Source organism: Dipodomys merriami, unplaced genomic scaffold (genome assembly GCF_024711535.1).
Source record: "Dipodomys merriami isolate MVZ:Mamm:240054 unplaced genomic scaffold, mDipMer1.0.p SCAF_185, whole genome shotgun sequence".
Lineage (NCBI taxonomy): Eukaryota > Metazoa > Chordata > Mammalia > Rodentia > Heteromyidae > Dipodomys > Dipodomys merriami.
Genome location: NW_027203215.1, coordinates 439,799 through 728,156, shown reverse-complemented (window position 1 = coordinate 728,156; position 288,358 = coordinate 439,799). Strand labels below are relative to the sequence as shown.

Here is a 288,358-nt window from a genome sequence, read left to right as displayed (position 1 = left end):
ACAGCAACACCACATCCCACTGACGACTTACAGTGAACTTCTTGTTGACTAAGTGTTTAAACCTTTTTGGATATAGTATTACTTGAATCATCATTCTCTCTTTTCTTAAAAGATACCTTTCAAAATGAAATAAAACTGTAGCTCTCATATATAATGAGGACATGAATATGCATTACATATTTTACTTAGCTCATGATGTAATGAAGGAATCAAGTGGATAATACTTCCCAAGTGAAACAACCTAAAGAACAGATATTTATAGATTGAGAATATTATAATAAATTTGCAAATAGATACAGAACCTGGCGAATCAACAGTAAAAACTTGAACTTTCACAGGAAATAGCGTATATGCAAGTTTCCCGACAAGAATTATTTTGCCCTGCAATGGGTTTATATACAATTTACCTAACTGCAGAACGGCCCTAAAGTTATGAAAGACAGGGAATGCCCATACAATACAAATGGGTTAGCTCAGACATGGTGCTCTGAACAATCCACTTGGCAATTCTGAAGTTCAAGTTTTTCTCTGCAGCTAACACAGTTGTCTCTTTTTTTTTTAACCTGATCAAAAGGTTATAAGTTAGTGTTTATTAGATCATGCATTGATAGATTCAGCTAGTATAATCTTCCTATCCCTCCCAGCTTCACAAGTATGCCATTGTCTAAACCATTGATTGTCTTAAACAAGCTGAGCAGGGCAGGAAATCAAAGGATCTTTATTTCAACCATAGATGGCAACTATTTCTTTATAGTGAAAAAGTAGAGGTGATCATTGATACACTATAAAGACATATCATCATTTCAAATAGCAAAATGAGATAACAACCCCAGGGAATAGGAGAAGTAAACACAAGTTCTACTTCATTTATAGAACAAATGGTTTTATTGTTTGTTTGCTTGTTGTGTTTTGTGAACCACGAGATGCCAGGCACTATGCTGGGTATTCAGGAAAGTGACGAAGGAATGACAAATTCCTTGTGGAGATTTATAATCTGAGTTAATTAAGCAAACAAATCATACACAGGAATAGAATGGAAAGTGATGTGTTTAAGATGGTAAATATCAGAAAGAATAACAGCTGTCAAGCAAGTACAGAGTAGATAAGGAAATACTGATCATCCTCATTCACTTCCACCTTGTACCTATCCATTTTTATCTATTACTTTCTCAGTCTTTTGGGCCACATAAGAATGTCTGAAATAGAAACAAAATGAAAGAGTTGCTAGCTGAGATGTAACTGTCACTTAACAGAAAAATAAGAATGGTCAGGGCTGGCCTCAATTCTCTCCTCTTTATGAACAGCCAAAGACTACCGATCAAATGTTTCCTTTATGCAACATGTAAATGATGAGGACAAGGCATTAGCTGTTCATGTGCAATGTAAGTAACTAAAGTGAATAATGTTACTGCCAGCCAGACAGTAGGATGTAAAAGAGCTTTGTTATGTTACAATAGGAATTTGCTTTTTCTACTAACAATACTATCTCTGTAGATGTACATGATAATGGTGAAATAATATAACTTTTAGAATTAAAATGTAATTGAATTAACAGAAGATATTTGCTATGCATGTGATAAAAAAAGGATTAATATACAAAATATTTAAATATCTAAAATTAATAAACAATTAGACATAAGATATAAGTAGGCATTTTATAGAAATATTACTTATGGCCAGTTAATGTATTTAAAAATACGTTGAATTTCATCCATGGGGAAGCTACAAATTAAAATCTCAACTCAATTGCTCTTATTTGACTGGCAAAAATGTAGAATTTGGACAATGGGCAATGTAGATGATGATGTAAGAAATCAGATACATCTGACAAGAGTGTAAATTGGTACAACCACTTAAGAACACTTTATCCTTACCTAGTCAAACTAAAGATACACATTTCCTACTATGTAGCTATTCTAATCTTGTAAGACATTTTTAACTATGTTCAAAAGAACAAGACATAAATGGTTATTATCAGCATTGGGGAATTATTATAGATGAGAAGAGCTTAAATATACATCGATGGAAGTCTAAATAAATTGAATTCTTCTTATAGCTATGAAATACCAGAAAAGTAGGAAAAGAAAATTCCCAAAGTGTAAAGATGAGTAAGAAAATATTCCAGCCAGGAGCCATTACATATAACAAACAAAGAAAATAGAGAGAATAGACAATATTTCCAGATTGTGGAGCAAGAGGAGCTAGAGCAGCATGAATGCATGGAAGCATCAGGCATTGTAATTCTTCACCTGGCCAGTGGATTCATTAGTCTTCATTTTATCTTTAATTCCTAAACTACACATAAATTATATACATATGATGTATATGTTAAACATAAACCCAGATACATTTGAGTAATATCTATAGTATGTCTATCACATTACATTCTATATAAAATAGAATACTGTTCAGTGCAGCCAGCAATGGTTACAGATCATCCTGCCAAAAATAGGGGATTGTTTTGTTGTTCAATGTGCTTCTCTGGCTCTAGGTGTTTTGGTAACTATTTTCTATCTTATGGATCACAAAAGGCTGAAACTCTCCAAGTTTATTTCATTCCAACATGAAAATGTCTCTACAAAATATTGCTGCAAATGCTTTCTTTTCTGCATGACTATTCTGGGAAGGTGCTGGGAATTAGCTTTGGGCTGAAAAGAAAATAATGTCTAATGTGAGTGCTATCAGGACAGCATTTCCTGCATACTTTTATGGTCCAGCCTTTATGGCGATTTCTTGTGACAAACTATCGGGCAGAACACCTGGCTGCCACAGGTGTGGATAAAAGCTGTCCACATGCTTTCTCGCAAGGTCAGTCCTATTCAAGAGTTTAATTCCCACCTCAAATGCTTCTGAGCGGAAGAGTTATGCCAATGTTGGGTCTCTTACGAGCTACTGTTGGGACCCATTCTTTGTCTCTGATTCAAATGCCCATCTTCCTACCTGACCAGGTTATGAAGAAGGCCTCATGGTATTCGCTGCTCTTCTGTGCTCTCTTCTTGAACGTTTAGGGGAAGTTAGTGTCTTGACTTCCCCGTCAGCCACTCTCACCATGAGAAATCTGTGTCTACGCCTATCTGTTAAATTCAAGAGCAATAGGCCTTCTCCTCCAACTCCTCTTTCTCTCCCCCCACCCCATCATTCTCCTCCTCTTTTTTTCTCTTCTTTCTCCTCCTTTGTCCTTCATCTATTTTCACACAGGTAGTATACTGACTAGAGAGAGGGTACTTTAGGCTCTTTTGGTCATTGACACTGACTACCTGGGTTACATGACATGCTGACACTTTCCCAACATCTTTGTCATGGAGTAGACCTTCTCTAATGATCTTCTGTTTACCCTGGTTAGCGCTCTCCTTCTCACAAAGACCTGCCATTGGGAATGATCAAAGACGCATATTCTTGGGAATTGCCCAGCGCATTTAAAATACCACCTTCAGCTGGACATGCAACATTAATGGGAGATTTAACCACTCTTACAAGTAGATACTAAATGTATGTAGCGCCTAACTTCTCACACTAAAACCTAAGATCGTGTTCACAAAAGCTGAGTTTTAGGTCCGTTACTGAAACACAAAACTCATTTTCCTTAAAAAATATATTTGTAGTGTTGATGTCAACCACAAATTTGGGCCCAGTGCCCTCTCTATCCCAAACTATCCAAAAAAGAAGGTGAGCTAATGCAAATTAGAACACAGTCATGCTGTGATATTGGGGGAAACACAACACACAGCAGCAGAAATTTAAAAAAAAACTGTTTCAACTGACTTGAATTCCTATACTTGAGGAAAAGTCAATTTATTCATAACAGACAAAAGGGGGGAAGAAACATCTATGAATATTCTCAAAGGGAATTCAGGTAGCCTTGAAATACTTGGAGAAAGTGATGCTTTCACAGTTAACGGTTATAGTTGTAGTAATAAAAGAAGAATGGCCATAATTATTCAAGCTTTTTGCTCCATCATTTTTTTCTTGGTACAGCCTATCACTTGTGGACCTGAAGTTATCGAGTGACTTACAAAAGGAAGTTATAGAGAGAAGGAAGAAAAGATTGAAAGTTAGAAAAGAGAGGGCTTCCTAAGTAAACAAAAGCAGGAAATACCTTGAATAAGGTGTATTGATCGAAGATCCACACACATTTACTATGTTTATGCCACACCTCAGGGATATAAAGAAAAAAAATCACATACATGCTGTCATCCTGGCACCAATCTATTGCAGGAGCTTGAGAGTTAGAAGCCACAGGTGAATAAATAAACTATGTGATAATGTGCAGAACCGTGGGTCAAAGAAGGACCAGGTACTGTTTGAGGAAATCGACAACCTTCCCCAATCATATTTAATCTTAAAATACAAATAGAACAATTTTCAGAGAGAACACAATATGAAGGCTTAAGCATGACATCATTTTTTGGAAAATGATGTGAGGTTCAGAATAAGAACAGGGAAGGGGGAAGGGAAAAGGGAAGGGAAAGGGGAAGGGAAGGGAAAGGGGAAGGGAAAGGGGAGGGGAAGGGAAAGGGGAAGGGAAGGGAAGAGGATGAGGTAAGTCAGACAAGATGGACCTGTGACCTCAAACACAAACCCAGAGAAAGAGTGAACACTTTTGTCCAGATCTTGGAGTTAACAATACCTGATTGCAATAACCAAGTTAGATGAATTGAGATGGGATGAACTGATCTTTGCATGACTTCAGCCGGAACAGAGAAAAGAGCATTGGGACATCCTCAGAGGAGACAGAAAGGGGGGCAAAGATGATTAGACCAGAGTTTCTCCCCCTAGCCTGCAGCATCTAAGAGAGCTTGGTGGCTTCCCAAGGAGGGGAAAGAAAAGTTAGGGAAAGAAAGCAGAGTGGCGTCTTTGGGAAGAAGGGGAGTCAATGTGGAATCTGCAAATACACATCATATGCTCCTGCAACATGATTTCACTCTCAAATTGTAAATGGGATGTTTTATCTCCACGTCAGTGCTGCTGATGACATGGAAAGCGTGGACCAAGAGGTCATCTGTAAGTTCTGGGTCATATGCAAATGTGGATTCATGTTTAATCACTGACAGAAGCTAATGAACAATCACACATTTGTTTGTCCCTCCCTTGGCATTTCTGCCATGTGGTGCCTAGCATCATACTTTTCTCTCTCCTTGCTCGCCCCCAGCTTTCACAGATAAAAGGGAGCTTTAGCAGCCCGAAACCTCTTCAGTGAAGAATGCAGCAAATCCCTAGTTTTGTTTTTTTGGCAGTTATGTAGTTCTGTCTGTCTCTGGTTTCTGGCTTTTCATATATGGTAAGTCTTTGACATGGACAAAGGGTAAAAAGGCAACTAGTTAAATAAAATAATAAAAGCATAAAAACAAAACCCTCACATATGAATTGGGAACAATTCATTCCACCAGATTCTAAGTCCTGCTGTCTGGCAATTGTCCCTGGAGTAACCCTTCTGGGCGGGGGGGGGGGGGGGGGAGGGGGGCAGATGGGCTAATAGAATAGGATATGAGGTAAAACCTCTAGACTACTCAGGAAACACGCCTGGGTTTGTAGCTGTCCGTAGAGAAGGAAGGTACTGCCACCTACAGGTGGTAACATAGGGACATAATAAATTCATATTTGTAGGGGAAAAAAAACCTATTTTATTAATGTAACATTTTCATAGCTTAAAAGCCCCCAAAGTTAACTGGCTTATGCTCCTGTCTTTAAGCAGACATGCAAGAATGTGGGTTTGTACCAGAGAATCTTAGTTCACAGATAAAGTAAAATGTAACCAGTCAGACCTGCCCTATACAGTAACTGAGGCCGGACCTCGCACAAGCTGAGCAGTAAAGGCAATACCTCCATCAGGTCCTTTCTCTCTGTGGCCTTGAACAAGGCCACAGCCACAGAGGGAGAAGGTTTACTCCAGAAAAAGAGAAGCAGAGCTGCTACACAGGAGAGGTCACAAGTGCATTATGGGGTGCCTTAAACAGGTGTCAATTAGGTATCTCTAGTAGAGAGCTACCTGACTCTCAAGATCCCTGGATGGCCTGCAGGCCATTCATCCTGAGACCCAATCAGAGGCTCCATTCGTCCTTTGTCCCCTCTGACTAGGTACACATTCGGTAGCACACCTCTGGGGGCTAAGCAGCCCCCTATCTGTACGCTAGTCTTGTGGGGACAATGGACCATGATATGATGTCCGGGGATCCACACACAGGTGCAAGTGTTCAAAGCCACAGTGTGTGGTGTCCAGGGGCCTGTATACAGGCATGTTCGGGCCGTGGTGAGGGATGTAGTGGGCCTCTGCCCCTGATTGCCTGTCTAGGCTCTTTATCTGCTTTTATTCTCCCCTCTGATCTCCCTTACTTCCATGAGGGGACAAGAGTAAGGACCACTCTGGTAACTTCCAACTGAGATGGGGTTAAGGGAAGACAATCAGGTTTACTCCTCAGAAGGTCTCCCTAGAGTATTACCATAGTTCGTCTGTACTGGGGATTTGATTTCAGAACTATAAAAATAAGGGCTAAAAGGAAGGCAACCATGTAAGATCCTGCCCAAAAAGGTAGATAGGAAGGAGAATCGGGTAGCCAGGCTTATGGACTGCTGTTTCCAACCTCTCTGCTTTAGTTGCTTTTGAAAAGGGCAAGCGCCAAGTGACTCCATTTGGAATCTTGATCTTTGAGCCGAGATTCAGACCACGCAGGGGCACAGATCAGCCTTTATTTTGTTTATGGGTCAAAGTGTTGCCTGCTCTGGAGAATGCACTCCACTCAGGTACGGACAGTAGAAGGAAGCTGTCCCCACCTACAGGAAGAAGAGAGGCCTTTCTGGGAGAAGATCTTATCCAGACTATGACTCTGCTCTCCCATACCAGCCTTCACCTGAGGTCTCCATTGCAATTCTCTGACCCAACGGATAAAAGCATTTTTCTTGCAATTCTATTGACCTTGTAAAAGAACCACTTTCAGCCACCTGAGCCATTCAAGCTCATGTAGAGGAGGAGGTGAGGGGGGGTTTCTCCACTCCCCGGTGGCCTGTCCGTGATAGCACAAAGGGACGCCCTTGGAAAAACCAGCCGGTAAACCAGTAGCAACAGGAAATGTCAAGATGGAGGTGGAAAGGGGGACACAAGGCCCTGGCTGGAAGATTGGCACAGCAGGAGTGGAAAGAGAGGTTGACCAAGAAAAGGGCAAAGCCTGACAGTTCACATTGGAGGGGTATTTGAACCGTCTTTTTAACAAGGTCAATCCTAATGGGTACTGAGACAGAGCAGAGCAAATAGGTCTATCCTCAACCCAGACAGAAATGGGGAGGATGGGTCTCACCTTCTTGAGAAACAGCCTGGTTGGAGTCACACCAGTGAAGACATACAGCCATGTTTTATCCGAGTCACTTGCGAGAAGAGATCTAAGGCAAGAACAGGAAAATTATCCAAGTCACCTATAAAATATGAGTCCGAAAGAGACACATTTAATCTAATTTGTGATAGCTGAATATGGTGTCGGGAAGTTTTAGTTAGGGTAGAAAGGGAGGTTTTTTTTTTAATCAATCCATAAATATAATATTGCATTTTTATCATCTGCATCTCCACATATATTTTTGCTTTGACAGTCCCAGGGCTCAAACTCAGGGCTTGGGTGCTGTCCGTGAGCTTCTTTGGCTCAAGGCTAGCGCTCTACCACTTGAACCAGAGCACCACTTCCGGCTTTTTCTGTGTCTGTACCAGGGAATCAAACCCAGGGCTTCATGCATGTGAGGCAAGCACTCTACCACTGAGCCACACTCCCAACCCTCCTCATCTATCTTACTACAAACCTTCTATGACATGTTTGGATCCTCTCTTTACATACAAAAATGCTGTCTTATCCAAATATGCCTTGAAAACCTCATTTACATCTCTTTAGTTTTCTTTTACATATACAAACTTGGTGGCCACTTGCATTTTTATTTTTTTTTCTATTTTAATTTGTTTTTATTGTGAAAATACCATACAGAGGGGGTACAATTACATGGGCAAGATAATGAGTACATTTCTTATCAAGCATTTGTTGCCTCCTCCTTTGTTTCCCCTTCCCATCCCCCCCCACACACACCCCCCATCCACCCACCCACCCCACGCCAAAGTCATAAATTCGTTTTTGGACATAACAACTTATACATCTCATTGTTGCAATGGGTCCACCTGTATCCCTATTTAAACAATTTGGTTTTTTTTTCCTTCCCCTCCACAAATTATACCAACATCAAATACAGTGAGAGCACGGGTTATACCGTGGGGGAGGGACATACAAAGCAACAAAGAAATCATCTTATAAATATGTTAGAAACAATACAAGAAAGAAAAAACATTTGAGTCCTTATCTTGGGGTTCATTTCGCCTAACATCAATTTACCCGACCTTTTCTGCTTGTCTCAGACATAAACTAGTTATTGCAAATGAGGGAAACCATGGGACCTATGTTTCATTTTTAAAAGGGTACCTTTACACAATTTTTTCCTAGTTTTACAAGAGTTTACATTCAACCAGGACTATTGAACATAGCAAGCTCCCAAATAACTTTGAACAAAATACAACAGAAAAAAAGACAGCAAAACCTTTCTGCTCTAACCCTGTAGTTACAATTTGGGGCACAGAAACATGCATTTAAAAATCTTTTTCTACCCCACAGTATAACCAGTGCCCTGCATCTTTTATATACATTTTTCTAATTTGAGAAGGGGAAGGGAAATCACAAAATGCTGAAATACAGGTTGACCCATTGTAACAATGAGATGTGCAAGACACTATGTTGAAAACGAACTTTACAACTTTGGGGCGGGTGCGGGGGAGGGAGGAGTTGGGGAGGTGGGGAGGGAAGGGATGGTAGGGGAAAAACAAAGGAGTGGGTAACAATGCTCGAAAGGAAATGAACTCATTAACTTATTCATGTAACTGCAACCCCTCTGTACAGTATTTTTGCAATAAAAAACATATTAAAAATCTTTTTCTAGTTTAAGCAAACCCCAGTATCAAAATATTTTCTAGGGGGCTGGGAAGGTGGCTCAGTGGTAGAGCGCTTGCCTTGCAAGCCTGAGGCCCTGGGTTCGATTCCTCAGCACCATATAAGCAAAAGAAAAAAAGAAGCTGGAAGTGGCACTGTGGCTCAAGTGGTAGAGTGCTAGCCTTGAGCTGAAGAACTGAGGGACAGTGCCCAGGCCCAGAGTTCAGGCCCCACAACCGGACCCAAAAAAATATATATATATACACATTTTTTCTAATATTCCCCCAATACAAGAACTTTAACACAGGATTTGTCAGGGTAGAGAAGCAGCAGCCATCAAGAGTTAACAAAACCTTTGTCAGGAAAAAAGCAAGGCCTGAGGAGGTAGTCACAGAGACCTAGTGTCTTATTTGCTTTATCTCAGACCCACAAAATCTGGTCGTTTGGTTTTTATCTCAGGATAGAGAAAGAGGTTTGAACTTCAAAGTAGGAAAGAAAAAAAAAGAGCAAACTTTAGAACCTTGTGATCTTAGGAATCCAGAGCATCACCCCAGCCAGCAGCAGCAAATTCTCAACTAAGTTCTTGAAAGTTCCTTAGTCCATGAAATGAAACTGAAGCAGAGCTAAGCTACAACTTGACAAGTCAGCTAGTGGCTTTTATAACCACCAGTCAGACTACTTCATTTTAATAGACCAACAGGTGCTGGGTGTTTGATCATCAGTTTTACCTTTTGATGATGGAAAGGAGCTTCTAAAGAAAAAGTGCCTCCTCTGTGTATCCTGGAAGAGCTCCCAAATATGATATCGAAACACTGAAACGGGATTGGGTTTTGTCTCTATGGTCTCAAAGAATAAGCCAGCAGACACAGAGGGATCAAACAGTAATATTTACTGAAGAAAAAGATAAGCAGAGCTCCTGCTTTACACACCATCTGGGGTGTGTAAAGGGTTAATTAGATGTCTCTAGGAGAGAGCTCTGTAACTCTCAAGATCACTGGACAAGCCTGCAAGCCATATTAGTCTGCAAAACCCAATTAGAGGCTCCATGTAGTCTGCAGGAGCTCACGATGTTCCTTTAGCCCCTCTGACTGGGTGCTTATTCTGGGATCCAATCAATCTTTGTGCACGTGTTAAGTCTTACAGGGAGCGACGGGCCATGACGTATAGCTCTAGGCTATATTGATGTGAATTCTAGAGACTTCTATATGGAACTGCTAAAGGCCATGGTGAGGGATGCAGAAATTCTTTGGAACGTGGGCCTTTAGCCTGATTGCCTAGCCAGGCTGTTTTTCTGCCCCCAAAGTAATACACTGTTTAAACTCTGAGAATTATCTCGGCCTTACTTTTCTCTTTTGTAAACTGAGGTGATGAATTAGGTCAAGCTGTTTTCAAACGGTAGCTCCCTTAACCAGCACCTGGGATTTGCTAAAAAGTAAACTGATCTGGCTCCATCTCAGGTGTTAGGGTTTACTAAACTGGCAGCTCAGCAAGTGAAGACCCAACACTGTGGTTAAACAAGTGCCAGGTGATGGTGCAAGAAGTGGGAGGTTACGTGACTCATGAATATTCAGTATGCAATTCCTTTCCACTGAGATGATGCCATCTCAAGTTCAACCACATCTCTGGGGCTCCCAAGAAGATTGAATATGGAGTAATAGGGAGAAAGTGGCCTCTGGAGAAGCTGAGGGTCACCACTCTGGCAGATGGCCATGTAGCCACTGAGGGATGGTCACCTAATAGATGGTCACCTAATAGCCCCTAAATAGATGGTCAACAGAATGGGTGAAATCCAGTCTTCCAACTGCCAACTACTGCCAACTATGCATGCATCCCGTAGAATTCTCTAACTTCAAAACACCATCTGGCCAGGGCCAGGTTTTACTTCCTCCCTCACAACATTTGCAAATGCCAATAAATAAAGATATATCTTTTTCTTCTTCTCTGAATCTCTTTGAGTGCAAAATCTATAAATAAATAAATCAATCATTAATGAGTAACCAGTAACACATCATCTTGGAATGTTCTGAAACTATCATCCTCAGTCCTACCATCCTTACCAGAATTTCCTAAGGCTTTGTGGTTCACAGGGTTTACATACATACCCACCCCTGTGCTTCGAGAGAACCCTCTGAACAGCTAGTCCAAATTGCTGTTTAATAATTTTTTTTAAAAAATATGTGTATTATCTTTAAGTGGTTGTACAAAGGAGTTGCCAGTGGCGACACAAAGGAGTTGAATTCAACAGAACAGTTTATGAATACAATGCATCATGAGCAATGTCACGTCTTTCCTCATTCTTTCCCACCCTCCCAAATCCCTACCCCTTCCCTCAATTTTCTTGATTTTGTAGGTTATGCATCTAATTTTATGACTACCTTCTCTTCCCCTTCCTCTCTTTATTCTTCTACACTCTCCCCTTAACTTCACCCCCAAACTTCCCAGTATACATTTCTCCTGGGTGGTTTTTGTTGTTGTTGTTGGACTGTGAGCCTTTCTAAGGAATTATACTATTTGAGTTCTCCCCTGAAATCGACCCTATTTCACTTAATACATTTGTGTACAATTACTTCCCTAAGTCTTATATATGTATATGAGAAAAAAAACATGCATTTTTTGTCTCTTTGGGGCCTGACCTATTTGACTGAACATAATAAATTCTTACTGACTGATTTCCTATGATTCTCTGAAAATACAAATTTGAGTCTTTGGAAAAACTCTCAGCCATCCTTCTTTCCCTTCTCTTTTCCCCCTTGTAGTCCTAAGGGATCCTGGGAAAGGATCATGTTTACTTCACAAATAGTTAAAATACAAAAACCATGCATTGATGAAATAGCAAAGGTCGTGAGGCCTTTTTAAGTACCATATTAGATCTGCCTGTGTAGATCACTGGACCGTCACTCTTTAAAGTTTCTCAGCTGTGGGGAGTTTATTTGGGCAGTTAAAATAACATAAGCCACACTGAGCAAACATGTGAATCATCCTTTTGAAGGAAAACAATAAAAATGGAGCCCAAACACCAGCAGTCACTTCTAGTATTGTAACTATAAGGCTGTTTATACAAGAGTGATTGAGAACATCTCTGAATGTGTCAGGATTTCCTTTCTGAAAACTGAAATGGTCTTTGGCTGTCAGAGCTGCTCTCCTCAGACCCATCTATTATTAGGAAGAAGGGTTGGGGGTTTCAAAGAATCCCATGTATTGTATGGTAAATATTTGAATGAATTATCTGGTGTATCCACAGCTAGTGGGCATTCCACACTCAGGGAGAGAAACAGCCTCCCCGTTTCCTGCTCAGTTCCAGCACCCAGTAAACCTTCTATTAAACTCCATGCGGCAAAAACACTAATACCCATAGTTATTTAGGTACAGAACCAAGTGAAGTTTATTCTACCACTCTTAAAGTTTCTTTACACAGTTCTCCTTGTTACAAGGAGGCTACTTGAAGCAGAACAAAAATGGATAGGGTGAAAATTTGGATCTTTCTTGCAAAATGAACCAACATTAATTTACTGGATGTGTTCTGGTTGGCTTGTGGTTATGGTTGTTTTAGTTAGTTGGGAGGTTAGTTTTAGTGTATGTATGTGTTTTACAAACTCTACACTTCGTAGTGGTGCTGTGGCTCAAGTGGTAGAGCGCTGGCCTTGAGCTTAAGAGCTGAGGGACAGCGCCCAGGCCCAGAGTTCAAGCCCCACAACTGACAAAAACAAAAACAGACCAACTCTACACTTTGTGTATAATTTACAGGTTCAAAGGTGTCTCACTAAACTCTCCTTCGGGATGTGCCATCCTGAATGACCTGGGGTGGAGAGGTATTTTCTGCGCAGCTTAGAACAGCCATCTAGCAGCTGCAGCAGAGAGGTTGGGGCCTTTTTCTCTGGACCAGCCAGTGAAAGACCCTTTATTGATTAATGGCAGAAGACTAGACTATCAAATGTATTGTGTGCTCCAGAAGCCTTTGAAACTACAAGGTGCAGGCAACAGAGAATGGCTGCATTCAGCTTCGTGGAGGGCAGATATGTGCCTGAGAACAGAGACCGTCTTCATGAGCTTGGACTTTTTGTGCCTGGGTGGAAGGGGGCCCTGGAAACAGAGTCTTGTGGGCACAGAGGGGTGACAGACCCTGTGTGACTTCTCTGGGTGGCTCTGAGACCAGTCAAACAAAGGCATTGCTGAAGAAGCCAGTCTTGTTTTGAACAGCGTCGAGACATTTTCTATACTCCCACACGAAAGAGGTTCACAGTTCTCCCTGAGGGGCTGAAGGTGGAGCTCACACAGCTGGAGGATTGATGTGTCCAGTGTGTCCAGCCCTTCCCAGGTGGGTGCATTCAGAGACAGACCACCCAACATGACACAACACCTCTGTGAAGTTGGCCGAGCAGGCGTTCATATTGCCATCTTGATGTTTCCATTTAATAGGTTAGGAAAATGGACCCAAGAGTTTAAAGAGACTCATTCAAAGTTATTGCAGCAAAGAACCAGGAGATCTGGAACCAGAGCCCATGTCTTATCATATTTAAACACCCTCCTTTCAACGCTAGAAAGCTTCTCAGAGCCTGGCTAGACCCACACAGACCACAGGGCCCGTGGTTAAGTGAGAATTGCCTTTCTCCCCCTTGCATGCCTGCCAGTCAAGTCGAATGTACCCCCTCATCACAGTATACTTTGGGTATGAGAGTGAGAAACAGAGCATTAAATTAGGAAATGTCATAGTAGTCACAAAAAACACACCAATCGCTGCAAAAGAACCATCTTGCTCCTTAAAGTACAGCCTCTAATCCCAACACTGAAGTCCTCCAATTTCAGGAAAAAACAAACCAGAAAGTAGATCCAGATAGGTGTCTCCATCTTTAAAGTGGAACACAGATACCCTAATTTCACTGAGCCACAATTAAATTCTACTAATGAAGAAAAACATAGTCTAAGATTTTCTCCATGAGCTCTACTCCAACAGCTACACCACACCCAAAATAAACCAATAAAGGACTTCAGAATGCATGAGAGACGGTCTCGTTGGTAGAAATGCCCCTTCTTTGATGGCCTCATAGAATTCTGGTTCAGATGAGTCCTGGCAAGGCAAAACTCAAGTCACCCTGATTCCTAGGATCAAATAAGCTGAGATTGGGGACAGTTTATGAAGAGGTAAATTGGGATTGAACTTTTCTGATGTCCAATTCACAAAGGCATGGGTGGGGCACAGGAGAAGAGAATAGTTATTGCAAGACTACTTTATTTTGCCTGGTACTGGTGGCTCACGCCTATAATCCTAGCTACTCAGGAGGCTGAGATCTGAGGATTATGGTTCAAAGGGAGCCTAGGCCAGGTATGATTGTCAGACTCTTATCTCCAATGCGCTATTTAAAAAAAAAAAAAAAAGGAAAGAAAATTCAGGGATAGCCTCAAAGCCCTGAGGGCAAGCCCCAGGACTACACCTACAAAATATAAAAAAATAAAAGAGACTTGCACTCAGAGCCTTGTGCTCTTCCTTGGCTTTTTCACTCAAGGCTGGCATTCTAGTACTTGAGCCACACCTCCACTGCCAGCTCTTTGCTGGTGAGCTGGAGTCTCTTGGGATTGTCTACCCAGACTGCTTTCAAACCACTATCCTCAAATTTCAGTTTCTTGAGTAGCTAGGATTACAGGCGTGATCCGCTGGCATCCAGCTTGCAAAAGTATATATGTAGAGAATTTGATATTTTCATCTTTTACTGGTGATTGAGAGGACAGAAATATGCCTATCACAGAAAAAAATCTGCATGGCCACCACCCAGAAAGGTAGGACAAAGGAGTGTTTTGTTGCCATATAAAATCTGAAAACCGATGTGGCACATGGATTGCCAAACTTTAGCCAGTGCCAGAAACCCCTCGTGGTAAAAAAAAAATTCTAGCTCCTATCCTCTGAGTTGTTGTTGTTGAGTTTGAGATTTTTATACTGCTGACAAATTCCCAGGTGATACTGGATCTGGTGCTGTAAGAATTACTAGCATAGAGGGGGGTGTGTGTGCGTGTGTGTGTGTGTGTGTGTGTGTGTGTGCGTGTGTGTGTGTGTGTGTCTGTGTCTATGTGTGTGTGTGTGTGTGTGTGTGTGTGTGTGTTCTGGGGCTGACAAATTCCTAGGTAATGCTGGATCTGATGCTGTAAGAATTACTAGCATAGAGGTGTGTGTGTGTGTGTGTGTGTGTGTGTGTGTGTGTGTGTGTGTGTGTGTGTGTGTGTGTGTGCTGGTTCTGGGGCTGACAAATTCCTAGGTAATGCTGGATCTGATGCTGTAAGAATTACTAGCATAGAGGTGTGTGTGTGTGTGTGTGTGTGTGTGTGTGTGTGTGTGTGTGTTGGTTCTGGGGCTGACAAATTCCTAGGTAATGCTGGATCTGATGCTGTAAGAATTACTAGCATAGAGGTGTGTGTGTGTGTGTGTGTGTGTGTGTGTGTGTGTGTGTGTGTGTGTTGGTTCTGGGGCTGACAAATTCCTAGGTAATGCTGGATCTGGTGCTGTAAGAATTCCTAGCATATGTGAACAAATGAGTGAAAAACTGAGGGGAAGCTGAATGGACAAGGAATGTTGGGAACCACGCTTTCACTCTTATTGTGTGCCAGGCACTGTGCCGTAACTGCACAGTTGTCTCATTTTATTTTCATAACTGCAATAAGAATCAAATATTATAATAATCATTTTTACAGAGGAAAAATTGAAACTGTCAGAATTCTCTTGTGATTCAACCACTGAGCATAGAACTTGGTTTCGAACTACACCCGATAAAGCAAGAACTTGTATTAATTTCCCAACTGCATGCCACAATAAAAAAAAAATGAGAACCACTACTACTTGTAGTACTGTGAGGGTAAGAACCTCACATAGCATATGCTGCTCCTGTGCTCCACAATAGCTGTCTTTTGTACATTATCAAACTTAATAATTTTTAAAACCTAGCAAGTCAGATTTTTAAATTGTTATTATTATTATTATTATTATTATTAGACAATGAGGCAGTCACTGAGATATTAAGTAACTGATTAAGTAACTGAATGATTTTGTGCTTCTAACCACATAGAAGAAATGCATTATCGCTTCTGGAGACGGAACCTAGGGTCTTGCATACCATTGAGATACATCCCTCTCCCACTTACTGTGTTTTAAACAAGTTTCCTATGATATACGCAATGTTATATTGCATCTGAGTAGAGCATTTTTCACACAGTAATAAGCTGGCTATGCTTGCTTTTTAATAATTTATATAATATTTGATTTATTTAATATTTAACATTTATTTAGTAGTTAAGAAACATAGTTACTTTTTGTCTGATTGTATAAATTCGATGATGGCATTACATAAAATATTGGTAATAATGGTTACAATAAACAAAACATGATAGCTAATATAGGATTTTTATGTACTTCAATTTTATATTATTATATATGTATGTATGTATATATGGGAATATACTCATATATTACATATATATAATAAACATATATAAGTATACTCTGACCCTAACATATACATATATATATGTATACATATGTATTCTCTGAGCCTAAGGTTCTTAAGTATTAGAAAAGTTCTCTATATTTATATCTATGTTTTGGAGACCGATATAAGTGGGAATGCAGACAAATAAAATGCCTTTAATCTTTCAAAAAAAAAAAAAAAGAATGCCTAGCATAGAGAATTGTGTGTGTGTGTGTGTGAGTGTGTGAGTATGTGTGTATGTGTGTGAGTGTGTGTGTATGTATGTGTATGTGTGTGTGTGTATGTGTGTATGTGTATGTGTGTGTATGTGTGTATGTGTGTGAGAGTATGTGTGTATGTGTGTATGTGTGTGTATGTGCATGTATGTGTGTGTGAGTGTGTGTGTGTGTGTGTGTGTGTGTGTTGGTTCTGGGGTGTGAACTCAAGACCTGGACACTATTCTTGAACTTTTTTTGCTCAAGTTCTCTACCCCTTGAGCAACAGCACCCCTTCTGGCTTTTTGCTGGTTAATTGGAAATAAAAGAGTCCATGACACTGACTTTCCTTCTCAGGCTGGCTTTGAACCATGATCATCAGATCTGTCCCCTGAGTAGCTAGAATTGTAGGCATGAACCACTGATGCCCATCTTGACATACAAAAACAATTTTATTGGAAAGCTGATACACAGAGTAAGGGTTATAGTTACACACGTAAGGAAATAAGTACATCTCTTTTTAAACAGTGCTCTCCTCTCCTGCTCCCATCCCACCAAGTTGTAAAGTTCATTTCCAACATAGTGTCTAGTGAGTATCACTGTTGCCTTGGTTTCCCCTTTGTCCCGCCATTTCTGTGATTCCCCTTCCCTCCTGCAAATCAGATAAACCTTATAGACAAGACAAAGGGTATAGACATCCAAAACAGTGACAACTGGGCGTGAAACAAAGGGGGAGAAAAGAAAGAAAAAAGAACAAACTGCAAACAGTGCATGATAAAAACCTCTCCTTTCCATATCTTGGAGTTCAGTTTGATCAGCTTCATTTTATATGGTCATATGCACCTAGCTATTGCGCTAGTGTGATCCTCTGATAAAAATATTATAAACATATTCTAGTTATTACAAATGAGGGAGAACATGTAGCCTGTATTTCTTCAGGTCTGTCTCACTTCACTTAATATAATTTTATCCAAGTCTTTCTATTTCCTAACAAATGGGGCAATGTCATTCTTTCTGATGGAGGCATAGAATTCCATTGTGCATATATACCACATTTTCTTGATCCGTTCATCTACTGAGGGGCATCTAGGTTAGTTCCATATCTTAGCTATGGTAAATAATACTGCCATGAACATTGCTGGTAGCTTTAGTGTGGTCTTGTTTGTGGTCAGCTGGGTAAATGCCCAGGAATGGGATTACTGGGTCATAGGGGAACTCTATGTGGAGTCTTTTGAGGAAACTCTATACTGCTTTCCAGAGTGGTTGAACAAGTTTACTTTTCCACCAACAGTGTAGTAGCATTCCCTGACAGCATCTTTCGTTTTCTTAATAACACCATTATAACTGGCATGAGGTAGAATCTCAACACTGTTTTGATTTGTATTTCTCTTATGGTCAAAGATGTTGAAATTTCTTCATGTGTCTTATTCCTTCTTCAGAGAAGTCTCTTTAACTCGTTAGCCCACTTATTAATAGGGTTGTTGTTTCTTTGAGGATTTGGTTGGGGGGGGAGTTAATTTTTTGAGCTCTATGTAAATTTTAAATGAGGCCTCATCTGTTGTACAGCAAGTAAAGATCTCCCAATCTGTGGGCTATTTATCTTGCTAGCTATGTCCTGTGCCATGCAAAAACTCTGCAGTTCAATGCAATCCCATTTATCCAGCCATTCTTTGATTTTTTGCATTTCTGGATCTTTATTTAGCAAGTTCTGACCTCTGCCAAAGAGCCCTAGTGTTTCCCCTATCCCTTCCTGTTAATATTTCCAGGGTATCTGATCTTATATTGCACTCTTTGATCCATTTGGAATTGATTCTGGTGCAAGAAAACAAAAAGAAAAGGAACACTGTAGCAATGACAGGGCCTTCTTCAGAAATGTTAGCATCCAGGAGGCCATGAAATTCCAATCAAAGTGGCCTGGGGTTGGTAGGATCCACTGTGACTCCAAGTGACATTGTGGGTGGAACCGACAGTTGCCACCTTCTCAATGACACAGCCTACAGTGCTGCAATCTGTCTCCAATTTAATGAAAGAGAGCTCCCTGAGCACACTGAGCTCAATAAACTAGTCCTCAGCAGGTAGGCAGCTCTGCACCTGGAGCTGAGCAATATGATGCTACCTGTAGGTTCCAGAGAACTTTATGAAGATCCTTATGCTGCCTTGAATTTACAAAGGGTTCTATCAGGAGTAACTATTCTAAATATCATTCCCAAATTCGCTCTAGGTTAAGTTGGCTCTTCTACATTCTTAGGTTCTGCGATTTATTTTTTTGCCTTGCACAAAATTCATCTCTCTCTTCCTCTTCTTCCAGTAGCTAGCAATTCTCAAATTTTAATGATCTCCCAAATTATCTAGGTATCTTATTGAAATGCAGACACTGGTTGAATTCGCCTGATACAAAGGAACCTGAGACTCTGCATTTCCACTAGGATCCCTGAGCATGCTAATACTTCTGGTTACTGGATACATTCTGAGTAGGAAAGCATCAAGTAATTTGTGCAGCCTCTTTAGATTATCTTAAATACTGCCTTTTATTCCCCAGTCATCTTTCTGCTAGATGACAGGAGAGGCTACTGAGAAATATCTACTGCTGTGAGCAGGTAGGCTTAGTAATCACAATCTCTCCTTGGTAAATGACGGGCTAGAATGTACAAGATTACCAAGGTCTCTGAGGAAAGGCACAGAGACTTTCAGTTCAGGACCTCAGAGGCAATGGATTTAGCACCAGTTCTTATTATTCCCCTTGTAGGAAACTGACCTCTCTAACTCATAAAGGAGCCAATCCCAAGGGTGAATGAGTTGTCTTGATTATTTATTTATTTGTAATTTATATCCTATCTTCTTCTAAAATGAATTTAAGAGAGTGAGACTGATGAAGGGCTAGGGCATCTGACAAGTAAAGTCAGCCGTAAAACTCTTTCCTTCTGTGTCTGGTCATTTTCTACTTCTCAGAAATTCCAGCAAATTAAATAAAATTCACAATCATCCTCTTTCTTTCATTTTCTTTAAAAAAAAACAGCTTATACCAAAATAAAATACTGCCAAAGACCAAATGAGAAAGATGATTTCCCAAGAAATTATAGCATCTTCTTTGGCCCTTTATTTTTCACTACTCTCTTCAGTTTATCTATCACAAAGTCCTATCTGTTCCAACTTTTGCATCACTTTCAAATTCAGTCTAACCTCCCACACTTCCATGGCTACCCAATAGCCCAGCATTTGTGTGGCCTCATGCTGAAATTTTATTTTCAATACTAACATTTAGAGGCAACCTGGTTTGGACCAGGGACTCTGCTAACCATTCTTTACTCATTATCCCTTTAATGCACACAAGGATGCTGTAAAATCGATGTTATTACCACTAATATAAAGGTGATAAATCTGAGGTGTAGAGAGAGTTAACCTAGCTGAGTTTCCATGAATAACAAGTACTCTAGTAGTAGAATGGAGCTCAGGTTCCAGGACTGAAGCTTTCTATTGGACACAACTTTCTGCAGGCTTCAGGTCACTGGGGGGTAGCTATGGTTTTGATTGCTTGATTGTTATCATAAGAGCCTGTCTGGGCATACAGACATATGTTTCTACCGAGACAGAACTCTGATTCCTAAGTACCATGACTACAAGGATGGCTTCTTCTCATGAATCACAGGAAGAAGCCATAGGGCTGGCCATTGCAAGTGTAAGTTAGGTACCTGGAAGCAGCAACATGGCAGTGCAAAATTAATGGGCTCTCTCTATCTGAAGAAAGTCCGTGAGACCAAAGTTAGCAGAGTTGAAACTCCACCACCATGTCCATGGTGACATTTTGTTTTGGATTGCTTCTATATTTCCTTCCCCTTGCCTAGTGACTTTGCCCTCAGTCTTTACATGTATAATGACTGTTGCATATTGAAGTGTACAATGGCTGTGACTGAAGAGAGGGTCAGCCTATGCCTTTTGACCAGTTGCAGACACCTGATTTCCAGAACTAAGTCTGAATTCTTTTGATGCTTTTCAAAGTCTTCCCGTGCCAGGCTCCGCCCTCCTACCCCCCCATTTTATTTCCCTTGCCAATACTAACCCATTAACTCAGGGCCAGACTTCCATATTTATATAAAGAGCTCATGTAGATTTGCTGTAAGCAGCTAATTTGTCATAACTTCTAAGCACATTATATCCCTGGGACAGGGCTGGACAAATAACGTCTGGGCCCTTGAAGATATATTTTGCTTTGCTGTTGTCACAGCTAAATGGAGTGATTCATTAGCCCTTGTGAGAAATGCCTGACTGTCATTCTAAGAAGATAGGACAGTTACCAGGCAGTGGCAAGTCAATATTCAAAGAAAATTGAAATCTCTCCCTCCCTTCTCTGCGTTCCCAGAGTAGTTTGGGTCTACAATTCTTGCAGCCCTTATCATCGCAGGAAGGTTATTTCTGCACACGCACAGCTCGGCTCCTCACTGGTCTCCCCTCTAACTGAGCCTTGACAGCTATGGGCATCCTTGTCTAAACTGACTATTCCCAGCACCGAGATAATCCAGAGGTGTCTGTTGTTAACTGAAAGGCAACCAATCCTGAAACTGAATATTTCGTTTTCTTTTCAATGTCGTTTTTTAAAGAAATAATATTTTTTATCACTTTTCCTTTTCCAGGAAAGGGGCTTATCTACTGTTATAAAAGAATACTATAGTCAGGCTCATGATTGTAATTCTACCTGCTCTGGAGGCTAAAAGACCTGAGGATTTCAGTTCAAAGCCAGCCTAGGCAAGAAAGTCTTATCTCCAATTAACCACAAAAAAAAAAAAAAAAAAAAAAACAAGCGGGAAGTGGAACTGTGGCTGAAGTTGTTGAGTGCTGGCAGCTGAGGGACAGCACCCAAGCCCAGAGTTCAAGCCCCAGGATCAGAAAAAAAAAAAAAAAAAAAAAAAAAAAAACTAAAAGAAGACTACTACAGCCTGGGAAAATGATCATCATTTTATATTCAGGTCATAGCTCTAGAACCTAAGAAGTCCACGAGTATAGCATTAACCTGAGGAGAGCCTTTGAACTGCATGGTAGTATGACAAAAAAATAAGCTTTCCAGAAAAAGATAAAGAGGAAACTGACTGAGCCCAATCCTTCACTTAGCCCCTACTGGTGAGAGATAATGACATAAATCCACTCATAAGGGCAGGGCCCTGTTGACCGTTTAAAAGTTCCAGCTCTTAATATGGTTGTAATCGCAATTAAATGTCAATCTGTTTTTTGCATGATTTCTTGATTTCATTCAATTATCTCCCCAGAACTCTAGCTGGGGAGGAGCCGGGGGGTGGGGGGGGGCGGGGGAGGGAGTACTTATGAGATAGGTATTTTCCCTTGTATCTTGTACTTTCTCCTGGTCTTGGTTAACATTCCTTAGGTCCTAAACCTACTTCCTGTTCTATTATTCTTATGTAAGTTACAAAGTTGAGAAAGTAACTGAAGCCTTCAAACCGAAGGAAACTATAGCTTCATGCCAAACTATCCACATTGACCTCTAGAACCCTCCTCAAGAGTTTCACCACGCATGAAGCTAAGAAAAGAGCAGATTCACAGGTATATTGAGCTGAAATTTCAATGAGTGATTTAACCTACAATTAAAAATGTAAAATCCTGGGTTTCCACTCCAGATCTCTTTGATCTGTGCTTTCGAAATGAATTTCAAAACACCTAAAGGTGGTTCGAATGCACACTACTTAAAGAAGCTATGTTAGGGCTGAGTCTATGTTATCAATCAAAAGTCCAGTCACACTGCCATAACAAGGATATCAAAATCCCAGGGACTGGATATAAGAGAAAAGTAGTTTCTCACCCAAACAAAGTCTGTTGTGGGCATGAGAATCTCTTGAGGAAGCTTTAGTCCATGTGGGAACTCAGTGATCCAGGCTATATTGTACTGTGGTCTCTCCATTCCAACAGGCTCACCATGCCAGAGAAAGGAAATGCGTTTACAAAGGGAGCTTTGAACATAATATTCCATGGTTGTTATCTCCAGAAAAAAAAAGAGATCTAATGATCTCTTCTTAGTGATCACCGTAAATTAGAGATAAGGTAACTCTGATATTACTCTTCCTGAGCACACTCTTCCAAGAAGGCTTAAATTTGTTGTCTAGTGAGATCCTGGAGTGGCAGACAAGAAGAGCATATAAATGTATGTTTGCATCTTCCAGGTCCATTCCAAGATTATTGCAAATCTCCCAAGAGAAAAAGCAATGGCCATTTGCCCTGCTATATTCTTTTCTCTGTGTTTTTATACAAAGAAAATTAGTCAAGGGTAGAATACGGAGAGGTGCTAATATTGCTAAGAAAAATCCAGTGACACAGTTCTACATACTCGCTCCCTTATTGTTCTCTTGTGATCTTTGTAGATTCAATTCTTCATTTACCTCCTTTGCTCTTTGCCTTTCTTTTCCTTGCAGTTTTCCCACTATTGTACTTGCTATGGACAGGTAAATTGATACAGTTACTTCTTCTCTCCCACATACCCAACAAAAACACATTATCCTGGGTTATAGAAGGAAAATAAAGCCAGGCACAGTGGCTTGTACCTGTAGTCCCCAACAAGCAGGAAGATCATGGGAGTCCAGGAGTGTAAGGCCAGTCTGACAGATGTAATAAGACCTTGTCTCAAACAAAATGAAACAAAATGACAAAGGAAGAAAGAGAAAAGATCTGAGTCAACATAATAATAAGGAAAAGAAGAATAAGAAAATGACTATTTTAAAAAGGTCCAAAATGGAGTTCACGTGAAGACTTACGTTCATCTGCCTGAAATGCCTTCTCTATCCTTGTAGAAAAGAGATTATGTGCCCTTTGGCTAACAGAGGCTAGAAGCAGGAAAAGACCAGTGAACAGAACACAGAGCCTACTGTGTTTCCAATTACATCTCTGGAGGAAGCCCAGGGCTCTAGAACAGTGACTATAAAAACCTTCAAAAGACCTCTCTGAAGTTCTGTAAAAGTTTGTAAGAACCACATTTCCTTTTTCCCCACTGAGACATGGAATCCTATGCTTTGGCTAGGTTTAGCTATACCATGTACACTAACACTATAAGAAAGCAAAGAAAGTGCTGGGACCCAGTGCAATGTGAAATGGCACAGTCCTGTGACTGGTTCCATGGCAGCTGAGGGTGTGTGTGTGTGTGTGTGTGTGTGTGTGTGTGTGTGTGTGTGTGTGTGTGTGTGTGTGTGTGTGTGTGTGTGTGTGTGTGTGTGTGTGTGTGTGTGTGTGTGTGTGTGTGTGTGTGTGTGTGTGTGTGTGTGTGTGTGTGTGTGTGTGTGTGTGTGTGTGTGTGTGTGTGTGTGTGATCTATGTGGTACATATTTGATTTCAAAAGCTTTCTGTAATCGTTTGGATCTGGAATGTGTGTGTGTGTGTGTGTGTGTGTGTGTGTGTGTGTGTGTGTGTGTGTGTGTGTGTGAGATCTATGTGGTACATATTTGATTTCAAAAGCTTTCTGTAATCGTTTAGATCTGGAATATGTGTGTGTGTGTGTGTGTGTGTGTGTGTGAGATCTATGTGGTACATATTTGATTTCAAAAGCTTTCTGTAATCGTTTGGATCTGGAATATATGTCCCCCTAAAGGTCTGTATGATGAAGGCTTGGTCGCCAGGCATTAGTTGAAGGTAGTGGAACCTTTTAGTGGTTGGGATCTAACAGAAGAGATTGAGGTCATTCAGAGGGTGTCCCTGAAAAGGTTATCAGAACTCGAGCCCCTTCCTGTGTCTCTTCTTTGCTTCCCAGCTGCAATGAAGTGAGCAGCCTCCTCTACCACATGCTCCAACCCTGCTGGACAATATGCTTCCACAGGCCCAAAGCAAGGGAGCCAAGGGTCCATGGACAGAACCCTCTGAAATACGAATTAAAATTAATCGTTCCCTCTTTTACATTGCTACTTCTGCAGTCTGTATCACAGCAACAGAAAGCTGAATCACACCATCCGAACCAAGCTCAAAACTGGAATACAAACGATGCTGGACTTGACAGTGATTTTGTTCCTCTCTGATTAACCTCTTGTTTTTCAAAGAAATCTCCATGTTTCCACAGCGCCCCGAAAGGAACGTAGAGACGGAATCTACAAAGCTTGGCTTTACAGGCAAGAAAAAGTAAGGCACAGACACGTGGGTAGAGGCTGAGACAAGACCTGAAGTAGAGCATTGTTCAGTCCAGGGCTCTTTCCTTATACATCACTGCCACTCAATATCAAGGGGACTGAGAAACAGCATGCAATTTAAGACAGCCTCTCCTACGTATTCTTAGGAGGAGTTTCTCTATGCTTTCTTTCTCTCTCTTATACTTTCCTCTGCCATGGTATAAGGAAGCCTACTGATGAGAAATAAGGACTGGTCACAGCTCAGACTCAGGCTCCAGACTCAGGATGTATACAGAATCTCTTCTGGTGTCTGGCAGGGAGGTGATCTGTGATGAGTCCCTAACAGGGAAGCTCAATGAGAGGCTGGGATTCCAACTTGCCTCCTTTTCTCCACACCAACAATCTTTCTTTTGCATTTTAAGGCTGTAGGAGTCCATGTAAGCCTTTGTGTGTGAACTAAATAAGGGCGAAACAATCTCCCTTTCCTGTGATCTATCTTTTTAAGAAAACAGTTATATCATTTTAAGAAAATGTGTAAGTTGGTATTATCCCCTATTGCTGTGTTTCCAAGTTGTTCAGATAAACCAGATTTATCATTCCTACTCCACTCATTGAGACTTTTTTCATCGAAGGAACAGCTATGGTATCTTCAGTTTCATGCATCCATCCATACAGACCTCTCATGACCAGGACCAACCTGCACATCAACCAGTGGAAACATAGACAGCTTTCTCTGAAAGCAAAGCCTTTGTATGGGCTTCTGGAATTTTGTACTCACTACTTGCTTCTCGCCCAAACAATCTGATATGCCCAACTCAGTGTTTCTGAAGAAAACTATGCATGAAAACAAATAAACATCAAATCATATAATATCTTTGAGATTTTGTTTTTAACACTAGAGTATTGAGTCAGCCGTCTGCCCTAAGATTGGCACCAGGTCAAACCTCAGATTTCATATACCTCTGTAGACATGAGGCATGATGATACCATCAGATACATTCCAAGTTCCTTTGAATTAGCTTTGTGAAAGCAAAGCTAATAACATACAATCCCAGGACCCCTCCTGTTCATGACTCCTAAATGTAGTGACTTTCAGGAAGAAGTTCACCAGATACTAGTTATCTGAACCTCTAAGACTTTGTTTCCTCGTTAGTAAACCTGAGGTAACTACCTTATAAGATAGGGCAATTCAAATAAATACGGATTTAAAGTGAATAAATCTATGTTAGTAACATGGAAGCAACAATTAAATAAACTACTATTTGTGAACTCAAAACCATGCCAGACAAATCTAAGCTACTGTTATTATATGACTGTTTCATAGCTCAGGTACAGTCCATTTGCGTAGTATTCTATGTCTGAACCTTGTACATAGTTTGATTCATAGATTAGACCGCAAACTATGCTATGACTCATCAGAAAACATCTTTTGGTACAATCAATTGATCCTGAAAAACTGAAGTTGACCATGCTGAAAGAAGGATTTTTCTGTACGTTGAAAATCTCTATTTAATTAAGTAAATACTGCTTATGCTCACTTAATCTCTACTAAGTCTTCACAAATGATGTGATTTTACCTAAGGAAAAATGACACATTCTTTGTTGGGTACACATACCAATTGAGTAAGTGACATAAAATACAAGGACCACACACACACACACACACAGACACGCAGACACACACACACACACACACACACACACACACACACACACACACTAATACTAACACCAACATAATAAAAATAACTAATGAAATCTCCAGTATCAAGCAAATGGTAGTGAGGATTCAATATGTTGGCTTCCATGAAATAGATCCAAGTTTTAATCTATATCAGAACAAGAAGACATGCAAATCTGATTGGGAATTGGAGGGAGGGTGAGTTAGGGTATCAAAGTGGAATGAGGATCACTATGTAAAGGAAACCAAAATGTGCAGAAGCATAAGGTATAACTAGATCTCACTAAACTCAAACATCAAGTTTGAAAACATAATTCACAGCAATCAAGTTGTTGGCAAAAACGATCTAGCTTCAGGAGTATTATAGTTTAAGGCTTTACAGAGCAAGTCACCTAATTGATTAATGGATCATTTGTGTGCGTGGGCTATCTTTTATGGTGAAACAAATTTGGTCTTCCATTGAAGGACATCCAAAATGGCCAGTTCTTTATGTCTTTTCTCTTGGGTTAGTTTCCCTTCAGAAGAATTTTTTAATCTCTTATGTGGGATGTTGAGTGGGAGCCTGGCTTCCAGAAATTGGAGAGATTAAGCAAGAGAAAACCTCACCACTGTTTCTCTTTGCTGGCATCATTGTCTGGAAAAATCTGAATTCAGCTATTTCTGGCTCATTCTCTCCCAAGTTTATTTTCACAGCCTACTGATGTTAGAGAGGCTAAGGAGGACAGTGGAAATTCTGGGTGAATTCTTGCTTCCTCTCTCCTATCATCCCTGTACCCCACTCTATTCCCATATACTTCCAGATATTTAGGTGTCCTATTTGTCTGGTATATTGTTCATCTACCTTCTGTCTACCGAACTGTAGCTGAGATCTTCATTTCCCTCTTCTTTGGCCTTACAGGTTCATATTTCTTTACTCCTCTGCTTTGTTTCCAGAAAAATAAATAGATGTTCAATTCACTACATGAATTCAAAATTACAATGGTTTAAAAAAGGTTTGGATACAGTTATGTCTTTATAAAGAGTTTGGCAAAGGCATAATCAAGTCAAGTCACTGAAGATTTTCAGAAGCAATCACAAAGATAGCTATGATACAAGTTTAGGTGATAAGTTTTTTTTTTAATCATAATGATGCCACTCACTGCACTCCTGGGTCTCTAGAAACAGAAGTTTGGAGTGGAAGATGTCACATACTGCTTGTGTTACACAGAGGGTATAGGAGCTATGGATAGATCCTTCCCCAGGCCCAGACTCCTTCCTAGCTGAGTGATGTTGGAAAAGTTGCTAGCCTCTTCGGTTGCTTCTTTGGAAAAAATAGATATAATTTCATCTCCTTTGTTAGGTTATGAAGATTAATAAGATCCTGCGGGTGCATGCCCCCATCCTGGAACCCAATCACACAGTCAACAGACAATAAGGCCAATTCTCCCACAGACCTTGGAATCAAGTGTGGATCTAGACGGTGGCCATTTGTCTCTGCTTACTGTCCTTTACCCCGCCGAAAAAGAGGCAGAAGGAACAGAAAACAAAGCCATAAATCATAGATCCTGTAACCTTCAAGCTGAAGAATGCTGCCTCAGGCAAGTGCCACACCACCCACGAAGAGTACAAGCTTCCTCCTCCCTTGCCCAAATCACACACCAGAAGGCCGAGCAGCAAGGCTTGCCTGAGTAAAGGGTGCAGATAGGAAAAGGATGTTTTCTAAACCTTTCAAGCATGATCCTACCCCTTAGGATATGGGTCAAATGACCTCTTGGAAGGGGAGAAAAGCATTCCATATTCATGTGACTCTTGATCCACTTAAAGGTCACTCGCTACTTTATATCAGCCCCTTCTTGGGAACACTTAGCACCTGACTATGGAGGGAGCAGTTGACCCCTTCCTCTGGTTTAATTAGTAACCCATGGGGTGGTTGGCTGACAGCCAGATTCCATACAATCTCATAACTGGCAGGAACTTTCAAGATCAGCCATTTGTGGTTTAAAATCTCCACTGAGACATCCTTCACAAGTTACCATTTTCTTTATTTGCGCTTCTCCAGTGATAAAGAGTAGATTTTGGAGAAGGCTTCACTGTATGTGAACAACTCTTAAGAGTTATGAAGTTCTCATATAAATCCATTCATCCCTTCGCTGGCTCTTTTATGACTCAAGAAGGAATATCAGGCTGGGGGCTGGGGGCTCACGCCTGTAATCCTAGCTTCTCAGAAGGCTGAGATCTGAGGATTGCGGTTCAAAGCCAGCTGGGGTAAGAAAGTCTGTGAGAGTCTTATCGCCAGTAAGCCACTAGAACACAGAAGTGGCACTGTGGCTCAAGTGGTACAGCCCTTGCCTTGAGCTGAAGAGCTCAGGGACAGCACTGGGGTCCAGAGTTCAAGATTCACAACCAATCAAAAAAAAAAAAAAAAAGGAATATCAACATCCATCCCTATCATCAAGGAACTGATTGGAAAGGAGATGAATAGTAAGCAAGCATTAAGTGAACTAGAAGTATGGAGAATGTGTTAGGTATTATGGAAAGGATTCAGAACTACTGTCTTAGGGAGAAGGCCAACCACCGTAGCAGACATTTATTTGCTCCATTACTGAGAGAGCCAATCACGGTTGGCATTTAGAAAATGTTATTGAACACACATAGTTGTGTCTAAGTTAACCTGGGAACCAGCAGGTAGGCAGGCTGCCCAGGCAGTGTTCTGGTCTTGTTCTTATTTTTCAGATATGCTTGGGCAAACCTCTAAATTTCCTATGCCTTGATTTCCTCATCTGATCAGCAGAGACTCCAGGTGTTTGCCATACCCGGGCATGAAAATGGAGTGGAGTGATGTTGGAAACAAATGCATAGAAAAGCAAGAGGCTTTCTGTTCAAATTTCTCTCTAAGACATCATCCAGTCACTTTATTCTACCTCCTTGTAGACAGGAAGCCCTAGATTGTTGCCTTAGAAAGAGATACTCTGTACATTTTTGCACACAACACTTCAGGGCAGGCACGCCAACAGATTCAAACCCACTAAGCTAAGGCTGTCTTCTGCCAAGACACGAATATGTCTCCTCTGTCTGTGGTAATAACTGCAGTTACTATTTAATTAAGGAAGGCTTTCAAGGAAGAGCAATCAATTTACAAATTATACTAGGTACAAAGCAGCCAAGGAATTTGCTCACCCATCATGGTAGTCGATGCATACTAAGTAAAGAGAGAGTTCTAATCGCACAAACCTGCTTGGCCCCAATTTGGCTTTACAGATTTACAGTCTCCAGAGTTCATCCCAATTGTCAGCTCGGGGAATTTTGATGCATTAGTATATTTCTTAGGTCATGGACCAAACCTACTTGATAGTGCACTGTCCCTTTATCATTAGAAAAAAAATGATCAATCTGAAAAATATATAATTCATAACCAAAGGGAGCAAAGTATTAAATCAGGAAGCTGACACAAGCCCAATTTATGGCATTGCTTTACGAAGTGTATTCCCTACTGTGCCATCCAACAGCCCATCTTGATCTAAAAACACCTGCTTTGGAGAATGGGTCTCTCTTCAGTGTTAGGGGAGAAAGCAAATCGCTTCGTTCAACAGCCATTTCTCTGGATGAAAAACATGGCCCTCTGCCAGCCACCTATAAAAGTAAATAAAAATTGAAGTGCAGGTCTGAAAGAAGCAGTGATCCAGTATGGCTACATTAAAATATTTATGCCTTCAGACTTCTAGACATCTATTATCCACAGTATGTTAATAAGAATGCTGAACTGACCTTGGCTGGAACACAAAACTTCCAGCGCCCTACAAAACAACTTCATACCTCCCCCATGCCTCCAGGTACGGAGAAATATGCAAGGGCAAGTGTGAACTGAGAAACTCTGACTTGGATCAAAACTCTTGGCCTAGGTTATGGGGTGGGAGTGGGGGGAGCTCATGATTGGGAGCCAAAAAATCCAATTTGAGTCTTACTTGTGCCAATAATGAGCGGATGACATTGGAAAATGACTTTACTTCTCTAGACCACTCTTCTCCTTATGTGTTCTAGGAAAAGATCACAGAAGATCAATAAACCCCAAAGCTGGATAACTGTATTCCACTTTTAAGTGAAATATTTGAACATAAAGATTGCACAGCGTCATTCTCTGACTTAATAAGAATGAGACGTGGGTAAAATCCCCACATCTACTACAACTAGAGAGTAGAGGAGAGTCTGGAATTAATGACTCTAAACTGCCCTCCTACACTAACAATCTATGACTAAATCCTACACAGTGGTATTTCTAGAGTGTAAACCAACCTATGGTTCTATACTAAGAAAAACAATGCTCAGTTCCTACAAAACTCAGTGGCTCAGGATTTGGCTCAGACTTAACAGCCAATATCCTTTTCAATTGGTCAAAACCTTCTCTTCTTCTCTCCTAGTTCCTGTCCTGTCTTTCCTTAGGTTGCTTTTCTTAGGTTTCAACATTTAAGCAAACAGAGCAATATACGTATGCAGTTTTAACTCAAACAAAAGGGAGATTATGGTAAAACAATTTTTTTTAGTTGGTTGGTCATGGGTTTGAACTCTGAGCCTGGGCATCGTCCCTCACCTCTTCAGCTCAAGGCGAGTGCTCTACTACTTGAGCCACAGCACCACTTCCAGTTTTCTGAGTGGTTTTGTTGGAGCTAAGAGTGTCATGGACTTTTCCTGTCCAGGCTGGCTTTGAACCGCGATCCTCAGATCTCAGCCTCCTGAGTAGCTAGGATTACAGGCATGAGCCAGGAGCTCCTAACTGGTAAGACAATTTCAGTCCTGTGGTCACTGTACCCAAGCATCCCCAGTGAAACTTCCTCCACCTTCTCCTTTGTCTCATTAACCATCCATAAGTGCCAAGTCATGGAAATACTTGAGAAGTGTTGTTAAGTCAAAGGTGATCTTCCTTATCATTCATGTTCACACCCCTTATCTTCAGCACTAGGCCTGGCACAGTGAAAATGCCCAATTAATAGGCCATCATGGATTAAGTAGACAGACAGACAAATTGGTGTCCAGGTGGGAACAATGTCATTTATGTAAGTAAAATCATTTCTTCAATATCAGCCCTCTGTCCTCTCTGTCCAGTTAATTCCAACCTGCCTGTCATACAATTAGTTATATGGACCACCATTGTGGGACACTTGGCTGGAACAACTTTATAATTCAGTGAGTTAGGATGGAATGGGTCATGGTTTTTGCTTCAGCTGGATGGGGGAAGACATTAACGCTGCCTGCAGTGGGGCTGCCCAACCTCTTAGTCCCTGAAGGGACCTTCAAGGGAAGTAAGACTTTCACCAGGAATTAACCTACTAATTGCCTGAGGTGAGAAACAGCCAATGAATTGAAAACGAAAGGGAGAGAGGTTTTAAGCATCCTCAGGCAAAATAAACTTGCTGGGTCACAGGTGAAAGTTAGTGAGGAAAAAAGAGGGGGGGAGGAATAAGAGAGGGGGAGAAATGCTGCCCCTGGCCATGAAATCTGCATTCCAAAGGCTAGGGGCCTCAGAGTGGAAGATCAAATGTCAATGTCTCTTATCAAGTGCACCTCCTTACCAAAACACTACTACTGACCCCCCCAAAAGCCAAACAGAACTAATCTGGGAGTCAAATGACTCCACATAGTTAGCATCTAAAGCAAAACTTCTTAAAGTTGAAAACAATTTGGACAAATTAGGCTTCGTGCAGTATTCACAAAATGCAAGGAATAAAAATATATGAAGTAGAATCCTTAAACGACAATGAGAAGTACAAAATGTCATGTCAAAACCAGCTTTACAATGTCAGTGGGGGGGGGGGAGGGGGGTATAATTGGGTGGGGGGAGGGGGGAGGCTGGGAAGGGAGGTGAAGGGTAAACAAAGGAGGAGGCTGCAATGCTTGGTAAGAAATGTATGCATTATCCTGCCCATGTAATTGTAGCCCCTCTGTACAGTATGTTCTCAAATAAAATAAAATTAAATTAAAAAAAATATATATGAAGTAGAAGGTTTCCAGCTCCTTCGAAAAGAGGCCCTATTCCCAAGAGATGTTCTGCTGGACACTTCATCTTGTCTCTTTGCAAACCTCCAGCTCTATGAACTCCTAAAGCCAAGAGATAGACAATTTCTAGGCATTTTGTATCTTGAATAACATTTACGACATTTGTTACCCTAGCACTGGCTTGATATACAGAGTTGATATACAGAGATGCTAGTACGAAAATTAACCAAACATCTATTATTTGTAAAAACCCGGCCCATGATTTCATTTGATTCCTCACATCTATATATCTACCTACCTATCTACCTGCCACCTACTACCTATCTACCTACTGAGATACTGAGATACTAAGTTTTTAAGCTTCACGAGGTCCATTAACTTATCATAATCGCTAATTTTAGAACTTATTCTCTAAGTCTGATATAACAAAATTCCGTAAGCCAGGTGGCTTAGAAACAAAAGAAATTCATTGCTCTGTTCTGTGAAGTCAGAAGAGCAAGGATCATATGAAACCTGCTGATCAAACCCAAGAAGCTTAGAAGTACCTCCAGTTCCCAGGAACTACAAGAAAGATAAAGAAGCTTAGAAGTACTTCCAGCTCCCAGGAACTACAAGGAGGATCACGCTATGATAACCATCTGTCACTGACATGCCATTCAACAATCATATTCATTGATCCATTTAAGGTTCCATTGATCCCCATGTTAAACATCATGTCCAAAGTCATCTAGCTACTTAGGAGAAAAGCTAGGATTCAAGCCCAGCTCTCTGGTTTTAGAATTAGTGTTCTTTCCAAAATGTCTGCCACCAAACAAGATACTCATATTCATCATTATTATTAATATAACATCTTAGATAACCAATTTCTTAAAACTTTGTATATTAAGGTAAATAGCATCCAATGTTCAAAAATTGTAGCAATGTAAAAATGTCAGTTATAGCCTGTTAATTTAAAAATATTTGTCACTGGATAAAACACGTCGGCGGTTCATCAAAAGTATTAAAAGATGTCAGCTTTCCTCAGTGGGAAAAAAAAAAGAAATTTTATCCATACAAGGACAGACTTTTCTCTAGATAGCAAGATCTAATATTAAATGCTAACTCCACCTCGTTTAATATGATAGGCCAGGCGTATCTACAACCTGTCCATCAACTGCAGCCTGCAACTGCCTGTGTATTTTAACTGCTGAACTACTTCTGGGACCTAAGAAAGATGCAGGGGGTTGGAGAGAGGGGGCCTATCTTTGTGACTGGCTAACACAAGCTGTATTTAGAAAGAGGCATAAAAGAACGTTAGCCACTATCGAGAAGCTCATATTTTAAAGAAAACAAATGTTCTTGTTTGGGTTCATGGGACTTTCAACCTGCTGAGAAGTTGATGCTTATGCTATTGTGCCCTTGAAGAGAATCGACTGCCAGGTAGAAGGGAAGTACAGTGCTTCTGAAATCTTTATGAGTGATCTGAAATGAAATGCTTTAAACTCCCTCACTTCTTAACCAGGATTCTGCCATTGCTACATAGATGACATCTTTTTTACCATAAAAATGATGGAAAACACACGATGGAGGTATTTAAAAAAAAAAAAAAAAAAAACAATGACTACCAGAGATCACCTTCATCAAAAGTACAGCCTGCTGGAGCCTACAATGTTACATGTCTCACCTCTTCACAGCCATTTGGTCTAAAGAGACCGTTTTTCAGGTTATAATAATTTATACCAAACCAGAACTCTTATAGAGTTCATACCCATGTGACATAGGTGCTGATTTGGGGCAGAAAGACCGATGAGAAAATACATGGATCTCATGCAAGAGTATTGGTTTAGCACTATCTAGTTTAGAAAACCAACTGTTGGGGCTGGGAAGGTGGCTCAGTGGTAGAATGCTTGCCTTGCATGCATGAGGCCCTGGGTTCAATTCCTTAGCACCATATAAACAGAAAAAGCCAGAAGTGGGCACTGTGGCTTAAGTGGTAGAGCGCTAGACTTGAGCTGAAGAGCTGAGGGTCAGCGCCCAGGCCCAGAGTTCAGACTCCATGACTGACAAAAAAAGAAAAGAAAAGAAAAGAAAAGAAAAAGAAAGAAATAAAAGAAAAAGAAAAGCAACTGTTATATATTTTGTCCCCATATCATGTGTAAGAGGAGTATTTTTCAGGTAACAGAATGTACTGAGAGGTTAAAAATTTTATCAAACAAGGAAATAGACTCTGAGTCTGACTTAATGTAACTGTAACCCCTCTGTATATCACCTTTAACATAACATTTAAAAAATAATTAATAAACCCACTTACACAAATGGTGACACAATTTGTCTTCAGCTCTTCTGGATGAAGATTCTGTTTGTTTCTTGTAAGACTAACTGTGAAGCATAGTAATGTACACTTGCTTTAAGAACTTCCTAATTCATTAACCCTTTACTTAGTACTGTCTTGCCTTATTTATCACTATTAAAGATCAGGGTACAAAATTACTTCCATCCTTTAGGTAGAATGATGTAGTGTGGACTCAACTTCCAAGTAGGGTAACTTGTGAAGGACTCCTTTCAGAACTGTTCAGGGAATATTTGTAACTTTACCAACTACAGACCACAGAACAAGAAGAGAAATACCACAAGAATCTGCAAAGTGTGAAGATTTGAATATTTTAAATGAAGCCTTCCAAAAAAAAATAAATACATGAAGCCTTCCATCTCTTCTATTTACCTTAAATGGAGCTTGTTCTAAGCTAACTTGTTGACACAGTCCAAGTCACTAACAAGAACCGAGAAGTAATAAAAGGGCATCTTTTTGATAGTCACTTGGTCATTTCTAACTAGTTTCTGACCAAGTTAATGCAAGTGGTGAGAGTCTAATAATATGAAATCCTATATACATGAAATTGTACTCACGATTTACAAAATACCTTCACAAGGCATAATCCCAGTTATTATTGCTAATTATTAACAATCAATGTTTTATACTTGTGAAGATGGAGGCTCAAGGTATCCTAGGATTTTTCCATGTTTCCACAACTTGGAAATGCCCCAGCCTCCCTCAGACTGCTCTTAAGCAGCAAACACTGCAGAACCACATCTACCTGATTTCTGGTTTGTCCACCTCTCTTGCACAACCCTCTCTGCTTCTGCTTTCACTGTGCACACTACTTTTTCTTCAAATCTGTTAACCATCAGTCTATGATAATTCTCTCTTGTGTGCCCTTTCTGTCCCTTTTTAAGTCTTCCCAAACCCCAACTCTGCCACCTGATTGGCATCTCTGATTCAGAAGGTGCAAGGTATTTGCCTGAACATGAGCACCCACAAGTATGGGGGAAAAGTGCAAACAGAAATAAGAGAACAAATGTGATGGATCTTTCCCAAGCCCCTGCTGCGTTTGCAGAGTTGTACTTATGGCCTTGCCATTGGAGTCATTGCCTGGAGGCTTGCTGCATATAATTTTCCCCCCAGTACATTCCTACTTTCTTGTCCTTGTCCCTGAGCCCCAAGGACTCTCTGAGCCAGGTGAACCAGTCTGTAGGAGTCAGGGAGAAGCCCTTGCTGCAGGGAACATAGCTCTGGCTGCAAACAGCGGTCGTGGCCTTTTCAAAGGGCACACTACCCTACGAATCCAACTTCAGCATAGAGACGGGAAGGGGATACTGGAAAATCCCTCCCTGCTGAACCTGGACTGTTCAGACTCATTTGAACACTTCCTGAGTTTTGCCACTTTTCTTAGCTACCTTCTAGAAAACCCCTTTTTTTGCTTGGTGTTCAAGAACTTCAGAAAGATTTTGGATATGGTTGATACCTGGCAAGGGAACAGTCAACAAGCGAAGAGGTTTTTGAAAGTCTGAAGACAATTAGCCAGATCTTTCCAATTAAGGAATTTCGGGCTGGTCTTTTTTTTTTTTTTTTTTTTTTTTTTTTGTCGGCCGTGGGGCTTGAACTCTGGGCCTGGGCGCCGTCCCTCAGCTCTTCAGCTCAAGGCGAGCGCTCTACCACTTGAGCTACAGCGCCACTTCCGGTTTTCTGGTGGTTTATTGGAGATAGGAGTCTCACGGTCTCCCCTGCCCGGGCTGGCTTTGAACCGCGATCCTCAGATCTCAGCCTCCTGAGTAGCTAGGATTACAGGCGTGAGCCACCAGCGCCCAGCTTCGGGCTGGTCTTGATCCAGACCTTTTATTACTTCTCATAGTTACTTAGTGGAATGCAAAGTGACTAAATTAGTGTCTAGGACTTCAGTAGGATAGAGAAGTCAGTTTGTCTTTGGGAAAAAAGTAGAAGCATGGAGAACACCTCAACCTGTTCCCAGCATCCTCACTGGTTTCCTGAGTGACCTTGGAGGTGCAGGCCAAGTGCTCTGAGTCTTGCTTTAAGATGGGCAAGGTCACAATGTCCCATGATAAAGAGAAAAGGAAGCCATTCACGTGAGCTTGCACGGTGGCCTGAGATGCAGACCATGTGGCCTACCTATGCATGTAGAAAAAAAAGCACTATCTGTCTAGATACTTAAAATGACCATGGAAAAAATTTTTCTTGGTTATTAGACATTTGCTTAGGACCCTGAACAGGTGATGCTTATGTCTAGAAACCATAAAGAAGAAGCCATCTCCCCATCCCTGCAGACTTCTTGGAGAAATGTAGGAGAGCAGACAACTCCAATGAATTTTCCTTCAGCCTGTACTCCTGTTCCTAACTTCTTCAAAGCAATGGCTCAAGACCTAACCTGTAAATATTCTGTTAAAAAACAAGAAAGACTCCAAAGGAATATAGACTGATCTTTGCAGTGTGCCTACTACTTTCTTTCCAATGCCTGACAGTATGCTAACCTTCTTCCACACTGCCTGACATCAGCCAACAAGAACCACCCACCAGATTCTGGGCACCAGAACCAAGCTATTGCTCTGGCACGGACGTGCTAGTCTACTAAATGCTAACCCCAGCCTCCCTTTCTAGCTTGACCAGTTCTATTTCCTTTGATGCTGCTCAAATTGCTTCAAAGTGAACTCAGTGCTAGTCTCTGCAGCATTGCTTTCCTCTACCTCTGTGCCTTTATTCATATCATTCTATATCTCAAGTGATTTTTTTCTTCATATCTGCACATTCTACTTGCCTTCACAACCCTGTTCTGATCATCTGCTCCAGACAACTTTTCCCAACTCACTTCTATACACTGCTCCAGGAATTCAAAGTAAGAGAAGATTTTTAACAAAATCTTTGCCACTAACATTTTATAGTCTACTCCATGCAAGGCTCCTGAAGTTGTGGCAATGTTGGGGCCTGGATTTCAGCCTGGCCAGTGTGAACATGGAGCACTGGGCTCTGAGCAGATGCTCTGGGGTTTGGTTCGGTGCTATGGGCAGGTACTTTGTGATGGATGACCCAGTTCTCCCTCCATGCTGTTACTTTGCTGCCACAGATATTACTATAGCGCTATTACTGTCGCACTAGCTCCCAGATGCAGATTCTTCCAATATGGTACTTAGTAATGGTATCTTGGTGATTCAGTATAGGACTTAAATTATGAAGTTAGACTTCTACATTGGAATAAGGATAATTAAAATCAAATCTGAAAATCAAAGACAAATCAGAATTTCATTTTCAAAGAAAGGGAAACCTATGAAAAAATGAATTGTGTTCATATGTTCCAGTCTTAGTCCCATGCTCTATTGCATGACTATAGTTAGAGATAGGGTTAAATGAGGTCATGCGAATGGGGTTTCCCTGGGATGACTGCTGCCCTTGTTTAGTTTAAACAAATTAAAGAGCTTAGGATAGTTAGGTTGAGGCACACACAGAAGACAGAACATAGAAAACCCTGGAGGAAGATGGTCATCTATAAGGAGAAAAATGTTAGGAGAAAATAGCCTTGTCAGTACCTCAGTCCCATACTTCCAGCCTCCAGAACTGTGAGAACAAAATCTTCTGAGCTTAAGCCACCCCATCTATCCTACTGTGATATGCCGGCCCCAGTGAACTAATGTTGAATGGATTCCTTAGTCTATGAATCTGTTATTCCATTTTATTTATTACTAACAACTCCTCCCATTTTCCACTTATTTCATCTCACTTAATTCTATAATAACTATGTTCGTTCTCTCATTTTAATAATGAGAAAACCAAGCCTGAGATTTGCCTAAGTTCCTAAGGGGAATTAGCCAGAGATAGAATTCAAAGCAAGGTCTCTACCCTCAGGTTCGTTAGTATCCGTATTTGTGTCTTTGGAGTATGAATTACAAAAAAGAAAAATAAATAAGAGGGCAACTAGTATCTTACATACTAAATTTATCAAATGATTTAAATTCTTCAGGGTAGGTAATTGGTTTTGTTAGCTCATACCTCACCTAGAGGTAAAAGCACTCGGCCCCAAATTTCATGTAGATTTGGCAAAGATTTGAGAATATGAACCACTCCCTCCATGCACCAAAGAAGACTTGAGTACTTGTTTTGCTCAGTATCTGTCTCTTAACATAAATACAACTTGATTCTTAATGTCAAGTATTACTCTTGCCTCTACTGCTGTTCGGATCGAAGGTAAACACCACTTTACACGTCTTCCCCAAAGTCGTCCAAACAAAGGGCAAATAACTACCCAGAAGCCAGGAAGGCTCGTGAATTTTGCCACTTGTCCAACATTGATGGCAGACAACGTTGCTGAGTGTGGAATCAATTTGTGCTGTGCTAGGAGAAAAGGCAAATCTATTAACTTCTCAAATCCTCTCCTCAAGGTAGCATTAGTGCAGTAGAATTGTGCATAATGAACTACTTTCTCCCAGTAGTACTGACAGTCTTTTTTCTTGCTTCTCTTCATACTCCCCTTTGTAGTTTTACACAGACTTGTGGACTGCCATGTATTTGCAACAATCTCATACAGCAATTTAGGAATGTGTGTGGATATTAAATAACTCACTATACATATATAGCATATATGGCATATATGTGTGTACTCTATAGATGTTTATACACACATACATATCTATCATGAGTGAAATGCTGGGGTTTGTTAATATGTTCTTGGCATCCACTGTTAGAAATGCAAATGGTTTTATTTTTACAAAGCATCTAGTAACAGTTGACTTTACAAAAATGAACATTTCAAAATAGTGGCCATATTTAATTTTTTTTAACATACAGGGCACCAGTGGCTTATGCCTGGAATCCTAGCTATTCAGGAGTCAGATCTGAGAATCATTTGTTTCCAGCCTGAGCAGGAAAGTCTGTGAGACTCTTATCTCTATTAATCACTAAAAAGCCAGACAAAGAGCTAAGCCAACCTTGAGCAAAAATGCTAAACAATAGTGCCCAGGCCCCTGAGTTCAAGCCTCAAGCATCAGCACACACACACACACACACACAGACACACACACACACACACACACATATACACACACACACACACACACACACACTATATATATATATATATATATAATTTTAATTTTAATATTTGGACTTCAGTCATGTTTTGCTTTAAATATATTTAAATGCTGTTTATTTTTAATAAAATTACATTTTTAGTCCTTCAGATGATCACTATAAATAGGATCAAAATTATGTGAAAATCATTACTGGTTTTTTTTGTTGGAGTGAAAGGAAGAAAACAAATTTCATGGAATAAATATGTAGTAATTTATGAATTATGAATGTGTTCATTTTATTCTCATGCAAATGTCACCAACTCATCAAGAGAATTCTCAGATATGTGCATAAATAATTAAATTCAGTCTTCTTTGGTATTTTACCGACTTTCAGTCATTATAATAAAAAAAGAGCTTTATGCCTATTTGTTATTGCCAAACTGCTTAGCAAAGTAGGAAGGAAGACCTGTTTTATAGAGTAGTTTGTTAGTGATATTTGTAATGTTTATATATAGAGAGATATGACATGATCACTCCCATTTGTACTCTTGTCCTGGGCCTCTCAAATGTAGGGGCAAGTCTGGATTTTGTAGACTCTCAATTTTTGTTTTTTCATTTGTGAGGCTTGAATTCAGAGCCTGGATGCTGTCTCTGAGCTTTTCTGCTCAAGGATAGTGCTCTACCACTTTGAGCACAGCTCCACTTCTGGCTTTCTGGTGGTTAATTGGAGATAAGCTTCTCATAGACTTCCCTGCCTGGGCTGGCTTCCAACTGTGATCCTCAGATCTCAATGTTCTGAGTAGCAAGGATTACATGTATGAACTACCAGTGCACTGCTTGGAATATCAATCTTCCATGGTATCTTTGATATGGATGAGTGAACCCTCCTCTATATTGAGCACTGTGCTCCTGACCTTGTGGAACTCTTGCCTGAGACCCAGATCAGATCTTTGTAAGGTTTACAGCCTGATATGAGGGTAGGACAGTCTATGTAAGCAATTACAGAAAAAAAAATTTGTCTGTATGCCATGTAGACATGTAAAGGAAATGGTGATGTAGCTTTGGGGACCACAGGATTCCAAAGGAAAGGAAGTTTGAGCTAGACTTGGAAGGAGAGAAAGGAGCCTAAAAGAAAACAAGGAAAAGAAAGTAGCACCACGCCTGGCAGAAGTCAAGTCTCAGTCAAGCCAGGGAAGAAAGGGCAGAAGCAGTAGAGAACTACCCCCAGGAACTCACAGAATGGCAACCCTAAGCCACTTGATATATAGTCCCTATCGAGGCTTAAAGCCTAGGGAAGTTTTCAGTGAGGGAATACACTTAAGAGACTTAAATTTAGAAAAGAACATAGAAAAAATAATAATGGAAAATGGAAGTTTGAAAGGACAAACCAGAAACTTTTGCTTTCATCCATAGCCAAGGTAGAATTTCCTAGACTCAGAGTTGTGTGTGTGTGTCTATGTGTATGGGAATACAAACATAGACACATAGACAAGCTGGCCAACCCATGTAGACATCTTCCCTACAACATCTCAGATGTGCTGAGATGCAACTATTTCCAAGATGACGCATCCTATCTTTTTCATTTCTAGAATACTACCATAGGTGTCGAGTAGACACGAACGCTATAAAGCATGCAATTATTAGTCTAGTGCTGTCATCTGTAACAAAGGACTTCTAGCCACTAGAAATCAGAACCAATAATCTACGTATGTCCAGGACAAACACTTTCAGACCCTTCCTTCTCCTGTATATTTGAAGGGTCTTATAGTCCACACAGAGCCCACCTTCTTCCCACCACCAGCAGCCAGGACACACAGCCTAGAAGCTTTCGGGATTACATGTCTTCCTGAATGAGCAACACTGACAACTCTTAACAACAGAGAATAGAGAGGGCGTCTTCCTCTGTCAAAGACCACAGATTACAATTGAAGCAAATTTCCCCAAATAAAGTTTCTTATCAACCCTGGAGCAGTTGTGGACAATCTTTTGGGACCACCGGCCTTGCTATCTGCTTTCACTAAAGGTTCTGTTCAATTACTGCAATGCACCATGCTTTCCAGCTTAGTTTCCTTCCTTTTTCTAAACTCCATCTAGTCCTTCCCTTAGTCTAGCACTCACACACTGAGGGAACTTACACAAGCTTCTCTACTTCTTAATCTTAATGTCTTCGCTTCAGGTAAGCCATCTTTATTGGATAGTTTCACACAACTCAACTGAGATGATACAGAGAAATGTCTAGCCTTTTGCTGTGAACATAATAGAGAGAGCCAGATAAAGTATAAGATGCCCTAATGGGTATCTGTAAATATCCTAGTAATTATTTTACTGTATGCCCCAAATATAACACACAAAATGACCTTTCTCCTCATTCTCCTTTATTTTCACCTCTCCTTTTTTTCTTCTCATTCTCTTTCCTTTCCTTCATCCTTTCTTCTTCCTATTAAGTTTTAAGTCTAACTAGTAGCAAGATGGTTGCATTTTTAGTTGAAATATCCTCCTATCCGTCTCTATGGTGTTGAGATTGTCTGACTCCCACAGGACCATGTGTGTTTCTCGTGATCAAAACTCACATAGGCAAGGCATGTGGTCCACCACTGCGCTTCAGATACCCTGAGCCCATTAGTTCCAAACACAGGGAAAGCATTTTTGGTCTTTGTGAAATACAATCAAGACTGAAGAAACACACATGTATACAAACACACACAGACGTTTCTCTTGTCTCCTTTCAAACCGAGGGAAAGGACCAGTTAGAGGTTTTACTTTTATGAAAATAATGAGACTTTCTTTCATCCCCAGGATTTCCATTTGGGGAGGGGTATCCCTGTACATGAGGAGACCCTCTACATGCAGGTGTGTAACACAATGACATGAGATAGGAGGACCACATCTTCTGCATTTTCCTTCCATTCCTCTAAACATCCACATCCTCTTCCTTTAAGGACACAAAAAAAAAATATTCAAATGCTTCACTTCCTTCCTAGGACATACAAATTAGTATAATTATCCTTTCAGAATGAAAACAAGTTGAGATGGATTCAGGACACTCCATTTAAAATATCTGTTACCTTCAAATCAAATTGCACTGCCATTGAGTGGCAAGGGGTAGCGCCCTGGGATCAGTGAGCAGCTAAGATTCCTTCTGCTGGAGTGTTTAATTTCATTTTACTTTCCACAAATAAGCATGCTTCCAGCCTCTGCCTTCCCTTCCTCTAAAGTAATCGAAAAATTTAATTCACATTAAAGCCAGAGAGGATGGTGTTTTTCCCTAAGGTCACTCAAGGCAAACATTTTAAGCCTTTAACAGCCCATCAGTCAGAGAGTTCCTCGCGTCCTTTCTTGATGAGATGCTTCCTAGAGACAAACAAAATCTTTGGTCTACCTCTGGCCAGTCTTCTAGAACACCTCCCCCAGACACCCCCCCCCCCAGCCCCATCACCATGACGTAGTCCAGGGTCAGAAGGTCACCCAGAGGGGTCCGAAGGTCACCCTGAGGGGCCAGAAGGAACACGTTCAAGATGTGTTAAGAGGTAGGCTCTGGGAGCCGTCAACCATTTGGAGATCTATGAGTTTCTAGGCTCATTTCTGCTTAAAAGATTAATGTGAGTGGGGACCAAAACCTCTTTGCTACTGTAATTCCAAAAGCAAGCAGCTTACCCATGGAGTATTTCACCAGGGCTAGGTCATGCTAGAAATCTGATCCCTACTTTTTCCTAAGAAGTAATAATGGTTATGTGCACTTCTACCTTGCCCTTCATCAGCCTCAGGTAATATTCTCTCTGTTGCTATAACTCAGATGAGTAAATCATTAATTGTTCATAATGTCTTGCATAAGCTCTGAGTTTATCATGCATAAGGATTCAAGCAAACACAACGTCATCTGTGCATATTTCTCTTTTATTCAGATATAAAACATGCACCATGGCATATAAATAGCAAATTTCTCATAAACACAACCAAATGTATTTCACCAGGAAGACTTGGATCACACAGGGAGGAGAGATCCTTTAAAGATCACAGGTCTTTATTCTTTTTAGTAAGAAAAACCAAGGAGCTTCCAAGAAAAAGCAAGAAAGGATCCAAATATTCTTATTTAGAAAAGTATCTTATACTTAATATTCAGAGATGTTTCCATCTTTCAGTCTAGCGTACTGTCTCTTACTCATTTTTGGTAAAGATAATACTTCTTTGAAGGAAAGTAAACAGAAGAAAAGCTGATGTCCAAAATTAGAGTAAAACTTGGTTAAATTTCTACTGATTCAGTTCCTGGAATTCTGTTTATTCCAATTATAAGGTTAGATTTCATATTTTGTGGTATGTTTCATCTTTTAGGGAATCCCGGTTACCTGGAATCTTTGCTGGTTTCAAAGTATCTGAACACATGCATGAAGCAGTTAAAAGAGTGAGGGCCAGGATCCTTTTTACTTGTCAGAAAAAAACGGAGACTCAGAGAGAATGCCCTATAAGACAACATGAGACCACTTCCGCTGGGCTGGACTTCAACCTGGATCTCTAGGCTGACTTGGGATGAGTTCTAAGGTAAAAGCACAGGGAAAAAGCGTAAGGAAGAGAGTCTGGTTCAAGAAAGGAGACTTGTGGCCTTGAGTGGGCAGAGAAGGTGGGGTGGATAGCTTATCCATCACTGTACAAATGGCTCTCTCTGCCCAGAATCTCCATGCGCTGGCTGCAGCCTTTACAGATTTTTGCCCAGGCCCACAGAAGATATGTTCTTTAGGCACTACGGTAGTCATGCATCTCAGGTGCTGCTACTTCCCATCTCAGTATGAGATATTGATTTTCCTTTTCCTTCCATAGAACAGCAAAGGTACGAGAGCAGGAAGGGGAGAGAAAGGTGGCTTCTCTGCTTCCACGCTGGCTCAGGGTGACAGTTAGAGTAACTCCTTATCTTTCACAGGAGATGAGAAATTGAGCTGAGGATTCTCCTGTGGTTCCAGATATCTGTCAGAATGATAGCGCTCCACGGGTTTGTGAGAAATATGCTTTTCCTCCCGCTTATCACTGTCTCCAGTCACATACAGTCTATTTAGCATGTTGATAACTATGTTAAAGTCATTTGCCCACGATTCTAACACTGACACAGGCACTGTAAAAGGTAGGCCTGATGACACATGCTTAGAATCTCAGCACTCAAGAGATAGAGGGAGGAGGACCTAGAGTTCAAGGCCAGCCTGGACCAGATAGCAAAATCCTGTCTTAAAAAAACAATGAAAGGTTAGATTGGATTTTTTTATTTTTCTTTCCTCAATTCCCTCTCTTAAAAAAACACATTTCATTTCCTTAAATGTTCTAAGATTTTTTTTGAATAATTAAATACATTTATGGTAAGCTTTCTTCGTATGAAAGACTCATCCACACAAAGTAAAGGTTTTGGCCGAGCCGATCCAGTGATTCAGCTTCTCTGATGTAGAGAAATTGCTTCTCTCTAAAAACTAATACCCACCTGGTTTCAAAACTCAGCCACTGGCAAATATGTCATCACAAGAGACATTTCCTGTTTCTGTGACAGATTGGCCCGAGCTGCAATTTAATCTAATGTGTCAAAAATGGTAGGTAAGAAAAAAGGAGAGAAACACCAAACCTACTCTGATCGTTACAGTATCTGCAGGAAAGAAGTATGGGTGTTGGTTGGTACTGTAACATAACATCAAGTATTGCAAAATAAAAAAAATACCTTTATAAACCTCTATAATAATTGTTCCAAATGATAAGCTATTCATACCAAAAGTAAAATGTGGAAATCCGTAGGTGAATAGAACAACTAACTCAAAATGAATCACAGGCCTGAATATAAACTATAAAACTCCAGTGAAGGACATTGTCAATAAAGTAAACAGATGAGCCACAGAGTTGGAGAAAATAGTTTCAAAAGACACGTCTGATAAAGGACTGAAAACCAAAATACACAAAGAATGATTAAAACCCAACAGTATGGAAATGAACAACCAGACCCAAAATGGACAAAAGATTTGTAAACAAAACTATTTCCTATGGTCATATATGGTGGATACATGTTATTACACACACATCCAACTCCACAGAAATTACAATACCAAGAACAAGACCTAATATGAACTATGGGCTTTAGGTCAACACAGGGATTATGTTAAGTGAGAGAGAAGACAAAAAGGAAGAAGAGAGGAGGGGAAGGGAGGGAAATGGAGAGAAGAGGAAGGTGCAGTAACGTCTAAGATAGCTAAGCAGATGGTTGCATTATTTACCTAGAAGTCAAGATAGACACCAGGGAAGGGTACTGCCTATGGAAAGACTTGGTGGATGCCAGTGCCTAGTATAAGTAGGTGCTTATTAGTTGACTAAATGAAATGTCAAAAGGAAACATATTTCATCTGTAGTGTGTTGTTCCCATACAACAAGAACAGCACAATCTGCATAGACAATGGAGTCTTGATACCAGGAGCCATTATCTTAAAGCCCAACATTTTCCTCCTCCTTTCTTGCTGGCTAGTGTTTGGCACCTTATTCTAGTGAGAGCTTCTGAAACACTACAGGGCACAACTTTCCCTTTCTGACTGAGAGTATGCAAGATACATCGTCTCTTTCTGGGCTCTTCCCTTTAACGATGCTCACTCTCTATTCTCTTAACTAACCATTTTCTTATTTTAGGCATTTTGAAAGGAATAGTTATCTAATTCATTTAGTCATATCCTGTAAAAAAAATAAATAAATGTGTTCATGTAAACCCACCTATGAGAACCTGTCCTGTAAGAGCTATACATGTTGCTTTTGAAGAAGTTCATTCTTTAATGTTTTCCTCTTACCAACAGTACATAAGCTCATCCCTTATCTGTCTCTCAAACTATTTTCTTTTATAGGTGCCAATACTAAAGACCGTTGTTATAGTGGTGGTGACTATAGTGGTAGTTGTTATTAAAACTTGGTACCAATTATTGCGCACTTCTTAGTTGATGAGCACCGTGCTATGTGATCATATTGCATTGTCTTCCCAATCCCTACAACATCATCACGACAATGTTTTGTTGTTGTTGTTGTTGTTGTTGTTGTTGTTGTTGTTGTTTTGCCAGTCCTGGAACTTGAACACAGGGTCTGGGCACTGTCCCTGAGACTCTCTGTGTTCAAGGCTAGCACTTGAGCCACAGCACCGCTTCCAGCTTTTTCTGTTTATGTAGTAGTGAGGAATCGAACCCAGGGCTTCATGCATGCTAAGCAAGCTCTCTACCACTGAGCCACATCCCCAGCCCAACAACATGCTTAACATGCCATTTTGTAGTTGAGGAAACCAAATTTCCATAATGTTCATTAAAATGCCTACAGCCACCATGCTAAATAAATGGACTAGTCCAGATTTATATCCAGGATGTCCAATTCTCTAGTTATTAGGCTAAACTTTCAATCAAGTAAGAAATCAATGATCCAGGGGAGCGCAGGAGAAGTTAGGGAATTGGGGAGGGAAGGGATGGGAGGGGAGAAACAAAGGAGGGGATAACAATGCTCGTTAGGACATGTACTCATTATCTTACTCATGTAACTGGAATCCCTTTGTACAGTATCTTTACAATGAAAAATAGATATTAAAAAATCAATGATATGATCAATGTCCATAAGGAGAAAAGCAGGGGTGACATTGTCCCAAAAGAAATGGAGTCTTTACTTGACTTATGTCACTGTACATCAACTTTTATAATAACAAAAAAATATAAAACATAGAAAAATGGAGAAGAGCCTCACCGGCTAGCATCTAAAAGTACTGGATAGGTTTTCCTTTTCCCTAAAAGTTGCCTAGCTCCCTGCTTAGAAATGCATAGAACATTGAAGTAAAGAGGCAATATCTTTCAAAGAGCTCTCTGATGTGCTGTGTACCTTTTAGACAGTGCAATTACTACTTTTAGGAAAATAACAAAAATACCTTCATCTAAAACTTCCTCTGTGTGTGTGTGTGTGTGCACGCGCACGTGCGTGTGCGTGTGTGTGCATGCACACAGTCTATTTCTACTCCCAACTTTTTATCTGCAAAGAAATGCTATTAAATGCAAGCTGACAAGGGAGGGAACTTGGAAGCATAATCATCAGCTATCTATGCATTTTTTTAACCAGTCAGATGGGAACATCGTCAGAGCTGAGATTAAACCTGGCACCTAAAATGTACAAAGGCAAGTTTCTTTCTCAGGAGACACCTTAATCAAAATCCAGTCCAATGTCAAATAGAAATCTCCCCTAGAATATTAGAAAATCATTACAGTGTAGAGCCTCAGTGTGCTCCAATGCAGAGTCCCTCTACTCTCAGTTCACATTTAGAAAACTGTCATTGGATTCTTAATTTTCTTTCCCTTTCAATTTGTTTTTCTGTCACAAGGATCATTCCTCCCTCCACCCAGCTGTCCCATAGCACCACACAATTGAATTCCACTCAGGACTCTTGGTGGTCCAAGCCTACTTGAAGGATGCCCTTTTTCTGTTCCATAGCATCCAGCTCTCTAGGCAACTAGAATTGCAAAACATAGTGCTGCAAAACATAGCTGCACTTCCTCAGTAGGACCTCATTAACACCAGCTCTGAGGAAATGGGCTTCAACTGAGGGGGCATGAAGCACCTAAACAGCACACGGAAACAGCCAAGACTCAGGAGCACAGCAGACAAGTGATAGAAATCAAGTAAGTGATCATCTAAAGGCTGGGAAGCACACAAAGGGCCAAAAGGAGCTTTTCCATTGGTATTTCGTGTTGATATCACCTTTGTGATAAGTCTCAGAGACAGGACTTAAGAGAGTAAGGATAAATCTGAGATAGAAGGTTTGTATGCCTGTTGGGGTCTCCAGATTCAGCTACACTGAGGCCAGAAATAATATCACAGAACTAATTTAACCATCACACCACTAGGGCTCCTCAGCAACGAGACAGATTGGATAATTATGTTGCCGACAACTTCTGACACTCAGCTAGCTTCAGCAATGGCACTTCTAAATATACATTGCTTTGTCACAGCTACCTGTCTGCCATAGCTTTTCTTCAAGCAAAAGAAACTGGGAAGACAGCTAATTACAAAGATGTAGAGTCCAAGTCATGTTGTCAGAACCATCAAAATTGATGAGCCCTCAAAATAAATGACCTAGCTGATCAAGAATATGAGATGATCAAGATATAGGTATTGGAAAAGGGATACTCATCTCAGGGCAGTTATACATCCCACCCTCTCACTGATGAGTGAAGAAATTAGACTAAAGCTTCTCCATGGCTGTTCTGTCTGATAACTGACACCCTGTGAGCCACCAAACATCCTTTCTCAGGTTATTTATCCTGAATTTAAGCAGCAAGATTCCCTTGACCCTGTATGTGTTTGTCCATTGGCTCCCCAGAGTCCTTGTGGAAAGAGATCCAATTTTGTCAAACGCCTTACAAAGTAAGTTTATTCACACATCTATTCACACACATTAAAAAAACAATTAACAGTGAAACCAAACACTCTTATTTAATAGAACCACTAATACAGAGAAAAGGCAGGATGAACATTGGAGATGCCAAATTTTCTGAACACATTGAAATAGGTCCTCTCCGCTCCAGTGAGAGATACATATCTGAAAGAATTTTCCCACAAATCAGATGAACTGACATGCCAGACAAAGGATACAGAAATCCAAAACAGTGACAACAGAATATAAACCAAAGGGAAAAGAAAGAACAGCAAACATAACTTAAAAAAAAAAAAAGCACCCTGTTTCCATTCTTTTTTTTTTTTTTTTGGTCAGTCAGGGGGCTTGAACTCTGGGCCTGGGCGCTGTCCCTCAGCTCTTCAGCTCAAGGTGAGCGTTCTACCACTTCAGCCACAGTGCCACTTCTGGTTTTTTCTGCTTATGGGGTGCTAAGGAATCGAACCCAGGGCCTCATGCATGAAAGGCAAGCACTCTACCACTGAGCCACCTTCCCAGCCTCCATTCATTTTGATAAGCTTCATTGTATATGGTCATATGCACCTCGCTATTGAACAATTGTGATCCTCTGCTAAGAATACCACAGATATATTCCAGTTATTACAAATGAAGAAAACCATGCAGCCTATGTTGGGTCTAGCTTGCTTCACTTAATATCATTTTTTTCCAAGTCTTTCCATATCCTTACGAATGGGGCGATGTCATTCTTTCTGATGGACATTTTCTTGATCCACTCATCTACTGAAGGGCATCTGGATTATCTGGTATATAAGTTTATCTGATTTGCAGAAGGGAAAGGAATCACAGAAGCGGCAGGACAAAAGGTGGACCAATGCAACAGTGACACTCACTAGTCACTATGTTGGAAATGAACTTTACCACTTGGGGGTAGAGGAGTCAGAAAGCGGGGGAAGCAAATGAGGAAGGGGTGACATTGTTCAAAAAGAAATGTACTTATTCCCTTACTTATGTAATGTAACCCCTCTGTACATTTCACCTTTAAAATTAGAACCAAAAAAATGTCCCTGACTTCTACAAAATGCACAAGTTGCATTCGTTAGGAGAAACCTTCACCAAAACCCTATCCAACAATGTTCAAGAGGAAGTGTACTCATTACCTCACTCATGTAACTGTAACCCTCTGTATAGTATCTTTACAATAAAAAAATTAAAAAAAAAACCCTATCCAATATCAGATAGAAGTCTCTCCTATAAGATTAGAAAAACACTGCAGTAAGAAGCCCCAATTCGATCAAGTTGGATAGGATTTAATGTAGTTAGCTTATCTCTGCTACACTAGGCTTGAGACAGGGAATTAGCAGCATCATTAGCGTCTGGCCATTGATACTGATTGTTGGCTGGGACCTTAGCTGGGACTCCAAACACATACTTGTGACATGCACTTCCTTACAATATGGTAGCTGAGCTTCATGAATAGTCTCCAAGATAAAGACAAGACAGTGTTAAAGTGTCACGTCTATCGTCATAACCTAAGTCATATAGCCTCACTTCACAGCATTTTACTTCTTGGGGGAAAACAAAGACCTGCTTCCTCAAGGGAGGAAAAAAATAGACTTCACTTCTGGATGGGAATGTGTCAAGATTGTGAGTACGCTTATGTGGCCAGAAATACTTCTGTGACTATATTTTGAAATGGCTATTTGTCATGCATGGTTAAATAACTTAGGACTTGAGGGCTGTTTCTTTACTTGGAGAAATAGAATAATAAACTTCAGAGTTCTCGCAAAACTTAATGGTATGTATGTTAGGTGCTTATATATAGTAGATGATCGATAGAAAGGGAAACAAATGATCGATTGCCTCTCTGATGGTTACTGAATTTCTTATTACATATTTATACTTGGAAAAGGTATAAAACAGTAGAACTAGAATAAGACTAAACAATAAAGCCTCCATCCTTCAGGTTCCTCCTAATTAGTCTAGAATTAAGATAGCTAATGTCTTCCACATTATTACATAGACCTTGGGCCTTCAGACTAGACATAAACAACAGATAACTAGTGATAGTTAAACACAAGAGTTGCAAAGGATCTTGAACTCTTGATCTCGCTCTCCTGTTCACAGATGTGAAGCTATTTCTTAATCTTTGCCATAAGCGTCTACTTATTCTCAGAATACAACATGGTCTCTGAAAAACCAGATGAGAACATATGAAATACAATAATTTGACATGTTAAACCTAGCTTAGAATCACATATCTCAAATGAGAAAACCTGCTGATTTTAGAGATGAGCCCATGATCTTTTGTGGGTAATTCCACGTTACGTGGAAGGTGCAATAAACACAATCCAGTGAGTTAGACAAACCCACTTGGAAATTATCCCATTCCTAGTAGTAGGGATTCCTGGGGGGCTTCATCCACTGAGCAGGAGATTGCTTGCATCTTCCAATATTCCATTGCTAAGTAGAAAAATGGGCATTCAGTGTAAGATGAATGAGTAATAATGCCTCAAGACATCATTCCTAAAAGATCTCCATAGTATGTCTTCAAAAAGGAGAGAGGGTCCATCTTTCTGCTGGCATTTGAGCTGACATTTGCTTTACCATATGACCTTGAGCAGGCCATAAGAAGCTCTTGAAATGTCAAAGAAGGGCTGCAGCTCTATCAACAAAGACATGACAATAAAGAGAAGGCTGGGAAAAGGGATGATCGCAGCAAAAAGAAAAGTGGCATGAATACCAACAACAAAAAAGAAGAAGAAAAGAAGAGAGGAAGAAAACCCACAGAAGAAAGAGCAGCATGAGGACCATGCAAAAGGAAGAATTATTTGTTAGTCGGCACTATGACAGAACCTAGCTATTGTCTTTCAGAAAACCAGCATCTCTGCAAGGGCCTGAATTGCTACTTCAGCCTGAAACCAAACAACACTTCCCAAAAAAAAAAAATCTCTCTCTGGATTCCATGCAACAGAAGTGTGGGAAACTTATTTGCAAATTAGTAGTTTAGAAATGATCACCTCTATAGCATTTACCATGTGGCAGGTTCTCTGCTAAACAATGAAAATGGACATATTTCATGCTCTTGGCAATCTAAGAGGCAGATAAGAAAACTGACATCCTATCTCTTGAAGCAACTCAGCAAGGTTATGGTCTCCATCCTCTACTACTACATTAGCAAGTATTTGTTTTAGCCCTTACTATCTATTAGATGCTTATTACATCAACTTACATAACTCATTATTTTAGTCCCTTTTGAGTCCTAGGCTGTGGGGACTTTTCACATTACATTCTTCAGTGAAATATAGAAAATGATCATGTTAGAATGAGACTAAGAAACTTGAAGCTACATAAAGTGGTAAAACTAATGTAGCAAAGTGAAAAGAATGCTGTCCAACTTCTCATTACAGCCATCATAACTTGGAAGTCATCAACCTATAACACCATAAATGACTTGGCCTTCTCAGCCTGTGTTAGAATAGGGAAAGGGTCTCAAAGAATGTCATCAGAGCCACGCAACAGGTCCTTGCTATTTCCATTCTCTGGGGGATATAATCAAGAGACTTGGCATTTAGTCATAGAATGTGAGTGTTTTCTATCTCCACACCATTTTTATTACATCCATGAAGAAACTGAGCTCTACCATGCTAAATGAGGTCAGAATTAGGCTCCAAATCTATGGTTTCCATCTACCATCATTTTCTAAAACATTTCTAGTCCAGAAAACATATGCACTAAGTCCATTTCTGCTAAATGTTGGCCTCTTCACTAAATGACAAGACACTGGACTCAAACATGAATCTTTATCACCATTTTTACTGCTAACCAATGACCTAAGCCTATCTACTGGATGATCCTGGAAAATAATTTTATTCTATTCTCTACAAATAAACCTCACTTCATGAAATGACTTCTACAAACTTAAAAATTGTACTTAATTTCATTAAAATTGATTCAAATAATTTAAAAAGTCTGCTTGAAAGTGTTTACTCATTATTTCCAGATGACAAGACAATCACAAAGAACAACAACATACATGCAAGATACATGCAAAAACTTTTAAGGAATAATCCTACATTTGGCCATGATCCCCTAACTAACTCCGCTGGATTAAAACAACAGCAACAACAACGCATATTTTACACTCTGTATACTCTCAACAGTGACAGACAGACAGCTAGAGATACACAAAGACACAACAGGTCCTTAAGGAGCTTCCTAAATTACAAAGAAAGCAGACAGTCGACAAAAGAAATTCTAGGGAGCGTGTCTAGAGCAAGTTAATCAAAGACCTTTAAATACAGGAACCATAAGAACTGGGATATGAACAGAGATGGAGTTCAAAGATCTTTTTCCATCAGCTGAGTAATAATCCAATGACCATTTACCAGATGACTTGAACATTTCAGAATCCCCTGATCTGCCTTCAGAATTAATGCCCAAGATAATAAATGCCCAGTGACTTCAGATATTTAATTACTGAAAGAACTTATTTTCCAAAAGAGAGGCTAGACAAACTCAGAAAGTGACTGGGAATCTTAATTAGATAGATCGTAAGAGGTCATATACTTCAGACTCCATCTCCAGGCAAGACTCTCATTTTTAAAGACCACAGGGAGAGAAGCTTTGACAACCTCCTTTGTTGACAGTTGTGATGACCCTGGGATGTCTGAAGAAGAGCTCTGAAAGTATGTCCCTCTGTCGTGGCCTTGGGGGTTTCTTCTGGAAAACCAACAGGAGAATCGTCCGTGTTTATCCTGCTTCTGTATCTGAGGTCCTAATCTCCCCAATTCGCAATATGAATTCCCTCTGCAACTGGAGGTATTGAAGATTGTGGGGGCCAAAACCAGACATAAAGAGCGATCCTATTTCCAGATGACTGAATCTTAGAATTCAGTAATAAGGAACATTTGGATAATAGTCATTTGCTATATTCTTTGACAGTTATCATCATATAACTTCCCAAGCCAGGTCAGGATTAAAACCTTGTCATGTGGATTACTAGTTCATTTTATCACCTGGAAATGAGATGCAGAAAATGTAAGCTGCTAAATAGTAGACCAAACCAGGGCTGCAATTACTCCTCTATTGCTATTCTTAATACTAGTCATTATGATGGTAAAAAAAAAAGAATATTCCAGATATTTTATGTAAAATATATATAACTCCTAACAACCCAGTAAGATAAATGGTTTTCAAAATCCCCATTTAACAGAAGGTAAAACTAGGATTTAGAGAGATTAAGTAATTTGTCTGTTGTCTTCCAGCTCATATCAATTTTTTTGTGAAATGAGATTTCAACTGAGGTAATTTGACATCTAAGCCCATGTTCATGAAAGATTTGATAAGATGCATTATACCAATAAACTGACTTCTGGAACTGAAACCCCTTTGTACAATTACTTCATAAAAATGAATATTTATAAATAAATTAAAATTCTCATAATTTCTACTAGAAGAATAATTCAAGACCCTAATAAATTCCTGTTCAAGTATTCCTAAAATGTGCTCACTTCAACAGTGATAAAACCCATATCTACCAGTGTCTATTCTCTTCCATCTTTATACCCTTTTCTCCCCTCTTTCTGAAAATTCCAGCCTTGCCTACTTTGTGCATTAATATTGAACGAGATCAAGGAGGTACCTTCTCATCAGCAAGCCAAATAAACCAACTGGCAGAATAGATTATAATAGTCTTACCTAAAACAGCAGAAAAGATCTCAAAAAAGAATTCAGGAGCCATTGATAATTTTGTTTCAAAAGTTCTTTTCCATATATGATTCCTTTTAATTTTTAGTTTTATAAATAAATGCCAAGTGAGATGTAAAGAAACAACATATCTGCCCAAGTCATAAAGAAGTTAGAGGCAAAGCAGAGACTGGTAGCTCAAATCTCCAGAACAATTGGCTTTCAAAGCCATGGCCAAGATGTCAAGTCAGAAAGCATTTATAGATAGATAGGCTACTGCAGGGCTTAACCATGGAGTTCAGTGATAGAGCATTTACCTAACAGGCATAAAACCCTAGGTTCAATCCTTCACACGAGGTTAAAAGAAAAAAATGTAAAAAGCCAGTATGATCCAAGCTTTTAACTATAGTTTCACAGGGATAGTCATTTGTTCCTATAAAAAAAAATATCCTTACTAAGTATCCACACTATTCTAGACCCTGATATAAACACTGTGAGCCGGGCACCAGTGGCTCATGCCTGTAATCCTAGCTAATCAGGAGGCTGAGATGTGAGGATCACGGTTCAAAGCTAGCCTGGGCAGGAAAGTCTGTGAGACTCTTATCTCCAGTAAACCACTAGAAAACTGGAAGTGGTGTTGTGGCTCAAGCGGTAGAGCATTCGCCTTGAGCTGAAGAGCTGAGGGACAGTGCCCAGGCCCAGAGTTCAAGCCCCACAACCGACCAAAACAAATTAAAAAAATAAAAAAATAAACACTGAATATATCTGAAAGCAAAGTGATGGCTTTTCATGAAGTAAATGTGCTACTTGAGGAAAGAGAGATAACAACATATAAACAAGGGAAGCCATACTGGTGGGACTAGAATGAGAACGGTGGGTATTGGTAGAAAATGAAGTTATATTGGTGGGCAGATTAGACTAAACTTGCCCCTTGCAAGCCTTTTGACTTTACTCTGGGAAACCTGAATACCCCAAAGGACTGTTGAGCAGACAGATAAATGGGCTTGGTTGAGAGTCTAAGCGTGACTCTATGGGGTCAACACAGATGCCTGACATTGCTCTGCCTCCTGTTCCACTTTTCCAAACTCTTCATTTCTTAGAGCACAGGTTAACCTGGATTCCCTAACAATGTCAAGGTCATAGGGAACGACACGGTAAGAAAGCATTCCAGTTTCTGACTCTTAAATGTACAGCCCCAAACTACAACAATATTCAAATCACAGTGTTTCAGACTGTCTAGACATACCCAGTAGTGTGCTAGCCTTGAGCACAAAGGCTAGATTATAGTCTCAAGACTCGTTTGCTCATGAAGTCATGTTGGAGTGACCCTTCTTATATTGACAGCCTATCCTTATTAGATGTTTTTTGTTCACTTATGGAGAGTCATACAGCTAGCCAAGAGTCATGTCTAAGATGCCTAGTCCACTGGCATCCTTAAAGTCAAGTAGTGAGGAGATCATGTAAGTCAGCAAAAAAAAAAAAAAAAAATCGCATGCATTTTTTTAAAAATCTGTGTTTGATTGAAGAGGTCACAAGCCCAGCACCAGTTACTTAGGAGGCTGAGATCTAAGGAGCAAGGTTTGAAGCCAGCTTGGACAGGAAAGTCTATGAGATTCTTTATCTCCAATTAACCAGCAAAAAAACCTGGACATGGAGGTGTGGCTCAAGAGGGAGAGCACCAGCCTTGAGTGAAAAGGTAAGGCATAGTCCATAGGCCCTGAGTTCAAACCCCAATACTGGCACTAACAAGAGATGGTCACAGATTTGTTCCTGTCTCAACAAGAGGTAGCCTATTTCTCCTGCCTAGTATAGGAAAATAATAGAATGTACAGAATGATCGTGGCATTCAAGGAAGAGCAGCACTTGTTCTTCCTTAAAAGAACTAACAACTTCAGCTGCCAAGTTCTTTTTCTCTCTTGAAGTCAGCTGACAGGCGGTACAGAGGCTCAGGTGAGAAAACTGAATGATGGGACACCATACCAGAGAGATCTGCAGAGTACAAGAGACATCTTGTACCACACAACTTAATGCGGTCCCTCAGCTTCAAGCTGTTCTGAGGAATAGAACCACCACCTAGCTGACTGCACCATCTAATAAATTGGGATAAATAACGAATTGCTTGCTGCAAGTCTCAACAAAGTCTGATGAGTATCCATATAAATAAACTCAAGGGCTGGAAGTCTACTTAACTATCCTTTGGGCCTGGTATTGGTATCAAGAGAGTTGAGCAAACTATGCTTGGGGAATGGATAGATATGTGAATGGATGAAAAAATAATGAACACAGGAATTGTAAAATATCAGGGCATATGTAGGAATTGTGAAGTCCCAAAGCCTATTCCATTTCATAGCAATTCTCACCCATAATCGTGTCCTTAATAACAGTACTCTTTGGTTACCCAGTTAGGAATCCAGGGAGAAAGGAAGAGCCAGTATGCAACACTATAACAAGCAACACACAAAAACTTGACACTTGACACAATCCTTGAGCTAGTGCCTCAGTCAACGACGCCTGGAAAATAAAAAACAAAATCTCCCGTTCTCTCCTCCTATAGCTGCTCCTGCCTTCTTCAGGAAAATGTTCAAATTCAAGGATACTAACAGTTTAGAGAAAACTACAGAGCAGGGAGGAAGAAAGTAAAGGCAGAGAAGGGCGAGGGAGAGCTGTCTGCTTGGGGGTGGGGATGGGGAGAAGACTTCAGGGATAATATCTCTGCCAAGGTGATTTGCTTGCTTTTACACTGAATTTTGTTCCTAGCTTGCAGAGGAAACTCATTCTAAGGCCTCCGAGACCTGCATTTTAAAAACCTGGAAACCAGGAAAGTTTCCTCTCCCACTTGGGTTCTCAATCTTCCGTGAATACAAAACACTGAAAAAAAAATCACAGTAAAGATCTTGAAAAACAGTCCCAAACCATTTCCTGCAGTCTAATTCATTCTGATCTGCACCAACTCAAATTACATTGGTGGCTTTGTTCTCTGCTTTACCTACCAAATGACACTGCAAGTTTTCCAGGCACAGAGAGCAAACACACACCGAAGAGTCATGCATAAAAGAAACTCTCCTGAAATAAAAAATAAAATGAACCACACTGAAACACATCTTACAGGAAACGTAATAGAAATATAACTGCAGGTACTTATTTCCAAAAAGGCTCCAGAATTAAGAAACTCTACTCAAAACTCTTGTCAATGATCAAAACTGACATTTGATTATTATGAGTCAGTCATATTTATGGTACAAAACTAATAATATAAGGGTTAGCAAAATAGAGGAAAGTATTCCATAAACGCTCCATCTGTTGCTAACATTCTAGCAGAAGTCTTTTATAAACCTATCATTCTTGCTAACATTTTAGAACACATCCATCCAGGTTGTAGAACAGTTCTACTTAAAAACTCTGACACTGTGCATATCTCTTTCCACTCAGTAAAAAATATACGAATATTTTGTGTTTGTGTAATGGTACTGGCACTTGAACTCAGGGCCTCATGTTTGCTTGTGCTCAACTTTTTCACTCAAAGCTGGTACTCTACCACTTGAGTCACAGCTCCACTTCCAGCCTTTTGTTGGATGATTAGAGATGAGAGTCTCACAGATTCATTTGCTCAGGCTAGCTGCTAACCTTGATCCTCAGATCTCAGCCTTCTGAATGGCTAGAATTATAGGCATGAGCTACCAGTGCCAGCCTATGAATAAATTTTTATGTTAAGTCAGATATATATTATCGTCAATAAACAACAGTATAGTAGATTGAAAGACATTCTTTGAAAAAAAATTGTAATACCTCCAGAGGAAAAACCACACACACACACAACACACACACACACACACACACACACACACACACACACACATTTTCTTAAGATAATTTTTATCAGTAGCTTTTAAATGCTGTGTGTACTACTCAACATTCACACTAGATTATATTTGAGTGACTAGTTCCATACATTCTTGCCATTCCAGAACATTTTCCTCTTCTAATGTTTGCTTAAGGGGCTCCTCTTGAGAGAGGATATGTTTTCTCACTATTTGAATTCTATTTTTTTTGCCTCCTGAGTTTGTAAAGTTCAAATTCTTTATATATGTTTACTAGTCAGAATCTTCCTCTTGATCTTCTTTCTGTACCTGAATTTTCTACTGAGGAACTAATATATTATTTTTGACATTACAGACTTTCAAAGTTGGGCTAGTGACCTGGTATCACTGATAATAATGGGATTCTTCCTGTGCTGTTGGTATCTTTTACATTTGTTTATAGCTGAACAGGTTTGAACAAGCAGGGTTCAAATATTGGCTTTTCCATTCCCGTGTTTTGAGAGCATAAGTAAATTATTTACTCTTGCTAGTCCTCAGTTTTCTCATTTACAAAATAGAGATCATAAGAGTGCATTGATCTTAGCGTTTGCTACCAAGTCCTGATAACAGTATCTGGTATACAATCAACTTCTATTCAATACTAGCTTTGCAAATTATTCTAAAATATTAGCTTTGGACTGAAGGTACAGCTCAAGTGATAGAGCAGCAGCTCAAGAAAACTGAGTAAATCAAGAAGTCCAAGTTCAAACTTCACTTCTGACCAAAAAAACAGGAAAAGAATAAAAAAAAAAAGAAGTGTTGAAGTGTTCACCTCATTTGTAGTGAACATATTTTTTCTTTTATAGATTCTGTCTTAGAGATCCTGCTTAGAAATTCCTCTCTATCCTCATTATCCCATTTTTTCCTAGTAGTTTCATGTTTTGCTTTTTACATTTTAAAATTTTGATACATCTGAAATTAACTTTAGCATAAGTTATGAGCTAGGAAATCTAGCTTCACTTACCATTCACTTTCTACTAGACCAAAATATAGTGAGCATTGTGAAATAAGCTCTTCATACGCAAGAGTCTAGTACAGGTCTGACAGTTCTCTTTTGTTAGTCAACACAGCCATTTACTTCTGTCCTTCTGTCCAGCAAGACAATTCAGATAAGATGTCCAATATAGTGAAAATAACAGGAAAGTTTATTTGGAAAAAAAATATATACTTTTGGTACACTGAAAGTAGGTAATCTCCAGGATGGGAATTACCTAGGCATTTGAAATCTGAATACTTATTGAGTCTGTCTGAGACATTCTTAGAAGGCTGAGATTATATAAGGAATAGTGTCGCAAGGCAACAAGTATACAGAATCACATCTGAACTCCGGGTATGGCTTCCTGGCCTGGGTTAAAGATCTATTGTTCCAGGAACTATTTGTTGACCCACCTTCAGCTGGAAAAAGGCCTTTCATTAATCCTTAGGTGGGTGGGGCACTCAAAAACAGCCTGCCCTGACCTTAGTAGGGTACAAAGGTTGTTCATACGTAAGTTGGAAATTTTAATTATAGTGTTTTCTCTACAAGACCTTTCCTCCTGTGGCCACCACTGATGCCTGTCATGTTTCACCATTCCATCAGTAATTTACCTTTTTTTTTAAATAATGATAGCTAGTTCCATAATAGAGTACAGTATCTTGCAAGGACAATGTCTCCCATCGCTCTTGCTTGTTAATGTATTCTATCCTATTTATTATTGGAGATGAACGCCATAGACAGAAATTTTGTCCCGTCTTCTCCATTTGGTAGATGCTGTGATGAACCACACAGATTTTTCTGACACAAGGAATGAAGAGTCATTTCTAGCTGTTTGGAGAGCAGCTGGAAGATAGTTCTCAGCTGAAGAAAACTGCTTTACCTTAACCAAGACTCCCTCCAGAAGTAGCCTACATCTGATTACTGATGTTATGTTTTGAGTATGCAATGTTCCCCATATGCCTCATTTGTTTACTATTTGGTCTCCAGCTGGTAATGTTACCTTGGAAAGTTCTAAAAGCATTATGATAAAAATAGGTCATGAGGTCATTAGTATACATCATTGGAGTTATACTGGTCGCTGGTCCCTTCCTCTTTCTCTACTCCTTATTTATCATGATGTGGAGAGCCTCCTATGCCCATGATCCTGCCATGATTCTCTGCCCAAGTGTAAAAGGGCAAGCAATCATGAACCAATCAATCCCTCTGAAATCATGAGCAAAGTAAATCTTTCTTCCTTCGAGTTATCCTCTCCCAAACTTTGCTCACAGCAACACAAAAGTAACTAACACAGGAAACTAGTACCAGGAGTGAGGATTGTTGCTATGACTACCTAACAATATGCATTTTAATCTTTGGAGCTAGTTTGTGGGAGGAATCCTAGGCTAGAAAAGGCCTAGGAGGGATATAAATTGAGCTTTATTCTGGTGAGAGCTTAGAAGATGAGAATACTGATAGCAATGTGGACAGTAATGACATTCCAGGTAGATGAAATCTCCACTGGGAATTAGACTAGAAGACATACGTGTTACACTCTAGAAAAGAAGTATTCTGCATGTTGTCCATGTCTTGAGACTTTGAATGAGACCGAACTTAAATTCATGAACAAAGTCTCAAGACAGCATTGTATTCAGGCTGTGGTCTGTTTATTTCTGGGCAGGTTTACAGTGAACAAACACTGAGAGTAAAAAATAAAGAAGCTGGGCACCAGTAGTTCACATTCCGAACTTTAGCTATTTAGAAGGTTAAGCTGAGGATAAAGGTTTGAAGCCAGCTCAGGCTGGCAGAATCTTATCCCCAGTTAACCAACAAAAAGCTGGAACCAGAAGCTCAAATGATAAGGGTACTAGTTAAGAGCCACAGTACCAGTACAGAAGGAGGTGGGGGCAGAAAGATTTTTTTTTTTAATGTTCGGCTTGACCAATAAAGAAGCACATTTAAAGTTGCAGAAATTTTAGAATTGGTTGTTAAAGAGATGTTGTCATCATTAAAAAGATATCAATTACTCTGCACTGGGACAAGAAAGGTACCAGGAGAACAGAACATCTCAGGGTTGGGGAAACACCACTCAATCCAAGTTCAAGGGTCTGAAGTCCTATCCTCATCTGAAAGCCGAGTTTTCAGATAAGCTACAAGGCACCTGCATGCACAGAGCTGTTTAGGAGAATATTTGCCTAATGTCCATTGTGTAGCCACTCAAGAGACTGCTACAGCTGTGGTCCCCAAGGGAACCCAGTTACTGCTCAACATGTCCTGATTGTCGTTTCAATCAGCTATGTTTAGAGTCATCTGTCACACAGAAATAGGTAACTAAAACACACTCTCTTATGAAAACCCAGTCAGCCCTTTGCAAGTATCTCTGAAATTAAGGAGAAAAGCGAAGTGCAAGGAAGAGAAGGATACCGAGTCAATAGTGAATGAGTTGGGAAAGGATTAAAAGGCTGGTTAAGGATACCCGTTAAGTGAGGTTCCCAGGACATTGTATGTAAGTACCACTCTGCCTGAAGAATCATACCTCAGGAGTCTCAAAATGGGTTTCCATTGCAACACAGTCGGCTAGAAGGTACACCAAGCAGTTAAACATTAAAAAAATGGATACCTGTCCAGCTTTCGAGCTCTAAGCCAATTAAAGCAAGCCATATTTTTGTGAGAAAGGGATCTTCATCACTGTCAGAGAACGAACAGGATTAAATCAGTCCAACATCCAGTGGTCATCCTTTCTGCCATAGAGGAAACCGACTGATGCTCTGTGGCAGAAAGTGGGTCAGCAGGAGTATGGCTATGGGTTTTTCATCACCCCACTGGGCGGCCCACCCACAAGGGATGAGAAAAGTTAGAGCCTCGGTATGTAATCTAAATTGTTATGGTGAAAAAAAACAACAGCTCTGTCATTTAAAGAGACTAGGAAACAGGGGAAGCTGAGAACAGGGAAGAACTACCCTGAGCAGACCCCAGAGGATGAAACAAAGAGACCCCCAAAAAAGAGTCTATGAAAACAGGTAGTGACAGGAAAATCCTCAAAATTCTGAAGACAGTGTTTAGAGCTAACTGGTGTTTCTAAGGGAGAAAAGTAATAAATAGCCATCACCATGATCATTACCATCATCTCTCCATCACCATCATCGTCGTCATTATCACCACCACCACCACCACCAATGTTAAATATTCATCTAGGCGCCTAGCCTTCTAAATGCTTTTCATGAACCAATTTATTTAATCCTCACAATAACCCTAGGAGATGGCTGCTATAATTTTCCTCCTTTAAAAATCACTGGAGCATAGATGCTAAGTCACAAAGCTGCTAAACAGCAGAGCTAGGACTCAAACCCAAGCATTTTAACCAACAGTCTATCCTATACCAGCTTTCTGGCCTGTGACCTCTGCCTCTTGTCCAGCAGAGGGTAAGCCTCCTTGCACTAGACACAGCCAGAAGTGGAGGAGTAAGACGGGAATCCAAAGCCTGGATCTGTTCTTTTCCCTACAATCCTCGGTCAGATAAGAATGAGGCCCTCTTTGAAAAGGCCTCTGGGGGTAATCACACACAACTGGCCGCCAGCACTACAGCACTCACTGGCAGCAGAATCTTGCTGCTCATCATCTTAGAATCCAATGCAAAGGATTCTCTGAAAGCATGTCCTTGTCTGAGGCATCTCTGGGAGCCAGGCTCTATATCCCTGTCCAGAACCCAGGTCTTGCCAGGCTGCTCCAAACCATGGCTTTCAGATGGCTTAGAAATGAAAGAATGTCTCCCTTTTAACTCCACTCTGTGGAGTTAAAACTCCACTCTGTGGAATTAAAACTCCACTCTGTGCTGAACAATACTGCTTTAATGATATAGGCAAGACAACTGCTGATAAAGCTAAATTCTCACCTGTTTGTCTAAACTCGTATTAAGAGAAAGCTAGAGTAGTGTTACTACCATACTGATAAAATCAATAGGATGCAGAACAGTTAAGCTGGAGTCTAATAACGTAATTCTTTATCTTGTTCCTTTTGGTTTATTTTTTAATGTAGGTTAAAAACTAAAACAATCTCTTATGTTGGATATTCCACTGTACTACTGAAACTCAAAAAACGAAAATTATGCCATTTTCATAATCCCCTCCTTTATCATGTAAACCAGAAATACTCTGTGTGAGAGAGAGAGAGAGAGAGAACGAGAGAACGAGAGACAGAGACAGACAGAGACAGAGACAGAAAGTGCCAGTCCTGAAGTTTGAACTGAGGATCTGGGCACTGTCCCTGAGCTTCTTTTTGCTCAAGGTTAGCACTCTACCACGTCCAGCTTTCTTGGTGTTTAGTGGAGATGAGAGTCTCACAGACTTTCCTACACCAGCCGGCTTTGAATCACAACCCTCAGATCTCAGCTTCCTAAGTAGCTAGGATCTCAGCCTTCCAGGTAGCTAGGATTCCAGGCATGAGCCACCAGTACCCAGCCCCGAAATACTCTTGATTACATCTTTACCCTTTTATTTTAGTCTGGTGTTTGTCTCTGTCTCCTCTGTTGGATCAGGGATGGGTAAATATGTGGGTGTTGTGTCCCAAACTCAGCCTTACTGCTCAAAAGCAGCCATGAACAATAAAGTGTAAATAAATGACCTTGATTATGTTCCCATAGTACTTTATTTATAAATACTGATGTGTGACTTTCATATAATTGCATGTGTCAGAAAATATTAATCTTGAGATGTTTCTCTCTCAAAAAGATAAAAGTCATCCTTAGCTCACAGGCCATCCTATATGAGTCAAAAGTTGTATTGGACTTGTCCCATGGATCATATCTTACTAACCCTTTCCTTAGACGCTAAGCTTGAAAGTCAGGAAAGGGGTCTAATTCGTCCTTGTACTTCCAGTGTTAAATGTGGGATGCATGTCAGAGCAGATGCTCAATATCCTGAATGGTAGGATAAATCAAGTTATAACTGTCCCGGACTAAGATGTGAATATAGATAATTTTTAGTTGTCAAATGAATTTTATCTTTGATATAAGTACTCACGTTTCTAATTATTGTACTCTAATGTCAACCTTATCTCTATGTATGGAGTGGTTCCAAAGCTTATTTCTCACTTTTGTAATTGACTCCCGGTTTAGCCTTAAACTTTGTGTTGTTCAGCTTGATTTAGTGAAAAAATCCCAAAGGCTATGAGCTCAAGATTTTCTCAGAGACTCTTGTTTCCAAACATGCACACGTGTATGATGTTTCATGTCTTAAGCGCAAACAGTGAGTAGAAAGAAGTGTCTCCTCTCCCCTTATATAAATGGATACCCTTAGATTTATGTAGGACTGAGGGCAGATGCCAGGAGAATGCATGATTGCAAAGGAAGGGAAAGAAAATTCAAGAAAGAACTGGAAGAACAGACTACCTCTGCCTTGGAACACTTGAGCTCCAATTCACATTCAGCATTCTGGAAAAAAAAAAAAAAAAAAAAAAAACATGTTCCCAGGAAGATGTAGACTACTAGCCACATCACATATGACACCACTCCAGAAAGGCAGCCATTGAAATGGGAACAAAATTGCAGCCTAGAATAGCTACTTTGTACACTGCAGAACTGTAGCTTAGCTAAGTCAGCAACAATAAATAGCAAAAAGTGATTAGCAAAGTCTGGGAGATGCCTAAACACTCTCTCAAGAATATTCAAGGTCAGAGCTCAGTACTGCCCAAGAATGTCAATCACAAATGTATGTGATTGTGAATTGATCCAATATCAACCGTAGCTCACATCTGGTACACAGCAGCCTGATAAACATATGTTGACAAAATGACTGAATTCTATCTATGGTCACACAGTTAATCTATTTAGTCTACCTGTGTTCACCACTAGCACCATATCTGGCATAAAAATGACACACCATAAGTATTTGTAGAAGGGATAATAGTTGAATTTTTGCCTTTTTGGGTCCTTTTAATGTTTTCCATCACGTGAAAAAGGTGAGAATAATTTTTTTAGATTTGTAAGTAAATAAACAAAAAGGGGAAATCCTTTGTCCTGTTTTCTGCCTTATGTTTCAAAACCTGTGATCAGTCTTCCTAATGTCACCCTTAGGATGCACCTTCCTTTGAACCTGCAGTTACCATTATCCCCTTGGACAGGAGCTTATAAATTAGAGCAGCTTTCTGTGAGTAACAGTGCTGACGATGTTTGAATATCCATTTAATAGTGACTAGTACTGGCGTATTCTTAATGTGGTTTCTCTTGTAATTCTGACAGCTTTATGAATGCTCCAGTAACTTTCAACTAAATCGTCACTGAGTTTCATTTTCCATCTTTAAGCCCTGCAGATAGATCTGTAACTGTATTATGCTAATAAATAACTGCATCTCAGGTGGATGGTGGAAATTGATCTGAACAAACGTGCAAGGTAATCACGCACTCCTCCAGCTTCAGCCAGCCTCTATTCACTCATTGTACCTTCAGTGAACAAAGGCATATTAGCCAATTAAAAAGAAAATTGGTAAATGGTGCTGACACGATTCCATTCTTGTTGTTTACTCAAGAAAGGGGAACATTTCCGGTGACTCAGTGTTGCACGGGCCATTTCTCTACCACCACCACCAACAACAACATAAACACTGGAGGAAAGTTGCAGGAAGACATGGGCAGCTATTACTCAGCTAGCAGGAGAGACTCGACTCTGCTTAAAACTTTACATCTATGATCCTGGCTACACTTGGATTTAATATCCTCATAAGAAAAACAAACAAACAAAAAGAGAACTCAGGCTTTCACAAAATGCCTTTAAATACTTAAATATGCATTTAATTGGGCTATCTACATTTTACAACTTACTTCCAAATGTATTTCTTTATTCTACTTCAGGATTTGAAAGCTTTCAGAGTTTTTAACTGTCCAACTTGATCAGTTCAAGGTTTTCTCTAGTAGAGAAGGAAACAATAAAGTCTGTTCAGAACAACCAAATGGATCATGTAGAAAGCTTTCTTTGGGGATCTCTTCATTCCCAGTCTTGAAGTCATCAAGAAAGCTGTTGATAAGAGTTTCAGGACACACTGTGCTTAGTAAAATGAATTTATCTTCTCCATCCAGAACATTACATAACTCCTTTGGTTCCAAGTGCAGCTACTTAAAGACTTGTACAGCCTCAACTCTTTGCACTGAATCCAGTTCAAACCTGCTCCACTATCTATACAGGATGTCAAGTCCATCAAAAAAGACATCTCACCTAGGATAGTCCTAGCAGAAGCTCACAACGGCCCAATAGGTATATATATATGAACATATAAAAAGATGCTAATCAAAATGATCCATCATATGGAAACAAGGGCCTTTTTGTGGTTGTTTTTTTTTTTCCTTTTTTTTTTTTTTTGGCAGGGGGAGGTTTACTGTTTGCGGTCATTTCTTTCACCATTTGTTTTTTTCTCCTCTGGTTTACTCCCCATGGTCATTGTTTCTGATTTCAGTTCCCTCTGTCTTGTATGTAATTTCATCTGATTTGGGGAGGGGAAGGGGAAAGCACAGAAACAGTGGGACAAAGGGGGAATAAATGCAACCGCGATACTCACTAGACACTATGTTAAAAATGAACTTTTTTTTTTTTGAACTTTATTTTTATTTTTATTTTTATTTTTTTTTGGGTCCGGTTGTGGGGCCTGAACTCTGGGCCTGGGCACTGTCCCTCAGCTCTTCAGCTCAAGGCTAGTGCTCTACCACTTGAGCCACAGCGCCACTTCCGGCTTTTTTCTTTTTGCTTATGTGGTGCTGAGGAATCGAACCCAGGGCCTTGAGCATGCAAGGCAAGCGCTCTACCACTGAGCCACCTTCCCAGCCCAGAAATGAACTTTTCAACTTGGAGAGGAGGGGAGTCAGGGGAGAGGGAAAGCGAGAGAAAATGAGGGAGAGGGTAACACTGCTCAAAAAGAAATGTGCTCATGACCAGTCATTGGAGGCACATCTTTGTGCCAGTATAGAAAGCATCTTAATTATTATAGCTGAATAGGGGTGTGTGTGTGTGTGTGTGTGTGTGTGTGTGTGTGTGTGTGTGTGTGTGTGTGTGTGTGTGTGTGTGTGTGTGTGTGTGTGTGTGTGTGTGTGTGTGTGTGTGTGTGTGTGTGTGTGTGTGTGTGTGTGTGTGTGTGTGTGTGTGTGTGTGTGTGTGTGTGTGTGTGTATAAAATGGAATTAAGCTAAGGATAACAGATTATCCTGGTTGGGTCCTACATACCTTTTCTAAGAGAAAAGGCAAAGAGAGATTTCACACACAGTGATGCACACAAATATGTCCAGGAAACAGAGCAGCAGAAAGTTATGCAACTATAAACTGAGAAACTACTAGGCACAAGCAAGAGTTAGAAGAGGAAAGAAAGCTCTCTCTACTGGGGCCTTAAGAGAGAATGCAATCCTAGTAATACCTCGGTTTTGAACTTTGTTCTTCAAAACTTAAGAAAATAAATGTCTGACATTTTTAAACCCTTAGTCGGTGGTAATTTGTTAAATCAGCTCCAAGAAACTAATGCAATCAGACACTGACCTCCCTTCTTGCTTGGAGACATGGCTAGGATTTAATCTTCATGAACTTATTAGAATTCCTTTTGTTTTGACAAGAGCAAGCAACTTTCTAACCTCAACCACCATCACCCTACCATGGCCTGCCAAAAAGAAAGAGAAATATCTGTTCTTACATGATTTACTTTAGCCATACTAGCACATAATGTTACCAAGAGAACACAGCTCAGAGTTATTGGCAATTTACTGCTGATAATTAAGTTGGTTAAATGTTGTCCTTCTTCATGGGTGGTCTTTCTTGTCCTCTTAGAATGAGACAGATACTATTGTCATATGGTTGCTATTGCTCTTTGATGACTCGGCAACTCTAAAAGGGAAGGAAGATTCAGAATGATGAAGTCTAAGAATACAAGACTAGCTTTGGTATGACCTGGTCCTGGCCTTTGAGCTTTGAATTCCAACAAACATATTTATGAATCTGCATAACTTCCATATGGTTCCCTGTATACCCTGACCCCCAAACATTATGCAATGTCTCTCAACAGATTCCATAAAAACTCAGTTTCTCTCTTCACAGTGAGAAATCAAAGTTCCTTCCCAAAGATATATTATTGCCGAAAATCAAAGTCCAACAGCTATTTCCTGGCTATGAGAGAGAAAACATCTCATCAAAGGCCTCATGACAACTGCCTAGCAGGCCAGGATGTCTTGTAGGCTCCAAAAGAAGCTCAGGATATTTGTATAACTAAAAACAATGAAACCACTTAATTAGATTTCCAACTGTTACTCTTGAATTCGTTAACAAAACAATACAAAACACAAGCTTATACACAAGGCTGTGCTTAGCCTGTTCTCCTTTTGAACAAGATGATGTAACATCTCCTCACGGATCGCTGTTTCCTCCCCCTCCACACCACTCGGCCTGTTTCTCTCATTGGGGATACCAGCCTCACGTCTCACAGATCTACCTGTAGAAATCCAGTCCCACCCACAGTCTGCCTGAAATGACACCTTTCTCACAAAGATGGCCATCCATAGCTTTCCTGTGTTAGGCACAAGTCTTTATTCTTAATTGCTTTGTGATCTACTCCTAACTCAAATCGCTGTACTCTGATGATCCTTAAAAGCTGGGAAGTCTTGGGAGGGGAACATAATGGCGTAAAACGGGGACAGACCCTTGCATTGTGATTCTCTAAGACATACCCCACGTTAGGGACAATGAGACAAAGCCAAACAAAATCACTGAGCTATACATGGTAGGGAGAGCAAACAAATGGGCCTGAGCCCATTCACTCCAGGAAGGATATTGAATAAAATGTTCAACCATCTATGAGTGTTTTTCCAAAAGAAATACTATGGGCCAGCCTTTCCTCTCAACCTCTTTTTCATTTGGAGCCTGAACTATGCCATGTTTACTTTTTCATCCCTATATTGCTTGTTTTTACACAAGACACACAGCATAAGAAATGCTCGTGAATACTGCACCAAGGAACTTTCTAGCCAACGAAAATCAATGCATGAAAGCACAAAGTGACCTCCTAAAACCCACCTTAGCTACTCTCCACTCTCCAACATGAACCTGTCAAGTTGTCCAATCTGCACAGTCTCCCTTAGGATGAATCTTTTTATTTTTTAGGGTGAGCCTTAATAACGCGTGTTCCTTTCTGGTCTCAGTCACCACCCTTTTCCTCTCAAGCTGTTGGCATTCCCATCTTCCTGACCTACAGTTTGATTCAGCTTCCTAAGCCATGATTTGTCATCGTGTTCACTCATCTTCCCCTCAAAGCAGAGACATCAGAGATTCCATATCTAACCAAATCAAGCCCAAACCCTTCCTTTTGCATCTTGTATGACCCACAGATTTTCCTGGGCTGAGCTTTCTGGGCTTCTCACTCATCATTCCCCTTCAGAAGACACAGGCTTTCGCTAAAGGAAAGGCAATTCCACTCTCAAATATGCCAGAACCTTCTAGCTCCCCGCACTTGTAATCCTGTGTGGTTACATGCACCCACCTGTTCTTCAAGGTCAATCCTAGACCTATTTCTCCCACAACACCTCTTCTGGGAACTGGAGCTGAGAAAAACTTTCTGAGCCTTTCCTATTTTGCTTGCAGTATGCACAGAACCTTTCATTTCTGTATAAAAGAGTTACTTCATTCCATTGAAAAGCCATAGGCACAAAACATAGGTACTGCTCCAAACATAGGCTTACCTTATCTCCACCCATCCCAGTACCTCTCCCCCCAGACACACTGTGTTCTCAGTGAGTATTCACCGAATACCTAAGTCCAGCATCTGTTATTGCACACACACACACACACACACACACACACACACAGAGTCTGTTTTGATGACTGGTGAAGGACTAGATCTATACAGTTAGTAAGTAACACTATCACTGGTTCTCTCTCACCATTTCCTGCTTTGTCCTTGGGGGAAAAGACAATATGGGAGTCCAGAGGACCTCTCCAGCCACGGCTTCAAGTCCGTGAGGGCTATGATAGAGTGCTAAATATCACCTCCCCAAAGTTATCCTGCACGGCCCTTCCACCAGCCTTCCAGCCTCACACCTTTGCCACAGAGGGCCAGACAATGGCAAGGCCGAGAAACATGGTCTGGAACAAAGCAGGCTTTATGGCAGTCCTAAATCAGCCATGAGGAACCCCCACCCCAGGATGAAAGAGGTAACCCTAGAAACCCAAGAGTATCTGTCACTTGGCTGCCATTTGGCCAGTTCCCATGTCTCCAAAGACATCTGTCATTTTCAGTCGGGCGCTAGCCCCAAGCCTCATCTCTGGCCTCTTTGTCACCCCAGAGTCCCACAGTCCAGCCTCAGAATCCTTTCCCACCAGCAGTGAGGGCCACAGTGTCTCATAGGAAGGGCTGAGCACAGCAGCATTGGTTAGGTATCCAGACCACAGATGGTGGTCACACTGAGCTGTTCCCAACCCTGGGCAAAGGCTGTGGGGAGAGGGCCAACATCCTGTGTGGGCAGCTAAGTGGCAACAGAGCAGGTCACAGGAAGTAGGGCCAAACACAAGGACAATGGCTTGAAATGGATGTGGATGGCAGAAGGGTTGGCTGTGGGATGAGAGTCCAGCAAATAGCAGAGTATGACAGTAAACGCAGTATCTGACTACGGAAGGACCAAGGCCCTCTTGCCACGCCCCCCCCCCTCAGTTACCACCATGCAGAAACACCAGCTGCAGATCCAGGAATGTCCTTCCCCCCTCTCCCCCCGTCCCCCGTCCTACTAGGGATACTGTTTTCAGCTCAGATGGAATTACAGGAGAGACGGGAGACAGTCCCTGGGAGCCATTACTTGTCTAACTGCAGGAGAAATTCTGCTAGGTGAGGAGAAGAGGTAGAAAAAACTTTGAAGAAGGAAAACTAACATTGGCATGCGACCAGACAGAGAAGAAAGCCTGACCATGGAAGGGTGAAGAAAGAGCATTTGAGACCGCGGAGGTAGCACATACAACTGTGACTCAGAGAAGTCCCCCAGGTGCTCAGAGGAGATCATTCCTCCTACATAAATGAGGAAGCGGGCATTGAGGGTCAAAGTGGAAAATGTGACTGGAGGACAGAGTGGCCAGAGGCCAAAGTGGACCTAAGTTAGTTTCTAAATAGCTCCCAACTGAACTGGCTCCAGAGACCAGGCTTTTGTTAAAATGCAGCCTCCCAGGCTCCTGCCACAGAGATTCTGACCCTGTCCACCTTGAGTAGGGTCCAGGATCCATAAACAACAAGGTGTCATTTAAACAGAAGACTCTGGCTAAAGGAAGGCAAGTTCAGAGGCTTGCTATAGTCTCTATAGGAAGAACAATAACTGTTGTAAACGATCGTGCTGCTCACTTGATCCATAAACCACCCCTACATACGAAGAAACTGAAGTTAAGGCACATAGTTAAGTTAGGCTGCCGGCATCACACACATAACCTCCGAAGAACTCTGTCTCTAAAGCCACCATTTAGTGCTGCTTGCCTTTTCAGGCTGGAATCTTCTGGCCTATGGTAACATTACACTTCTGGTGTGCATTTGCAAGGCATTCTGGGGTCACGGTTGTTTCTAAATACATTCTTCATCCTCTCAACCTGCCCAGAATGACAAAGACATGGAGCAAGTCCTGGGTTGGGAAATTAATGATATTTCCAGTCCTACAGGTGAAAGGTATCCAGTGTTCCCTTTTGCTCTACCTTTCCCAGTCTATCTGCTGAGAAAGCCTTTAGCCATTCCAGTAAATGATGGGCTTTCTTTGTCTTTTTGATGTTAATCTAAGCAGACCTCTTTATCTACTTAGGCCAGTTAATTATGCAGGCCTGGCAGCAAACAGTCTGGGAATTCAACCAGAATCTGGAGGTTAAACTGAACCCTTCTTCTCATCTGGATCAGTTACTACTCCAAGCCTCTCAACCCCAGGGTTGCCTGAGGATTTCTTCCCATTTAAATGTATTCCACTTAAGTCCTCAGTTTTCCTTGGATTCCTTGCCTTAGACTCTAACCTCTCCCGTCTCACACTCACCTGACCATCAATAATTTTGAATATGAGGTAATTTTCTGAGCGTTTTGTAATACTTCTCGATTTATCTTTAGAGCAGCTGTGGAATCAGGGACAAGCTGGGCTTGGGAACCAAAGGCCAGTGTCAGGAGGCTGGAAAGTGGAAAAGCTGCTTCTAGGTGCCCCAGAGATAAAAATGGGAAGGCTACTGTGAAAACCGAATGAAATGACGAGTTATGGTCCTGTGCTACTTGGGAGGTGAAGATTGGAAGGGTTGAGGCTCAAGACTAGTCTAGGCAAAAAGTTAATGAGACACTATCTCAAAAATTAAGCCAGGCATGGCGATACAGATCTCTAATCCCAAGGGGAGAAAAAATAAGGACATTGTTAGTTCTACAGGGAATGCATACACTGGCTAACTACCTTGCACTAAAGGTTACTAAAGTCCAACTTTGAGGGTGTCAGGAATGCTGGGGGCTGGGAGGAAGTCAGAGAGAAGACAAGATAGTGATATAGGCCAGAACTGACACTGGAGTATCTTTCTTCAAAGTTAGCTTGTCCTTGAACAGTGAGGACTGGGGACATATGTCATTCTGTCCACAAATACAACAAACTGGAAGTCAGATACATTACCAAGAGGATGTCAACCTGTCTCCTCCAATGCACCGAGAGGAAAAATTGTCTCATTTCATTGCAGATGCAAAGCCAGAGCATGCAAGAAAGCGATGCTTGGAGCTCCTATCCACGAAACAGGCAGCAAATGGAAAACACCTGTGCCTGGTGTTGGGGATGTTTTGAATGTTTATTAGACACATCTAGGACTGTTGTTTGCTTTGTGCAAGCGAAATTGTCTCATGAAATTCTCTGCAATTGCACATGTGAGTTCAGAGTGGGAATATTAATGGAATAAAATGATACACCTTCCACTAAAACTTTATTTGTAGATTTTCTTTTCTGCTTTACAGAAACATTGCCGTTAGTGCCTGGATCTTCAGTGCATTTAAAGTGCCTCTTTAAAAATCTCATTTGGCATGAATATTCCATTAATGTTTTGTAGTACTTGGCTTTACTCCTTTGTGTCTCTGTTGTTTACTTCCCTCACTTCAGGGAAGGGTGGAGGAAGGGGAAAAGGACAGGCAGAGTTCTAGATATAAGGAAAGATGGTATATGCAAAACCAGGCTGTGAAGAAAACTGGATGAGAAGAATGAGGTCCTGCAAGATAAATTCTTGCTCTTGCAAAGACAAATCCTATAGAATATTTTTACTCTTGGGCTGGGAAGGTGGCTCAGTGGTAGAGTGCTTGCCTTGCATGCCTGAGGCCCTGGGTTCGATTCCTCAGCACCACATAAGCAAAAAGAAAAAGGCGGAAGTGGTGCTGTGGCTCAAGTGGTAGAGCGCTAGCCTTGAGCTGAAGAGCTGAGGGACAGCACCCAGGCCCAGAGTTCAGGCACCACGACTGGACCCCCCCCCCAAAAAAAAAGAAAAACAAAAGAATATTTTTACTCTCTTCATGATCACCTACCACTAACAACTAATCTTGATGATGAGTTTCTGTATTTAAATCCTCACCTTGTTCCAGAAGAGATTTTATGTGGCTTCAAAGAGTTATTTTGATTAATTTACTTTGGTAGTTGACGAAACACTGTGGAGTTACCACACTTTTTTTTTTCTTTCTTTCTTTCTTTTTCTTTTTTTGTCGGTCATGGGGCTTGAACTCTGGGCCTAGGTGCTGTCCCTCAGCTCTTCAGCTCAAGGCTAGCGCTCTACCACTTGAGCCACTACACTGCTTCTAGTTTTCTGAGTGATTTATTGGAGATAAGAGTCTCACGGACTTTCCTGCCTGGGATAGCTTTGAACCTGGATCCTCATATCTCAGCCTCCTGAGTAGCTAGGATTACAGGCATGAGCCAGTTACCACAGTTTTGGTCACATGATTTAAGCACCTTGGAAAGTGGGAAAGCCTATGGAGCTGACTTTTCTGATGGCCTAAGCCATCAGAAAGCGTAAGGGCTCCTGAAGCTAAAACTGGCAGTTTAGCTTGAGATACCTTAGATTTCAGGTCCAATGCTCCATCACAAGAAATCTCCAAGGGAAACTCACTTCTTTGTGGACTAGAGCACTTGGGAGGAGTCAATGGATCTCACTAAGCACATTCCTGTATATGTAAGAGGGCAGGGAGCCTGAATGGATGGAGCCATTTCTTCCCCTAAAGCAGGGGGTCAGGATGGTGAGCTCTCTGTTTCACAGGCCAGAGCTTCCTTTCCACATTCCAGAGAAAAACCGTGATTTACCTCTGTCCCCAAAGAGATCCTAAAAGCTCCAAGTACACAGCTGAGTGATGGTACTCCACATTAAACCATACTACATGGTTCTAGCAACAGAAAATGTCCAGGCATCGAGGTTCACTTGCAGGGAACACTTTCAGGTCCAGATAGCAGAAGGTTATTGCTAAAGATCAACCCAAATATTTTCAGTGAGTATCAAAACCACTCCATTTCTTCTGCCTAACATCTACTGGGAAGCAGACCAAAGGTTCAAAGGCAGTGCAATCAAAGGCTGGGGGAAGAAATGGTGGGAGCAATTTTTCCTTACTCTATATGATTCCCTACCTTAGCAGCCTTGTCCACTAGCTAATCAAAATATAAAGAAACCTAAAAAAATATAGAGACACAACAGGAATAAGTCCAGAATTGTGGAGGGTGACGTTAGTATGTTGCCTGTGTTCACTACCTGAACTTTTCAGATATGGTACTAGATTCTTATCTGTTCTGTGGTCTGTCCAGTCTAGCCCTAACAAGTTCCATGGGAAACAGGACTTACCTGCACTGTCTACTGTCCAGGGCTGTCTCCTCAGTAATATCAGAGTGCCTGGCATCTAGCAAATGATCCCTCATATCTGTTGGATAAATGAATGGAGTCTATTCTGATGAGAAACCTAAATTTTTACTTTGGTATATATCCCACCAAGTTATAATTTGGGGTGGAAAACTTTAAGAACTAGATAATAGAAATGAAATCATGTCTGACTTACTAGGAAGTGACATGAACAACCTGGAGTGGTCTACCTGGGTCAGAGAAGATGGTGGTAATGGGTAAGAGAAAGGGAAACTAGGGCAGTGTCACTCATGGAGTCTTCATGAGCCAACGCTGGGATCGAATATGGACATTAGAAAGGACCGTCAATGTCATCTCCTCTTGTTGCCTTTCACTGAAAGAACTTGACTTCTTCAAGATTCTTCGCACTAAATCAGGACACCAAAGAGTTTCCCAGGGCCATTCTGTGGTTGCAAATAGATGACAAATGAAAACTGTCCCCCATCCCAAATCCTTACAGTTAGGAGTCATATATGAAGAGTGTTATTTGATCAATATTTGCTTCATTCATTCAACAAATCCCTACTGAGTCCAGGTATTCTGTAGACATAAACATGACCAGTTCTGAAATGGAGTTGCTAAAACCAAAGTATCATTTACATTTGGAAAGTTTATAGATCAGTTTTGTTCTACTTTGCCATATGCTCATATTAGAAATTGTTAGCAAAAAATGTTTCAGAATATATTCAGATGAACAAACTTCTTTATAGCAGGAGTAGGACCAGTTCTACTGCCTCCCGAGACCCTAAAATATAACCACCCATTGCACCTCAAAGTTCCTAACCAAAGAGCAGCAATCATCAGTCATATTCTATCTTCAAGTTTCTTCTTTTCACCTTAATCCCTCAGATCAATAATATCATTACTGCTCTAGTCTGAAGGCCTAAAATTCTCTATTTTTCTTGTTGATTGCCAGTCAATTTTTAGTTTATTTTTAACTTAATGATTTTTTTGTAGAGTGTGTTTCTGTTTTAAATTAATGATTTTTATAGAGGGAGTTTCTGGTTCATTGTAGAGATTGGGGGGAGGGAGTTATGATAGATTTAAGGCAACAAAAGAATAGACTTTTCTTGGCTTTCTTCTCTAGATTACCAATCTTGGGTTGACAACACTTGAGCCAGGCCCTTCTATCTAAGCTCCAAGTGAAACCTGTAGTCTTTCCCATTCCAGTCTCAGTTCCAGTCAACCTACCCCTCTCCTCTCCTCATAATGCTTTCACTTGAAGTTGTGTCACTGAGACTTTATTTGCCCTTTCTGGAGATTCCTAGTAAGTCTTCAAAATTTGCTCCCCCTTTCCAGTGTCATTATTTTTAATTATTCCCATTTCCTGGGCATACCTTCCAGATCATAAACAATCTCATCCACTAAGACTAACCATATCTAGGGAATTCCACGTTGCTACCACTTTGGTCCTTCGAGTTTCCATTTGCTTCCCTTTAGCACCTCTCATTTCAAACCCAAGGAGAGGCCCATCATTCCAACTCAGAAAGATAGTAGCAGATCACTTGAGTATAAGAAATAAATGCTGTGAGTTAACAACTCCCTAAAAGTAGGTAAGTTGTAACTATTCATGATCTAAATGTACATACTTTGGGTCTGTTTCTTCCTCTCACTCTACTTTTATTTCCATCTTGTCCAGCCTTACCCCCATTCCAGCCCTCATAACTTACCCACTTGAGCCAAAACACAGCATTTGTCATAACTCCAAAGGCCCTGTCTGTTTTTCTGCATTTTATCATTGAACCAGAACTAGACTGCCCTCTAAGTCACCTTGACATTGAGAGAAAGGATATTCCCCTGTGTTCTGCAGACTTTCAGTCCTCCCTTCTCCATCCTAGATGTCCAGCCTCCTTTCCATGCTCCTAAACTATTCTACAATTGATTCCTGTGCACTTCAGTCAGTCTTAAACATCCTACAATCACAGTAGCATCACTTGGATTTCAGCTCTCAAAACTGCTTCTCCTTTTCTCCATCTCTGCCCCAACTAGGGAAAGGTTTTGTCTAGACCCATGATCAAGGCCATAGCTGGTACAATAGGCACCTTGAGCCTGTTTCAAACAGTCACCCCTCTGCGCTGGCTGAGTCTTGGCAAAAGGAATAAAGACTATTTCAACTCCCACATGCCCCAGATTGCACATTTAACCTACATAACCATACACAGCAGCCCTGTCCAAGACTTTGAAGTCTGAATGAGGAAGTAATAGATAGGAGGAAGCGCAGTCCTCAGGAGGCTGAATTATGTTTACTAAGTCATAACTCACTGTGGGACCTGGAAATCTCATGTCTGAAGAATCATATAATGTTCGCCGTTGCATTCTGTGAAGGCAAATAACCTTCACTCTCCCAGTACATTGATATCATGGTAAACTCATTTTTCAATTGATGGAGGTCTCTGTCACCACCAGCTTCAAAGTCATTTAGTAGTTTAAAGGGAGAGGAATTTCTATGATACCCACTTACCGATTATATCCATGAGATCCCCACGACAGCTCACCTGAGCTCTGAAGAATAATTATGAGGAGAAGGAGTTTTGCAGTGGAAAAGAGAAAGGAAAAAGCATCAAAGAAAGAAAGGGAGAAATGGAGGACTAAAGAAGGCTTTTTTTTTCTTTTGGGGGCTAATTTTGGTATCAATATAAAATGTCTTTCAGATTATGTTAACCCCACTAAGCATTTAGTTGCAGGAAGGAAAATAAATTTCAAAACTGGTATCTTCATGCTCTTTTCCTAAGTCAAAACCATCTGTCTTTGTTTGGGGATTTGGGTTTTCTTCTCCTTATTTTCTCTCTCGCTCTCTTTTTATCGTCCTCAAGGCAGCTACCCCAACACCACGGCGTCATTAACCCAGCTGCAACTTTGATGCGGCTGCCTCTTTACTGTGCGTCCACAGCTGTTGCCTGCCCATTGTCCAGCTCTGCAGAGAGCTCCGCGGAAGACATAACTCACACGCTGTGGCATCTGAAGAGATGCCAGGGAGCCATCACCTAGGCTTTTAAAATGGAAAGGCATCTACATGCTAAGAACTTTACTGGGCCAAGGAATCGGGACAAAGTATGCCTTTTGCTGTCCCTCAGGCTCAAGGACAAGGACTGTCCTCTTCAATACCCCAAAAGAAAATCCAGGTGGAGACAAGGAACGGCATGGTAGTACATGTCTATAACCCCAAGACCATGAAAGACACAGGTAGGAGGATAAATAACTAAAGAAAAAAGGGATGGAGGTGTGGTTCAAGTAATCATAAGGCCCTGAGTTCAAAACCTAGAAACAACAGAAAAAGTACAGATTATGCAAAGAAGAAGAAATTCAAATGGAAGTATGGTCAAAATATTAAAAGATACCAATAAGTAACCAAGGAAAAATCATATGTTCATCATACTATGAATTATATATTATGTGTTATAAATAAAATATGTTATATGTTATACACATATAACACACCCTTATATTGTTAAAGACAATAAAGATCAGCTGGGCACAGGTGGCTACTCAGGAAGCTGAGATCTGAGGATCACGTTTCAAAGCCAGCCCAGGCAGGAAAGGCCATGAAACCCTCCAATAAACCACTAGAAAACTGGAAGTGGTGCTGTGGCTCAACTGGTAGAGTGTTTGCCTTGAGCTGAAGAGCTGAGGGACAGCGCCCAGGCCCTACAACTGACCAAAAAGAAAAAAAAAATACAATGAATACCAATGCCATCCATTCTGGTACTAGTATCAGTTCGTAAAACCAAAAACTCATCTGCTCACCTTCTATCTTTAACCTCTTGGTCCAAGCTGCACCTCAGACTACTTTAGGTTAATTTCATTTGTCACTTGGACAACTGCAATGCACTCCCAACCTGTTGACTTGTCTTCATTCTTACCTCTGCTCTTCTGCTCTCTCTCTTCAGCCAAAATAAAACTTGTGCAAAACAAAGATGATCCCTAAAACCTTGCTTATACTTGTAGGATCCTTGGGAAACCTTCAGATTGAGCTGTATTTGCTCCCTCTTCAGATCTCCAGACTTATTAGTAAACTCTCCTTATTACTACTTCATCAAGGCAAAATTCCTTCAACTTGCTGTCCAGGCTGAGGCTGGAGATCTTTTACCTCGCCCATTAGACTAGTAGCTCCTGCTCAGACCTTACCAAAAGTGCCACTTCATCCAGGAAATTGTCCTGGAACTTGTATCTGGGTCAAATTCTTTGTACCATTCTCTCTACCAGCATTATTTATCTTTTCTTGGTAGCATACCAGATCAACAAGGATAGGGGTATATCTGGTGTTGCTCTTCAATATATCTTAAGTGCCTAGGCACATAGTTCTAAGGGGGAAAAAAATAAAATAATGAGGCACTTCTATTAGAAGCAAATGTAGATTTATAATGTCATGTAGATTGTATTTGATCAAAAGAAGAACACCAAAATGCCACTGTTGTTTCAGAGACGACTTCAAATTGCTATAGAAAAAGGTCACTGCAAAAGTTAAGCGCAGGTAGACTGTCACCTGGGGATACAGAGTTGTGGAGGTGTCAAGGGTGTCTTCAGGAAAAATTAGGTTAGGCGAAAGATGAAGGAGAGTTGGGTGGCTTGGAAAAGCCAAAGTCAGACAATCAGATCAGCACAGAGAAGATGCTAATGAGAATGTGGGGGGCAATGGAGGGAGCAAACAATGTATCCTTTTGATTCAAGAGTAAGGAATAAACAGAGAAAAAACATAGAGGAGTAAAAAGGTAGGCTGGGGCCAGACACCAAACATTTCCAGAGCTGATGGGAAACAAATAGAAGGTCTCAAAATGGAGGTAAAAATGGCAGGCTCCATGCTTTATGGTCTTTTTTTCTACTTCCTTTCTTCCTCCCTTCCTCCTTTTGTTTCCTTTCTTCCTTCCTCTTTCCTTCCTTTCTTATGATAAACATACCACTATACTCATCATTCCACACAGTATGTTTATAGTGTCTTTATATAATTACTCAGGTACACATTGATGTTCAATTGTAAGAAAAAGTCTTAAACATGCAACTGACATATAAAAAAGCACATACATGTAAAAGATATTTTTTACATTGCTCTCTTCAGAAGTCATGTCCATTTTTAATGTGACATTTCTATTTATATATATATATATACATACATATATACAAGAGGAGGTTCACTGTGACATTTCCATACATCATACATTCATACATACATACACACAAGGTATCCTGATCCAACTCATCCATCCACTCTAGCTATCCTTCATCCTCTGATCCTCCTTAAAAAAAACTTCAGCAGATTTCATTGTTTTATTTTCCTACATGCATATAGAGTACTTCAACCATCTTCACCTAATAAATTACATACCTAATACATATTTTCCCACAGTCTTGTTAAAAGTAGGTAGTCAAAAGTACTTTTAAAAATCCAATTGCCATTTGTAAGTCCTTTTACTACACTGCTGGTCTTTTTCTTATTGATTTCTATAAGTTCTTTATATTTTAACACATTTAGATTTTCATCTGATATGTTTATCGCAAATGTTTTGACCTGCTTATGATGTGAGTTTTTACTTTACTTACAGTGTTTCCTACCATTGATAAATGTTTGTTTTTTTAAGGCCTAAATCATTAATCTTTTCTTTTTATGCCTCCTGATTTTTATCATGCTTAGAAAGAGACCTTTTCCACTGTAAGATGGGGAATTTGTTCAATTTTTTCTGTACTCTTGATAGTTTAACTTTCATGTTATAGTCCATCTGGCACTTACTTTGGTAGACAGAGATAAGAGATACAACTTTATTATTTTCCAGATGGCTACCCAATTGTCTGCACACTATTTATTGAATTGTAAAATTATTCTCCACCAATGAAGATATTAAACCTTCATCAAACACTAAATCCCTAGAAGTGCTGAGGACAATTCCTGATTCTGTCCTGCCTATGGCCCTTCTGGCTTATTCAGGCACAAACATTAAACTATATCAATGATCATTCCTTTCTAATAATGTTAGTATCTGGTATGGTTGTAAGTCTGTCTTCATGTCCCCTTTTCTGATTGTCCTTGCTACTCTAATATACTTGCTTTTCAACTAGACCATTCATGTCAGAATGCTCACATGTCTGGTTACAGAAAAGTACTTAAAAGCCTTGTTGATAATTTTATTAGAATCTCACAGAAGTTGTAGATGAGTTTGGGGAAGACTGGATCTTGGCTTTTCCATCTATGAAGTCTTTTTTGGAATCTCTCATCAGCATCTGAAAATCCCTCACATACACAGGCTTAATGGGTGCCACTCTATTGTGGATTACTTGTTAAAAAAAAAAAAGAGGGGAGCAGAATGGCATGTCCATGTCAGTGAGAAGAGCCAGTCTCTGGCAAGGTGTAATGAGCACCCCTTTGTAAGAAGTGACTGCTTGTGCTTTGTTTTGCTAACTGGAAAATGGAAGCAAGGGACAAAAAGGGAGTCAAAACTTTCTCTGATGCTTTGAGCTTATTGTATGGAAAATGTGGGGGCAGGTAGTGGTATATGAGAAGGGAAATAAGGAGATGAACAGGAGGGTGTACAGATTGTACTCTGGGAATGATCTCCAGGTTTCATCAAGACACCTTGGTGGAAATGAACATCCACGTATATAAGCCATGGACATGGAAAGCCAACCTTTGGGTGAGAGTCAGAACTTTCTGGAGAAGTCAGAATGTGGCTCTTAGGGAGATGACGCAAGATCAGGTCCTTGTTTGAGGAGAGCAAAGGAAAACCAGTAAACACATTAGATATGAGAAGTGAAGAGAGTGGATGAAATAAACCAGAGCAGAGTCAAAGAGTGGTGATGAAAGATGTGATGAAAGCAATTCTGTTTTCTAATGCACAGGATATGCTGATCGACTTACATTACAGACTAGTCACGTGACATTCAAACTTGGATGTGAATATCTAGGACTGACATGACTACAGGCACGTTTCTTAAGCTGCTTCTGTTTCTTCATCTGGAAAGGGAAAATAATAGCATGCCTCTCCTACAGGGACATTGTAATGATTCCAAGAGATACCTCTGCAGAGACAGTAGACACAGAAATCCTAGCATCTGCCCAGCACCCAGCACGACTGAGCAGAAGAATTTCTGATGATGCCACACTGGAGTTGCTACATTCTGAAAGAAGGTGCAGACAACAGTGGGCATTATATCAAGGCAGTAGAGGTTTCAGCACTTCGGACATTAGAGGTGAACAGGAAGGGGATATTTGTTTCTTCACAGTAGTGGATATAAAAGCCAGAATCTATGTGACTAAGAAGGCAGTGGGCTTGTTCCCTCCTTTGGACTCTGTTCGGCATACTCTCTGATGTACCCTTCTAAGGATTCTTTTTTTGTGAATATAAACAACCATTGAGTGGACTAAAAGGCAGTGCACTGTACAATCTGTTCTGCACCTGAAAGAATAGGTCACAAGTGTCTTGAAGCTCTTTCCGTCTCTGTGTATAGAGACTATCTTTGTTCTTTCATACAGCTGCGCTCCACAGTATGCACATCTCATAACTTCTTTCTCTATTGATGAGAATGTGGGTTATTTCCATCCCCCTGCTTTTATAACTGATGCTGGAATGTCCAAGCATGAACACCTGTTACTTTACACAGCAGTTATATTTGTAGAATCAATTCCCCAAAGTGAAGTTTATACAAGAAAAGGAAAAAAAAAATCTGAATAGAACTTAAAAAGAGAATCAACTCTTCCAAAGACAAAACCCAAACCTATCATTCTTCTGTGAAGTATCCAGTAAAACAGACAACTGGAAATCCCTACAGGAAAGATGTTTCTTACTTCTTCTCTTTATAAAAACAGAAAACAAACCCAAAACGTCTATGGTACATATGCATTTCATTCCCATTTAATGTGCTTCGCTCCAGATGTTATAGAAATCACTAAGTAGACATACTCTGTTCTAATTCTTAATCACAATGCTGCTCAAAGCTTTTTGAATAACCTCAGGGAGGTAGCTGAAGTTTGCCAGAATTAATATACAGAAACCCGAGTTACAGTGGGTTTGAATGACAACTACTGACTATTTTACAATCATACAACCTTAGCAATCATATATTCCTAAACTGAATTATTGAGTTAGTGGTTGGCAAGCATGCAAGTTTATATCCACATGGTTTCCACTCCTTTCCTAGCTGTTTGCAAGAGATCTGACCCCACATTTCTGCATAACTCTCACTTGAAAACAAGAAGCCTCTTCTTTCAAGAGACCACAAGCACCAAGCCAGCCAGGATGTCTGTCCAGAGCAGCTGGGAGTTGAGACTTGGCACTTCAACTGCATGGCATAGAAGAGCCAGAAGAGAAGAGAGATCCAGAAGGTGGCCTGTTCTCCTTATTTCTGACATCCATCATTCTTGCTGAATGATTCTGACAGTAAGAGAGGGCAGCTTTTCAGAGGAGCTCCGTCCCAGGTCATGTCCTCATAAATCCCAATGTGCCTCCCTTCTGGAGGTCAAAAGAACAAATCCCGTGGAATGAGTATTAGGTCAACCCAGGCAACCCAAACGAGAAGGCGAGGGCCTTGTAGCCATGAAGAATTTGAAGGAAAAAAAAAAAAGAAGAAGAAGAAGAAGAGGGACAGCCAAGCGGGCAGAAGTACAAAAATACTGAGAGCCTTGTGCTTCCTACCAAAATGAAAATTCATTGTAATAACAAATTTCAGGGGAAAAAAATCAGCCTTTAAGGCAGAAGCAGAAAAGAGCTTACAGACTCTAGAGACGCTGCCACCTGGTGAAGACTTAAGGAGACAGCACAGGGTTAAAGAGTACCTCCAGGAACTTCAGCAAGCGAGGGGACCCTGGAGGAACAGCATCGGAAATCAAAGGACAGCTGCTCCTTTTTCTCTGTTTAAATCATTATATATTAGCTGAAAATTTCGTTTGTCGGCCAACACTCAAAAAGTAACATATGGCCAATAAAAGGTTCGAAGGAGTTTTCCATCTGCCGTCCAACTTTACCAGGGCTTCCGCACATGCAGCTCGGAGTCAGGGTGGGAACACTTCACCACACTTTCATGAGCTGTACACAGGCCATTAAACTGGCTCTACTCTCCACCAGCATATGCCAGCAACCCCACAGAACTTTTGACAGCTTGATGTGCATGTTCTCTGAAATCTGTTCCTCACTCAGGTCCATCCGCCTTCCAAATCCCACAGAACAAAAATGCCTGAGTAGACAAACCCTCTGGGATGACCCCTCCTCCCCCAACCCCCGCCCCGTGGGCATATCACTGGAGGACATGCCATGAGTTCTCCCAAAGCCCTCAGCAAAGAACTGTGAGAGACAATGGCATTCTGGGTACTCAACTAAAACCCAAGCCAAATGCAAAGGAACTAGAGCAAGTGCCAGATTTGGAAACGGTACCCATTGGGCATCAAAATGCAAGAGAAGAAGTCTATTTTCCTGGCTCTGATTGTTCATTTCCACCCACCTTGCAAGTAGAATTGCCTATAATGGAGCAAATCGAGGTGAAATGATCCAGTTCACACTCAGTTTTCAAGCATCTGTCAACACATGTGCTCCTTGGAAATGCTGCTCCTCTGCCCTGTGTAACCTGTATGTGGAGACACTGGACTGGTCCAAATGCCCTTAGAAGAGATGTACCTAGGTATCTCAAATCATTCCAATCCCTTTTTCAATTGTGTTCTAAAAAAAAAAAAAATGGAACTGGAGAGTAAAGACATCCACAGTGATTTCTTTGTTCAAGTAAAAGAACAAAAACTGTCCCTAAGGAGATGTCACTGTAACCCAAAGAGACACAAGCAGTAGAAAGGATATTTGCTTGAATTCTGAATGATGCTGTCATTTCTCCTGCCTGCTCTGTAACCGTTGGAAATATATCGCCAGAGGGACAGGGAAACTCAGAGCTAGACTCAAAGAAAGCCTGTCGCTGAACTCCTGTTTTGAATCTATTAGCAAAGTAACCGTTGAAAGGCAGGAGAGAGGCAGACAGGAGAGAAAAGGGAACTTGTTGAAATATTATATAGGGATAGGTACAAAAAAAAATTAAGAGTCCCCAAGACTGGGAGGAAGGTGGCACGGGTTATAACGATGAATCATTTACACAAAAATGGGCCCTCAGTTCTGACAGACAGCAAGGCTTTAGAAAGATGGATTCACTTTGGTTCAGCATGAAGCTGAGGCTAGGAGGCCAGTGTGCTTGGGGTTTGGCTCGCACTCAAAGGCTTTCTGCAATGTGCTGACGTGGCGCAAACTCCATGCTCGACGAGACAGCCCCTCTGGAGACTATAATTTTTTTAACCCATGTGTATTTGAGGGAAAATTTAATCCCTCTGCCTCTGACTCATTTACACTTCACTCACCAAAATCTTGTTTTTCTCTGTGCTATTTCACGACCAGCAAGTTAAGAGTTTAATTTAGAAACAGCCCAGGGCTTGGACAAAGAGAGAAAAAAACCAAGACCCAACCCTAAGACCCAGCTGCCCCTTTGATTTGAAGGGCTAGAAGGTGATTTCTTTGGGTAAGAAAATAGTCTCTTTTGGCCTTTCTCCTAGCTCTTAAGTTCCCGCTATCCAATACACACATACTCACACTCAGACTCACACACTCAACCAAAAAAATACTACATCCGGGCACATGTCAACGGAACAAGATGCCGGACCCACTGTCCATGGTAAGCCTGCCAACAGTTGTGGCAAGACACATTATCCTTGACCATGAATGTAAAAATACCATCTCTACAGCACACTGTCATGGGTTGAAGATTGCCTCTGTTCTTTTCTTGACACTTGACCTCGACAAGTCATTCAGCCTTTCTAGATTTTTACCTTTCTCATTTGTAAACTTTTGCTTTGTGATAATAATACTCACTTTACAAATGATGAGTCTTAAGTGGATAAATCCATATGTCACGCAGTCACGATACTAGGCAAACACTAATTCAAAGCCTATTTCAAATTAATTAACCCTAATTATTTTTTGCCAGGTGTGTCAGATGCCTCTTCACACCTGCATGCATCTTTCTAACCTACCTCGCCTCCCTAACTTCTCCCTAATGGTCTCTGAAATGACCATCTCTTTAGGCCTCTGAACAACTTTATGTAGATAGAATATGATGGTGATTGCTACATGCCTGTGCCCTGCACTCCTCACCTCTCTATTGCCTTAAGTTGGATTCCCCCAGAAGCAGAGGTCAAGAAAAGAATATACAGGTGGGCCGGGCATTGGTGGCTCAAACCTATAATCCTAACTACTCAGGAGGCTAAGGTCTGAGGATGGCAGTTCAAAGCCAGCCTAAGCAGGAAAATCCAGAGACTCTTATCTCCAATAAACTATTCAAATAAAGCCAGAAGTGGTAGAGTGGCTCAAGTGGTAGAGTGCTATAGCTTTGAGAGAAAAAGCTCAGGAACAGCACTCAGGCCCTGAGTTCAAGCCCCAGAACGGGGTGGTGCAGGGTGAATATATGTATGGAAATGGTTTTTGAATGGCTGTGAATTTGGCTGTAAGGGCCTGGGCCCTGAATGGTGAGACCGTGTGAACTGGAGGCAAATGGGAGATGAAAACTGATGGGGAAATAACCAGGTGTGACAGTGTTGAGAACACCAAGAAAACATGTGTTATGGTTGCCACAGGGGTTAACTGGGATTTCAATCCCACAGCAAGTTTGGGAAGACTCGGGAGCATGTACTTCATAGTTGGCTCACCCAAAGGAGCAAAAGATGGCAAAGAATCCACCGACTCTGAATCCCACAGTAGGTGGGCCTGTCATGTTTCTGCAGCCCGAGAAAGCTTCAAGCAGAGAGCTGCAGGTGCTGCGCTAGACAGCCAAGGCAAACAGGGACTGGCGGCAGCAAAGACAGCACAGATAAGACAAATGCACCTCCTGAGCTGTGGGACTTTGATTCCTATCAGTAGCTGTGCATGCAGCTGGGAATCATGGGGGAATGCAAAGCACATGGTGAAAACATTTCAAGGACTGGTAGGAACAGCAGGAGCTGGTAGGCAGTTTTTCCTCCTTTTTCTCTTCAGGGTAAACTATCCTGAGATCCAGTTTATACATCTATTGAGAATAGGTCTCATGAGAGTAAGTAATCCATCTCACTTGAAGGATGCTAGCTCTATAACCATCCTTAGTCCTGTCTCTCTTCCTCACATCCTCAAGCCCTGCTCACACGAATTAAGTTGTCTTGGCTTCAAGCTTTGCCTTCTAGAAAGGCAAATACACAGAGCTCAATTCTTATGAATTCCAAATCTCCACCACTATATCAACTTCCTAGAGACTAGACTTATTAAAAGGTGGTAACAGGCACAATGTTGGGTACCCATTCACCCATGGAAAAGACAAGACTACTGGAATCATTCAGGATAAACTATGAAATCCTAGTATTTGAGTAACCTCTGGGTAGAGAAACAAAGCCCTGGGGAAAATAACACAGAAATGGAAAATATCTCCTTCCTCCAAATTAGAGAAAATAGAACTCGTAGAGAAGCTAGGGATTTCCCTTAAGTGGCTTCCAAGGCTGGAGGTAGAGGAGATGTCTTTGCAACCTAGCCATTTGTCTCCAACAACCCCATGCCTTCCATCCCCAACCACTGAAAACAAACTTTGTATGATCAACAATTGTTCCCTAACAAAAATACAAATAAAGATGTGTTTAGTTCTTGGGCTTCAAGACTAATTTCAGTTTCAGATATATTCAACACATTCTGAAGGTGACCATGGTGCCTTCTTTGATGCAAAATCCCCATTTCCTTTGATGCAAAACCCGTGTCCTGTGTCTGTGGTGAAAGGTACCAACCTAGCCTTCCTGTTGCACATCTCAGGCAAAGTGATGATACCTCCACTCTAGCTGGCACTGCCCTGCTGTTCTCAGACCAGAATATTCTCAAAGCAAAATGAATAATGCATCGTTTTAGTTCGGGAAGGGTGTTTGTCCCTCTCTCACTTGCCAAGGTATCAATATATATTCGGTGAGGATCATGACCACTTTTGCTCATCAAGAGCACACAAGGCTGCTAATGCCCCGTGTGATGTGATTTTAGGATGATCCTCCTGACTGGATAGAATTCACCGACAGGAGAAACCTGAGATGTGCAGAAGAGAAAATGAACATTTATGGTTGTCTGTGCATTAAGTTGTGCACTGCAGCCTCTGCCTGGGCTAACTCTGGATGGAAAGAAGCTGTGAGGCCAGACAGTGTCAGCCATTGTGGACTTTATAGCCTCTATCACCACTCCTCCATGCTAACATCAAGGCAGTCATAGGCATTAAATGAACAAATGGACTTGACTGGGGTTGCCATAAAACTTTATTTACTCTAATAGGATTTGACAGGTAGGCCATAGTCTAATGACCACTGGATTAGTTTATGACACCTTCATGAGCGCTGCTGGGTCATAAGCAATGTCTACCCTGTGAAGCTTCTCTTCAAGCCCCATCACTCCTGAGAGAACTTTCACAAGTTCCTAACATCTTAGGATGCTTTCATTCATCTCTATTCTGGAGATGAGAGGTAGAGGAAGAAAGAGATGCAACATCTTAGAGTAAATGTAAGTAGAAAATAAAGAAGCCAAAGAGAGAAAGCACAAGGTGATAACTTGTTAGACTTGGGATAGCATGACTGCATCTAGGTTGAGAAGAGAAAAGGGAAAGGGCTATGGGACAAGTTACTACAAGGTCAGACCACTTCACCATTAACCAGTGTCCCATCACCGGAAGAACATGGTCTGGGGACTCAGTTGCTTCACACAAGTTCTGCTTGGGAAAGTGGTGAGCCATTGTAGATTATAAATCCTGAACACCCACTTTCTCATCTACCAAGTGGGGAGTCATCAGATTGGTATGAGGGTCAACAAGATAATTCATGGAAAGTGCCAGATAAGGTGTGACCACTCAATAAAGATCAGTTGTCATTTCACTGTCGTCATGTGAGTCATAAGTAGTAAAGACTGTCAGAATGAAAATAGCCATTCTTTAGAGGCTATTCGATAGTCCTCTTCCTCTCCTTGGTAAGAACTTATCCATGAGTAAAACCAGACTGTATGTTACTAATGAGTGATACCCAGCAGCACACACTCATGAACAGAATATGGCTCTGCCATTAGCCTAGCCTCTACAAATCCTACTCCTAAGAAGTCTATCCTGTCCTCAACCCTACACGTATCTGTGTAATGCATCAGGAACTGGTCACAAATGCTACAACATGTTATTGGGATCATCCAACATTTCTGGTGTTCATTTTCCCAACCATTTACTTCACCCATACTTTCTTAAAAGGCTGACTATAAAAAAGGAGCTCCAAGTACATAAAATATAATGCTTACAGTACATGAGACTAATTGTGTTTTAATTCTATTTGCACGAAACCTGGTGAGACCCTGTTCACCCAGCTCTTAACCCTTAGGAGCCAGCATCCAACAGGACTATTTAAGGGAGAATTAAGTTTCCAAGCAAAATCATGGCCACTACCAAGAAAATAGAAAATAAGAATTGGAAATTGGATGTTTCCTGGGCTGCAAATGCTCTTTTGTGGTGGAACCCTGCTGATCCAATCAATCCCTCTGAGCTTTGAGAAGCAGCATCACAGGCTCTGCTCCTGGAAAGAGCCTGGACCATGCTGCAGCCTGCCCTGGTATCTGGTTCACTGACTGCAGGACAAATCACAGCAGCAGGTCATCCTCCATGCATGACAGCAATCTAGGATGCATTTAAAAATAGTGATGCTCAACATCTCCGTGCAGTCTGACCTCATCTACGTGAGAGTGGACATCAGAATAGCTTTCACTTTTCTCGTGAAAATATACGTACAGGAAAGGGGACAGCAGTGTGTAGCTCAACGTGTTTTCACGGTAGGATGCAGTAGTGTAACTAGTGTTACTAGTGTAACTAAGAGATGTGTCACTGCTACCACCCCTTGTTCTCTCGTACCCTTCCAGACCGTATTTCTTCCCAGAACAATTATCCTGACTCCTAAAAGCATAAACAAATTGTGTCTGTCCTTACAGTTGACCTAAAGGAATCATACAGTATGCCTTTTAATACAGATGGAAAAATTTAAATTTTAGAATTGCTTTACAGAAGAAATGCAGAGTACTCGTAGATTCCGCATTCAGTGACCCTTCACCTAGCATAGTTGTGGCACATTTAAGGGTCACTCATTTTCTATCTGATTTTTTATTCAATATTCTACTTAAAAAGATTTATCTACAGCACTGTGTGTAATTGTCCATCTTTTATTCTCCTGGCTGAATGGTTGCTCCATTGTGTGAATAATGCATGATAATTTACCAATACCCCTATGGACGGATGTACATTTGGATAGTCTTCAGTTTGGAGCTCCTACAAATAGTGCTGCAGAGACATCTGTACTTTCAAAGCACTTTCTAGAGATTCTAATGTGAAGCCCAAACTGAAAACCACTGGCATCGTGAGACAAATAGTTCCTTCCACATTGTATTGATATCCTATCATTTCTTATCCTTATAATCTTTTCTCCTCTGTAAAATTCTTATGCTTCTACAGTGTGCATGGTATAATATTGAAGACAAAGTAGGTGTCCAACAAACACCTGGTTTTTCTTTGGGGGGGGTTGTTTGGGGAGGGAAGGGTTTTGTCAGTCGTGGGGCTTGAACTCAGGGCCTGGGCATTGTCCCTGAGTTCTTTTGCTCAAAGCAAGCACCCTAGCATTTTGAGCCACAGCTCCACTTTAGTTAAAGATAAGAATCTCACACTTGCCTGCCTAGGCTGGCTTTGAACTGTGATCTTCATATCTCAGCCTCCTGAGTAGCTAGGCTTGCAGGTATGAGCCACCAGCTCCTGGCCCCCTGTTTCTTCACTGGTTTCATACTCATATCACCCTTTATTCCAGATGTGAGGAAAACACTTCTGTGCAGCAGCATCTCTCACCAACAGATCAAGCTACCCAGCATCCAACTTTCCTGCAACTGGCCCAATACAGGCCTTCTCTGATCCTCCCATAATAGCTCCTAAACCAGAATCCTTGGGATGAACTTGAAGGAGTAAATTCTGAGCACCTATTTAAGGGAGCAGCTTGCACAATAAGCTGGGATCAACCACATGGCTATTTAGTGGTCATTTGTCATTCTTTCTGTATATTGATTGTCTCTCCACTTGGCTCCCTTTTTCAATGACATTTTTTCCTTATTGACTTTCTTGTAGCAGCACTTCAGATTTAAAGAGGTTAACCCCTGTTTTTCTGTCATATGTACTGCCATTATTTTCTGTGAGTGACCTGCCATTGACTTTTGTGTGTAGTAGTCTCTGCAAGCCTCACATCTAACCTGATCTCTTCCTTTCCTGGTTTTCTTCAGGACTCACATGAACCTCTTTTATGCCTCACGAACATCCCAACCTAACCTCAGGAGCACCTCAGGCCCTGATTCCAACAGGAGAAAAATGGCTGCATTTATCTATGCATGGTTTTCTTCGGTTTACTATAAGAGACTGCCACCATTAGAGTGGTTTAAACCAACAGAAATGTACTTGGCTCATAGTTCAGGATGTCAGAAGTACAGAATATTTTTGAATTGACAAAAAAAAAAAACCTCTCAAGCTCTCACCTTTAAAAAAGTTATCCCCAAATACTTAATACTGACACAGTGCACGCTTATACTCCTTATCCTATTAGGGATTCGATCAGGGAAGAGGTGGTGGGGGAAGGGGACCCTGGGAGGCTTAGGGAGGGACAGGGATGGTGACAAGTCAAACATGGGTAAGGATGAGAGATGGGGAAGGAATCAGGATTGTGTGTCATGCTAATTCATTTTTAAAATCCAATTTTTAAAACTCAAATTGGCTGGTTCATAAAGTCCTGTTTTATGTAAGTAAAGCTTTAGTGACAGTCCTCTGATGAGCTTGGAATCTGATTAGAATATTTATTGCCTAAAGTAATAAAACAGGAGTTCATGACTAAGTCCTGAGGGTCAGACATCCCTGAAGGCTTGAGATATCTTTTGTCCCTGATGCCAGATCACTGAGCTGAACCCCATGTTAAGCAGCAGGAATAAGGGGGAAGGAAAGAGGCTGTTGTAGGATAACTCCAAGACTTCACGACCTGTTCTGTGCCCACAGGTCACGAATATTCCTAAAATACCTGGCTCACATATTGTTCTTTCCCTCCCTCTAAACTCTACAACAGGCTCTACTTCTAAATGCCTTGTGATGTAATGTTTGGTTTCTTTATAAGGCCTGTAAATGAGTGATACTGAACTTGGATACTAAGATCCTGGATCCAGTGTCAGTTCCAGGACTGGCAAAAAAAAAATTCTGATGTCAAATTACTTGAATCAGAATACCATGTAAGTCAGGCACGGAGGTTCAGGCTCATAACTCCAGTATTCAGAAGGCTGATGCAGGAGGATCTCAAGTTCCAGAACAACTTAGCAATTCAATGAGACCTTGTCTCAAAGTAAATAAATAAATGTCATGTGAAACAAACATAAAAAAATATTTTCTTCTGGCTAGAGGAATGGGGAGAGAAAGTCTTACTTTTTCAGCATATATGATCAATACCTTTTGCACTTGGTGTTTTGCTCATGAATTACATTTTCTCCAAACCAGAAGTTTTCTTTAAGGTCATATGCATCCTTAGAAGATCTACAATAGTAGGGTCAAGAAAACAATACAAACAAAACCCCAGTGTGCACAGGCGAAATAAAAGCTCCCTGAATTCCACCTCCTTTCACAGCTCCTTTTGAGAAGCAAAGGCTCTCTTAGAAATGTTCTCTCTTTCCTGTAGTAGAGATGGAATCTAGAATTGGCTGTGAACTGGTAAATAACAGCTGAACACAGGACGTAGATTCAACACTAGTCTTTGTATCGGAAGCTAAAGGAAGATCCAAATTTGTGTCTGAAAGGCTAAGCCACATTAGGAATGCAAGCTCATGCTCCCAATGGCTGAATACATATTACAGCCCTGTAACTCAAGACACACAACCGACAATCTTGCAGTAGTAATTTATTGACGTTTTTCCTCAGAAACAAAACCAGCAAAAGACACCAGACTACAAATTTGTCTCATTTGCTTTCTTCAGTCAAATCCCAACAAGTTATTATTATGTTTCTCTTTTATAAACTATCAATAGTTTTTCACATCAGAAAGCTATTTTAATTCATTATTTATGCTTTAAAAAATGCCACTGTCTAGTCAACAACACCCTATTGATGACAGAAAATAAAAGAAAATATCTGGGGAGATGTAAGACATGAATTTTATGAGCATAGCCATTGCTTTGTCTTAATGTGGCTCATCAAATTATTTCCTGACCAAACTAAACATTTCCATTATCCTCCAGAACTCTGGAAACACTCACAGAAATTCCTATAAATACCTTTGTTCTTTTCTCCGGAGAACAGCCAGAATCTCATGAGAATCGACCTTTGAGGTTCTGCAATCAGGCTTTAATGTTATACCAACTACCAGCTAATAACCTTAGTCAATTTTCTGAACTTTTCCAAGGATATCTGTAAGCCAGATATAACAAGTGTACCTCTGTTTTAGGGCAGGGATGTGGAGTGAGTTAAGATGGTACATGATAAGGAGCTTGACAGCAAATGAGCACTCAATGAATGTCAGCTATTGTATTTATATTGTAATAGAGAAGCCTGACCCATAAGTATAGCTGGTATGACAAGACTTTCTCTGCCCAGGTACCTTTTGTTTGGCTATGGCCTCACTGATGATGATGCTGGTATTACAGGCACTTGCTACCACACCTGACTTCCCTCTGTCGAGAAGGAGTCTCTCTTATTTAATACCCTGGCTAGCCTAGAACTATGGTCCTTCCAATCTCATCCTAGGCAGCTTGCGATGAGTGACTAGCAAGTGGCTCTGGACTCAGCTACGGGTTGAGAAGGTATCTCTTGAACTTTTCTGTCTGGGCTGCCCTCCTGTCCTTAGCCTCCTAAGCAGCTACGATTATAGGGATGAGCTACAGGCTCCTGACAAGTCTGCATCATTTCTACGGATGGAAATGTATTCCTGATAATTCTGAAGGTTGGAAAGCCTGAAACAGTTGCTGGCACATTCAGTATGTAATAGGATAGAACTTGTGACTCTTCCTCAGAGCAGAAGGGAAGAACACTTTCGTCACATTGCTGAAAATGGAAGGGCAACAGGGCCACGCTACCTCCCTTACTAATGCCATTCGTGACGGTACCTAATTCCTTCCTAAAGACTATCACACAGGGTTTGAGGATTCATGGATGTTGGAAGGGCAAACATTCAAGCCATCACAAGAATCCAGCAAAGTACAGATGCTGACTGTCTCCTATATCCGCATTCTCTGCTTTCCCGCACTGGCCCAGCTCTTAGGCACAGACAGGATAGAAGAACGGATGGTTGGTCTAGTCATTCCTGGTCCCTAGGACATGCCTGGACTTAACCCTTTGGCTCAGCTAAATCTTCACTTAAAAGTAATGGAAAAGAGAAAGAAAATTAAAATTCTCCTTTTAAAATGGGGCACAAAGTTACCTTGTTCTACAAAACCTCAAACTCTGGCTTTAGGTGTGATGGATGAATATGGCCCATGGGTTGCCTATTAGGGTATCTTTAATCACCTCCACAGGCTTTAGTTTCAATAGTTATTGATAACCTCTATTCCTTCCACCTGCACAAATCCTATACCCATTATCCAAGATAACTTTGTTAATATCCCACCCAGTAATAAAAGCATTCCTTTCTTCAAAAGCTATCTTCTAACTTGGTGCTAGCCCTTGTTCATTCCAGCTTTCTGCTCAAATTATTCATGCATTTGTTGCTGACCATGTTCTAGCTTTTGCACTGGGTGGCCACTAACCTGAGGTCAGGGCTTCTGCTCTTATATCTCTCCTACAGCACAAAAATCCATGCTCTTTTTCATACTGAGTCATCATTCTGACATCAGCCTGCACTGAGAGCCCCATTTGCTGCATAAACAACAACTATTAGCAACCCAACATGACTGAGACACGGGACATCACAGTACCACCAGTACATAAACTAAGGAAGCATCAATAGTATCATGTTTAACCATGCAATTAAAAATTTCCTGCTCCAAGGCCTAGAGAAACAACTAGAACAGGAGCTACTATGGTGGGGAGGTGTGGTGTTTAATGATATGATCAAGGGAATCTCATGTTGCCACACAAAAAACAATGGATTATCTATTCTTAGTTCCAACCTGAAAATGACTTTTCCCACACAAGAACTGCAGAAGCCTATCAATAACGACAGCCCTGAAAATTTCAGCATTTGGGCCCCAAATTACTAATCCTTACAGAGGGGATGTAGCTGTCCAATCAATGTCTTCTTAGAATCACGAAAGTCGAAAATCTATATGCCCATAGGCAACGTGTTGAGGGAATATTGATGGAGGGAAAAGTCTAAAAAATGTATTTGAAGGACTCAGAGCTAGTGACATCAGAGGCAGAAGTATTTTTTTTTTTTTTTGCTCTCTTTTAAAGAAAAATATTTGCTGGTAATAGGGCTTGAACTCCGGGCTTATGTTTGATGAGCAGGCACTCTGCTAGCTAAGCCAGGCCTCCAGCCTTGCTTATTTTTGAGGTAGGGTTTTGTCTTCCAACTTGAGCTTCCCATGTCTCTGGGGATGATAGGTGCACATCACTGTGTCTAGCCATTGTGCTTCCCCTGTAGCTTGGATAAGAGGCACACACCTCTATAACCAGCCATTGGTTGAGATGGAGTCTTGTGTGTTTCTTCGTGCCCTCGCTGGCTTTGAGCTGCAGGCCCAAAAGTTTGCTCTTTGATTTCTTTTTAACCAGTTAACCTCAAAGTTCATGTACTGGGAGATGGGGAGGGAAAAGCTAATGACTTCCCAGCTTTTCTTACAAAAGTGTTTTCTCTTTAGTATCTAGAAGATTTGTAAGAGACCCTGATAAGAGAGCAGATCTTTAGTTTCACCGATAGCTTCTTTGGACATCCTCAAAGCTTTGAGATTTGTACATCTTCAAGTCTGACTGTCCCTAAGCAGAAGCCCAAAGTCCATCCTGCCTAGATGTTCCCTGGGCCCTTGCCTTTAGATGTACCTTCCTCGAGCTCTGCTATACAGAAGACTTTGGGGCTAGTCCTTACTCTCCTTCAAATCTAGGACACCACTGGGCACCCTGCTCAGCATTCTTCTCCACCAAATGCAATCGCTTTGATGAATTTAATATCTTATAAAACATTGGGAGACCCTTGGTCCTCTAGCAGCTCCTCCAGTCTGCTTCCTTGAAAAGAAAATTTGAGGAAAAATGTATATTTTTAGGCAATACAAACAAATAATTATGTCTCCTCAGAAACTAGAAAAAATTAGGAAAACAGTAAAGCACACATCAATAACTCACGAAACACTACCACGAAAACACTGAAATAAAGACATAGGATGTCATTCTTCAAGGGCAGATGAAAAGATGAAACCTTTTCAAATAAAGAACAGAAGATGTGCAGAAAAGAGACTAACTAGGAGAAGGGCTAGTACAGGTAATAAAAGATGTAGGATAGCAAACTAGGGGAGAATGAATGCATTTATTTACTTTCCAGCTTGTAGTCTTATGGTGATCCAATTTCCTCCCCAACACATCTACTATCTATCTTTCTGAATCCCAAGTAACAGAGCTCTTCCTATGTGTTAGAAATAGACACCAGGTATGATAATGCTTGAATGTAGAGCCAAAATAGTGGCCAAAGCCTGACAAGCATTTACTTTTGAGAGAACTGACTTACCCTGCGACTACTTCCATCTGTCTGAGCAGGCTATAAAAGTCATGCAACTTTTGGAAGGATGTCCAGGTGTCGAGGGAACTGTTGCACAGCATAGATAATATGAAAAGTAGCAGATACTTTTATCCAATTTATTATACCACAGTTACTCAAGAAATGGAAATCTGGGAAGTTGGCCATCCATGTTTAAAGATTAGTGCTTGCCAGAAAGAAGTGCAGATAAGTATAGCTTATCTTTCCCATCACAGTTACAGCCTACACAGGCAGAAGTCTTCCAACCATAAAATATGGTCTCAAGACTTTATCTCTGTTCCTTCTAATTGTTGGCCAAATAGTCCCAAATGAAACAACTGAAGGTTCTTAAATAGCTATGGTGAACAGGCAACCAGCCAACCTGTGCACATGGCTGGAAATGGTGTCATATAACTTTATGCCACAGAAGTAATTTAGTAACACATGATTACTATTAAACAAAAAATCCTAGAAATTATGTAGATAATCCAATAGTAGAAATAAAGAATTGACTATTCTATCACTTGGTAATTAACCACTATTAAAATCTTGGTATATATTTATCTAGACTTTTCATGAATTCACATAAATGGTGTATCTAATTTTTAGAAAAATAGGTCCAATGTATATATTATTGTCTAATTCATTTTTTAACATTTAGGACTAAATTTCCAAATACACTTCTATTTAATCATTTAAATATCTACAAAGCACTCCATTGTGCCATAGTTATTTATTAAAGAAATGCAGATTATTATCAATATTTGGCATTATTAGCAATATTGCAATGAATGTATTCTAGATGTATTTCTGGCTATTCTTTAGAGACAAATTGTTTCTAAGGAAATTTGATGATCAAATTTGTTGTGGTTTTGCTGTACATAGCCAAACCTCCCTTCAAAAGAGCTGTTTCAATTTATGCACCCACCCGCATTCATGCATTCATCTTAATGTTGTGCTCTCTAACAGACCTCCTCCCTAACAGATCCAACTTCTTAGAATATAAGAATTTGAAGTCCTCACTGTACACTGCCTATCATTCTGCACACAAACATCCTTGAACAAATTATTTACATTAAGTAGCTATAGAGACTCAGAAAACCAACAGCCTCAGAAGAGCTCATTTGGCAGTAACTCCTCAATTATATTCTAGGGGAGGTTGTTTTTGTTATACTGAGGATTGAGTTCAGGTACTCTACCACTTGAGCCAACCCTCAGGCCCTTTTTGCCTTAGTTATTCTTCAGATAGTGTCACATACTTTAACCCATCCAGCCTCAGACCACCTCTTCCTACCTGTGCTTCCTGTCTGATTCAGAGTAGTCATGTGTGACCATGTCTGGCTTGTTAGTTGAAGTATGGTCTCGCCTTTTTTTTTTCTAGGATTGGCTTCAAGCAACCATTCTCCTAATCACTAGTTCTTTAGTACTAAGTCTTACCTTCTTTTGGATCACTGTTTCAAAATCTATTGTTCCATTCCACAAAGATACATGCCTAGAACTTTCATGTATCCCAGCTTTCCCTCCAGATACACATCCTCTATTTCCCTTCTCAGCCTCTTCATGCCACAGAATCTCCATATTGGTTCCTCAGAGAACAGGGTCATTTCTGAATTCTGAATCTATGAACACACTTATTTCATAGCTGAGAATCATTCTGCTTGTCTTTTCTCCCTTAAACTTTGCTAAATGTTTCTAGAATAGAAAAAGACACACACACACACACACACACACACACACACACACACACACACACACACACACACACACACACACACACACACACACACACACACACACACAGAGAGAGAGAGAGAGAGAAATCAGGAAGACATAGGAGTCAGAAATAGCTGACCAGATAAAACAAATGGGAAAACTATTTCTAAGATAAATGTATTTTTCTGGATATTTCTTAAAGTTGAGCATAGACCACAAAACAAAGAGGAAAACATTTTTACTTATGAGACTCACAGAAAGAATCAATTCACTAAGGAGAATCACTTGTTTTCCAAGCAATAAAACCGTGATTCCTTTGGGGGCCCAAATGAAGGGATGATTGTACAGTAGAGGGAACTACTTCCTCAGCAAGGTCCAAATAAAAAGAGGAGTTAAACGGGAGTCCTCACATTTCCTCAGCAGCAACGCCATTTACAAAAGTAGCCCATGTAGAGTCGAGACAAAGGAATCCCAATGTAGACCTCTCAATTCAGACAGAACTTGCTGAATTTTTAAAATTATGACCTTACTTGTTCACTCAGTAAATATTTATTGAGTATTTTTATGGGCCAGGTACTGCAGTGGGCATTAGGGAGAGGGCAGTGACAAGACAAATGTAGTCCCTTTCCACAGAAAATAACAGAGGTGTGGGGAAGAAAACGACCAGCTACAAAACATGGAGACATTTGCACAAGGGGGACCATTCATACCGTTATCAGCTGCATGTCTTGCTTCTGTCCAGTGGGTCTTTCATTCATGTTACTGAAGTTGCTTCAATTACCACACACTACCACCTTTCTATTACTGAAGTTAGCACCATCTCCTAAAAACATCTTTCTGAAAACAGCTCTCGAACAATCCTCTTCATCCTACCTTGACTCATTGTCACAATTGATATCCTTAAACCACTCACCCAACTCTCCTTATCTACCACACATTCTTTCTTTTTCATTTTCCCTCTTCATCAGTTAAATGACATGGTTTATCATGACCGCCTCTGAAGATTTCTTCCTTTTTCTCTTTCACTCTTCCATCACCCTTTCCTAGAATAAGATGAAGCCTCACTGAGCCCAGTTTACCCACAAATGCACTTGAAAATGAGTATTACTAAACACACACACACACACACACACACACACACACACACACACACACACACACACACACACACACACACACACACACACACACACACACACACACACACACACACACACACACACACCCCTGTGGATGTTGCACTCTAAATTCATGGTTAAAAACCTGAAGAAAATTCTCAACACTCCTCTGTGTTCCCTAACCAATTACCTTTCCAGTGTCAAGATAATTATCAATTACTTTCTATTGTCTTTCTCCTCCAATCCTCTTCAGTAAGAATTAGACGTCATTTTTAAGTGCTCTTCCTGATTAAAAAAACAACTCATCAGATAAAAACTCATGGCATCCTCTTCTCCACCCTATCTGTGAGGCTCCTTTATCTCTCATCTTCCTTCTCCTCTCCTCCTGTTTCAGTGAAGGAGACAGAGTTCCTTCAAGAAAGGAGAACAGCATCATCTCTAAAGTCCTGGGGAGGCTGATCCCAAATACCTCACAGATTCCCTTATCTTTGCTATATTCTCAGTATCTTTCTCATTGTTGGATCATTCCATCCATGCACAAACGTATCTTAACATGGTCCACTGTCAAAACATGTACCAAACCAACAAAAATATCTCACTCACAGGAAAAAAAAAAAAAAGAATTATGCCAAGAATTTGCAAAGTACTTCAGGACTCAAATGACTGAATGTCCATTTGATGGCTCTGAGGGAAGAAAAGAAAGGACAGCTAAAGGCATTGGAAATATATTTAATAAAAGCAGAAAACTCTCCAAATCTTGAAGAAAAAGAAAAAAAAAAAAAAAAAGAAGCCCATAAAGGTACAAGAGGCTTTTAGAACACCCAAGGGACCTGTAAGGGACACCGAAAGGAAACCACCACATGGTTCAGGCAGAAAAGTTTATTGGGGGGAGGGGAAAAGGAGGGAGAAGGGAAGGAAAAAGAGAGAGGGAGTTGTGGTGGGCGGGATTATACAGGGAAACATGACCAGAGCAGTTCAGGAAGTGACCTCAGCAGATGAAGGAAGGGACCCGCAGAGTCTGGGGTCCTTTGCTGACTTACAGTCAGGTGACAGACAGGTGATGGCTGACTCACAGGTGACTGACAGGTGATGACTGGTTTCAGGCAGGTGACTGACAGGTGAGAATCACAGTCAGGTGATGGCTGGTTTCAGGCAGGTAAATGACAGTCAGGTGATGACTGACTTGTAGTCAGGTGACTCACAGTCAGATGATATCTGACTCAAAGGTGACTCACAGTCAGGTGATGACTAGTCAGTGAAGAGGAGGGGGAGCGGGACCATGGTCCCGGGCCGACCTCACAGATTACCGTTAAAAACATGAAACACAGAAAACCAAGACAGGAGACCAGAGGCTCGACCCGGGTGTGCGAGCTCGGACACGGTCTCCCGGGTCACCCACTCAAAGAAAACGAAGCCACGCAGCTAAGAAAAGCGAGGCCCACCAACGCCCGAACTTACCACACGCTTCCGCCAAACCTTCCAACCGGGTCCCGCGCGGTCCTGGCTCCTGCGTGAGTCTCGCGAGAACACAAGACAACATCCGGGGAACTGTAACCACGGCGACGGCGGGAGAGCGCTTCCGGCTCCCGCTCAACCCTGGAATCCCCAAGGTCACGGCAGCTTCAGATTCGACCTCGACACAGATTCCTTCCGAATGTCCGCTGGTGCGTGGCTGCGTTTGACCCTGCTCATGCTTGGCTCGGCGTCTTCCCCGCAGCCGCCAGCCGTGACGGGCGCGGCCGGGCCTCCGCCATCTTGGTCCACCTGGGCCACTTGGCATGAGCCACCTCTGCAGGTGAGTCTCCAGGCGCCGCCCGTCCCACACAGCAACAAGTAAGACACAATGAGGACTAACCAGGAGAACATCTGCCGAGGTCCTGCATCCGCAGGTGGTGGCCGCAGTGAGCTGTCTCAGGGAGAGGCGAACCTGGGTGATGGGAGAGGGGATGAGGGCCTTGGAGAAGAAGAGTTCCCCCATGACAGCCAGTGGGGGGCCCACACATTGAGATGAGCACCTTGGACGGAGGATGGTCTGCGCAGGACACATCCTGTACCAAACAAAAAAAAAAATAATAATAATCATCATTCCTAGAAACCTAGGTGGGGAATTTTTTCCCACCTAGGAATGTGGTGGTGATTTTTTTTTTCCAAATGAGATGTCAAAGAAAATTAAACAGCAGCGGTCCCTTGGTGTGTAGTCGCCTAGAAGACAGACATCAAGGAAACACAAAAACACAAATATTACCCCCCCCCCAAAAAAAACACCACAAAAACACAAAATTATTCAGCGATGGTCCAAAACCTGCATGCTCTAACCATCCTTGGCTTCCAGCAGCGCAGGGACCATGTTTGGCCCTCTGTCCGTCCCCCCCCCCCCCAAGCACTGGAACTTCCCCAGCGTGTTTGCAGGCTGCTCTGCAAACAACTACCCAGCAACGGAATGCACCCTCACTTCCCAATCCATGAGGCTGAACTCGAAAAGCTGCCTTCTGTGTTTCGCTGTGCCTCCTTCACCTCTTAGGTGAAATGGAGACATCCAGAGCAACTTTCTCTTAAGGTTCTTGTGAGAAATACAGCAACACCTGTGGAGATTTAGAATAGTGCATAGCTTATATTATATGCTCAATAATAAGTCACAAGGTGTGCTTTAGGAAGCTGTCTACTTTGCCCTATATAAGGACCTAGTGACTTTCCTGCCCCCCCCTTTTTTTTTCCTTTACTGTGCTTTGAACTCAAGACCTCATGCTTACTTTCCCAAATGGCCTAGAACAATGGAGCCTCCTAAAAAAAGAGACTAAGACAAAGCCAGCCCATGGATTTAAGGACTGTAGCATGGCTGAAAGACATCCAGCATTTGCCTGGCCCTGCAGAGTATGACTTTAGTAAAGACACAGGAGAATAATATTTCCAAAATGTTTTCCAACTTTTTTTTTTTTTTTTACAATTTCTTTTTGCCTTATGGCTACTGCTCCATTCATGGCTTCAAGTAGAGGCTCGGCACAACCTAGGAGTCATTCCTCAACTTTGATTTGAAAATTCACTTTTATTTTTCTATACATAGAACAATAGTTTGAAAGCTAAGATTTGCTGAAAGGAAAAAAGTAGTCTCCTAAACACACATGGTGTACAAATCAAGAGTAAAGTCTGAAGGTCTAAGCACAAAACTCTGCCAAGTGTCCCAGAAGGTGAGAACCCATTGCTGAGATAGAAGAAGTTGTCATTCAGGTGGAGTTGGGAGTGTGGGATATTTATGGGGTCCTCAGCACTTTGGAAAGCAAGGTGATGGGGAGAAGCAGGACTAGGAAATGGTAAGCTCCAGCCAAATCAGCAGGGAGCTCTGAAATGAATACTACCAGCCAGCATTGTCTGTGTCACACTCAAATGACTGGATTTTCGAGTTCTTGCCTTCCTCAGCTTTGGCTGATATAACCTCAGCCGAGTGGCCTCCTACAGCTTTTCTCTAAGTAAGGCTTGGAAGCTAGACACTCTGTGCTCCATGCACTTCTGAATGTTGGGATAGTTGTTCATCAAAGTGCTCAGGGAAGCCCATGTCCATGTTTGTAGACTACAGTGTCCCTCCAGCTTGAGGAAGAACTAGAAGAGTTGGGAAAGAATGGCCAAATGAAGATGATGATGATGATGATGTAGTAGATGTAGGCATAGCTTTAGATCTAGGAGTTACCCAAACCAGCAGTCTAGAATGTAATAGCTTTCATAATGCATTCAAGAGCTTGACTTGCTAAGAGTGTCTATAGCCCTGCTCCTGAGAAGCCTTGAACGATATGGCATAGTCCACTAGGCTGTTCACATCCTGGTGGTCAAGATATCAGTCTGTTTCCCTGCTTCTCCAGCTGCATAGTGACACAGGGACGACTACCTGAATCTCTGCTATGAAAAGACTTTAAATGATGTGTATAGCCTACCCCCAGCATGGACAGAGTAATGAAGTGTTTATTGGCTTTCTTTTCCTGGACACGACTATCTTACGTTTGATCCTAATGAGCTCTATGACTCTTGATTTCCAAGCCTAAGGGAGAGCCTCTGAGCCCAGCAAATTTTGAAGAATCCCTGCTGAGTTTCTTAGTCCTGATTAGTCAGAGTAAAGGGGGCATCAATCTCTCTACGAGGAGATGGCAGCCTTCACATCGCAGACTAAGGAAAAATGATGATGCTAACTCAGACCCTGAGGGGCGTTGTTATATTAAAGTGAAGAAAATAAATCAGCACACTCTGTCGTTCTTGATTCAGGGCCCCTCCACTTCTTGTCCTCGCTTGCCACCCCCATAAAATAGAGCTGGTGGTGAAAAACGAAGCCAAGATGGAAGCAAGCCATTTCCTAGATCACTCCATAAGCCAGCAAGCACTAAAATGCTCTGGAAAGGCTTTGGATTAAGCTCTCTAAGAGTGAAGGAGTAAGGCTAGCATAAATGAAGTAAGAGTGACTAGTACCAAGAATATCAAGTTCTATTTTGTGCAAATATAGTTAAGGAAAATCTCTTTATTTCTTCATGTATCTCCCAGCTGATGTTCTTCAGGGTTTTCAGTTTCATCAAAAGCCATGTACTCTCCCAACTCATAGTTTACATAAAACATATTATCATGGAGTTAAAGACAGCAGACAGGGAAAGAGACTGTGTTCTAGGTCTTTAATTTTACAGCCCCAAAGTATGTAGTAGTAGCCCCATTGCCTCTGTTCTTTTCCCATCCTCAGTCCTCACTGTCACTGGGGCAACCTATGAGAACCTTCATGTGGGGGATAATGGTACAGATATAAAGGGCAGGATGTGATCAACATTCCTAGACCCATCTCCCTTGCAAGAGTACCAGTTCTCACAGCACAAATCGTACATTTTCCAGTGTTGGCTCCCACAAGAAGCTAGGAAGGCCCAACATCCACTTGATGCATCAGCAGGTGGAGCTGAAGAGCTAATCCAGCTGCTGGACTAAGGGCCATCTCTAGCAGGTACATAGAGTCTTGTGCAGTAGCATTCTGAATAAGACACAAAGGCAGTTGGAAAAGGCCTGATAAATTTTTGGGGCCCCGTGGATGCTATCAAGGGAAAATACAATATGGCATACCTTATCTATTTTTTATTTGTTCATTCATTCACTAAAATTAATACCCACCATGTGCCAGGCACTCTGTTGAACAGTAGGAACACAGTATCAAATTGTTATCCTCATGAAACTTAAGGAAATGGTTCAACTGAGTGGTTAAGTATGTTTGCTTACTTTGGCACAGGTATTGGTCAAGTCACATTTAGACTGTGGTGACCTCAGATTTGAGGCAGATGACTCAACATGGCATATATAAAATACAGATATCAAAATGGACCCTAGTAATTCCATCCCTCATAACATTATCTTGAATATTTTAAAATACCAGGCCGGGCTGCCCCTTTCGATTTTGATGCAAGGGAAGTTCCAGGTCCTCAGTGATTTGCAAAACCCACGTGTTTGAGATAAGCCTGAATGATTTTACAGCAGGGGACCAACTAAGTTCTCTTTTGGTTGGTTTTTTTTTTTTTGAGGGGGGGTTGCTTTTTGTTTTGTGCTGGTAGTAGGACTTGAACTCGGGGCCTGGACACTACCCCTTTGCTTTTTTCCTCAAGGCTGACATGCTACCACTTGAGCCACACCTCCTCAGCTTCTTCATGGTTAATTGGAGGTAAGAGTTTCAACAGACTTTTCTGTTCCAAATGGCTTCAAACTGTGATCCTCCAATCTCAGCCTCCTGAGTTGCTGTAGCTGGGATTGTAGGCATATGCTACCAGCAACCAGCTAGGTTCTGCTTATTAACCTAGTGTGTTTACAAGTATATTCATATCACAAAAATTATATTGATGACCATAACAAGCTGTGACTTTATCTGTGTTCCATTTTATAGATTTTGAAGACCCTATTATGAAGGATTAATATGTAAAATCTAGGAATGTACAAATACAATATATATTATAACAATAAGAATGTAAATACATAATCTATAACATGTAATTCATTTTTCTTAGTAAATCCATATGCAATTGGATATTTTATTTAGACCAAGAACACACATATTCCAGGATTGTATTTTCAAGAACCATTACAACATAATCAAATCAATCTGTGTTGGTTGAGCACCTGGTACATGCAACATAGTCATTGGCTTGTACTTTCTGACACATCCTCCCTTTCTTAGATTAGTCCACAATGTGCATTGGAAGTTTCCCCTATGGGTTTATATTTGCTGTTGACATTTCACTTGTGTTTAGTGTACAACTAGTTTGTACAACTTGATGGAAGTAGGTACTCTGCTTTGCAGAGCAGCTTACTCAGAGACACATCCACTCCACAAAACCTCTTCCCCTAGTCTTAGCCACAACTGGGCCAGAGGCCACAAGTCCAGTGGTCCAGGGTGCCCCTCCCCAAAACGTGTTGAGAATCAGCTCTTACGGGACTACATTTAATGACTCATCATCCAGCCTCCCAACCACAACACACATCTGGATATCTGTTTCCTAGAAATGACAATTTCAGAGAGATTTATAATGGGAAGCAATTCCCAGCAAAACAACAGGGTGCTTGAGAATTTAACAACCCCCAATCACAAGCATCAAGAAACAATTTCCTCTCTTCACCAGATATACCCTGTTTCTAAGTATAAAACAAAGGAACTATGAAAACAAACTATAAAATTCCTTAATGACAATGAAAACTTTCATATCATACTAATATGTGATAGATAGATAGATACATATATTTACATACATATAAGCATTGGTCACAAAGCGGAGGACTGTTCTAGATAGTTTACATGCATTCATTTATGTAATAGTTACCACAACCCAATAGAGGTGATCCCTCTAGTGGAACGGAGGATCGGAAAGGTTAAATAACTTGCCCATGATCACATAGCTACTAAAGTGCAGGGTTAGGACCCAAATCATATGGTGTGGCTCCTGAACCTGGGCTGTTAGCCACAGTTACTGCCACAAATTCTTAACATTTAAGCAAATGCTCATGTGGGGTAGAGAGTAGTCTGTATTTGAACAGGGCCTCAGCTGTCCACTTTGCATTTTAGGTAGCTTTTTCTACCAAAAAGTGCAGTCCCTCAGTGATCACATAGCATCTATTCTAGGTACGTAATAATTCTTGAACCTATAGCCTCTCCATCCCCCAGGTCGTTGCCTTCATTCAAACCATTGCAGTTTCTTGGCTAAATTGTTATACTCTCCTTCTAATTTACCTTTTTGTTTGTATCCCTAACTGGAGACAAAGAGAGCAAGCCAAACAGAAATTTTAAAATGGTGCCAAGATATATACCAGCACCAACTATTCCTAAAAGCAAGGGCTAGAGAGCGAAAGAAGTAAAAACAATTGCAAATCCTAGGTCTTTACAAATCTAGAGAAAAACAAACACAGGGGTCTAGTATGAAGATATTAATATAAAGCCATACTTGTGCATAATATGCAAGCTGGCTGAGTTGGTTCACAGAGACTCTGGGCTTGTCTGCCCTCCTCCCCAACTCCTCCAGCCTCCCAGGGGCTTGGGTCTCCTGATCAGAGAAACTTGACTGGCTCCTGTGCTGGCCTTGCTGAGATATGCCCTGGGCAGGCATTGGACAGGAAGGAGACTCCTCACATGATTCCACATAATCCTTTTCTCCCTGAAGCTGCATACTGCAGAAGAAGCACAATGGAAATGCACACAAGACGGGGCCCGATATGGGCAAGAAGGGCCCTGCTGCTCTGTGGTGTCTGGGTCTCCGCATGCCTGCCCCTCCCTGGTGCCTCCCAGGTCCAGAGTCTCCCGAAGGCTTCAGGTAGGCGGACATGGGGCTCAACTGCCCCTGCCACAGATCGATGAAGGGACAGAGGGGTGAAACACTCTCCTTTTGCTTGCTTCCTGTTCTATTTGCTCTGATTTTTAGCAGTTGGAAGGATATCAAACACTTTTGATCCCTTCAATAAGTTCTTAAAGAGACCTCTGAAGTAATTCACAGAGATCAAGAAGTAGGCGAGTCTCCATTTTTTTTTTATTGTTGGTGAATTCATCATGAAAAAAAAAATCTTTCATCCTAGAAACTGTAATAGTGGGTGATTCTTTGCAGGCCTGAGGACAACTTGGGCTCTGAAATGAAAAAAAATGAAATTGTACAGTTATTAGAAATACTTAGAAATACATCAGAGACATAGTTTCTTCTTTGGGAGGGAGGGGAGTTCAGAATTCCCTTTTGGTGTAATGATTTAATAATTTCCTCTTTTTAATTTCTCTATCATTAACTTATTAAATAATCTCCTTCAGTGTCAAAGATAAATTTTCTAAAGCTCTACAACTATATATCATTTTGGAAAGTGTATGGTCCATTTTTACTGGATTCACAAAATTTCATCCAAGCACCCCACAATTTTCTTAAAGAAACCCTCTTTGTAGGGTTTCTGCATGAGACCCCAACATTTACCACACATCCACCTCCTTTTCCTTACCAGAAAATGGCACCCAATGTGTTATTTCTCCATCCTCGGAGTTTCCTGAAGGATTTTTCACAAAGCAGGAGAGCAGAGATGGAGGCATCATAATCTACTTCCTAATTATCCTCTACATGTTCATGGCTGTGTCCATTGTCTGTGACCAGTACTTTATACCCTCCCTGGAAATCATCAGTGAAAGTAAGTGACTGGAAAGCTCTCTTACAACCTTCCAGAAGAGTTTGTGTGACAGATATGACTGTGCTTAAAACAGCTTGGCAACTGCTGTCCATTTCAACTGGTTGCCGAGCACTGACCTCTATGGTAAGGATTCTGTGTGTTCAGGAATGAGCCAGTATGGTTTCTCTTAGTAATTGCATGCAACAGATCACCTTCCACTAACCCCCAGCAGTTACTGCTATAGTCCTTAGTTTCAGCCCTGTTTGTCCACCATACTGCCTGGGAAACTGTTGTAGGAACTGTTCCAAGGTTTCACATCTATGCATTTGTGTATTCTCCGAATACAATGGGACTTCTAATACTGGCCATTTTATACTTCACAAACCTTTTTTACATTTTTACCCTAAAGTCCTTATAGCTTTTTTTTAGAGGCAGGTAATATACAGATGTGATTAAAACCACCTTTCCCTCATCTTTTCCTGGCATCTTACCATAAAGAAAATTGGTATTTAAAAGTAATAAGTTTTACATTCTATGTAATGTGGCCTCAGGCAACATCATAAACTCAAGTTATTAAAAGCTAAGCTTCATTACTGGTTTCTAAAAATGAGATCAACTAGGCTAAGCCCCCAAGTTCTATTCCCATAATATACATTGCCTAGAATTCAGATGATCGTCCTGCATTATTATACTAGTCCCTAAAATTTAAAATCAGGTCATCAGTGATGTTTTATGCCAGGTAAAAATTCAAGTACTAGCATTTCCAGTCTCTGTCTACTACTTGGTTAGTTTAATTGGTTGAGCATTTCAGAGCACAGTTAAATGGCTGGGTGTCATCATATTCATATGACTGAGTAGAACACCAGCATCCTCAACCCCATTTCACATACACATACCCCTGTCATTTCTTCCCAATGGAAATGTAAACTCTTTTTTCCCACTGCCACGTCCTACCCTCGCTTACAGGCAAGGCAAATTGCTGTTTCTCCTGTTCACCACAGTATAGCACTGTCCCTAGGACCTGGCAAGAGTAGAGGCATTAAAGTCCCATTTAATGAAAATAATAGACATAACAATAAGCATTGCCTTAAGTAGTAGATATAAATAGTATTTTGCCCTTATAGGAGTAGGGGTAAGACAAAATCAAAAAGGTGATTCTGAATTGAGATCCATCCATATTATACAGGGAAAAATATATCACATACTAGTTATCTAGAGCCTTCTAACTTTAAAGACAAGTAGCAGCTTCTCTGGAGAGAAACAGAATGGATATTCTGAGAAAGCTAAAAGAGGAGCATTATCAGAGACCAAATTAGATCCAAGGAACCTAAAGGAAATGGATAAGGAATGAACTTGAGGGCTCTCCTTCACAGCAGCTGATACTCTGAGGAGTAGACCTGTGGGTGAAAGACTTAAGAACCTTTTTCTAAGATTCTCAAGCTTAAGTCAATTTGTTAAATAAGTCACATACTTTGTAGTCATATTTGCTACTGCTCACTTGAGGATTTACGTTCTCTACATCTCTGTGCTGGTCAGCTTGCTGAAAGGTCTGTGACAATGCTAAGAACCGTTGGAAGCCTGGTGAGGAGGACACAGCCACCGCACGCTCTACTGGAAAATTACTATAGTGAGGTAGTTGGAAGTGCCCACCCTAAACTGGACACAGCCTGGGTTCCACGCCCAGTTCTTCCATTTACTAACTCTGTGGCTTTGGGCAAACGTGTAACCTCTATCTGCCTCATCTATGTCAGCTATGAAGCAGGATTAATGAAACTATTCTTTGTTCATAGGGTTTAGGCCAAGTACATGAGCAAATATAAGCAAATACCAACACAAGTACATACTACAGGAAACATTCACTGAATGTTCAATATTCCATAAAAACAAACTGCAAAGGTTAGAGTCATTTACCCAGGAAAGGTAAAAGTGGAGAAGGTGAATGATCAAAGTAAATATAAATACTTTCAGAGCAAATTCCAAGTCTGTACTGCATCTGCTAATACCTCACAAGGTAGGAAGTATGCTTACAAAACCTGTCCTTCTATCTTATCTAATATTATATGTGGCAAGTTTATAATATTCCTTAAATATCTCTAGGACACTTTTTTAACTTCCTTTTATTTATTTTATATTACCATCTATACCACTTTATCTCATTTTTAGTAATCTTGTTTTTTAAAAAACACCTTTATTTAACCATCAATATGCATTGTATAAATTTAAAACATAAAGTTAAATCCAAAATAGGACTATTATCTCTATAACAGGATCACTTTTTAAAACATAAAATTTCAGCATAATATAAAACAATTTCCTCTTAATATGTAATAGGGGATCTTGGAAGTATTGAACTATTGCTTGGAACTGCTTAAATTATTGCTAAAATATCCACATAGAAAACTTATAGAACCCCTTAAAATTGGTCACAATATAACCCAAATTCCACATTGAGCTAACAATAAAACTTTTCTTTTGAAATGTTAACAATAATGCTGTTTAATTAGAAATTCTAATCCCTCCATTATGCTGATACTTTGAGTTTATAACATGTCTTAAGTGAACATGATCTTCATAAAGTTTAGGAAACATAATTTAAGTAAAATATTTGCCTTTTTTTCCCCCTAAAATCACTTTTACACCCTCTGTTTTAAACTAATGTTCAGCTATGTTCTACATTGTTTCAGAAATAAGACAATAAAAAATACACATTTTAATTCCAGGTAGGATTGGCTCTAACTTGATAAAATTGAGAGTTGAATAATTCTTAGTGTGGCATTTGGAGAGCCTACGGTTTCAGGGGATTATTTGATTCTTAATCCTTATAAAATTTACAAAGGCAAGTGCTTTCCCAAACAACAAAGGCTGAGAATAACACTTCCTGCTGCTTCCTGGGCATTCAGTCTCCTAAAAGTGTTTCTTCCTTTGTTCTTTTCCTCTGATCTCAATTGTGGTCCCCTTGGATCTCATCGACACCTAGAGCAGGCAGATGGATTTAAATAAGAGCTACGTACTCTGTTACCAGGATGCAATTGCCAGAACAACCAACAATGATGTCAATAAAGCTATATATCAGTCACTCCACATGGACAGTCAAATCAGAAGCCTTTAGGTGTCAGAAAGATCCAGGTTCCTATCCTGCCTCTGAACCTGGACACATTACGGAGCCAGAACTCTGGTTATTGTGAGGTTTAGAAATAGCGTCTTGCATGCCTGGTAGGATAGACTAAGGGCAAGCAGAAACCCACTGTAATATTATAGCCTTAGACCACAAGAGGGAACAGAATCAGACCCTTAAAAGCATTGTACAGATTTAAACATCCATTCCTTCCTTGTCCAAAATATGAGGTAAATATAAAGTAATCAAATTGTTAATAACACCAGTGTATGTATATGTGTACATGCCTATACAATTATATATGATTGAAATTCAAGGCACTCATTCCAATGATGCTGGTTTTAACGAAAATATTTCAGCCAATATATTTGAACTTACCAATTCCAGAATGAGTTTTACCAACCATAAAAGAAACCAGTTTGCTATTGCCCTAAATAGAATTACACAACATAGTTATGCACCCTACTTACTAGAGGTGAATAACTTTTGGTTGTTTCCAATTTATTCACAAAGCATGAAAGTTTGCAGACTTTTCACTATTATGCCAAAGGACACCAAATTGTGTGTTGCCTACAGGTATAAGTCTATACAAGAAGCATGTGAAAAGGATTGGTAATACATCTAAACTATAGTAGTTAATATATATGGTGACTCTTCTGCTCATTTTCTCCTACATCTCCCAAATATTCAATAATTTTTAATTACTCTAAGTGAAATTTAATTCAGAATAAAAGTGCTATAGTCTCTTAGGCATAGTGTTTATATTCTAAATTTTGAGTAAAAACTAAAACAATTAGAAGATAATCTAATATTGTGTGGTTAAACCCTCCAGTTTTTTCCTCCAAATAGTTCTTTATTGAGATTAAGTGATTATATAAATTTCACAGTACTGTGGCACAGTTATACTTAGCTAAAGTCACAAATACCTTTTAACCTTCACAATGATAATCATTTATGACCTCTACGAATTTTAACAATAGAACTGTTTCTACTAAATCGGGTGATATGTACATTTCTTTCATTTTGCTTAGTGTCAGCTGTTCCCTCTTTCTCATTCTCCCCCTCCCATCACCACCCTTGAGTTGTTTAGTTCACTTTTGTCGATGTCCAGGGCAGCTGATGGACCCCTCTGCTGTATTTTTTTGACCCGTTTCCCTCTTGATTCCATGTCCTCCTCTCAGCTTCCCTCAGATGTGCACATGTACACACCGTATATGAGGTAAAGAATATAGAGTCATCCTAAAACGATAAAACAAATTAAGAGGTCCTTTGTTTCCTTGTCTTTGGAATTCTTTTCAGGCTGTACATTATTTCATGCATGTCTGAAGAGGTGCTTGGGTATTACAATTTAAAACTTCCAGTTTTACATCTGACAAATAATGGAGGTTTGTCTCAATAAACTGAAGGTTTGTTTATATCAAAATAATGGCAGGGCCTGAATTCAGGTTTGTTGTAGCTTATACTATATTCCTTCTTGTATACTAAGAAGACTTTTCAAAAGTTATAAACTTTCCAACATGGCATTCCAGAACACACTTAGAAAAAGTCTGATGAATTTTATTGATCAGCTCATTACCATGAAGTTGTAGTTTATGTAAACAATGTACTGGTACTTCCTAGACCCACAAAGAAAATTCACCTTGAACATTTCTACTATATCCTGAAGTAAATATAGTTATTCTTTTTGTGTAAAAGAAAGAGGAAAAGAATAATAGCTATGGAAGAAGAAAAACCCAGAACAATTTATCTCTAATAATAAACTATAGCAGAGAGAAATGCTACCCAAAGGTCAGAGAAGACAAAGCTAATCTATTCTGAAGTTCAAAGGTATAAACCATTTTACAAAATATTCTTAGAACCTTAAGATATGATTTGTTAAAATATCTTTGAAGTTTTATTCATCTATATGTACGAAATCTTTCCTTTCATAATTCAATTAGAGCCTAGTGAATAGCAACAAGCTTTATTCATTCTGCCCTTTGAGACAGAAGTATTGTAAAGGTCTACCTTTTTTCTTACCTTGAACAGCCCTGTAGATCAGCTTTTCTCTCTCTGAAATTGAATATTTCTAATAATATAGTCTTCCAACTAATATTCCACTAATATTAATCAAAGATTGGCCAGTCTTCAGTGGCACCAAATTTGGACCATTACCGCCACATAAAGAAAGCATTGTCTTCTCTTCCAGTTTATTTCACATATTATATAGCCCTAGTGTGAAGAAAAAATGATCCAGCCACTCTTCAGGTTAAAATCAGCTTGTCTACAAGCTACTCTCCCTCATGACTGGAACTCTACTACTTGAGCCAGGCCTCTTGTTCAACATGCTGTTGTTATGTTGGATTTTGGTGAAGAACTAGAAGTAATATTGAGTCAGTCTCCTAATTCCTCATGTTTAAGGATCATTACTACTCACATGACTTTCAGTTGTTTTCTTCAAGGACCTGTTTCATTTGTTGGTGAGTACTGAGGATCAAATCTAGGGCCTCATGAATGCTGGACAAGTCTCTACTACTGAGCAACACCCTTAGTCCCTAGACTTGTTTTTTTCATCTGTAAAATATAAAGTATATCACTCCCATCTGAAGGTACAATATTAGATGAAATGAATTATATACCATGACTGTAAGGTACTATTTAACTTCATTCCTAACGTGAAAAAGAAATTCATCACAGAACTCTGTTTTTCATTATTATCCAATTTAAAATTTGTATGGCTGGTTAGTAATAGGAATATATATGTATGGGTACACATTTACTATTTAGAGTGACCATACATACATATAAGACATATATAGACATTGCTCAGTATCTATGGAGGATTTGGTACCAGGACCCCTACAATCATACCAAGTTCTGACAATGTTCCACTTCCTTATATAAAAAGACATTTACATAAAACCTAAACATATCCTCCTGTATAGTTTAAATCTTCTCTAAATCATATATTTATATATATAATGCCTAATACCATACACATGCTATATAAATAGTTGTCATACTGTATCATTTAGGGAACAATGAACAAAAAAATGCAACCCTTACTCTGAATATTTTTGATCCACAGAACCCATGGAGACAATGAACAATTGTAAACAATTTATTATGTAGGCCTTGTATGTGTATAATCACTTAACCAGTGAAAGAGATGCTATGAAATATATGCTATAAAACTCATTAGTTCTCTCCCTCCCCTAATCACTACAGGTAGAAATTCAAGTGGATAGCCAAAGGCAAATGGTGAGAAATAGATCAGCAAGGGAACAAATCTTCCTGTCCTGTCTTTACTCCTTACTAATTATCTCTAAAATTAAATTTGTTCTTCTTGTCCATCCCCTGACTAGAATTAAAGCCCCATGAGAGTAATACATTCATTTTTTAAAAACTTTAATTAAGACATTCATTTTTGTTCCCACCTACATTCCTAGAACATAAAAACACATCTGGCCTGGTATGTCCTCGTTTAATATAAGAAATACATTAACAATAGCCAGCTGATATCTACCAGTGCTTAACACATTGCCCCCAAACTAGTGACTTCAAACAATAACCATTCTTATTGTCTCTCCTAGTTCTAAGGACTTACCAAGCTCAGCTAGGCAATTCTTGTTCAGGGATCTTTATGCAGTTATAGTCAGAGAGGGGGTCAGAATCACCTGGAAGTTCAGTCTCTCAAAAGTCTTGAGCTTAGGCTGGGGAGATTAAAATTTTGAAGAGTGAGGCAGCAAGGATTCCTCAGGCATCACTGTGTCCACACGGGCTCTTCATGAGTGCACTAATGTAGTTACTGCAGGATTTCCGATGGGGCTCTGCAGCAAATGGTCCAAGAGAACACAATGAGGAAATTGGTTATCTTCAGTGTCCCATCCTTGATAATAGGACATGGCTCCTTTCTTTAAAAAAAATAAATAAATAAGAGAAAGGTTTTGGAAAAGCAGGTGGGGTGGAAATATAGTAGCTATTTCTGTAAAGTTTAATTCCTCATACAAAGAAATCTGTAAGGTAAAAGGCATTGTCCCATCGGGGAAATAAAGAATGAAGTAGACTAAGAACACATGATAACCTCCCCAAAGGGAAGAATAAGCAAAGATTGACTACCTGAGACAGAGAACAAATCAAGCACAAGTATGAAGTCCAGGAAAACTGGACCATTGAGAACCTGATTAGGTATAACAGTGAACATCAACAAAGGACAGTCATCACTAGTCTTAGAAAATCTGAATTCTCGTTTTGATGACACTAATTTAACATCTAAAACAGAACATTTATTGGATAGTTTTCCAGTTTACCCGTAAAGCCTGATTGGAAATTTCTGGTGCAACCTTATCCTAGCATTCCCAAAAGGAAGGCAGAGTTTATATCTTCAACACAGTTCTTCTCCTTCCAATAGTAGGTCACTCAGCTCTCTTTACACTAAAAGAGTAAAAAACCGAAGACGTTCATCCTGGCTATCAATGAAGTCACCGGACTTGTGTGTTTGTAAATCTGTAAAAATGATGGCACAATACTTTCTGATATTTCTTACTCTAAAATTTTAATAGGTCTGTGCTTTAAATCTGAGCTATATTTGTGGAAGTGGCACTGTGGCTCAAAGTGGAAGAGTGCTAGCCTGGAGCAGAAGAGCTCAGGGACAGCACCCAAGCCCTAAGTTCAACTGTCAAAAAAAGAAAAGAAACTATTTATTTTTGAATACTTTTATTATCTTTAAGTATTTGTACAAAGGAGTTGCCATTCACCAAAGCAGTTTACAAATACAGTGCATCTTGATCCTGTCACCGCTTTCAGCATTCTCACAAACCCTCCCAACCCTCCCCTGCCCTTATCTTAATTTTAGGTTAGGTAGTGAATTTTTTTGCCGTTTAACAGTTTATGTATACAATGCATCTTTATCTCTGTCATCACTTCAACATCTTTATCTCCCTTGGAGCCACCCCATCACTTGTATTTCTCAGTTCTGTGGTATATACAATCAACTGTTGCCATATGCAATCAACTGTTGCCTGTATTCTTCCCCCTCCCTCTTCAGACTTCCATCCTCTCCCCTTGGTCCCACCTCTTACAAGTACCCATTTTCCGGGTGCTTATTTGAACTCTCCCTAGCCTTTTACATTCATTTGTAACTCCTTACTTACCACCTAGCATATCTACTTGTAGATTTGTAGGAACATTTTTGCTACCACAAATGAGGAAAGCCATGCAACCTGTGTTTCTCTGGGTCTGGCTTACTTCAGTTAATTTTTCCCACGGTGTTTCATTTCCTTATGAATGGAACAATATTATTCTTCGAGGTTGAACAGAATTCCATTGGCTATATATACCACAGTTTCTTGATCCATTCATCCATTGAGGGGCATCTTATGTATCACTTTGCACTAGAATCAATTCAAAATGGATCTAAGACCTCAATGAAAGGCCAGAAGCCATGCAAGTAATACAGGAGGTGGTAGGGGAAACTTACAGCTTCTCAGCACAGGTCAAAACTTTCTAAGTAGAGATGCAGAATCACAACAAATCAAAAGAAGAGCAGATAAATGGGATTGCATCAAACTTAAAAGTTTCTATATGGGAAAAGATATAGCTTACAAGCTAAATAGAGAGCTAGCAAAATGGGAGGGTTTTTTTTGTTTTGTTTTTTGTTCTTTGTTTTTTTTACCAGCTATACATCAGACAAGGGCCAAATATCCAAAATATACGTAAGAGTTCAAAACAATTAAAGCCCCCCCAAAAAAATCATCAAAGAAACAACCCAATTAATAGATGGGGTCATGACTTAAGAGATTTCTCAAAAGTAAAAATGGCTAAGAGATAACATGAAGAAATGTTCAACATCTCTGGCCATAAAGGAAATACAAATCAAACAATACTGAGATTCCACCTTACCCCAGTTAGAATGGCCACTATCAAGACAACTAACAGTAAAATGCTAGTGTGGATGGATGTGGTCAAAAAGGAACTCTACTACATTGTTAGTGGGAATGTCAACTTGTTCAACCACTCTGGAATGCAGTATGGAAGTTCCTTGAAAAATGAAACCTAGCACTACCCTTTAGCCAGGCAATTCCACTCCTGGACATTTTATCCGATAGAGCAAAAACAAGACCACAGTAAAGCTACCAGCCCAACTATGTTCATTGCAGCATTATTTACCATGTAAGTCTTCAAAAACTATATAACACACTTTTTGAACTTTTAGTAATTTTTTAAATGTCATTTTTAATTAGACATAGGTGATGTTGCAAATTTGTGAACAAGTCCAATTCAACTAAACTTAGGGATCTTAAAACTACTAATGTCCTTTTTTTCTCCTTTCAAGTTAGTTTCCAAATGACCTTAATTTATTTTCTCATATTGTGCTGCTACTCATCACATGATTATAGATAAACATAAATATTTTCTAGGTAGGTTGGAAATAAGCCTAAATCTTAACCCTAAGCTGTAACACAATTCTATCCAGGTGTCCTGACCTCCTCATCTTTTCAATAAAAGTATTAACTAATGAACTCATAAAGAAAACACAACATTGGATTCCTATATTTTCTAAACTATATTGTTTTGTTTATCTAGCTTAAGTATTAGCCTTATGTGAAGGTACAGCTTTAAGTATATTTAGCTCTAAATACATAATATTTCATTTGTCACTCTATCAGGCATAGTAACAATTACATTTCTCTTTTTAGACCTTGGACTGTCTCAGGATGTAGCAGGTGCAACTTTCATGGCAGCTGGAAGCTCAGCTCCAGAATTAGTCACTGCTTTCCTAGGTAAATATTGCTCATTGTACTTTGTAATTACTCAGTGGGATTTTATTTTCAAGTTAACACTAACTTAAATACTACTGTCTTGTTCATAGGTGTATTTGTCACAAAGGGAGATATAGGCACTAGCACCATCCTAGGATCTGCAATTTACAATCTCCTTGGTATCTGTGCAGCCTGCGGCTTGCTGTCTAATATGGTATGTAAAAGAACCATTCAATAAAATTATCCTGAAAAAGACTACAAATGATTGCTTATCGGATAAACAACAAAACACTAGTAATAAGTTCAATCAAATTTATTAATCGGTAGAAAAACAAGTTATTGAATTTATTTAACCCCACAAATGGGTCTTGGTCATTTATAAAAAATGAGTATACGTTTAGAAACTTTTCTTTAAAATTCATTTTCTTCCAAGTAATATGCAAAACGTAACATTAGTTACCTACAAATATACAAACAGTTTTAGTACTTGAATTCCTTACACAATAATGGAAACAGTAAATCAACCTATCATTTTTACAGGTTTCAACACTATCCTGTTGGCCCTTATTCAGAGACTGTGCAGCCTATGCAATTAGTGTAGCAGCAGTTTTTGGCATAATATTTGACAACCAAGTTTACTGGTAAGCCAGAAATCGTTGCTACTCATCTGTAAAGCATAATTCCAGAAAGCACATCAATGAAATATAATAAGTAGTCATTCTTTTTTCAGAACTTCTGCCACTTCTATACCATACTCCAGGGTCTCTAAGCTAACTCCTCATTACAACTACTAGTGGGTTCTCCTTACTTTTTTATCATCTCATGCTCTCCTTTTTTATTCTCTCATATGAATCATGCGGTCTATCACTCTTCCTTGTCCTCTTTGGCTGTTTAGTTTCCCAAATTTTGTTACCTGTTAAAACCCAAAGCCAATAGGCTTTGTCTTCTACTTGCTATTGTTTATCTTGCTTTGGTCAGAAATGGCCTCAGTTACAAAAGATTGAAGAAAGATGATGGGAGTTCCTTCTATTTCTCTCTGAAACTCACTGAGTAGGACAGCCTTCTTCTTCTAAGAACCAGCAGTTTAAAGGTGAAGATTAAAAATTATTTTCCCTATTATCTGTCCAAGAAACTTGGTCCAAGAAAATGAAAATGCAGGAACCTTAATGGGCAGATATAATCTTTTTCAAATAAGCACTGGATGCTTATATTCTAGGTGTTTATCGTTAAGAATAGGCATGACAGAAGAAATGTCAAACATGCAGCCATACATGCTGCGCCCTGAATAACTTCTAGGGGACGTAAGAGAAAAATAGAAAACAAGGTAAATGATGCTCCTTTGGAGTACTACACCTTAGAAACTCTGTGTGGCATGTTACTAAAAAACTTCAAATCCAGCAAGGAAGAATATTTCTCAATCATTCTACTATGTAGTCTTGTCTCCCAAAGACAAGACTGTGTTAGTACAATAAAGATGCTCTGGAATTCAGTGCTTGTCTACAAGGAACGGTGAACAAAAATATTCAATTCCCTCCATTAGGGAAATCAGTAAGTCTGTTCTTTCAGCTGTAATACAGAGCAATTCACTAAATAAAAACTAAATGTAACATTTCAGTGTGATGACATTAGTTAATTATAGTGATATAAGAAAATGAAGAGTACAGGAAGCCAAAAATGGATATTGATTTATTTTTGAGAGTATCTTGGATTTCTGGTGAATATAAGCCAAGTTAAGCAATATTAAACTCATAAAAAAAAAAAAAAAGGGCCAGGAGTGTTGACACAGAACTATAATCCTAATACTTGGGAGGCAGAGGCAGGAGATTATGAGTCAGAAGCCAACCTGGGCCACCTAGTGAGACCCTGTCTTACCAAAAACAAAACAAAACCTCTGTACCAAACAGAAAAGTCCCAGCCAAAGCTTACTGCATTCTGATTATTTTACTCAATGTTCTTATATTAGAAAATTTCAGTGGACACTGCTGATTTCAGCTTTGCCCCTTGACTCACTACATTCTTCATATTATTCATTTTGAGTAATGTGCTATGTCAATGAACTGAGCTAGGAAATGCCCAATATTATTCTTTAGTTTTACTTTCATGTTGAAAATCTCCAATTATTTTCAAAGCATTTTGTGCCTGGAATTCAGAAAGAATTTACAAATGTAAATAATGGAGCTAGAACTTTTTCAACATAGAAAATGTCAGGCTTTTATCAATGAAACGTTTGAAATAATGGAATAATCATGAGTAAGCAAACCTTTAAAAATTGTCTTGTTTTTGTTAGAAAATTATCAAAAAAATACTATCCAAAGTCATTAACTTTAAAACTTCAAATTCATTTAAATCCACAAATTTCCCTTACCTCATAGGTATGAAGGAACTTTACTGCTTCTGATATATGGATTGTATATCTTCGTGCTGTGTTTTGATGTTAAAATTAACCAGTATATCATGAAGAAATGTAGTCCCTGTTGTAGCTGTCTTGCCAAAGCTATGGAAGAGGGCAATGAACACCAGACACTGATGGGATGGGAAGATGATCAAATGTTCATTCGTCGGCAATCAAGAACGGACAGTGGGATATTTCATGAAGATTCTGATTACTCCCAGGTTTCTATAAGCTTATATGGACTTAATCAGGTTTCTGAAGGTAATTACTACATATAGCCCACTATTAAGTCTATCCATTAGAAAAACAGAAGAATGTAATTTGAATTTAGCAAGTACCAAATATTTATCAGACATAGTGGGGATCCAGGCATGATGATGATATGATGTCCCAGACCTTTTGGAGCTTCTAGTATTAAAAAATAAAACACAAGCATATGAAGTACTGTAAGTACCGTAAGAAGTACACAACTGTGCCCAATAAATAGGACACAGGGCAGATTACATAAAATTTGCTAAAAACAGGTAGGCAATTAAGATAGAGAAAGAAGCATTTAAACCGAGATTTATCAAAGAGGTAAGATTTTAACTTAATGATCTGGGGGTAACAAGAAGTAACAGCTACTAAAATCCTTATTATGTATGCAGAAACAATACCATATCCTATGGAGTTGAAGCCAAGGAACCTTTAGCAAAAGGCCTGCTTGGTACTTCCATAAGTAGATACCAAAATATATGCACAATAAAATCAGGAAGCAGATAGTAAGGAAGGTGGGTAGAAAGGAAAGGAATAACAAAAGCCTTAAGTGCTAATGTAAGAATTCTGGAAGTTTTGAGTAGGAGAATTATTACAAATATACTTTAGGAATATCACTCTGAAATGATGTTCATAGAACTGCTGAAATAAGAGGGAGGAGAAAGAGAGGTTTGGGAAAGGCGATTACAACAGCTGACCTTATTCTTAGATAGCTAGAGAGAAGACTATAGTATGAAAGAGAACACAGAAGAGGCCAGAAAAAGGAGTAAAGAGAATGAATGTCAAAGCTTGATCTTGACTGAGAAATCCCTAATAAAAACTGGTAATTGATACCTGACCTATGTAACCGTAACCCCTCTGTGTCTCACCTTTATAATAAAAATAAATTTTAAAAAATTTGGAAATTAAGGGAAGTGTGTTGGTTCAAAGGAAGAGAAAGGAAAAAAAAAAAAAAAACAAAAACCACCACCACCAGGTGAGGTTTAAACATGGCATGTGAAGCATTAGCAAGATCTTTAGGTTTTATGTACCATGAAGGCAAAGTCAGTTGTGATCACAAATACAAATCTATGAATTGTTTTTTCTTCAGTGGTTATTTCGAAAGTTTCTAGTTGTGATTAAGGAGGAAATATCTGGATTTACTACCTTCAAAACTGAAGCATGACTTTTCCTGTGTCTTACAAAATTACTTCTAGTGTTTAAGAGTATGCATCTGTCTCACAAGAAACTCAAGAGCCAGCCAGATTCCCTACATTAAAATCATACCTAATATTGGTTGACACTTAATAAACATTTTGTAAGTTATTCTATTAGCATTAGTTGTAATTCGTTTGCTTTAGGTACCAATGTATTATTTTATAAATGCTACACAAACTTAAAAGTTTCAAAGTGAATTGCCATTTTTAGCCAATATATCAGTGTTATCTTTGTCCTCCACTAACCTAAAACCAATTAAATAAAAGAATGTATTCAAATTTAACAAGTTATACTCTGATTCCACACTAGTTCTTAGTTTCTTAAGGTTCCTTTTAGGAATAGTGAGTCCTAAAGTTAGTAACTAATGTAATTTAAAAAATCACTATAATTAAGAATTAGAATGAAATGTGGAATTTAAAATGCTGTAATTATTTTATATCCCCTAAGTATGAATTATCATAGGACAGGCAAGAAGCTGGGGAAAAAAATCAAGTTAAAACCCAACACAAAAAGTCCCTGAAGACAACCTATATTGTAGAAAACCAAGAGATACCTAATTCCTACTTCATAAACACTGTCACTATAAGCTTCACAAATGGTCCACACTTAAGGAGTTAAGGCTTTAGTCAAGAAATGCTGAGTATTACATTGACTGCCTGAGTTTCAATTAGTTTCTTTTTGTGGGAAATATCCGTAATGAGGTATTCAAATGTTTTAGATAGCCTTTTAAAAACTGATACAGCTAATTTATTTCAATACAGCTTTCTAAATGGGCATTTCTAACTTAATTGGCCATTTGAGAAAACTCAATTTTTTTTTTTTTTTACAACAGATCCACCAAGTGTTTTCAACATGCCTGAAGCAGACTTAAAAAGAATTTTTTGGGTATTATCCCTTCCTATTATTACACTGCTTTTTCTAACAACACCAGATTGTAGACGAAAGTTTTGGAAAAAATACTTTGTGATAACCTTTTTCATGTCTGCACTATGGATATCTACATTCACATATATCCTGGTTTGGATGGTCACAATAACTGGTACGTATTTAAGTATAGTAGCAATAACAAGACTAATTTCATATTAGAACAAATTGCCTATGTTTGCTCAAAACAGTTTGGGAACACACTTATTTTTCAGCAAGACTAGAGATCAGTGCTATATACAGATTGATTAAATATTAATTTAACAAGATCATTCAGGTTTTCTAAATTGTATCTTATATGTCAACTACATTCTCGCTATTATACAGCCTTGGAGTATAACTCAAGGAGTCATAAACAAAATCAAGTTCATAGGATATCTTTCTATCATGCTAACAATTAAGTCACAATACATGGAGTACATAAACTTATACTGAATTTTATTCCACAGTGAAAATAAAGAGCTTAGGTTTTGAAAAACTATAGGTGCTCACTTTTTATCTAGGTTATATTTTCTCTTCAATATAGCAACATAAATACACTGAAATGATTGAAGAGGATAGAAAATAACATTTCACTTATTCTTAATAATATTTGAAATCTCCTATCTTCATGATTAATACTCAATTATTACTGCTTAGCCATAATTCTCTCTGCTCCCTAAAGGAAAACTAAATATAAACACAGATAATCAGGAACTGCTCTCCAAAAGGTTAATAACCACAACTGATATATCAGAGGGACCAAGTATTGCGCATGTGTCAAAATCACCCAGGGTTTGTATAAAAAAATTGAGACCCACACATTACATGTCATTTATAAGTGCTTTCATACTTCATTGGCAGAAAGCAATAATTGCAACAGAAAGCAAATACTCTACAAAGTTTAAATAATTACTATCTGGAACTCCTCTCCTCAGATTCTGCTGATCCTGACTTTTCCCAAATTAATGTACACATTAGAAGAGTATGCTAGTAAAAAAAAATTGAATTTTTTTAATGAAGATGAAAAAATTCAATTAGGTTGCATATTAAATCTACCCCAATTTTTCTAGCCAGAACTCATTTGATATGAAGAAAATAGGACGAGAAATGAAGTTATAGATCACTGAACAGCCCCTAGAATAGCCAAGTAACAAAGTCTGCAACCAACCAACTCTGATTCCAGTACTCATACACATAAGCATTCAGAGGAAGCTTCTTCCTCTTAAATTTCTTTGATCTGCATTTTAAAAGTAAAGATCTCACAGTTTCAATTATGATTTTTAAAAAGTAGTTTTTTAACTTCCCTCTGGTTCTGTTTCTCAGAATGAACACATTATGAAAAATGTTCATTAAATATTACAATTTAAGAGAGGTATTAATTGGGTTGTTAGAAAGAAGAATAGAAAAAAAAATTGTTTGCCTTAGCTATCTATAGACTTCCTGAAGAAAACACAAAGGTATATCACACTAACATGTATAAATTTAACTCTATAATTTGCTAAACACTTAAATTCTCTTTTAATGACCAGTTTTACCAGCATTTATTAACCAAAATCCAAACAGGTACCAGTGAACCTCCAAATAGGGGTTTTCCCATCTGTACAATTTTGGCTGTTACATAACTTTACATATCTGTCATTAAAAACCTTTACTGGCCAGGTGCTGGTGGCTCACACTGATAATCCTAGCTACTCCGGAGGCTGAGATCTGAGAGTCACAGTTCAAAGCCAGCCAGGGCAGGAAAGTCCATGAGACTCTTATCTCCAATTAATCACCAGAAAACTGGAAGTGGAGCTGTGGCTCAAAATGGTAGAGTGCTAGCCTTAGGCAAAAGAGCTCAGAGATAGTGCCCAGGCCCTGAGTTCAAAACTTACAGCCGACAAAAAAAAACAACAACAAACCTATGCCACCAGGATACCTGGATTACCCAAATTACCAACTAATTCCAATTATTTTACTACCTAACAACTAAGTAGGCATATATTGGTTCAGAAATATATGATTTTTTTTTATTCCTGAACACAGAGGATATCTGAAATATGCGCAGAGAAAGGCTCTGCACAATTTGTAACTTGTTACATCTGTGCTGGTTACAGGGGCAACGCTAGCGATTCCAGACACAGTGATGGGCCTTACTCTACTAGCAGCAGGAACGAGCATACCGGACACCATTGCGAGTGTGTTAGTTGCTCGCAAAGGTAAGAACCAAGTCCCTCAGGCTGCAGTTTCCATTGTTCAGGCATGACTGAAATACACTGAGTCAAAGTGACATTAAAAATATTTATTTCCTCAGTAACATACTTTGAAATGAAAAAAAAAGACTCCAAGAGAAAAAGTTTACTATTTAGTAGCAAATTAATTTCACTTACTCTAACTCCCCCAATAATATTTGTCGGAATCGTGCACTTAATAGTAAATAACTATATTATATTAGAATGGAAGGCAACAAATAAGCTACACACCTTATTGAAAAATGGTTTAATAAATAAAGATACTTATTAAATAAATGTTAGGACTTTAAATACTAACCTAAGAAAACTTTAAAAATACAAATTCAGCAAGACTTTTTCTCTAATAACAACAGTTTTCCAAAATTAACGAACAACAAGAAAATATCCAGTGTTTTTTTTTCATGAAGAGTAGTAATAAAATACAGTATTGGTATGCACATGTTAATCACATGCATTTCCTCTGTAGGTAAAGGAGACATGGCTATGTCTAACATCGTGGGATCCAATGTGTTTGATATGCTGTGCCTAGGTATTCCCTGGTTTATTAAAACTGTGTTTACAAACCCATCAGTTCCAGTAGAGGTGAACAGCAAAGGACTCACTTATATAACCATCTCTCTCAATATTTCAATTATTTTTCTTTTTTTAGTAGTCCATTTTAATGGCTGGAAACTGGACAGAAAGCTGGGAGTAATTTGCCTATTATTATACTTGGGACTTGCTGTATTATCAGTTCTATATGAACTTGGAATCATTGGAAATAACAAAATAAGGGGCTGTGGAGGCTGATATATTAGTGTTTTGTGAGAATGGAATGGTAGGAGGGGCAGAGAAGGGAAACATTTCTTCATTTAAGTCAAATAAAAAACATCCTCAACTTTAGAATGCAAAACTTAACATACAGTAATTATTTATCATCAAAGAAAAACAACTTAAAACCAACCAAAATCACATCCTAATTTGTCTGAACCCTTTTTCATGGACAATTAAATATTCTAACACAAGTTTTGAAAAAAAAATCATCTGCCATTTACCTAAAAGGAAGCTGATAAAAGCTGGGAAAATGACAACAAACAAATCCTACTATGATGTCATACTGAAAACAACAAGAAATAGCTTATTTCATTAAAAACAGTACAACCATTCATTTAAACTGAATGAGCAGACTTGCTGTCTTTTAGAAACCCAAACTTGAGATTAACAAAAATCACAGTATATTTTTAACATTATACTGCTGAAAGCTGGTGGGATATTCAAAAGTTCATTATTACAGCTTTTGTAAGCATACAATATTACTTTAAAAAAAAAAAAAAAGACTTTTACTAGGAGATTCAGCAAAACAGATGAAGGAATGTTCCAACCGTGGTTTGAAATTATGCGTTACGATCCAAGCGAACATCAATTTCTCTGCCACTGATTTTTATGCCATTCATTATTCTGCAGGCTTTTTCAGCTGATTCTGGGGAGTCGAATCTGACTGTCCCACAGCCTTTTGACTTTCCATTCTCCATTTTTATTTCTGCAAACATTACATGACCTGTAACAAAATTACTAATCAGTTTAAATGGATTCCATTCTTTGTAGATTAATGTTAATAATCATGAACATTATACTTACATTCTGACAACAACACAAATCACATAAAGTAATATAAGCACATACAAAACTGATACTGGGATATATCTGCTTAGGATATAATGTTTTGTGTTAAATTCCTAATTTCTAAAGTGAATTTCATAGCAATAAGGACAAATGCAACTAACTGACCATGACCCGTGATAAGCTTGTACCTCTAATCAAAATTAGTTTTAGAATGACTGCTCAACTTCCTAATGTGTCTTCCTTCTCTTTTATCTTCACTCCTTTGTCCCCTGGAAATAACAGCATTTGCCTAAATCTAATTTCTATCAGGTCACAAAAGGTCCCATAAATTTTACTTTTCATTTAATTACATTTTGTACAGGTATTGGGGCTTGAACTCAAGGCCTGGAAGATGTCCCTTAGCTTTTTTAGTTAAGGCTGGTTCTCTACCATTTGAGCCACAGCTCTACTTCCAGTCTTTTGCTGGTTTATTAGAGATAAGAGTATCATGAACTTTCCTTCCCTGAATGGCTTTGAACCATGATCTTCAGATCTCAGCCTCCTGAGTAGCTAGTTTTTTGTTTTTTGGGTTTTTTTTAATGAAGAAAGCTATAAGGCTTTTTTTTCCAAATGAGTAAAACAGGCTTTATTTTAATCATTCTTACAATTTTGGAAACTCAGCTACACTTGGGTTTTTCTCCCTTTTTTTTTTTAGTACTTTTTTATTTTATTGTAAAGGTGATGCACAGAGGGGTTACAGTGTAACTCCCACCCTTGTTTTCTCCCGCTTCCCCTCCCATTGACTCCCCTCTCCCACAAGCTGTAAACTTTCCAACATCTTGTTTGCTGAGTATCACTGTTGCATTGGTTTTCACTTTGTCCCACCTTTTCTGTGATTCCCCTTCCCTTCCTCAAATCAGATAAATTTACATATAAGATAAGGAGTACCAAAAGCAGAAACAGGGACCACAGGGAATAAAAGAGAGGAGAAAAAAAGAAAAAAGAAAAGAAATAAATGCAAACAGTACACACGTACGTGTACACACACACACACACACACACACACACACACACACACACACACACACACACACACACACACACACACACACACTTACTTCTTGTTTCCATATCCTAGAGATCATTTTGATTCACATCATTTTATGTGGTCATATGTGTATGTAGCTAGGATTTTATAGGGGTGAGCCACCACACCTATTAATTGTACTTTTAATCAATGCATTTATTCAATATTCTAGTTTGGAATTAAATTAAATTCACTATGGTAAGAAATACAGAAGAGAAACTAGATTTAAATCAATGAAAGTAAAAATGATGTTGACATAAAGGAAAACCATATAGAAGTTGCTAGAAGGAGAGAAAACCAGACAAGTGTTTCTTCTGCAGTTAATATCATTATTAACTCTACAACTGCAATTTTAGGTAAATTAGTATCCTTTATTAAAATATAAACTATTTTATATTTATACTAAAAAGTATGTTTATTAAAAAAATTCACCATCTAAACCAGAATACCTTTAAAGTAAAAGATAAAATTTGCTACTAGTTATAAATACATAGCAGATGTAAAGTTAAACTACAATTTAGGCAAACTGAGAGGTGTGATAATGCAGACCAAACAGGTCATAATTTAGAGTATGACTTCTAGATGGAAATATCAAGCAAATCAAGCTAATGTTCTTTTAGTAGTAGAGTAGCTAGACCATTATGGGCTATTTTTTTCTTAGTCTAGCAACCAGATAGTCATATACATTTAATTCTAAAAATGGACAAAATAGCAGGAAAAAAAGATAAAAAGAGAGGATTTATAAAAAGTTATTGCATACATCCTTTCCTAGTGAAGGGATAAAAATAAATCAGGGAAATTGTTTTCCTATTAAAATCTTGATCTAAATTATCCATTATATACACCATCATGGACTATTGTTGTACTTGTGCTTTTTCATCCATCCCTATTATTGTATTCTTTTTAAAATAAAAAAAAATCTACCTACAAAGAATAAAGTACAGTCAAGTCAATAATGCTCACATGGTCATTCTTTGCCCTACTCTGCCTCTTTATCTGTTGAGCTTCATCTCACCTTTTACCATGCCTTATCTGAGCATCAAGGCATTTTTAGTTTTACTGAAACTATACCAACAGAGATTACCTATACTTGCTCATTACCCTACACAGTAAGACTCATTCCCTCGTGGTCTATGGGATTCATGGCCAGATGCTAATTTATTCATTTTGGTACATGTCCTTACTCCTACAAAGACTATAGACTCCTAGAAACAAAACTTTATTATTTTGCTTTTTCTCAGTGGTGACTATTAGCTGATTTGTATTTAATAACTTTGATAAATAATTTATCTTCCTTAAATTTTAAAATAGAATAAAATAAGAATCTACAAAGGGAGCAAACTGAACAGTTTCAAGCTAATTGAATTTTGAAGACTGGCATATATGACTTTGATCACTTTCAAAGTGATTTAGCAGACTGCTAAAAATAGAGTATCAGTAGATATGAATGAGTAAATTACCAAATAAATGAAGATCTGCACAGAGTGCTTCTACCCATTTATAAACCCATACTATATGTATAGAAGCAGTGGCAGTTGCTAGGATAAAAAGATATAGTTCTTGCCCTCAAATGCCTCCATCTAAGATGGAAGAAAATGGAAAGATCATTACAATAAAATAAAAACTACAATATGAGAACCCATTAGAAAATATTATTGCTGATAGTGGCTTACAAAGGCTATTTTTGTAGAAAAAATGTTAAACTTATCCTCCTCATTGACTCTGAGACCCTCAATGAATCACTTCTAGCCTTTTCTCATTGTTCTATGCTACATATTCATCCTAACTACTGCCATTATAGACTCAGATCCATCCAACAGCAAGAAATCTATTACTTTGTACACTCAGTTCTCCCACTGCACATACACATACACGCACATACACATATACGCACATATACATATACATACACAAACATGAGAATATTAAAATTAGAATGTTTTATAGCAAAAAAAGTATTGTACATAAAATTTTCTCTTTTAAAACTAATAAATCTCCTAATCATCTACAGATCTATGGAATAATTAAGGTTACATTATAGCCAAGAACAATTACAAAGGGATCAGATAAGCCACCATAATGTGCCCATGTCTTAAGGAATTCTTGGCAATGGTTCTATACTGTGTCTTGTCGGCAATACAGAATGTATCAAATGGGTCTGACCTATGATATTTCTGTGGATTACTTCATAAACAAGGAAGTAAATGCCATTAATGTTCCTCATGAGAAAAAAATACTAATGCAAACAATGTTGACATATTAATCCTTATGAAATCAGGTCATATAACAAGACTTCTTTAGCATCAGAAAACAGTAATAGGTTACATTCTAACCTTTGTCATCTAATACTAATTTGTACTGCTTTAAACAAGCAGTAAAATATGAGCAGTACAAATAGATGGTAAAGTAATTCAGTTGAAGTTAAATTAGAAATACGCTTTGAAAAGTCTAAATGCAGTGGTTACAAGTTTTCCTCCACAGTAAATATCAATGTATCTGTAATCACTGACATACTCACCGCACTGACTGAATTTCTCTTTCAGTTTCTGCCAAGTCAAGTCAAAAGGCAGCTAGAAGGAAAAGAGGTATTAGTATAACATATATACAAAGAAAAGCAGATTTTTAGGTGTCCTATACATTTATTTGCTTACATTTCTGACAAATATCTGGTTGCCTTTGGAGCCTATTCTGTCTCTCATTCCACTTCCCATTGGACCCGATAAAAATCCTCGATCCATATCGATGCTCCTTTCCAGGATGGCACCTATACCTGGTCCCATTCTATCGAAGCTGGAACTCACGCGGTCCAGTGCCATCCCCATTCCTCCAGTCACACTGCTCATGCCACCCATCCCACCACCTGCATTTCAAGAAGGGCAGGGGAGATTTGGGAATGTCGTTTTCATTCAAAAACAGAGACAGATGGGAAAAGAAGAGGAAGGAAGAGGAAAATAATCATTTTTGAGAAAGAAGGGACGAGAAAAAGCCATGTACATAAATCTATAATACACAAACATCAAATTATTTCATATAGTCAATAAAACAATTTCTCAAAGAACACAATTTAATTTGGTAGATACTTGGTTAGTGTCTTAATTCTAGTCACTATGCAAAATACATTATACATATAAACCTCTATAAAACTGTGTTCTAATCATAAAACAAATATTTAAGTTATATAAATCTCTACCAATCTTTACAAATATTAGTAATTTTAATCCTTATTTTCATTTTCTAATAATTATTGAATTAAGCATGCTGCTCTCATATATTTCTGTATATTCTTTTCCTAGCTTACTTCTCACCTCAGTACCTTTACCTGTTTCCCATACAATTCCTATCAGTTGAATTTTCAATAATCATAGAAAAACATACTTTTTAATTTCCATATTATACAGAGCTTATGAAAGGAATAACAAAATCTGGTATTAGTCTCCTTCAGTAAAAGCTTGAGAATTTAGCTTCTAGCTCATATTTCCTTTATTCCTATGTGATTTTATTTCCTGGCCCCTTTCATTCTTCCAACCTTAAACTATTACTCTTTCTTGTACCTAATATCACCACGCATGAAAATTCTAAAAATTAACATCACCTTCAAATTGTCTTTCAGTTAATAAAAAATTATAAAAGTAGGGAAACATAAGTAAGAACATTGAGATAAAGGGAGAAGATAGGAAAGTTACAATGAACAGGAAAATGACCAATGCTAAATAAAAGCTAGATGAGAGGGGTAGCTCATACCTATAATTCTAGTTACTCAGGAGAGTGAGAACTAGAGGTTTGAGGTTCACAGCTAGCTGGGGTAAAAAGGTCTGTGAAAGGTTTTTGAGACTCCATATCCAATTAATCAGAAAAATGCTGGACAGGGACGTGGCTCAAGTGGTAGAGCACCAACTGTGAGCCAAAAAGCCAAGCAATGGTCCAAGCTTAGCCAAGTTTAAGCTCATGACCCAGTATTTTATCAGGAATAAAATGAGAAAGGTATGATGGAAGTAAATGTCTTAAACTGATAGGATTTTAGATTTTATTTTCGGCTTGTAAAATTCCATAAATTAAAGGAAGTCAATAAAATATGGAGGGTTCACAGACCATGACTCAGCAGGCAACAGAGGTCAAAACTAAGTCATGCATTAAGGCTTAAATACAAGGCCTAAAATTTGGTAGTGCAAAGAGGAGAGAGTTAGCATTCTCAAGTGTTTCAACTGCTCTTGTGGGAAAGGTGTCAAGGAAACAAAGAAGTCAAGGAAACAAAAACCTGTTTAAACCTTTGCCTTCAACTAAAAGTTACTGTTACATTTGCATCTACCAAAAAGACATAAGGTGTTTAAAGATGAAATAAACTAGTAGCTATCATAAAAAATAAAATGGAGGTAAGGTTGGTGCCAAAGCAATAATTATCCCTGCTATATGCTCATAGAAATCCCCAGATTCCTTAGATAGAAAGATAGTTTTTTAATTGACTAATATTTAAAACATAGGTTAGCGAAATCAAGGAAGTAAACTTCAAAGTTGAGAAATTTCAAACACTGATGATCAAACAGAAAGGCTTAGCTCACTATCAAAGTTTCTCAAATTATGGTAAGGCATATTGGCATATGAGAACAAAGTATTACAATACTACAATAACTACTCTTGAAAGGTCTTTGCAAACACTCAAATATTACTGAATAAATTCTAAAAAAATTTAAACCTACTTATTCCAGATCCTACTGGACCCATGTTAGAAGCTCCTATTCTTCCTGCAAACCCTCCAATCATTGCACTGCCTAAACAAGGATGGAAAGATAATATACTAATTAATTTAAATAATTATACTTTAAGGTGCTATGCTTTCAAAAAATGTACAATAATTGAACAGTATAAAGTCTTCTGGAAATAGAATCCAAATACATAAGTGAAAAAACTATTAAAATATAATGTTTTTCTTCAGGTAATAAATTCTGTGAAACATTATAAATTTCTGGTTTTACACAAAAAAGAAAAGAACAAATTTTGAAAATATAACCTGAAAAAGGAAAGAAATATGCAGCCAGCCCTACCAAGTCTACCAAAGGAATCGCCAAAGCCTCGGTTTATTCCAACATCACCACGCCCAAAGTCTCGCTCCATGCTACTAGTCATCGCACCACGGTATAACTCTGAAAAGATTGTGCAACAAATTAACCCTTTTTCAAGTACATCAATGCAAGGAAAACCATTCAAGAGTATGTCTAAACTAAACTGGAAAAAGACAGCAAATAACATCAATACAAATAATCTATGGTTTATCCAACTTACCTCACACACCACACATACCATCCCCATTTCTGCTATGCATGTCCTTATCCCCTAGCACCCATATGCCTTCTGAAGACATCTATAGCACCCATGCCTAAGTGAAGGAGAGGGGTATTTTAATACTAAGGAAAAGTCAATACAATATAACATCCTCCTATATGCATTTACCTACCTCCCACTCGACCAACTCCACCAAATCCTCCCATGCTATTCATTGCTTCCAGACCACCAAACCCAATTCCTACAAAATAAAGTTTAATTTTAAGATTTTACTGTCAATTGTAGAGATGAAAGGTACATTTTGTAAATATAAAGTCTCACTGTAAACTCTTCATGCACCCTCCCTTGTACGGGCTACTTCTTCACACTTATCTTCGCTTAAGCATCTACCTGGCTCAATTTCTGCATGAGCCAACATTAAACCATGGCTTTTTTTTCTTAGAATTCTCAACACAGTTCTAGTTTCTTAAGAGTGGCAATAGGTACATGTAAACAACAACAACAAAGTATGTTTTACATACCTCCTCCAATTCTATTCATTCCTCCAAACCCTGGACCATCCATTCCCATACCTCAAATAAAATATAAAGTATGTACTTTCAGTGAATCTTATCTTTGTGACTAAACAATGATATTATAGAAAACAAGCATTACTGGTATATCCACAGTGGAACACTTAGTATAAGAAAAGCAGCAGGATACAGAAAATGGTTTCAAGTGCCATGCCATAGCAGTTATCATCAAAAAAGACCTCTGAATATTTATTAGACAAGAAAGCAAAACTCCCTAGTCATACAATATCAAGGGAGAGCATACCTAGACATGTGTACCCAACTCATTTGCTTTCTTTCAAAGCATACAAAGAAATACCAAACAGCATATTTAATCATCAGCCCAGAAAGTAAACATTCTCTAAATATGACAGTTAACATAGTATTATGTATAAATACGTAAATAATATTAAATAGTATGTGTTTAGGAATATGAGGGATATGACAGCTCAAAGGAAAGGGAGAAGTAAATAAATGGATAAACAAATGGATAAATAGTAGAACTTTAGGAAGGTGAGGTCTATGACAGCTTAAAGGTAAGGGAGAAAATGTTTGCATCAGAATAATTGTAAGAACTACCCTCATAATTTAGAATATGATTATAGCATCTCAAAAACAGTAAGACTCTGATATTATTTATTTGTCTTATCTGTTAAGAGTGAGCATTCATCAAAATCACTTCAAACATGACTAATATAATTTGACTGTTTTACTGTCGTTCTCTCCTAAATATAACATCTAATGTTCTAGAGACTACATAATGTCTGATACCATACAAACTGAATGAAGCAGATATAAAAGAATTATAAATGAAACATTAAAGAGATACACAAAATGCCTTTCTTCTCACTTGCTATTTCATTGGAAATAGTTTATTTTCTTAAAAATTGTACTTATGTAAAGCTGAGGATAGTGGCTCATACAGATGGCTAAGATCAGATCTGAAATCATGCCAGCATGGGCAAAAAATTAATGAGGCCTTTCATTCAGTTAATAAAAAGCTGGATGTGGTAGCATGCACCTATCTCCCAGCTGCAGAGGAAGTATAAATTGGAGGATCACAGTCCAGTCAGTGTAGGCATAAATTTAAGAACTTCTTTGAAAAATAATAAAATTTTAAAAGGTTGGAGGTATAGTTCAAGTGTTAGAAAACCTTTAGCGGGCTGGGAAAGTGGCTCAGTGCTTGCCTTGCATGCATGAGGCCCTAGGTTCGATTCCTCAGCACCATATAAGCAGAAAAAGCCGAAGGGTGCTGTGGCTCAAGTGGTAGAGCACTAGCCTTGAGCTGAAGAGCTGAGGCACAGTGCTCAGGCCCAGAGTTCAGGCCCCACAACCAACAAGGGAAAAAAACAAACAAACCTATATAGCAAGCACAAGACCCTGAATTCAACCCCCAAGCACTGCCAAAAAATTTTATTTGTTACAAATTATATGTTATATATAAAATATAATTTTAAGGGTTAAGAATAGTTAAGCTTAATTACTGCTAGCTTTAAACAAATAATTTTTATAATATTTGTTTACTATGGCAGTAAATATTACAGTAAATAACCACATAAAATCATAGGAGGGTTTAACAAATTCTAAGAGTATAAAGAGTCTTGACACCAAAAAGGTGGAAAATCATTCTATGAATAAGCAACTAAGTCCACATAATGAGTTAGCTACCTAAGAGACTAACTTCCTAAATTAACAAGTGACATTGCTATGATATAGTAGCATTCAGCCATTCCACAAATACTGTATAACCACAATAAACATGGCACAATGTTGAGAATTCTCCTTAAGTCATAAAAACATTTCAATATCCACAATGCTAAAAGCTTCACTCTATCCAGACTAGTCTCAGAGGGACCTTCCTGTACTTTGTCTAACCTTGTTTAACTGCTCTCTCAAGGTTTTATTCCCTTTGCAAATTAGAGATATCCTAAATACCTATTAAATAGAATCCTTTAAACTTTATGACAAAGTAAATAAAAACCTTATTATATGACAAATATATCATTTTAAAAGAAGAACGATTACTAACCACTTGGACCTAGATTTCCCATTACGCCTCCAATGTTCAACTGGCTAGCACTTATAGGCTGTCCTCCTGGACCAAGTCCCATTCCAATGCCTCCAAGACCACCTAAAACACAAATAAAAATATGAATAAGACCCAGATACAACTACCTGACACTAAAATTTTTAAATATCTGTACTCTTGTAATAGTATCACTCAATTATTTCCAGTCTGCAAATAAGAACACGAGCTCTTGTTTTCATTTAGAAAGCATCAAAGTCAAAACTGATTAATACCATTCATTAATGTCAAATATTTGACAAAACAGGTTGAGGCTGTATTCTATTTAAAGACAAACTGCCAACAGGATTTTAAACAATAGATCATACTTTACAAACAACATAGATATCTGAAAATGAACATTTTGAACAAATTTACAGAACCATTAAAAAACTAAGGATTACATTTAAGATGGTCCAAATCAAACTAAAAAGTCAATAGACATGAAAACATAATATTGAATAAAGAAAATTATTACATTACCTAGTATCATTAATATTTATTTACATTTATATGGTACTGTGTTTTCTTTTTTTTGGGGGGGGGAGGGGGGGGTCGGTCATGGGGCCTGAACTCTGGGCCTGGGCGCTGTCCCTCAGCTCTTCAGCTCAAGGCTAGCGCTCTACCACTTGAGCCACAGCGTCACTTCCGGCTTTTTTCTTTTTGCTTATGTGGTGCTGAGGAATCAAACCCAAGGCCTCAGGCATGCAAGGCAAGCGCTCTACCACTGAGCCACCTTCCCAGCCCCTACTGTGTTTATCTACTATTCATACAGAAGGAAATTTATGAGCCCTTAAGTTACTTGCACATTAACATTTGTGTATGTATGTATATGATAACTACGACTAGAATTCAAAACTTCTTTTAATCCAGATTTCTTGTATTAACTTTCTAAAAATAAATAAATTAGATGGAAATGAACTTTCGAAAATTTGATGACTTTAAAAGTAATGAAATTTTCCAGGCACCAGTGGCCCAAGCCTGTAATGCTAGCTGCGTAGGAATCTGAGATCTGAGAATCACAGTTCAAAGCCAGCCCTGACAGCCAAGTCTATGAGACTGTCATCTCCAATTAACCACAAAAAGCAGAAAGCGGAGCAGGGTGCTAGTGGCTCACTCCTGTAATCCTAACTACTTAGGAGGCTGAGATCTGAAGATCATGGTTCAAAAGCCAGCCCAGGCAGGAAAGTCCATGAGACTCTTATTTCCAATTAACCACCAGAAAACTGGAAGTGGCACTGTGACTCAAGTGGTAGAGCACTCACCTTGAGCTGAAGAGCTCAGGGACAGCACCCAGGTACACGGAAGGAAGGAAGGAAGGAAGGAAGGAAGGAAGGAAGGAAGGGAGGGAGGGAGGGAGGGGAAGGAGGGGAGGGGAGGGAGAGAAAGAATTAAAAAAAGAAAGAAACTCAGGCAGTGGGCAAGAAGCACAATGGGGACATATTTCCCGGGCAGCAAAGCAGAGGGCTTTACTGGGCTTCCAGGCAAGAGCCAACAGCTGATGAAGAAGAGGTCAGGCTCCAGCCCAGGCCAGAGTATGGCCTTGAGATCCCCAGAGCCCAAGGACAGACCCAAGGAACCAGGTCAAGTGGTGTTCAGAGCTGCTGCCCAGCACAAAGGGGCAGAAGCTAAGGCCAGTCACCAAAGATGTGCAGATGCACTGAGCCCACCCATGCATGGGCAGAATACCCCAGACTAGGGCCCTGGAATTGCCATGGAAATTTTTAAAATCAGACAAGCATGTCATATTATTGTAAAGACAAATATGAGGAAAATATTTTCCTATTCCATCTATAAATACAGACTTCCAGAAACCAATGCACACCAATGCTTACATGCAAACCAAGTACCCATCTTTTCATCTCTGACAAATGACAAGGAACCAAGAAAGAAAAGGAAAATAACACATCTCAGAATAAGAAAATCAGACTGGAACTCAAAAACATTGTTTTCACCCAAAAGTAACAATATCAGAAACATAGGGAATGAGCAAGTTGCCATTTATCACATACAGCAATCTGAGCAAAAGGGAGTGAGGAAAAACGAGGGAAAAGTAGTTTATAAAAAGCAAAACTGTTATTTACATGTATATTACACAAAGAACTTAAAGGTTATTACACAGAATCATTATGTAATAAATTGTTGGATTCACAAGACAACTGTATTAATTCTAATCCTGTATGTCCCTACTAATTTAACTTCATGCTATTCAGATAAAAATAAGAAAACATATACAAATCTATCCTTCAAATGAGAGATTTTACCATAAACATCTCAGTAATTGATAGAGCAAGTATCAGTAAGGTCATGAAACAACTGGAATAATTAATTTGATTTAATGGACATATAACAACACTCCCAATCACATCGGGAATACTTAGCAAAATGGGCCAGATGACAGACCACTCATAATTTTGTACAAATGAATTTTTTTAAAAAATCTCAAAGGTCATATTTTCTGACCACATTTGGTTAAAAACTAAAACTAATGTGAGAACAATACACATTTAAGGATTTTTTTTTTTTTTTTTTTTTTTTTTTTAGTTTTGTCATGAGGCTTGAACTAAGGGCCTGGGCACTGTTGCTGAGCCCTTTTGTTCAAAGCATTTCATTCTACCACTTTGAGCCACAGAGCCACTCTGGTTTTCTGGAGGTTAATTGGAGATAAGAGTCTCAAGAACTTTCCTCCCTTAGCTGTCTTTGAATCATGACCCTCTGATTTCAGCCTACAGAGTAGCTAGGAATACAGGTGTGAGCCCGCATGTGCCCAGCTTCTTAAATCTAGTTCTAATCAATACAATAAGACCATCTCCAACACTCCAAACTAATCCAAAACTGTGAACAACTTGGATACATGTACAAAAGTTTTGCTTATTAGCAAACCAAATAGGCTATTATTTCTGATAATAGCTTTTACTTACGTGGTAACTGTGGTGTTTTACTATCGTGTGAACGGTAGTCTTCATGAGGAACAGACTTGTCGTCCTAATTGCAAAGAAGTTTATTACAGTTAATATATTTCTAAAGAAAATGGTAATGCTGATTATAGAAAATAAAGACTGGAAGAGGTTGGAATTTAAAGTGATATATAAGAACTCACCATTTTCACATGCATAGGTCTATCAAATAAAAACTGTCCATTGAACATTGCTGTTGGTTCAGTTAAGGAAAGCCAGTTAATATGACAATAAAATTATACTGAACATTAAATTATCTTCTTAAAGGACTCTCCAACTAGTCTCTAATATTTTAACACCTCTAGAATTTACTTGTATTAGTCTCTTTCATATACTCAAGGAAAATCCTTTCTTTGCTTTATAGCTTTATCTGATGAATAAGGTATTCTTTTAATTCAACCACTGAAAAAAGAAAATTAACAAGGTAAGCATGATTGCTTTGAATGAGACTTGTTAATTAACAGTTATCAAAAGCAAGCAGGCAGACAGTGGCGGTAGAAAGGGAGAACAGAAAAGAGCTCCCATCAACCCTGTACTATGAGGCTAATTCAAGTTCTAAGAGTGATTTTAGTACATAGACACAGTCAAGTTTTATGTTCTGAAGAGTAAAATCTAACAGATTCCTAAGCTAGGCAACCTTAAATCCCAGCATGTCTAAAGAATGCTATCTATCTTCTGCAATGCGTTTTAGCAGCAAACAATACTAAAATACAGATCAGGATACAAATTGCTTGAACTGCTTCAATTGCTTGCTCAAAAGTCACAGTGCCCATCCCTCTGCTCTTGCCATCCTTGTCTTCTTTAATGTCTGCTCGCTTTACAGTTCCAGCTATGCTGAACACTTCCTTTAGCTTTTTCCAACCAACTTTGAAGTCAAGCTTAACATAAAATTGTATAAAGTTACATATCTAATAAGCCCCTTCCCCCATGTAAAAATACAACATAATCATTTTAAACTCTCAAAACTAAAAAGAACTATAAATGTTCAAGTACTATCACTATAAGTTGTTTAAAATCAGTTCAGCTTTATCTACTTCATTCCTTTATTCTTTTTTTTTAATTCTGCAAATCATATCTCAATGATTCTTCTGTACATCTGAAATTTAGACAACTATTTTCACCAAGAGAAGTTCAGTTTGGGCAAAGTATTGTCCATTCCAATTTCAAGAGCTCAGAACAAATGACAAACTAAGCACAGTATATACACTCACAGATATCAAGGCTACAAGAATGAAAATCCCACTGGGCACCAGTGGCTCATACCTGTAATCCTATCTACTCAGGAAGCAGAGACCTAAGGATTGAAGTTCAAAGCCAGCCTGGGCAGGAAAGTCTATGAGACTCTTATCTCCAATTAGCCAGCAGAAAACTGGAAGTGGCACTGTGGCTCAAGTGGTAGAGCGCTGGCCTTGAGCTGAAGAGCTCAGGGGCAGTGCCCAGGCCCAGAGTTCAAGACCCACACCCAACCAAAAAAAAAAAAAAAAAAACCTCCTTTCTAATATGAACAGATATATGTATAAAATAAATAATTTCAAGAACTGAAACTGTTTATAAATTCCACCGTTCTGTTTTAAAAATCCTCAATACTTGTATTAGACTCTCACCTCAAATTGGGTTTGATTTTACAGTAACTAGTTTCACTTACTTAGTAAAAAAATAAGCAATCTTCTAGAAAACTGTAACTCATACATCTAACTATACAATCTCATAATTAGACCCAAGGATTCAAACAAATTTTAGACTAAAACTTACATTAGCAACAAAAATTGTAGAACCAAGTCTACCAGCTTGCAAATTACTGATAACCTCAGGCGGAATGTTTGGATTATTGAGAATTGAAGGTGGCAAATTCATCAACCCTGATCCCATGTCTGGGACGTGTCCTCCTGGAAATGACCCTCCTGTTCGTTGCAATGCTCTACGGGCGTTTTCTCCATCAGGATCCTATTAACACATTGAATGTTAAAAGCTTCGAAATACAGCCATAAATCTATATAATTAAAATAAGTTCAAATTCTACAGTAATTAAGCCATCTGGCTCAAATTATTGAACCTCTTATTTTTTTCTCATCCAAAAAATTGAGTCCCATAAAAATGTGCAAACTGGCACAATATTTTTGTCTCCAGGAATGTCAGTTACATGCCTTTCTCCAATCACTAAAGTCACTTGAGAACTTGAAATTAGTTTAATCCTGCCTTCATGCTAGTGAGCAAGCATGGCCCATACACATAATGTGACTCCTTTCCCCCGCCCTGCAAAAAATACAGGATGCCCAATAGAAGATCAAATTAGATTAACTCAAAGCTTTTCAAGAGTGTAACAGACTGTTATAGAGGGATAATGGGGTGTATGTAATTGGTAAGTTTCCCTCTGAACAAAATACAATTATTCACTCTCTAACTTCTTACCTTCTTCAATAATAATTATATTCTGAGATAGGAGTAGGAGAGAGATAAAAGAATCTAAGTATCCAAGTAAAGAATTAAAATAGGCATTGTTTAAGTCTATTAATTTTAAAAGAGAAATATTCTATCTGAACATAAAAAAGCCAGTTTAAATATACTTCTCACTCTCATTCTATTAGGTATAATGCAAACAAAAAAACAAAAACACATACACACAAATATATAATATATAAACTGACCACAGACTATCATCTGCAATGTCAAATAGTTACAGTAAAGGAAGCCATCAACTCTACTGTCTGTAAACTTTATTAAGCAAATTCCAATTTTTTTTAAAAAGGGAGCTGAAAGTGTGGCTTAGTAGTAGAGTGCTTGCCCAGAATGCATGAAGCCCTGGGTTCGATACCTCAGTATCACATAAACAGAAAAAGCTGGAAGGGCACTATAGCTCAAGTTGTAGAGTCTCAGCCTTGAGCAAAGAGTCTCAAGGACAATGCCCAGGCCATGAGTTCAAGCTGCAGGACAGGCAACAAAAAAAAAAAGGAGAGAGAGGGGGAAGGGAGAGGCAGGGAAGGAAGGAAGGAAGGAAGGAAGGAAGGAAGGAAGGAAGGAAAGGAAGGAAGGAAGGAAAAGAGCTGGGCACCAGTGGCTCATGCCTGTATTCCTAGTTACTCAGGAGGCTGAGAAGTGAGGATCAAGGTCTGAAGCCAGCCCAGGAAAGAAAAGTCCATGAGACTCTTATCTCCAATTACCTCCCCCCAAAAAGCTTTCACAGCCAAGATGGCTGTGAAAGGATGAATACATTTTTCAGTACTAAGAAATAAAAGCGTTACAAAAGTAAAGAAATAAACATCAAAATATTATAAAACTTTAAGTTTAATAAATATTTCAGATCTGAGAACTCAAAAAGCATGTAAGAACACTAAATTTAGAAGAGTACTTACCTATGTGGGAAAGAAGACAAAACAGACATTTCTATCAAGATACATATGTTGTTTGTGCTTAACATTAATAAAGCATATTTCTATGATTTGATTTGTCTTATGTGTGATAACTATTTATAATTATATATGTATATACATAAAACAAACAGACTAACAGTTTTTATTCTTCTTTCCCCCATTCTGTCAGCCTGTTAAGTCAGTGACTGCTAATTTTTAGAGGTTCTTTATTATTTACAACTACTCTAATCTCCACTTACTTATGTGGGGAAAAATTGTAATGTTAAGATCTTCTAGAGAACTGGAAGTATACTTTCCTTAAGATTCATGCCAACCACACATTCGTAAGTCAAAAATTCCCAGAAAAGGGGATGCCTTCAGTAATCTTAATTTTAAAAGATCTATTAGATAAATCCTTCCTCATTCAGTGAGAACAAATTTGACCATTTTTCCCCCTTAAGTTAAAAATGGACGCATCCTGCATCAGCCAGAACCTCATAAGTATTCCACAACATGCTAAAACTTTAAAGAATATGATGATATGGCCTTGGTTTTTAGCATCTAATAAACTATTTTTTTCTAAGTAACAGTGGAAAGAGCCAGGCACCGGTGGCTCTCACCTGTGACCCTAGCTACTCAAGTGGCTAAGATCTAAGGATCACAGTACAAAGCCAGCCTGGGTAGGAAAGCACGTAAGATGCTTATCTCCAACTAATTACCAAAAAATCCAGAAATGGAGCTGTGGTTCAAGTGCTGGAGTGCTATCCTTGAATAAAAAGGCTCAGGGACTGCGCCCAGGCCCTGAATTGAAGCCCCAAAACAAGCTACTTAAGAGCAAATAGGAAATCATGTACAAGTAAGTTTATCATTAGTACACAGTGCTTTAACAAGCATTTATGCTTAAAATTTTTTATCAAATACATTACCAAAATGAAAATTTAACAAAAGCAAGAGCCAGGTACTGCTGGCTCACACCTGTAATCCTAGCTACTCAGGAGGCTGAAGTCTGAGGACTGCAGTTCAAAACCAGCCTGGACAGGAAATCCCATGAGATTCTTACTTAATAAACTACTCAGTAAAAGCCAGAAGTGTTACTATGGCTCAAGTGAAGGCACTAGCCTTGAGAAAGAGTATCTCAGGGATAGTGCCCAGGCCCTAAATTCAAACCCCAGACCACCCCCCCCACACACACACACGCTTACACTTAAACATTTAAATTCTAAATATAATTAATCTTACCTCTTTAATATTCAGAGGTCTTCCACTAAGGTCATATTTGTTCATAGTTTCTAGTGCTTTCTTTACAAATTCTTCATCTTTGAATTCAACCACACTTCATAGGGAAAAAAATGTATAAAAATATTTATGTATTAAGAGCCTTTTTTCCAGTCAGAAGTTTAATTTGAACTTAAGATAGAAAAAAATTCTTACCCACAACCCTATATCCAAGTAGATTTGTCAATATATGCAAAAGAAAAAAAGTTTTAGATCAGTAGATGAAGTAAATGGTGGATTCTAACATTTCAATCAAGAGTAATTAATATAAAATCATGTTTTGTTTTTTATGCCACCTCCAGAACATAACAGGCAAGAGACCACAAATTTTTGATAAAATTTTAAGTCTAACGCTTTGAAATGGTAGAAATAGCATGTAACAGCTTGGAGCACATTTTCCTTTTTTTCTTTTTTCTTTTTGTCAGTTGATGGAGCTGAACTCTAGCCCTTCTTAAAACTAACATTCAATCAACCCAAGTAAGAAACTGAATGCTCCATTATATGTGGTCATTACCGGCACAAATACTTTCAAAGTATGTAAACAATATATTTTGCAACTCTAATCAAAAGAGCAAATAAATGTTTTATTCTTATTAAAGTTCTCTATTAGATTAGAACTGGCTGCACACAATTTAATAGCACCCAGTTTCAAGTATGGAAAAAACTCACCTATGTTAAAAAAAATTATAGAACCATATTTAAAAATAATTTCTTGTGATTATTGCTTATAATGCCATTTCAATGTGATAACAAAGTTTTATTTCTCATGTACCCAACTAATGTTTGTTAATACAATGAAATAGTTAATAGCTTTCCATTATATTCTTCAGTATATTTTATTCCAGTTGCTAAAAATTAAAATATATTATTAACCAATTCATCATGTATCAATTTAATCATCAATATCATTCATACCAACTGGTCAGAGCACTGCCTCTTATGTAGTCCTGCAGGCTACCAAATTAATCTGTTCAATAAAAATTTCAAAAATACATTTTGAATTAACACCTTTTAGTTATAAGCCTCTCCTAAAACTCTTAGGAAATAGTATCAATTCAGCAACTTTTAAAATATCCCTGAAGACATCAAAGTACAACATAAAATTCCTATGGTAAAATCTTAGCGGCTAAGAAGCATTACCTTAAACATTAGAAAAAAATTGAATGTCCTTTAAAACATTTACAAAACCCATCCCTTCCAAGCAGCTAGTTTGGTTGGTATAAGTGTCAGACTTGCTAGTATAAAGCCTCAAATCTTACATAATAAAGTAAAACGAAATGAAACTTAAGTTTCCAAAAACTGGTACATTATACAAAAAGTAAACTGCTGAGGAACTTTTAAACCTCAAGCAGATGATTGCCCACAGCACTTACCCTTGATTTTCCTTCCGCATCCTTAAAGAGCTCCACGTATGTAACCTCACCAACTACATAAGACATACAAAAGGAAGATACCAAGAAACAATACATTTAAACACCAGTATCTTGCTTTACTGCACACCTGTGCACAACTCTACAGAAAAGCACCTATTATTCACCAACAATCAAAACCAGACCAACATACCTCCTGTCAATGGCTATGCAAATTTAACTAATTTTCAGAAATGTACATCATCCACATTCTCTAAAAAAAGCTAACCACTATATTAACCTATTTCATACTACAGATCATATTTTGGCCAGCATGATATAGTTGGTGAACAAATGCACATATAAATACAAATGGTCCCTTGGCCTATCATATTAACAACATTAGCGCTTTTCAAATAACTTTGGTCAGCCTACACACAACAGCTGTTTTAAGGTGACTTGCTACCTGAATGTCTTCAATCATGTTTGCCATCAGTAAACTCAATTTACAAGTCATGCTTCACAGCAAGCCACACACTAAATAAAGTCAATGAATAAAACCAATCAAATAGTTGTCACCTTACAACAGATACACCAATGCAATTTTTTAAATTTATTAGAAGAGATCAGCCTCAAAGCCAAGTACATAGTTAACAGACAGTTGAAACAATTTTTCAAGAGGTAGCAGAACTAACTTTTACAAAGTCAAGTATTAAAATTATTTTCCCCAAAACCAACCATGTATATAAGATGAATGTTTTCAGATTAGCCTGAAAACAAAATTGCAACCGCAGTAACGCAATTTTAATATAGAACTGCAAAGACAGCATCAGAGCAGTCATGACAATGCAAACAAAATGAATTCCACAGCCAGATTCCAGACTCCACCAAGATAGTAACAAAACAGCTTTTGGAAATATATAGTCAAACCTTATTGTTCATACATTAACACGCTAAATATATTGTAACTAATGCAATAGTCCCTTAAAATCTATAAAGCTTCAACTAGACAAAGCAAGCACATTAACAAAATTCTTGGTGGCATGCAAATGCTGGCTCGCTACTATCCCACCAAAATGGTAAAAAAGAAAAATACTTCATTTATCTCTACTACATTGTAATGCAATTGTTGTGTCAAGGGAAAGGAAGTGAAAAGATTAGTTCATATGTCAAGAAATAAAAATCAGATTTTTGAGTCTGTGTGGCTAAGAGGAATAAAAAAAACCTTGCTTAGTTTCCTCCCCTTCCTACATGAAGATTATCCAACAGTGGGTTACTTCAGAAATAGTTACCTTTTTCTCGCATCAGATCTTTAATAGCTTGCCATTTCATGTCATAAGGAATGTTGCTAATGAAAACTCTGTTTCGATTTGGACCCTTCTTTTCTCCACTGCCCAAATTCTTGTCTTTTGAATAAGGGTGAAATCGATTGGCCTTCTTATTTCCAGTAGATTTTTCTTTTAAATCAGATTTCTCTTCCTTCACGGATTCATCATTTTCCCTGTAAATTAAAAAAAAATGCCCTTTAGTTGTACTTCTAAGAATGGAAGTCTATATTGAACAAATAATTTAATACTTCACAAAACTTTCAACTAAACTGAACCTTAGCTTAAGAGCTTATCCAGTAACTTTGAATTATCCAATGCTCTGTAAAGCATGGGTTTGAGCAATTAGCGAACCTGACAGTGTCTCAGTTAACAATCCTCACTTTCTTTCACATTAAATTATTGCAAGCATCCAAAAACCCAGTTTTCTCCCATCACACTACTTGTTATTACAGGGGAGTGTTCATGGTGCAGCCCATTATCCCAGCTACACAGGAAGTATTAAGTGGGAGGATCTCAAGCTGGCCAAGCAAAAACTTTCAAGACCCTATCTAAAAAAGGGATAAGCATTGCCAGGTATTGATGGCTCATGTTTGCACTCCTAGCTACTCAAGGCTGAGCTAGAGAGGAGTTAGAGAGGCGACTAAGACCTGGAAGATGGACATTCAAAGCCAATCCCAGGCAGAAAAGTCCATCCGACCCCAGCTCTAACTAGGCAAAAGTCTCAGCTAGAGGTGTACGTAGCTCAAGTGGTGGTACACCAAATGAACACAAGTCCTGGTACCATTTTTTGTTCCTTTTTTTTTTTTTTAATTGTAAAGATGCTGTACAGAGGGGTTACAGTTACATGAGTAAGGTAATGAGTACATTTCTGGTTGAACTTGTTACCCCTCCTTTTAAGGTCAAAATTCTAAGTTTAAACACCATTACTGCCCTCCCCCTGCCTCCATCAAGATATTAGAAAAGTTCATCTCTTGAAAGTTAACAGGATTCTTTCTGGAACTTTCTCCTTTTATTAAAAATATAATCTAAGCCTGGTGCCAGTGGCTCATGCCTGTAATCCTAGCTACTCAGGAGGCTGAGATCTGAGGATCGAGGTTCAAAGCCAGCCTGGGCAGGAAAGTTTGTGAGACTCTTATCTCCAATAAACCGCTGGAAAACTGGAAGTGGTGCTGTGGCTCAAGCGGTAGAGCGCTCGCCTTGAGCTGAAGAGCACAAGGGCAGCGCCCAAGCTCAGAGTTCAAGTCCCACGACCAACAACAACAACAAATACATATATATATATATATATATATATATATATAAAATCAAAATATAGTCATGTCTAGATATCAACATTCGTATATTCATAAGAAACTCAAATTTCTTCTATTTACAACTTTCATAAATACAGAAAATTTATGTGGTATCATAATATCTTCATGCTGAACAGTTCCTTAGTACTAGTACCTATACGATGAGGAGACAGGTACAGGAGAGAAGCAATAACACATGAGTCAGGATTTTCTAAATCTTATTTAATGAGATGTAATTGGAAAAATATCCTATCTGTAAGACCGGAATCACAGTGCAACTATTATGCTGCTATACAGTCAACCACAAGATAGAAATACATAGAAAATAGGTATATATTTAAGATGAACCCTATACTTCAAAGTTTATATTCAAGTTTATAGGGCTTATATGTAAATCTCTAAGGTTTAAATGTAAACATATTTAAAATGCAATTTATCTTTCAAAAGGAATCTTTTAGAACAGGCTTAAGTTAATATTACTCTAGTGAATTTGCAATTATTAAAGCATCTATTTTAAGGCAATATTTCACAGCATATACTAATGAAATTATCTAGGAATGATACTCAGGAATCCTAATTTTTTAAAGCTTCCTGGATTATTCTGACAACCAACCGTATTTCATAATCTAGGGTATAAATTATTTTCCAAGTCATTCTGACAGTGTACACACTACAGAACTCCACACACACCTGTTTTACAACATGCTGAGCTTCTTACAACACTACTCTGTGAGCAGGCATAAACACAGCATTACCTTTATGAATAAAGGCTATATCCTTTGTATCAGCAGCATTTAGCATGTGGGCTGCATTTACCATGTATTTAATGAACAAGAACTTTTGAATGAACACTTAATAAGTATACTATCCGAGTACAGACTGTATTACTGTCTGCCAGAAAAGCTGCTGGAATTAAGAGACTTTCTACCAAACTTACTTTTCCATCTTTCTAGACCTTGATGGGGACTTGTTCACTGCCAAATATATTCCCTCATGAGAAATGATACGACCTAGAAGGGGTCTTCTCTCCTGTCCAGAAAGTACCTTCCTGTCAGAACAGAGTACTACTCTTGAAAATGGAGGCAAGCAGCCAAGAGGCACAGAGGCCTTTTCTCTGGTTCCTGGGTATAGCAGATACAATGACAAACTCTTCCTCTTAATCCCCTAAGAATTCATTTACATAACAGGGAGCCTAGGCAGAATTCAATGGATGTTTGTAAAATAAGTCTTTGTTCAGGTAAGCAGGTACCTGTATAGTATCAACATAAAAATCCCTTTTCTTCTATTTACTTTCCTCAGGATGAAACCAATTGTGAAATTGCATAAAATTCCGAAATATAATGTCCTTCTATTTCTGACCTGGCAGGGAGGGGTGCTGTCCATGAATATGGTAAACATTTGCTAACAATATTCCCACAAGTTCATCAAAACAAAAAACAAAAAAACCTCTAATTTCCTAACTGTACGTTCTTCAAAATATTTTCTTAAAGGGTGACAAAAGAGATCAATTTATTTTTCCACAATTAGTAGCATCTTTTAAATACCACTATAGATAATTTAGTAAGTTTTATCTACAGAAGATATATTAGGTTAGAGGCTAAAAGGGTTCACTTCATTACCAAAAGCCAAAGCTCCACAATTCCTGAATTCTGTGTCATAAATACACTATGAAGAGAAAGTTAAAAATAAATGCAAAAACTCTTAAAGAAACTATGATATCAAAATAGTGGTACTATATCCAGAATTCCATATACTAATTCTCAATCTATTCATTTTGGCAAACTCTCCTTTTTAAGGCATTTAAAGAATCTAGTCACTTTTATCTGCCTCTGAGAATGAATTATGCCTAACTCAAATAATAGTTTAAATAGAGGAAAAATCAATATCCAACATCAAATGAAAAAAAATAGCACTAATGTGTGATTTTTAGAAGCATAATGCTACAGTAGGAAATTCAAAGTGAATCTCAATTTCAGAAAAGAAATAGAAAGATCTCAACTTCATATCTCAAGGAACTGGGGGGGGGGGGGAAGGGAAGCCAAAAAAGTTAGTTAAAAAGAAAATAGCAAATAGCAGAACATAAATAATAAAATAATAAAAGAGTTGATTTTTTTTTAAAAGGGCAAATAAAACTGACAAACACTAAACTAGCCACTAAGAGAAAAAAAAAAATCTTTAAAGACTCCTCAAAAACCCAAGAAAGAGCAGGGTGCTGGTGGATAATACTGTAATCCTAGCTACTCAGGAAGCTGAGATCTCAGGATCACAGTTCAAAGCCAGCCAGGGCAGGAAAGTCCTTGAGACTCTTATCTCCAATAAACCACTAGAAAACCGGAAGTGGTGTTGTGACTCAAGTGGTAGAGCCCTTGCTAGCTCTGAGCTGAAGAGACAATGCCCAGGCCCAGAGTTCAAGCCCCACAACCAACAAAAATCAACAAGAAGATAAATTACAACTGACAAATGACAAGAGAATCCAAGAGAGTTATCAACTGATAAATACAAATGACAAGAGAATCCAAGAGAATTATCTAACAATCTGGATGCCTTAGAATAAATTCCTAGAAACACACAGCCCACTACATGAAGAATCATGAAGAATCAGAAAGTTCTAAGTGGAAAAGGAGACGGAATCAGTAAGAAAAACTCTCCCAACACTAAAACTCTCTGGATCTAATAGCCACACTGATAAATTCTAACAAATGTTTATCAATAACAGTCCTGTAACTCTTCAAGGAAAATACTGAATGGAAGAGGACTGGGAAATATTTTAGGAGGCTAACAAGACTCTGATATCACAAAGCAAGACAAAGATACTATAAGGAAAGAGAATTTTGTATCTTTGATAAACACAGATGTGGAAAAAAAAATTCGTATCAAAATAGTACATAACTAAATAAAACAGTATATTAAAAGGATCATACACTAGGATCAAGTGAGAATTGAATGTAAGGATGTTTTAACAACTCTTAGAATAAAAAGGCTGACATACCCATGTTAGACACAAGCAATAGGCTCCAGGACACTACCCCTCATCCCAGAAAAGGCCCAGGTCCTTTATAGGCTTTTAAAGGCTCAAGTCCTTTATATAAAATGTTTATGCATATAACCCTAAACACAACCTCCTAACCTCAAACATACTTGAAATCATTTCTGGGTTACTTATGATACTAATACAATGTAATTACTAGGAAATAAAATGTTACACTGTATTGCTCAGGTAACAGTGACAAGAAAAAGCTCTTGTAAGTGTACAGTATAAATGCCACTTGGGAGGAGAGTGTGTTCTATCCACATTCAAACCAGCCCAAAGACAGAGCTGACTGTTTTTATCACTCCACTGTGTTTCACTTCTATTTTAATGCCAAATTCCCTGAAACTCAACATTTTGGTGGGCATGGTAGAACGTGCTTTATGCAGTTTGATTTCTCAATAACTGAGGTACTCGCACACTTTCCGCTCAAACTCCATTGAGTTTCAATCTCTAACACCTGCCGCCACTTCTCTTCTGCCCACTCAAACTCACCTAAGAGCAAGACTGTCATCAGCAAGTTAGGGAGAGAGCTATATTCAACCAATCCTGAAACGGACTGGTCCAGGCCATACTACACAGCCTCAGAGACTTTCACACAGGAGAAAAGTCAGAAAGACATTTACCTTCCCCATTTGAGTATAAGTGCGTGTTTACTTCTTCCTGCTCTTGAGACAGACCTGGGAGGGGGAAGGGGTGCTTTCCCTTAAGTAGAATCACACTGTCAATTTCAGGGTTGAAAATAAATGCTGGACTCCATACAGCCCCCCCCCCCTCCCAGAGAGGTGAGGGAGTTCTACGTCCCTATCACACTGCCTGCTAACTGAAAAACGTTAGGCACTTGAGTCGCCTAAATGGTTTATGGGCACTGGTGACAGAAGCAACCCTAAAAGTGGCAGGCTTTCTTTACTGAAAGGTGTGAGCCCTGGTGGCTCACACCTGTCATCCTAGCTCCTCGGGAGGCTGAGATCTGAGGACTGAAGTTTGAAGCCAGCCTGGGCAGGAAAATTCCATAAGACGCTCCTCTCCAATTAACCAGCAAAAAAAAAAAAAGCCCAAAGCAGAGCTCTGGGGCAAGTGGTAGGGTGCCAGCCTTAACGAAAAAGAGAAGGGACAGTGCCCAGGCCCTGAGTTCAAGCCCTAGCAAGAGTGTGCGTGTACACACACACACACACACACACACACAGATGCATTCACACACAATCTTATTTAGGGGATGGACCGTGGTCCAGCACTGGAACCTGACATGAGACACTGCATAGCCAAATGTGTGTGTGTGTGTGAGTGTGAGTGTGTGATGGCGATGGCTGTGTGTGTGTCTGTGTGAGTGTGTATATGTGTCTGCGTGTGTGATGGGGGATGGCTGTGTCTGTGGTTGTGTGATGGGGGATGGCTGTGTGTGTGTGATAGGGGATGGCTGTGTGTGTGTGATGGGGATGGCTGTGTGCGTGTGTGTGTGTCTATGTGTGTGATGGGGATGCTGTGTGTCTGTGTCTTGTGTGATGGGGGGATGGCTGTGTGTGTGTGATGGGGGATGGCTGTGTGTGTGTGTGATGGGGGGATGGCTGTGTGTGTGTGATGGGGGATGGCTGTGTGTGTGTGATGGGGGATGGAAGATGGTTGTGTGTGTGATGGGTATGGCTGTGTGTGTGTGTGATGGGGATGGTTGTGTGTGTGTGTGATGGGGGATGGCTGTGTGTGTGTGATGGGGGGATGGCTGTGTGTGTGTGTGATGGGGGGATGGCTCTGTGTGTGTGTGTGATGGGGGATGGCTCTGTGTGTGTGATGGGGATGGCTGTGTGTGTGTGATGGGGGGATGGCTGTGTGTGTGTGATGGGGAGGCTGTGTGTGTGTGTGATGGGGAGATGGCTGTGTGTGTGTCTGTGTGTGTGTGATAGGGGGATGGCTGTGTGTGTGTGTGTGTGTGTGTGTGTGATGGGGATGGCTGTGTGTGTGATGGGGAGGCTGTGTGTGTGTGTGTGTGTGTGTGATGGGGGATGGCTCTGTGTGTGTGTGATGGGGATGGCTGTGTCTGTGTGTGTGTGATGGGGGATGGCTGTGTGTGTGTGTGTGTGATGGGGATGGCTGTGTCTGTGTGTGTGATGGGGGATGGCTGTGTGTGTGTGATGGGGGAGGCTGTGTGTGGGTGATGGGGAGGCTGTGTGTGTGTGTGTGTGATGGGGGATGGCTGTGTGTGTGTGATGGGGATGGCTGTGTGTGTGTGTGTGTGATGGGGGATGGCTGTGTGTGTGTGTGTGATGGGGGATGGCTGTGTGTGTGTGTGTGATGGGGGGATGGCTGTGTGTGTGTGTGTGTCTGTGTGTGTGTGATGGGGGGAAGGCTTTGAAAGACGAGGTCGGAGGTGGGGGGGGCCTTGACATCATCCTTGGATACCCCGGCCTTCCCAACGGGGCCCAGATGTACACACATTTACACACACACACACACACACACACACACACGAACACACGCCCTCTGCAAACCATGGCGGTCTCCGAGCATTAGCTCCAACGGTCTCCAGCTGCAGTCAGGGAACAAGAGGAGAAGGTGCCCCCCCTCACCCCCCTCCCCCCCACTCCCCACCCCCCCTCCCCCCCCACCCCCACCCGCCGCCACCCGCGACCTCGGGGTGCCGCGCCCCCGCGGCCCCCACCCCGCCCCCCCCCCGGGGCCTACGGGCGCCCGGCTGCACCTGCTCCGCCTGTGCGCGCGCCGCGCACGGCCCGGGCCGGACGCCAGGCCGGAGCCCTCCCCGCCCCCCCCCGCACCTCCCACCGGCCTCGGGGCCCGCCGAGGCCCCGCCGAGGCCCGGGGTCCCCCGAGCCGCCGCCGCCGCCGCCCGGCCCGGCCCGGCCCGCCCCTCAGCCCCTCAGCCCCGCGGCCCCGGCCCGGCAGGGACAATACATTTTGACGCCGTTGGAGCTGCTGCTGTGCGGCGGCGCCGGCTTCTCGGGCTCCGGGGGCTGCGCTTCCCGCCGCGGCTCGCCCGGCGGCTCGGCGGGCTGAGGAGGAGGAGGAGGAGGAGGAGGAGGATGCGGGGCGTGCTCCCCGGCGGCCGCGGCCGGCACCTCGGGCTTGTCGGCGTCCGCCATGCCGCCGCCGCCGCCGCCGCCGCCGGCTCCGCCTCGGCCGCCCGCCTCGCGCGCGCTGGGGGGGGGGCGGGGAGGGCTGGGGGCGTGGGGGGCGGGGAGGCCTCGGGACGCGACAATGGCGGCGGCGGCGGCGGCGGTCGGGGAAAGCGCTAACGGATCCCGATTTGAAAAGGCCCCGAGCGCTCACGCCGCGCCCTGGATCTCGCGAGAACGGGTCGAGAGGCTGAGCGGGCTCGGGAGAGCGTGAGGGGGGAGGGGGAGGCCTGCCGCGGGGGAGGGGGCGACAGGAAGGAGGAGGGGGGGAGGGGGGAGGAAGTCAGGGCCCAGGGGTTGCCAAGATGGCAGCCAGGCCCTGACCACCCCCCCACACACACCAGCACCCCCACACTTGGTCGTTTGCCCCCCACCCCCAATGGGAGGGGGGTCTTTCCTCACTAGGCCTCTCCCCCCCCCATCCCCAGGCATCCCCATGGGATCCGTCCCAGGGCCTGAGGACACCCCCCCTCCCAGCGATGGAAGGGGTGCTGTGTGTGTGTGCAGGGCTCCAGTCTTCTGGGCAGCCGTGCAGAGGGTTCCTGACTCTGCTGCTCTCCAGAGAACTAACTCTGGGGCCTGGCCAGGCCTGGCCAGGTGGGGCTTCTGATGGTGTCCTGGTGGAAATGAGAGGCCAGGCCAGGGTGACAGGCTCGCGCCGATGGGTTCTAAGGACAGCTGTCATGAGACGCATAGATTCTCCTCCCTAAGTAAAATTTACAAAAAAAAAAAAAATAGTAAATTGAATCAAATCAATCCCTGGCTCCAGTCGTATGATGTTTCACCATTAAAAATAACCATTTTGCAGCTGAGAAATCCAGTGATCACCCCAAATGCGGCTTTTCCTGAAGTAGCACATGCATCGTTTGTTGTGGTTAGACACCAATACTCAATACATAATCTTCTCAATATGTCTGCTCCTACCACCTACCATAAACTACAACTATTCTCTCTCTCTCTTTCTCTCTCTCTCTCTCTCTCTCAGAATATTTTAATAGTAATGAGAATTCTTGGGAAAATACTGTTTGGGGTGCTGCCTACATAGTTCCATCAACACAACAGATGTTATTGTACTTGCATGAAAGTCCTTCTCAAGCTTGAGACTTGAAGTGTTGGAAGGACACCGCATTTTAGCAGAGATCAGACACGCTCTGCCACTTTCTTTCTGCCTGAAACTCCTTGAACAAATGACTTTTCAACTTCCACAACAAATGAGGCTGATAAGACTTGTCTTTCTGGGCCAAGGTGAGAATTAAAGCACTTTATAAAGTGCTGTAGGCGGCTGGGAAGGTGGCTCAGTGGTAGAGCGCTTGCCTTGCATGTATGAGGCCCGGGTTCGATTCCTCAGCACCACATGAGCAGAAGAAAAAAAAGCCGGAAGTGACGCTGTGGCTCAAGTGGTAGAGTGCTAGCCTTGAGCTGAAGAGCTGAGGGACAGCGCCCAGGCTCAGAGTTCAGGCCCACGACCAGACCAAAAAATAAATAAAGTGGTATAGGCTCTTACAATTCCCTCTCTCCTCGGGTTCCATCATGGTTTTAGTCAAAAAGAACCAAGCTGATTGTTACCGAAGTTCCAAATGGTAAGCACTTTCAAATGAGTCACTTTCTGCTATTCTTTTGTTATATCTGAATTTAACAATGAAACAATCTCACAGTCTCTACTATAGTAGATTGTTGTAAAAACAAAATCATTTCACCAATTCAACATTTTAAAGATCTTTTACTTAAAACAGACATATGATAAATGCAAAAATGACTACAGCCTGCATCTGGTGACAAGCCCTACTGGGAGAGGACTCAAATATCATGATCAGAGTGCTATGATAAAGAGAAAAGCAAAGTATAATTTAAAAATTATTCACAAACATGGGAAACTAGCCCACATCCCACAGTGTGGCAACTCAAATATTTCACTAAAAGATTTAGCTTGATTACTGAGCTTCTGAGTACCTCTTTTAAATTTTGTGCCCAGGAAAAATGTTTCATTTAGTAAACCTTAATCCTGGTCTTCATAAATGCATAAAGAGCAAAGGTTAATCCCTATGAATCTGTGAGGGATTCATAGAAGAGCTAGATATTGAAAGATAGGGAGAATTGGAGCAAGGAAAATTGAAGACTTGGAGAAGTTGCTTTATCCAGTGATTGTTCCTCTCTTGCTATTAATATTATATGTACCTTAGCTATATCTATAAGAACAGAAGGAAGAAAGGAAGGAAAGTAGAAAGGAAGGAAGGAAAGAAGAAATCAATTTCTGTATTTTCATTTTCTTCAACTGATTTACTAGATTGTATGTGTACGTGCGTGTATACATGTATGAACATTAAAATATTCTCAAGTAATACTTAAGTGTTTTTATTTTCCCACAGTTTCCCACTGCACAATTGTTGTCCTTTGTAATTACACAAATGTTAATTGTGGAATAACATCACATGACCACCAAGTTTTCTTTCTTACAAATTGAATGTGTATAAAGGAAAGGAGGGGGGGCAGAGAGGGAGCCATTGCCTATATCTAGAAACTTAATCTTAATCCAAAATCTTTCCAAAGCCATATTATATGATTGACTTAGTATTTATGTTCACCTGCTAGTAACAGTGACTGGAAATAACAGTCACTGTTACTAGTCACTGAGCTTTGCCTAAACAAGATAAGGTTTAATCTCTAGTAGAGAGGCTGTGTCCCAGCGAAAATACCTCAGCTCCACAGTCATAGATTCAGGGCTGCTTCCTTAATCTTTCACTATCCTGGCATGACACTTGCCTACGTAAGGTTGCCGTGTGGTCCAAGAGGGCTTCTCAAGACTTAATAATCCTATCTGCGTGGGCAGATAGGAAAATCAACAAGTTCTATCCATAAAAGAAAGCACAAGCTTCCTATCCATAAATCTAGTATAAGGCTTCCAGTGATGGGGCACAATGTAGTCACAGGATACACTGAGCTGTAGAAGAGGTTGACAAGTCGTTTTATAGCTGGCTCACTGCTAAAGGGGGTTCATTTAGCAAAGAAGAGTAGCACAGATTGGCAACGATGATGTAGTCAGCTGCCTTTAAGAATTATGAGGCAAGGTCCAACAAGATGAAATAAAACAAAATGTGTAGTATATGATGTTTATGTAGATTTCTTTAATTGACAAAATAAAATGGCTACATTTGGAGGCATTAAGTTTGTAAACTTTAGAAAAGAAAACATTGGTTCTCTTTTTCCTTAAATTCTAGAACTGGGAGGTGGCTCAGTGGTAGAGTGCCTACCTAGCTTTCATCCCCAGTTCAAAAACAACAACAAAAGTATTAAAAAATGAATTTATAATCTTAACATACACTACAAAGATATACTTGAAATCCATGTATAATTCCCTTTTGTTCTAAGCATTTTATCTTATGATGGATTTCTTTTTCTCTCTTTCTGGTTATGTTCTATACTAGGTTATACAAGTAGTACCTTAAAATGTTTTCCTGAAGATGTCACATTTGTTGTTTGTTTGTTCCTCAGCTTGTGCTATAGAAAACATTACAGCCTTTATAGCTGACATCCATTCCCTGTTTTTCTTATTGAAAAAAACAACAACACAATTTTGTTTAGAATAGTAAGGTGCCCAACTAAAATACTAGTGAACACAACCACAGAACACAAATCTATATACGGACTTACGAGGTGTTTACTTTGGGGGTGGGGAGAAGCTTAATAGAGATTGAATTCAGGCATACACTTGCCAGGCCAGTGATCTACCACTTCAGCAACACTCCAGTTCTGGGAGGTTATAATAACTTCATTGCTTCCTTTCATCCCTCTGAGGCCAAGGAATGGAGTATGTGTCTTGAAATTGTGTCAACAAATATGAACAAACATACAAGCTAACGATGACAGAACTAGAAGATAGGACCTGAGACACTGCTGACCTGAAAGAGCAAGTGTCCATTTCATAAGCTTCATGTCCAGGGAGAAAAGAAACTCCATGTATGCAATTTTATTGGATTCCTGCATTTTGTTCTATCACAGCCCTTTTTGACAAGGGACACACTGCCTATCTGTCTAATTAGCAGGAGTCAGTGGTTTTACACTACAAATATGGTTTATTTTGTATGTTGCAGAGGCATAGACTACAGTGGTTTCATGTCAATGTATCTCAACTCAGAACTGTTTATATTTTAAATAAAAGTATAGGAATAGGTAATATATCAACAAATTTGTTAATATTATCAAAATTATCTTTTCTTTTTTAGGGAGAATGGGGACATTGGGGTTTGACCTCAGGACAAGTGCTTTGCTACTTGACCCACGGCTCAAGACCTTTTGCTTTAGTTTGTTTGTTTTTCCAATAGGGTGTCAAGTTTTTTTTGGGGGGGGGTTGGTCACCCTCAGACCACAATTCTCCCATTTCTTCTTCCTGCATAGGTGGGATTACAGGCATGAACTTCCAAAGTATGTCTTACTCTTTAAGACAGAGTCTTTCCAACATGTTTTGGCCTGAGCTAACCTCGAACTGCAAGCCTGTCTCCACCTCCCAGGATTACAGGCATAAGCCACCAGCCACGATTTTCATTTGAAACAATTTTAGCAGCTGTGAGGGGGGAAAAAATGACTGAATTAATTCAGTCATGTTAGTTATTTCAGGGATTGAAAACATCTTCACGATTTTCACAATTCACAGAGCCAGCACAAAAGGCCTGCAATTATACATAGAGTTCAAAAGACTTGGAAAGAGCAAGAATCACAAGGAACCACTGGCAATGATCCTTTTGACTTGCAGCAGCCAAGTAGGTTATGGTATTCCTGATATCCAGAAGCTACTATTAGATTATTCCATCTGCCATTTGCTGATACCCACAAAACTATCGGTTATCAAATAACTTATTGCTATTGTATTTCATCTTCCTATAACCAAATTTTTAATGAAATGTTTTATTGGTAAGGTAAAAGTGATGCACAGAGGAGTTACCAATTGGCGAGTCAGGTCATGAGTACACTTCTTCTTAGGCAATGTCATGTCTTCCTTTGTTCTTCTCCCAGTTTTTCCCTCCCCTGCATACTACATTTTGCAAGTGTCCCACAGAGACACAATGTGGCTCAATTAGTAGAGCACCAGACTGGAGCAAAAAAGAAGTTAAGGGAAAGCATGCAGGCCCTAAACTCAAGCCCAGTACCAGCACCAAAGAAAAACCCATCAAAACAAAACAAAAACTGGCAACAGAGTTGGAGAAATGTCTCATAAGAGGATCGGATTAGAAGACTAGGGATGATAAAGAGTATCAGGAGGTAATATTTGGCACTGTTTCTAAGCCATCTTGCATAGAAATAGCTGAGCCATTACAAAAAAAAATTATAAACCTAATTAAAGTTCTAGCACAGATTTTTTTTTAAAGTTCAATATATCTAGGACTTCAAAAATGTGTATTAGTTAAGGACAAAACCATGGAGAAAACATAAAGACAAAATACATTATGTAAACCAGGGCAAATGCTTAACATTGGTAGGAGTCGTGCAATATAAATTTTCAAAGCAGAACATACGGTCAAAATAAGCCAGGATGGAAAAAAAGTGCATGTGAAAGGTCACTGAAGGTAAAACTGCTTTCCTCCACAGCTTACTGCATTCAGCTGTGTTTGTGGACTTAAAGTTCAACTGCTTTTACTTAGTAGTCAAAACATTATTGTAAAGTTGGGTGTGATAGTGCACACTTATAATCCCAGCTACTCAGGAGGTCTAGTAGGCTGTGGCATTCCAGGACAGCCTAAACAAAATTAAAGAGACACTATCTTTTCAACAAACAAAAGCAAAAAGGCTAGGGGTGTGGCTCAAGTGGTAGAGATCTTGCCTATCATGCACAAAGTCCTGAATTCAATTACCAGTACTGGACAAAAAGAAAAGTCCAAACCCAAATTAAAAACAAAAGGCCATTAAGGTGCTAAAGAAAACCATGTATAAAACAATTGATTGCCACATTCTATTGACATCTCCATTTGTCAATTATGTATTAGCTAATTTATATTACAGAAGCAGATGTTGAAGCAGGAACAAACAGATGTTCCTCCAGCCCCATGCTTCTTTAGCCAAGTAAAATACTTCAAGGCCAATTTCTGTGCATTATACTGTGGTTACAGCTCACAATTTTGTGGAAATTGTGTTATCATACTCATTATATTCAATGGTAAATATGGTAGAGGGCTCAAAATATATTTTAAATGAACCAATTTAAGCCTTATGGGCAGTCAACTTAAAACCAATTAAATTAGCTTTATTTAAATAGCTCACTTGGAACATTTAGTGTATTTTTCTTTGCCGAAAACTTTACCAGCAAAACATAACCTCTTGTTTTCAATGGGACTCATCAAATAGGCCAGCATTAGATCATTATCCTCACTGAAGAGTCATCATGTTCAATTCACTCATGAGTCCACTCACTTAGATAATTTCTTCACTGTTGACAAAATCCAACACAGTCATTTTCTAATCAAATCTAATCATCCTATTGCTATACTCTCTAATCCTACTTGAGCACATTCAGCATTGGCTATTCTTGAGATATCTGATGATGAAATGACCAAGAGGAAGAATTCTAAGGAAAGCAAAACAAAACAAAAAAAAAAAAAACAAGGTGGTTTTTAAAATACAGCACTTTAAACCACTCAGTCCTTGGTTGCAGAACTAACAGACCATGGTCCATTCATGTATGGCAGAAGCTTATAAGTAGGGTTCTTGAATTACATTGTAATTACTAAATTCAACTTCTAGGGGTCATCTATAAGTGCCTAAGTTGTAAGCAAAATATCTCCATATAAATATATATATATACATACATATGTGTGTGTGTGTGTGTGTGTGTGTGTGTGTGTGTGTGTGTGTGTATACACACTTTGGAGTTGGTAGCATATATTTTTCCTGCTGAAATTTCAAATTCATTGAAAATAACTTACTCTTTCAAACATGAGAGTAAAGTAACTTATGTGAAAACCACACACAAAACTAAAAATTACACTGCATTAGATAGGAATGCATTTTTATAACAAAAACAGTTGATGTATCATCAGTAAATTATTTACTTTTATCTAACACCAAAACTAAGCATTCATTTTATAAAGTAGTTGTGTCAAAAGTAATTTATATTTGCATTTAGCACATTAAATTTTTTGCATTTGGAATACATGGTATCTAATGTTTGAGTCAGTAGCAACATTCAAATAAAAAGGCACAACTTCATTAAGACATGTTAGCTTAGGAAGAACAATCAAACTTTAGTCAGACATGACATAGATTTCTCTGAAGACTGCATAGTGACATCTTACTTATAACAGGAGATGATCCCAGTATACAAAACTTGAAAGCATGAAGTCAACTGGAACCAATATCATGCAAGAAAAATTTTCCTCCATAAAGAATCCTGGAATAACTTACTAAAAGAAATACTTGCTTACAGTTTCATTGAGACACCATCTCTCTAGAAAATACTCATTAAACTGGGGCTGACATACTTGCTACTTCTGATAGTTAGGTATCTGACAGTTAGGTAGATTCATCAGCATTCTCCATTCCTAACATAACAAAAAGTTCTTGTCCTATAAGAGACACTGGGGTACAGAAGGAGGAAAATGAGAAGTGTTTGGAGATCAATCTGATCTATAATCATTTCAGTTTTCTTTGCCACCTCAACATTTTAACATGTAAATATTACAATTTAGATCTCTAGTCTTCATTCTTAGCTAGGTTATATACAATTCTATATGTTAGTAACCTACTGAAAATAATTTTTAAAACTATCATATGAACTCCTGCAATAGTTAGCATTATTACTACAAAATAAATGATGCTTAGATATTTGTTTATTTCACCTCTGATGAGGACAGTTACATGGATAATTAAACTAATGTATTCTAATCTAAGGAAACCAAAAATTTTAGCACCTAAAGCAATAGAAATGAACAAAATTATAAAAGCTTTAAGATCCCACAAAAGTTTTTGACTCTGACATCTCTGGTAACTAAAAAAAGTGATAAATATAATCAGCTACCCAATTTTCACTGTATGTAAGAACAAAACCCACTAAGTTTCCTGGGTTGCTTTAGTAAGGAAGAGGAGTATAAAAGTTCCATTGACAAGTGGGTATTGAAAGAAATAGTTTTGAGAGACTGCCTAATGGTTTTGGTTTCCTTAGAAATCTTAATTGAAGAAATAGTGAATGATTTGTTGATCAAAACACTGTTGATCTACACATTGTAGACAGTGAATGAATCAAGGTAGAATTGCTATGATAGAATATTTGCATATAAACAAATTTTGTCAAAACATCATACAGGAAATTCTACCTGTAGGGTCTAAACAATTCTGCTCACATTTGCTTTCCTAATAGCTTTCATTGCTCTAAAATGGATCATAGACCGTCTAGAAGCATAGGCAAAAATGCACTGCTTTAGTTCCTGGTTATATTTCATATCTTTTTATGAGAGTTCAGCAAGAACAAGTATAAGTGTTCTATATTTTACCTTTTTTGCAATTCTTCATCAATTATTTGGCAAATAGAAAATGAAATGTAAACATCACGTCAATGTCTTGATTTCTGTACCCCTATGACTTGTAAAATTGGCCATGTTCTTTTACAATGCCTTTCTTCCAAGGGCAAAAAAACAAGTCTCACTTATGTTTGTATCCAAGCATCTATCAGAGGAAGTGGAACATAATGGATTTTTTAATCCATTATCTTTTCCTTATTGAGCCACTTTGCTGACTTTTGAGAGCATGACCACCTTTCATATAAAGAGGGTCAAGGTCATGCACTAACTGACACCAAGGAACCTAATCTAAAGTTAAAGCTTTCTTTGGCATCAGTTCAAAAGCATTAACTAGAAGCACTACATCAAACAATATATGTATGGATTTTTTAAGAAACAGAGAGTAATGCAGAGATGTAATGTATGTCTATGTGATGTTACCCATATGCTGTATGACAGATCAATGTTCATAGAAATTATCTATGAAACAACAAGTCTGTCCTGTTTTCTAAACTGGGTGAGAGATATGTAACATCTAGATTTAAAATCTTGGATTTCTTGAGCGTTTACCATGCTCTGTATTTGATGTCACAAAAAGACAAATCAAACTACCCAACTATAATGAAAAACTCTAGGAATGGGGACCATCTGCCAATAGCAAATTCGTGTAATTTGGTTCTGTTCCCTTGAGCTACAAAGAAAATGGATGGCTTCAGACCATAGTATAGAGATCGAGTGGAGTCAACTGTATCATGGATCTAGGCAATGTCAAAATCAAATAAATCAAATTCATAAAATTGTTGGTTACTTCTATGCAATCATAATGTTTACAGGAATAACTTCTGGACTGATTTGAATACATTTCTCTTGCAACAGTCTAGAAATACATGTGGATGAATATCACCTTCTCTCTCACACTTTGTAATTGCACTGCCAGAACACAATCTTTCCAGCACTTTGCTTGAGGAAATGTTGTCCTAAGACTAGCAATTTCTGGCATCACTGAGGATGCTGTTAGAAATGATGAATCTAGGAAGGGGGTCTGTAGCTCAAGGGGTAGAGCACTTGCCTTAAGCTGAAGAGCTCAGGGACAGCACCCAGGCCCAGAGTTCAAGCCCCACCACCAATAAAACAAAAAAGAATAAGAAATGATGAATCTGCACCTGAAACCCAGACTCATACCTGCTGTATCAGAATCTGCCTTTTCACAAGATCACATGGGAATCAATAAGCACAATAAATTTCAAGATGTGCTGTTTTAGCCCAGAGTACTAAGAAAGGATATATGGCCCTTAGAAATTTTACAGAAGACTCAATAAAGCCTTTGAAATATCACTAGAAGAAGATGCATCTTCCCTTCTCTTTAGAAATAGTAAGTTAGGTCACTAAACTTTTAGGATATTTTAATTAGTTGAACATTTTCAGGGACAACATTATAACATGATGAAATGTCAACTCTCAATTATACCTTTTCCAACATTTTGGTAAACCAATAAAATCATTGAAACTAATAAATACTCTAAATAGCCACAAGATCTGTCATCACTCTGTCATTAAACTTGGTCACCCATTATGTGTTATTAACTTTTTCTAACATGAAACATGTCCCCATTTTCTATCTACATTTTCCTCAAACACAAACGATTCAATGGTTCCCCAGGGCAATAGTTAAGTTTGTAGAGAATCTACAGGTGCTTGTAAATCGTGGGTTCTGGTTCTGAAATAAAAAAAAAAACATGATTCTGGAGATCGTGGAACTGAGTTTGCCTAAACAACCCAACCCCTGAAATATGGATAAGGAGAGAGATTTCTACTACTGCTACTGGTGGTGATGACGGTGGTTAGTGTTGGGGGTGGGGTTTTTTTCCTGCCTTATTTCAACATGGCTTGCTTGTAATCTATCTATTCAACACTTTACCAAATCTGCCCTCAGCTCAAGATTTTACCGAGCCTTCCTTGCTAGGATTTTGACGTCTTCTAACGGGTCTGTAGGAGCGAGGTCGCGCTGCGCCACATTTCAGCACTGCGGACAGCGCCCAAGCGCTGTATGGGTTGGGGATGCGGTTGGGTTGGTGTGGAAAAATCCCAAGGTGAAGGGAAAAAGAACTCCAAAGGATGCATTCGGTCTCCAGTTTTGAAACCATCACACCTTTCACTCCCATGTTGTTTTTTCCTTTGTCACCACGCAGAGCAAAGAAAAAAAAATGCTCCCCGCACAGCTGGGCACGCTGCAAACAAAGCAATGGTTCTCGCCCTAGAGAGGCAATGAAATTCTCACCGCCCTGGGAAGCGACAAACATTAAGCTTCAGGGTGTGATGTGAGTGGAAAGGAGCTGGGTCTGTCTTTTCTTTTGAGGAGAACTGAAGCAAAGACAGAGCCTGTTGCTGGTGCAGCCAATTCCCTTCCCCCTCTCCCTGCTCACCTCCTTTCTCTACCACACACACACACACACACACACACACACACACACACACACACACAGAGGGTCAGATGTGCTCACACCCACACTGGCGCACCAATATTTACACTGTCACAGAGCAGAAGTCCACGCACGCACAGCTCTTCCTGCAAATACACACATCCACTCACGCACTTGGGCAGACACCCACGTCCTCTCCCTCCCTGCCCCCCCTCTCCTATCCAGCCAGACATTTTACACACGCAGGCTAGGGAAGAGCTAACCACCGTCCTGTGGCTCCACGCAGGTCCTCAGCACACGCCTTTTACACTGTAACTGATCCCATCAGCGAACACAGACAAGCCTGCCAACACTCAAGTCTACTGGCTGGATTTCATCTCCATGGCAACAAGCATGGCAGGTGAGACGTGGCTGCCTGTGGAGTAACTTTCTGGCCCCCCTTCCTTCCTTCCTTCCTTCTTTCTTCCTTCCTTCCTTCCTTCCTTCTTCCTTTCTTCCTTCCTTCCTTCCATCAGAAGAAGAATTATGTCCTGATTCACTTGTATTTCTGAAGCCAGAGAGCAGGAGGTGGGGGAAGGGGGTGAAGTGGGATGTGGAGAGGCGTCAGGGCCACGGATTTCATATTCTAAACAGGGAAGATTTCCTAATACTTCTGGTGCTGTTGTCAAAACAGCACCCAAATTGCATTGTATGTATGCAAATGCGGTGGGAAGTTTCCAGCCTTCCTTCAGTTTCATTTGTAGAAAGAGAACTAGAGACAAACCATGTAGGATAACGATGATGGTCTAGGGTTTCTTTAGTGAGACATTTTGAAATTTTTCAGGTCAGGTTTTTCCAGTGCTTTGGACGGAACTGAGAGTCAGAGGAGCTCTCCAAAGAGTCTCTAGAAAGAGAAATTCTCAGATTGAAATCTGAAGGGGTTTGAGGGTGGATTCTTGAAGATCCCAAGGTTTTTTGGATCTCTAAGAAATTCTGATGAAGACATCTGGGTTTGTAATTTAAGGTTTTCATATGATTACAACACAAGCTCCATGCAGATGTGGCCTCAATAATCCTCTTTACTTTTAATGGGATTGATAACCTTTCTATGTGGTATGTGTATGTATAAAAGAGTTTTTTTTTTTAGTTTGGGTTTCTTGTATGTGTCATTTCATGAAGTTATATATGTCATATCATTACTATTGAGAATATCATATCCAATAACCAGTACTAAAACACTTTTGCCTAGAACATTATATTCTATTCTGATAGTATTTAACTGAGATTTGCTATTTGGAAAAGCGTTACTTGATAAACAAACAAAAGGGGGAAAACCTGTTGATTAAAATGAAGACAGGAAGTCTTTTCTTAGCTTTTGTGGGTACATTCTCTTTTTCATTGCCTACGGCAGTTATGTATTGTTGAATGGAAATTAAATAAGTATGTTTCTGCAAACTGAAAATTTTGATCTTCCTCATCAATAAACTTATTTCACAGAAGAAATAAGCATCACCTACAACATTCCTGTGTATGAAAGGCTTATCAGTATAAAAATACTATCTTTGCTTGATTATTTACAATGGTATGATTTGTATAAGTTGATCATAGATGGTCTTTGTTTCTTTTTTATTTTTTCAGTTACTGCTTGCTAACAACAAAGCAATTCCATGAGATTTGGGCCTTTTGATGTAAGCAGGTATACTCTTGGCCTGATGCTATGACTCAACAGGCCATACAAATCCCTGCCTGTGTTTGACATTTGCCATGAAAGAAATGATGCACTTTCAACCCAGTTCTTCATTTCCAAAGAAGCTAACTATTAATTACACTGAAAATGGCTCAAGGCAGTATTTTATCACTTCTAATAGTATTATAAAAATGCACTTAAATGCATCCAGATACTGAATCTGTGCATTTTTGATGTATTCTCATTTTTCTGTAGTATAACATATTTAAAACAAATTTGACCCATTGCTCAATTTTATATTCTATTCTACCTTTTTGCAAAATTCCTTTTCTCAACTACTTTTCTCAGTTAATAGTTTAGTTACTTTGTAATCTACATTTTTCTTATGTTTATTTCATTTTCTATTTCCCAGTAAACAGGATATTAAGATGATGTTTCCTTCCTGAGGTAGGCACCACAATATCTGTTATGCAGAACCTAATGATTTTGTGTTTTCTGAGCTCTCCCAGCAAAGGAAACTTGTCAAGCATTTTGGAAACCCTACTAATTATGATGAAATCAGTGTTGTAACTTATGACAATATTTTATATCACATAATCCCTATTAATAGAAAAACACAGAGCTGAACATACATGGAAATATATCTCCAAAACTTTGGTTTTGAGACTTGATATTAAATGAAACAAGTTTTTTATTTCACATCTTAAATAAAATGGAAAATGTAGGCAAAAGTCTAGGAGCAGGATATCAACCGTTACATATATGGCTTAATTACAAAGACTATTGGCTGAACATACTGTTAGATAATTGCTTGCGATCTTGTTTGTTTGTTTTAATTATGTAGGCCCAGCCTGCAGCAATGGTCAGACTTTCTGAACTTTTGAATATTGCCTTAATTATTCTCCTTGAGAACAATTTTCATCTTTACTGTAAAGTAGGATTGAATGGTAAATATTAAAGTCTGTTTTTTTTCTCTTAAGCTATTAATAAAATTGCTGTTCCTTGACCATTTGCTTTGGTTAAAAAAAAACTAATTTTAAATTTCTTTGAGCCCCAGGTGAATTTGCTTGGCTCTTCTATGGAAAACTGAATATAAGATCATGCCCTTCTTCTGAAAATGATTAAAAATCTAATGACTTAACCTGTACCTTCAACTCTGTGTAAATAAAACTTGTTTTTCTAAATCAAATTCCTTTTATCATCTGACTCGATTTTCTCATTTTCTATTATTTTCTTAAATCATTCCAGAACACTCAACTAAATTTTTTTTGTAATAGTGAACTAACTTTGAATGTAAGGCCTAGTCTTGCAGTGTTTAGTTTCCATCATCACTGCAGAATTTGAGTCTGTTATCGCCTCCTTCTAGAAACCCTAGCCTTCTTTACTGCAGGTAAATTTCCTACTACAGAATTATTAATAATTCTGAGCACTATGTATATGAGTCTACTAGAAGATTCTGTTTTCTTTTTACAGGAGGAACATGCATTAGGGTTATTGCAAATTTCTTCTATCTTTCTTTAATCCTATCTGGTAAGAGCAAGCAGAGCCTTCATGGAATTAAGGATCACTCTAGAATAAGTCCAGCCAGTTTTGTAGAATAAATCACCTTAAATATTTGTATGTATCTGTGTCTTCCTTGGTGTTCCTTTTCCTAGGCAAATTAGATCACTCTTCCTCATAAATTTCGATCTGAAAATACTTCTGTGCATTGGGCTATCTCTAACCTGAATAGCTTCTTCTATACAAACTTTATTTCACAATCATAACATAAAGTGTTTTCCCCACCTGGAATTTTGTGCTAGACAAAATGATCTTGTTAGCTTATTTTAAACTACAAATTCCTAACATCCAAAACTAAACTTTTCATTGACTCTCTAAATCTATACGTTTCTCTTATCTATATTATCTTTTTTAAAATTTTCTCTGGCTTAATGGAGTGCAGTCATCTTTAATACCTCTCTTTCCATGGCTCACTACATTACATCAGCTGTCAAATCTTATACCCTATATCATTATAAATACCTTTCAAACCCATAATGGCTCTCACATACTTACTACTATTTCTCTCCATGATGCTCACTATCTCTCCCTCAAATTAATGGCAACTTTAGTCTCATCATCAATCAATCTTTGGGCAAACAAAGGTCAAACTATTAACCTGGTAGTCAAGGTGTTTCATAATTTGGCTCACATGATTTTTAGAGTTCAAAGGAAGAGGAACTAGGTCTTTCCTAACAACTTTGTGCATTTTTTTTCTTACTTGAAAATATTTAAACCCAGTATTATTTTGGCATTAGTCTATACAGAGTACAGAGTCAAATTCTGTATTCAGTTGCAGTGACTTTGCCTAACTTAAGATTTCTCCTTTACCCCTACCTCTTAAAATTCTTGGTTGTTACCCTCAGCAAAAAAGGAGTATTGTGGGGCTAGGCATGGCTCAAATGGTAGAGCACCTTCCTAGCAAATGTAAAACACCAAGACCCACAAAAAAGAGAGAAAAGGAAAGAAGGAAAGAAAGAAGAAAGGAAAGACGGAGAATATTTCACAATAATATAAAACTGAATGAGTTTTATATTTCATTTACTTAAATGAATAAAGTGATTCTATATATGAACATTAATTGTTCATACCCTTACCTGGTTTTAAAAAATCTTTGAGCATATAAAATAAGTTAAAATTCCCAGAATAAGATGACTTACAACTTTCAGCTATATTTTGAAGACCTTTCAGAGATTACTTACCATGAGAGAGCTGCCAAAGTATGAGTACAGATAAACATTTCAACTTTCAAAAGGATTAAAGGAGAACTGTGAGAATATTATTGATAATGTGCCATTACTCTATATATCCACATTTAATAAGGTCCTAAATCCTTGATGAGTGGCTTAAGCCTGTAATTCTAGCTACTTAGGAGGTGGAGATCTGGGGATTGAGAGTTCTTTTTTGTTAGTTTGTATGATTTGTTGTTTGGTGGGTTTTACTAAGAAAAACATAATCTAGGGGATTCATTACTGGCCAAGAGTCAACTTCATAAACTCCACAAAAGACCCTATGCTTCTGTGTAAATTACTATATTTTTTAAATATCTAAATGATTTAGGAAATATTATAACTATATCTAATTAAGGCTATTTATACATGATGGCAAATTGACCTAATGGAAAAATAAACAGTGGAATGTACTAGTGAAAATGACTAAAACTACCCTAGTGTTTTAATTTTTGTGACATAAATTATTACAATCTGGAATCCTCAGAAACCAGGTTTGAGACAGAATTTAGTGTATCAGATGTTTACTAAAGAATGTCCCCAGACTGAACACCTATAGAAGAATGGGAAATTAAACAGGATTGAGTAGAAAGAAAGTGAGCTACAATGTGTATCCAATGACAGAATCAGCCAATCCTGTGTGAACTCTTCGGTGCTCTCCCGCTTCAGTTAAGATAACCATACTTCATATCATGACAATCAGTAATTGAGTATCATTTTCCCTGGAAAGGGCCATGACTTTGAATATGGTACTCCTCTGTATTTGAGACAAATTATGAAAGAAGATGGCAGCTAAAGAATTTGCTAGCAACTCTCCTAGATTCTGGATAACCAGTCTGTCATTGAAGGGTATTTATGGCTGCATACAATGTATCCATCATTAAGCAGGTTAATGCCTCCTATTACCCACATAGTCCTTGAAATATCAAATGTTAGGGCTGGGAAGGTGGCTCAGTAGTAGAGTACTTGCCTTGCATGCCTGAGGCCCTGGGTTCAATTCCTCAGCACCACATAAGCAAAAAGAAAAAAGCCAGAAGTGGCACTGTGGCTCAAGTGGTAGAGCGCTAGCCTTGAGCTGAAGAGCTGAGGGACAGAGCCCCAGGCCCAGAGTTCAAGCCCCATGACCAACAAAAAAAAGAAAAAAAAAAAATATATATATATATATATAAAATGTTATAGCCTAGCAAGGTTTAATATAGTGAAAAGCAATTCAAATTTGTCTAAATTATTATCAGTCACATACATGACAAATGTTTGGTCCTACATCTCCATATAGAAACCTTCTGTTTTTCAGTCTCTCCATCCAGTAAACAAGTGAACTGGATTGCTCATATATCTCCACAAAAGCTTAACAGCCTAGATGCTGTCCCTGAGCTCCCTTTGCTCAAGGCTAGTGCTCTACCACTGGGCCACAGAACCACTTCCAGCTTTTTCTGTGATTAATTGGAGACAAGAGTCTCACAGACTTTCCTGTCCCGGCTGGCATCAAACCGTAGTCCTCAGATCTCAGCCTCCTGAATAGCTAGGATTACAGGCTTGAGCCACTGGTACCCGGCCACAATTAACTTTTACTGATAAAAACAAGAACAGAATCAGAAAAAGTTCCGCTTAAGTCACAAGATCATTAGATATTCAGTCTTCTTCCTCATGACTTGCAGGATAGAAAATTCAAGAACTTAATCTTCAGAAAGATCATTACTTAAGTGATCCTAAAATTATTTAGGGTGTGCTAGAGTTCTGACGCTAAATAAATACACAAAGAAATGCAAAGAAATGATTTAATAGAATTAAATTCAACAACATACTCTAGATATATTGAATGTTTCTGCCACTTATGGTTTGAAGGCAAAGTTTCTTTATAATCCAAACTATTATAAAATACAGCACTTTTTGAATAATTATTATTTTGCTGAGTAATTGTTAAAGCTACAGCCTTATTCTGATTGTTCCTTTACTCACTACCACTCGTTTCTTCTGTCTTAATTGTTTCCTGAAATTTCAATAAGAAACCCTCAATGGTTAGTCATTTAAAATAAACTTTTTAAAAAATTATCACATAGAACAACAAATATGAAAAATATCAAGTCTAACATTATCAGTGCTATATGACAAGCTATTTGGTGTCAGTATTCTCAAGAAGAGTGACTATGCATTAGTAATCTGATTTACATAACTAATTTTTAATCTTTTTTTTTTTTTGTCAGTCGTGGGGCTTGAACTCTGGGCTTGGGTGCTGTCCCTCAGCTCTTCAGCTCAAGGGCGAGTGCTCTACCACTTGAGCCACAGCACCACTTCCGGTTTTCGCGTGGTTTATTGGAGATAAGAGTCTCACAGACTTCCCTGCCCAGGCTGGCTTTGAACCGCGACCCTCAGATATCAGCCTCCTGAGTAGCTAGGATTATAGGCGTGAGCCACCAGCGCCCGGCATTTTTAATTTTTAATTAACTAATTATCCTATTAAGACTTCATGTGTTTTTTAAACTAAATTTTTAAAAAATCTTATTTTGTTACAATTCAATGTAGACTTCCTACATATGTTAGTGGTAATTTTAGAAATTCAATACAGTAGGAATGTAGGGGTAGAAATTTGGCTGGGTGGAGGGCTTTGAAGATGAATTTTCAGAGAAGCCAGCATGTTTAACTTGGATTTTATATTTACTGAGAAGATTCTGAAAGGTAGGGAGGTAGCTAATGGCCCACAACTACTGCTTCTTGTCTGTTGCAAAATTGCTACATATTAAGGCAATTTTACAAACACAAATTTTGCTCTCTAGGAAAGTGGCAGTTAGTATATGGAATGGCAGTAGAGAAGAAAATGCAAGTATAGAAGCACAAAAGCTTAAAAGGATGAAAAATGAATGGATATTACATCTGTGTAAAAAAAAAATCAAAAAGTGTATCAGACAAAATGGCACTGTAGCTAGGCCATGAAGTGGACTTTAAACAGTCTAAATAGCTTATATGTGCTTATGGATGGTATTATTTACACGTGCAGAAAAAATAAATTAAAAATAGATGTCAATTCAGATCAAAGCAATAGTGACAACCATCTAACAATGAACCAAAAGCTTTTAGTTTTATCTCAATACCCACTTTCATACTTGATTTTACATGTAGAACCATAGATTTATGTGCCCTTAAAGGTAATTCTGTAATTGCTGTGGTAAAAGTATCATTTCCCATGTTAATTTGATTCCGATCCATAGCTGATGATGTTTTCAAATACTTTTCACAAGTTTAAAAGGATGTGAAAAATGCCAGGATTTCTTAAACAATTTTCTACCCAATATCATACAAGAGAAAGACTAAACTGAATCCACTTTTGTTCCTAGGCCAAGAGTTGGTTCCAGCAGGAATTCTGAAGAGCCACAATGATGTACCAGTGAATAATGAGTAGCATCTACTGTGGGAATTCTTCAGCTAAGATGAGCGTCAACGAAGTCTCAGCTTTCTCTTTGACTCTGGAGCAAAAAACTGGCTTTGCCTTCGTTGGGATTTTGTGTATCTTCTTGGGACTTCTTATTATCAGATGCTTCAAAATTCTGCTAGACCCCTATAGTAGCATGCCTTCTTCTACATGGGAAGATGAAGTGGAAGAGTTTGATAAGGGAACATTTGAATATGCACTTGCGTGAGCTTTCCAGATTCCTGTTTTTGTGATTATGACCTTGAGACAGGTGGCAGATGCATTTGGAATCACCCCGATTGTGCAGGAGAGAGAAGTGCATTTCATTCACTGAATTCAATAAACACCTGTGATTGATTTATCCACCATGTTGTGTAAATGATAAGCGCGTGTTGGGGTTTCTCCTTTTCCTTCATCCTACCTCATTCTCCTCATTGAGGTCCTTACTGAATAGAGCCACCCAAAGTGCCTATGTTCTTACCTTGACCATCTGCCTTGGAGGACTGCATTCTTTCATATGCTAATAGACTACATAAAGGCATCCCTCTTCCTCTCCTCCTCAGTGCCCAAGTACCCTCTCCATATTCCAGACGGAGGCTCTTAATTTAGCTGTTGTAGGGGGGGAAGGGCTGTCCTAGTCTGTTAAAGTCCCAGACTGTGAGAAACACTAAGCCAAGAAATTGACCCTTTACTAAAAACAGAGAGGCCATAAAGGGAGACCTTAAAACCTATTTCACACGGACTCCGGCCCTATCTCATACCCTGTCCTATTAGAATGGCGCCTGGGGTGCATCCTTGTGATTGATTGCCTCCTGCTTCAAGAGAGTAGATGCCTCGGGGCGCACATTGTGTGTCCTCCTGTAGCTATCTTTGTAACCTCAATCTCCTGTAGCTGTCTTTGTAACAACCCCCAGCTTCAAGGATGCTGGGGCATATGACATGATGTTTCTGGAATGTACAAGCCCCTCCCCCCACCATGAGTAAGAATATCCGCCTGCGTTGTGTGGGGACCCCAAAATTCGCGTGCCAATTCAAACCAGAATAATAGGTTCGATCAGTTACTATGAGACGGACTGTAACCCCATTGGCCACTGACATAAAGATGCAATCTGTGTGTGTGTGTGTGTGTGTGTGTTACAATCCCATTGGCCACCTGCGTGCTGTGTCCCTGGCCCCATCAGCTATCCATTTCCCCAATCAAGTCCTCTTTTTACATGAGGCTGTCTCTGAGTGGTGGACTCTTTTCCCCCAACACTGAAATGAATCAAGTCTTAAACATAAGGGACCTTTAGTCCAAATAAATACAGAATGTGATTTCTTAAATAACAGCCATAGTTTATAAAAGGTTCATAATGAAAAAAAAATTCAAAAGCCAACACCTTCAAACCCTATAATTACGCACAGGTCCTAGAGCTTCTCAAAACTCACAAAGCTTTTCTAGTTCTTGTAGAATCTCTTGTAAGAAAACCCTATCTAATTTGGAGTCCAAACTAGATCTGCCTCCTATCAACACTCCCTTCACCACCACCTCATAAGTAACCTTTTAAACCGAGTAGCCAGAATGACCCAGCAGAAGGAACTCTCTACCAGAACAAGAAGTCCAGTCTACCACCACTAGAGCTGTGCAATCTTCACCCAGTTGTCTAATCTCTGTGGGAGTTAACCAGAGGATTAAAAAAAAAAAAAACCCTTTCAAGTCTACTATTCTAGAAATGCTACAAATGTACTTTGAGACCTAAAGATGAGGATTTGAGATACCATGAGAAACTTTCTAGGTCCAGGACCCTAAACTCGGCAATTTCAGTTTTAATGTAGACTTATCCAAGAGCTAAAATTTACCTTAGGGAAAACTATTTTGCATATATGCAAATGAAGATAAGAACTCCAACCTGAATATCCGGCAAGAATATTGCAAAGAACTAATAGATATAATGTACATGAAGGCACTTTGAAAAATAACATGTAGTATTTAAATGTATCTTCATTAGTAGTAGCAATAGAAGTTTTCTGATCTTAAGAAACCATGTAAGATATTCCGCATATCCGGTCTCCATTTTCTTCCATTGAAAAATGAAAAAGTAGAATTACATAATTCTAAAAGTCCAACTAAGTTGAGCTAAATGGGAAAATAGAGGAGATAAATAAATATACAAGCATGTATGTCACTTGGGACTATAGACAATAAAGCATGATAAGAAGAAATCAGAGTGACATCTAACTGAAGCTGTACTAAATTAGGTGCCTTCTGTTTATTTGGTATTCATATCATCCTTTATATTTGGGACTATTTCCATTTTATTTTTATTTAAATTTTTTTCTTTTTTTCTTTTTTTAAGATTTTTTTATTTATTTTTTTGTTTGTTTTTTTTGGGTCCAGTCCTGGAGCCTGAACTCTGGGCCTGGGTGCTGTCCCTCAGCTCTTCAGCTCACGGCTAGCACTCTACCACTTGAGCCACAGCACCACTTCTGGCTTTTTTCTTTTTGTTTATGTGGTGCTGAGTAATCGAAGCCAGGGCCTCAGGCATGCAAGGCAAGTGCTCTACCACTGAGCCAACTTCCCAGCCCATTTCTTTCTTTTTTTGTGCCATACAGGGGCTTGAATTTGGGGTCTAAGTGCTGTCCCTGAGCTTTTCTACTCAAGTGTAGGGCTCTACTGCTGTCAGCCACAGCTTCACTTCTGGCTTTTTGTGGTTAATTGTAGATTAAGAGTCTCACACTTTTCCTGCCTGGGCTGCCTTTCAACCTTGAATCCTCAGATCTCAGCCTCCTAAGTAGCTAGGATTACAGGTATGAACCACTAGGGTGGGGCATTTTTTTTAATCTAAATTTCCCCCAGAAGAAACCAAAACCTAGAGTTGTGCATAATGGTACATGCCTGTGGACCAGGCAATAGTAGAGATAGGAAGACTACTGTTTGAGGTCTCCCTGAGCAAAAGCAAGATATCCTATTTGAAAGGAAAAAAAAAAAAATGCTTAAAGCAAGCCGGGCGCTGGTGGCTCACGCCTGTAATCCTAGCTACTCAGGAGGCTGAGATCTGAGGATCGCGGTTCAAAGCCAGCCCGGGCAGGAGAGACCGTGAGACTCCTATCTCCAATAAACCACCAGAAAACCGGAAGTGGCGCTGTAGCTCAAGTGGTAGAGCGCTCGCCTTGAGCTGAAGAGCTGAAGGACAGCGCCCAGGCCCAGAGTTCAAGCCCCACGACCGACAAAAAAAAAAAAAAAATGCTTAAAGCAAAAGAACTGAGGTTCAAATAGAACATCTGCCTAGCAAGCATGAAGTTCAAGTCCTAGTATAAACAAACAAATAACTGACGTCAGATGAAGGTCACAAAGCTAAGGAGTAATGTGTTAGGAACTGAACTTGGGCAGTCTGACATCTACTGTAGTCTCTAATGCCAACTTGGATATTCTACATCTTATTAACGTGGTTACTGCTCTAGTCTGTGGCACTGCCAGTGCGATTCCCTGATGTTTCACATCTCCTAGTGCATTTAGAATACAGATGTGTTTTAAAGCCATCTATGCCAGACTATTACACTTCTTCTTCTTCCGTGTGATCTGTGTTTCCCAAGTGGTCTCAAAGATATAATATGTTTAAGTTCTAGACATCCCACCTGTCAAGACATTCCACTTCAGTGACTAAAATTTAACATGGCCATACCTTTTTTCAAAAAGAAGAAAGCCACCAAAAAAAAAAAAAAAGAAAAAAATAAGATATTTCTGAATGTTTAACTCCCACAAACTTTTCAAATAACTTCTCAGCAATGCCCTTCATAGTCCTGCTAAAGACAAAGGCTATGAAGCAAGAGTTTTCATCTATGATTTTTATGCAAATTATGGCCTACTCTGTGCCTTTGATTTTTTTGTATGTGTATTATGCGTTTTCAGAACTAGAAATACATATAAATTCAAAAGCCTGATTGTAATATGGATAGAACATGAAAATGTCGTGAAATGCTAGTTGGAATAAACAGCCATATTATATACCCAGAGCAACTCCAACTGTTCCTTTGTAAAAGCCTTGTCTGAGAGAGCAGGAGGAAAGATGAAGGTGCATACCTTCACATAGGTATGCTTCTGTGAGCTTACTCACAACCTCTGGAAAGCCTAAATCAGGTTCACCTTTCAAGGTTAGCATTATGGATGGTGTAATTTCATCCATATCCCCCAAACTATCTCCCATCTGCTCCAGAAGGTCTGAATCCCCTTAATAAAGAACAAAGACTTTCATTTCACAGTTAAGAGATAAAAGTCTCAGAATGAAAATGTCTGCTTGATGTAAGACCAGGACTAAAACTAATTCACACTACATCGTAGTCAGGCAGGCAGACAGCAAGGAAAAAGAAATTGACTGGTATTGCATGCACTCAGTGCTCACAGCCTTTGGGAAAGGAAAATGGTTAAAGAATAAACTTGCTCCTGAGAGCAAGTAGGGTTGTATGATGTTATTGAATAGCTTCTATCCTGGTCCAGTGAATACAACTATTTCAGGTCTTAGTTCCATTTTAGCTGCTCCCAGTCTCATTCTAAATAACTCTCTTTTTAGCCGAATCTAAAATTCCTTTGCTTGAAGGACTTCTGCACTGGAGTCAGAATCTTTTGTGGAACAAACAAGCACCTTTTACTAGTGGCCTTTAAGAAAAGATTAGGTAGGATACAGGTACATCTTTGTAATTTTGTCTTTCTTTCTGATAGAACCTCAAGACATTCATCTGACTGTGTACTGTAACATTCACCAAGAGTGTCTGAATGGTTTTACCAGGTATCCCCAGGTCCCATTCTATCATCCTTTCATTGCCCATTAATTTACATTTCCCTCTATTTTAATATACAGGGCACTACCCAATCTCTAGTGATTGATCTCAAAACCCTAGTACTGCATTAACATTCTGATTATACATAATGCTAAAATAGCAAAACCAGAGAATACATACAAACTGTTATTGCTCTAAACTCTAACACAAATGAGCTCACAATTAGTAGCATTATTACCCACACTTACATTTGCAGAAAGAAAATTCAGGCATAGAGTGGTTAAGCAACTTAAACAGAAGTCAAGGATGCTAGAGTTTATATTCAACCACTATAATGCACCACACCAAGCTACGCAGGCAACTGGAATCTACTTTGATAGTTTCTTATTAGATATTAGAAGGACTCATTCAGTCATTCTGATGGAAAACCAGTGATAGAAACTGCAGGGAAGAATTGTCTGTGCAGTCTCCATAATCACCAACTTACAGAATTGAGCAAAAGCATCTCAACAAAGCTCAAAAACGGTTTGATTTTTTAAAAAAATCCAGGTAGCAACAAACAGGCCATTAAGTATTGCCATTAGGAAATGTACCCACCCATAGGTTGATTTTCTGCTTGAGACAGTTTTCCCAATAGGTAGAAATATTTTCAACAAATCATTAGTTCTCCTTTCAATTTGCTTACTTTCCATACAGAAAGGAGTCAAGGCAATATTTAAGATATAATCATTTCAGGCACCATTTTTCTAGTTTTACAGTATTGAGGTTATGTTTTGGGGACTATATTTTGGTGCCTATTCTCCAGAGAGGGAGCTCATGAGGACTCATAAATAAGATGACCATGAGACTCCATTTATCTAGTCCCAAACAACTAAAGCAGTATTTTTGAATGATTGCTGTTGAGCAACCTAGTTCTACGCATGAACTAAAGAAACTTTATTTCCTGCCTAAAAAGATTAATGATTTACTGCTAGTTACTAGTTGATGTGGTACTTAAGGTTTCCCCAAGGCTAATATCTGGGTGGGGCTTCTAAGTACTATTTCAGGCCAATCACTGAAGTCATCTCTCTTAAGAAAGGTTCTAACCAATAAGAAGAAGCCTAAGGTTCTGGATTGAAAGCTAAGTGTCTCTTATATGCCTGTGTAAGGCTGAAGTTAAGTTCCACTCCCTCAGAAGAAGGCTCTTGGGTGGTAAGTGAAGCACTTCTGGGCTGGGTAAAAGTCACACTTCATATTATGTTACAAAGTTAATTCTAAGGACTACATAAGAAGAGAAGGGAGATGCTGTGAAAAACTAAAAAAGCTAGGAATGTCATTTATAATTCTACCAGGAGAGGTAATCTGAGAATGTAAGTTGGGATTGCTTTTATTTGAAGAAATAGCTTTTAATGACTATATTAAAGTTTTTAATTGTATTTAGCACCTCTTTCTAGAATTTTCTTGGAAAAAAATCGAATTTTATGATATCAACAGAGATATTACTCTACAGAAAATGTTTTAAGATGAGGTCATACTGTGGGACTGTGAAAATGATCATAGAGTTCATCTTGCAGTCCAATAGAAACCTTGCAAATGTTTGAGAATATTTTTTAAAGGGAATCACTAGAAAATGATTTTACCTCAATATTGAATATGACTTTATTGGGGATAGTAACTTGTCTCCTTGTTCCAAATGCTCATATTTTTAAAAGTCTCCATAATAGTATTTTTGAAAAAAACAAATTTATAAGCAGAGGAAAGATTCTGAATGTTAATAAAGTTTTAAGAAATTATATCACTTTGATGGGTTATATGTTTTAAATTCACATTCTAAATTATATATATATATATATTTTTTTTACTTGTCACATACTTAAAAGTATTTCTGGAACAAATTGCCTGAATATGTGCAGATTTTTATAGCCAAGCAGAAAGTGCATTTTTAGAAGTTTAAATGTTCATTTTATATATCATACAGTATATATTCCTATCAGTCATAAAATACTCTTTCAGCGTTTAAGGCTGTCAGTGAACTATGTTTCAGGCTGAAAATAATCTCATCCATTCCCATTGCACTCGATTAGTTGAATTATATCTTTTCTACAAGTCGTACTGACTCCAAGAAATCCAAGCAAATATTACAAACACAGTAACATTTTAACAACTCCATTGGAAATTCTGTTTGCTGAAGCAAATCCCTAGTTATTTATTGTAGGATTTAAATGCTCAGGTGACTAGGTAATTTTTAGCAAAATAAATTTAAAATTATACATCTTGTAAAAGAAAACAATTTTCTTGTACCCCGACCTTACTCAAATATATTGTGCAGCCTGGAAAAAGTTTGCTTTTCTTTTTCAATGACAGCTTTGAAGACATCCTGAAGATTATCCAGAGATAATATATCAAGACTCTATTTATTGAGTTCATCTAGAACAAAAGCCATGAGCATCCTAATGTAACCACATTAGTATTTGATCTGAAGTAGCAACATCGAGCTTTCTTTTTCTCTTTTTTTTCTTTTTCTTTTTTTTTTTGCAACAACCATAAAGTATATACCTTAGTTCAAAAAATCCATTTTGGAAGATGTCACTGAACACCTCTTCCAATGTATTTCTGGATTCAGTGCCCAGTAATACCAATCGCTTTCAAGTTAATATCATAAATGAGAGCCATGACAGCGGTGCAGCTGTGAGTGACAGCACCGATCCACCGCATTATGAAGAGACTTCTTTTGGGGATGAAGCACAGAACAGATTGAGAATCAGCTTTAGACCCGGGAATCAGGAGTGCTATGACAATTTCCTCCAAAATGGAGAAACTGCCAAGACAGATGCCAGTTTTCACGCCTATGATTCACACACAAACACCTACTACCTACAAACCTTTGGCCACAACACCATTGATGCTGTTCCCAAGATTGAGTATTATCGCAACACGGGCAGTGTCAGTGGGCCCAAGGTCAGCCGGCCCAGTCTGCTGGAGATCCATGAGCAACTTGCAAAGGTAAGCATGAAGGTCATGGGTAAGTGTCTGCTTTTATTCATCCCTCCAGGTTAATTCCTCCTCTTTAATAATGCTCAAGTGTGAAACAGTCAAATGAAGAGGTCTATTCCGAACTATCTATCCTACTTACACAACGGTCCCTAGTCCTTAGGAAACAGAAAATGCTTCACAAATGTTTACTGACTTGGAATAGAGAAGTATAGAATTAACTCTGAATGTTAGGCAGTATGTGTTGTATTTTATTTGTAATTATAGTCATTCACGTGCCACCTGATTAAACACGTCAAATTGCTAGGCACTGGTGGCTCAGTCCTGTAATCCTAGTTATCTAGGAGGCTGAGATCTCAGGATCAAGGTTCCAAACCAGCCAGGCAGAAAAGTATGTAAAACTCTTATTTACAATTAACCATCAAAAAGCCAAAAAAGTACAGGTGTGAATCAAATGGTAGAGCATCAAACTTGAGTGTAAAAGCCAAAGGACAATTCCTAGGCCCTAAGTTCAAGCCCTAGTACCAGCACAAAAAAACAAACAAAAATATGTTAAATTGAATACTAAGCTGATTCTACCCTAATGTTTTTTTTTTGGTAATGTTTGTTGGTAGTAGTCATGGGGCTTGAACTCAGGGCCTGGGTACTGTCCTGAGTTCTTGTGCTCAAGGCTAGAGCTCTACCACTTTCCACCCCAGTTCTAATTCTGGTTTATTGGAAATTAGAGTCACAGATTTTCCTGCCCAGGCTGGCTTTGAACCCCGATCCTCAGATCTCAGCCTCCTGAGTAGCTAGGATTACAGGCGTGAGCCACCAGAGCCTTCCACAGCAAATTTTCTTTTTAAAAAAGATCACTCTGCCTTTTGTAGTTAGTATTGTAGGTGCCAGCCTTTGTTGGGTATGGTACTTCTTTCTATTCTTTAAAGAAAGAACAAACATAAGATTTGGCATTTATCTTCTTCATCTTTATAACTTTGCCTGAGGCTCACAAATTCACCTAGAGATATAACAATAACTAAAATTTAAGGACCAAAGCTGCAAAAGTGGCTAAACTTTTCCTTACTAAAGTAATGTAGACAAGGTTTCTAAATCTAGGAATATGAAGCAGTACTTTTTTCTAATCTTACAGCAGATCATTAATAGATTCCTTCTGTGTCTTGCTTTGAGATATGTTCACAGACTTGGTCACCTTACTTGCCTGTGAGTTTGCAGTGAGTATAAGTCTTTTTTTTTTGGGGGGGGGGGTCCGGTCGTGGGGCCTGAACTCTGGGCCTGGGCGCTGTCCCTCAGCTCTTCAGCTCAAGGCTAGCGCTCTACCACTTGAACCACAGCACCACTTCCGGCTTTTTCTTTTTGCTTATGTGGTGCTGAGGAATCGAACCTAGGGCCTCATGCATGCAAGGCAAGCGCTCTACCACTGAGCCACCTTCCTAACCCTGAGTATAAGTCTTTATGGAACACACTTACTTTCTAAGAAAAATAGTTGGATGTCACATATTCAAATGTAGCATCCTTTTGTGCAAACTTTGAGGAGGGGAGAAAATAATGAAATAGATCATTTCAGTCATTCAATAATTTTTAATTAAAAGATTACCCACTCTAGAGATCTAGGAATGTCACTCTCAGGAAAGTCGAATAGACCAGATCTCCTTTTAGTTTCTGCTCATCCTCTTTGTAGAGAAAGCACATCTCCCTGGACTACTTTGACCCTTTTCTTTGGGTCTAGGACTTCCCAAGGAGGACCCTATGTTCTTAATTGACTCTCTTCTACACAGAGTCCTGTCCTACAAAATCTTCCTTGTCCTGTGTACACCAGTAGCGCTCTACTGGTTTCTTCATAGAGATAAGATTTACATTTTATCTGGGATATTTCATGCTTTAATCAAAAAGAGTTAATATTATGGCTATTTCAAACAAAACCCCATAGGATTTTCTTTTCCCTTTCTGAGGGCCTGTGCCCACCCTGAGCTTCTTTGTGTTCAAGGCTAGCCTCTACCACTTGAGCCACAGTGACTCTTGCAGCATTTTCTGAGTAGTTTTTTGGAGGTCAGAGTCTCACAGACTTTTCTGCCCTGGCTAGCTTCAAACTGAGATCCTAAGATCTCAGCCTGATTATCTAGTAGCTAGAATTATAGGTGTGAGCCACCAGCGCCTGGCCCCACAAGGATTTGTTTTAAAAGAAACATCATTAGATACTTCTAATAAATAAAATTGAGGCATCATTTTCTTTTTCCTTAATCAGAGAAGAAGGAAGGAGAATGACAGAAGAGAGAAAAGGATAACCCAAAAGGAAAAGTGGTTCGATAAAAGGGCACAGGGTTTCCAAGGTGTAGAATAGTCAGAAAGAGAATTTAGGGCATTATAAAGAAATTTGAATTTATCATATGAAGTAAAATGAACCAAAGTCCTCAAAAAGAAAAAAAAGACTTGTAATTCTATCCTACCATACTCTACCATATTACACATATCTTCAAGTTGACACCTTCATTAAAATTGGCATAATAACTTAAATATTCTCAATTCTTCCCTTTCCCAATTTCTAACAAAAGAAAGTAAGGTTTTAACTCCTATTAAAAAGGAAATGGAGTACATTTAATTTGTTCTTAGGACACACATTCCAAAGAGAGAAATGTGGCTTATTTAGAATTTCTAAAACCATGACCTATATAAATCTTTCAATACAGAGGGAAAAACTCTGAAGATCTATTTCTTTAGCAATCCATCTGTGTGACCACACATTAGGAGTATTAGAGCTGCACTTGACAGATTTGGTAAATGAGATATCATATCATTTTTGAAGAGATAAGTGAGGATAAGGACTTAACTTTGACTTAAAGCACTTTTTTCACCCTCCTTAGGGTGAAATGAAAGACAAATTAAATACCTTAAAATAGGCTTAATTTACAGGCCCTGAAGAATCATTTTGAAAAAAAAATATGGTAAAAAGTAACTCTTTTTCTGAACTTGACCCTCACTCACCCAAGATACTTCATCTGAATTAAATCATGTGGAAATAGCCAGATAGTCAAAGTGGGCACACTTAAGACTGATTCCAGTGTTGCTGAAGTTACATGGACCAAACTGCCTTTGTGTGTTTTCTACTTCAGTGTTGCTCTACCATGGCAGGCATGAATGGTCTGGACCTTCTTTGATGTATTTCTCTGCATGTGAATTTGATTCAGCTACTTCTCTTACTTTCCCCTTCAAATATGACATGAAAAGTGGCAGGGTGCTGTTCTGCCACCTCGTTGACATTTTTATGGTAGCTCCTTAGGTCACAACTAGCAATAATCACCACATAATAATGCTTAGCTACCTCACAGATCTTGTTTGCAAAACCATAAATAATAGTTCATTTAACTCATTTTAAAGCAGAAAACAGCTGGGTACTAGTGGCTCACTCCTATCATCCTAACTACTCAGGAGGCTACGATCTGAGGATCATGGCTGGAAGCCAGAGTCTGGACTGAAAAGTCCATGAGATTCTTATCTCCAATTAACCTCAAAAATCTGGAAATGGAGCTGTGGGCCAAATAGTAGAGGCTCAGGGACAATACCCAGGACTTGAGTTCAAACCCCAGGACCACATTAATTGATTGATTGATTAATTAATTAATGCAGAAAGGAAGTGGCATAGTGAAAGCCAATATTTTCTGTGCCAATGATTATGATGTTTTCCAAGACCATATAGCAAAAGCACATTCACATTGACTGGCATAGTATATTTAGGCAGGAAGCCAGTTGGATTTTGTGCAAACCCTGGTTTAAATGTCCAAGTCAGAAAAAAAATTACGTGACAACTGCTGTCCTAATAGGTAAAATGAAAAATAGATTTAAAAGACATTATTTTAACTCTCTGCCTTCAGTGAAACCCTAGTGGTGATAGATATTGACAGAATTGGTAATCCCAATGATTTGAGATTGCAGTTCAAGAAATCCTTTTCATTTTCTTTATAGTAAAGAGTAAAATGCCTATACTGCTGGCTATAAATTATAGATTTCTGTAAACTCCAGTTAAATGGAAAGTAAAAAATATCCTAATCCTCCCTTGTTTGGCAGTATTGTATAAGCTACATAATATGTACGTGTCTTGCGAAATCCTTGTGAATATTAGTTTATATACATCTAAAGTAACACAATGATTACAATGGGTAGGAACTTAATAAGTGGCTGTTGATGGTGGTAACTTTTATACTAGCTTTTTGCTTAAAAAATAAAGTATACGTGGCTAAAAACATTTAACATTCTTTGTGCAACAATTTATTTCCTTTCCCAATATCATTTTCCCCCTGGGAGCTCATGCTATTAATCTGTGAGGAAAAGTGATTAATGTCCCACTATAAATAATATAGTAATAGATAATGAAAAAAGTAGTAGTTCTTTTAAAGGTATACATGGAAAACACATAAATCATTCAATTTTCTTTTTCACACACCATTTTTGTAAGTTATCAAAAACATGTCAATTTGTATATGAGATACATGTTTCACTTATGATAAATTATGTTATGATTACAATCTATGGCAAGAGGTAGTGATTTATAGACATATCTTTCAGCAACTTAATACAAGAAAAAAATCACCCTCTCATTTTCATCATTTAAAATATTTCCCAGCTGGGCGCTGGTGGCTCACGCCTGAAATCCTAACTACTCAGGAGGCTGAGATCTGAGGATTGTAGTTCAAAGCCAGCCCAGGCAGGAAAGGCCATCAGACTCTAATCTCCAATTAATCACCAGAAAACCGGAAGTGGCGCTGCGACTCAAGTGGTAGAGCACTAGCTTTGAGCTGAAGAACTTGGGGACAGCGCCCAGGCCCAGAGTTCAAACCCCATGACCGACAAAAAAAAAAAAATCCCATTATCACAAAGGGCTAGGAAATGTACTATCAATAAATTCTAAAAGTAATAGTCAATGTCATGTGTTTTTCATTCTAGAAGGGACCTAAAGAATCATCTGGTTCATCCCTGATATTTGTTTTTAAGGACCCAGTAATAGCAGAGTGAGAAGTGTGAGAAGATTAAGATTGACCATATGTTGATATTCATTGAAACTGAGTGATACGTACATAAGACATATTATTTTCTCTACTTTTGCATAGACTAGAATATTTCAATGATGAAACAAAACATTTAAACAATGAGAAGATCATATGGGCCTATATACTTATGGAACTATTTCTCAAAGGCCATCTAAGAATTCTTTGTCACACTGAGATTAAAGACTCATAACTTGAGTGCATGTATTAGTTGTCAATATTATCTAATTGGAGCTTAAAGTATAAATATACTACTTTATTTTGATAATGCCTTACAAAAGCATTTGTTATTTAAGGGAGTCATTATGTTTTAAATAAAATAATCTATTATCATCAGAAAGTACTTATTAGGAATTTGACCTTTAAAGTTCATGTGATTGAAACTCTTACTAGTTTATCAATACTAGAAGAGGAAAAATCTTTTATCAAATAGTCTTTGTTTAAATGCATTTTTATTTTACTTCCCTGAACTCTAAATATACAGGTAAAACTCTTATAAATATATAATGATGCCCTCAAGCTATATAATTTAAAATGCATTTATGAAAGGTTATGGGTCATCATTTATGGTAATAGCGTGTGAACAAGCCAATTAATTCAAAATAAGCAGAGAAAAAAAAGACTGGGTTTCAGAAAACAATAATAAAACTTGTAGGCTCTGCGACTTTGGTCTCGAGAACATGCACCAGGAGTCTGAAAACCATGGAGTATAGCTTTTTGACATCAAATTCCAACAAACTCTCGGTCTAAAGTCATGTCCTGTAATTTGTTGATGCATTGAGTTTATTATTGTTCTGGCTTACAAGGAGGCATTTTTTAGAGTGAACCAAGATTTGCTTTGCCATATCGGTACAGGAAGGTGGTCAGCTAGAAAAATGATTTTGCCTTTGAGTAAACTTCTTGACTTAGTGTCACTGGCAATTTCCAAGAAAGGGCAAGTAGCTTGCTGGAGAACATACCCTGAATTAATTGCACAACAAAACTATACTGTAAATTGCATAGCTTAAAACATTCAGGACTTTTGGACCCTGTATTAGACCAAATAATGGAAATGACATGCCTACTTGTAAATTTACTTTCAAGATTATTAGACAACTAAAAGTATGCATTCAAAGCCTCCCTCCACACGCATAGTAAAAATGTACATAAAATTTTGAAGCACTAGTAGGTTGTATGCATTTACCTAAGAAAGTCAAACACTCCACATTAGCTTTATTTTTGAATAATTTATAAAACAATTTAATTACTAACTCTCGAGGAGGTAGTTTCTTTGCCATATTCTCAAGAGTTGTTTTTTGTTTTATTGGTGTTTTTGCATCATATTGTTGTAAATGAAGATAAATTGAAGAACCATTAAACTGTGGCCAAGAAGGGTATCCATCAAGAAGAAGTGCTCATTTAAGGAGAAAATTTGAACTATTCTATTCATTCTTTATCCAAGGTCATAGAATTTATTTTAAGTCATTGATATTGTCATTAATCCAGATCTAAGGGTCATGGTCACCATTTCTGATTTCATCATAGAGCAGAGCAATTTCCTGAACCAAACATTCAAGTTTAGATTTTATCGGAAAATAAGAGTTTTATTCCCAAGACTGCCTTTAAAAAAAAAAAAAAGCCTGTGTCTCCTGGGACCCTCCAATAATTCAGGCAAAGGAAATTACTTTCTTCCTGAATGAGTAGCTGCTGCTGATCTGGCTATGGGAATCTTAATTATCTAGAATATGAACAATGTTTATAAAAAATTTTCCTCGGGCTGGGAAGGTGGCTCAGTGGTAGAGTGCTTGCCTTGCATGCATGAGGCCCTGGGTTCAATTCCTCAGCACCACATAAGCAGAAAAAGCCGGAAGTGGCGCTGTGGCTCAAGTGGTAGAGCGCTAGCCTTGAGCTGAAGAGCTCAGGGATAGCGCCCAGGCCCAGAGTTTAGGCTGCACAACCGGCAAAAGAAAAAAAAAATTTCCTCACATTATGTCAAATGAATGAGTCCCCTAACCAAAAATCTCTTCAACCTGCATGGACATTTTAAATTCCCTGCCCTCACTGATGGTAAGTTTCTGTCATGAAAAACAAAAGTTACATTTGACCCACTCAACTTCTTATGTGTATAGAATCCATTAAGAGGTCAAAATTTGGCTTACAAAGCATCATCAAATGTATCTGAAACTGTCCAATATGTTATCCATCAATCACATGTGGCTAGAGAGCACTGGAAATGTGGTTAGTCAACACTGGTAAAGGATGACAAGGAAAATAAGCACCAGATTTCAGACTTAGTGAAAAAATATGTGAAATAACTTACTAATACTATATCCTAAGTGTATGTTTAAATGAAAATGTTTTATAACGATTCTAAAATACAAAATTCAATTACACAGTGATTCAGTTCCCTTCTACAAGGTAACTACTAAAACAAATATTTATATTTCAAATATTAGAAATAGGATTTTTTTTCCTTTCCTTTTGGGTACTGAGGTTTGAACTCAGGGTCTCTTGTTCAGTTGGGTGGCACTCTACCACTTGAACTTCATGATGCCAGCCCTGCTTTATGATGATTATTTTGGAGATGAGAGTCTCACAGAGTTTTCTGTTTTCTGCCTAAGCTAGCCTCAAATCATAATCCTCTAGATCTCAGCCTCTTGAGTAGTTAGCATTATAGTCATAAGCCACCAGCACCTGGTTATAATATTGTTATATTTATATAAAATTCATATTATTTTGTATTACATAATGTATTGTATATGGCTATTTCAGGGTCCATACCTAGACCCAAGTTATTTCATCATTTTTTTAAAGTCCTTAAAATGTAACTACTAGGGACTGGCAATATTGCTCAGTGGGAGAGTATATGCATCACATGTTCCAGACCCTGGGTTTAATCTCCAGCACCAAAACAAAATTAAAATATAAATGAAAAGTAGTTACTAGAAGATTTAGAATTACATACCTGACTTGTATGTGTAGCTGGTAGAGATGACCAGTTTTCATCCTGCCTGGTCAGCTTCAATTTCTTTGAATTTTGTTTTAAAACCACCGTACTTTCTATTGGTATGATGAATACAGGAATTCAGCTTCCAACTATATGTACAAATAAAGATTGTAAATGCTTAAGATTAAGATAGTACTTAGGTAATACAAAACTAAATTTTGACTTTAATTATAATATCCTCTTTTGCACAATTGTCTTTCTACAGTTCTGTCAGAAAACACTAAGATGAACTGGTTTAGATTCATTTTATTTCATTCCTGAGAAATGGGTCAGAAACTAAGACATGTGCTCCTAAATGGTAGAGATCAGGGACTTTTAAGTCCACTTTATGAATTCACCATTGTTCAGCAATGGTCTTACCTGGCAAGCCCTTGGCTGATTTTGAGAAACACCGACCCACAACATACTCATATGACTCTTAATCCATTGTTTTACATTAATTATCCAAGAACAACATTTGCTATCATAAACTAAGTTTCATGGGAAAATAAACTAAATATGTTATTACATAAAGGAAAATAGCATGATGAAAGATAGAAATAGAAAATTCAATCTGTGGTGGCTCACACCTGTAATCTTAGCTACTCAGGAGGCTGAGATATGAGGATCGAGGTTCAAAGCCAGCCTGTGCAGGAAAGTCAGTGAGACTCTTATCTCAATTAACCACCAGAAACCCAGAAGTGGCACTGTGGCTCAAAGTGGTAGGGTGCTAGCCTTGAGCAAAAGACCTTAGCAACAGCACCTAGGCCCTGAGTTCAAGCCTCACAACTGAAAGGAATAAAACCTTCAATTCACCTGCATTGAATTGCTCAAATTAAAGCCAGTTCATAGAGGATATGCTAATGGGACCCCACAGCCCAAAGATGCAGGAGTTCTTAACTATGCAAGAAAATTAATCTTCTTGTAAGAAATACTATTTGTTTCTTAGCGGTCTTCTTTCAGAGAGGAAAAAAAAGTGCTTGTCCGAGTCTTAGCTAGTGACATCAGAACAAATCATTTCAAGCTTAAACCAATTTAGACCACTTAAATAAGATAAAGTCACTCTATAATAATGGTAATTAATATGTGAATGGAAAGGACTTTTCCAATGGTTTCAAAATCCTTCTTGGAAAAGATTGCTTTCAGGAGCTCAATGAGATGGAGTTTACTGAGTAAAGAATGAGGTAGATACCAGCAAGGCTAAATTAAGTAGGTGTATCAGAAATGATTCAGTCATATCTAGAAGAGAATAAAAGGTTGCGAGCTATTCTTAACTTAAAGAAAAAGACATACCTTCTCCCCCACTGACTCAAAGATGATTATTTTAAACTTTTTCGAAATTAAGCCATGTGAAAAAAACTATTAAGAATTTGGATCCTAATTTATACTACTTACACTTTTTATTTCTACTCAGATAATTCTTCTGGAAGTTATGAGATGTCTGGTAGTTACAAGACATCTTTGCAATGCTAGCACATTATCAATTCCCAAGAAGGGAGCTATGGAATCCATTAGAATGTTCCCTAAAGCATTCTTGAGGTCACATAGTACCTTTAAACTCCTGTGGAAAACTTTGAACTGTTTTCATGTGTATAAAGAAAATGTTTCTCTGTGTATGTTTCATTGATTCTGCTCAAAGACCCTCTCAGGAGAGCAGGGAAGTTTAGGGTATTTTTTTTTGTTTTATTTAGGAACAAGAACTCCTTATGTAGCCAAGTTGGGAATTACATTTGCCCTACCATGCTCAGCTAAGAAGCTTTGTCACTATTATTTTTTAAATGTTTATTATCTTTAAGTAATTATACAAAGGAGTTGCCACTCAACAAAGCCATTTATGAATACAATGCATCCTATTGTTTCCCTTTTCATCATTTCCACCCATCCCTTACACACTCCATCCCTTACTTTATTTATTTTATTTTTAATATGTTTTATTGTTATTACAAAGGTGATGTACAAAGTAGTTACAGTTATATAAGTCAGGTGTAGAGTATATTTCTTGCCAGATGCCAGTGACTCACACCCGTCCTATAATCCTAGTTACTAAGGAGGCTGAGATCTGAGGATCAGGGTTCAAAATCAGCCTGGGCAGGAAAGTCTGATAGACTTTTATCTCCAATAAACCACCAGAAAACTGGAAGTAGCACTGTGGCTCAAGTGGTAGAGTGCTAGCCTTAAGTTGAAGAGCTAAAGGACAGTGTCCAGGCCCAGAGATCAATCCCCATGACCGACCAAAAAAAAAAAGAGTGCATCTCTTTTTTGACAATGTCACCTTTTCCCTCGCGCTCTCTGTTTTTTCCTTCCTATCCCACACACAAGTTATACAGTTCATTTTCAACACAGTGCTCAGTTCCTTCCCTTACTTTTCTTAATTGTGTAGGCTATACATTGCATTTGTTACTGTAGCCTCTCCTCCTACTTCTCTTCATTTGTCTACCCCGTCTCCTGACATCTCCCCATCACTTTCAAGTACATGTCTCCTGGTATTTATTTTGTTGAATTATGAATTTGCCTTTCTAAGGAATTACATCTCTAGAGTTCTCCCTTACATCTACCATGTTTCAACTCATAAATCTATGTACACTTGTGTATCACCTAAGGTTTTTACTTATAAACTAATTCCGGCTTCCACATAAGAAATTGTGCAACTTTTGACTCTCTAGGCCTGACTTACTTCACTTAACATAATTTTTTTCCCAGGTCCTTCCACTTCTTTGCAAATGATGCAATGATTCTAATAAATGAGTAAAATTCCATTAAAAAATTCATTTGTCCACTAAGGGGCATCTGGGCTGATTCCATACCTTGGCTATGGCAAATAGTGCTGCTTTGAACATGGTTGTGATGGTGGCTTTGTTGTATCCTGGTTTGTGATCTTTTAGCCTAGGAGTGGAATTGCTGGATCATAGGGTAGTTGTATGTTTAGTCTTTTAAGGGACCTCCATACTGCTTTCCATAGGGGTTGAACAAGTTTACATTCCCACCAACAGTTTATTGTTTTAAGTGAATAAAATAAAGCACAGGGAAGATTCCACATACTCTACATTATGGAGAAGATTATTTTTCTGGTCTATCTAGCATGCCCTCTAAAAGATACTTATTGACTATTACTGACCCTTCCTTCTCTGCATCCCTTCTTTCTTTTGTTATTTGTTTAAATTTTTTCTCAATCTGATCACTTTAACCAAAGTAAATACTTTCATTAACAAAATAACAGCCCAGGTTCCACTCATCATCCCTGCAGCTTTACCCATGCTTGAAAATCACTCACAAAAGGAACTCTCCAGCAACTCAAAGAAAAGAGAGGGAAGGAGGGTAACAATATGAATGATGAGGAGGAAGAGGAGAAAGAAGAGAGGGAGGGAGAAAGTAAAGGAGAAAGGGAGAGAAGAAAGATGGGAAGGAAGGAGAGAGTAAAGAAGGAAGGAAGGGAATCTTCAGCTCAGAAAACTTATTTACTAACAGAAGCAGAATGTGTTTTTTGTTGTTGTTATTTTGTCTAGAGCTTTATATCAATTGCTTTGATTTGCCCTTAAAGTTGTATGGAACCATCTGTCGATGATTTACTGTTTTTGCTATCTATGGAAATGCAGAATGTGTCAGTGGCTCCTGGTTCAGCTGATAGGGTTGCCAATGGTGATGGGATGTCTGGAGAAGAACAAGCTGAGAACAAAGAAGAAGATACTGCTGGTGTTGTGAAGTTTGGATGGGTGAAAGGTGTGCTGGTGAGAAAACTTCTACTTTTACAAATCAAGTGTATCCATTTAATGATCTGGTGGATTGGGTTAGCTAGATCTGGACACTAGAGTGACAAAGGCAATTGGGATTTGCCCCATTATGCATTTTCAATGTCTCTTTGACCTACAGGTAAGATGCATGTTGAACATCTGGGGAGTCATGCTTTTCATTCGCCTCTCTTGGATTGTTGGAGAAGCTGGAATTGGTAAGCGTTTTTCCTCTTCTAAATAATTTTTGATGTAAGTTATAAGCTCAATAAGCAACTTGGTTTCACCATTAATGCTGCATGTAAGATGAAGGTCATAGAAATAATTTACACTTGAGCTCCTTTTACTTGCCTCTTTGACAATATTTGCCAGAGAGGAAAGGTGAGACGTTAACTCATGGGAGGCTGGAATTTTCCAGCTTGCCAAATGATCTGGTGAAAAGTCAATTACATCTTTCTAAATTCTGATAAAGTTTAAAGCATAGCAGTATAGGAAAGCACATTTATTTTACATAATTAAAGGCATGTTTAGGGATATGTTGATATATGCTCTTTTTTTTTCTTTTTTCTTTTGCCAGTCCTGGGGCTTGAACTCTGGACCTAAGCACTGTCCCTGTGCTTCTTTTGCTCAAGGCTAGTGCTCTACCACTTGTGCCACAGCATCACTTCCGGCTTTTTCTGCTTATGTGGTACTGAGGAATCAAACCCAGGGCTTCATGTGTGCTAGGCAAGCATTTTATCACCAAGCCACATTCTCAGCCCTATACGCTCTTTATTTGCTATAGAATATCCCCATTGTGATAACGGGCAAAATTTCACTATACAAACCACTTTATGGGAAAACTAGTGAAAAATAACCTACTAAAAATGCTGAATATTTGATCATTTTTCAAAGAAAATAGTTGTTTCATTTTCAGGTACCAGCAGTCAGAAAACAAAGGTTAATAAAATATTTCCAGTCTTAAAATTACAGACAAAATGATTAATATAATGTGTGTATTTACATGGAAAATGGAAGATATTGATATTACTTTGAGTGATTGTTTTTAAATGTTACATTCTATTTAAAATATTATTTTCACCAGGCACTGGTGGCTCACACCTTCAATCCTAGCTACTCAGGAGTCTGAGATCTGAGAGTTGCAGTGTGAAGCCAGCCTGGGTAGAGAAAGTCCAGGAGACTCCTATCTCCAGTAAACCATCAGAAAACTGGAAGTGGCACTGTGGCTCAAAGTGGCAAAGCACTAGTTTTGAGAGAAATTGTTCAGGGACAGCGCCCAGGCCCTAGTTCAAGTCCCATGACAAAAAATAAAAATAAAAAAAGTCAAACGTTCCCTTAGGTTCTGATTTCATGTGATAAAAGTGATGTTCTGTTTTATATATACAGAATGCATTGTGGATTCACTTTTGGGGGGAGACTTTTAAATCATTTGTATCAGGAACATAGAAGCTCAGATGTGTTTTCAGACTCTATTCCAGAAGAAAGGTTTTCAATGAGTGCTCAGAAAGTCATCGTGATTATTGACTTCACTCTTCGAAATGCATTCAGAGCCAGGGGAAGACTAACTTGAAAAGGAAAGGAGTAAGCTACAAATTGAAACAGTTCCCATAGTTTTTCCATGGTTCATGTTTGGCAACTGCGGTGTTCCTGACAAAGGGCTGCTTGCTGGTTTTATGATGCATACCAAATGAGGGTGTAGAGCCTGCTGGGTCCAAAACAAGTAGATGCTGTACCATGGAAAATCTGCATCTTAATATTGCCAAAGTCTTGCTCCAGGGTTTCATGCAAAATTAGGTTTTTAAGGGCAGTTTAGTAACTTATTGAGATCATCAAGAAACATTATTTCGTTTGGAGGTGTGACTGTAGCCAAGGGCAAGAGTAATTCTTTTTTAATGCAACTTACTCAACACCCATATGTTTGGCAATAATGTGAACTTTAATCAGGACTTAGATTACTCTTCATTGTCAATCCAGTTTCAGGTTTATTACAAAACTAAAAAAAATATGAAGAGTCTTATCTTCTACTAAATGATTTAATATAATTCCAGGCATTCACGTCATTTTCTTAAATAGTTAATATCACAATTAGAAGTCAGTAGAGTTCTACCTAATGATTTTTCTTTTTGATAGATATTTGTGGCTTTCTTTTTTCTTTCTTTCTTCCCTTCCTTCCTTTCCTTCAGTTTCTTCTCAGTAAATGCATTTTGGTGAAGACTAGAAACTTCTTACCAATCTTACTCATTTTTACTGATCTTTGCTACAAACCTAAAGCTAAATGGGTTCAGTCACCATGTGGTTCCATTCAGTTTCTTATATTGCAAAAGAAAAGAAAAAAATCCAAGTACTTTCTTCTTGATATGGGAATTTTTTGAGAAGGAAACTTGTATACGTTTTTCAAGCCCAGACTCTGGGAATAAAGCCAGAATAAATCTGGAACCAGTAATAACAGTAGCTACAGCCCTTGGGTAACCATGCTGAAGCTGTAAGATTTGGCTGCCTTATTCTTAAAAATAATGGTAGAATGTGCTCACAATGCTGTCTAGTTATTCTCTGTTTGGGGGCCAATATGGATACAAATAAGCTTGAGTATTAGTCAGGAAAGATGGGTGTAAAAAGCAAGTATGACCTGAACAAAGTCACTTAGAGTCTATGATTTTCACTTATCTAAAAATTAGGGAGCTGGGTTAATACTTTCCAATTCTTTAAAGATACAGCTAAAGACCCTTGCTGAAAAATGAACAACAAAACTGGTTTCCATAGATTTTTCTGTTTTTCATGTCTAGAAGACACAAATTGAAATGGCTGAAGGTAGCCTAATGATCTCACTGTAGGAATCATAAAAACTATCTCAGAAATTAGAACTAAAACCCTGCAGAAGCCAGGCGTCCGTGGCTCACACCTGCAATCCTAGCTACTCAGGAGGCTGAGATCTGAGGATCGCAGTTCAAAGCCAACCTGGCAGGAAAGTCCGTGAGACTCTTATCTCTAATTAACCACCAGAAAGCCAGAAGTGGCGCTGTGGCTCAAAGTGGTAGAGCTCTAGCCTTGAGCAAAAAAGCTCAAGAAGAGTGCACAAATCCCTGAGTTCAAGCCCCACGACCAAAAACAAAACACACACACACACACACACACACACACACAATGCAGAATCCTAGGACTCACTTTTTTTTTTTTTTTGGTTGGTTGGAGGGGGGTCTGAACTCTAGGCCTGGGCACTGTCCCTCAGCTTTTCAACTCAAAGCTAGAGCTCTACCACTTGAGCCACAGTGCCACTTCTGGCTTTTTCTGCTTATGTGGTGCTGAGGAATTGAACCCAGGACCTCATGCATGCAAGGCAAGCACTCTACCACTGAGCCACCCTTCCAGCCCCCCTAGGATTCACTTTTAAACATGTAGTTCTGTTGCTTGGGCATTTTTAGTAAGTACCTCACTGGTGCATGTGGTTCAAGGATATTTTGGGAATGCAATCAAACCAATGCTCTCTATGCTGTACTTTACCCTGGGACAGATAGCTATCCAAGGTTATATAAGAATAACTTGATATAGCTGGAATGAAAGGGGCATGCCAACATCCTAGCTTCTTTTCTCATGGTGGAGGTTTGAAAATGTTTTTGCTTGGGTTGGCCTGGAACCACTATCCACTGGATCTCAACCTCTTGAATTGCTAAGATTTTTTTCTCCCATGTTGTTTAATAGTATAAAGCATTATTCCTGAGAGTTCAAATGGAATTCTAAATCTATATACATACATATGTGTATGTATGTATGTATACATTATGTATGTATACATACACTGAATATATACATCTGAATGAAGGATTATTGGGAAAGTAATGGGAGGAAAATAATAAAGTTAGTGCCATGTAGTAAAAAAAAAAAAACAAAACTGTGTAGTTTCTTAGGCCTGGTGTGAAGATGATAATAGTGGCACAAGGAACTAGGGTCACATAGCGGTTTATAAGTGAAGCTGACTACAAAGATCCCTGCAATAAGTTCAAAGTATTTGGTGCAAGGTAGTTATAAGACTGAATAGCAGCTAAAGCAGTTTGTACCAAGTCTGCAGTTTGTGACCTATAGTCACTCCCTTCCCACTTTACTCTTTCTTCCTTCTTTCCTTCCTTCTTTCCTTCCTTCCTTCCTTCCTTCCTTTCTTTCTTTCTTTCTTTCTTTCTTTCTTTCTTTCTTCCTTCCTTCCTTTCCTTCCTTCCTCCTTTCTATTTCTTTTCTTTCTCTCTGTTTTTCTTTTCTTTCCTCCCTCCCTTATTTCTTTCTCTCTGTCTCTCTCTCTGTGTCTCTCTCTCTCTCTTTCTTTTTTGCCAGTCCTGGGCCTTGAACTCTGGACCTGGGTGCTCTCCCTAAGCTCTTTTTGCTCAAGGCTTAACAGTACCACTTGAGCTACAGCACCACTTCCAGCTTTTTCTGTGATTAATTGGAGATAAGAGCCTCACAGACTTTCCTGCCTGAGCTGGCTTCAAACTGAGATGTTCAGATCTTAGTCTCTTAAGTAGCTAGGATTATAGGCATGAGCCAACAGTGCCCAGCTCCCACTGTACTTTAACTTGCTAAATAAACCAGAGTTGCCAGCTTGAAACAAGGTAGAGCTAGAAGCATCAGGAGAGCCATTATGTCCTCTTCCCCTTCTATTGAGGCATGGTTTAGAAAGGACATGGTCAAGACTACTTTTCTAGCCATTTGTGATATGAGAACCTGCCAATAGCAATCCACTTTATGCATGGGGGAATACCAAATAGCACAGGCCAGAACATTCTGGATGGAGTCAAGGTGAGTTCAGTGGTTGTGACTTTACAGCCTTCTGTCTCAAATCTGAGTTCTCTCCGATTGGAGAAAATATTAGAGGGAAGAAAAACTCTCTCCCTCTGGCCATCTTAGGTTCCTTGCTGGGGCCCTATAAATTAAACTGTCACAACAGAGTAGCAAGAGGGAAAACACACACAACTATGTTAACTGGTATTTCGCACATACACATGGGAACACTCAATGATAGGTGATTTGATACAGTGGTTACGACATGAGTTTTTATACTATCTTAACAAAAGAGTAATAACACCACACAAAAGTGCCAAGACAAAGGAAATTTTCCTTGAGTTTTAGGATGACAAATTGTGGGAGGCAATCTGTTAGCAAATGGAAAGAGTTGGAAAAAATTATATTGTGAGGTAAGCCAGACCCAAAGGAATATAGGTCCCATGGTTTCCCTTATTAGCAATAACTAGTATACGTCTAGGATGATCTTACCAGACAAGCAGAAAAGGTCAAAAGCTATGTCCATATGACCATCTAAGATGATGTTAAGTGAAATGAACCCCAAGATAGGGACACAATAGATTTTATCTTTGTTGCTCTTGGTTTTAATGTACTTATGTGATTTTTTGGTTTCTTTTGTATGTTCTTCCCCAATGATCTAACCCCTATTTTCACTGTATTTTATTCCAGTGCCTTGTATCTGGTATATACATTTTTCTAATATGGGGAGGGGAATTGAAATAACAAAATGCTGAAACAAGGATACAGGTTGACTCATTGTAACAATGAGACGTACAAGACACTATGTTGAAAACGAACTTTACAATTTGGGTGGGGGGGTAGGGATTTGGGGAGATGGGGAGGGAAGGGATGGTAGGGGAAAAAAAAGGAGGGGGTAACAATGCTTGATAGGAAATGTACTCATTACCTTACTCATGTAACTGTAACCCCTCTGTACAATATCTTTACAACAAAAATATATTTTTAAAAATGTGGGAGGCACATAAATGGGAGAACTAGTGGAAGATAAATGCCTAGTCAGATTGTATAGGGCAATTCTGCCAGCTGATCAGGGTCTATAATAGTACCTGGCATGAGTTTTTGTCTTTCCTGATAATGTGGGTGGAGGACACTTAGAAATGTAATTTCTGTATTGTGGCAAATAGGAAAGAATAGAAAGCTTCTTTAAGATCGGCTTCTTTTCACTTGTCTTCAGTTCAAAATAAGACTAATGTCCACGTTATGTGTTGGCAAATTCTGCCATCCTTTATGATCTTCCTGGCTCTGTGTCTTTTAAAAGTAAAAGCAGTCAAATCTGCCTCTGATTTCTGGCCTCTACTGCTTTCTCCCTCTCATTAGAACCATTAACCTTCTGAACTATAAGGTCTTTGAGGGCAGCATCTTTCATTTGTTCCTTGTGTTTCTCACACTGCCTACCGCATGGCTAGATGTATGGAGGGCTTTTTAATAAGCAATAGCTTTTACAACTATTGTTGTTACGATGAAAAAGTAGTAACATTAGTTACGTACTGCATTCTAGGCACTATGGCAGTGACGTCACACAGACATCCTTTCTAATTTAATTGCCATTTGGGGTTCAGAGAATAAATAACTTGTTAGAGGTCATGCAGTTAATAAGTCAATGTAGTTCAATTTGATTCTTTCTAATTTACCCATCTGTCAGAACAATTTGCTCTATTGTCTGTAAAGTTCTAATCCTACACAACCAAAAGTACATAAAAAGGAAATAACCTGGCAGGGTGCATACTTAACCTCCAGTTATCATAATGGCTTGAGGTTGTATAGGGCAATTATGACGTGTATAGGTGTCTAGAACTTCATGGATGATGGGATGCCCATTACATTTTGCCCAGTCTTAGTGACTCAGTTTTATGCAACATAGCATTGCACATTTTAGCTCCTGGGCATTTACTGCACAATGATTTCCTGGTCTATTTGTCAAACTCCAGTGTGATCCTTCATTTGATTCTCCTGGACTTGCTAGATCTTATGTATATGACCCAAAGGATTGTTCCACCATTTAATTGCCTTTATTTTTCCTCTCTCAACTGAGGTCTTGGTGTGATTATCATCGGCTTAGCCGTGACAGTGACTGCTATCACTGGTTTATCCACCTCTGCTATTGCCACAAATGGATATGTCAGAGGAGGTAATTAAACTTATGACCCACAACATCATTTGTAAGGTAAAAGCAACACAGGCTCAACTAGCTCACCACTGACCTTTCTGGAGTGTTTTCAAAGGTAATACAAGTTGGTTCCTTTTTTTTTTTTCCAGCCCCCATCCCCACCCCAAGCGAAGGGATACAAGAAAAATGGAGAAGGATTTAACCTTTGTCAAATCCTCAACTTTCTCATTTGGGTTCTTCTCAAGCAAGAGAGAAGGTCAAATGCCATGTTTTCTCTTTTCACAGCCAAGGTAGTTTCTCTCCCAGGATACCAGCACAAGTCAACTTTTCCTTTTCAGGGCTACGTTTTAGATTATGTTTACTTTTGGAAACCATCCTTCATCATAATGAGTGGTTCTGACTTGATCTTTATGCCAGGCACGCAAGTTTCTCCCCAGCACAAAGAAACCCCATCGGGGCCCTGGGCATGGATATGGAAACAGAAATAAAAGGCAGTATATACTGCAGCAGCAGGGAATCCAAGGAGGAAAAGTAAAACGTATTATCTTCTATCTTTCATTGCTAACAGGTCTTGGAGTTCTCATAATTCTTCTTTCCACCATGGTCACTTCTATTACTGGCTTGTCAACTTCTGCAATAGCAACTAACGGGTTTGTTCGTGGAGGTAAAAATGTCTAAGATATCTAATACCTTCATCACTTGCTACGGGTAGGCAAAAAGCTTTTTATACACTTATTTTTGAGGGGCACAAGGGAGTAACTTGATGTTTTTGAAGCCCTACTGTCTTGAGGAACTGGTAAGTACAGTCCAGATCTACTGTGGTCAGCCCTGACCTCTTTCTAACAGACTTCTCTGGCACATTGCAGGCGGTGATTTCCAGATGTGCAAGTGCTTTGGATAAATGTTTTCTTTTTCAGACCAGTCTACGCTCTCCTTCCTGGTGTTTCTTAGAAAATGATTCCGGAACGTGGCTTCTAATTTCAAGTTTAGTACATTTCAGGTGCTTTCCAAGACTGACATGGAATCGGGTCTTTCAGAACATTTCAGGTTTTTGTGAGGAAAGTGATCTTCAGAGATAAGATTCAGATGGCTGTTTCTAAAGTACTGGTGACTTCTCTCAGTACCGGAGCCAAACACCTTTCTTGGGGGATTTTGCAGGTCTTGGAGTCATCATCATTGGCCTGAGCGTAGTAGTGACAACACTCACAGGTATTTCTATGTCTGCTATTTGCACAAATGGAGTTGTAAGAGGAGGTAAGCCAATTCATTTACTTATGAATACAAGCTTTGGTTAAAATATACTATCTAGAGTTGATTTAATACTGAAAGTGAAATGTTTATGTTGCTAATGAATCCCCAAACAAAGAAAAAAAACCCAAAATTTAAATAGCAAGGTAAAATTCTGCTCAACTGAAATTAGGAGATGTCCAGAAAAGACTTCTTTGTTCCATTTCCTGTGATGAATCATGCTTGCTTATCTGTACAAATAGCAACATTTTACCAAAAATGATTTTCTGCGGACTGAAGGGATAATTTAGGTGGTTCAGTGCCTTCCTAGCAACCATGAAGGCCTGAGTTTAACCCCCCAATACCATAAAAAATAATTGTCTTTAAAAAATATCACTGGAAGCCAAGCACTGGTGGCTCATGCCTATAATCCTAGCTACTCAGGAAGCTGAGATCTGAGGATAGCCAATTCAAAGCCAGCCTGAGTAAGAAAGTCCATGAGATTCTTTATCTTCACTAAACTACAAAAAAAGCTAAAGGTGGAGCTGTTGCTCAAGTGGTAGAGTGCTAGCCTTACGCTAAAGAAGTTCAGGAATAGCACCCAAGCCTTGAGTTCAAGCCCTAGGACTGGCGCAGACACACACACACACACACACACATTGGAATATCCAAATAATCTTGTCATTATTTGTAGCATTTTCTTTTACATTTGTTTCAATAAATTAGATTTGATTAAGCCAGGGTACTTCTATTGCAAATAAAGTATAGATACAATGAAGAGCTGTTATTCACTATGATGGTCCAGGATTCATTAAAATTATTTGTAATTTGTAAGATTTGATTCTAATTATTATTTAGGATACTTGGACATTCAATATCATTCAATCACATGAACTAATTTCCTTATCTCCTTTGCATAAAGCATGTTGATTTCTTGTTTGTTTCAGGTGGAGCCTACTATCTTATTTCCAGAAGTTTAGGGCCTGAGTTTGGTGGGTCAATAGGTTTGATCTTTGCTTTTGCCAATGCAGTGGCTGTTGCTATGTATGTGGTGGGATTTGCCGAGACTGTGGTTGATCTTCTTAAGGTAATTAAAGCTTTTTTCTATACAGCTAAGCATGATGGTTCAATACAGTTTTCTTTGTCAGGGTACTAGAGGATATTATGGGGAAATGAGAGGGAAAGAGTTGTTATATGGGAAGGAGTCTTGGAGATGGCATTGGAAGATGTGGCTTTGAGTGCTGTCTCTCACCTTATCATTTGGAGACTGGAGACCAGTTCTTCTAAGTCATTAGAAACTTGTTTTCCTCTTGTATAATATGGGCTAGTACTGGTCTGTAAAAAATGGAGACAGATTAGATGAAAAACTGTACAAAATGTAAAACATCAGATAGATAATGGATATTGTTTTAAAGCATTCATACTTCTATTGTGCCTATGGATCTCCAAAGCAAAAGTAAATTCAAACATGAAAATAACTCACTATAGAAAACTAGAAATTTTCTACTTAGGTGCCCTCATCTAAAATGGTCTCTGCACAAGCACATTAACTAGTTGGTGTATGAGCTATCTCCTAAACTTCCTTTCATGGTAATGATAGCACTCACTGAATTCAATTGCTATAAGTCCCTGTATATGAAAACTCAATGAATAAGTGAGCATATTAAGTACTTCTTAAGGTACATTGTATTTAAGAACTGTGTTACCAGGTTTGTGTAGTCTGTTCTTAAATTGAACAGCACATATTTGCAAATATTCACATTGTAAACATTCATTTTTATTCCTGTAGGGTTCCCCTTGACACATTAAAATAACAAGTCCTTTGGAAACAAAACACAATGCTGTGCATGCGTACTTTTACTTAGTGTTATAAGAGCTTCAAGTGCTGTAACTGGAACAAATCTGTAAACTATCAAACTCCTAACCTTAGCTTTCAAAGGCCTATTTTCCTGGGGGAAAAATACTAAGTTCTTTATATTCTCAAATGTATGAGCTTTTCATTTTTTTTTAGATTATCTTACACGGCCCCAGGCAATTGTGTACAATACCTTTTATTTCTGTTAAATGCGACAATAAGAATCGTTTATAGAGAGTTTTATCTCTAATCATCATAATGATTTTTTTTTCCTTTCCAGGAGAGTGACTCGATGATGGTGGACCAAACCAACGACATCCGAATCATAGGCTCTATCACAGTGGTGATTCTTTTAGGAATTTCAGTAGCTGGAATGGAATGGGAAGCAAAGGTGAATTTTTCAAGACGGTGTTCGTGACAGCTGCTAGTCAGGTCCTGACTAAATTGAAAGAATAGATATTCAAAAGGGAATATTCAAAAGGGAAATGCTGTTCTTACTGGTTGTGGGGAAAGGAGCAAATTAGCTGTAGGTAGAATATCAGGCCCACAAACCACCACATCAAATCTGACTGACAAAGTATGTGTCACGTGATGGGTGGTGCCTATGTTTTGTCCTTAGGGAGCTGTCATTAAAGCGACAGAGTCATTCGGGTTACTACTATCTTTGTGCACAGACCCTTTATGAGGTAGTACATGCTAGAGGTCCATGTCTCAATTACATGCCCTGGAACCATCTTTCAAGCTGTCACCAACTGTGAATGCTGATGCCACTAGGAAATGACAAATGTATTGGAAGAAAGTGATAGAAACCTAATACTTAAGGGCATTGTAGGCTTTGGAACCAGAATATGTCTGGATTTGACTAGTAGTAAAATGAACAGAATATTTTTGATGATAAGGAGCACGTCTTTTGAAATCCTACACAGTGATCACACACAGTGCAACGGAAAATGTTTCTCCATGCCTGGAGATATAGTCATTCTCAAGTCATCTTTAGAAATAAGAAAATGGCTGAAGTCTCCTATCAATCTAAAGCATTAAGAAACTTCTGTGCCATTTATTTGTGAGTTATGCATTCAAGGACCAAACAAAAATTAAGTACCTATCACATGCCCTAACACTAGACATTCATTGTGACCAAAACATGCACAATCCTTATCCTAACTCAGTATGGGTCTATAGATAGATGAGTGGTGAACAAGTAAATAGAGAAAAAGATATAAAATGTAAACTGTGAAAAGCATTATGAAGGAAATGGACACTGAGATAGAAAATAACCGGGGAGGTGGGGATGTAGCCTGGTAGTAGGGCACATGTCTAGCATGTACATGGATTTGATCCCCAGTTAGAAAGGAGGGGGAGAAAAGAAGGAAGGAAGGAAGGAAGGAAGGAAGGAAGGAAGGAAGGAAGGAAGGAAGGAAGGAAGGAAGGAGGAAAGCAGAGAGGGGGGAGGGGAAGAGGAGAGGAGGGAAGGGGAGGGGGAGGGAGAAAAGGAAGGAAGGAAGAAGGAAAGAAAGAAAGAAAGAAAGAAAGAAAGAAAGAAAGAAAGAAAGAAAGAAAGAAAGAAAGGAAAAGAAAAGAAAGGCCAACTTTAGTTCTTTTATCTTTAAAATGGAGATAATAGCATCGCCTACTTCATTTGGGCTGTTGGTATTATTTACCTGAAAGAATACAGGTAAATTTAAGACTGCATCTATTATATTGTTGTAGGCTCTCAGAGAACATTAGCTGGTATTGTTTAGATCTAATGGTCAGGAAATGCCACTTTGAGGCGGTAATGAGACTTAAAGGATGAAAGAAAGAAATTGCTACATAAATAGTTGGGTAAAGTAAGACCCAGGTAGAGAGAACAATCGATGTTAAAGCCCAGTCACTATACAACCTAAAATGTACTACAGACACCTTAAAAATGAAGTAGAATGAAGATTATTTAGCCAGTCAAGTTCACATACTTCTCACATGAACACCCTGACATCCAGTCTCCTGGACATCATTGGGATCCTAAAAGCCAATCAGTGTTCTGATCTTCCTGCAGTGAAGAGGAAGAGTCAATACAATGGTAGTATACACATGTAGGCAGAATAAAACGTATTAATGTCATTCCACAAGGATGCACTTACGACCTATTTGGGGGAACAGGGTCTTGAACAGAATAATCAAGTCGTCTTTCTCCAGTGCACAATGAAGCAAAAAGTTGTTTCATAAATGTAATTTTGTCTCCTTCCACTTTGCCATTCTAGGCTCAAGTGATTCTTCTGGTCATTCTTCTCATAGCTATTGCGAACTTCTTCATTGGGACTGTCATTCCATCCAACAATGAGAAGAAATCCAGAGGTTTCTTTAATTACCAAGGTACAGGTGACAAATGAGATGTTTCTCAGCACTGGATCCCTCACTGCTCTTCTCATTGCCATTTGTCGCCTCAAATCCAGTCATCAGAATCCCAGTGTGGTCCAGGGAAAAGCCTGCCATTAGATTCAGGAGAGCCAGGAAAGGATCTTAACTCCAGTGCCTATCAGCTGGACAGATCATCTAACATGGTTGACTGTGATTTTCCTAAAGTGTAAATGATAATTTTCCTGAGGAAATTATGAGAAGTAATTAAGATGGTAGATGGAAAAGCATTCTGTAAACTTTAAAATGCTGGACAAATTAAATGGAAGGAATAAGAAGTATGTGAAGGGGCAAAGCACACAGCTTGAACGATTTGTTCAACTACTGCCAAGCACTAAAATCAAACAGATATTTTTTCTTTTCCTGGCAGACGTTTTGACACCTCACTTGCTGTGGTGTTGCCTAGTCAAGCATCAATGTTAGGTTTTCCAGAATAAAAGATTATTTGTCTACATAAATCCTGTGATGACATTATAAGGTGTGGATTTGACTTCTCTCCTATCCAACTTCATCTACTTACATTTTCCTACCTTTCCGCTCCAGTTTAGTCAAGACTCCACTGCAGAGGTTTTATATTTTTTTACTTCATTATTCATTTATTCCCCCCACATACCCTTTATAAAATCATGTTACTACTTTCATTCTTTGTGATGCTCTTGCTCTGAGAAGATTGTCTTGGTTGCTTTTTCTTTATAGCCTTTTCTCTCTTCTCCTTTATTTTTCTGATGTTCTAATCTTCCCTTTTGAGTGCCAAACAATTCTTTTGTTCCCAGTTTTTCTTCCTTGCCTTTCTCTTTTTTTTTTCCTTCTAGCTTGTTTCCTTTTTGCCTGAGTAATGTGGTGATAACCTGAGCAAGATTATCATTTTGTGAGCAAAGCTTCTTACCATATTATTCTCCTGTATAGGAGAATTTGGTATAAGAATCCAAGATACAAATTTGGGGAACAAGTAAGTGACAAAGCAATTAGAAAATAAGTAGCAAAATTTTAGAGGAGCCCAACCCAAATGTTCTCCTAGAATTTTTTAAAAAGCATATTAAAGTGCTTGTTTTCAGCATTTATGCAGGACAGAATATATTTGCTAGAGATATGGGTCTGTGTGAAAATGTATAGTATATTTGGAGATATGCTTCAGGTTCCAAAGAAGCAACTTGAGTCTCTGTGGACACAAAAATTAATAATTTTTTTTCAGAACTGTCCTAGAAATTTACAATCTTGAGGCTGGGAAAGTGGCTCAGCGGTAGAGCACTTGCCTTGCATGCATGAGGCCCTGGGTTCGATTCCTCAGCACCACATAAGCAAAAAGAAAAAAGCCGGAAGTGGCGCTGTGGCTCAAGTGGTAGAGCGCTAGCCTTGAGCTGAAGATCTGAGGGACAGCGCCCAGGCCCAGAGTTCAGGCCCCATGACTGGACCCCCCCCCCAAAAAAAAGAAATTTACAATCTTGGAAAGATATAAAGTTCATCAGGCATACCCTGTCATCTTCAAGGTCATTCCAGTTTGAAGCTAGGGTTACATTTACATTTAGAACTTAAGTATTTAATCTGACTCTGACAAAAGTCTACATTATAATTTTCTTGTAACCTATGTTGCAGCATCAATATTTGCAGAAAACTTTGGACCCAGCTTCACAAAGGGTGAGGGTTTCTTCTCCGTCTTTGCCATTTTTTTCCCAGCAGCTACTGGGATTCTCGCTGGCGCCAATATCTCAGGAGACTTGGAGGTATGACATTTCCCCTCCTTTACAATCCTGGGAGGTAGTGGTACAATTGATGTGCAGCATAAGAATTGCAGAGATTGGATGCAACCATATTTCCCTACAGATTTAAAACTATAAGATTTTTGAATTAGTTCCTGGTTACTTGCAAGTCTGCTCTTTGAATGCTAAGTTTGGATTCCTATTTCAGCTAGTTCTTATTCAGTGATATCAGAAGAGAGTAGATTGGCAGTATCTCATTTTTCCAACAAAGTGACTATCAGAAGCATTCTTTCTCTTTGAAAAGAACATAAACATTGAAAAGAAACAATAAACTGACACCATTACTTAGTGTTTCATTCATATTATTCTATATTAAATACCATCAAAATAAGGATATGAACGTTTAATGAAAAATAGCTATAAGATAGAAATTGTCAAAATAAGAAAGGAGGTTGTTTTTCTAGGGCATAAACATTTGAGCTCATGGACTTTCCAACAAAATAAGGTCTTATTCAAAAGAAACCAATGACTCCTGCTATTTCACTGTTCCCTTAGAATTTGCCCTCATCTATAAGGTCCAAGGTAAATAAACATTTCCAAGATCACATTCCAGTCCTTAGGAAGGAAAGTAAGAAAGTAGATGGCAAGCAATTTCTGCCTGTGTCTCTTCTGCTGACATTCATTAAAATTTAGACCTGTAAGCTTTCCTAGCTGCGTGGGAGCCTGAGAAATGTAGTCTCTAATTTAGTAGCCATATGTTGAGAAAAAAAAATTTAGAGGGTTCTAGTATTAAAAAGAGGAAAATGGGCTCAACATGGAGGGTCATGGGAAGCAAAGATCAGGAGGATTTTAGTTTGAGACTAGCCTGTGCAAAACATTAAGCAAATCTCATCTAAACAACTAACTTGGGAAGAGTGATGTTTGCCTGTGATTCCAGCTACACAAAAGAATTTCTGCCCAAGGCCATCCCTGTGGGGAAAAAAAACCCAAGTAATAACTAAGTAACTAAGAATAAAATGGGCTGGGGTACAGCTCAAGTGACAGTGTGCCTGCCTAGTAAGCATGTGGTCCTGAGTTCAAGCACCAGTACTACGGAAGGAAGGAAGGAAGGAAGGAAGGAAGGAAGGAAGGAAGGAAGGAAGGAAGGAAGGAAGGAAGGAAGGAAGGAAGGAAGGAAGGAAGGAAGGGAGGAAGGGAGGGAGGGAGGGAGGGAGGGAGGGAGGGAGGGAGGGAGGGAGGGAGGGAGGGAGGGAAGGAAGGAAGAGAAGGAGGGAAGAAGGGAGGGAGGGAGGGAGGGAAGAAGAGAGAGAGAGAAAATATTATAGTAATATTACAGGACAATAAGCAGTTTGTTGAAGAACAAACAGATGATTTTTTTTGGTCATGGGGTTTGAACTCTGGGCCTGGGCACTGTTCCTCAGCTCTTCAGCTCAAGGCTAATGGTCTACCACTTGAGCTACAGTGCCACTTCTGGTTTTCTGGTGGTTTATTGGGGATAGGAGTCTCACAGACTTTCCTGTCCAGGCTGGCTTTGAACTGAGATCCTCAGATCTCAGCTTTCTGAGTAGCTAGGATTACAGGCATGAGCCACTGGCGCCCTGCTTACACACAGATTTTAGCTCACACAAAAATGATAATCAACTGCAGAAGCATTTTCAGTTGTCACCAAGAATTATATATAAATGAAAAGCAAATGCACTGTCTAAGGGATCTGAAAAATAAAAATATGGACCAAATAAATGTTCAATTATTCAAGGATAATTTCCTCAAGAAAGTAACAGCTGAACCTGAACTTAAAGCAAATGCTAGATACTGGCCCTTAGGAAGGAAATAGAGGGCAGAAAAGAAGAATAATCAGGCAACAGGAATCACAGCAGAGTAGGGTTCCTTATATATTAACTGGAAAAACTGGGTGAGGGTAGATAACCTAGAAGACATGAAGAAACAGCTTTTGGAGAAGCTTGTGCAAAAGGTGCTGGAATATAATTCCTTGAAAATGAGACTTTTCCTTTGGTTTTATTTATTGCTGTATCCTCAGAGCTACCAAGGCTTTGATAAATGCTTACTGAGAAGATGAACTAAGACATTTAGATTTGCTATATTAGTGACCACAATGATGTGATAAATCCTTGAGCAGAGATAATGACAGAAAAATAGATTTTGCTGAACCTCATAAAAGACAAAAAAAACTTGTGTAAAATGATTCAAGTAGTATTACTACCTAATGAATTTAGCAGTGGATGGAGAACTTCTGGTTTTCAGTAAGTGGAAAAGTATCAGAGGTCACTGATTTAAATTTCTGCAAACTGTTGGCACATTGTTAAATTGAAGAATGCTATGCTTTCCTTAGACACCTCAAGAACAAGTTTGCATCAGATGCTTAGTCATCAGTTCAGTTTACTACAGTGCCTGAATTAAAGCTATGGCAGGGAAAGATACTAAAATAGTCAACTGTTGTTAGTCAGGAGAAGCAATGGAAAGTCTTGTCTTTCACCAGGATTCCCAGTAAGAAAACATTATGAATCACAACAAATACACCTTTACAATTTTTTCTCCATTTGATTCATTTTTATAACCAATGTCTTTTGATATTGAAACTGGTTGCAAATCAATTGAATTGATTTCATTGGCATGGTAGATGAGGAAGCTCAGACTTGGCTATTGACTATAAACTGGCAGAAGGACATTTGAGTACAAATGTCTAGTGGGCATCTATATTGATGGGTCTGGAGTTATGGGGAAAAGGGAAGCCAAGACTGGGAGCCACAGCATAGAGAAAGTCACCCAAATAGGTACAAGAAGGAGGAGAAAAAAGGTCCAAGACACTACTCAGGGAAACACAATCAAATTATTAACATTAGATAGAGAATCTACAAGGTAAGGTAGGAGGAGAGGATCACTTGGTTAAGTTATGATTTCCAGCTATCAGAATGAGTCTACATTCACCAAATGACCTTTCTGATGGACTAAATCTGTATAGATAAGTTTTTTTAAAAGAAAAGCTCAAACTTTGTTAGACTGTATTGATTGCTTATTTGTATTGACAAGTCTCATGTCCTCCAGTGGAGAGACTAATGCCTACTGGTATTTTACTTCCTTCAATTCAATATTTATTGACTCTTGCTGTATGCCAGGTATCGTCCTAGATAAGCAATGGATGCATTAAAATCTCTATTTAATAATCCCTGTTAAGTTGAATTGAATATAATTGAATATGCTGCTTGGAAATTGATTTATTATGACTTAGGCCCCCAAATAGGATATAAAATGGCAAATTAAGTATGATGTGAACTCAATTCAGTGAATGTATATAGATTTATAAGCAAGAGAAAAGCCTATTTTCTGGTATGAGCTTGAACTTTCCTCTTTCTTTATGCTTCTTCATGAAAATTGAACATCTCCATTGCAATCATTCCTGAACTAGATTCCAAATGAATGTGGAGGATTTAGTATATAATCCTTTTTTGCTCTGTCAGAATGATTTTTAAGGCAAATGTACCTTCAGTATAAAACAAATCGAGAGAGAGATTGTTGACATGCCAAATACGTTTGTATATTTCCCTCTGATACATCTACATAAAATTCACAGGAGATATAAGGAAGAGAGAGGCCCTAGTAAGTGAACTATCATACTTTTCTATAAAACAAAAACCTCCTGGACAATTAGTGATCTCTTTGGTTAGGTACAGAGTTTTACTGATCTCATTATTCACTCTAAACAAACCCCAAAAGAACTCAAACTCACCAATTTACCATCTGCTTTATAGTTTATTTAGGATTTGCCTTAGAAAGAGTAGCCTAAAGTTTTGAAAATATAGAAATACTCTGAGCAATCTGTGTTCATTATTGTGCTCCAATCTTTCCTCCATATTATTTTTTCAAAGGATCCCCAAGATGCCATCCCCAGAGGAACTATGCTGGCCATTTTCATCACCACTGTTGCGTATATTGGGGTTGCTATTTGTGTGGGTAAGTTGTATGTATTTGACATCACAACTGCAAGGAGACTACTCATTCTTCGTGTCTTAGTGGGTGTTCAATGGAACATAACTAAAAAGAAAGTTGTTTATTCTAAGGCAGCAACTTTAATTTCTTCCTTGATACCTTAATACTAAGGGTTTGGATATTTGGAGGGTTTCAGTGCAGTTAAATTATACTGCAGGCACCGTTAAGTCAGTGCTACTCGTCAAATGGCTCAATGCTACTTGAGCCCAAAGAGCATTCCATTTACCACACTAGATGATTCTACTGCTAAGAAAGTTGTTATCCCAGCATCTACCACCCTCCTAAGAACACAGTGGAATGAAGAAGCAAAGTATTGAAGCAAACAAAAACAATAGCATTAGAAAATTTGGAAAGATGAGAAATTTATGACCATGTCTCACCTTTGCACTGATGTCCTTAATATGGAAATGTCATTGTCATCAAATTAGAACAAAGGCCGGACAGCGGAAGTGTGGCAAGCCAGCCTCCATATCGGTCAGTGAACAGAAAATGTGTATATTTTCCTGCTTTTCTTGAGGCTGACTTTGTTTCCACCCACTGCTGCTTACAGTCACTTCTTCTTCTGGTGGGGGGGGGCACTTCCTGCTCATGTCACAGTAGGAAAAGAAGAAATAAAGTTTCCCAACATGCATAATAAATAACACTTTTCTGTGTACAATAAGGAATGCAGACTCAGACTGCACAACTACGAAAAAGCTGCTGACCATTGTACCAAAGAATATAGCTCCATAGTCCTCTGCTGACTGTAAGGGAAGCTGGGAAAGAGCAGATATCTTACATTGTTTTCTGAAGGAAGAAATAAAAGCGAAGATTAAAAGCATTTAGCTCCTTGCCTGTCTCACTGCCTCTTACTTGAGGAAACTGGCCAAGGTTACTAAATGTTTTGTTGTGGAATTTCCAAGTTTAGTTAGGACATTTGTCCTAATGCTTGAGGATATCAACCCATTTTTAAATGACACTGAAGCCACCGAAACTTAAATTTCCCAAGTGGATTTTCTTTTTCAGACACAGAAAATGTAAGGAAATGATCAAAATTATAGACCTCATTTCAGAGATTTTTCTAGCTTTTGTACCCTAGAGGTAGAAAAAAAAATCTACATTTCTATACTTTTCCCAAGGCAGGAGAAAAATAGTCATGAAGTCAATATGCTTTCGTTACTACAAATAATGGCTAAGAGTCCAACTTCATGGGAAATTGGAGAGATCTATAATGCAGAAGTTAAAATACATGATTCAGAATAGCCAGGTTGACATAAATGAACAATGCAAAGAGGTAAAATCAAGAATGGACAGTTTTTCTTGTTAGTCAACAACCATAATTTTGAGTGTGTAAGGGTGATTTTTATCGCAGCACTGATTACTATAAGTGACTCTTCCTACTCAAATGTTCTATGATTTAAGTCAAAGAATGTGAATTCTGAAGTAATTAGTTAGGAATGAGAACCTACCCTGACAGAGTCTGAAAAGCAAACTGAACTCTTTTGTTCATTAAAATTTAATCATAGAGAATTTACCCTTCGTGTAGTTTTTTTAAAGCCTATGTATATTTTACACGTATCTTCATATACTTTAATAACTTATCAAATACATAATGGCAGAGATGATAGTAAGATAAATTCTTACATCAAGATCGAAACATATATTGAGTCTTTAAAATGTCCATAAGTCCATTTCTGATAATCTATCCTATAGAAATATTTTGAAAAACAGAAGAAAATTTTTCTGCAGAAAGATATTCATCACAAAATGTTTATAATTTTAAAAAGTCACACTAGCTGGGCACTCATGGCTCATGTCTATAATGATAGCTATTCAGGAGGCTGAGATTTGAGGATCACAGTTCAATGTCAGCCTGGGAAGGAAAGTCTGTGAGACTCCTATCTCCAATTAACCACCAGGAAACTGGGATCGGAGCTATGATTCAAAATAGCATAGCACTAGCCTTGAACAAAAAGGCTCTGGGACAGTGTCTGGGCCCTGAGTTCAAGCCCCACAACTGACAAAAAAAAAAAAAAAAGTTAGGCCAGGCGACAGTGGCTCACACCTCAGGAGGCTGAGATCTGAAGATCTCGGTTCACAGGAAAGTCTGTGAGACTCTTATCTCCAATAAACCACAAGAAAACCAGAAGTGGCACTGTGGCTCAAGTGGTAGAGCACTAGCTTTGAGCTGAAAGCTGAGGGACTGTGCCAGACCCAGAGTTCAAACCCCATGACCTATAGCCATCTAATCTTCGATAAGGGAGCTAAAACAATAGAATGGAAGAAAGACAGCCTCTTCAGTAAATGGTGCTGGCAAAATTGGTTAACTACATGTAGAAAACTTAAGCTAGATCCCTATATATCACCCTGCACCAGAATCAACTCCAAATGGATCAAAGACCTTGAACTCAAAGCAGACACTCTGAAAACATTACAGGATGGAATGGGAGAAACCCTACGTCTCCTTGGCTCAGGCCGAAATTTTCTGAATAGAGACCCGGAAACACAACAAATCAAAGAAAGGTTGGACAAATGGGATTGCATAAAGTTGCAGAGCTTCTGCAGGGCAAATGACATAGCTAGCAAGATCAATAGAAAACCCACGGATTGGGAGAAGATCTTTACTAGCCATACAACGGACAAGGGTCTCATATCTAAAATATACTTGGAACTCAAAAAATTAAACCCCCCAACAACAAATCCTCAAAGAAACAACTGCCCAATAAATAAGTGGGCTAAAGACTTAAAGAGAAACTTCTCTGAAGAAGAAAGAAGGATGGCCAATAGACACATGAAGAAATGTTCAACATCCCTAGCCATAAAAGAAATGCAAATCAAAACAACATTGAGATATCACCTCACTCCAGTTAGAACGGCAAAAATCAAGAACTCTAACAACAACAGATGCTGGAGGGGATGTGGACAGAAAGGAACTTTACTTCATTGTTGGTGGGAATGTAAACTTGTTCAACCACTTTGGAAAGCAGTATGGAGGTTCCTCAAAAGACTTCACATAGAACTCCCCTATGACCCAGCAATCCCACTTTTGGGCATTTACCCAAATGTTTACAAACAAGACCACACTAAAGCTACCAGCACAACTATGTTTATTGCAGCATTATTTACCATAGCTAAGATATGGAACCAACCCAGATGCCCCTCAGTAGATGAATGGATCAAGAAAATGTGGTATATATACACAATGGAATTCTATGCCTCCATCAGAAAGAATGACATTGCCCCATTTGTTAGGAAATGGAAAAACTTGGAAAAAATTATATTAAGTGAAGTAAGCCAGGCCCAAAGAAACATAGGTCCCATGGTTTCCCTTATTTGTAATATCTAGTATATGTATGAGTCAAGCGGAAAAGGTCAGATAATGTGATGTCAGGAAAATGAACCCTTAGATGTGTATTTTAATGTTTTTTTTCTTTCATGCATGTGTTTCTAACGCATTTATAAGATTATCTCTTTGTTGCTTTGTATGTCCCTCCCCCACAGTATAACCCCTGCTTTCACTATATTTGATGTCAGTATAACTTGTGGAGGAGATGGAAAAACCAGTTGTTTAAGGATACAGGTGGACCTGTTGCAACAATGAGAAGTACAAGTTGTCATGTCCAAAACGAGCTTTACAACGTCGGTGCAGGGGTGGGGGGAAGGAATAGTATTGGGATGGGGGGGAGGGGGGAGGCTGGGAAGGGATGTGAAGGGTAAACAAAGGAGGAGGCTGCAATGCTTGGTAAGAAATGTATGCATTATCCTGCCCATGTAATTGTAACTCCTCTGTACAGTATGTTCACAAATAAAATTAAATTAAATTTTAAAAAAAGTTACATGAAAATGAAACCATTAATATTAACTTTCAAATAGAAAAATATTAATATTTTATCTCAAAATATTACCTTTATTATGTAAACCTATAAAAAGTAGAATTATAGCTCTATTAAAACATTGTACAAGGAATTCATCAAGAGCAAAAGTTCTATCATCTTAATTACGTTAAGTGTACAGTGTTCTCCCATGATTTTCTTCCAGATGAGGAAATTAATTTTTATTCTTGAAAACATTCAGACAGTAGCCCTGACTCAGAAATATGAAGTCAATATGCATTGTGAACAGAATACCACTACATATATTTTAAGAGATCAGAAAGGAAGAGAGAGTCTCAGCTCCCAAGTCTTCTGTAGGAAGTACCCCTTGACAGTTAAAATCACCCAAGGCAATCAAAATGGCAGTTTGTTATAAACAGGGCCCTCCCAGGAATTTAAAGGGTGGGAGTCTGGTGCTACCATGTCTCAGTAAAAATTGACAGCGAGCGCAAGCTAAGAATAGGCCTGTTCAGACTCAAAATAATCTTGAGGTTACTCAAGATTAAACATCAAAAGTAAACAACAAGATTAAACATCAAAGATGTGTTTTCAGAAGAAAACTCTAAAAGAGCAAAACTCCTGTAAAGAAATGATAAGCCACTGCTTTTTTTTCCACAGCGGCCTGTGTGGTCCGAGATGCTACCGGAAGCATGAATGACACCATTGTTTCTGGGATGAACTGCAATGGGTCTGCAGCCTGTGGGTTGGGCTATGATTTCTCAAGATGTCAATATGAACCCTGTCAGTATGGGCTGATGAACAACTTCCAGGTATGCAATAACACACACACACACACACACACACACACACACACACACACACACACACACACACCACTACCACCACCACCACCACCAAACACACACACACACACACACACACACACACACACACCACTACCACCACCACCACCACCAAAAAAAAAAAAAAAGCTTCCTTTTCTTGTTTTCATTTTTAGGAAATTAAGTATAATAAGGCCTTAGAATCTGCAACTGATAATTATTGATCGATTTGACTTGAGCAAAGAATAATTTGTATGTGAGGGAAAGGAATTAGGCAGGCATTGTGTGGTGTCCTTTCTTGTGGTTACATTTATTGGGGTGGGAAGAAAATAGGTAGTGATAGGAGGGAACACCACCTGGAACTGTGTGGCTCCCAATCAATTTGGCAAGATTTCATGGTGGAAAGCAGAAGCTCAGTAGTTAGCCTTTGGGGTGCATCTCCTGCTTGGTCTTTGGCTTAGGAAAAACCCTCTGAAGTAGCTCTGGGGAGCCTGAAAAACAAAAGCAAGAGAGAATTTGTGACTGGCAGAAAGGAAAGAAAACCACAGAGGGGGAACAAAGAAGTTGGAAAAATGCAATCCTTGCAACATATTAATTTTTGTAATTGGTGAAGAGAGCAAGAAGTAGATGTGTTGTGAAGTCTTCACTCATTTATTTTTAACAACCAACACAGAGAAATTAACTCAGCTGAAGTCATTACTCCAAAATATGACTAAAATTGATAGAATCTCCTCCCGTCTCAGGCCTAAAATTATGTTTAATGAGCACAGGAAAAGCAAAGGTTTGAAAAACTGCTGTATGCAGGAAGAAGTAAAGCTAAGACCTTCCCCAAATCCCATTAAAATACCATTTTGTTTTGCAGTATGGAATTTCCCACCATCCAAGAAACATATGAATACAAAGAAAATGGGGAAAATGTTGTCAAAATCTTGGGAACTATTGCATTCTTCACTCTTTTCTTCCAGTATCTTCTAAATAGATTGTGGTGAATATTTAGTATTTTTCACATTTTTCCATTTTGAAAGAATAAAATACTAAGATATTTTTTTTATTTTTATTTTTTTGGGGGGGGGTCCAGTCGTGAGGCCTGAACTCTGGGCCTGGGCGCTGACCCTCAGCTCTTCAGCTCAAGGTTAGCGCTCTACTGCTTGAGCCACAGCGCCATTTCCGGCTTTTTCTGTTTATGTGGTGCTGAGGAATCAAACCCAGGGGCTCATGCATGCAAGGCAAGCACTCTACCACTGAGCCAACTTCCCTTCCCAATACTAAGATCTTAAGAATGAAGGTGGGGGGGAATCCCTTTAGAAGCAATTAGTTTATAAAAGATTCCAAATCACAGGAAGTAGAGAGGAACATATTTGCATTGAGATTTGGGTGTGTGGGGTTTAAAAACAAAAAATTGTTGGATGAGTCTCCTAACCTGAATTTCTCTCCTCAAGGTGATGAGCATGGTGTCAGGGTTTGGGCCTCTCATTACTGCTGGAATCTTTTCTGCCACGCTTTCCTCTGCCCTGGCCTCTCTTGTCAGTGCACCCAAAGTATTCCAGGTAATTCAGACATGGAGCCTGTGTTTTACTCTATTGCTATTTCCCCTGCATGGGAATCAAGTGGAAATATTCATTCTCACCAGCAATCACTTCCCATCATTTTCTGCAATGGCTAGTGTTTGCATCTGGCTCAAGTGCTATGTCTGCCACATAGTCAAGATCGATTCAAATAATATAAAGAATGATAAACTGCAGTGTTCACTTGTGCCTTGTATTGTGTATCGTTTAATCTTTCCCCCAAATCTTCTTGTTTGAATCACCTAGAGAAAATGACAGTGCATAAATATAAATGACAAATGTCTCCTCTTCTTTTCTATTAGGCCCTGTGCAAGGACAACATCTTCAAAGGACTGCAGTTCTTTGCAAAGGGATACGGGAAAAACAACGAGCCCCTGAGAGGATATTTTCTGACTTTTTTGATAGCCATGGCGTTTATTCTTATTGGTTTGTAGTTTTCTGGTTCTTACGGAAAGCCAAAGAATTCTGATTACTCAGGCTTTTCCTTTCAGTTTGAGAAATTACCTGCTTTATGTTTACGATTTCATTTGGGAATATTGGAATCTGTCTAAGAAGGAAATGAGAAATCCTTGTGCAAAGAGGTCCTTTGAGGAACTTAAGGTAGACCCTGGACTTTATTCTTGGAATCTGAATGTTGAAAACCTGTCCAACCAAATATAACTGAATCAATGTTATCAGGTGCAGTGCTATATCCATTGCTATATAAGCTAGTACAGTAGAATAGCCCATGCCAATGTAGTTCATTAACCATGTATTCAATATCACTATATTTGTGAAAGTACGGATTTTTCTTCCTAAATCCAGTTACTCAGTCAGAATCTATGAGGATAGCAATCTGTCAGAATCTATGAGGATAGCAATCTGCATTGTATAAGTTCCACAAAAAGACATGTAGGCTTTAGTATTTGATATGTACTTACCTACACTTCCATATTGACTTCCTTTCCTCAGGCAATGTAGGAATATCTACATTCCTACATTGGAAAGGCATACTCATCAACTATAGCCTGTATATTCCTTTCTCTTCCCTAAGGCTCCAACTTTGCTGGTGAGCACATCAGAAGAAGAAAAGAACAAAAAGGCAAGGTTGGGGTGGATCTATGCCTAGGCTCCAAGCTTTCCTTAGCGTATGAGGCCAGACAGTGAGATTTCTACATCATTACTTAGGACACCCACATGAATCTTATGAATCTTCATAAGATTTCTATGATGTGAAAGCAGGGAATATATAATTCTGTATGTTTGTCAGGTTTTGAAGAATTTAAATAAAAAGTGATTATACAGAGAGATGGTTCAATTATGTAGTTTAACCTTTAGGACCTCAAATTATTGCTCTCTACTGCATTTAAATGATCACAGAGCAAGGTTTTAAAAGTTTTGTATAAATTAGACGATAACCTTTAAAATTGTTCTTTCAGAACAACATAGATTAGCTCTATGCACAAGCTTTATGGCAGTAGTTTTTTTTCCCCATTCCCTTATTAGTTTTTATGTCCTAGAATCAGACCCAGTTGGCACCTATGATTGCATCATTAAGATGGATAAATATCTGATGTCTCTATTTTAACTTATATTGAGCAGTAAAAAAAAAAATCCACCTGGGATTAAATTATACTAGGTATTTAACTATTAAGGTAAAAATACATTTGGCAAGCCTTTAAGAGGCAAAAGTAAAGATGGGGGAAAGTATGAAAAGTAACTCAAGTCCTGAAAGTCAAAGAGAACATATTGGGAATATCTGGTGGACCACTATTTAGTCTGTTACCACAAAGAGCCTTTTGGTTGCATATGGCAGAGAACATTTAATTTGGGGTACCTAAAACAGGTATAGCAGAGGTATATATATACATATATATAGTACCTATTTGGGTACTATGGTTGGAAGTCTTTAAAAGCTAGCTACTCTTCTTCATCTCTTCTTTGCTTTCATTGGCTAATAGTTTCTTCTGTAGACTTGACACTATTCACCCTTAGAAAGTTCTTCACAATGAGGCTTTCAGCAAAGATTAACACTTTTCTAAACACCATGGTAACCTCAGTCCTCAAAACTTCCATCCACTCCACATGGATTTTTATTTTTGTAGATAGACATCCTGATTGTCTGTGTTCTGATTGGTAGGGTGATCCAGAGTCTCACTTTATGGAAACTCCGGATAAAAGCATATATGTAGCGCCAAAGAAAAATCGCTACCTTCTTAAACTTTGACAGATGCTGGCTGTGTTTTCAATTTCCAAATAAAGTCAAGCTTCCAGGCTATAACAGCTGTTCAGCCCCCAATCTCATCACTCAAACGTACATGTTCAATTCTGCTTCTATTACAGCGGAACTGAACGTCATTGCTCCCATCATCTCCAACTTTTTCCTGGCCTCATATGCACTTATTAATTTCTCCTGCTTCCATGCCTCTTATGCCAAATCTCCAGGTAAGATGACATTTCAAAAACTAACATAACCCTAAGCAAACAGTTAATTTGTCTCAATCAAATGAAATAAGTTAGTGAAAAGTGTTCAATCTGTGTTTATATGTTTTCTTATATCCTAGTGGGCAGCGTAATCCACTTTATTTTGGTGAGTTGGGAGATGACTTCTGAAACAGAAAAAGAATCATGTGAGCAATGGCCTTTTTGACCAACCGGAAAGTCAATTTTCTCCTGTGGCAATAAATTATTCATTGCAAGAGAAACCACATTTATTTCAGCAGTAGAAAAACACCACTATTTATTTCCAGGGTGAAAGTGACCACAGAAGTGGAATAAATGTATATATTTGAGACTTCCTTACTATCAATTTGTTTCCTGCCCATGGTGCAGAAGAGAAGGATGAGTAGTTCCCATAATTACCTGCTGAGTGCAGGCAACACAGATTCACGTTGATGCCGTGGGCATCCGTGTACTTTTTGGGCTGTGGTTTAAAGTTGTTCAAAACTTTACAGCAACTACTTTGCCCTGTATAGCCACTCCTTATCTCCTCTTTGTTTCCAATGGCCAGTTCCTTCTGCCTTTCTACCAAAACAGAGTTGGTATTAGGCACCCTTAGAAAGTTCTTCACCCAAAGGATTTTATCAAAAACTGTAAATATTTATTTTAGAGCCTACTGCTGTCCCAACTCTCCTTTGGAAAACCTGTTGCCAGTAAGAATAAACATAGATACAAGAGGAGCTTTGATTCACCCAAGGCTCCTAGGTTACAGAAGAAAACTGAAGAGTTTTGGTGTAGTTTTGTGCGATGCCACATCATGTACGGCCATTAATTTTTCCTCTTTCTCTCCATGCCACATTTACTCATACTCAGAAAGCCAGACTTAGGAAATGAGTATTTCTAATGATGTTCTTGAAGTGCTAGTTCCATCTTGTGGTCCTATAGGAAATTGCTCCAGAAGACTTAAAGTTCTGTTGTGTTTTAGCAACTCCAAATTTAAAACAACCTTCAGCTACAGACCAGCTCTATTTTCCCAATCAGAGTTTCTTTCTTTTCTTTTTTTTTTTTTTTTTTTTTCTTTTTATCAGTTGTGGAGCCTGACCTCTGGACCTAGGTACTGTCCCTCAGCTCTTCAGCTCAAGGCGAGCGCTCTACCTCTTGAGCCACAGCACCACTTCTGGTTTTCTAGTGGTTTATTGGAGATCAGAGTCTCACAGACTTTTCTGCCTGGGCTGGCTTTGAGCCATGATCCTCAGATCTCAGCATCCTGAGTAGCTAGGATTACAAGCTTGAGCTACTGGGCCCCAGCTGAGTTTCCCATTTTGGTCATATTGTCTCCTAGCTTCTTTCAGTTCAGAGGACGAATCGAACATGGAAACCTCTTTTGTTTATAGGAACTGTGAGAAGTATTTTCATTAGAAAATGCATGACATACTGTTGCACTGAGTTTAAGAAGCCATTGCTAGAAAAATTTCTCCCTTTTCCCATAAGTGGACATGAATTATCTTCTTGGAGGAATGGAAGACCTTTTAGGAAGTCAAAAGTATTAACTCCCTGATTACTTTGTCTTTCCCATAAGCAAAAAGTTCATTGAATCAACCTTCTTTCTTGGACAACCAAGAAGTTCCTCTTACCTCCTTTACACAAATTTAGAGATCGTTAAGGTTTAGTAATTTGGGAAGGCAATTAGGGTTTAGATTGTACATTTTCCAGATGTTAAATGTTTTCTAAATTTTACAGCTTCCTACTGGGGGTAACCACCACTTTTGTAGACCAGAGATCCACATTCATAGAAAACTATTAGCAAATTGTGGGGGTTATAGGTATGGCTCAGTTGGTAGAGTGCTAGCCAATGAACAAAAGTACCAGATACCAAGTTAGGGTCCTGCGTGCTCTCTCTCTCTCTCTCTCTCTCTCTCTCTCTCTCTCTCTCTCTCTGTCTCTCTCTGTCTCTTTCTCTTTCTCTCTGTCTGTCTGTCTCTCTCTCTGTCTCTTTTCTCTCTCTCTGTCTCTCTCTCTCTGTCTCTCTCTCTCTCTCTCTCTCTCTCTCACACACACACACACACACAAATTCTAATTTTTTTATGGCAGGAAAAAAAAACATGTTACCCGAATTCCTATAATACACCATAGTATTACAGAAGCTGTGTGTAAATTGTCTGTGTACATTTTTTTATCTTTGCTTCCAGGATGGAGACCTGCATATGGAATTTACAATATGTGGGTGTCTCTTTTTGGAGCTATTCTGTGCTGTGCTGTCATGTTTGTTATCAACTGGTGGGCAGCTGTCATCACCTATGTCATTGAGTTATCCCTCTATATCTATGTGACTTATAAGAAGCCAGGTAAGGCAAGAAAAAAAATCCTAGGATGGGGTTTCCAAATGTCTCTACCTGTTCATCAAATGTTAACAACTGCTGTTAGGTTTGTCATGTGTATGGTAGACAGTAGTGATATAATGTAACAAGAATAACAATAACTTAACTTCGTTGAACACTTGTTTGAGCACCTATTACATGCCATAGATTCGTTTAATATTCACAGTAAGGTTTGACACTAGACATTATACACTACTATACTTCACATATTTCGGAGTGGGGGCTTTTTAAACTGTTAATGAGGAACTTTTCAAATTGAATGAAAAATTACACAACTGAGGATTGTAAAAAGATGTTTCAGATTTGTGAATCAAGTGCTATTAAAATCCTAACGTGCATACACATTTGATTTCACTGTAAAATCTTACCATATGTAAGAAAAGAAAAGCATGACACATTTTTTTTCTCAGTCATGGGACTTGAACCCTGGGCCTGGGTGTTGTCCCTCAGTTCTTCAGCTTTAAGGCTAGTGCTCTACCACTTAAGCCACAGCGCCACTTCCAGTTTTTGCATGGTTTATTGGAGATAAGAGTCTCACAGACTTTCCTGCCCAGGCTGGCTTTGAACCGTGATCCTCAGATCTCAGTAGCTAGGATTACAGGTGTGAGCCACCAGCACCCGGCACATTTTTTAATGTGGAAAAAATTCAGCCTTTTTTGATGTATAGTCTTTAAGTTTTGACAAACTTAGTCCATTATCTACCACTGAATCATAATGGAGCCCATTTGCACCATTCTCCAAAGTTTCTTTACAATTCTGTGTAATCAATCTCTCTCTGCCCCCAAATAGCTCCAAGAAACTGTTTTTCTAATGTCTGAACCTATAGCTTCATATTTCTGAGAATATCTTATAAATATAGCCATAGTATATAGTTTTATGTGTGCCTTCTGTTACTTAGCACAATGTTTTAGATGCATCTTTTTTTTTTTTTTTTGTCGGTTGTGGGGCTTGAACTCTGGGCCTGGGCGCTGTTCCTCAGCTCTTCAGCTCAAGGCGAGCGCTCTACCACTTGAGCTACAGCGCCACTTCCGGTTTTCTGGTGGTTTATTGGAGATAGGAGTCTCACGGTCTCATCTGCCCCGGCTGGCTTTGAACCATGATCCTCAGATCTCAGCCTCCTGAGTAGCTAGGATTACAGGCGTGAGCCACCAGCGCCCAGCTAAATGCTCTTTTTTATTTTTATTTATTTATTTATTTTTTTGTCGGTCATGGTGCCTGAACTCTGGGCCTGGGTGCTGTCGCTCAGCTCTTCAGTCAGGCTAGCGCCCTACCACTTGAGCCACAGCACCACTTCCGGCTTTATCTGCATATGTGGTACTAAGGCATTGAACCCAGGGCCACATGCATGCAAGGCAAGCACTTTACCACTGAGCCACCTTCCCAGCCCTAGATGCATCTTTGTTGTTGCATGAATAAATTGGTTTTTTTCTTTCATATTATTGAGTAAGATTCTGTTATATAAATAACAACTTGTAAAAATGTTCTGTTGTTAATGGATAGTTGATTGATACCTGCACTATATACAGCATAGGGTGATTACATGTAAAGCTGCTATAGATATTCATACGTAGGACTTTATGTGGACCTATGTGGATTCTTGGGTAAAGATCTAAAAGTAAGATTCTGTTTACATACTAAGTGTATATATAACTTAATAAGAAAATTCCAAATTGGTTTCCAGGTTAAAATTTTTGTGATCATTTTTGTTCTCATTCTTGCCAACAAGGAATGAAATTCCTTGTTGCTCTACATCTTTATCAGTATGTAAATAGTGTCAGTTGATTTTTGCGGGGTGGTCCTGGGGCTTGAAATCAGGGCCTGAGTGCTGTCCCTAAGCTTATTTTACTTAAGGCTAACACTATCACTTGAGCCACAGCTCCACTTCTGGACTTTTTTGGTATTTTATTGGAGGTAAGAGTCATGCAGTGTTACCTGCCTGGGCTGGCTTGAAAACACGATCCTCAGATCATATCTTAGCCTCTTGAGCAGCTAGAATTACAGATGTGAGCCACTAATGCCTAGTATCAGTTGATTTCTTAAGAAGATATAATTGATACAGAGTGATACTCATTGTGATTTAATTTACTTTTTTTAGTGACTAGTGATAGTAAATATCTTAAATGCAATCCATACATCTTCTTTAAATCATTCAGTCACTTTTTATTTTCTTATGATCAATTGTGAGTATTCATTATATATCCTGGAGGCAAATCTTTTCACAGTGTTTTGGAAATATTTTCTCTGCACCTGTGGTTTATCTTTTCATTTTTCTTATACTTTGTTTTGAAAACAGAAATCCTTAATTTTTATAACATCTAATTTATTTTTTATTTATTTCTTTTATGGCTTGGCATTTTGTAAATGATGTAATGTATCTTACCTTAATATAAGGTCACAAACTTCTATGCGTTTTAGTAGTTTCTTAATTACAGTAAAGCCCTATTATACACTTGGAGTTAATTTTTATATATTGTGCTAGGTGGGTTCAAGATTCATTTTTAAGATATAAACATCCAATTGACCAGGACAGGTTTATCATTATAAAAGAATAAACACTATAAAGTATGCATAGTGCCTGGAGCACAGCCAATACTTAATATTAACCTTTTTATCAGTTAATTAACTGATTTCACTTTTTGAGTAGGGAAAACAGACTCTGCTCATCATTTCAGGTGGATCTGCATATTCTTATCAAGAACTGTCCCCTCATACAATGTAAAAGAATCTGGTTAATATTTCAATCCATAATAAAACAAGGCTCCATGTGATGACACATATGGAAAACTAATATGAAAAACAAAATAAACAGAATATTTGGGAATATGACTCAGGTAGTAGAGCTCTTGCCTAGCATGTCAAAGGCCCTGGGTTCAATCTCTAGTATGGAATATATACAAACTGAACATAAAGGTAAGGGTGGTAAGGATGGTAGCATTGACCTCCTTGTGATGAATATTATGCTCTAAAAGCTCAAACTGAAATGTTTGCAAAAGACCTTGCACTCTCTTCATGGATCTAGAAGAAATCCTAAGCTATTCAGTTTTACTCTTCCATACAGAAGATGACTATACACTATCCATGAGCACAGAAATCCCTTTTCTTTGCTTTCGAATTCAAGAATTTATGACAACCCCTTGAACTTTGCCTTCGTTACCACTATTACCCAGACTTTCCTATTAAGCAAGTTTCCTGGGTCTGCAACTTTACAGACTGATGTTTAGCTGGAAAGAAGTCTCGCATAATGTTCAAGAAAGGATATAATGTTCATTCTAGGAAATACAATGCTATATTTTCTCTGATTTGGGCAGTTGTCACTGCTTTTCATAGCCAAGGAAAGTTATAGAAATGATTGTCTTGTAAAAAAAAAAAGTCTTCATGGTGTACACAGAAAAGGTTAATGCTATCTGTGCCAATTTCCTCCTTTATCTACAGATGTGAACTGGGGATCCTCCACGCAGGCACTTTCCTATGTGAGTGCTTTAGACAATGCTCTAGAATTAACCACAGTTGAAGACCATGTGAAAAATTTCAGGTAATGCTGGCTTCTCAGGTATCCTGGCATCCTACATTAGCTACATCCTACATTGTCTTCTATAGAAGACAAATAAATTAGAGTAGTTCCAAGCTTTTACAAGGATATGCCAAAAAATGAGCAACAAAACCAACGGTTTTTTACAACAGCGTTTCTTGCCATTAAATGCTTCTTTCCTTCCACACTGAGCTATGCCCACCCAGCAACAGCCCCGCACAGTGTTAATGAACATGGGTATCCCCTGCGCATAAAGGTAGACAAAGTGGTCTAAATAAGTTGATTTCTAGAAATATATTCTCAAAGCCCCATCATTGATATTGTCTCCATTCTGCTTAATGCTTTATGGCTTACCGAATTCCCTAGCAGAAGTAGTATTTTTCACTCTTTATTATATTATAGCCTATTTTGAATAAGCAAGCTTACAAGGAAGATAAAGAAATAGGGCACAGAAATACTGGTTGGAGAGGGGCAGGTTGTGTTGGGATTTGGGGTAAGATGTTTTCCAGAGGAAAAAGACCGAGGGGGGACTCCAAGATTACCTTTTTCCTGTTACATGCTCACTGTGACTAATTAAAGTAAGAATTCAAAGATGGAAGGATGGATTGGATAGATGGGATGAATCAAGCTATCTGGTGGGAAACCTAAAATGAGAAAGGTGTTGTCTCATTTGGCCAAGATTTCTATACCTGCCATTTCTATGGGTTCTGGGCTCACAGACTTCTTGGGATGGCCAATTCTCACATTATCTTTTCTGACTTTCAGGCCCCAGTGTATCGTCTTGACTGGAGGACCCATGACAAGACCTGCTCTCTTGGACATAACACATGCCTTTACCAAGAACAGTGGCCTGTGCATCTGCTGTGAGGTCTTTGTGGTAAGAGCCACTTCATCCAAGCAAAGTGCTTTTTCCTCTATGCTCACCCTGGGTTATTTTAGGTGAGCAGAGAAGATAGATGCAGTAATAGGAAAATAGCAGCCCCTCTCTCTTGATTCATAGAGCACAGACTAGCAAGAGTCCATGACCCTGAATTTAAATGAGTAGATCATATGTATTTCTGACTTCACAGGAGACCAACTAAAAGTGATAAATATTTCCAAATGATGGCCTCTGAGTCGAGAAAACTTGGAACTGGCTCAGAAATAAAATGAAAGCATTTGGGGTGATAACTGTCCACAGAAATTTAAAGGACTAGAATGAGCCAGATAGAGCGCTATTATACAGATTAATCAATGAGGAGAGAACCATACAGAAATGCCTTAGATAAACCGCTGAATAAATTCCCTTTTGGTCAGGAAGTTTACTGGTGGTTTCCCTAGGGAAAGTATTCAAGCTCAAAGTAGGAGCTAAAATTTAGGCCATAATTCTTGATCAATTTCTCAAGTGGCAGATAGCATTAAAATTAAGGTAAAAGGTGAGGGCTCCATAGCTCAGGGGTTAGAGCACCGGTCTTGTAAAATTCAGGTAAAAATAAGGCTAAATGCTCAAAATTATCCTATCCCTACTTGTATTCCCATAACTCTGTCTCTCCCACACTGTCTCTCTTTCTTACACACACATAACTTAAAATTTTCATCCGTCAAAGAAAATCCTCATCAATTAACAGGTCTTGATATTCTTTGCATACTTACCTATTCTTCAAAGAATCTTCCTACAGTTTTTCTTTTTTTTGCTACTCACTTCAAAACAAATTTTCTTAATTTGATCCATACAAGAGCCTATGGGACAGAAAAGCACAGAATTTTGTTCTCATTTTACTGATTAGAGACTGACATTCATGATAATTCAATGATTATACTGGTTCGCATGACAAGTGAGTGGCAGAGTTGGGATTTCGGTCCAGACCACCTCAGTGTGCTTTGTCTTACACCAGGAGGAGACAGCCTTAGTGAACTGATATCCTTGGGAATCAGGTTACAATCAGGTGCCAATGTCTGCCAAGAAAAGGGCATCAGGAAGTTGTGTGATCCCAGGGGTAGCCAGCTCTGTGGAGACACGGAGGGCTAATTTACTACACACCCCTGTGAGCCGAACTTTACCTCTTTTTTTTTTTAATACTTGGCGATATTCTAAATGCCATATGAATCACGTTGGTCATATCGTATTTCCTCTCAGTGCTTATATGACAGAAACTCGAACAATATCGCTAAATGCAATTATCCAGCAAGGAGTGAAGAGAATCCTACGGAGTATCTAAGATTGACAGATTAAGTAACGACCAGCTGTGACTCCAGAGGGATTTTTGAAAGCTTATCACAAGCCCTTCTCTCCTATTATCAACTTTGGTGCCCTGGATTAGTGAATTTCATTTTGGCCAATATAATAGCGAAGTGGTTTTGGAGGTGTTTTTCTTCTCTAGCAATTTAGAGAAAACTTAGTTTAGCAGGCAATAAAATATCTTTGGGACTGGAGAAATGAACTGGCCATATAAAAAGTCATATATTGGCAAGGGAGGAAAAGGTCTTCTATGGAGACAGGAAATATTGCTTTTAATTAACCCTTTGTGGCCCTAACCGCAATAAAGAATTAAGATACTAAAGTATCATTTCCTTTGCACGACCCTGATAGTTTGACATATATGTTGCATTACATTGTACCTTACTGTTCTGATCTCTCCATGGAGAGTCCAGAAGTCTTGCTCCCATTCACTAATATTCTCGTAGGGACAGACAATAGTAATGTATCAGTTAAATGACTTTTTAGTGAGTTACTTCCTCAACCAAATATTGAGCACAATGTTTTAAAAAGAATAATAAAGCGGGAGCCAGTGGCTCACGATTGTAATCCTAGCTACTCAGGAGACTGAGATCTGAGGATCACGGTTCAGAGCCAGCCCGGGCAGGAAAGTCCATGAGATTCTTATCTCCAATTAACCAACAAAAACCCAGAAGTGGTGCTGTGGCTCAAGTGGTAGAACACTTGCCTTGAGCTGAAGAGCTGAGGGACAGCGCCTATGCCCAGAGTTCAAGCCCCACGACCTACTAAATCAATCAATCAGTCTATCAAAAATTGGAGCTAGGTGCCAGTGGTAATCCTCCATTGCAAACTCTTTTCAGTTCTTTCCTTGTGCCACCATGCATGCCCTCAGCTTTTCCCTTCATTCACTGTGAGGCAGTTCATTAAACAAATGTTAATAAGCCCAGGCTACTGAGGAGGTTGAGGTCCAGATGATCATCATTTGGGGTCAAGCCAGGCAGAAAATACTGCAAGACTCTTCTCCAAAATAACCAGCAAAAAGCTGGCCTATAGGTGGAGCTCAAGTGATAAAGCACCAACCCAATGAACACAAGGCTCTGAGTTCAAACACCATACTGGCAAAAAAATTAAATGAAATAAAAGTTGGAAAGAATATCACCAGGCTCAGATTCTTCTATTGTATCTTACTGCAAATTCTTTTTCATAATATTCATTCATTTGAAGTAGTATCCTATCAACTTCTCCAGACTAATTAGAAATTGTTTTACCCACTTCTGAATCATTGTCATAGTGTATACAAAAAAATCCTTGTTTTCTTTGCTCCAAATTTTGAACTGATTTCTACAGTCATATTCTGAAATTCTGACTAAAGCTCTATCATCTATTAATTGGGTGGTAAAGTCCTTTGTGTGATTATGACATAGTTGAATGTTAAATAATTGCATTCCAAGACACTTTCTCTGGTTGTTAGTTTGCTTTATTCTTGATACATTTGCACTGCATCTTTGCTTCTCATTAATAAGTGTGCTGTAAGGGTATTATGCTCCCTTTTAGCAAAAAGAGGCTTTACATGAAATATTTTTATGACTTCTCAGTACCGCAAGCTTAGTCATTAAAATAAATCTCTCTGTCACAATTAATGTTTAATCTGGATTTCTGTAATATGAATAGACATCTGCTAGACTGTATTTATTTAAATAAATGCCATTTTCCTCAGGGGCTCATAGTCATTGTGGTGTGATTCAATATAATGATGATCAATATACTGATGATCCAATCATGATTTTTAGCCGGTGTTTTTCTTTTCTTTATCTAATGGCTACTGTTATCATTCAACTTGCTTCAATAAAATACTTCTTCATTCCTGAGTGTAGGTGATATCTAGAATGTGCACAGATGGATTGATAGTTTGAAATACATTGACAGTCTGGAAACCTGAGCTAAATTTGATCCAAAATAATATATCTTTCTTATGTCCAGGTCTTCCAATTTAATAAATTTCTTCCCTACTTCTCTAACTTTTCTATCTTCCTTGAAGAATCTTTATAATTTTAATGTAAGTCAACCAAAATGATTCAGGTACTAGCAGGCCCTAGAAAGTATATTGGAAAATCACAATATATTTTTTAAAACTTGATCTAATTTAAACAAAATATAAAAACAGATGTAACACCAAGCTCACCTAGCATTGTGTAACAAAAATATACTATGTACCACATGTAGAAGTTAAAACCTTCTCATGGCTAATTAAAAGGGTAAAAATAAATAGGTAATGCTATTTTAAGGATTTACCTCAACAACATAAAATATCATTTTAATGTTCAGTCAACACAGAAATATTAATGAGCTGTTTTATGTTATTTTTATACTGAGGCTTCAAAATACATTATAGGTTTTATACTACCAATGTCCCTCAATCTGGATGAGCCACATTTCAAATGCTGACATGTGGATAAAGGCTATCATACCAGGCAGTGACAACCAAAACAATTATACAGCACACATAAGGAAGTCAGGTGACACACTAAAAGTATCAGCTTGTTAATGACAAAGCCTGATTCAAACCCAACTCCCTGAGTTTGTGTGCTCTCAGCTCCATTATAGAACAAACATGGTAGGAGAATTAGAAAGGAGGTTTTAATGAGATGGTGAGCACTCATTCCAAATAAGAAAAATCAATGTCAGATACTCTTTTTCAGACATAGTACTGAGTACCATATTATTACTGCTTAATGCAACTATTCAGGAAAGAGAGTTCATCCCCATTTTTGGAATAAATCTTCAAAGTTCAGAGATGATCAAAACCTCCCGAATGGCCAAGTTCAGATTTTAGACCAATTCGGCCTGACTGCAAAGCCTGGACTCCTTTTCACACATTCCAATGTCCTTCCTCTCCTTATTAAAGATTCTCCGAGATTGTCTAATAACCAGCAGCATCTATGTAACCTGGGAGCCTGGCAGAAATGCAGAATCTTGAGCCCACTTCAGACTCAGACCACATTTCGTCAAGATCCTAAGTGAAATGAAATTTTTAGTTTAAAACTAGTTTGAAATTATAAAATGCCCATCACAACACCTGCCTTCTTTTCTCTTCGTCATCGCTACTCTTTTTATGTCTTAGCAATGTGAATTTGTGTCCCCGCCAAATTCACAGTGAGAAGAAATGTTGATTTGAGTGGAAGTTTATCAAAACTATACAGGGAAAAGTGACACAAGGGCCTTCTTACAACACAAAAGAGCAATGCATCCGCTTAATAGAATTGTCAAGATGTACAGTGCATGGCAAGATTTGCAGCTCATGTGTTCTGGCTCCCATGAGCTCTGTCCATTTCTGGAAATTGGGCTCTGGTGGAGATTTCTTTGGTGTTCTTAAAAGTAGCTCTTACTTTGGAGTCAAAGGTTGATTGTGTATTTATCCTGAGCCTCTTCAATCACATTTTCACTTCTTTCCTTGTGTGCCACCATGCCCTCAGATTTTCCCTTCATTCACTGTGAGGCAGTTCATTAAACAAGTGTTAATAAGCCTGGGCATTTGAGGGTGAAAAGTGAGTAATGTGAGCAATACAGGTTCTCTCCTAAACAGTGTGAACCTGCTTTAGAAGGTGTTTTACTTTCTTTCCCATTTTCTAAGTCAATAGGGCATTGCTGGCTATTTCTGTCTTTTAGAAAACAACAGCAAGTGTGATGTATAATAGCAAGGCTTCTAACTGATTTTTCATTGTGTTGTACAGGGACCACGCAAGCTGTGTGTTAAGGAGATGAACAGCGGTATGGCTAAAAAACAGGCTTGGCTTATAAAGAACAAAATCAAGGCTTTCTATGCTGCCGTGGCAGCAGACTGCTTCAGAGATGGTGTCCGAAGTCTCCTTCAGGTAAGGGTGGCCTTAAAAGAGTTACCATGGGAGCAAAGGGTAATTAGTACCCCATGTTTCTGAAGCTCCTGAAACAAATTGCTGTAGTTAGGCAGCTAAGCATCAGAGATCAGTGCCCAAGGTGAAGGAATTCATTTTGAATTCTTGGGAAGAGGCAAGGCTAGAACAAAAGAGGGGAGGCTCTAGTACAGTGAACTAAGAAGGATATGTTGGAAATAGAAAATGAGGTTGCCTTTGGCCACCAGCGTACATTCTGTTCCCATACTTATTGAAATGCAAATTTGTTCTACTGGTTGATGACATTCAGAATCCTATTAAAACTTCAAACTATTTTTGCAATCTTATACTTCATGCAGCAACGCAAGTCAGACATTCTTTTACTTTCTTTCTTTTGCAAATGGTGTGAGGGCAGCTGCCAGACACAACTGAATAAATGCATGAAGATCAGGGCACAAAACCTCCCCATCCTCCTGAATTATTTCCAGAATGTTGAATAAAATGTAATAATCTCTATAGCTTAACATTAAAGCCCACAGTTCCCCATCTTTTATCCTTTAGTCTTTCTTCATTTTTCCCCTTCTTTACTTTTTCTATAATAACTACATAAAAATTTTTTTGGTTCTCATCTGTATAATTTAGCTGCCAGAAAATCTTTAAGATAATAAAAGGCTTCTCATTTTTTTACACTAATATGGCTGAAAAGCCCTAGTTCTTTTTTTTTTTTTTTTTTTTTGTTGATCGTGGGTCTTGAACTCTGGGCCTGAGCACTGTCCCTCAGCTCTTCAGCTCAAGGTGAGTGCTCTACCACTTGAGCTACAGTGCCACTTCCAGTTTTCTGGTGGTTTATTGGAGATAGGAGTCTCACGGTCTCTCCTGCCCGGGCTGGCTTTGAACCGCGATCCTCTGATCTTAGCCTCCTGAGTAGCTAGGATTACAGGCGTGAGCCACCAGCGCCTGGCTGAAAAGCCCTAGTTCTATGTATACCAAATAGTGTAGATGGCTTTCAGAGTCACCATCTTTAGAACTGTGAGAATTAAGGACTGCATCGAGAAAACTGATCTCTTTGGACAGAAAAAAAAATAGATTGCTTAAGCTGTAGTATTTTGGAATTAAGATTATCTGATGCCTTTCTGAGTCTAATACATCTGAAGAATACTTACTTGAAAAGTATCTGTGCAAACAGAGAACCCATTTCTGAAATGCTTACTACCCACAACAAACTGCTTTTTGTCTCTATTAATTTCCTAACTCATGGAAATAGATATTATTGCAAAATGCTGATTTTTTTTCTTTTAGTAGTAAGCTTATTTTTAGTAGCTCTTGATTGTCTTGGGAAAGTTACACATTAATATAAAATTACCACAGGAGATTTATAAAATAAAACCAGTTTTAAGTAGGACTTGGAAAACAGATATGAGATAGGAAGGATCAGGGAAACGAAAGACCTGGGTATGGGAAGAATTCTTATGTTGGTTGAGAATGGTCAAAAAAAAATATGTATAGGGGCTGAGGGTTTAGCCCAGCAGAAGGGCGCTGCCAGGCACGCACAAGGCCCTGGGTTCGGTCCTCAGCCCTGGAAAAAAAAACATGTATAAATTCATATGAATTTTTTCCAATAAAAGTGAAAATTTGATATGTCATGGCAAGTGGGCAAGACAGAGTGACATGAAAGTCAAGCCTTGACAATTATGCCATTTTAGAGAGAGACTTCTTTCCATCTAAGAAGTTATATTACATATCATACCATATCCTCAAACTCTAGAAATGGAGAAGACAGTATCCATACTTCTGCATGCCTACCAAGGACCAGATGAGTGTGGAAGGAGCTGTTAGACTTCCTGTGCATTTTAAGAATGATACTCTTCCAAATCTTATTTCAGGAAGCCTCCATCATTGCCCATTTCCTTCTATGTGTGAATATACCCTCTTTGTATTTATGCATTTGTACTATATTACAATTACATGTATATCTTGTCTGGTCCACCTTATTTTCAGCAACTTCACACCAAGGTATATGCATCACTAATCTCTCATGGTGCCTAACATATCACTTTGTAATTAATAGGTGCTTGATAATATTGCCAAATTAAATTTGATTAACTGGAATTTGATATCTTGTCATCTAACTTCTGATATGGAAGCTAACCACTAATGATATTGTCATGCAAGAGGATTAGGTTTTAGAAACATAATCCAGTCATTCTTCAATAAATAATATGAGAGATTTCAATGGTCCTTGTACATAAGAATTTTCCAAACATGGATTTTATTACTGATGACATTATGGACATAACAGGTGGAAATGAGCTTTGAACCACTAAGTTATTACATGTGTGCCAACAGTTAAGCCAACCCTTACTCGATTTTAAATTATTGAACCATTTTAATGAGTGTGTCAGAAGAAATGCAAATGACTGCTAATTTAGAAAAGCTACATTTCTGTCATCTAAAATCCATTTATGGCTGAGATGATTTAGAACTAATCTCTCTGTTTTATGCTTGGGTATGAGCATGAAGGACACACACTAAAATGTAATCTCATCTTAAGAATCTTTAGAACATTACTTCAGTAGTCTTTGGACATTAGTTTTCATTTGCAGTAGTAGTTTCCCAGTATGGTGAGCGTTGCCTGTGTGTTTATGTCCTTCCTTTAGGCCTCAGGCTTAGGAAGAATGAAGCCAAACACTCTAGTGATTGGATATAAAAAAAACTGGAGGAAAGCTCCCTTGACAGAGATTGAGAACTACGTGGGAATTATACAGTAAGTGACGGCTTCCATGAAAAATTCTTGTTTGTAATGCACTAACCAGGGCAGGATATAACACTGTGAGGCCAGTGAATTGCCTGGATTAAGCACATTCTCCTGGTCCTCTGAATTCTTTACCAAAATGAAAAAAAATACACCAAGAGCTGGAGGGCCTTTGAGTCTTAGAGAAGATCAGGAAGAGGTAAAGTTAGGGTCAAAGAAAAATGTAAATGTCTAGAGTCACTTTAAAGTATATTTACAAGTGTAAAAACAAAGGACAACCAGAAAAGGAGGGAAAATTTTCTTTCAAAACTCCCCAAATTTTGGATTGGCTGCTATGGCTAGTTGAAGGTGTTCATTATCTCAAACACTCAGATCTCCCTGTGCTAACAGGGAGATCTATACACTAGTACTTCTGCTAGTGTAGTAGTAGCATTGGTTTATGCACAAATGTGAGGGTTAGATGGTATGTGACATTTAATAGCCAGGCATTTGAAAAGCTTCGGGAAAGAAACAACAATAGAAGATCTTAAAGGACCAACAAGCACCAGACTGGCATCCTTAACATGAACTAAGCCATTTAATTCTCTGAGGAGCCCTTAAAGTAAGTACTAATCTTGCTCCCATTTTAAAAGTGGAAACATGCTGGAAAACCAATACCATAAGAAACAGAGCTAGGATTCCAACCCAGGACTACGTAAATTCAAAAATTCACATAACCCCAATGCTATGCTGCCTCCAAAGTACTTATGGACCTATATATTACCTGATTTGATTTCTTCTTTTGAATAGGAGATGATAAATTCTCCACTTACAGAGAGATACATTCTAGGAAGCTTTTTCTATGCTTAAAAACACTTAATCAGACAAGAAGGGTAATCCTAGCTATGCATAATAGCTATCCCTTTTTTTAAATTTTATTTATTTATTTATTTTTGAGTCCAGACCTGGAGCCTGAACTCTGGGCCTGGGCGCTGTCCCTCAGCTCTTCAGCTCAAGGCTAGCGCTTTACCACTTGAGCCACAGCACCACTTCCGGCTTTTTTCTTTTTGCTTATGTGGTGCTGAGGAATCGAACCCAGGGCCTCATGCATGCAAGGCAAGCGCTCTACCACTGAGCCACCTTCCCAGCCCCCATAATAGCTATCTCTTATGTCAACAAGATCAGGCAACACTTCTTGTGTTTGGATTTCACAGAATAGCACAGCACACAAAGTATGCCCCAACATCAAATGAGCATTGCATTGGTCATTATTTTAGGCAGATTGATGCAACATAATAAACAGAAATACTCTATTAAAAAGATATCTGAAATTATATGTATGACTGACCAAAGACTAATACTTTCTCATGTAAAAAAAAATGTTACGCCGGGTGCTGGTGGCTCACGCCTGTAGTCCTAGCTACTCAGGAGGCTGAGATCTGAGGATCATGGATCAAAGCCAGCCCAGGCAGGAAAGTCCGTGAGACTCTTATCTCCAATAAACCACTCAGAAAACTGGAAGTGGTGCTGTGGCTCAAGTGGTAGAGTGCTAGCATTGAGCTGAAGAGCTGAGGGACAGTGCCCAGGCCCAGAGTTCAAGCCCCACACTGACCAAAAAAAATGAAAAAAACTTACATATTAAATGCATTATTATTATTATTATTATTTTTGTCGGTCATGGGGCTTGAACTCCAGGCCTGGGCGCTGTCCCTCAGCTCTTCAGCTCAAGGCGAGCGCTCTACCACTTGAGCTACAGTGCCACTTCCGGTTTTCTGGTGGTTTATTGGAGATAGGAGTCTCATGGTCTCTCCTGCCCAGGCTGGCTTTGATCCATGATCCTCAGATCTCAGCCTCCTGAGTAGCTAGGATTACAGGCGTGAGCCACCAGCGCCCGGCTTTAAATGCATTATTTACCAAACATATAAAAGCTGGACTCCATGATTGCTATCTTGCTCCTGATGGTATTCTATATTCAATGGGTTCAGGGTAAACTAGGACATCAGGATTAGTATCTTTTGGGGCTCTGCAAACACCATTTTGTTATATTTAGCAATCAGTAGCTAACCAGACATTAGCAATCAGTTGCTAACCAGACATTCTTAGAAGTGAATTATATCTTCTCCCTCCATTATTCAGATACTTCAGTAAAAGTTCTTCTATACTAGGGAACAAAAGAAGGGAGGGAAGAAAATAAGCAGGAAATGTATAAATCTTCAAAAAAATCATTATTTGAGAAACAATTACTTAGGCACTTCTTCTGGCCTCCCTACCATCCCAAACATTCTAGAAATTCAAAGGGATCAAAATAATTGAGCCCTGTAATATTGAACCAAGGAGGCCTCTGGCTTTTACAAGTTAGTAATTGGTTTTCCTGGTAATAAAGTTCAATGTTAATTAAGGTGGCTCAAATTTGTATAGTATAAAACTACTGGGTTAGTAAAGTTATATGACTTTACTACTATAGCAATGAAGTATTATAAAAATAAGATAACCCCACACCTATATTGCATTTTCCTTTCTGAACTTTTTATTCCTTAAAGTAAAACCCAGTATTATTGTTAACACAATGCTACTATTACAGAAGGGTAGTATTTTTTTTTTTTTGTCGGTTGTGGGGCTTGAACTGTGGGCCTGGGCGCTGTCCCTCAGCTCTTTAGCTCAAGGCGAGCGCTCTACTTGAGCTACAGCACCACTTCTGATTTTCTGGTGGTTTATTGGAGATAGGAGTCTCATAGTCTCTCCTGCCCGGGCTGGTTTTGAACCGCAATCCTCAGATCTCAGCCTCCTGAGTAGCTAGGATTACAGGCGTGAGCCAGCAGCGCCCGGCTGAAGGGTAGTATTTTTTAACCATTTTTCTTTGAGTAAAAGATTCTAAATGTCTATGATATTCCTACATAGAATCTGTTTCAATGGTTGTTCTAACAAAATTCCTCAATGTTAGTGGCTTAAAGCAACATTATATCCTTATAGTTCTATGTGCTAAAAGTCTAATGCCTCATCTTACCAAAATCAAGAGGTGAAACAGGCTGTATTCTTCTCAGGAGACTCTAGGACAAATTCCTTCTTTTTTTTTTTTTTTTGGTCCGGTCGTGGGGCCTGAACTCTGGGCGTGGGCCCTGTCCCTCAGCTCTTCAGCTCAAGGCTAGCACTCTACCACTTGAGCCACAGCGCCACTTCCGGCTTTTTTCTTATGTGATGCTGAGGAATCGAACCCAGGGCCTGGAGCAAGTGCTCTACCACTGAGTCACCTTCCCAGCCCCTCTAGGACAAATTCCTATACCTTTCCAGATTCTACAGGTTATCTACATGTAGGCACAGCTCCTGGACCTCTTCCTCAATCTTCAAATCCAGCCATGGCAAGTCTAGTCCTTCTCACATTGCGTTACTCTGACCTCCTCTTCTGCCTCTTAATTTCACTTACAAGTACCCTTGTGCCTACAGTTAGCCCACCCAGGTAATCCAAGATAATCTCTATTCCAACTCCTTAACCTAATCATGTATGTCAAGTTCCTCTTGCCAGGTAAAGAGATGCATTCTATGATTCCAGAGATTTAAAATGCTCTTGGAGGTCCATTATCCTAGCTAACAAGAAATTCAAACCATTTTTGTGGAAGACATTGTCTATATTTTATAATCAAGTCAATTAGAAAAAAGATTTAGTAATGTAAATCTACTTTGTGACAGACTGTTCTAAAATGGATCTACTTCATTAACTTAAAGATGAGTTATCAAATTTTGAATGGACATTTATATTACACCGAAATGATCATTATCTGATAGTTCAAGTTGGTTTTGGTGATTGGAAAGTTATTTGCATACACAGTAGGGAAACACAGACTACATTGTGCAGGGGGAAGGTCATCTACTGATAACAGGTTCTGGGTTTCAACTACAAAGAATTTTTAGCAAGGAAATCTCAGGAGACAAAGTTTATAGATGACTCAAATGATTAATTGGCTTGCTTCCATATTTACAACCAGAGAAAACATACACTATGAAAATAGAGAGGCAATAAAGAACCATTAGGTCCAGTCTAGATTATCAAATTTCACTGGGTTGGATGTAGAAAAGACACAAGAGGTATATTTAACTATTTTAACTGAAAAAAAAAAAAGCATTTCTCCAAATGGTCTGTCTAGAGTTAATGGTAAAAGTCCTCAGATGGACTGGAGACATTTGTAACCATGAATTAGATAACTGAAATGTAAAAGGTCCAGGCATGGTGGTGCCCACCTATAATCCTAGAACTAGAGTAATAAAGTAAAGCAGAGTTCCAGGCAAATATGGGATATAATATAGTGAGATCCTATTTGAGAAAATAAAATAATGTGTGTATGTGTGTGTGTGGGGGGGTGTTTTCAACCTGTAAATGCTCTATTCTATATTACTATGGATCACTTTATTAAATATTTAATTATTTTTAAAGTGTTTAATAGGCTGTTGTGAAAAATTCTAGTTGGTAGTATTAAATAAGTTGATTATGGAGTAACTGACTTATCTCTATTCAAAAAGGATAAAATGAGAATAAACAGCATCAGTTCTTGTCTGTATTCTGAAGAATTTTAGTAGTTTTATTATTTCAGAATTGTAGACTCAAGTTTTTGTATTAACCCAAATCTTGAGGATTAGAGGAATTCTTTAAAATACTAAGAACCTTGCTTTCCTTTTTCAGTGATGCATTTGATTTTGAGATTGGTGTAGTCATAGTCAGAATCAGCCAAGGGTTTGACATTTCCCAAGTTCTTCAGGTACAAGGTATGTACTTCCTTTATTCGATCAACAGTATTGAACACCTACAATATGGCTGACTTTATTTGGGGGAGAAGGGCAGTAGAACAGTACACAGTATAGACAAAATTCCTTGACAGAGAAGCTTAATTTCTAATACTGACGAATGGTGTTGTGTACTACTACTGCTAACACAAGTGGTTTTTGCTTGCTAACCAGAAATGTGGAATGATTCAGGTAGTTAGCAATTACTTCTCCAATCACAAAACCACAAAGCCAACATCAACAAAAGTAAACACTTTCAGTATTATAGCCTGCCAAATTAATTTCCGCAGAGAATGAAGATTAATTCTTTCCCTCCAGAAAACATGTATTTGGCTTTTAAGAGTCTATGAACTGGTTTGTAACTAATGTGGAAATCAGCCTGAACATATCATGCTGTGAATCATTAATCTAGGACAAGGGCAGAAACACTAATTCAGATTAGTGGCTCACTGTTTGTTTGTTTATTTTCCCATATAGAATTTGGTATTCTTGTATTCCGTTTTAAACATGTTCTTTTTTTAAAAACATGTTCTTTTTCATATTTGAAGAGTTATTGAAAATGTTAGGATGGGATGTGAATCCATCTTTTCATCCAAACTTCACAATAGAGTCCACTGATAACTTGATACTAATGCAAAGGGAGTTTTGGGTAGCTATTATGTAGTTACAAATACTGGGTAAAATGAAATGAATAAGCTTGGTCTGTACTCACAACCTAATAAGTACTATACAGATATATTACTAGTGGATCACACATACAAATAAGGCATGATGCAAATAATATCTTAAAACAGCCACCATCACCTGAAGACCTGGTAGCAAGGCAGCCACTTCAAGCCACGGACAGTGGCCTCAGAATACTTAACTCTGTTGAGACCTTGATCTCAGAATTTTAGTCTCCAGAACTATAAGAATTTTCTGTTGTTTAAAATTATCCATGCAGCCAGGCACCAATGGCTCACGCCTATAATCCTAGCTACTCAGGCGGCTGAGATCTGAGGATGGTTGTTCAAAGCCAGCCCTGGCAGGAAAGTCCGTGAGACTCTTATCGCCAATAAACCACCAGAAAACCAAAAGTGGTGCTGTGGCTCAAGTGGTAGAGGACTAGCCTTAAGCTGAAGAGCTGAGGGACAGCACCCAGGCCCAGAGTTCAAGCCCCATGACTGACAAAAAAAAAAAAATTACCCATGCATGTTTTTCTTATGGTAGTTTTCATAAACAAGCATAGGAGACATCAATTGAAACCTTAACACTAGAAAATATACCCTCCCCCAGGCCCAAACAGTATGTAATTGAGAGTTCCATGGAACAAGAAAAAGGGCACAAAAGAGCGGCAGGGAAGGAGGATCCAGAATGGCCAAGGAACCAGGAAACTGGTATCATGGCAGCCCAGGGAGTAAAGAGCTCAGAATAGAATAATTATCATCAATAGACTAGAAAAGCCAAGTCAGGTCAGGAATGAGATGGAAAGATTACCTTGTTGAGAGCAACTTCTCTAGAATACTGTGGGAATCCAGATTGCAGGAGAGACTTTGAGATGATTAAGCAGAGAAAATGGACATGGCCAACGATCTTGAGAAGTAAGAAGCAAAGAGAGGAACAAGATTGAGTGATAGGTCATAGAAGATCTGTAGATCTTAAGATGGGAGATCTGGGCATGTTTCCAGACTGAGGAAATGGGCATGAGTGAATAGAAGAGATCAAAGATAGGGGAAACGAAATGGACAGCCCATGGAATAAGAGGTAGGAGCAATGGGAAATCCAGAGAAAGACATGGATATGCGAGTTGACCTGAAATAAAAGAAAATCTCTTGTTCTTCTAACTAGGCACAAAGAAGGTGAAGATTGATGATGAAACTCACAATCTGTGAGAATACATGGAAATTGAAGATCATACACAATATTCTAGTCTCCATTCTTTTTGTAACCAGAGGAATAGTGTATCCTAAAAAAGCAAAAGAGGCATAGTTTCATTGATGCTGAGAATAAACTAAGAGTTTTTTTTTAAAGTCAGGATGAGGAATGGGAGAGATCAGAAAGTCAAACATTTGAACACAGAAAAACAAAATCCAGCTGTGCTGTCTTTTCCTCCTGCAGCACTGCATCTTTTAATGAGATAGCAGCATTGAGTTATAGCTGGATAAGTTGAGCAAAAAAAAGAAGAGTTTGGAAGGGATTTGTAAGTGTTGTTCTCAGATGGATCCAGAGTCAGTTTGCTATTTCATGCTTGTATGGCAGCAGAAGAGAATATCAGATTAAGTGAGCTTTCTGATGAAACAATCTAGCATGCTTTAGGCAAGGAAAGGGAAGAAGAAAAGGAAATAGAGACCAAATATTTATATAAAAGAGATGCTATCTGATTATGTATATTCGTTCAAAAATAATCCACCCTATGCAAAAGTGTAGCCTACAGGTTTATCTTTTGGTGCCTTTAGCTTCATTTTCATGCCCCTTCCCTCTTATATGTATCTTCTGTGTTTGGATCAGATGCACCGATTTCCACTGAGTTATCATGAATAATTTATAACCATTTTGGTAGCTATTGTAGCAACCGTAACTAACATATTTGAGCACTTGTGTATACCATGCTCACATGTGACATTTACCATCCCACTACTTTGTGAGTATTGTCATTGCCTCCTCCATCTTATAGCTCACCTGTTAAAAGTGAGTTTTACCCAGGATTTGGAAGGCTGTTGATTAATAGAGCTAAGAATAATTTTTTTTGCCTGTTTGAAGCTACTATTCTACCTTTTAAACAGGAGAAACAGAGGAGATGACTTACATTATTAGAGGCCTTGGTGAAACCTAAGATATGGGACAGAGCTGTTTCCATAGATTAAAAAAAAAAAACACCCAGGATAGAAGCTGTCCATCTTGTAATTGTTACAGGCAATTACAAGAACCTAATTATCAAGAGACCTGATCTTGCTATGTGTGGTGATACATGCCTGTAATTGTAATCTCATCACTGAGGTGGGAAGATCAAGAGTCAGAGGAAAGCCAGGGTGTACATAACAAGATCCTGTTGAGAGAGAGAGAGAGAGAGAGAGAGAGAGAGAGAGAGAGAGAGAGAGAGAGAGAGAGAGAGAGAGAGAGCGCCAGAGAGAGGAAGACAGAGACAGAGACATAGATAGCGAGAGAGCTGTCTTCTTGCTATCTTCCTGGGTTTTACTACAATTATTTTTTCCAGCTTTGTGCTGTAATGTATTTCTATCTGAAAGACGAGAATGAAAAGCATAATTTGTATTAGATTATGCATTTGCTTTATACATTGTGTTGTCTGAAATCTGAATGATGGGCTGCAGCTGAAAATATTGCTCCAACCTCTCACTGTTCTAGCCACCAAAATGCACCATCAATTTATTTCTATAAAGCAATCTAGCCACCAAATTCCATGATATTTCTCAAAGCATGGCAGTGAGCTGCATCCCCTTTTAATTTCCCAAGGGATGTATTCTATTTGAACCAACTTTGATATTTGAAATATTTCTGCTTCTTAGTTAAAAAAAGAAAAATACAGTTGGATACTAATAAAATAATTATAAGTATCAACTATCTGGGGTAAATAAAAAAGAAACAATGTTACACAAAGACACAAAGAACACATGGGAAAACAACAGCATAATGGTAGAAATTAACTTTATGCCATAGTCCTGTGCATTATTTTGAAGTTTATACAATTCTATGACACTAACCAAATATTAGATTTGAATTGGAAGAAATAAGCTTGCGTTTCATTATATTATACTGCAGTATTGGACTTAATAAGAGCCTGATAAATCTTAAGTTATTGCATTATACTATGTTAATGATTATCATCATAGCTTTTCCAACTCAGGCACTACAGTGTCATCATAGATTATAATTTAAAGGAAATATTAGCAATTCAAAGTCTATATTCTGTAGTTAATAAAGCAGTGAATAGAATTCAGCTTTATAGGTTATTTGCCAGCTAATGACAATTATTTCCATACTGTCTCACAGGCTTATATGAGAAGAACTTTTCATATAAATAAGATCGATATTCATAACATTCAAACATGTTCACTGTGGCAACTCGCCCAATATTGATGACTTCAAGTTTCTCTTAATAAATTAATTTATGACTTGGTAACACAAAAATTCCTGTTATTTACTTCCCAGGAGTATTTAGCAGGTTTTCCAAATGCAACAAAGAATCAAAACTGTGCTGGTAGGAAATGAAGGGTTGAAACTAATTCTCGATAGATTGTGGTCAAGTATTCTGTGTAAGCACTGCACGATTTATGATCATCTCAGAGTGCAGTGATATTGCTGTGTCTGATTGAGTGTCTTAGCAAAATAAAGACAGATGGCAAAGCAGTAAATAATTACTTGATCGGAAAGGCAGCCACTGCAGGACAGCTTCTGCCTTCAACTCAACTAGATTTCACCTGGGGGTTGGCATATTGATTCATAGGAGCATTTATGGGCTTTGAGTTGAGTGACCAAGGAATGAATCATAATTTAATAATTAAGAAAGAAAAGGGATGCTGTAAAATAGGAGGGGATGTGATTCCCCAGAAGGTTTCCCTGCTTTCCCTTATGCTGTCAGATATTTGACTGTTCTCTACCCTTAAGATTCAAAGCAGATGGTGATGTGTAGACTCCTGCCTATTTCTAAAAGATGTCTTTTTAAAAAAGAGAAAAGAGGAAAAAAAAGGACAGGCTAGGACATTTGAGGCAATTTTGACAACTAAATCGAATTCCCAAAATACAGTGACTCCAGTTGGTTACCAAGCAATCAATGTATAAAGAATTTGGACATATGTAACTGATGTTACATATGCACTTTGTGCATCTGCATGAAGATATGGTTCAGGAGACATTTCTTGTTCTCACCAGAAGAATTTCATGGGCTATATGGGAAGAAATTGGCGAGAAACCCATGCCCACTGTGGCAGTCTGAAAGTGTCAGCCTTTTCTTCTACCATTATGACCTCAGAGATTCTCTTCAAATCTTGAAAAGAGAGAAGTGCAGATAGTGAAGGCATAATACAAAAAAGAAGGGTAAACAGTGCTGAACACTATAATTGGTATCAGTAGATTAAGGTTAGTAGCTGTGTAACCTTGAACTTTCCAAAACTAAGTTTCCTTTTCAGCAAAATAGGGGCTAATCCCAGCTCATCAAAATCACAGTATGAGTATCCTATGAGATAGGATGTGGAAAGGGCTCTTACAGTATGTGAATATTAAAGGAGAAGTAGTGATAATGGTTTTGGTGGTGGTTATAGTCATGCAATAAATAATCTTCATAGCTGCCTTCATGGAAATAGATTAATACTTACCCATTTCAATTCCCTTGGCTCACTTCCCTATGACTAAAGATATATTTTTGCCAGTCACCTGGCCAATGTTCATGTTAAAACAAACTTTTGACTTCCCACAAAAACAGTAGTATGCAGGACTAAAGATATCTAAGTCAGAAGAGCATCAAAACATCAATTCTGTTTAGCAACTGAAATGCAAAAAGGAGAGAGGTGCACAAAAGGAAGCTTTAGATCACCAACAAAGTGAATAAGAATTAACTCTAATAAGAACTTGAAAAACTACTTTGCAAGTGGGATTCACATTTGTATGGATCTGAATATCCGGGAGAGTAACACAAGATTTTAGATTTTAGAATAGATTCTGCCTGTGAGCCTCTGGCTCAATGATATTTGAGGGCCCTGCCGAATCTGAAGCATGCAAACAAAATTTGATTTGGTTCTGAGGCCTGGATTTTTGCAGTTTGCCCTGTCTTGGATGGTCTGTGGTTGTACCTTCAAGTAAACTGTTGGATGAGCTCCCAGTTTGCTCAGCCAGCTGACTCCATTACAGGAGGACTTGTCTTTTTCCTTTCTTTGTCCAACCTAGAGGACAAAGAACATGGCAATTAGTGGTTGATCACAGTGTGTGCTGGAGCCTGCCACAAAAAATGAAGAGAGACAAACCCCCTCCCCATGGCAGACTTTACAGATTATCCCCCCCAAAAAAGCTCTCAAATAACTACCTTCAAGAGGACTGTAAAGAGAGAATGTGGATGCATACACATACACACGCACACACACACACACACACACACACACACACACACACGCACGCGCGCACGTCCCCTTGCAATGACCCAAAAGGCTAGATAATAGCTAGAATGCTGTCACCCATAGCAATGACAAAGTCTGAAGCAGAAACATATCCCCCCCTCTTTAAAATGACACGTTTGATGGACCATCATACAGGAGAATTAGCTGGCATCACACTCTGTGACTGTATTTCAATTCATTTCATGAGGAAGAGATAGAGCCTAATGAAACAGCTATAATAATTAACCACAAGTTAAGTCTTTGTGGTGGGAAGCATACGGGATTTAGAGTCAATCAACTCTCTTTGTATTTAAGCCCTGTAACTTGCTAGGTGATAAAGGTTCAGACACATTACTGAGCCTAGGTTGATTCACTTGCAAAATGGCAATAGTGTCTCTAAATTGTTTGGAAAGGAATAAAAAACCCACAGTCCCTGGTACCCAAAGAATGTGTAATACAAAGACAACTAAAACAAGTCCTAGGCTTCTCCAAATCCTGAGCATAGAATGTAGTCATTGCTCTGTTCTTCAAGGGGCTTTAAAGCATTCAAAACAAACAAAAACGTTTATTCATTCTTCAAGGCTAGAAGGAGAGAGTTGCGATTTTCTCTTTCACAGGCAGGAAATCTGAGGCATAGAAAGAGTAAAGGACTTGCCTAATGTCACATCAAGCCAGCTGCAGAGCTATAATAGGCCATGGCTCCCACTGAAATGCAACTTGTCTTCACCTTTCAACATCAGGGATAAGCTAGCTACTCCTGTCTGAGCTTTAATACCATCAGTCTAATTTTCCAGATTTTCTCTAGCTGCTGATCTTGAGACCCTTTGAGGCTTTGGGGAAATCACATGGGCGATTTGACCTTAAATCTCATGCCACTGGCAAAAGATTAATTGCTAAGACCTGGGAAGGGGCCAGACAATTCTGTGTAGCTGAATAACAGCATCGTCTAGGGATGTGTCTGTCCTGACAGATTTAGTTAGTACATAATTGATAAATCGAGAGTTTGTATAGCTTCGCTTCACAGATAGATAGAGAAGGCAACAGGCTCCCAGAGCTGACATTTACAGAAGTCCTACCAGTGTTTTGTAACACTGAACCTGGATCTTCTGTCCCTCTCCATTGGAGTACTGCTCATTTTCTAAGGCTCTTTTCTCAGCAGGCAATAAGATGAAGAGATCTGACAAAAGTGCCACCTTGCCTAGTGAAAGAAGGCTCATCAGTTGAGCAACTGTCACATGACTGCTTTCAAAATCTTATTTGCCCTCATCCTAGGCAGGTTGAGATCAAAGAGGGATCTAAGATATTACATAGCAGCTTGGAGGGATTTTTTTTTTCTTTTCCTATCACAATCAGAATCCAAAAGAGATAAAGGGCAGCCAGATGCCATCAAAGCTGAGATAATGGTCCTAAACCTTGGGCAAGAAATGTTGTATATCTTGACTCTTGTTTCAGACACCAGTATCATGACAGCCTTTTTAGCAATGTAAACTCTGACATAACATAGAAACCTCAGCTTTTATTTCTTTGACTTTGATCACCCACTACATAAGTTTGGTTTTTTTTTCCAAATAGAAGTAATCTGCAATGGATTTTGTTTTTCACTGCAATTTGCATCCAGAGCTCATAGACATTTATTGTAAGATCAGGTTGTCTTTAATTTTCACTGATATCTAGGATCTAGCCAATGTACTTCCATCTTATCACTTACTATTGTAAACATTTGTCCCAGTAACTTAGATCAGCACATCACTAGTTTATAGTGTATAAGATCTAGTACTCAGTGGATGGGTTTATTTCTTTGTTTGTTTTGGGATAGTAGTAAATAGAGTAGGCACCAAATACTGTCTCTTTCCCTCACTAATAAAAACCCAGTGACTGTGCATTAGAACACTTAGAGCTATTTTTTTCTGAGTGTGTTATTACTTTCTGAATACAATTTACTGAAACATGTCATTTTTATCACTTAGGAAAAATCATGATACATAATTTTAGTGCATATATGTCACTTTAAATACTAAGTTTGTGAGATTGTTCCTAGAAACTTGTTCCTCTGAGTTAAGACATTGGTTTTGTCTTCTTTCATCAGATGAATTAGAGAAACTGGAACAAGAGAGATTGGCCTTGGAAGCCACCATTAAGGACAATGAATGTGCAGAAGGAAGTGCAGGCATCCGAGGCTTGTTTAAAAAAGCTGGCAAGTTAAACATTACTAAGCCAACTCCTAAGAAAGGTAAGTTTTTTTTTTAATTTTACAAGCAAGATTTCAAGATGAGCCATTATTTGAGCATCTCTATAGAGTCTTGTATCTAAGAAACTGGGGGAACTGAGTCTAGAGACTGAAAACATTTCAAGAACTATGGGCACAAGTACTGTTTATCAGCTTCATTAAGTTGTGAATAGAGGATCTAGCTAGAACCCTAATTTCAGAAAAGACATCTTTATTGTGTAATAAATAATAATTTAAAATAATAAATAATAAAAGAATGCTTGGCTTAGAACTGCATTTATACCATTACTACCTGTAGATTTTGACCAAATGATTGAGTTATCTCTGAATGTCTGTTGCTACATTCCAGGAACAGAGGACCAAAGTACGAGGGAGTTTGTTGTAAGTTTTTTAAGTAGGTACATAATTCAAATATCTGTTTTAGAAAATTGCCTTCTTTCTAAAATATTTTAGGCAGGTCTGTCTTTAATGAGACCCACAGTGACCTCTGCTGGTAGAAATGTTAATGTGCATGTCTTCACATTAAAAAAAAGTTCTCAAATGGAAAGACCATTTTCTGAGAGGGTCTCCACAGAGCAGGATCCAAGTTGAAATTTGGCACCTTCAGGTCTAGTTGACAGTAGACAACCCTTCTAAGAGGCCATATCCGACTCTGTAAATGATTTACTTATTTTTGCTTCTCCTTCTACGATAAACAACTCGGGGCGAAATTTTACCAGTCACATAATTGTATATACTTACAATGATGGGAAATGCTAATAATCATCTCACTTAAAAATCCTAGAGGCTTTCTCCAGTTTCTCATCTTTGGGATGAGAGAGTTTACTATTTATTACCAACCTTAAAATGACATGTTCCTTGAAAATACTGTGTTCAAATCTGAAGTTGGAGGTTTATCAGGACTTTCAGGATGTAAAAATTAGTAACAAGGGGCTGGGAAGGTGGCTCAGTGGTAAAGCGCTTGCCTTACATGCATGAGGCCCTGGGTTCGATTCCTCAGCAGCACATAAGCAGCAAAAGCCCAAAGTGACGCTGTGGCTCAAGTGGTAGAGTGCTAGCCTTGAAGTGAAGAGCTGAGGGACAGGGCCCAGGCCCAGAGTTCAAGCCCCACAACCGACAAAAAAAAAAAAAAGTAAAAAGATCCTTTTGAATATTGAGTGCTATATTATTTCCTTTGCAAGCATTTGGTTTATTTAGATATCATAGGTGTTGTGTTCCATAATACCATCTAGAAAAGCGGTGGAAATTCAGAAATCATAGCTCTATACTATGCCTTGCAGTGGAAATTCAGAAATCATAGCTCTATACTGTGCCTTTCTAAAGGGGAGGAGGCAGCATTGATGTCCTCCTTAATGAAAGGAGCAAGCTTGTTTCTACATCACAATACTTGTTTTTCACAAAGACAAAACAAAAAAAAAAAAGCCAATGTGCTCCTCTAAAAGTCAACATATCTCAGTGTTCACAAAAAATAATAATGCCATCCATAGCTTTTAATACCTAAAAGTTCAAACGCAGCTCTAACATGAGCACATTCACGATTCTGGGCTTTATTTAGGTGGGCGACAACTCTTTTGAACTCTAGATCAAACCTTGAGTCTGACTTCAGGCACAAATAATGACTCCCCCCAGATCCTTCCATTTGCATGTAAGTGAGGGCAGAGTTTGGTCCATTAGACAAATAAGTTTACTTTGCCTCTCACCAGTCTTAGGGATATAGAAACAATGTGAGATAATTGCTTCAAAACTGACAAGCCCCAAACAAGGAAACAGAATGAGACAGAACAAAGCAGCTTCAGAACCTCTTAGATCAGAGCAGGAGTTGTGAAGAGGCTGTCACTTCTATACTAAGCACTACACTGACACCACCTCTTTGAAATGGAGTCATGAAGTCATAGCTTTCAAAGGCAAGGAAATGAGAAATAATATTACACAGGAAGCAAAGGAACGTCTACTGACAAATAGAAACAAGGATACTGCTTAACAACTGATTTCCTAGAACACTTGTGGTTTTCTTGTTGGGGCGAAAATTATATTAAAAGTTTTATGGCTTTTATGCAGTTTTAATTATTATGCAACTACAGATACTGTTTCTCTGGATGTTTCTTTCCCTTTTTCATCTCATATGTGAACATTTAAAAGTAGCTGCAGTGATTTTATCTTAGTTTCACAAGACTCCTTGAAAGGAAAACATCACAGTGAGCCAGGCCAACTGTGAAAACAAACAGAGAGTTCAAGGCACACCATGGCTCCTGGCAAACTAAAATTCAGACCTTACACCAGTTGTGGAACTTATACCAAAGTGGGGCTCAAATGAGTAAATTCCCAATGAATAAATTCTCCCAATGAAAAAATTCTATTGCTTATCTCTAAAAAAACCCAACCACCACAATGTTTTACTATCAAGTAAATCTGAAATAGTATTTAGGTGACTTATATTTGAATTTTAGGAAGATATTTTAGGTCATGTATCAAATTATTTAGCATGGTTACATGTCTAATAATTCTGCTCTAAGATAAGAATACGGAGAATATGAAAATAACTCACTGCTTTATAATGAGACCTGTAATCATAAAACCCATACCAAATGTTTATTTGGCTACTCAAAGTGATCTAAATTACAGTGAGATTTGATTTTTATTTCTACTTTTTGGAGAATGAAGTTTCCTACTTAGCTAGTTATAAAAAAAAACAACAACAGGAAATCCTGACTTTTCTCTATTGTCTATTACAAACTTTCTTTACGTCTATTCTCAAAAGACAAATATTTCTCTTTCATTTCAGACAGCAGCATTAACAGCATCCAATCTATGCATGTTGGGGAGTTCAACCAGAAACTGGTAGAAGCCAGTGCTCAATTTAAAAAGAAACAAGGAAAAGGAACAATCGATGTTTGGTGGCTGTTTGATGATGGAGGTAAAAACTTCCAGAATAATATACTAGGGAACAGGATTCCAGTCGATGAGTTAAAACCACAAACTGAATGGGAAAACATATGAAAATGGTACCAAAGAATAACACTTCTGATTTACGTGTTTTAAATTGATTTTACTATAAATATGCAAATACAAAGCTCTTCTTTTACTTTCAGTGAGAAATGCTAACTCATTCTTCCTATCATAACTTATTCTTTATTTTAGGGTTAACACTCCTTATCCCCTATATCTTGACTCTCAGAAAAAAATGGAAAGACTGCAAATTAAGAATCTATGTTGGAGGGAAGATCAATCGCATTGAGGAAGAAAAAATTGCGTAAGTAGTTTACCTTGAATATGATTGGTCATTTCAGATGTTTCTCACTTTTGAGTGTTTGGTTGTGTGTTTGTTTTGCCAGTCCTGGGGCTTGAACTCTATGCTTGGGCACTGCCCCTGAGCTTCGTTTGCTCAAGGCTAGCATTCTACCACTTGAGCCACAGCTCTACGTCTAGCATTTTGTGATTAAGTGTAGGTAACAGTCTTATGAACTTTCCTGCCCCATCTAACTTTGAACCATTATCCTCAGGTCTCAGCCTCCTGAGTAGTTAGGATTACAGGCATCAGCCACCGGTACCTGGTTACTTTAACTTTTTTTAATTTTTAATTTTATTGTTATTCTAAAGGTTAATATACAGAAAGATTACAGTTACATAAGTTAGGTAACAAGTACATTTGTGTTTGAACCATGTCACCTCTTCCCTCATTTTCTCCCAGCTTTTCCCTCCCAACCCCCACAAGTTGTACAGTTCATTTTCTACATCGTCTCTGGAGAGTATCACTGCTGCATTTGTTATCCTTTGTCCCATTATTTCAGTGCTACCCTTTACCCTCCTCAAATAGATAAACTTATATACAAGACACTTCAACGTTTTAAGAGTTTTAATTTTTAAGATTTTTTTAAGCATCTTTGATACACAATAGATTTAAAGACAAAAAGCACCATGACAGGCCTTATATTTACCTGATTTTCTGGCCAGTAAATTATTTGCAAAATGAAGCCGGGTGCTGGTGGCTCACGCCTGTAATCCTAGCTACTCAGGAGGCTGAGATCTGAGGATAGCGGTTCAAAGCCAGCCCGGGCAGGAGAGACTGTGAGACTCCTATCTCCAATAAACCACCAGAAAACCGGAAGTGGCGCTGTAGCTCAAGTGGTAGAGCGCTTGCCTTGAGCTGAAGAGCTGAGGGACAATGCCCAGGCCCAGAGTTCAAGCCCCACGACCGAAGGAAAAAAAAAATTATTTGCAAAATGATTCTAGTTATTGTCTTCAAGTCTTCTTATCCCCTGCCACAGTGTTTTTAAAAAGGAACTTAAGAGTGTCATTAGTTTATGTAATGGTTATTTAGCTTTGACTAGTAAATGTATATGTAAAAGGAAGGCCCTAAAGGGAGTCTTCTTGGCACAGTACATAGAAAAGAATTACGAAACAGACAGCCTACACCTTGGTCCAGCCCCGCCCTACTGCCAGGTTTAAGTGGATATTGAGAACACTTCCAATTGAAAAGGGGGAAAGTCCCACAGGGAATCTGTGCGTTTTACATGATTTAGCCTTTAAGAGCTGATATGTAGGGTGAGAATAAGGAACATGCCAAGAGCATGGTCTGTAGTAGAGAATTAAAGAACCATGTCATCAGCTCCTGGTCCCTTATGTATGCTAAAGTCCTGAGTCCAGAAAGTCCTGAGCTTCCAGAAACTACAAAATAATGGCAAGATTTTTATTTAGTAATTTTTCACATGTTTCCCCTTTTTAGGAGGAATTATGATACACATATTTCATCATGTATTAATAAGTATGCAAATACATTCTGCAAATACACCTACCTGCAAGGCAGGTACTTTACCACTGAGCTCTGTCCCAGTCTTATTTCCGGCCCAGTCATGTTCCTGAACTGTGATTTGGCTTTCTATCATGGGATTTTTGGCTTTCTATCATGGCTGATCACAATGCCCTACTTCTTCAGTTGTCACAGAGACTTATGGACTTTCCTGTTCAGGTTGGCCTGCAATAATGATCTTCCCAATCTCAACCTCCCATAAAGACAGAATGATAGATGAATGTCGACATATCTAGCTATGAGTTGAGAAGGGGTCTTGAGAACTTTTCTGTATGGGCTGGTCTCAAACCATGATCCTCCCATTTTCATCCTCCCAAGTAACTAGATTACAGGCATGAGTCACTGGTGCTCAGCTAATTAATATTTCTTAAAGCCTCCAGGACCATATTGAGACAACTGAAAAACTTTAAGATAGATTAGATGATATTGTGGCATCAGTGTAAAATTTTTACTTTCAAAACCCGTTCTCTTTGTATAATAGAACATTCTTGTTCTTACAAAATATCTCATTGTAATATCTGGGAATAATGTATATAGGTAAATAGGCAGGTGCATTGATAAACAGGTATAAAAAATAAAGAGAATGACAAATTACATAGAGCAAAATGTAAACAACTGATGAATCTAGGAGTTTTAAAATACTGTTCCTACAACATTCCTGTAGTTTCGAAATTATACCAAAATTATTAATTTTCAGGAAAAAATTCTAATATATAAATCACACAATATACAACACAATACATAATAGCTATAAGAAAGTATCAGTAAATTCAGTATTTTCACAATAAAAAAAGAAAGTATCAGTAAATATTAAGACTTATCTTTCACATAAGGGAGTGTATTATCTTCCCTGAAAGATGAATGCAAAGTTGTTTGCTATTTCTAGTGTCTGTTTAAGTTTCTTTTTTTATTCATTTGTTTGTTTGTTTGTCCATTTATTTCTTGAGACATAGTTTAGGTATGTAGACTAGACTAGCCTCAAATCTAAGATCATTCTCCCTCATCAGGAGTGCTAGAATTACAGTTGGGTACCTCCATATCTGGCCACAGGAGTTTCTTAATGATTTCATTGGAATAGCTTGATTCTTGCTTAAAGTGTCCAACAAGTGTTGAAAATAAAAACCAAAAGGCCTCTGTCTGAAAAATAAACTAAAATAAGACATGATTGCTTTCGATATCTTAACTCAAACACATACATACACACACAAAAAGCCTTTGATTGAAAATAGGTATATTTACAAGGATAAAATGTTTTTCTATTTTCAGAATGGCTTCTCTTCTGAGTAAATTTAGGATAAAATTTGCAGACATCCATATCATTGGAGATATCAACATTAAGCCAAACAAAGAAAGGTAAGAAACACTTAACAAAATGCATTGATTATTCATGGTACTCTTACTCTCTTTTGTTGATTATCAAGAGGGTAAGAACGGTAAGCATTTACTGAAGTGACTTCTCAATAGGATATATAAAGGAAGGCCTTCAAATAATCATAACACTGAACTATGAATCACATTTTAATGGGAAGAAAAGCTTTCCTGGTGAAGGTAAGAATAATAAGGAAAACTACTGCAACACAGGTTAGTGTGCATTTTAGAAATGTCCCTCCTGTTTTTGATCTCCAAGTTGGCAAGAGTAAGCACAAGGTGAGACTATTCTGACCAAAGCAGTCAGGAAGTGGGGCATCCTAGATAGAGGAAGGGCTCTAATAAGAGAAGCTGTTTGTACATCAAACAGCTTGGCCCAGTGATAGTACCAACTCTTCAGGGCTATTGTAGCCTTTAAATACTAGGCCTCAATATTTAGGGCTTATGAAATTTGGAGGGGCCCTCTAAAATCATCTGAAACCCACAAAAGAAATAATATAATGGCTCCAAAAGGAGGAAAAGAAAGTAACGATATTGAAATAATTATTTAAATGTCTTCAAAACATGAAATCATTTTAACTACGCTTTTTTTTTTTTTTTGGTCGGTCATGGGGCTTGAACTCTAGGCGTAGGCACTGTCCCTCAGCTCTTCAGCTTAAGGCTAGTACTCTACCACTTGAGCCACAGTACCACATCTGGTTTTCTGGTGGTTCATTGGAGATGAGAGTCTCCACAGACTTTCCTGCCTGGGCTGGCTTTGAACCGCAATCCTCAGCTCTCAGCCCCCTGAGTAGCTAGGATTACAGGCGTGAGCCACTGGTACCTGGCTTTAACTATTCTTAATTGTGAAATGTATCAGTTCCGCTATTGGCTTAGTCATTAACAAAATACTACACACTGGGCAGCTTGACCAACAGATACTTCTCACAGTTCCAGAGGTTATGAAATCCATGATCAAGATGCTAGTTGATTCTGTATCTGTTGAGGGTCCTCTTTTGGGCTTACAGATGGCTACCCCATCTCCTTGTCTTTACATGATGGGTAGAGAATTCTAATCTTTAATTCTATCACAGGGGCTCCACCCTCATAACCTTTTCCTCAACCTAGGCCTCACCTTCAACTATCATCACTTTGATGCTTCAGGCTTCAATAGATAAATTTTAGTGGAACACAGCCAGTCCATAACAATAATATTTGAGATTCCAAATGTACAGAAGATTGTCTGGAATGATTGAGCTAATTATAAATTAAATGACCTATGGAGAGTTATAGTTTAATATAAATGTGTTCCATTGTTTATAGTCTTAATGACATATTTATCATTGCATTTAGATGCAATTTAATACACTTGATTTAGAATGGAATGAGACCTTCAAGAGTCAGCATATAGAAACATATGAAGGTTTCAGAATAGTTCGGGTCTTACTATCCTCTTAGGCCTCTTTCCTGGTCTTTTATCACTATTTGTCTTATCTCTGGCTATTCATGGGGAACTGTAATTACTTAATTCTTCTTATCTTTACTCTTCTTAATTTATTGTTATCTGTATGAACTTGTTATTTTGATATTATATTATGATTTATGATATATTCTCATTAAACAGATAAAGTTGAATTTCATGTTCTTTGAGGCTTTTCAGGATTCCTCCAAAACTATGGATTAGTTAAAATGCAAAACACCTATACTATGATAAGAAACTGAACTTGACAAATTTAACTTGGTCATACTACGTATTTCCTTGTATTATACATACCTCTAATAACTTACATTCTTATATTTATACAGTTACAAATCCTTAAGGAAAATAATAATGTATTTAAAATTCTCCTTGGTAAGTGGAATTACCATTCTGATAAGAACTAGTTTGTCATACAAAGAGCTCTGGTAACAACCTTTTGCTTTACATTGTGAGAAAGCAGGCTCATCTTAAGTCTCCCAATCTCTTTCATAATACAGCAAACTCTTAATAGTTCCTTACCAAGTACCATTTACTGACAAGCCAGCGCTTCCTCAGCTGTCAGATTGGGCATTTTTCTGTTGCCTAGACTATAGTCACCATGTCCTCTACGTATCTGGGGTTTTCTCTAATCTCGGGCTCAATGCTGGACACGAATCTGCCACCTATTTCTTGTAGCCAAATTTTTCTTACTGTAGTTTATCTCTGTGGCAGGTTGTGAAGAAGGTCTGGGGGCTGGGGGAATCATCCTTATGGATATAAAAGAACTCTTGCAGCTAATGTATCTAGTTCAAGTAAAAGAAGCCATTCTCCAGGAGAAGGTGTGCTGAAAAAGCCATTCCTTCTCTCTTCAGACTTCTACCATGACTGGTATCATATTACTTTTAAAACAGTCACATATGTGATGTTAACAAAGACTCTTCCAATATTTGAAAGTTATCCTATTTTAGAACAAAGGGTAATCACTTCTTACATCTCATATATGACCTTTGGTAGCAAATTTGACATTAAATTTGCATTAATTTGTATAAGGCAACTCCTCTGGATGGGTACATTTAAGAGAAAGAGATTTCTTTCCCTAGGATGATATAGTCCCTGGGCTTAGGATTCGAAACTAGAATACTGGCCCTGTTTCAGGCTTTGCTGGCTGGGCACTTCTCATCTATTCATTCTCCACAACTATCTCCTCAACATGATTCTTTCTTGGTCATTTCTTGATACACAGTGTGAAAAAATAGTTTGCCATTGATTCCCATGTTGGAGGCTAATGTTCAATGCTCTTAAATTGCCTTTAGTAAATTTTTCAACTATCCAGGAAAGGTCAGTAACTCTTGACAGAGGCATTTTGTCATAGAAACATTGTCTATAAATATGGTAGGGTAAGAGTGACACTACAAAAGCAAAATTAATGAGAAAATAATCGACTCACAAGAAACTGAAATACTCTGGTGGTTAAATTCCATTTTTATTGTGTAGATTGAATTAAAACTCATGGGGCAAAAAAAGACAACAATCTTTATATGGAAATCAAAGATAAACTACAATCAAGAGGAAATTTTTATAAGAACCATGAGGAACTTTTTAAAGTTAAATTTTGTTACAAGGAAAAGATAAAGAAGATATGTCAGCTATTTGCTAATTTAAAAATGATTAATTCTTGTTCATATTTAATAGCATATGCTACTTAGCTTAGAATCCATTAAAGAGTACTTCAGGAAAAAAATCAGGTAATGAGAACTAAAATATAAACCTGGAGCTAGCTTAGTATCATCTAGCTAGGATTCAGGGATGAGTGCTCTAGAATGAAGAAATCAAAGATGAATGTAGATTAGGAAGAGTAAGAGTTCAAATAATAAGAATGGGTAAAGACAATCCTATTATAACTTACGGTATCACTTAGCACATTTCACTTACAAATAAAACAAAACCTCATAGTGACTTAAGTGATGTAATTTATTGTTATAAATAACAAAACAAAACAAATATAGTCAGCTTTCAGGTTAACCTTCATAGAAACAGCGAATTTTGTAATAAAGGACTACTTTTATTTTATTCTATGCTACTTTACAGGATAGTCATCAATTAAAGTTGATTAGGCTTGTAAAACAAGGTAACTCCCAACAGCATCCAGGACTACATATGTACTCATGTATGTTTAGTAGGAGAGAATCTTTGTTCCCCTCATACATTGAATTCAAGTCCTGAGCACCATTCAGGATGCACTGATCTAAGCCACTGAGAAATTCATAGCGTTCAATATAGATAACACTGGGTACCTTCTGGTTCAAGCCTACCTGAGTTGCCCATCTTGGACAATTGCTGTGTCCGAAAATACACAATTGTACTAGGGTTGGTTGATGGTGTGGTCAGAGTTGTTTCCACTCGTACTACAATGAGGAAAAAGTATAATGTAGATGTTGCTGAAACAAGTACAAACTTCTACTCCACCGTCTATTTCTTAGGAAGCTATTTTTTTTGGTTTTGTTTTCTAACCAGGAATGATCTAGTGTAAGGTACAAAAGGACTCTCACCTTGACAAAAATAAGTACAAGTAGAGCTTAAACTCTATCTGAGAGCTTCTCCATTCCTACCTCAATCTCCTTGCTGTTGTGTGAAGTGAATATCGCCCCTTTTTGAGGTACTACCCACATGTCAGAGCACTCTCACTCAGATCATCTCACTAGCTCCAAAAAGCAATTGTCACTCTCCCTTCTATAGTCTATGACAAAGGAAGAATTGGAGAGAAAAATAACAACACAAAACAGGTTCTCTAGACCTTTGCATAGCTCTGGCCACTGCACAGCTCTCTATAGCAAATGAAAGTATTGCATGGCTGAAAGAATAATAGGGCACCCCTGGCCTATTCCTTCCTTGTCTCTATCTACCTTTCTAAGTCAATACAATGGAAATCTATTGCATTAACTATCTCTTCAGTCCCTTAACAAAGCCTCACTGGCAGGCACAATTTTACTCCTTTGTAATCTCTTCACTTTTATCTGCAAATCCTAAATCAGGCCAACTGATGAGATAATTAAGCTCATCACTTCATATTTTAATTTCTTAACAGCATATGGAGTCTAATTATCATTCATTGTAAAGTTACTAAATTCTAAGTAAGCTACGTTATATAAAACCAAAGAAAATTATTCATGCTTGAGATCATCTTAAAACAGCATACTAAAGACAACTTCTACCATGAATTACAAGCTTTATTTTGTGCTATTGTTTTAAAAATAAATCTTATGAGATTCTTATATAAGACAAGAATGAGACTTTTCCTGCAATTTAAAAAATGTTATATAGCTCTCTGACGCTACTTCTAGATTTCCCTTCAATGATTTATTTTTAAGTGTTCTAAAATGGCCTTGGATTCTTAGGCATTAAAACATTATTGATTTTTGTCCTTAACATGCACCTGAATAATAGTCATTTGGAAATATCTGACAGCAACATCAAACATCAAGACAAGGGCAGCATTATTTGCAGCGGACATCCAAATCGTTCTAGAATCAATATACTTGCTGGAGCCCTTGCTTTCCTCTCACCTGCCCACAGCCTCTTGGCATTACCATGTGGATGAAAGGTGAGAGACACCTCACCCACATTCCGATGAGCCTGGTTCATCTCCTACAAGTCATGGACGAATGTCTCCCAAAAGAGTTATTCAAGCAGATGGAAAGTGGTATGGGGGCTAAAATGTCTACATTATACCCATGTTTTGGACTATATGATGCGGAAAATGTATCTACAGAACAGTCACTACCTATGTTTTTGTACATTAATACCTAGGTTGACAAGGACTCAACACATTAAGTCCCTTCCTTGGGTAGGGAAGGAGTACTGTACCCGTGGTTTTACTCACTGTAGCTCTTGGCAGAAATGATTCTTAAAAGATTTGCATGACATTCAGCTCTGATTCCACAGCCAACAGAGCCAGTCACACCAAGAGTATCTATGAAATAATGAGTTAGTTTCCCACTGTGACGCCTCCTTTACAATTCCAATTTCAGCTGGAAAGTCTTTGAAGAGATGATTGAACCATATCGGCTCCATGAAAGCTGCAAGGATTTAACTACTGCTGAGAAATTAAAAAGGGAAACTCCATGGAAAATTACAGATGCAGAACTGGAAACAGTTAAGGAAAAGGTAACAACTTGTCTTCCTTAATTTTTACTTTGCCATCTCAAAAAGATGGACTTAAAGATTAAAAATTAATATATCTACTATCAAATTGCATTATTGAAGGTCTAAGCTTTCTAAGGTTTCAATGGCTTTTCCATTGCATTGATACAAAGATTTTAAAAAACTGCATTTTTAGTTTTCCTATAAAGTTACTTTTAAAGTTTTAAAAAACAGGTTATTGTTAACATTTTGTGAAGTCTTCTTTTAAACTTTATTTTTACTAATCTAAATAATGTAAGCCACTATATGTGCAATGTAGAGAAAGGTAGATTGACGCTCAATTTAACATAATAGCAACAACAAAAAAACAGTAATGTGAGGAAGATAGCTGTGAAAAACTAGCAAAAGTATCTGAGGAAATTCAAGATGTGTTTGGAACAATGAGCAGGAAGTTGTGAGATGGACAGAACAAAGTGAGCTTTGTGAGAGTCTAGCAGGAGCGGGGCTTGGTGGCTAATGCCTATAATCCTAGTACTTCAGGGAATGATGCAGGATAGTGAGTTTGAGGCCAGCATGAGGTGCTGAGCAAAACCCTGTCAAATGAAATTGATCATAGTGTGGATAAAGAAAAGGGTTGGGATTCAGAATTAAAGGAATCAACATCTAACTTAGTCATTAAGGGAAAGGGACCACAAGAACTTCTAAACTACAAAATCTGAATAAGCTATATTAGGAAGCGAGCTTGGAAAAATTAAGAGAATTATTGAAAGTCTCTCAGATTTGGTGAGAACAATACTGAAGTGAAATCATGAATTCTACTTGTAATAAACTTCCCAGTTTCAACAGAAGTGTATCATCTAGTAGAGAAAATTAAACATCTGAACATCGGTTTCTGAACTAGTGAAATATAAAATCACATATTACTCTAACAACTACAAAATAATTTCCAAGTGATTTTACCTGTGGCTTTTTACTTGAGATCAGCCCTATATGGCCTTTTCCTTTAAAAAAAAATACGTATATACATACATATATATATATATGTATGTATGTATATAAGATGGTGGCTTATGGCTCATGGCTTACACTAAACAAAAGAAATGGACATATCACCTGATGTGGCAGAAATAGTTGTATTGTCAAAGCTCATAGAATTCACAAACATTATAGTCTATGATAATGGCAATTTGCCTTGTGAAGGTTAAAATGTTTATGACTTTAAGTATCACTATCTCACAATACTGTAAAATTTGTGAAATTTATGTAATCACTTAATCTCAATAGAAAATTATTTTTTAAAAAGATGGTGCCTCATACCTGTAATACAAGCTACTCAGGAAGCTGAGATCTGAGGATCGCAGTTTCGAGCCAGTCCAGCCAGGAGTCTATGAGACTCTTATCTCAAATCACAGAAAAAGCTGTAGATGGTACTAAAGCACTAGTGGTAGAGTGCTAGCCTTGAGCAAAAAGAGCTCAGGGACAGTGCCAAGGCCCAGAGTTCAAGCATTAGGACTGGCAAAATATATATATAGTAATATAATTCATAATATATTCATATATTATACATCATAATTAAATCATATAATTCATGAATATTCATTCATAATTGTGGTAAAACTACACTCTACAAAATCTAAATGTTGTCCACAGAGTTATCGTCAAGTCCGACTGAATGAACTCTTACAGGAACACTCAAGAGCTGCCAACCTCATTGTTCTGTAAGTCTTATTGTTAAGAAAGAATCGTAGAAGGAAATTTAGGATGAATGGGTTTATTAACTTAAAAGCTCAGGACTCGTCATTTGGAAAGTTAATAAAGAAAAGAAATGTTTGATGGTGTGGGATTTTAGCCAGTGAAGGAAGATGAATGTTATCCTGAGGCCCTGACCCTTTGGGGCTCATGAGTTTTAGAGGGTCTGGACAGGCTTTGTGTCAGGTATGACCCACTCACAAGAGTGGACAAGAGCCCATGTCCACCTAGAACCTAGGCTACCAGAACTCCTGGACCATATTCCAGAAGCCTGAAACTGTGGAATTCCTTACCAACAGTTCCAAGACCAAGACCCACAGACATCTTTACTGGGTCAGTGTCCCTGAGCTGGTACACATGGGGCTCCTTGCCTGCAGTGTGGAAAGAAGCCACCATGGTTACACTCTATACTCTGGTCCCATAAATATTAGAAGTCTCATACATGTTAGTGGCTACTGGAAACATTAATGTGTATTGATTAAGACTGGTAGCTAAGGCTGAGTGTGGTGGTTTACCCCTATAATCCCAACACACAGGAGAATGAGGCAGGAGGTTCACAAGGTCAAGGTCAGCCAGGGATACATTATGAGACCATACTCAAACAAAACAAAGCAAAACAAAAACAAAAAGACTGGTAGCTAAAATTGAGAGAGAGCAACTATTTCATATTTATATCATTAACTGAGTCTTGACTATCACTCTTAGGCAGTTCAGGAATAAGGTCCTCCTGAACTGTGGAAGGGGTTCTAACAGTTGGTTCTGAAGTTTCTCTATCACTTTAAAAGCTTTAAGTTACTGGGGAAAGATATCATTTCTAAAGATATCTAAAGGGGAAGGTGGATAGCAGTTGTTTAAAAGTTATCTATTTAAAGAAATGTTAGAATTTACATTTTTTTAATTTTGTCTTTACAATGCCTGTGCCTAATTTTCTGGCTTATAGATATTTGTGTTATCTGAGTAGTGCCTATATTTGGTATTTGTATTCAAAATTATTTCTGTGTGCTCATTTTACATGAGTGTGATAAAAATTTTAGGCCACTGGTAATTAAATAGTTCAGAAATGCTAATGATGTTACTGCCTCCTGTAATTTTCATTTTGGTTTTTATTTTTTCTTTTGTGCCATCATTAGGAGCCTTCCAGTGGCAAGAAAAGGATCTATATCAGACTTGTTGTACCTGGCTTGGTTGGAAATACTCACAAAGAACCTCCCTCCTGTTTTACTGGTTAGAGGAAATCACAAAAATGTTCTGACATTTTATTCTTAAGATATGAAAGATGAGAATATATTTTAACATATGAATAATTGAGAAGCATGTTCCATTACTTTGTGCTGTATATCTGATTTATGAATATGCAGACTAGTCTAACAGATTCTACATAACTTCTGTTTTTTAAAAAAATTATTATTAGATAATGAGGGTGTTTTTTTTTTTTCCTATCAGCCTAAGGAAGCATCAAAACCAATGCTACTTAGTTCTAGGGAAAAAAATTGTTATTGCTGTAGATAAAAAAAAAAAAGAGAAATTAATCAAATCCAAGCAGACTTATGCTCATGATAAACACCAATTTGGTGCCAAGCTCCTCCAGGCAAACTTAATCTTTTGTTTCTAATGGTGTTTGCTGTTAGGCCCTGGTGTAGGCCTTAGCCTCACAGCAGGTTCTGAATAAATGCTTATTGACAGTCTCATGCAGTGACCAAGGGTAGCTATCAAAGGAAAAGACCAACTGGGTAGGAGGCATGATTCCGCTTGGCCTCCTGAGAGGCTTATGCCTACAAAGAAGATTTAAAAATCAATAACTGAAAACTTTAAGAAGGACTTCAGTCTACAAAATGTTTAAAGCAGTTACCCAAAGAAGGTTTATTTAATGTAACAGATAATATACTTACAATGATCTGTGTGATGGCTGATAACATACAGCTTGAATTTGCTGCTGACTCAAAGTATATTAACTAGGTGAGACAGCAACACATATTCCAATTAAATAATCTATTCTTAGCTTTATAAACACCTGTCCCTACTCAACATTTTGAAATTTCTATCATGGTCTTACTGTTCATATTTTTTCCTTCTAATTAAGTGGATACTACAGATGAAATAAAAAGATGTCTAATCAAAAACTAAGTGCTACAAATTTTCAAAAAATATTAAAAAATAGTTAAGAAATATATTCTGAATCACATATCATATATTTAGTTACTTTCAACAGATAATTCTATGAACTTAAAAGAATAATTATGATGTGGAGTGGAGAAACTTGGAAATTTTAACGTATTTAGGTTATGATTTTTTTTGTTTTTTGTATGTATATCTAATACTTAATTGTGTTGACAAACCAAGAAAAAACTGTTTTCCTGATGAATGGCTTGATTTCCTTTCTGCCATACTTTGACTATTTTAAGAAAGCATATGGGAAAAATCAACTTGAAATAAAAGCAGTAAAATTCATTTTCTTTGGCCTGGGTCATGTTCTTGTTTTTACTTTTCTGCTACTAAGTTTGTCATACAATGGTGTATCATATGTGAGTTTCAACTTTACAGTCAATGGCTTTGCCAGTGGATTGGTTAAGGTTGAGACTCAAGATTAGGATTTGTAAACCCAGCCTCTTGCAAGGATGACTAGAGGAAAATACTAGCAGTGTTAAGCAAAGACTAAGCAGCTGGAGAGCTTTATTTGAAATCCACATCATAGTCCTTAATTTGGCTCCAGATTAACCTCCCCTTCTTCTGCCCTATGTACTTGAAATCTGAAAGACCAGAAACCAGTAAACATCACTCATCATCTTTTGGGTCTAACACTTCTCTCCTGAGAGGGTGTCTGGGAACTGTAGGGAGTAATATGTCTTCTGCAGCAGGAAATTCTACCTCTTGTTTCTGCAGTTTGGGTTCCTCTAGAAACAAACTCTGAGATAATGACTATGCATGTGCAGTGTTCCAGGGATCCATGCCTGAAAGAGAGAAGGGTTGAGAGAGGGAAATGATAGCCTTACAGGTAGCTGTGGAGCTACAATATCCCTTCAGAACAGTCCAAGAAAGAGAGCTTCCAGCCTTTATGCTTCTGCATTGAACAATCTTTTGGGTCTGGGCTAGATGGGAAGGGGTGTGTCCTTGGGTTGGGCAGCCCTGGGCTGCTGAAGCTATCCCTGGAGCATCTGTGAGCTCAGGTCTATCTATCTGTTAATAGCATTCTTAGCTTTAGGGGCAACAAATCCTTCTTTAAACAAGGTTGGAGAGGGATATCAATGTCTTGCAAGGGGGCCATAAGTTATGGTTTAAAAACAAAAACAAATACTCAGACTGGCTTGATTTCAAACCTTGATCTTCATTTAATAGATGTGTGATTTTAAAATAATTACTTAACTTTCTAATTGCTAATAGCAAGAGGATGATGTCACTTGCAGTCCAGGTTAAGGGATTGGAGATTTTCAGGTTAGGAACACTTATATTTGGAAAAGGTTAGAGTAGAAGAAACATTTACTTTATTTTATTTTTTTGTTGGTCATGGGGTTTGAACTCTGGACCTAGGCGCTGTCCCTTACCTCTTCAGCTCAAAGTAAGCGCTCTACCACTTGAGCCACAGCACCACTTCCAGCTTTTTCTATTTATGTGGTGCTGAGGAATTGAACCCAGGGCCTCATGCAGGCGAGGCAAACACTCTACCACTGGGCCACCTTCCCAGCCCAGAAGAAACATTTAAAAGGCAGAGTGTCATAAGATAGCAGCAGACAGGGGCTGGGAAGGTGGCCCAGTGGTAGAGTGCTTGCCTTGCCTGCATGAGGCCCTGGGTTCGATTCCTCAGCACCACATAAGCAAAAAGCCGGAAGTGGCACTGTGGCTCAAGTGGTAGAGCGCTAGCCTTGAGCTGAAGAGCTGAGGGACAGCGCCCAGGCCCAGAGTTCAGGCCCAACAACTGGACCCAAAAAAAAAAAAAAAAAAAAGATAGCAGCAGATATGTATAACTTTTTGTGTTCCTGCCATTATCCATTGCTTCACCCAACTCTATTAACCCAGCTGCCCGCCATCTTTACATCTATACTCCCATTTCTGAGCAAGAAGACTGTTCTACAAGGATGTGCATTGGTGTCCAACCTTCTCTGTTCCTTCTCTGTTCTGCTACTTCCTCATTAACATCTCACTCTTTCCTCACAATGACTTTTCAAAACCTGCATCACTCTCTTGGCTGATGATCTTGACCCCATTACTAAACGCATAAAGACATAAAATTCTTTACATAAAAGGACTATGATGAGAGCATTTTATTATGAGTTCTTCACTTAATAATCTTAGAAAGCATTCAAATGAAGCTTTAAAAAGAGAATATAGATTCTGGGAGATGCTTGTTGGCATGCTAAATTTGAATTTCTAGGAGTAGGATGTAGTCACCATGTATTTTGTGAATCCCCAAGCTTTGGGATGCACTGCTCTAAGCAGTTACTCCTACTCCTGTAACAGAATTTCATCCTGTGTTAGAGTCTTTTGGAGTTATGCTTCTAACAGATCGCTCCTAAGTCCCAGATCTATGGATGTAATATAAATTTTCTCATTGTCTCTTTCTCTAAATGCAGGATGATCTGACATCTATAAAACATAGACATGTAATGGAACAAGGCATCCCCTTCTCCACCACTTAGTGGATCTTTGGAAATGACCAAAGATGTATATATTAATTCAAAATCTGTATCAGCACAGGAAACTAAGAGAGGATGCCATTTATATATTACCATTTTGGAAATGCAAACGAGCTATAGTTTATATAGGAAGAGGAGATTCAGCAGAGCTACCAAAGATCAGCTCATCTGTCTCTGAGGAGGAAAAAAATCTTAGAAAATAATTGCAGAAGACTCTGGAAAATGGAGGTGGGAATCCCTTTTATTAGATATTGAGAGAATTCAGAAGCAGCTTCAATAACAAGATGCCTAACACGTTTGGTGTGAACTCAAAGCAGGTTTTTATGGGTGCTGCAGTAAACAATCTCATGGATGCCCCTGGTAGGGGCACCAGGAGAAACAGAACAAAAACACCATTGTGTTCAAATGCTAGTAATATACAACAGGTAAAGTTAATCTAAAAGATAAAAACCAAAAATAAATTCCCATCATTTTAAAAGAAAGAAAGAAAGATCAGGTGCTGTTGGTGTAATCAAAATCCTAGCTAATTAGGAGGTAAAATCAGGAGGATCTTGATTCAAAGCCAGCCCAAGCAGCAAAGCGCATGAGATACCCATCTCACCCCAGTGCTTTGACAGTGCCTGACATCTCAAGCTACATGGAAGGCTAAGAGTAGGAGAGTCCATCTCCATGGAAGTAAGATGGGCATGAGTGGAAGGCTGGAGTTCAAAACATGAATCAAAGCTTAGTGCCATTAAAATAGATAAAAGAAATACAGAAAAATCATACAAAAATAAAATTCAAACATTAAAAATGAATGGGGCTACAGGGTATTGGTATATAGCTGTAATCCAGCTTGTAGACAAGTTCTCAAGAAAAGACAAGTTCTCAAGAAAAAAACCCAGAAACAAAGAAAACATAGAACCTATAAATGCACTACAGAATCCTTTGAAGCAATACATAAAGTACCTTATTCTTACTAATACTTTGGAAATTAATGAAAATAATAATATTCTATCTATTCTATCATCTACAACATCAAATATTTAAAAAGACTACAAGCCCACAACTGGAAATGGGAAATAGGCTAAAAGCAAAGGAATAACTAAAAACACAAAATATTTGAACAAAAAGGATATAGTCAGCAATATTAATTTCAAAGCTTAAGACTAAAAGGACTAGAGTATCACTTTATATTTATACAATACAGATAACCACAATGGAGCTATAACAATAATAGAACTTTATATACACAAACAGTATAGTCCTGACATAAATAACACAAGAATTGTTAGAAATAAAAGAGGAATCACAGAAAGCCAATTTTCTCAGCAAACAGCTTACTTACATCACCATCTATGACAGACCAAGAACAAGAAAAAAACAAACCATATTTTAAAATGGATTTAGTAGGTAAATGGTACTCATTCATGGAAAACACATCTTCTCTTAGAAATCAATAGGATATTTATGAAAACAAATTGCATATTTGGTAATGAAGGAAAACAGTAAATTCTATAATGTAGTAATGGTACAATTACATTTTACCATAACATGGTAAAAATGGGCCATAATTTCCAAATATATAAACAAAAATTTAAAAAACAAACCTTACTCATTGAGGAAAGAAAATTCTGCTAAATAACTTGGGTCAAACAAAAAAAATCCAGATGCTGTAGTTTCAGACTATTTAATAGAAATCACATTGAGAACTTCATATAAGAAAACATACTGATGAATACAGGTCTTAAGAGGTAAACTTATAACTATAAATAGGTTTATCAATCAAAAAGAAAATGAAAGTTAACATTCAACTTAAGAATGAGAAACTACACAAAAGAAGGAAGGAAAACATGAAGAAACAGGAATAAAAGCAGAAAGGACAATGAAGAACTCAAGCTGTCAGACAGGAGCTGAAGCTGTTTCCCCAGGTGGTACATGGGGGGACCACTGACTCATCATGTTTGAATCTTGTCTAGACACAAAGGGAGATCATTATACAGGGTATGAAGGTAAAGAGGTCAGAAACATACAGGCTATCTTAGAATTTTGCTTACCACAAATGCTGATATTTGTGGGAAATGCTAAGTGGGGAATCAGATAAGCTACAAGTGGCCCATCGAGTATCTAGATCAAAGCTCCATAGTCCATGCACAGTAGATCATGCCTATTTCTTGAGAATAGGAAATCTACAACTATAAGGAAACACTGAGGCTAAAAAGGACCTCAGGGATTCCCTAGTACTGAACTATAACTCTCATTCAGAGATTTGCACATGGTTCTTATTGCAGAGTTTCATAAATGTGGTGGTCACAATTCTAAATGACTTCTCAGAGCTTGAGAACATCGGGAAAGGGATATTTTTTTCAGCATACAAAGTTCAAAGTGCAGGGTTGGGAATGTGGCTTAGTGGTAGAGTGCTTGCCCAGCATGCATGCAGGCTTGGGTCAATTCCTCAGTATCACATAAACAAACAGAAGTGGCTCAAGTGGTAGAGTGCTAGCCTTGAGAAAAAGAAGCTCAGGGACAGTGTCCAGGCCATGAGTTCAAGTCCCAGGCCATGAATGGAAAAAGAAAGTTCAAAGTGCATAAATAGTACTGATTTTTTGGTATTCATACTTGTGAACATTAGAAAACCATACAGTTTGTCATTCTTGTCAAAATCTAATGGGCTTTCCATGTCAGTCAGTGGAAAATTCACTACACTTTCAAATGTTTACAAGCCCCTAAATTTCACCCAGGAACCTCATCTCCTATAAATGAACCCATCCTACATTACTGTTCAGACCACATGGACCTTTTCAGTACCTTAGATTGTACCTCAGTACCTTAGATTGCTGTGCCTTCTCCCTGAATGCCCATCCCAAGATACCACTTCCTTTAACTTCAGAAAAATGAAAATAATATATTCTTACAGAGGCCTTCCTCCTCCATTCTCTCAAAAATCAACAGCCCCCATTCTACATTTCCCATTTTACTTTCCACATGAAAATTCAGCACTATTTATCCTCTTTTAAAATCTCAAACTAATTTTCAACTATTCTGTTTCCAGTTAATTCCCTCAAAAGTTTAAATTGTGCCTGGAATATGGAACACATCCAACAAATATTTCCTGAAAGGATAAATAAATACGGGGCTCTGAGCAGAATGGAAAGTATATAGCCTTTTAGGGGTATAGTCTGACTCTCACGAGTAGCCTCATTTCACCCCACTCATATCCCCTCTGCATGCATGCGTGCACACACACACACACACACACACACACACACACACACACAGTCATGCGCCACATTTTATATATTCTCAGTGTCCTCTTGGTCTCTGCACAATCTGGATCTACTACCTGGATTTCCTGACTCTCCTTTTTCTGTATCACTCTTTTTTTTTTTTTTTAAGTACTAAGGTTAGAACTCAGGGCCTTCACTTGTTGGGCCCACTCTCTACCACCTGAGCCACTCTAATAGCCTTTCATGTGTTGGTTATTTTTTACAATAGGTTCTTGATTTACATCTAGGCCAGCCTAGACTCTGATCCTCCTAAGTGTGCTCTCCTATATTGCTGGCTGACAGGCTCAACACTTCCAACCATTGGCAGAGATGGAGACTCATTACCTTTTTGAGGGGAGGAAAAGCTTGACCTTGAGCTGTGATTCCTGGATTTCTGCTTTTCAAGCAGCTAGGATTATGAGCTTGGGTCACTATGTTCAGCTTTTATCACTGTTTAGATAAAACAGTGATAAAAATAATACATTTTTTTTTTACCAAAGAGATAATTACTGAAGTGCTTCTCAGTTTGTTGGACATATCAGTGCTTTTATTGACTTACCTGGACAAAAGTGTGGCAAACTTTACTAAGATACGTCATTCTAAGCTCTTACAATATAAGATATCTACTTCCCTTCGCTGAAAACACTTTAGAGTATGTTTGGGATTGTGAAAAATACTCTGACAGAAGGGAAGAGAAAATCTGATAGGTAAAAATGGAAATAGTAGTAATTAGGTTATTTGGGAAGGGTGTCTATGAAAATATTTAAACGTGAGAAAAGCCCTATTATGAAAAACGGTTATAGCTAAGAAATTTCCTCAATCTTTTGTGCTCTATGAAATGATGAATAGCCAAGTGACTTAGATAAGAATTGCTGAACACTCTTGTTCATGATTTGTACATCATGTCCTTTTTTAAAATCTGAAACCAAGGTCAAACTGAGACCTGGAGACAAAAAGGATTTATTATCAGTGATGAGAAAACTTTGGAATATTTAGAACTTATAATCAGTGGGAGTAGGGAGGTGAGTTAGAGGTCTTGGTACGAGATGATGCTGGCACCACAATGTGGGATACAAACTAGGTATGTTTAGATACAGGATCAATAGACTGGAAGAACCAGATTAAAAATTATAATAGTAAAGAGCACCATCAAGATAACTTGAGAAAATTTTGATGAAGAGACTTATAGAGATGTGGACAAGATTTGGAAAATCAAAACCATAAGGAAGTGTACAGTATCCAGAAGCACATTAAAATATGTACTGCTTCATCAGTATATGTTGCTCCTCTCATCAGAGCTGAGTGGAAATTGGGAGAAAGCAGTTCCTGGACCCTAGAAAAGGGTAGAGGGAGACTGACAGCTTGAGGGCATCTGGCCTTACTCTTCTCAGCTCCCTGTTGGGGCTTTTCCACTGTCCAAACCCAAATGGAAGCCTAAAGACTAAAGGGAGATTATTGGTGAGGTCCCGAAGAGGAAAGTCTCCCAGGGTAGGGGCTAGGTGGAGGGACAGAGAGAGCCTGCAGGGAAATGGAAAGGTATGTAGTAGAAATGGTGGGAGTATTTCAATTTATTAAAAGACAAGGTGGAGACACAATGTTTCTACTTAATTTCCTCACTACTCAATCTCACCTAGTTCATTCCTATTAGCAGAGACATGGCTAGCCTCTCACATTCCCCACTTCTTTGAACATTTACAAGTGCTATTTTGCCTTAAGAGAAGCAATTAAAACACTTAGGAAGACTAATGAAACTACCTTCATTGGGAAATTTATTTTGACAAGTAAAATTTGGGGAAATGTTGCTGTATGAAAAGTGGATGAAACCCACTTTGGACTGGAAAAGAAAAAAGAGACTGTGAGCTAGTACATCAAGATTATTTCACAGGAGCAGCACACTGAATCCTAATCAACTAAAACCATAGCAAGCCTTATTTACACCTCTCCCTGCATGGATACCCTTATTTTACCATTGTTTCCATTTCGCTTGTTTTTGTTTTTGTCCCTCTCCACCCTGATGTTAGGAAGATAATTCAATTTGCACTGCACATTTCCTCATAGAAATTTTGAATCTAATGAATATAAAAATCATGGACTTAGTCCAATTTTATTTTAATCAGTTTTTCTCTTTCCTAATTCAAGATTAACGTCTCAGTATATATGTAGAGATTTAGTAGTGAGAGTAACAGTGTGCACATTAAAATATGTACTGTCTCATCAGCAATTTGAGCTATGATAATTACTGGATTTGTTTACCAGCTACAGATGAGAAAGCATAACCTTTTTGTTCCTGTCTTTCTTTCAATTTGGAAAAACATGTGCTACTAATAAGAAAAAAATCATATCACAGTTGTTAATGTCGTACAGTAAATCAGGAGCAACCAAGGAGACAAAATAAGAGATCAAAACTGTCTGAAGTAGTGTCTTCACCTGGCATCCTTCCACCTAGCCTCCCAACAACAGGAAAGCTCTCCTGCTCACTCTGTTCAGCATCACCACCACAATCTCTGCTAGTACTCCAACTCCTTACCTGGTGGATACCACCATCTCCAAATACCAATTCCACATACCTAGCTTAGTGTGTCCTCCATGCCATTTTCTAATTTTACAATCATTCTCCATCTGTTGCTTTTGGACCCATTTAAGTCCATCCACAAACTAGGGTGGAGTGTGATGAGGATGAACAGGAGAATGAGAGAAAATACTCCCCAACCTTAATAACTAGGCAGCAATAGAAAGACAACCATACTCCTAAAGAGGGGGGGAAAAAGCCCATTCTTAGGATACTCCAGGAAGAGATCAGGCCTGCTTTATAAGGGCTTCCTGAGCCCTGATCTAGAAACTTCCTGAAGACATCCACACTTTGCTTCATGGCTACAAGCGTGCTCTAAAAGCAGCAAGCTGAAACTTTCACATCTTATAAGGGTAGAAAAGAGTGAAATTATTCAAATTACTTAATATTTGAGCTAAGGGTCTTCAATCAAATAACCTCAATGTCTTCCTCTACTTGTTTCCTTCCTCTACCCTATTTCTATACCAAATTGACTTGTTGGCCTACAAACCCAGTTAAAGGGAAGTATCTGTTTTTATGAACAACAACAACAAAAATAACACATCCTGTTGAATTATTACCTCTCAAGGCAAAAGGGACTCTGAAGATGTGATTAAAGCACTGACTTGGAGCTGGAAACAGCTTGCATCCACCAAAGATTCATAGTGGCACTAGACTTATGCAGTTGAATTAATCAGTATGAAAGATAGCTATGTTGTAATAAAGACAACACAAAATAAATGATAATTGGAATATGTCTAGTTTTTCTTAACTGCAGAACCATGAATTTAAAGTATATGTTCATACTGAGGTGTGTGTTCATAATGAGTTCTATTTCCACTGTTTGTAAGGAATGTCCTATTACATATTTATACTGGCTCCAAATTATAATCTGTTACTCTTTTTTAGTTAATGGCCTTTTCTCTTTTCAATCTAAAATAACCTCAGATGAAAACTACAATATTAAACTTTCTATGCCCAAACTAACCAGAGAAATTGCAAAATACCATATTGGTGCTAGGTTTTATGAGTGAAGCAAAATTGTTTTTGCATATATAACATTCAAATAAGTGTTTAAAAGATCCATAAAAGTGTATGACTCATTAATCTGAAAGATAAAATACATATATACATGATAAGATTATATGAGAGTTTCTGACTAAATGACTTAACAAAAAGTGTTACACACGATAACATTGCAAGTTCCTGAAGTTTGATCTGAGACTAGGAAAGACTAGGAAAATGGGGCTATGACAATATTTTAAGATAGGCAAAGATTCAAATCATTTCTCATGTAATTTTTTTTTTTTTGTAATATTAGGGTTTGAACTCTGGGCCTTAAGCTTGTTAGGCTGGTGCTCTACCACTTCAGCCACATCTCCATCCCAGTCTTCGACGGTTATTTTTGAGATGTAATCTATCAAACTTTTGTGCTTCAACTGGCCACAAACTTTGATCCTCCAAATCTCAGCCTCCTCGGTAGTTAGGATAACCGGTGTTAGTCACTGGAGCTTGCTTCATGTGAACTTTTCTAAGGAAAATATTAGAGGAAATACTTGACAAAATGAGGAAGTAAACTAAGAAAGGTTCTCAAGTGGTAAAGCCAGGGCTGCTATACAAGAGAGGGCTGGAATTTCAGTGTAACAACTAGAACTAGGATCACTAGCACAGACTGGGGCAAAACCAATGGAGGACACATGATGACCCATTGCAATAATGATACCCACAAGACAGTATATTGGAAATGAACTTTACAACTTGGTGGTAGGGGGAAGGGAACTGGGGGAGGGAAAGGGACAGTGGGAGAACAACAAAGGAGGGGGTAATAATGCTCCACAAGAAATGTACTCATTACCTTACTCATGTACAAGAAATGTACTCATTATCTTACTCATGTAACTGTAACCCCTCTGTACAGCATCTTTACAATAAAATAATGGAGACAGTTCTAATCAAAAAAGGAAAGTGAAAGAATGTCTTTTGATATCTCATTTGATATATATTTGATATATATATTTGATATATGTTAGAGGTACTAGATCCACCGTTGTATGTAGAATACAGTTAATAGTAAATTAGATGCAATACCAAGAAGAATAATACCAATTAACTTACGGAGCCAAAAAAAAAAAAAAAAGGAAATGCCATGTTTCTGTTTCAGTAGTGAACAATAACTACATACCAGCTAACTTAGTCAAACATCCTTACAAACTACTGGGAGAATGGATTTATGATATCATGTTAAGAGACTAAGTACTCAGCTACAGTAACTCAGAAGATAACATTTATACTACTTTATTGTAAAGAAAGAGGAAAGTAAGTTCAGATAAAGTTAAAAAACTTGGGAGCACTGCCTTTAAAGAGTGAGAAGAGATGGAATGAGGGTGTGGGGAAGTAGAGGACATCTCAGTATGAACATATACTTTAAATTTGTGGGTGCCGCAAATAAGAAAAACTAGTCCTGTTCCAAACATAGTTGATATCATGTTGTCTTTATTAGAATAAAGCTATCTTTCATGCTGATTATTCAATTGCATAAGCCTAGTGCCAATATGAATTTTTTGTGGATGCAAGCTGTTTCCAGCTCTAAGTCAGTGCTTTAATCATAAATCTTGAAAAAACCATGGGGGATGGTGTCTGCTTAAAAATTAAAGAAAAATCAAGACTTTGAGGCTATATGCCAGGGTCTGGTAGATTAGACAATGAGGTCACTATTATTCATTCACATAAGTACCAAACAGGGCTGGGAATGTGGCTTAGTGGTAGAGTGCTTGCCTAGCATGAATGAAGCTCTGGGTTCAATTCCTCAGTACCACATAAACAGAAAAGGCTGGAGGTGATGCTGTAGCTCCAAGTGGCAGAGTGCTAGCCCTGAGCAAAAGAAGCTCAGGGACAGTGCCTGGACCCCAAGTTCAAGCCCTAGGACTGGCAAATAAATAGTATCAAGCAACTATTCATTCTGACGCAGGCATTAAGCTAGATATTAGGAATACAAAAGCAAATGAAGATATGAAGATATGTAAGTTCCCTGTCCCCATGGAGCATGTACCTACTACAGAAATAGAAACTGAGCAAAATAAATAAAAAGAAGTAGAGATTTGGGCTGGGATGTAGCTCAATGGCAAAGCGCTTGCCTAGCAAGTGCAACTTTCTGGGTTCGATCCCCAGTACCAAAAAAGAAAAGACAAAAAAAAAAAGTAGATTGTAGTATTAAGTGTTAAGAGGTGGAAAAATAACTGCTGTAATAGAGAATGAAAGTGTGGAGAAGACCGGATAGCTTGAAACCAAAACTGAGGCAGGGAAGTTTGGTACGTGTAGAAAATGTTAAAAATTCATTTTTGGTACGTGTAGAAAATGTTAAAAATTCATTTGCAGGACGATTGCCCAAAATGAAGTTAGTATTTTAACTAAAGGAGAGACAAAGGCAGGCCAAAAAACAAACACATACACACAAAAAGAGGGAAAAGAAGGAGAAAGAGAGGGAAGGAAGGGGGATTAGAAAAGTAGCAGGAGCCTGTCTCACACCTGTAATCCTAGCTACTCAGGAAGTTGAGATCTCAAGATTCCAGTTCCAAGCCAGCCCAGACAGAAAAGTCCCCATGAGACTCATCTTCAATTAACCACTCAAAAACCAGAAGTGGAGCTGTGGTTGCTCAAAGTGGTAGAGCGCTAGCCTTGAGCAAAAGAGCTTAGGAACAGCCCCTAGGCCCTGAGTTCAAGCCCACTTATGACCTCCGGAGAGCAAGACAACCACCCAGGCACAGACAGTGAAAGGTGGACAAAAGAAGTTTATTTATACTATTTACACCAGAAAAGGGACTTGAGACTACCTTGTCCTGGGCTAGATATCCAGAACCAAGAGCAGCCTCAACCACCCAACCTCCAAGCCTCCAATAGGCAGTCCTGATCGCCCCCCTCCCTGTTTTATTAGTTGGTCTGCACACCACCAAACCTTAGACCTCCAAAGGGGAAGGCTTTTCCCTTTCTGCCCTTCCTCCTCCTCTGCAGGCCTCTCCACTCTCCTCAGTCCTCCTCTGCTCTCCTCTTGGAGGCGCCTCTCCACTGGCCTCTCTAGAGGAAGGTCCTACATGGCCTCCCAAATGACCTGTCCTCCACAGCCCTGCCCTGCTCTGGCAAGCTTTCCCCTCCTGCCGTCCATCCCTCCACTCCTACTACTCTCCGTACTCAAGGTTCCCCCCCTAACCTCCCTCTCACCTCTCCTCTCCTCAGGAGTCCAGGTGTCCTCTGGATTCCTCTCCTCCCTCTAGATTGTCCCAAACGTTTTCCGCTAACCTCTCCTCAACCTCTCCTTCACCTCTCCTCAGGACTGCGGGCTTTCTCCTACTCCCCCCTGTACCCAGAAAGGCTGCGCCCTTCCCCCACCAATGATTTCAAACCGCCACTCGGGCTTAAGCTATTGATTATGGGGGGGGGCCCTAAGAGGTCATTACAGCCCCATTATCTGACAAGAAAATAAGGAAAGAAAGGAAGGGAGGAGGAGGAGGAGGAGTAAATAGCAGGAGTCTCATCTCTCTGGGTATGAATTTGGGGTGTCCTCAAATACAGCTAATCTTTAATATACTTTTTTTTTCAGAAAGTGTGCAAAAGTTACTAAGAGTTAACCATCTAGAAAAGTCCCAACATGTTAAGAGGGTTCAGTTCAAGCGGGGCCTGTAAGTTAAGAAGACCACGAAGACACTTTCCCAGCAGTTACCTCCTGAGTTGTCACTCATCTAATAACACGGCCCCGCGGCTCCTGTTTATCTTGGAAATTAAGGTGCACTGAAATATGGTTCCCAGACTTTTTTTGGGGGGGGGGAGTCACTTTGCAGAAATACCCGCAGATGATCCCCCACGCCCACTGTCAACCACACCACCGTTAAGCCCGGGATCTGCGGGAGTCCCAGCCACGAGGGGATCCCCCACGGGCTTCACCTGGGCCAGGATTCTAGCTGAGATGCTCGGTCCTCCCCTGAAACCTCCCCCACTTCCCGTCCTCCCCCATGTTTTCCACCACCTGGTGGTCTGAGTGCCGCAAGTCGAGCTCGGGGTCGTGGACCGAAGAGTCGCATCCGGGTACTGGTGGTGGAGGGGGGGGGGGTGTCGGTCGCTTTGAGGCCTACGGGAAGCCTCGGGCTTGGTAATCACGGCCGCAGGCGGCAAGGCCTCAGGTCAGGTTGACGCCAGGGCTAACCACGTGAGGCCCGCCCTCAACCCGAAGTGGGGGGGGGAGCGGAAACGGAAAGGCGGGAGCAGCGGAGGCCGCACGTGAAGCCCGCGAGGCGCGGGGCAGCCACGCGCCGCCGCCGCCGCCGCCAACGGAAAGTAGTGCTTCCGGGGTCACCTGGTGGGTGGGGTGGGGGTCGGGGAACGCGCCGGCCGGGAGCGATGAGGTCCTTCCGCCAGCGCGCCGCCGCGTTCCGCTCTCATTTACTCCTCGCTCGACTCCGCTCGGTGTTGAAGGAAGCGTTGAGACTCTCTGAGACCGCGCTGCCGGCCGACCCCCACCAGCTCGGGGCACAGGCAGCGGCTTCCGCTCCCCAAGCCAGAGGTGCCGCGCGGACCCAGAGAAGCCCGGGCCCAGGTCGCGCGGGCCGCGGGTGGGGGCGGGGGACGTCAAGTGGGAGGAAAATCCCCCCTCCCACCCCGCCGCACGCAGCGCGGGAAACGGCACGCAGGGGGGGCGGGCGAGTCCATTTGAGTCCCTGCTTACGGGGGGAGACGGGGGGGGGGGGGAAGAGAGGTGTCGTTTTCTTTCATGGGGGGGGAGAGTGTGGGGAGGGAAATCGTTGAAGATGTTTTCCGTTAAACCGGAGCTCCGAGTGTTGGACTCGGGGTTGTTTCCGCGGAGGCTCAGCTCGACTTTGCGACCAAGGTTCCGGCTCCAGCATGGAGTTCCCCTCCCTCCCCTCCCAGAGCGGTGGGTTCGTCCGGCCGGGGGCGGGGCGGTTTGAAGCTTGGCGGGTTTTCGCGCTCACCTGGCGCCGTCTCTTGTCTCTCTTTCTCCCTCTTTCCTTCTTTCTCTCTCTCTCTCTTCCTTTCTTCCTTCCTTCCTTCCTTCCTTCCTTCCTTCCTTCCTTCCTTCCTTCCTTCCTTCCTTCCTTCCTTCCTTCCTTCCTCTCCCCGGTTGGCCATGCCCTGCTCAAAAGAGACCCCCGCCAGCTCCCCCTGCAAGCGGGCTCGACCTGCTAAGGAGGGCGACATGCGGCTGCGCTTTGTGAGGCTCTCCGAGCACGCCACGACCCCGACCCGGGGGTCGGCGCGCGCCGCAGGCTACGACCTGTACAGGTGGGTGAGTAGACCACACCCCCCCCCCTACACCCCGGGATCCGGGGCCTAAGCCCGAGCCAGTCAACTGGGGAAACTACACCAAGGCTGTGTTTGGCGGTTCGGGCATCTTTGAAGTCGTCGCTTTTTAGCCTTAACTCACAATAGGGACCCCGCAGGTAAATAACCCATGAGATGGCCCGGGCGTTATTTAGCAGTATCGATCCCCACCCTTTTGCCAAGTGGAAGGCAGAGACGACCTGGCTCGTCTGGGCCTTCGGAGGAGCTGACCCCAAGGCTGATCAGGTGTACTGAACTAGAAAAAAGTCAGAATGGTTTCTAGAAAGGTTTGAGGTAGGCCGATTCTGACTGAAAGGGTTGCTTAACTATACATCTGTTAGGCCCAAGGTTTGGTAGGGTCACATGATGAAATAAATACAGGAATGCCAGTATAGTACCATCCTTTAATTACTTAGAACTTTCTAGCTCTCCAACTTTTGATCACATGTGCTGCCTAATGTAATTTTCACAATCAGATTAGCATCTGGTTTTTTTAACAGGTGAGGGAGTTTGTCAGCAAATTAATTGATTTGCCCAAGGGAAATTTGAATGTGATGTAGGTTTTTTAACTTGGAATTTATTCTTTTCACCTGTTTATTGTGCCCAGTTGTTGACTTTTAAGTGAAAAACAGTCTTGGGATTAGGGATTTCAAGCATCCCAGATAATTTAAATGTGAGCCTACTGGCTTAAATTGTACATACTGGGAAGGGCAGAAAGAACAGAGAGAGATAGTAACTGAAAAAGAAAAGTAAGTTAGAGAGTGTTGTAGCTGACAGGGATAGTAGTCTAGAAGAATAAAAGAATGATGGAGTTTGACAAGACCCTTCCAAAGTATTATGTCTGGGCATTGTAAGTGTTGGGGGAAATTTTGACTTGATAATTTTAGGCATTCATCCTCCCAATAAAATTGATATGATTTCTTTAATAAAATAGAGTGACTTAAGATGTCTAAAGTAACTTGCAGTTTTATAAAATCTTTGTGTTTTGTTTTTTGTTGTTGGTCGTGGGGCCTGAACTCTGGGCCTGGGCACTGACTCTCAGCTCTTCAGTTCAAGGCTAGTGCTCTACCACTTGAGCCATAGCACCACTTCTGGTTTTTTCTGCTTATGTAGTGCTGAGGAATCAAACCCAGGGCCTCATGCATACAAGACTAACACTCTACCACTGAGCCACTTTCCCAGCCTCCCCCTTTTTTTTTTTTTTTGTCGGTCGTGGGGCTTGAATTCTAGGCCTGGGCTGTCTGTCCTTGAATTGTTCAGCACAAGGCAAGTGCTCTACCACTTGAGCAACACTTAGGGTTTTCTAGTGGTTTATTGGAAATAAGGGTCTCATGGACTTTCCTGCCCAGGCTGGCTTTGAACTGCAATCCTCAGATCTCAGCCTCCTGAGTAGCTAGGATTACAGGCGTGAGCCACTGGCACCTGGCCCCCTTTGTATGTATGTATGTATTTATTTATTATTGTTTTTGTCCCGTTGGCCCCCTTTGTATTTATTTATTTATTTATTGTTTTTGTCCCGTCGTGGGGCCTAAACTCTGGGCTTGGGCGCTGTCCCTCAGCTCTTCAGCTCAAGGCTAGCGCTCTACCACTTGAGCCACAGCGCCACTTCTGGCTTTTTTTTTTTGCTATATGGTGCTGAGGAATCGAACCCAGGGCCTCATGCATGCAATTCAAATGCTCTACCATTGAGCCACCTTCCCACCCCTCCCCTTTGTTTTTATCAAGTGAGCTATGGTGATATCCCAGCAGCATGTTAGAAGTGTTGACCTCTCTCCCTCTATCATAAAATTCACAAAGAATTATTTTGTCTAAAAATGTCCTTTTTTGTAAATATCTACTCGGCTTTCAAACTTCATATAAATTGGAAACTCACCAAAGTATGAGTTATTTTATGATCTGTATTTAAAAGAATAATGTATACATTGTTACAGAAAAGAGTAAAAATATATAAATATCAATTGTTTTCTTTAATATCTTAGTGCTTATGATTATACAATACCACCTATGGAGAAAGCCCTTGTGAAGACGGACATTCAGATAGCTCTTCCTTCTGGGTGCTATGGAAGAGTAGGTAAGTAACTTAAATAAATAGGATGAAATAACAGGTTATTGCAAGGACTGTGTCCTAAGATAATAGTACTGTCTCTAATGGGCTCATGATATTTGCTTTTGCTAACCTCCGCAATACTGGTTTTGTTTTGTTTTTTGTTTTGTCAGTCGTAGGGCTTGAACCCTAGGCCTGGGCGCTGTCCCTAAGCTCTTCAGCTCAAGGAGAGTGCTCTACCACTTGAGCCACAGTGCCATTTGTGGGTTTCTCGTGGTTAATTGGAGATAAGAGTTACATGGACTTTCTGCTTGGGCTGGCTTTGAACTGCAATCCTCAGATCTCAGCTTCCTGAGTAGCTAGGATTTGGCATCTGGCTCAATACTGGGGTTTGAACTTGCTCTCCTTTTTGCTAGACAGGCACTGAGCGACCTGACCCACATCCCTAACCCTTTTTGGCTTTTCTTGTTTATTACTGTAGCTTCCTCCTTAAAAAAAACTTCCAACAAACACAATTGGAAATTACTCTGGAGACTTTACTTATGCTTTTTAAGGCTCAACACATTGGCCGAAGAGGTTGGGCTAAATGCCTTAGAAAAACTGAAAATTAAGGTAATTTTAATTGGTGCTTGTACCATTGGCTCTGCCCTGCAAGAATTAGATTGTATGTAAGATCATATTCTCTCTTTGTTTATATCAAGAATAGTTTTGTTGTTTTATACTAAGAATAGAACTCCACTAGGTGCAAGTGGTTCCTGCCTGCAATCCTAGATAACTTGAGAGGCCCGAGATCAGGTGGTTGAAATTCGAAGCCAATATGATCAGCAAAGTCCTGGGTGCTAGAATCATGGCTCAAGTAGTAGAGCTTAGAAAAGCCAAGTGAGAGTGCAAGATCCTGAGTTCAAGGCCTGTACTGCACCATACAAAGTAAAACTAAATTTTAATCCATTGAACCTCGTCCTGTTCAGTATTTTCTCTCCCATTGGATAAAAAGGGACATTTCAGTTGTCTAGAGGAGAAGCTCTTATATAATGGGAGGAGCTAGGACAAAATGAACTGCAAGTCAGCAGGTTTGACTTTTCTGGGAAAACCGCTGTTACCAGAGAGTGAATTTAAAACTTGTAAAGAGCATAATATAGGTAGCTATCAGACTAAACATGAAGAGAAAAGTGAAACGGTGAGTCCTTCTAGGAGAGTGACTTACCAGCTATGTGTGGAAGAAACACTTTGGCCATATAGGGCAATGTAGCTCACAGACCATGGGAGGGCGTTTCATTTGGTCCAACCAAGGCAACTGCAGATGGGTCAGCAAATTGAGCTTTTTCATAAAATCTATCATAATCACATAAACTTTGAGGATGAACAAGGAATATCCAGAAAAAAAAATTGGGCACTTGCCTGGTCCCTTTAACATCATTGACTGTATTTTTAGGGTGGGGAAAGATCAAGGGATGGAATGTAAAAGTCAAGGCAAGAGGTAGCATTTATTGTCGAAGTTCCTACTTTTCTAAAACACAGGCTTTCTTATTTCATAATGATAAATGTATTCAGAATGATCTGTTTAAATTAGCATGAAGAAAGAGATGCTAAAAGAGTATCATACCTACATTGCATCACTTATATCTATATTGCCCTTCTCCACTTAAAATAGCATTTTTTTTTTTTTTTTAGCTCCACGTTCTGGCTTGGCTGCAAAACACTTCATTGATGTAGGAGGTAATATTTTTACTGTTGTTGATAAATGTATTAGTCCTTAAAAATGTACATATTCACATGGTAGATTTTATTATATCTTGCTTTAGAGTTTTAATCTGAAGTAATAAGACCGTTTAAATATATAGTTTTACATACTATTTGGTAACATCCTATTTTTAGTCATTTTGTAAGGTTTTTATTAATCAGATAACTTGACACTAAGAAAAGATTTTTAACTTGGTGTAGTGATAATCTATACTTCTACAAATTTAATTTTGACTCAGATAAATTGATATGCTAAATTCTCTTGTGACTGTTTTTATGCAGCTACTTTAGGAGGATTTTAAGATGATGAAACTTGTTCAGTGGTGAGAAAGTTGTTTTATGTTCAAAACTGGAGTATATACATCTGATTTCTACCTCTTTTTTCCTTAGACTGCAATTAAAGATGGAGATTACCATTCCTATATCCCTTCAGTATTGTCCAGAATCTGCTGGGTCTTTGTGCTACTGCAGTGGTTAAAAGCATCTACTAACCCCTGGCTGTCTTAATCTAACGTTTTGGAAGGGTCTTTGTGTCACCCCATGGTGTCACTAGGTGGTGCTGTGGTACAAGACAGAAGGCCAATCGCAGTTCTTCACTTTTTGTTTTTTTGTTTTTAATAGCAAGGATTGTTTTTGACAGCCTGTAATTGGGTTGAGTCCCTGAACAGTATTCTCAGAAATACTTCATGTGGTCATTTGGCATGCATTTAATAGTCTACCTTAAGAATATGAAAGACTGTATATATTTTGAATGCAATTTCGAAGGATTATGAAAGGAATGTGGACTCGGAGCTTTAGTTTCCTTAACCGTACAAATAGATACTAGTGTGCCTACCTCTGAAGGGTGGAAGGATGAAATGATAATGTAAAAAGCATCTGACACATCACATGTTTAATGATACATGTCTTAGGGACTTGACTTTTTTAATATGGAAACATTTTTCCCTACCCCGATTTTGTTACTAATTTTAGCAACTTTTTGGGAAAAAAATTTAAGTAATTGGAAAGTTAGGTTGCTTGATGTATGGTATGGGGTTATTCATAAAATCACATTGTGGTATGTTTTTGAATGCAAAGTATCTTAATAATGTCCCAGGTACAAGTTTATTATAGTTGGCAATGTTTTTTTTTTTGTTTTTTTCCTGAAGAGACACTGTTAGAAATCTTAAGCTGTAAATAAGGGTCAAAGGGAAAAGTTGAGTATGCAGGATTCTGTTCAGAATTCACATCTGGTAGGTGTGGATAGTTTTCACTAAAGGTTTCCAACAAATGACATGCCAAAGTCTTGGAACTTTCGCCTGAAGTCAGTTAATCACTCTGCCAGTTCCAATGCATGATTTTTCCAATGATAACTTCAAGACACTTGAAGTTTTCTCTGAAGAAGAAAACTATCCCTGATGCTTATGTCTTTTATGCAGGAAAAGAATAAGTCTTAGATGATTCTCAAAACACAAATGACAGTTTAGTAAATGTATTTGGAACTGTTGAATTTTGCATACCGTAAGCACTCATACTTAAGAAATAGGTTTCAGTTGAAGATCTCTTTTTCTGCCATACATTTTCATTGGCTCCAGTTTTATCTTTAGTCAGTTAAAGGCTTTTTTACATTTTTATGGTCCACGCATAAAATCTTAGTAGATTATTTGGCCCTGTAGGATTCAAGATCTACAGCTAGTAGAGCACCCCAGACAAGAGTGTGTTACAAATACATAGCAGAAGCCTTTGCGAAAAGGGAGATTTTTGTAAGGTTGAAAATACCATAACGTTCAGAATATTTGCAGCTTTGTGTTGGTGGCTCATACCTGTAATATTAGTCTGTAGGCTGAGACCTAGCATGTCATAGTTTGCAATCATCCCAGGCAGAAAAGTCTGTGAGACTCCCATCTCCAATTAACCAGCTAAAAGCTAGACTGGAGGCATGACTGAGGTGATAGCTTTGAGCAGTCAAGGGGAGCCAGAGTATGACCTCCTAATTTAAGCCCAGGTACAGGCAAAATAATAATGATAGCAATGGTATATATTCCACATTTTCTGTCTGAAAAGAATGGCCAAGGTTTATGTGTGTATATTAATCTAAAAGGCTGTCTCTAATATTTTTAGTGAAAAAAGTAATATGTAAACTTAATTGTAAAATGTTGTCTCTCAAATGGTTAACTTAAATTTTTCTTAAAGTAGAAACAAAAAAGCCTGGAAGGGGCTGGGAAGGTGGCTCAGTGGTAGAGCGCTTGCCTTGCATGCATGAGGCCCTGGGTTCGATTCCTCAGCACCACATAAGCAAAAAGGAAAAAGCCAGAAGTGGCGCTGTGGCTCAAGTGGTAGAGCGTTAGCCTTGAGCTGAAGAGCTGAGGGACAGTGCCCAGGCCCATCGTTCAGGGCCCTCCCCCCCCCCCCCCCCAAAAAAAAAGGCCTAGAAATCAAGCTACGTCGTCTTTTTCAAACTTACTTGAGCTTCTGCCTCAAATTCTCCAGCCTTCTGTGGTCCTTTGTTCCAGCATACTATGGTACAGAAGGTTTGCTCTCTTAAATCTAAGCTAAATCATACCTGCAGTCAAAACTTGCTTGGTATAAGTAACATGGAGACAAGTGGTCCCTTTTTTCTATCAGTTTTCCTAAGTGTTAAGGACTAAAATTAATGGACAGTTCACAGTGAAGGAAGAAAGGTTTCCTTGAATTTGCCCAAGTTTTACTGCCTTATTGCTGTCATTCAGTCCAGATATGAGATGAATTGCATTAGCTGCTTTCTAGACTGTATAGCAGGCTTCAAGGCTTGTAATCAGCCTGGTTTTCCACCTTCGTGAGAAAATGGAGATAGGATGTAGTTTGAATTACCTTTGTACTAAGTAATTTTTTTGTATGGCCTTAAGATAATTTGGAGTATGGCCAACCAGCCTGAGTACCGATTGAGCTGGATTCTTGACTATTATTTATTTTCTTTCTTGAAGATATTTTTTGGTTTGTTTGGGGAAGGTAAGAGTACTAATAAGGATAAGTCAGATATAAAGTAGAGCTACATTGTTTATATGTATCTCATTCAGTTTTTTTACAAACCAAGCAGAAAGATGTAATTGGTATAGGGAGTGGGGTTCAGGAGTGGGTGACTTGATAACAGTTAATTTCTTTTTAAGGTACTAAAAGTATTCTAAAACTGATTGTAGTGATGGTTGCACAACTTGAATATACTACAAAGTAATGGATTACTTTATGGATGCATGATATGACAAGTCGCCATCTTTTTAAAAAAATGAGCAGCTGGTGCACTTGTATTATATGTGCTTATGTTTGTGGAAGCTTGTTAAGTTCTCAACCCCCAAAAAGCAAGTCTAACAAGTCTGGTAGATTTCTGGGCCATAGCAGGGACTGGTTCAAATCTGCAAAGATCTGCTTTATCTTTGTTTATAATGTGAAAAAGCTACTAACTGGACAATTAGAAGTTCACATTATTTATGAGTGTGCAGAAGTGTACCCATTGTAAAGCTTGAGAGGTAAGGTCCTCTAAGAGATCATGGTTTTGAAGAAAATCTGTGGTTCAAATTAAGAAGACTGAAAAGTATAGCTTTTTTTAAAATGGAATATCCTGATACTTTCAAGACTGCTGATAAACAGTGTCAGCATTGACTTATTCCAATGTAGATCTTCAGACTTTTTGACATCTTTATAACTGTCATATTTCAATGAGAATATTAGTAAAAAGCTGCTACCAGGAAAAGTCTTTGAAGCCCAAATCATAATTTTTTCCTACTCTTGGCAAGTATGCCATGAGTAGACAGATTGGAGATAATTGCCACTCAGCAATTTGATAAGGGAGCCAAGTTAGAAAATGATCCATTTTCCAAATTCTTACTTGCACTCCAATAATGTCAGTGTTCTTTTCTTTTTTTTTGGGTCCGGTCTTGGGGCCTGAACTCTGGGCCTGGGCGCTGTCTCTCAGCTCTTCAGCTCAAGGCTAGCGCTCTACCACTTGAGCCACAGCGCCACTTCTGGCTTTTTTTTTTTGCTTATGTGGTGCTGAGGAATCGAACCCAGGGCCTCAGGCATGCAAGGCAAGCGCTGTACCACTGAGCCACCTTCCCAGCCCTGTCAGTGTTCTTTTCATGCTGTACATAGTAGCACCACAAGGTTTACTGGGTCATATGTAAGGACAAAATTTTCAGAGCTACAAAGAATAATCTAGGCTAGTGTTCTGGCTGCATAAATCAAGGTTAATAGAATTTTTCTTTTCTTCTAGCTGGTGTCATAGATGAAGATTATAGGGGAAATGTTGGTGTTATCTTGTTCAATTTTGGCAAAGAGAAGTTTGAAGGTATGTTAAATACATTCATTCACATAAATGTACTGAATTTATTATGTGTCTGCAGCATTCCTCTAATCCTCATTGAGTGGGATAATATAGAAAATGCTTCAGAGAAATATCAGCAATTCACTTTTGTTTTTGCTTTCTTTCAAGTGAAAAAGGGTGATCGAATTGCTCAGCTCATTTGTGAGCAGATTTTTTATCCAGAAATTGAAGAAGTTCAAGTAAGTATCATAAGAATGGAGAATGAATATAACATAACAAATAACAAGAAGAAATGTCAGAAGATAATAGATGCTGTTTGTAACTAGATCGTGTATATGAATAATACTATGGAAAGCAAAATTAAAATCTTTTGGATTTTCTTGGTTTTCAGATAAATATATATATATAGTATTTTTTTTGAATAGTAAATTACATAAATACACTATGAAATTCTGCCATTTTCTTAGCTCTTGAAAATTCTCCAGTATTCCAGTGCAGCCTTTTAAAATTTTTCTTCTTTTGGTAATCTCCTTGGTTTGGTTTTTGACAGTGTCTTGCTGTAGCCCAGGCTGGCATGGAACTTTTGATCTTGCAGCCTCAGCCTCCTGAATGCTGAGATTATGGGCATATGTCACCATGCAGGCCTGTAATCTCCCTTTTTAAAAGTTGACATATAGCAGGGAATGAAAATCTTTCAGTAGGAGCTATAGAGAAGTAAAAAGACTAAAATTAACTCTGGCTTGCTATCTTTCTATCTTTTCAGGTCTTGGATGATACTGAAAGGGGTTCAGGAGGTTTTGGTTCTACTGGAAAGAATTAAAATTTGGGCCAAGAATAGAAAATGAAAAGGCATACTTTTTATTAAAAAATAATAGGTTTTGCGTCAAGTGTTTTTGGTGTTTTGCACCATAGTAAACTTAATAGTTTTAACTTGTAAAAAATAGTTTATTTTCTTAATGTTAGAAGGAAAGGTTACTTCTGTTGGGATTATATGGAAACTTATTTTGTGTTTCTGAAATTGCTAGTATGAAAATCTATCTGCTTTGTGAATACTTGACAAGTTTTAAAAAATCAGATGTACAATTTAATTCAATAAAGAGTATCTCGGTTCTGCTTTAATTGCTGTATGAATCATCAGTGCTTGAATCATAAATGAATTCTCTCACAGGTACACATTGAATAAGCTGAACTAAAAATAATCAAAACGATGTTTTCTTCATTTGTCAAATTTTCTTAGTAATATTAAGATTCTTTGTAAATAAGGGGAGAACCCTCAGCTTATTGTTGTGCTTTTTTTTTTTTTTAACATTGATATTCCTTTTGGTAACTTCTTGTTTGACTGAGTAGAGGCTTGTTTGTAAAAGGAAGTATTATTTAGGAATTTCTGGTTAGTTGGTTCCTCTGAGTTTTAGCTCATCAGCCAAAGTATTAGTTGTACTTATCCAAGTTTCCCTTGCTGAAGTAACAATAAATAGGCCATGCCCAATAAAATATTTAAGAGGAATAAAATGAATGACTTAATATTTTTTGGGTTATTCCATCCCAAGTACATAGCTTATTTGTAAGCAGATATGCATTGCAGGTATGGGACTGCTTTTGTGGATTTTCTTGACTAACATCTGCTGCAACTTTGTTAGTGTACTTTATGCTTACCAGACTCCTTTGTGCCAGTTTTGTTTTTTGGTTTTTTTTTTGTGGGTCTTGGAGCTTGAACTCTGGGCTTAGGTGCTGTCCTTGCACTCTTCAGTTCAAGGCGAGCACTCTACTGCTTGAGCCACAGTGCCACTTCCAGTTTTCTAGTGGTTTATTGGAGATAAAAGTCTCATGGACTTTCCTGCCCAGGCTGGCTTTGAAACGTGATCTTCAGAGCTCAGCCTCCTCAGTAGCTACGATTAGAGGCATGAGCCACCAGCGCCCAACTTGTGCCAGTTTTGAGTGCTTAAAGTTTCTTTATCAGGTGCCCTGTGGACTCCCAGCCATTGTTTGAGGGGTGGAATATTGCTGGAACTGTTGATTGTGTTTGGTACAACTTAATCTTAGCTAGTGTAACAGTTGAATAAGAATGCATATTATTAGGTGGCTACCAAGAGATGTACTCTTCAGTAAGGTTGATGAGCACTTTATAATGTTTATCCTTTTTTTACAGTAGTTGGGATTTGAATACAGGACTTCATATTTGCAAGGAACCACTTGAACACACCCTCTTGAACTATGCCTCCAACCCTTTTAATCTAGGTATTTTTGAGAAAAGATCTTAGTATTTGCCTAGTCTGTCTGGACTGTGATCATTCTCTTTACACTTCTTTTCATAGCTGGAATGGCAGATAAATTACCACCATGCTTAGATTTTCCTGTTGTAATGAGTCCCCAAAAACTTTTTCTTAAGCTGGCCACAATTTTCTTCATCTGGGTTTCGCAAGTAGCTGGAATTACAGATGTGAGCATCATGTGATCTAAGGAGACAACTAGATGAAAACCTTGAGATAAGTAAACGTAGACTTGTTTTCTTGAGTCTACTTGGTTGTACATGGCTCCAGATAACGAGACAGATGAGTGAAATGTCCTCTTCTACAGGCAGATTTTTCCCCACTAGAAAGGAAAACAAAAGCCTTGTTGACTGTCTCTGTTTCACCTTACTGGAGATGTACTGCAGCGTCATTTTCTATCTACTTATTTTTTAAGGTATATAGGAGCACTGGCAGGCTAAGAAAGGTAAGCGCCTGGAGTGTGCTGGTGAGGTGAAACTGTCAGCAGTTTCTGTTAGCAGAACTTCATGGTACAGAAGTTTGAAATCATGGACCAAAACTCAATTACAATACTGATGGTACAACAATTCAAAATTCAGGGAGTATAGAAAAAGGTTGCTTGGGCTGGGAAGTTGGCTCAGTGGTAGAGCGCTTGCCTTGCATGCATGAGGCCCTGGGTTCGATTCCTCAGCACCACATAACCAAAAAGAAAAAAAGCCGGAAGTGGCGCTGTGGCTCAAGTGGTAGAGTGCTAGCCTTGAGCTGAAGAGATGAGGGACAGCGCCCAGGCCCAGAGGTCAGGCCCCACGACGGGACCGAAAAGAAAAAGGTTGCTTGTAAAATCCATATGCAAATCTTAAGGCATGTACTCATTCTAGTAAAAATAATAATATCCCTGAGGAGATAGGCAAAGCTATTTTATCTTGGTTGTGAAAATTTTTTTTTCTGTAGTTGACCTGAGCTTTTTTAGCTGAGAAATACCCTTTAGTATTCTATCCTATGAAGATAGGTGAAGAGGGAGGGATGCCTTATCAAAAGCAAAAATAAAATGTTGGAGTGAGTCTTTTCTAATTGGAGATGGATTATATTGTTGGTGTTTGATACTGCTTTTTTTTTCTTACCAAAAAGAATAAACACATGGGAAATAACATATTTTGACTTGAAGAATCCTTTCAAGAATATGAACCCCAGGCACTAGTGGCTCATGCCTATAGTCCTAGCTACTCAGGAGACTGAGATCTGAGGATTGTGGATCAAAGCCAGCCTGGACAGGAAAAGCTGTGAGACTTATATCCAATAAACACCAGAAAATGAAGTGGAGCTGTGGCTCAAGTGGTAGAGCACTTGCCTTGAGCTGAAGAGCTGAGAGATAGCGCCTAAGCCCAGAGTTTTTCCCCATGACCGACAAAAAACCCCAACAAACTATAAATATATGAGATGAAGCTGAGTGCCAGTGGCTGAGGACTAATCCTCA

At 39.0% G+C, this 288,358-nt stretch overlaps 5 protein-coding genes and 1 long non-coding RNA gene across 14 annotated transcripts; 4 read left to right on the top strand and 2 right to left on the bottom strand.

The window, feature by feature from the left end:
* The first annotated feature begins 101,178 nt into the window (after nucleotides 1-101,178).
* On the top strand, nucleotides 101,179-126,170 carry Slc24a5 (solute carrier family 24 member 5). The gene is made up of 11 exons (XM_070026616.1): nucleotides 101,179-101,712; nucleotides 104,775-104,880; nucleotides 107,570-107,719; nucleotides 108,387-108,566; nucleotides 118,338-118,421; nucleotides 118,511-118,614; nucleotides 118,941-119,041; nucleotides 120,773-121,053; nucleotides 123,077-123,283; nucleotides 125,247-125,348; nucleotides 125,848-126,170. The coding sequence occupies exons 3-11, from the start codon at nucleotides 107,593-107,595 to the stop codon at nucleotides 126,168-126,170; spliced, it is 1,509 nt and encodes a 502-aa protein (XP_069882717.1). The 5' UTR covers nucleotides 101,179-101,712; nucleotides 104,775-104,880; nucleotides 107,570-107,592.
* Myef2 (myelin expression factor 2) lies at nucleotides 123,979-153,632 on the bottom strand. Its single transcript, XM_070026615.1, has 17 exons — nucleotides 153,423-153,632; nucleotides 146,163-146,371; nucleotides 144,895-144,947; nucleotides 143,678-143,685; nucleotides 143,486-143,579; nucleotides 140,652-140,843; nucleotides 139,624-139,777; nucleotides 139,043-139,092; nucleotides 138,864-138,927; nucleotides 135,907-136,008; nucleotides 133,848-133,898; nucleotides 133,499-133,567; nucleotides 133,089-133,187; nucleotides 132,744-132,815; nucleotides 130,701-130,909; nucleotides 130,568-130,619; nucleotides 123,979-126,918 (listed from the first exon to the last, which is right to left on the bottom strand). The coding sequence occupies exons 1-17, from the start codon at nucleotides 153,608-153,610 to the stop codon at nucleotides 126,755-126,757; spliced, it is 1,830 nt and encodes a 609-aa protein (XP_069882716.1). The 5' UTR covers nucleotides 153,611-153,632; the 3' UTR covers nucleotides 123,979-126,754.
* A 10,975-nt stretch (nucleotides 153,633-164,607) lies between these two features.
* Nucleotides 164,608-172,718, top strand: Ctxn2 (cortexin 2). Its single transcript, XM_070026614.1, has 2 exons — nucleotides 164,608-164,943; nucleotides 172,310-172,718. Exon 2 carries the CDS (start codon nucleotides 172,367-172,369, stop codon nucleotides 172,610-172,612), a length of 246 nt encoding a protein of 81 aa, XP_069882715.1. The 5' UTR covers nucleotides 164,608-164,943; nucleotides 172,310-172,366; the 3' UTR covers nucleotides 172,613-172,718.
* Nucleotides 172,719-178,246: 5,528 nt separating this feature from the next.
* Nucleotides 178,247-262,278, top strand: Slc12a1 (solute carrier family 12 member 1). 5 transcript variants are annotated; one of them, XM_070026608.1, is made up of 28 exons: nucleotides 178,247-178,329; nucleotides 179,482-180,120; nucleotides 191,703-191,834; nucleotides 191,977-192,052; nucleotides 198,673-198,768; nucleotides 199,316-199,411; nucleotides 200,922-201,061; nucleotides 202,110-202,220; nucleotides 204,070-204,181; nucleotides 205,817-205,944; nucleotides 209,805-209,889; nucleotides 214,395-214,546; nucleotides 215,998-216,105; nucleotides 216,426-216,549; nucleotides 218,446-218,547; nucleotides 220,731-220,886; nucleotides 224,352-224,451; nucleotides 225,214-225,325; nucleotides 230,377-230,517; nucleotides 233,172-233,278; nucleotides 237,918-238,000; nucleotides 246,188-246,331; nucleotides 249,111-249,242; nucleotides 249,467-249,578; nucleotides 252,402-252,488; nucleotides 257,970-258,105; nucleotides 259,732-259,799; nucleotides 260,961-262,278. In XM_070026608.1, the coding sequence occupies exons 2-28, from the start codon at nucleotides 179,701-179,703 to the stop codon at nucleotides 261,094-261,096; spliced, it is 3,396 nt and encodes a 1,131-aa protein (XP_069882709.1). In that variant the 5' UTR covers nucleotides 178,247-178,329; nucleotides 179,482-179,700; the 3' UTR covers nucleotides 261,097-262,278. The 5 variants fall into 5 exon arrangements, with proteins under 5 accessions (XP_069882709.1, XP_069882712.1, XP_069882711.1 ...); XM_070026611.1 differs by lacking the exons at nucleotides 198,673-198,768; nucleotides 199,316-199,411 and adding an exon at nucleotides 199,906-200,001; XM_070026610.1 differs by lacking the exon at nucleotides 198,673-198,768.
* On the bottom strand, nucleotides 214,853-275,454 carry LOC138830175 (uncharacterized). Of its 2 annotated transcripts, XR_011372897.1 has the most exons (5): nucleotides 275,269-275,454; nucleotides 256,254-256,346; nucleotides 243,802-243,891; nucleotides 226,081-226,167; nucleotides 214,853-215,049 (listed from the first exon to the last, which is right to left on the bottom strand). It is a non-coding gene; the product is annotated as an uncharacterized lncRNA (long non-coding RNA). The 2 variants fall into 2 exon arrangements; XR_011372896.1 differs by lacking the exon at nucleotides 256,254-256,346.
* Nucleotides 275,455-275,595: 141 nt separating this feature from the next.
* On the top strand, nucleotides 275,596-285,525 carry Dut (deoxyuridine triphosphatase). Of its 4 annotated transcripts, none has more exons than XM_070026605.1 (7): nucleotides 275,596-275,802; nucleotides 276,401-276,539; nucleotides 278,558-278,649; nucleotides 280,294-280,338; nucleotides 284,588-284,662; nucleotides 284,807-284,877; nucleotides 285,402-285,525. In XM_070026605.1, exons 1-7 carry the CDS (start codon nucleotides 275,640-275,642, stop codon nucleotides 285,456-285,458), a joined length of 642 nt encoding a protein of 213 aa, XP_069882706.1. In that variant the 5' UTR covers nucleotides 275,596-275,639; the 3' UTR covers nucleotides 285,459-285,525. The 4 variants fall into 4 exon arrangements, with proteins under 4 accessions (XP_069882706.1, XP_069882705.1, XP_069882708.1 ...); XM_070026604.1 differs by having other exon boundaries at nucleotides 275,596-275,835; XM_070026607.1 differs by lacking the exon at nucleotides 275,596-275,802 and adding an exon at nucleotides 276,043-276,126.
* Nucleotides 285,526-288,358: the final 2,833 nt, after the last annotated feature.

Coding starts and splice junctions, on each gene's coding strand:
- Ctxn2 (XM_070026614.1), top strand. CDS start 172,367: ATGAGTAGCATCTACTGTGGGAATTCTTCAGCTAAGATGAGCGTCAAC.
- Slc24a5 (XM_070026616.1), top strand. CDS start 107,593: ATGGAAATGCACACAAGACGGGGCCCGATATGGGCAAGAAGGGCCCTG. Junction 107,720..108,386: donor GAGTCTCCCGAAGGCTTCAG/GTAGGCGGACAT, acceptor TTTCCTTACCAG/AAAATGGCACCCAATGTGTT. Junction 125,349..125,847: donor TGTGTTAGTTGCTCGCAAAG/GTAAGAACCAAG, acceptor TTTCCTCTGTAG/GTAAAGGAGACATGGCTATG.
- Myef2 (XM_070026615.1), bottom strand. CDS start 153,610: ATGGCGGACGCCGACAAGCCCGAGGTGCCGGCCGCGGCCGCCGGGGAG. Junction 139,778..140,651: donor CTACAATTTTTGTTGCTAAT/GTAAGTTTTAGT, acceptor TTTTATGTTAAG/CTTGACTTCAAAGTTGGTTG. Junction 132,816..133,088: donor CGATTCCTTTGGTAGACTTG/GTAGGGCTGGCT, acceptor ATCCTTGTTTAG/GCAGTGCAATGATTGGAGGG.
- Dut (XM_070026604.1), top strand. CDS start 275,640: ATGAGGTCCTTCCGCCAGCGCGCCGCCGCGTTCCGCTCTCATTTACTC. Junction 276,540..278,557: donor GCAGGCTACGACCTGTACAG/GTGGGTGAGTAG, acceptor TTAATATCTTAG/TGCTTATGATTATACAATAC. Junction 280,339..284,587: donor ACACTTCATTGATGTAGGAG/GTAATATTTTTA, acceptor CTTTTCTTCTAG/CTGGTGTCATAGATGAAGAT.
- Slc12a1 (XM_070026608.1), top strand. CDS start 179,701: ATGTCACTGAACACCTCTTCCAATGTATTTCTGGATTCAGTGCCCAGT. Junction 204,182..205,816: donor AGGTTTCTTTAATTACCAAG/GTACAGGTGACA, acceptor CCTATGTTGCAG/CATCAATATTTGCAGAAAAC. Junction 214,547..215,997: donor GGCTGATGAACAACTTCCAG/GTATGCAATAAC, acceptor TCTCTCCTCAAG/GTGATGAGCATGGTGTCAGG.